General features: G+C 45.8%; 2 protein-coding genes across 3 annotated transcripts; both read right to left on the bottom strand.

Moving 5' to 3' along the window:
- Positions 1 to 8,179: 8,179 nt before the first annotated feature.
- On the bottom strand, positions 8,180 to 22,584 carry sec11a (SEC11 homolog A, signal peptidase complex subunit). Its single transcript, XM_078199879.1, has 4 exons — positions 22,427 to 22,584; positions 13,687 to 13,796; positions 11,856 to 12,005; positions 8,180 to 8,303 (listed from the first exon to the last, which is right to left on the bottom strand). Exons 1-4 carry the CDS (start codon positions 22,475 to 22,477, stop codon positions 8,180 to 8,182), a joined length of 435 nt encoding a protein of 144 aa, XP_078056005.1. The 5' UTR covers positions 22,478 to 22,584.
- Positions 22,585 to 38,078: 15,494 nt separating this feature from the next.
- Positions 38,079 to 192,647, bottom strand: znf592 (zinc finger protein 592). 2 transcript variants are annotated; one of them, XR_013495692.1, is made up of 11 exons: positions 192,502 to 192,647; positions 173,705 to 173,818; positions 105,349 to 107,756; positions 95,962 to 96,140; positions 93,470 to 93,646; positions 87,189 to 87,351; positions 76,418 to 76,699; positions 57,852 to 57,964; positions 46,717 to 46,852; positions 39,403 to 44,720; positions 38,079 to 39,312 (listed from the first exon to the last, which is right to left on the bottom strand). XR_013495692.1 is itself a non-coding variant. In XM_078200174.1 (10 exons), the coding sequence occupies exons 3-10, from the start codon at positions 107,734 to 107,736 to the stop codon at positions 44,232 to 44,234; spliced, it is 3,927 nt and encodes a 1,308-aa protein (XP_078056300.1). In that variant the 5' UTR covers positions 107,737 to 107,756; positions 173,705 to 173,818; positions 192,502 to 192,647; the 3' UTR covers positions 39,344 to 44,231. The 2 variants fall into 2 exon arrangements, 1 of the variants encoding a protein (XP_078056300.1); XM_078200174.1 differs by lacking the exon at positions 38,079 to 39,312 and having other exon boundaries at positions 39,344 to 44,720.
- Between the last annotated feature and the right edge of the window lie 49,463 nt (positions 192,648 to 242,110).

The following is a 242,110-nucleotide window of genomic DNA, read 5'->3' as shown; positions in this document are numbered from 1 at the left end:
GGTGGGTGGGGTGAGGGGGCTCCCAGAGCTGGTGGGATGGGGTGACTTCTTATTCTTTGTGGGAGTTTTATGTTGTGGTGGGCAGGATGCCGTGGTGTGGATTTGGGTAGCATATATCAGATGGGCCAGGGGGTGGAGGGGCAGACCCAGGGGGTGGAGGGGCAGACCCAGGGGGTGGAGGGGCAGACCCAGGGGGTGGAGGGGCAGACCCAGGGGGTGGAGGGGCAGACCCAGGGGGTGGAGGGGCAGACCCAGGGGGTGGAGGGGCAGACCCAGGGGGTGGAGGGGCAGACCCAGGGGGTGGAGGGGCAGACCCAGGGGGTGGAGGGGCAGACCCAGGGGGTGGAGGGGCAGACCCAGGGGGTGGAGGGGCAGACCCAGGGGGTGGAGGGGCAGACCCAGGGGGTGGAGGGGCAGACCCAGGGGGTGGAGGGGCAGACCCAGGGGGTGGAGGGGCAGACCCAGGGGGTGGAGGGGCAGACCCAGGGGGTGGAGGGGCAGACCCAGGGGGTGGAGGGGCAGACCCAGGGGGTGGAGGGGCAGACCCAGGGGTGGAGGGGCAGACCCAGGGGGTGGAGGGGCAGACCCAGGGGGTGGAGGGGCAGACCCAGGGGGTGGAGGGGCAGACCCAGGGGGTGGAGGGGCAGACCCAGGGGGTGGAGGGCAGACCCAGGGGGTGGAGGGCAGACCCAGGGGGTGGAGGGGCAGACCCAGGGGGTGGAGGGGCAGACCCAGGGGTGGAGGGGCAGACCCAGGGGGTGGAGGGGCAGACCCAGGGGGCTCCTGTGTATGGGTTTGAATGTTAGTCCTTTTGAGAGAGGGGGAGTGCGCGAGAGAGAGAGAGAGGAGAGAGAGAGGGAGTGTGGAGAGAGTGGCTGTGTGTGTGTGAGAGTGAGTGCGTGTGTGAGAGAGTGTGTGTGAGACCAGAGTGTGTATATGAGAGTGTGGAGAGTGTGTATGAGAGAGTGTGTATGAGAGAGTGTGTATGAGAGAGTGTGTATGAGAGAGTGTGTATGAGAGAGTGTGTATGAGAGAGTGTGTATGAGAGAGTGTGTATGAGAGAGTGTGTATGAGAGAGTGTGTATGAGAGAGTGTGTATGAGAGAGTGTGTATGAGAGAGTGTGTATGAGAGAGTGTGTATGAGAGAGTGTGTATGAGAGAGTGTGTATGAGAGAGTGTGTATGAGAGAGTGTGTATGAGAGAGTGTGTTAGGATGAGAGAGTGTGTATGAGAGAGTGTGTATGAGAGAGTGTGTATGAGAGAGTGTGTATGAGAGAGTGTGTATGAGAGAGTGTGTATGAGAGAGTGTGTGTATGAGAGAGTGTGTATGAGAGAGTGTGTATGAGAGAGTGTGTATGAGAGAGAGTGTGTATGAGAGAGTGTGTATGAGAGAGTGTGTATGAGAGAGTGTGTATGAGAGAGTGTGTATGAGAGAGTGTGTATGAGAGAGTGTGTATGAGAGAGTGTGTATGAGAGAGTGTGTATGAGAGAGTGTGTATGAGAGAGTGTGTATGAGAGAGTGTGTATGAGAGAGTGTGTATGAGAGAGTGTGTATGAGAGAGTGTGTATGAGAGAGTGTGTATGAGAGAGTGTGTATGAGAGAGTGTGTATGAGAGAGTGTGTATGAGAGAGTGTGTATGAGAGAGTGTGTATGAGAGAGTGTGTATGAGAGAGTGTGTATGAGAGAGTGTGTATGAGAGAGTGTGTATGAGAGAGTGTGTATGAGAGAGTGTGTATGAGAGAGTGTGTATGAGAGAGTGTGTATGAGAGAGTGTGTATGAGAGAGTGTGTATGAGAGAGTGTGTATGAGAGAGTGTGTATGAGAGAGTGTGTATGAGAGAGTGTGTATGAGAGAGTGTGTATGAGAGAGTGTGTATGAGAGAGTGTGTATGAGAGAGTGTGTATGAGAGAGTGTGTATGAGAGAGTGTGTATGAGAGAGTGTGTATGAGAGAGTGTGTATGAGAGAGTGTGTATGAGAGAGTGTGTATGAGAGAGTGTGTATGAGAGAGTGTGTATGAGAGAGTGTGTATGAGAGAGTGTGTATGAGAGAGTGTGTATGAGAGAGTGTGTATGAGAGAGTGTGTATGAGAGAGTGTGTATGAGAGAGTGTGTATGAGAGAGTGTGTATGAGAGAGTGTGTATGAGAGAGTGTGTATGAGAGAGTGTGTATGAGAGAGTGTGTATGAGAGAGTGTGTATGAGAGAGTGTGTATGAGAGAGTGTGTATGAGAGAGTGTGTATGAGAGAGTGTGTATGAGAGAGTGTGTATGAGAGAGTGTGTATGAGAGAGTGTGTATGAGAGAGTGTGTATGAGAGAGTGTGTATGAGAGAGTGTGTATGAGAGAGTGTGTATGAGAGAGTGTGTATGAGAGAGTGTGTATGAGAGAGTGTGTATGAGAGAGTGTGTATGAGAGAGTGTGTATGAGAGAGTGTGTATGAGAGAGTGTGTATGAGAGAGTGTGTATGAGAGAGTGTGTATGAGAGAGTGTGTATGAGAGAGTGTGTATGAGAGAGTGTGTATGAGAGAGTGTGTATGAGAGAGTGTGTATGAGAGAGTGTGTATGAGAGAGTGTGTATGAGAGAGTGTGTATGAGAGAGTGTGTATGAGAGAGTGTGTATGAGAGAGTGTGTATGAGAGAGTGTGTATGAGAGAGTGTGTATGAGAGAGTGTGTATGAGAGAGTGTGTATGAGAGAGTGTGTATGAGAGAGTGTGTATGAGAGAGTGTGTATGAGAGAGTGTGTATGAGAGAGTGTGTATGAGAGAGTGTGTATGAGAGAGTGTGTATGAGAGAGTGTGTATGAGAGAGTGTGTATGAGAGAGAGAGAGAGAGAGAGAGAGAGAGAGAGAGAGACTGCGTGTGTGCGCACCTGCATATATATATATATGTATATTTGTGTGTATTTTGTCCACTGTGCATTGGGATCACCAGCAGTGTGTGCATGGTTTCACACCCTGCCCACAGACAGGGAGGTTTGACCCAGGCAAACGATGCAAAATTTGCAACTGTTAACCTGTTGGGGCAGCATCCACTCAGCCAGGGTCAGAAATGAAAGGGCAACAGACAGCACTGCCCCCCTCCCCCCCCCCCCCTCCCTCCCTCCCTTCCACCACCTTCCGCCTGCTGACAATAAACCATCTCATTTACATTGCACACAATGCGGCTGACACAATGATAAATGTGACACTCGAATATGTTTCAGGATGGGGTTATGCAACTTACACAGCAGCTGATGTCAAAGATTTGCCCCACATCTCTGCAACTATCTGTTGCTAACGGATATATTCTATGCTTCATGGGCTTGTACAATTGATGCAAGACTTCTGCAGCTTGCTGCAGTCACAGATAACGCGTGCAGCTCACAATTTATGATTCACCACCCGTGACTGTTAAAAACCCACAATTACACTGTTGATGTATTGGTCAGTGTATCTGTACAAGTTCCGCTCTCTTCACTTCATTCAGATTTGTAGGAACAAGTGAGTGATTATGGTACAAGGCTTTAACAGTTGCGTCTGCTGCAGTCTGAACCATGTTATCTGTGCTTCTTGCATTTCCATTGCTTTAAAAAAAAAAGTCCCCTTATCCTGACACTGTGACCAACAGTTGTGTCGTGTACATTTCAGCCATTAAGAAATTGAATTCGCTTCAGGAGAGCAAAAGCAGAGAGAGACTAAAATGGAAGGGAGGCTGTTAAACGCACAAAGCATTTGTGAGAGGAAAGGGAAGAGGGAAGTCATTTCCCACGACCCAAATCCATTGCTGGGCTGCTTTTAAAATGCAGGTCCTGAGTTGGAGAGTTGAGAACAGTGTGTGCTATTAAATTCCCCTTTTGGCAAAACAGTTCAGCCACTGCCACAAAATCAGGACTGAAATTAGCTGAGTGACCCTCCAGTAAACAGCTCAGCTGTGTGTCATAAACCTCCTTCCCCGACTAAAGATAACGTTCCCACCTAGTATTATTTTTTAAAAGCTGAAAATACAGAGGAGGAATGCACTTTTATCTAAAGTGCTTTCCTAAAAACACTTAAAGAGAGGAAAGGTACGCCTGCCAGGAATGATAAAGCCCTGGCTCCCCGCTATACTTTAAAACAAGGCTGCTGGAGACAAATTCAACATTGCACAACAACGTATCCAGAACGCTCATCTCCCACCAGCTGCCATGAAGCTGCATGGTTATTGCACCCATCCTCGATCTGGGTGCCAATCACAAAGATCCAAATCAATTAACAGTGAAAGAGGCGCAGGATTCAAGCCATTTTGTTCTAGCAAGCATCCTGTTAAATAAGATGCAATTATTTTTAAAGCAAAAAACTGAACAAGCTGCTTTTTTCCCATTCTTTCACAGGATGTGGGTGTCAGGGAAGGGGGGGGGAGGGTGGGGAGAGGAGAGAAGAGAAGAGTGACATTATCTCTTTTGATCAATAATTTCACGTAGAAATCAGTGGCGCAATGGTTAGTGCTGGCTGCCTCACAGCACCAGGGACCCGGGTTCAATTCCCAGCTTGGTCACTGTCCGTGTGGAGTTTGCACATTCTCCCCGTGTCTGTGTGGGTTTCCTCTGGGTGCTCCGGTTTCCTCCCACAGTCCAAAAGACGTGTTGGTTAAATGCATTGACCATGCTAAATTCTCCCTCAGTGTACCCGAACAGGCGCCGGAGTGTAGCGACTAGGGGATTTTCACAACTTACATTAACAACTTCATTGCAGTGTTAATGTAAGCCTACTCGTGACAATAATAAATAAACTTTAAATATATATTGAAGATTGAAGCCATTGTCTTCAGTCCTGGTTCCAAACTCCGCTCCCTCTCTCTGCCTCTTTATTATCTCATGTAGAGCGTTCACAATCATTGAATCATTGTAAGTTTTCAATTACATTACAACACCAGCACTAAGATTGCCTATTTCCACCTTCACAACATCACCTGTCTCTGCCCTGCCTCGGCTGAAACCACTCACCTATGTCTCTGCTACCTCCTGGCCTGACTGTTCTAACAGACACCCGGCCGACCTCCCGCATGCTACCCTCCACAACCGCAGGTCACCCAAACCTCTGCCGCCTGGCTCTTTATTTGCATCAAATGCCATTCAACCATCATCCCCATGCTCACCGAGCTAAGGCTCAAAATTCTAAAGATGGTCATCAGATCCCTCCATGTTCTGACCCCTCCCCATTGCTAAAAGAACAGACACCCTGACAATGATCACACTGCTCTTTATGGGAGTGCGCTATGCAAATAAGCTGCTTTGTTTCCGACAACCGTGGCTGCCTTCAAAATTATTTCATTGGCTGTAAAGTGTTTTGTGACATCCCGTGCTCACTAAAGGTGCTATATAAATGCAAGTCCTTCCCTCGTTTTGTTTAGAGCAATGGTCTTTGGTGTCAACCAGAAAGATGTGGCAGAATGCGAGGACCACCCAGGTTCTGAAAGATTATTTGACTTTGAATGATCTTTTCTCCTGCCTGCCAAAATTGTTCCCCTTTGGTTGGCTTGTTGGATGTGCCAAATAGAGAGGTTTGTAAGACCATGAGGCACAGGAGCCGAATTAGGCCACTCGGCCCATCGAGTCTGCTCCACCATTCAATCATGGCTGATATTTTTCTCATCCCCATTCTCCTGCCTTTTCCCCATAACCCCTGATCCCCTTATTAATCAAGAACCTATCTATCTCTGTCTTAAAGACACTCAATGACCTGGCCTCCACAGCCTTCTGCGGTAAAGAGTTCCACAGATTCACCACTCTCTGGCTGAAGAAATTCCTCCTCATCTCTGTTTTAAAGGATCGTCCTTTTAGCCTGAGATTGTGCCCTCGGGTTCTAGTTTTTCCTACTAGTGGAAACATCCTCTCCACGTCCACTCTATCCAGGCCTCGCAGTATCCTGCAAGTTTCAATAAGATTCCCACTCATCCTTCTAAACTCCAACGAGTACAGACCCAGAGTCCTCAACCGTTCCTCATACAACAAGCTCTTCATTCCAGGGATCATTCTTGCGAACCTCCTCTGGACCCTTTCCAAGGCCAGCACATCCTTCCTTAGATATGGGGCTCAAAACTGCTCACAATACTCCAAATGGGGTCTGACCAGAGCCTTAAACATGCTCAGAAGTACATCCCTTCTCTTGTATTCGAGCCCTCTCGACATGAATGCTAACATTGCATTTGCCTTCCTAACTGCTGACTGAACCTGCACATTAACCTTAAGAGAATCTTGAACAATGACTCCCAAGGTTCCTGTGCTGCGTACAATTTCTCCCTCACCGCGGTTCAAGGTGTGAAGCAGGAATAGCAGACAGACATGGAAATTCATGCAGATTATTTCAAGACAATTTGTTTTAATGCAAAATTGGGTCGCAGACCTTCAGGGTATTAGTATTGTCATAGCTGCTCATTAGTACCCAGTACAGCAGCCCCTACGTGTAGCAAACTTGATCTCAAGTGCCTGCCTTCAGAGGTCACTGGGTAGAACTCTGGAATTTCCCACTAGGTTCCAGCATTTGAATTTTGATTGTGAGTAATCATTTGAACACCCGACTGCAATAGCTTGTCTTCTTTGGACGAGATGTTAAGCCAAGGCCCCACCTGCCTGGTCAGGTGGATGCAAAAGATCCCTTGGCACTATTACAAGGAAGAATAGGGCAAGTGGCCCTGTTGTCATAGAATCCTTACAGTACAGGAGGCGGCCATTCGGCCCATTGAGTCTGTACCGACCACAATCCCACCCAGGCCAATTCCCGTAACCTCACGGCATTTACCCTGCTAATCCCCCTGACACTAGGGTCAATTGAGCATGGCCAATCCACCTAACCTGCACCTTTGGACTGTGGGAGGAAACCGGAGCACCCGGAGGAAACCCACACAGACACGGGGAGAACGCGCAGACTCCACACAGACAGTGACCCAAGCAGGAATCGAACTCTGGCTTGCTTCAGGAGATCGGCTGCTCGTTAGACTGAAATGAAGACACTTATTGTGGAAAGATTGTAGCTTTTAAAAAGAAAGCCACAGGCCCGCTCACCACCCTGGCGCTGTTTCTAATATGCTGATGGGGCAGAGGATTGCAATTCTTTGCCTTCAATTAGCACCTGTTTGTAATCTTAGCCATTTCTCTGCTGCCTGCCTTGCTCTGCCATGTCCTCTGTTTACACAATTTCTCTATCCGAGGATCATATTGAACACACAAAATAGGATTCCAAATAAACCTGTTGGACTTTAACCTGGTGTTGTGAGACTTCTTACTGTGCCCACCCCAGTCCAACGCCAGTATCTCCACATAATGCAAAATAGGAGCAGGAGTAGGCCACGCGACCTCACGAGCCTGCTCCACCATTCAGTAAAATCATGGCTGATCTGTAGGTGTTGCGTTCCCTTTGATTCCCCCGCCTAACAAGAATCTATCTACACCTGTCTTAAAAATACTCAATGATCCCGCCTCCATCGCCTTCTGAGGCAAAGAGTTCAAAGGTCGCACAACCCTCTGGCAGAAAAAAATTCTCCTATTCCCTGTCCTAAAAGGGGGACCCCAAATTTTGAAACAGCACTATCTAGTCCTGCACTCGCCCACAAGCAGAAACATCCATTCCACATTCACCTCGTCAAGGACGTTCAAGATCTTATATACTTCAATCAAGTCATCCTTCACTCTTCTAAATACCTTCTAAAGGCCTTTCCAGCCTATCCTCAAAAGACAACCCGCTCATTCCAGTATTAATCTAGTAAACCTCCTCTTAACCACTTCTGATGCAATTAAATCTTAAATAATTTCTTAAATAAGGAGACCAAAACCACACACGATATTCCAGATGCAGCCTCACCAATGCCCTGTAGCATAACATCCTCACTTTTATGTTCCAACTCCTCTTGTAATAAAAGGATAGCAATCCGTTAATCTTCTTGGTTACATGCTGCAACCTGCATACTAACTTTGTGACTCATGTACTAGAACACCTAGATCCCTCTGCACCTCAACAGACTTGGGTTACAGCTTCAACATAACATTAGCAACCTTCTCCCACGCCCTCCCCACTGAATGTATCATAAATCTCCAACAGAAAGATAATTTTATGAACAAAAATTAAATTGTGGATTAGCCATTTCCATTTTTACCTTATGATTAGGAAAGGTCTGTTGACTGGAGCATAGCAACCAATACCGAGATCATACATAACCAATCTGTGACTCACCCGCGTGCTCGTCCCACTACATCTTTCTTTTCTAGCCAGTGTTGTCCCTGTTTATACAGGCCCCGGTCATCAACAGCATTGTTGTCACCTTTCGTCAGGAATTTGATGTCTCCGTTTTCCCTAGAACAGGAGAATAGAAGTTTGCTCACAATGTTTTTACAATCTGCAAAATCCTAGAAGTGCGACGTACGAATGTAGAAATTCTGTTAGTCCAAACAACGTATATTCATATTGCATTTTTTAACCAGAGTAATGTTCCAAGGCGCTTCAGAAAAGTGTTATCAAACAAAGTCTTACAAAGTAAAGTTTATTTATTAGTCACAAGTAAGGCTTACATTAGCACTGCAATGAAATTACTGTGAAAATCCCCTAGTCGCCACACTCCGGCGCCTGTTCGGGTCAATGCACCCTAACCAGCATGTCTTTCGGACTGTAGGAGGAAACTGGAGCACCCAGAGGAAACCCACGCAGGAACGTGCAAAACTACACACAGTCATCCAAGCCGGGAATCGAACCCAGGCCCCTGGCGCAGTGAGGTAGCAGTGCTAACCACAGTGCCACCCCCAACACCAAACCGCACAAGAGATATTGGGACAGGGACAGTTTTAATGAGCATCGTAAAGGAGGAGAGAGAATTAGAAAGAATTCGGGGAAGTTATGCCAGAGCTTTGAAACTCGGCAGTTAAGCACGGCTGCCACTGGTGGGGTGATGGAAATCAGTCACATGCACAAAGCCAGACTTGGAGGAGCGCAGAGATCTCAGAGGGCTGTAGGACTACATAGAGGTTAGAGAGATAGGGAGGCTCGATAAAAAGGATACAAGAGATCTTTTATGAAAAACAACTAAGTTTTGTTTAAAATTAGCACTTTAGTAAGTAGCCCAGAGACACCTAAACTGCTGAATAGCAGAAAAGCTGCTCCAGTGATTTCACCCAAAGAGACTTCAGTGCAAAACATCAACTAATTCACCGAGATTTTTAAAAATGGTCCTTTTCCAGAATGTGTGGTCATTATCACAACACAAACTCACCTTATGTTAGGTGTTTGTGTAACACAATCCGACGTGTGGGTTAGGTTGATTGGCCATGCTAAATTGCCCCTTAGTGTCAGGGGGATTAGCAGGATAAATATGTGGAGTTATGGGGATAGGGTTTGGGTGGGATTGTTGTTGGTGCAGATTTGACGGGCTGAATGGCCTCCTTCTGCACTGTAGGGATTCTATGATTCTAACCTAACCGGCACATCTTTGGACTGTGGGAGGAAACCGGAGCACCCAGAGGAAACCCACGCAGACACGGGGAGAACGTGCAAACTCCACACAGACAGTGACCCAAGCTGGGAATCAAACCCGGGTCCCTGGTGCTGTGAGGCAGCAGTGCTAACCACTGTGCCATCTCATACGTCCACATTTTTGTTTTGCTGGTTCAGTTTTCTCACGTCTTTCTTAATTCCTTTGCTTTGTGTTTGGGTAGCTTTTCCGCCATTCACACCTCATCTAGGCACATCTTTTGTTTCTCCATTTTCCTCATTACAATTCGATCCGGCTTTTCACCACAAAACCGTTGCTGTTTATTCTCTCCTGTCTTTCACCCGATTGGAGGCCTTTAATTTTGTTCTTCTTCCCACTCCCCCTCTTCTTCAGTTTTCTCCATTCTGGTGAATGGTCATGGGCTCGAAACGCTAACTCCATTTCTCTCTCCACAGACGCTGCCAGGCCTGCTGCTTGCAGAATTTTCTGCTTTCATTTCAGATTTCTAGCATCCATGGTATTTTAATTATTTTCCTGCCCCTACCCTGAGGGAAATTAAAAGCCTCTGTATGTATATATGGACCTCTCTCCTCAGTGGGTGGCCAATGTCAGTGCAAACCCTCTTCACAACAGTAAAGGCAGCACACAATACACTGTACCAGTTCTTCATTTTCCCCAAAACTTCCAAACATAAACACTGAAATCAAAAAGTGCGCATGCTAGTGTGACGATACTGTGCCTTTAAGAAATTCTGAAAGACGTGGTTAGGGTGCATTGGCCACGCTAAATTCTCCCTCGGTGTACCCGAACAGGTGCCAGAGTGTGGGATTTTCACAGTAACTTCATTGCAGTGTTAATATAAGCCGACTTGTGACACTAATAAATAAACTTTAAAAACTTTGAATTTGTATCACGTTTCTTGTGAAGGTGTTAAGATTCAACTCTGTTTAAATTGTTCCGCTTTCGAGCGACACAGTGGTTCAGACTGCAGTCTCACAGCGCCTGGGGCAGGGTTCGATTCCTGGCTTGGGTCACTATCTGTGCTGAGTCCGCACATTCTCCGTGTTAGTGTGGGTTTCCTCTGGATGCTCCGGTTTCCTCCCACAGTCCGAAAGACGTGCTGGTTAGGGTGCATTGATTTGATTTGATTTATTCTTGTCACATGTATTATACAGTGAAAGGTATTGTTTCACTGTATATTGATACATGTGACAATAATAAATGAAATTGGCCATGCAGTGGCCACATTCCTGTGCCCGAACAGGCACCGGAGTGGGGCGACTATGGGATTTTCACAGTAACTTCATTGTAGTGTTAATGTAAGCCTACTTGTGACACCAACAAAGTAAACTAACCTTGTCTGCTCCAGGCATTCCACCTGCTGAGAATGCAGAAGAATAATTGCCCCTAGTTATTGGGGTGTTTGTTTTAATCTGAGTTAATGCAGTTTTGTTTATTTTTTGGCTTATTCCATAGGGTTTCAGAGTAGGGTTTAATTAGGTTGACTCACAAGAGTGTGTCATGTGTTAATGGGAGGAGTTATGCTTATGGAGGGAAAAAAGCAGGCAGTTTCTGCTTGGATTGGCAAGGAACAAGGAGCACTTCTCTCTCTCTCTGGAGATTGAAGCCTGGGACCTGCTAGAAAATAGGTATCTCTCTCCAGAGGTGTTCTGGAGATTTGGGGACTAGCAGCCTCCATACAAGCACGTAAGCCTGATGTTTGCTAACTGATTTCATTTGCTAACTGATTTTGAAGAGGAGTTTATGTCTATGAGGAATATTGCTTAAATTGGAACTAATAGAGATAGGCTAGCAGTTAAGGATTGTATCTCGTTATGTTTAAATATTTCTTAGAATCCCTACAGCACAGAAAGAGACCATTCGGTCCATCGATTTCAATTGGTAAAAGTTAATTTTTTGTTATAGTTAAATTGTATTGTTAAAATAAAGTTTGTTTTAATAAAAGTTTCACAGTGTGAATAGAATCACATCTGGAAGGAAACACCTTATCCTCACCCTAATGCCAAAATCAAAAATAGTTGGGGTCCAGTCTAACTTCACAATATATCTTGGTGTTTCTGATCTGGTCCCTAACATTAGCTACATTAATACTGATTATTCTTCAGTTCCTTCATTCCACTTTCCCAGTGCCAATCCACTCGGTGGCAGAACAGCCGCATCCCTCTTGGGGATGTGGGAAGAGGACAGGATGAGAATGGGGTATAGGTTCCCTGACTGGGTATTGTCCCTACGAATCATCAACCTACAGAGAAATTTGGGGGAGTAAATTACACTCAAAGATTCTACCATTCTGCTGTGCAGTGCAATAAATTGTCACGAGACATTAACTCAAGCCAGTCAACACCTTAAAGAATGATTTCCAGTTTATAAACCACCAGGATCCCTGGATTAGAAGCACATACTTCTCATGGATTTTCAGCACTCGGTGTACTATTGGAATTTCTCGTCCTTCAATTCTGAAAACCACTATTTCGCCAACTCGGATGGGATCTTCCACACGGTTGGTCAGGAAGAGAAGGTCACCTCTGTGGAAGGCAGGCTCCATACTCCCACTGAAAGAAGAGATATATCAGAGTGTCAGCCTGATCCTTTTTACTGCAGAGATGAGACATTTCACAGGATTCTGGGATAAAATCTCCCAAAATCATCCCTATTGCAATTGTGATTCCACCAACGTTTGCAGTTTCCTGGTGCCTTGCCTGGTGACTAATTCCTCAAGTGATCCATCCCTGTCAACCTAACCCTCACTAGATAGCAGATTGTCTCCAGCAGATGTCACTGGGTGACAATGAGCAAATCTACCCGTCTATAATTTGTTTGTCGGTTTATTTTCAAATGTTTCGGGATCACATCGAGTCAATTTGCATCAGTGATTGAATCAAATCTCACCAATCCTACACTTCTGTCCACTTACTAGAAACTCATAAATAACACTATACCCATTCACTGGCCGAGTCAAGCATATTTAATAAGTGAAAATGCTGGAAACACAAATCAGAAAATATCTGTAGGGAGGGAAACAGAGTCAGCATTCTGTACTAACGACCGCTCATTGACCTGAAACATTAACTGTTTCTCTCTGCCCGTCCTACCCAGCGCTTGCAGCGTTTGTTTTTACTTCCAATTTCCAGTACCCACAGTGTTTCGTTTCATAGAACCCCAAACATACTTAAACCATTCGGCCCTTCGAGCCTGCTCCACCATTCAATAAGGTCATTGGTTGATCTGATGTGACCTCAATGCCACTTTCCTGGCTCGCCTCTTTACTCTCTGACTCCCCTGTCAATCAAAAATCGAATTCAACCTTAAAAAATACACAATGACCCAGCTTCTACTGCTCTCTGGTGGAGAGAGTTTCAAAGGTTCACGACTCTCATGGGGCGGCGCAGTGGTTAGAGCTGCTGTCTCACAGCGCCAGGGACCCGGGTTCAATTCTGGCCTCGGGTCACTGTGTGGAGTCTGTACGTTCTCCCAGTGTCTGCGTAGGTTTCCTCCGGGTGCTCCGGTTTCCTCCCACAGACCGAAAGATGTGCTGGTTAGGTGCATTGGCCGTGCTAAATTCACCCTGTTCCCCTCCAAGTCGCTGATCATACTGACTTGGAAATGCATTGTCATTTGTTACATGACACTGGGTCAAAATTCTGAAACTTCCTCCCCAACAGCACTATGGGTATGGACGGCAGCGGTTCAAGGCAGCAGCTCACCACCACCTCCTTGAGGGCAATTCTGGACGGGCAATAAACACTGGCCTAACCAGTAACGCCCACCTTCTCTGAAGTGCTTCTAATGCAATTGTGTCCTTTCCTAAATGAGACCAGAACTGTACACGGTTACTAGTCTCACCCTGTACAACTGTATCAAAACATTCCTGCTTTTATATTCCATTCCCCTTGCAATGAACAATACTTACTTTGTATTTCTAATCATTTGCTGCACCTGAATGTTTGTGATTCATGTACCCGGGTCCCTAGATTTAATGAACATTTCTAACTAAGTGTTTCTGCCACCCAGACAAGACCATTAAAAATGAAGTAGCAGTTACGATATGTGGATGGTGGAGTTCCAGCATTTGAAAGAGGTTGCTTACAAAACAGTGACATGTAGGACACAGCGATTCATGTCGAGCAGACGGGAATTAAGACAAACACACAGATCCCTACAACAGATCCGGAGACCCTGAAGAGTCGCTGAGAATTCGTACCGGAATAAAAGAACAATCGGTTTATCACTTACCTGAGTACAACTACAATCGGACTTTCACTTCCTGTTAGAACCATTAACCCTTTCCAGATCATCAGTGCGGAAGACACAATCATTCCAAAATTCAGCACCTGATAGTACAGCTGGAAGGAGAATCAGTGGATTAAGTTCGCGGCAATACTTCCCGTTTACATTTCACTAAAGTTTGAACAATGTCGAGCAAAACTTCGATTTATCTGCACTGGTCTCACGCTCCCAATGAGTCTCATCCCAGTCCATCTTTCAGTCCAGTTCACTTGTAAAACCTGTTGCTGACACTATCCACAGCTGAGTGGAAAACAGAACATTGTGATGCAGAGACAAAAACAGAGAAGGCTGGAAAAACTCAGCAGATCTGTTGGGAGAGAAAACAGTTAACATTTTGAGTCTGTTTGACTCTTCACCAGATGTAGAGGCAAATAGACTCGAAACATTCACAGAATCGTAGAATCCCGACAGTGCGGAAGGAGGCCATTCGGCCCATCGAGTCTGCACCGACCACAATCCCACCCAGGCCCTATTCCCGTAACCCCGTTTATTTTCCCTGCTAGTTCCCCTAACACTAAGGGGCAATTTAGCACGGCCAATCAACCTAACCCGCACATCATTGACTCAGTTTCTCTCCCCACAGACGCTGCCAGACCTGCTGAGATTTTCCAGCAGTTTCTGCTTCCAGCATCCGCAGTATTTTGCTGATTATGATAATGAGCATTGAGACCAGCGCCATAAACAACACATTCTAAAGAGCACAGCTGAAAATATTCAGAACAGAAAAACCAGAATCAGTCACGTCAAATTAGATGCTGGTAACAAGCCAAGATAAAAACTTTAAAAAGCGCGATCTCCATTTCTTAAAGCTAGACATTAAACTGATCTGAACATCTAAAGAGAATGGTTAGGGCTTTGCCCAAACACACAGTAACTGCAGCTGGATAATCACGGAGTCCTCCAACAGCCAACCCAGCACATACTGGACAATAACTCAGCAATAAGAGAAAATGCTGGAAAATCTCAGCAGGTCTGACAGCATCTGTGGAGAGAGAATAGAGCCAATGTTTCCAGTCTGGATGATCCTTCATCAATTTTAATTTGATTTATTGTCACATGTATTAACAGTGAAAAGTACTGTTCGTTGTGCGCTATACAGACAAAACATACCATTCATAGAGAAGAAAAGGAGAGACTACAGAATGTAGTGTTACAGTCATAGCTAGGGTGTAGAGAAAGATCAACTTAATGCGAGGTAGGTCTGTTCAAAAGTCTGACAGCAGCAGGGAAGAAGCTGTTCTTGAATCGGTTGTGCGTGACCTCAGATTTTTGTATCTTTCTCCCGGTGGAAGAGAGAATGTCCGGGGTGCGTGGGATCCTTAATTATGCTGGCTGCTTTGCCGAGGCAGTGGGAAGCGTAGAAGAGTCAATGGATGGGAGGCTGGTTTGAGAGATAGATTGGGCTACATTCACGACCTTTTGTAGTTTCTTGTGGTCTTGGGCAGAGCAGGAGCCATACCAAGCTGTGATACAACCAGAAAGAATGCTTTCTATGGTGCATTGGTAAAAGTTGACGAGGCTGACGACGGGTCATCCAGATTCGAAACGTTGGTTCTATTCTTTTGACTTAGTGACTAACTCAGCAAGACGCATTCCTTTACTTTCGCCCCGTGTCTCACTTTGCCTGTAGAATTTTGCATGTTTCCAAATCCATTATTTGGTGAAATGGTAACTCGTGGCAGCAAGCTAGTGTAGAATGCACCAACTACAATGCAAATCAGCCTTCCAACACACCGGCAATTTCAAACAATTCACTACACATTCTGTCATCTGGCCAATTCTGAATCACCTGACTTGATATCTTGGGGTTTAGAAAAGCACGAGCTGCAAAGTGTTGGTTTAAGATACTATTAGAGGCCTATCAAAATCTGACAATTGAATGGCACATTCCCTCTACATCTGGGAACCTGTGTAAACAGTGCAAAGCAACTGTGCAACTCTTCTCCCAGACTGAGGGAATATTAATGAGCAGCACAGACTCCATACCTGAAGTTTGCAGTTCAGAAGTTTTAACTTTATTTAATTAGTGTCCCGTTGGAGGAAACCGGAGCACCCGGAGGAAACCCACGCAGACACGGGGAGAACGTGCAAACTCCACACAGACAGTGACCCGAGGCCAGAATTGAACCCGGGTTCCTGGTGCTGTGAGGCAGCAGTGCTAACCACTGTTCCACCCATAATCAAGATTCAATGTCAGATACAGAGAGGGAAAGATAATCTGGATTGAGAGAAGAAAAAGACAATGAAAGTTTTTATAATCTCTGTTGATGGCTATAACAACTTCAATTCCAAAGTTAATTTTCAGTACCACAGAGGTTGTCTGCAGTAATTAAGATTTATAGTGCCGTTCAAAGGATGTTGATACTGAATGTCTGATTTAACTGTGGTGAGATTAGTCCATCTCCATGCTGTCAGGACAGGAATTTCACACCATTGCATACACATCAATGGAGAGCCAGAAGGGAAGACAGCACATCTCAAACAACGACTTCCAGATGTGTGTTCAACTGTACCTTGTGCACTCACTACACTCCAGTTATCACATGAATAATACTAAATTTGTTAGCCTCATTTTATAGACATCAGAATCAACATAGAAAAGTTTAGCTTATGCGCAGCTGGACTACCAGCAGAGACAAAAAGAAATTGATTTGCTGTTAAGGCTAATCTGGTTCACCAATAACCTTGAGGTAAGGGATTCCGACATTCGTACCCAGCTTGGCATGTGACTGTAGTTCACAAGACATCATTGGCTTAGAAACTGTGCCCCAACAAAACAATTAATTGCAACTGAAAGCAGTCGCCCACCATCTTCTCAGTAACGAGCGATGGGCAAAGCATGTGGCAGTGTCACTTACAGCAAATTAACTAATTTTAAAAAGCAGCTGTCACTTATACCCATAAGTATTTTTTTTGCTAAAAGTCAATTATTTACTGTTTATTCCCTGGCACCTCGTCAAGGACAGCATTCAGGGATTTAGACAGTTGATTAACAAACAGGAATCTCTCTCAATAAATCAGCTGAGCATTCCTCAAGGTGTTCTAGTTCCAATTTCCGCTACTCAGATAGCGGCTTTTAAAAGGAACACGTTGAAACAAGCTTGAGCAGGGACCATCATTCTCCAGAGTCCAGACTATCCACGAGTCATAGAACAGAAATCCCTACAGTACAGAAGCAAGCCCTTTGGCCCATCGAGCCTGCACTGACACCAATCCCACCCTATCCCCTGACCCTGCTAATCCCCCTGACATGAGGGTCAATTTAGCACGGCCAATCAACCTAACCCGCACATCTTTGGAGTGTGGGAGGAAACTGGAGCACCCGGAGGAAACCCACACAGACATGGGGAGAACGTGTAAACTCCACACAGGCAGTGACCCAAGCCGGGAATTGAACCCGGGTCCCTGGCGCTGTGAGGTGGCAGAGCTGATCCCTGTGCCAGAGTCAGATAACAAAATTAGCACCTGATCAGCAGGCAGGAAAATACAGTGTGCATCCTCTATTTCTGATTTGAACTGGACCAGCCACATAAATACTGTGGCTACAAGAGCAGGTCAGAAGCTGGGAACTCTGTGGCGAGAAACACCTCCTGATTCCCCAAAGCCTGTCCACCTTCTACAAGGCACAAGTCAGGAGTGTGATGGAATACTGACTGTAGCTCCAACAAAGAACAATACAGCACAGGAACAGGCCCTTCGGCCCTCCAAGCCCGCGCCGCTCCCTGGTCCAAACTAGACCATTCTTTTGTATCCCTCTATTCCCACTCCGTTCATATGGCTGTCTAGATAAGTCTTAAACGTTCCCAGTGTGTCCGCCTCCACCACCTTGCCTGGCAGCGCATTCCAGGCCCCCACCACCCTCTGTGTAAAATATGTCCGTCTGATATCTGTGTTAAACCTCCCCCCCTTCACCTTGAACCTATGACCCCTCGTGAACGTCACCACCGACCTGGGGAAAAGCTTCCCACCGTTCACCCTATCTATGCCTTTCATAATTTTATACACCTCTATTAACTCTCCCCTCATCCTCCGTCTTTCCAGGGAGAACAACCCGTTTACCCAATCTCTCCTCATAACCAAGCCCCTCCATACCAGGTAACATCCTGGTAAACCTCCTCTGAACTCTCTCCAAAGCCTCCACGTCCTTCTGGTAGTGTGGCGACCAGAACTGGACGCAGTATTCCAGATGTGGCCGAACCAACGTTCTATACATCTGCAACATCAGACCTCAACTTTTATACTCTATGCCCCGTCCTATAAAGGCAAGCATGCCATATGCCTTCTTCACCACCTTCTCCACTTGTGACGTCACTTTCAAGGATCTGTGTACTTGCACACCCAGGTCCCTCTGCGTATCTACACCCTTTATGGTTCTGCCATTTATCGTATAGCTCCTCCCTACATTATTTCTACCAAAATGCATCACTTCGCATTTATCAGGATTGAACTCCATCTGCCATTTCTTTGCCCAAATTTCCAGCCTATCTATATCCTTCTGTAGCTTCTGACAATGTTCCTCACTATCTGCAAGTCCTGCCAATTTTGTGTCGTCCGCAAACTTACTGATCACCCCAGTTACACCTTCTTCCAGATCATTTATATAAATCACAAACAGCAGAGGTCCCAACACAGAGCCCTGCGGAACACCACTAGTCACAGGCCTCCAGCCGGAAAAAGACCCTTCCACTACCACCCTGTCTTCTGTGACCAAGCCAGTTCTCCACCCATCTAGCCACCTCCCCCTTTATCCCACTTTATCAACACTCAAGAAGCTCGACTATCCAGGACAAAGTGACTCACTTGGTTGACACTCCATCCACCACCTTAAACATTCATTCCCTGCACCAACACACAGTGTGTACCATCCACAAGACGCACTGCAGCAACTCATCAAGGCTCCTTGCACATCACCTTCCAAATCCATGATCACTACCTTGAAGGACAAGGGCAGCAGACTCATGGGAACATCACCATCTTCAAGTTCCCCTCCAATCGACACACCATCCTGACTTGGAAATATATCATTCCTTCACCATCACTGGGTCAAAATCTTCGAAAACTCTTCCTAACAGCACTGTGGGTGTACCTGCACCAAATGGATTACAGCAATTCGAGAAGACAATTCACCACCATAGAGTCAGAGAGGTTTACAGCATGGAAACAGGCCCTTCGGCCCAACTTGTCCATGCCGCCCTTTTTAAAAAAAAAACCCCAAACTAGTCCCAATTACCCGCATTTGTCCCATATCCCCATCGTACCCATGTAACTGTCTAAATGCTTTTTAAAAGACAAAATTGTACCCGCCTCTACGACTACCTCTGCAGCTTGTTCCAGACACTCACCACCCTCTGTGTGAAACAATTGCCCCTCTGGACACTTTTGTATCTCTCCCCTCTCACCATAATCCTATGCCCTCTAGTTTTACACTCCCCTACCTTTGGGAAAAGATATGGGCTATTTAGCTGATCTGTGCCCCTCATTATTTTATAGACCTCTATAAGGTCACCCCTCAGCCTCCTATGTTCCAGGGAAAAAAGTCCCAGTCTATCCAGTTTCTCCTTATAACTCAAACCATCAAGTCCCGGTAGCATCCTAGTAAATCTCTTCTGCACTCTTTCTAGTTTAATAATATCCTTTCTATAATAGGGTGACCAGAACTGTACACAACATCTCAAGGGCAATTAGGGAGGGAGGGGCAATAAATGCTGGTCCAACCAGAAAAGCCCACATCACAAATGTGCACGATAAGGATGTGCTAATCAGCAATGTGTACATCAAACTCCACTTGCCACCTTTTGAATTTAACACAGCAACATATTCAAGCTTCATTGATGGAGTACAGGGGGAACATTAGCAAAACATGAGCCACAAGTCAGTGGAATATTAATAAACTGTGCATTTGACAAAGGAGACCACTCAACCCATCGACTCCCTGACTGTTAAAGGAATGCTTGGAATCTGTGACAATGAAATCTAGACTCCCACCTTCCCCGGCACGAACACAGTAAACTCATTTCTAACTGAACATTCACATTACTTTTTTTTGCAACAAAAGCCACTCAGATCTCAAAGGACCTGGATCCTGTTTGTGCCAAAATACAAATGTTCCCGAATGTAATCAAATGCCCGTCGGTTTCTGCAGCACGGGAGGGGTGCATGTTGTCAGCAGCGACTCTCCACGACGCTGCTTCCACCAGGCTTTCAGCATTCCAGATGGAACCAACCAACTCTTCTCAAAAGCATAGTCATCATTACCACATCACGGGCTCTCAATGTTCAATCCAAATTGAGGCGTTCCTGTCAATTTTTCCCTCCAACATGAAGACAATTACATTACAGAGGAGAAAATATCATTGGGGGGAAAGGAAGGGGCAGTGAACCTATACAAGCTGCAACAGGACAACATATGGAGGGAAATTTGAGGATAGAAATGTAGAAAATAAGTGCACGAGTATAGATACGTGAAGAGAAAGAGGTTGGTGAAGACAAATGTAGGTCCCCTACAGACAGAAACGGGGGGAATGTATAATCAGGGACAAAGAAATAGCTGAGCAACTGAATACATATTTTGATTCTGTCTTCACAAAAGAGGACACAAATCAGATGCCAGAAATGTTGGAGAATGCAAGATTTAGTGAGAGGGAAGAACTGAGGGAGATTAATATTAGTAGGGAAATGGCACTGGGAAAATTGATGGAGTTGAAGGCGGATAAATCCCCAAGGCCTGACAATCTACATCCCAGAGATACTTAAGGAAGTGGCTCTAGAAATAGTAGATGCATTGGTGGTCATCTTCCAGGATTCTATAGACTCTGGAACAGTCCCTGCAGTTGGGAGGGTAGCGAATGTCACTCCAATATTCAAAAAGGGAGGTAGAGAGAAAACAGGGAATTTCAGATCAGTAAGCCTAACATCGGTAGTGGGGAAAATTCTTGAATCCATTATCAAAGACTTTATAGCAGAGCATTTAGAAAGTAGTGGAAGGATCAGTCAGCATTTATGAAGGGGAAATCATGCTTGACAAATCTGCTGGAATTCTTTGAAGATGTAACTAGTAGAGTTGATAAGAGGGTGCCAGTCGATGTGGCATATTTGGACTTTCAGAAAGCGTTTGACAAAGTCCCACATAGGAGATTATTGTGCAAGATTAAAGCGCATGGGATTGGAGGAAGTGTACTGAGATGGATAGAAAACTGGCTGGCAGAGAGGAAACAAAGAATAGGAATTAATGGATGCTTTTCAAATTGGTAGGCAGTAACTAGTGGGGGGCCACAGGGATCAGTGCTGGGACTCCAGCTATTCACAATATATATTAATGATTTGGATGAGGGAACTAAATGTAACATCTCAAAATTTGCTGATGATACCAAGTTGGGTGGGAGGGTGAACTGTGACGAGGATGCAGAGATCCTTCAGAATGATCTGGACAGGTTGGGTGAGTGGGCAAATCAATGGCAGATGCAGTATAATTTGGATAAATGTGAGGTTATTCACTTTGGAAGCAAAAACAAGGCGGCAGACTACCACCTGAATGGCTGTAAATTGGGAGAGGGGAGTGTGCAGCGGGACCTGGGTGTCCTTGTGCACCAGTCACTGAAGGTAAGCACGCAGGTGCAGCAGGCGGTAAAGGCGGCAAATGGCATGTTGGCCTTCATAGTGAGAGGTTTAGAGTACAGGAGCAGGGATGTGTTGCTGCAATTATACAGGACCTTGGTGAGGCCACACCTAGAGTATTGTGCGCAGTTTTGATCTACTTTTCTGAGGAAGGATGTTCTTGCTCTCGAGGGAGTGCAGCGAAGGTTTACCAGGCTGATTCTGGGGATGGCGGGACTGACGTATGAGGAGAGATTGACTAGGTTAGGATTGTTTTTGCTGGAGTTCAGATGAACGAGGGGGGATCTCATAGATATTTATAAAATTCTAACAGGACTAGACAGGGTAGATGCAGGATGTTCCTGATGGTGGGGGAATCCAGAACAAGGGGTCACAGTCTGAGGATTTGGGGTAGACCATTCAGGACAGAGATGAGGAGACATTTCTTCACCCAAAGAGTGGTGAGCCTGTGGAATTCATTACCACAGGAAGAACTTGATACCAAAACATTGAATGTATTCAAGAGGTGGCTGGATATAGCACTTGGGGCGAATGGGATCAAAGGTTATGGGGAGAAAGCAGGATTAGGCTATTGAGTTGGACGATCAGCCATGATCGTGATGAATGGCGAAGGAGGATCGAAGGGCCGAATGGCCTCCTCCTATCGTCTATGTTTCTATGAGTAAGCCATTCGGCCCTTTGGGTCTGCACCACAATGGGGGGGGGGGGGGTAAACAGCACGCGGGAGAGACACACAAACTGAGGAGGGGAAAGAGTGCATTATCTGGAGGGTGATGAGGCTGGAGGAGATTCCAGAGGTGATGGGGGGGGTGGGATTTGAAAAGAAGATTGAAAGTGTTAAAATTGAGACAGAAATTGGCGGTAAAAAATTTGGGGGAAAACCAGGTGATATATAAATGCAGCTCTTTAACCAGGGAGCGCTGAGGAGAGGCAGGGACTGGGGGAAATGAGGCGGGGGGGGATGGGGGATGGGGGAGAGGGGGGATGGGGGGAGAGGGGGGATGGGGAGGAAATGAGGGGGGATGGGGATGGAGCCGGTTCCGGCGCGAGTTTCCGCTCCGCTGCTGCCCACCTGCCGCTTATTCATGCGCCGCACATCGTTGAGAAAATCCAGGGACATCATCCTGGCCTCCGGCCTCCCGCCTCAAACCCGCATCAAAAACACACTGACTAATTCCACTCAACCCCCCGCTCTCCAACCGCCGGAACCGGAAACCCCGACCCCACCGAAAGCTGATTCAGCCGGAAGCTCCACACACCGGAAGGAGCCTAGGCCATCAGAAGCCCGCCGCCCTCTGGGAGATTTAAAGGGACACCCGCCAAATGGTAGCCTTAAAGGGATCTTGTCACCTCCCCTCTACCCCCCCCCCCACTCCAGCCCCTGTCCATCAGCATGTCATCTAGCAAATGAGTAGCTCAGTAAGAAGTCTCACAATACCAGGTTACAAGCTGTTAAATAAACCTGTTGGACTTTAACCTGGTGTTGTGAGACTTCTTACTGTGTTTACCCCAGTCCAACGCCGGCATCTCCACACCAATGAGTGGCTGACAAGCTTTTATTTTATTCTCAATGTAGTGTCACAAATCGGCTTACACTAACGCCGCAATGAAGTTACTGTGAAAATCCCTTAGTCGCCACACTCCACCTCTTCGGGGACACTGAGGGAGAATTTAGCAAATGCACCTAACCAGCACGTCTTTCAGACTGTGGGAGGAAACCGGAGCACCCGGAGGAAACCCACACAGACACGGGGAGAACGTGCAGACTTCACACAGACAGTGACCCAAGCCGGGAATCGATCCCAGGTCCCTGGCGCTGTGAGGCAGCAGTGCTAACCACTGTGCCACCGTGCTGCTCTGGCACAGGGCTGGTTAGGTGCATTGATTCGCACCTCAATATGCCAACATCTTCATGCACAGGTTCGAACAAGACTTCTTCACCGCACGGGACCTTCAACCGATGCTATACACTAGATACATCGATGACATTTTCTTCCTTTGGACTCATGGTGAACAATCACTGAAACAACTCGATGATGACATCAACAAGTTCCATCCCACCATCAGACTCACCATGGACTACTCTCCGGAATCGGTTGCATTCTTGGACACACGCATCTCCATTAAGGACGGTCACCTCAGCACCTCACTGTACCGCAAGCCCACGGATAACCTCACGATGCTCCACTTCTCCAGCTTCCACCCTAAACACGTTAAAGAAGCCATCCCCTACGGACAAGCCCTCCGTATACACAGGATCTGCTCGGATGAGGAGGATCGCAACAGACACCTCCAGACGCTGAAAGATGCCCTCATAAGAACAGGATATAGCGCTTGACTCATTGATCAACAGTTCCAACGCGCCACAGCGAAAAACCGCACCGACCTCCTCAGAAGACAAACACGGGACACAGTGGACAGAGTACCCTTCGTCATCCAGTACTTCCCCGGAGCGGAGAAGCTACGGCATCTCCTCCGGAGCCTTCAACATGTCATTGATGAAGACGAACATCTCGCCAAGGCCATCCCCACACCCCCACTTCTTGCCTTCAAACAACCGCACAACCTCAAACAGACCATTGTCCGCAGCAAACTACCCAGCCTTCAGGAGAACAGTGACCACGACACCACACAACCCTGCCACAGCAACCTCTGCAAGACGTGCCGGATCATTGACACAGATGCCATCATCTCACGTGAGAACACCATCTACCAGGTAAACGGTACGTACTCTTGCAACTCGGCCAACGTTGTCTACTTGATACGCTGCAGGAAAGGATGTCCAGAGGCATGGTACATTGGGGAAACTATGCAGACGCTGCGACAACGGATGAATGAACACCGCTCGACAATCACCAGGCAAGACTGTTCTCTTCCTGTTGGGGAGCACTTCAGCGGTCACGGGCATTCGGCCTCTGATATTCGGGTAAGCGTTCTCCAAGGCGGCCTTCACGACACACGACAGCGCAGAGTCGCTGAGCAGAAACTGATAGCCAAGTTCCGCACACACGAGGACGGCCTCAACCGGGATATTGGGTTCATGTCACACTATTTGTAACCCCCACAGCTTGCCTGGACCTGCAGAGTTTCACTGGGCTGTCTTGTCTGGAGACAATACACATCTTTTTAGCCTGTCTTGATGCTCTCTCCACTCACGTTGTTTGTATCTTAAAGACTTGATTAGCTGTAAGTATTCGCATTCCAACCATTATTCATGTAAATTGAGTCTGTGTCTTTATATGCCCTGTTTGTGAACAGAATTCCCACTCACCTGAAGAAGGGGCTTGGAGCTCCGAAAGCTTGTGTGGCTTTTGCTACCAAATAAACCTGTTGGATTTTCACTTGGTGTTGTTAAACTTCTTACTAGGTGCATTGACCCAAACAGGCGCCGGAGTGTGGTGACTAGGGGAATTTCAGTAACTTCATTGCCGTGTTAATGTAAGCCTACTTGTGACACTAATAAATAAACTTTAAATGGACCGGAGGAAGGAGAAGTTTTAAACCTATTAAAAAGCTTCTGTTAAAATCTGCCTCTTGAACTAAAATGTGCTCCAGCAACAAGCCCTCTGCTGTGACATTTTTATTCTGAAAGCTGTAGACTGTCAATTCAAAGTGGAGATTCCTTTTGGTTCTTTTCTCATTTCCTTCAACTTTGTATGCATTCTTGTTGCAAGGTTGATTTTGTCTGAATACGCCTCAGCCTCCCAACGAGAAAAAGAAAGACTGGCATTTATATAGTGCCTGACTGTCTGGCGTCCCAAAACTCTTCACAGCCAACAAAGTACTTTGGACGCACAGCCAATGTTATAACATAGGAAATGAGGCAGCACAGCAAGATCCCACAAACAACAATGTGATAATGACCAGACAATCCATATTCGCGGTGTTGATTGGGGGATGTATATTGATGTGGAGATGCCGGCGTTGGACTGGGGTTAACACAGTAAGAAGTTTAACAACACCAGGTTAAAGTCCAACAGGTTTATTTGGTAGCAAAAGCCACACAAGCTTTCGGAGCTCTAAGCCCCTTCTTCAGGTGAGTGGGAATTCTGTTCACAAACAGAGCTTATAAAGACACAGACTCAATTTACATGAATAATGGTTGGAATGGGAATACTTACAACTAATCAAGTCTTTAAGAAACAAAACAACGTGAGTGGAGAGAGCATCAAGACAGGCTAAAAAGATGTGTATTGTCTCCAGACAAGACAGCCAGTGAAACTCTGCAGGTCCACGCAACTGTGGGCGTTACAAATAGTGTGACATGAACCCAATATCCCGGTTGAGGCCATCCTCGTGTGTGCGGAACTTGGCTATCATGCCAGGGCACCGGGGGAGACCATCAACCTGGGGCGGAGTGGGAGAGCGGCGGAGTGACCCGCCTGCAAGGGACAGGCAGTCAATGGAAGTAACTAAGACCCCATTGACCCCAATTGATGGAGGCTGACTGGGATTTGCCATTTGCCCTCCAGGACCTCAAGGGCAGTGAGGGACCGTGTTGCCTGGAGGTGGCTTCCTGGGGCCAGTGCTTACCATTATTCATGTAAATTGAGTTTGTGTCTTTATATGCTCTGTTTGTGAACAGAATTCTCACTCACCTGAAGAAGGGGCTTGCAGCTCCGAAAGGTTGTGGCTTTTGCTACCAAATAAACCTGTTGGACTTTAACCTGGTGTTGTTAAACTTCTTCCAGTGCTCTTGGCAGGCTTTCCCTCCTGCTTGGATACAGCAGTCGCACACCACCCCAGCCAACGTTTCACTTCAAGTTTAAAATGTTGGAGAGGGGGAACCTCCATTCAACGCCTGGCACCACAGCATTTATTTTATTCATTCATGGGATGTGGGTGTCGCTGGCTAGACCAGTATTCTGTTCACGGAAAATGACAAAATATTTTTTGATGTCCAGATAATTTTTCTCCAGCGTTCGCACACAGTTGTGTCCTGGAGTTTGATCTTCAGTCCCTGGAGGCTTCAGGCCGAACCTGGAGGGTTGGCAACCCTACAACTGTAAGTCCTTTCATTTGGACCAGACACATAAACCTTTCCCAGTAACCAGAGGACACAGAGGTTTGTAGGAGAGATGGGAATCTGAGTGTTGGTCTGAAATAGTGGCGGAAGTCAATATGTTCTGAGTGAATAAAATAAACCTGAAACTCAACTGGACCAGACAAATAAATACTCTGTAAGTCCTTTCATCCATCGGCCCTCAGCCCTTCCTCTGTGTCCTGCACTGTCTGTTGCCTAGGGGGCAGCACCAGACCCATTCCCAAACCTTTGACAAATCGCACCTTCTGAGGTGAACCAGTAGGCCTCACGAGCATCTCCCTCTCTCTGTCTCATTGTTACTCCTCCCTCCCTTGAAACCTCTCAAGACTGCGATTCCCAAGAGTGCAGGTCTACTGTTCACTGAATCTGGGGGGGGGGGGGATTCTCTCCAGTGTCCCACTATCACACTGCTGTCTCTGGCAGCTGATTGTGCCAAAATAGGTTGCCTTGTTTTCTACATTACAACAGTGACGGCACTTCAAGAAGCACTTCTTCATTGGCCGTAAAACACTTGGCAACATCTGGGGGTCATCAAAGGTGCTATATAAATGCAAGTCTTTCTAAATGTGACACAGGCATTTCCATCGCTGTAATACAGCAAAGGGCAGCATGGTGCCGCAGTGATTAGCACTGCTGTGTCACAGCACCCAGGACCCGAGTTCAATTCCAGCCCTGGGTGACTGTGTTGTATGCTAACTGATTTTGAAGAGGGGTTTAAGTCTAAAAGGAATATTGCTTAAACTGGAACTAATAGAGATAGCTTAGCAGTTAAGAATTGTATCTTGTCATGTTTAAGTATTTCAGTTGGTAAATGTTAAGCTAATTCATTCATTATAGTTAAACTGTTTTGTTAAATAAAGTTTAGCTTGAGAAAAGCGTCTTAGTGTGTCAATAGAATCACACCTGGAGTGAAGCATCTGATCCTCACACTATTGCCAAAATAGGAAAAACTGTTGGGGGTCTGGTCAAGTTTCAGAACATACATGTGTTCAGAACAGAAACAAAGTATGTTATTTGCACAACTGCACAGCTTATCTGGAACACTGGTCAGGAGTGTGATGGAATACTCTCCATTTACCTGGATGAGTGTAGATCCAACAACACTTAAGAAGAGCGGCATGGTGGCACGGTGGTTAGCACTGCTGCCTCACAGCGCTAGGGACCTGAGTTCGATTCCCAGCTTGGACCACTGTCTGTGTGGAGTTTGCATGTTCTCCCCGTGTCTGTGTGGGTTTCCTCCGGGTGCTCCGGTTTTCTCCCAGTCTGAAAGATGTGCATATTAGGTGCATAGACCTGAACAGGCACCGGAGTGTGGCAACTGGGGGAATTTCACAGTAACTTCATTACAGTGTTAATATAAGCCTTACTTATGACTAATAAAGAAACTTTGACTTTGAGCTCGCTTGATCAACATCCCATCTATCACTGACACATAGTGGTAGCTGTATGTACCGTTACAAGATGCATGGCAGGAACTCACCAAGGCTCCTTCAACAGTACTTCCAAAACCTATGGTCTCCACTACCTAGATGTCCAAGGGCAGCAGATGCATCAGAACACCCCCACCTGCAAGTTCCCCTCCAAGTCACCCACCATCCTGGCTTGTCACTGGGTAAAAGTCCTTGGAGCTTCCTCCCTAACAGCACTGTGGGTGTACCTACATCACATGAACCACATGGTTCAATAGGGTAAAATAATGTGAGATTATTGATAGATTGGGTTTAATTTTCTCAAACTCCTTGATTCGGGGGAAGGTCTCATTGGATTAGAAGATAGCAAAAATCTAACTCCATTATTTAAAAAGGGGAGACAGAAAGCAGGAAACGACAAGCCAGTTAGTCTAACATCTAAAGTAGGAAACATGTTAGAAGCCATTATTAAAGATGTTATAACAGGGCACTCGGATACGTTTAATATAATCAGACAGAGTCAACATGGTTTTGTGAAAGGGAAATTACGTTTAACCAACTTATTGGAGTTCTTTGAATTCTGGAATTCCCTCCCTAAACCTCTTCACTTCCCCAGCCCTCTCTCCCTCCGTTAGGTCCCTTCCTTAACCAAGCTAGTTGTCATCTGTCTTAACATCTCATGTGGCTCGGGTCACTGTCTGTGCAGAGTTTGTACCTTTTCCCCGTGTCTGCGTGGGTTTCCTCCGGGTGCTCCGGTTTCCTCCCACAGTCTGAAAGACGTGCCGGTTAGGTGCATTGGCCGTGCTAAATTCTCCCTCAGTGTACCCGAACAGGCGCCAGAGTGTGGCGACTAGGGGATTTTCACAGTAACTTCATTACAGTGTTAATGTACTTGTTAATGTACAGTGTTAATGCTACTTGTGATAAACTCGACTACTGATAAGCCAAATTTTATCTGATGACCCTCGTTATGTTTTGTTAAAAGCAAGTTGATAATTAGGGTTTTTTTTACAGATCAAATGTCTTTAAACCGCTAGACAAATTTAACTAATTTGGAAATCGCAATGCATTTGTACCATGTGTGCAGCAACTTGAGAAAGCACTTCAGTGAATAAAGGGAGTTTGGCTTTGAAAGTATGGCGGCACGGTAGCACAGTGGTTAGCACTGCTGCTTCACAGCTCCAGGGTCCTGGGTTCGATTCCCGGCTCGGGTCACTGTCTGTGTGGAGTTTGCACATTCTCCTCGTGTCTGCGTGGGTTTCCTCCGGGTACTCCGGTTTCCTCCCACAGTCCAAAGATGTGCGGGTTAGGTTGATTGGCCAGGTTGAAAATTGTCCCTGAGATGTGTAGTTAGAGGGATTAGCGGGTAAATATGTGGGGGTAGGGCCTGGGTGGGGTTGTGGTCGGTGCAGACTCGATGGGCCGAATGGCCTCCTTCTGCACTGTAGGGTTTCTATGTTATGCTGCTTCCCAAAGTAAAATTTGGCAGAGGATTCATCACCTAATGTGCAAAAAGTATTAGAAACTTGACAAACGAGGAACATTATATTCTTTAATCTGAACTTTGCTTGGATCACAAATTCTACATAATGGCAGAGAACAGGATCTAGAATTCCATACTTACAGAAGATTGAATGTCAATTGTAATTAGTATCGTACAGTATGATTCAAGAGATATCCCACTGACTCAGCACCCTGGACTGGAATTAATAAACAGGCCATGTTTTATTGACTGAAGCAATCTCAATTAACCCGTGGAGAGATCAAGCTTTAATTGGATACATTGGCAGGATTTTCCAGCCCCTCCGCGGTGTGTTTCCCAGTGGGAGAGGTGGCTCGCCCTTGGCTGCTGGTGGGATCTTCCGGTCCCGCTGATGTCTACGGCATTTTGCATGGCCCGCCCATCCGTCTACTGGGGAACTGCCATTGTGGGGGGGTGATCAGGGGGGTGGTCACCTTTGGCAGGAATGGAAGATCACACCTTCAGGAAGGGCTGGAAAATCCCGCCAATGCATTGGTGCTAAACACAATGTTCCAGAAATAATCAGTGAGGGCAACTAACCAGCTGCACTTAATGAAATAGACTTTTAAGTTCAAGTTTATTTATTAGTGTTACAAGTAGGCTTACATTAACACTGCAATGAAGTTACTGTGAAAATCCCCGAATCGCCACACTCCGGCACCTGTTCGGGTACACTGAGGGAGAATTTAGCATGGCCAATCCATCTAACCAGCACGTCTTTCGGACTGTGGGAGGAAACTGGAGCACCCGGAGGAAACCCACGCGGACACGGGGAGAAAGCGCAAACTCCACACAGACAGTGACCCAAGCTGGGAATCGAACCCGGGTCCCTGTCGCTGTGAGGCAGCAGGGCTAACCACTGTGCCACCGACATGCAGTTTACATTCAGATTCTAGGCGGGACCCAGAAATGGTGCTCTTACATTTGTGATCAATCTTGTGTCAAAGGGCTACTTATATTCAGGTTGGTTCCTTTGTTTGACACAGCTGGTTAAACGGTTACAGAATTTCCGTCCTGCTTTGAAAGGACGTGAGATATTGTCTTCAAATTGAGAAACATGTCAAATAGAGAATCTAACGAGCGAAGTCAGCCCCAAAATTAATCTGCCAAACACCTCATCAACCAACCTCTAGGGCACAGAGATCGTAAGGAAAGTAACTAGTCAACAGGACACAAGGTGTTGACAAAGTTATTTCGAAAGGTTAAGTGAGTGGGGAAAGATAGGGCAGATGGAGCATAATGTGGGAATGTGCGAATTGTCCATTTTGGCAGGAAGAATTGAAAAGAATTATGTTATTTAAATGGAGAGAGAATGCAGAGCTCTAAGTTGCAGAGAGATAGATTCCCTAGTACAGAAGGCCATTTGGCCCACCGATTCTGTAACGACTCTCTGAAAGAGCATCTTACCAGGTCCAGAGACCCTGCCCTATCCCCATAACCGCACACATTTATCACGGCCAATCCATCTAACCCAGGCATCTTTGGAGTGTGTGGGGAAGAAGCCGGAACACCCGGAGGAAACCCACGCAGACACGGGGAGAATGTGCAAACTCCGCACAGAGTCACCCAAGGCTGGAATCGAACCTGGCTCCCTGGCGCTGTGAGGCAGCAGCGCGAACCAGAGATAGAGTCGTAGGGAGTCCTGGTACATGTATTGGAAAATGTTAATATGCAGGTAATTATGTGGAAGGCAAATGGAATGTTGATGCTTATTGCAAAGGGAATAGTGACTAAAAGTAGGGAAATACAGGGCCTTAGTGAGAGCACGTCTGCAGCAGTGTGTACAGTTTTAGTTTCCTTATGTTAGACAGGATATACTTGCATTGTAAGGAGTTGAGAGAGGTTTGCTGATTCCTGGGATGAGGAAAGGTTGTACAGGCTGGGCCTGTATCGACTGAAGTTCAGAAGAATGAAACACAAGATCCTGAGGGGATTTGAGAGAGTGGATGCTGAGTGCATGCTGTCCTCTGTCTGGGAGTCTAGAACTAGGGGGGTCATGGTTTAACAATTAGGGGACTTTCATTTAAGACGGTGATGAGGAGGAATGTCTTCTCTCAGTGTCGCTGGTCTGTGGCATTCTATCCCCCAGACAGCAGTGGAGGCTGGGTCACTGAATATACTCAAGGTGGAGTTAAACGGAGTTTTATTGACAAGGGAGCCAAGGGTTATGGTCGACAGACAGGAAAGTGGAGTTGTGGCCACAATCAGTCATGATCTTATTAAACGGTGGAGCAACCTTGAGGGGCTGAATGGTCGTCTCCTGCTCCTAATTTTTATGTTCAATGACTTGTTGATATCCTGCAAAACCCAATCCATGTCAAGTTACTGCAATGAAGTACCTACTGACAGGGTCACAGCAGTGATATCCTGAAAGGAAGCTTGTAGCCGTACTCATAATCGTACTCACTGAAAGGGTTAAAAGATTCAGTTTAGCTCATCCACACTGCTAGCTGTAATCATCCAAGGTCACAAACTGGAGACTGTTAGTTCTCAGGCTGAACCATCACAGTCAACCCTCACAGACTGTAAGACAATATGGGGTTGTTCTTCAATCTGTTCAGACAACTAAATGGTCTAAAGATGACATAGGGAGAGAACACCGTTCACCGCTTTAACGTTGGGGTTATCTATCAAACCTCCCCAACCTGAGAGAATTTAGAATTTATCAAGCATCAGGGGCCTTGGACATGGAGAGGATAATTGACAACTACAAGTCACACACAAGTTATGTCAAGGACAAATTGTAGCTGGGGGTATATCAGACCAGAAAGCATATTCAAGCCTCTACACTAACTGGATATTATAATCAAGTAGACGTGTACATGTTGTGATTGGTTAATAGTATTCATACCTTATGCATGATGTAAACCTAATCAATAGTTGTGAGTGGATATAGATAACTTCTACACAAATGTACATCTTTTGTGTAGGCTAAGTATTTGTAATCGAATCTGGGAGCATATGTGTTTGTGTAACTCTGTATCCTGTGCTCTGGACTATGAACATAGAACATAGAACAGTACAGCACAGAACAGAACAGGCCCTTCGGCCCACGATGTTGTGCGGAGCTTTATCTGAAACCAAGATCAAGCTATCCCACTCCCTATCATCCTGGTGTGCTCTATGTGCCTATCCAATAACCGCTTAAATGTTCCTAAAGTGTCTGACTCCACTATCATTGCAGGCAGTCCATTCCACACCCCCAACCACTCTGCGTAAAGAACCTACCTCTGATATCCTTCCTATATCTCCCACCATGAACCCTATAGTTATGCCCCCTTGTAATAGCTCCATCCAACCGAGGAAATAGTCTTTGAACGTTCACTCTATCTATCCCCTTCATCATTTTATAAACCTCCATTAAGTCTCCCCACAGCCTCCTCTGCTCCAGAGAGAACAGCCCTAGCTCCCTCAACCTTTCCTCATAAGACCTACCCTCCAAACCAGGCAGCATCCTGGTAAATCTCCTCTGCACTCTTTCCAGCGCTTCCACATCCTTCTTAATAGTGAGGTGACCAGAACTGCACACAATATTCCAAATGTGATCTCACCAAGGTCCTGTACAGTTGCAGCATAGCCCCACGGCTCTTAAACTCCAACCCCCTGTTAATAAAAGCTAACACACTATAGGCCTTCTTCACAGCTCTATCCACTTGAGTGGCAACCTTTAGAGATCTGTGGAGATGGACCCCAAGATCTCTCTGTTCCTCCACAGTCTTCAGAACCCTACCTTTGACCCTGTAATCCACATTTAAATTAGTCCTACCAAAATGAATCACCTCACATTTATCAGGGTTAAACTCCATTTGCCATTTTTCAGCCCAGCTTTGCATCCTATCTATGTCTCTTTGCAGCCTACAACAGCCCTCCACCTCATCCACCAATCTTGGTGTCATCAGCAAATTTACTGATCCACCCTTCAGCCCCCTCCTCTAAGTCATTAATAAAAATCACAAAGAGCAGAGGACCAAGCACTGATCCCTGTGGCACTCCGCTAGCAATCTGCCTCCAGTCCGAAAATTTTCCATCCACCACCACCCTCTGTCTTCGATCAGATAGCCAGTTACCTATCCAATCGGCCAACTTTCCCTCTATCCCACACCTCCTTACTTTCATCATAAGCCAACCATGGGGGACCTTATCAAACGCCTTACTAAAATCCATGTATATGACATCAACTGCCCTACCTTCATCAACACACTTAGTTACCTCCTCAAAAAATTCAATCAAATTTGTGAGGCACAACTTGCCCTTCACGAATCCGTGCTGACTATCCCGGATTAATCCGCATCTTTCTAAATGGTCGTAAATCCACCATCTGGCGTACTCTCGCCCTTGCTATAGTTTGTAATAAAAGGCTGATTTTAAAACTCTGAAATTCTTTACCTGATCACTTGAGGGGAACAAGGCCTGTAACCACAACAAATATTTTAATTGAATTTCCCAAGGTAAGGGAGTTGGAAATACGAGGAATGCTACTGTAGTGGGGGGAAAAAATCACTCCATCAATGCTTTCTGAAACAATATCTGTAGTTACGGGGTGGCATGGGGACACAGTGGCTAGCACTGCTGCCATTCAGCACAAGGTGTGATGATACTGTGCCTTTAAGAAACCTATTTAGCCTCGAAGCTAAAATTCCCAGAACCATTCCAGTAAATCTCCTCCGCACCCTCTCAAAGACCGTCAAATCCTTCTGAAAATGTGGTGACCAGAACTGGAGGCAATGCTCTAAATTGTGACCTAACCAGATCTTTATAAAGGTTCAGCATAACTTCCCTGCTTTTGTTCTCAATGCCTCTATTTTCAAAATCAAAGGTGAGATCCCATTTACTTTGCTATCCACTCTCTCCTTATGTCCTGCCACCTTTAAAGACATGTGTACATGGCCCCAGTGGTGTAGTGCTGTCAGAGAGCACAAAGGTGCCACTCCAGCAATTTCTATTTCAAGCAGATGTGTCCAACTCAATGCAGCTTGGCAAACTTGGCCATTCACAAGGCTTATATTTGAAAGATGCTGCAACGTTGCTCATCCAACTACAGGCTGGTTCCTCCCTGAATTTGTTGCTGATAGGCTGACTAGTCTATCAGCCTGTGATCAGTCGAGCAGCAAAGAGTAGGAGGCTCAGGTTTTGAAGGTAGTTTCAGGCCTCAAGAATGCGAGGCAGCCTGAGTGTCCGGGCCCGAGCGAGACAGCACGAGTGGTGGGGCCTGGGCGAGGCAGCCCAAGTGTCCGGGCCCGGGTGAGGCAGCCCGTGTGTCCGGGTCCGGGTGAGGCAGCGTGAGTGGCAGGGCCTGGGCGAGGCAGCCCGAGTGTCCGGGCCCGAGCGAGACAGCACGAGTGGTGGGGCCCGGGCGAGGCAGCCCGTGTGTCCAGGCCCGGGCGAGGCAGCCCGAGTGTCCAGGCCCGGGCAAGGCAGCCCGAGTGTCCAGGCCCGGGCGAGGCAGCACGAGTGTCCGGGCCTGGGCGAGGCAGCACGAGTGTCCAGGCCCGGGTGAGGCAGCCCGAGTGTCCAGGCCTGGGCAAGGCTGCACGAGTGTCCAGGCCCGGGTGAGGCAGCACGAGTGTCCAGGCCCGGGCGAGGCAGCACGAGTGTCCAGGCCTGGGCGAGGCAGCACGAGTGTCCAGGCCTGGGCGAGGCAGCACGAGTGTCCAGGCCCGGGCGAGGCAGCACGAGTGTCCAGGCCCGGGTGAGGCAGCCCGAGTGTCCAGGCCTGGGCAAGGCAGCATGAGTGTCCAGGCCCGGGCAAGGCTGCACGAGTGTCCAGGCCCGGGTGAGGCAGCACGAGTGTACAGGCCCGGGCGAGGCAGCACGAGTGTCCAGGCCTGGGCGAGGCAGCACGAGTGTCCAGGCCTGGGCGAGGCAGCACGAGTGTCCAGGCCCGGGCGAGGCTGCGCGAGTGTCCAGGCCCGGGCAAGGCAGCACGAGTGTCCAGGCCTGGGTGAGGCAGCCCACCTGACGGTTTCAGAATGAGGCCATTCAGCCCATTGTCTTTGTGTCAGTTCTCTACAACAGCAGCTCAGCCAGTCCCACTCCTCCATCTTTTCCCTGTAAAGCCTTTTCTCTTCAGATAATTACCTAGTTCTCGTTTGAAAACCACAATCGAATCTGCTTCCACCACACACTCTGGCAGTGTATTTCCGATCCAAACCACTTGTTGCATAAAGAGGTTTTTCCTCATGTCGCCTCTGGTTGTCTTGTTCATCACCTTTGGGTTCTTGACTTTCTACCGATGAGAAGTTTCTCCCCATTTACGCTCTCCATAGGAACAAGAAGCAGGCATAGGCCATTCGGCCCTTTGAGCATGTTCCGCCATTCATTATAATAATGGCTGATCATCAAATTTAATATCCTGATCACCCCCCCCCCCCCCCCTCTCCAGATCCCTCATGATTTTGAACAGGGCTTCTCCAAACTAGCCACATAATTGAAATCTTTCATTCTTGGAACCAAATCTTTGTAAATCTTTTCTGCACCCTTTCTAAAACTTTCACATCTTTCCCGGTGAGGCTGAGCCAGTGTTTTATGAAGGTTCAGGATGGATTTGCTTCTGTACTCTGCCCGTATTGATAAAACGCAGGATTCCATCTCATTTATTCATTGCATTCTCAACCTGCCCTGTCACCTTCAATGATCTGTGCTCATATACACCCTCTGCTCCTGCGTTTCCATTAGAATTGTACCCCCTAGTTCGTGTCACCTCTCCTCGTTCTTCTGTCCAAAATGTATCGCCTCACACTTCTCCACATTAAATCTGATCAGCCACGTGTCTGCCCATTCCACCAGCCGGTCTACATCCCCTTGAGCTCCATCACTATTCATGAGTAATGGATGTCTCAGCTGTCAAACACTGTGGCTCATCTCACATTTCTGAGAAAGTGAAGGCATCGATCACTACTCTTCTCACAGTTCACAAGCTTGCACATCTTCCAAATTTGAAGATTGTGCCCTGGACACCCAGGTCCAGCTTTTAAATATCAATCAGAAGAAGCAGCGACCCCTCTATATACCATCCCCCAATCAGATAGGTAAGCAAAGATTTCTGTAATTCATGCTTTTAATATGTTTGAATTAAATAGTTAAAGTGTCGCATAATGAAATTCCAGCTATCATAGAAAGAAATCATAGAAACCCTACAGTACAGAAAGAGGCCATTCGGCCCATCGAGTCTGCACCGACCACAATCCCACCCAGGCCCTACCCCCATATCCCTAAATATTTTACCCACTAATCCCTCTAACCTATGCATCTCAGGACACTAAGGGGCAATTTTAGCATGGGCAATCAACCTAACCCGCACATCTTTGGACTGTGGGAGGAAACCGGAGCACCCGGAGGAAACCCACGCAGACACGAGGAGAATGTGCAAACTCCACACAGACAGTGACCCAAGCCGGGAATCGAACCCAGGTCCCTGGAGCTGTGAAGCAGCAGTACTAACCACTGTGCTACCGTGCCGCCCAAATGCGTAAAGACAAGTGATTCAAAGTGTCACATGGTTTGAATTAAAATGCCTAATATTTTTCACTTAAAAAGTCTTGTTTTACTGATGTTTAGCGACTCAAGCAATTACTACATCGGAAAACAACACAATAGTGGATTAAGAAATGATAAGGTCAACACATTTTCTTAGAGTTGCTGCACGGGGAGGCAATGGCCTAGTGGTATTATCGCTAGACTATTAATCGACAAACTCAGCTCATGTTCTGGGGACCCGGGTTCAAATCCGGCCGTGGCAGATGGTGGAATTTGAATTCAATTTTAAAAATCTGGAATTAAGAATCTACTGATGACCATGAAACCATTGTTGATTATTGGAAAAACCCATCTGGTTCACTAATGTCTTTTAGGGAAGGAAATCTGCTGTCCTTACCTGGTCTGGCCTACATGCTACTCCAGAGCCACAGCAATGTGGCTGACTCTCAACCGCCCTCCAAGTGCAACTTGGGATGGGCAATAAATGCTGGCCAGCCACAAATGAAAAACCTCATGTCTTGGTTCTACACCACTGCATAACCCTCATGTATCACCTCTCACCTCCCCGTGTTAAATTCCATCTGCCCATTCTCGTAGCCGATAGATTTCCTTTTGCTGATGAATGATATCATCCTGTTTTCCGGACTTCCAAGTTTGGTATTGTGGGCAAATGTTGAAATTTTATTCTGTATTCCAGTATCCAGATCACCTGCATAAATAATATCAAAAACAAGCAAAGGAGAATAACGCCAAACACCACAGCCAGAATGTCTGTAGCCTCTGTATACATTCATACCCTAAGAGTTTTAACAACACCAGGTTAAAGTCCAACAGGTTTATTTGGTAGCAAATGCCATTAGCTTTCGGAGAGCTGCTCCTTCGTCAGATGGAGTGGAAATCTGCTCTCAAACAGGGCACAGAGACACAAAATACATTCATACCTACAGATCTTAGATTTTGCAGTATTAAGGGCACCCACAATAAAGTAGAATATTGTATTCTGCATGGCATAATATCTCTGAGCATAGAAAACAATACATCTTCTGACTTACCGTGGTTAGCCCTGCTGCCTCACAGTGCCAGGGACCCGGGTTCGATTCCCGGTTTGGGTCACTGTGCGGAGTTTGCACGTTCTCCTGTGTCTGTGTGGGTTTCTTCCGGGTGCTCCGGTTTCCTCCCACAGTCGGGAAGACGTGCTGGTTAGGAGCATTGGCCGTGCTAAATTCTCCCTCAGTGTACCCGAACAGGCGCCGGAGTGTGGGGACTAGGGGATTTTCACAATAACTTGTGGCACTAATAAATAAACTTTAAACTCATTGCCACTGGATAGTTTCTCTGTATGAGATAAATATTTAGAGGGCTGATTGCACACCGAGATAAAGATAACAGACTGAACAAGAGGCTATTAAAAATTCACTTTCTGTTCCTTTTATTTGAAATATTAAGTAAACATAATAGGAAGGCACAGAGGCCGATACAGATTAAATAGAGAGGTGATGGCTTGGGGTGGGGAAAATCCCTGATAACATGTAGATCTATCCTTAGCAAACTACACAGGTTACCTTGCAAAATGTTTCTCTACATGCTACTATACACATTTATCAAAAAGTACAAATGTCTGTATATGCTGTATAAAAAACATTGAAGTAAGGAAGTGAACAGAGCTGAATCCTGTAAGATAAATATTTTAAATTATTTCATCTGTAAATAATAGGGCTGCATTCCGACTCAAAAATATTAAGAGATAGACTCCAGACTCCAATCGATGTACAATAATTAAAACCCCCCTCAATATCCAGCTCCCAGTGTTTACCCATTTCGCCAACATAGCAAACACAAGCTAACCTCCTCGTCGGAGCAAGTAAGTCCCTGCCCATAGCCCGAGGACGCAACTCAGCAAGAACTGTACTATGTGGATGAAGAAGAAATCAAAAATGAATCTTTCTGGTAGTGGAGAGTGCGGCTCTTGATACGGTTCATGCTTGGAGTCTGGGGTGTACCCTTTTAAGTGTAATATAACATCACGTGAACACAACAGCGTAAGGTAGTATAGCACTTAAATAGGAAGTTCACGTGAAAATTTTAGTCAATATGACTACAATTAAATATAAATCTCCAAAGTAATTTATAAAATTGAGTAATATGGGAGATACATTTTTCTTTAAAGAAATTAATCTTATAAAATTTAAGTAAGATACAGTACAGTGGTCATTTAAGCAGGGAATTACACTAGTTCTTTTTTAAAAATTATTTTAAAATACTTTATTTGGTCCTCCTGTAAATTACGTTAGTGCCATTCAGGTGGGTACCAGAAAGAACGGCAGTGCAGGAGCCAGATAATGAGCATCCTTCCGAGTGGCACTGCCCATTTACAAAGGAAAGACTGGCACAGACTCTGACTCAATCCCATACATTCTACAGGGTCTGCTTCAAAAGAACAAGTGGACAGAGAGGAATGTGTCACTAGTCCCAGGGTAAGGTGGGGAAGGGGACCTTTCTGTAAGTCACTTCAGAGCGCGGCTGAAGCCACTTGATGGAAGCGGAGGGGAAGCGAGGGATGCTTCCATCAAGCGGCTTCAGCCGCGCTCTGAAGTGACTTACAGAAAGGTCAGTGGGGTGACCGGACATTGTCCTGAAACCTTCGTTTTAAATGGGCAAGGAGAGAGGCTGAGAAAAAAAAAATCCAATGCACAAACCGACAAGACCCCCCCTTTATACTTCCTGTAACCTGGGAAGAGGGAAAGCGGTTGAGAAGGGAAAACATCAGTCAGCTTGCCGTGTTGTTGGCGAGGACACTGCCGTCTTATTTGGTGCCCAAATCTCCACTCAACAATAAGAACCCCACTTGAGATTAAATAAATTCGCCACATGAGAGATCTGCAAGATCTCGAGAACCTTGCTGTACCTTAAAAACCTGCTTTCAGCCGAATGTAAGTGCCAGCTAACTGGTGATGTATGGATTTGATAGTGTGGTTGAAAGGAGTGTGTCAGTCAGTGGCCATCGAGTTCAGTGACCTGCACATGTCTCTGGTCGCCAGCACCAGAGTTAGACCTTTATTTTGCAAATGCGAAATGAGCTTCTTTAGCACACAGAATGCAACCATCGCACACAATTGGACTTGGCATTAGTGGAAATTAGTGGAATAGTGAAAACCCAATGTCAAAATTAATTTCTGTCCTGATCAATTATTGAAAAGAAATCTATTTCGTGCTTTAGTAGCTTCCCCGATGATTCCCTTCAACAGGGTGATGAGTAACAGTTAATTTTGTAGTTGCGACTGATCACAGTTTATGGAAAATCTCAGCACTGGAGACCATGCAGCCTAACAAGGCTGACATTTCGCACCTTACATCTCAATGGAACAGTTAGCAATTCAAAACACCTGGCTGACATTGACTATATTTGGACCAATTTGGAACCTCGGCGTGGCACACTCTTCACCTCAAACCAGGGTCCGCGTGGAATGCAACACTAATAAATCCAATAAAATCTAATAAAAACCCGGGGTGGGATTTTCCAGCCTCGCCCATCCCAAAACCGTAAAATCCCGCCCGAGGTAAACGGACCTTTCCATTTTCCGCCCCTCACCCGCTCCGATTCCCGTGGCGGGTGGGGCGGTAAAATTCCGGCCCTGAATTCTGTCAGGTCTTTGTATTTTTCCAGCACTTGATGCACAGGATAGTTCCGTAGACTTGACCAATCAACCCTAGTGACGTCAGGCAGACAATGGCATATTCCTGGAAGGCGACAATGAAATTACAACCCTGGGGTCATTCAGTCATTCGAACTGCACATTCACGTGACACAATGAGAAAAAAAAGTAAATCAAAATTCCCCCCTCCAGCATAATTTGGGGGTTAACAATCGAGAGGAAGTCCCCGATTTCAGAAAGTTCCATTTTGGGTGGCCTGGAGGCACAGTGGTTAGCACTGCTGCCTCACAGCGCTAGGGATCCGAGTTCGATTCCTGGCTTGGGTCACTGTCTGTGTGGAGTTTGCACGTTCTCCCCGTGTCTGCGTGGGTTTCCTCCGAGTGCTCTGGTTTCCTCCCACACTCCAAAGATGTGCCGGTTACGTGGATTGGCCATGCTAAATTGCCCCTTAATGTCAGGGGGACTAGCTAGGGTAAATGTATGGCGTTATGGGGATAGGGCCTGGGTGGGATTGTGGCCGGTGCAGTCTCGATGGGCCAAATGGCCTCCTTCTGCACTGTGGGGATTCTATGGATTTCTACAGAACTGAAATGGTGACATTTTCAGTTTGTCCTCAGTGAACAAAGATCAATAGCAGTCAGGTCTTTCCAATTCCAATATGCAGTGTTTATTTGTTGTCTAAACACTCTTGAGTGTTACACGACTAGCTTTCCCTCTCATTCGGAGCAGTGCCCGCTTTGGGAATTTTCAGGCAAGTACAAGCAGTAGCAGTGGAGGGATTTTCTTATGAGGGAAGGTTGAGTAGGTTGGGCCTGTACTCATTGGAGTTTAGAAGAATGAGAGGTGACCTTATGAGACATATTGGATTCTCAGGGGGCTTGACAGGGTCGTTGCTGAGAGGTTGTTACCCCATGTGGGAGAGTCTAGGACCAGAGCGCACAGTCTCAGAGTGAGGGCTACCTATTTAAGACAGAGATGTGGAGGAATTTCTTCTCTCGGGGGTAGTGAATCTATTGAATTCTTTACTGCAGAGGGCTGTACAGGGTGGGTTGTTCAGTATGTTCAAGGGTGAGATAGACAGACTTTTAATCAGTAAGGGAATCAAGGGCAACAAAGACAGAAAATGCTGGAAACTCTCAGCAGGTCTGACAGCATCTGTGTAGAGGGAATAGAGCCAATGTTTTTGAGTCTGGATGACCCTTCGTCAAATGCTGTAAGACTTGCTGAGATTTTCCAGCATTTTCTGTTTTTGTTTCAGATTCCAGCATCCCCAGTATTTTGCTTTCACCTTAGGGATTGGGATAAAGTAGGAAAGGACTAGAATACAAGAGCAGGGATGTACATCTGACGCTGTATATGGCTCTGGTCAGACCCCATTTGGAGTATTGTGAGCAGTTTTGGGTCCCATATCTAAGGAAGGATGTGTTGGCCTTGGAAGGGGTCCAGAGGAGGCTCACAAGAATGATCCCTGGAATGAAGAGCTTGTCATATGAGGAACGGTTGGGGATTCTGGGTCTGTATTCGTTGGAGTTCAGAAGGATGAGGGGGGGGGGAACTTATTGAAACTTATAGGATACTGTGAGGCCTGGATAGAGTGGACGTGGAGAGGATGTTTCCACTAGTAGGAAAAACTAGAACCAGAGGGCACAACCTCAGGCTAAAGGGACGATCCTTTAAAACAGATATGAGGAGGGATTTCTTCAGCCAGAGTGGTGAATCTGTGGAACTCTGCCGCAGAAGGCCTTGGAGGCCGGGTCATTGAGTGTCTTTAAGACCGAGATAGTTAAGTTCTTGATTAATAAGGGGATCAGGAGTTATGGGCAAAAGGCAGGAGAATGGGGATGAGAAGAAAAAGTCAGCCATGATTGAATGGTGGAGCAGACTCGATGGGCCGAGTGGCCTAATTCTGCTCCTGTGTCTTATGAAAGTGGAGCTGAGGGTTATATCAGATCAGCCATGATCTCATTGAATGGCAGAGCAGACTCGATGGGCCGAATAGACTACTTCTGCTCCTACATTTTATGGTCAGTTCTGTGGAGGGTACCTGGTTCTTTTCAGGAGCTTTGGGGCAGAATGCTGCACTAGCACGGCTTCCCCATCCTCCCCGCCAAGACAGTGCTCTGTTACCCTCTCCACTGAGATACTCGCAGAGGGGAAAGAAAAATAATGGGTGCGGGTTTGTTTTAATCCTGTGATGGGGTTGGTGCCCCGGCTGACTTGCTCTATCGCTCCTCCTTTCCTTGGAACGATGAACGGGGGGGTGGGGGGGGGTTACCAATAAATTCTTTACGTAGTATTAGAAGTGGAATGTGGAGTTCTCTGTCACAAACCATTCTTCAAGCAGTGCCCACCAAACATTTTAAAAGGGAGAATCAAGATAGTGAAATAAAGGAGATTGGGTAAAAAGCAGGATGATTAGGTTAGGCGGCGCAGACACAGGAAAACACAGTAGACGTAATGGGCCAAAGAGTCTGTTTCCGTGGTGTAAATCTACGATTCTTATTTTGCTGTACAAATGCCAAAGTGTGTGGGTTTTACGAAACTGTAACATAGACAAATAGTGATGAAATCTCATCGAGCAATCCAAAACGTCATTGTCTGCACAGACGCCAGAAAGAGGAGGAAGTTATCAAGCAAGGTGATAACTTTTAAGAGGGACATTTGCAACCGTGCACCTCACTCGCCTGCTGGGAAGGAACATAATCCTGTCGCACCGTGGTATTTATCAGAACCAGCCCCCAGTGACTGGACAAGCCACTGCATTATTCAGATTTTGGGAGCAATGCTTTACACATACAGAGGTTGCGCACTGGAACCACAGGATTTAAGGAAGCTGGAGGTGTGATTTCTAAGCGGGGTTTTGTGCCTTACTCCGGTCACCCAGTTTCAAGCATTACCATGCAAACAGTTGAAGGTACGTGCTGGGGATACGGTCGGAGCGGAACATCGAGGGGTGCTTTGTCAGCAAGCCAACAGGTGGAAACTAAACCCCCAAAACAAGTGACAAAGCAAAAGGAGGAAAAGCGTTATCCCGAAGATCGCCACTCCCAACAGAACACACAAAAGAGAGGACAATTGCATCACGGGTGATTGCCGAGCTTTACTCTCGGAATAATCTGCCCACTTACTTCTAAATAAGGGATGGGAAGACAAAGATAGTTAAAATAAGCTACTTCATGTTGTGGCGCCTTATTGCATGCATATTAAACCTCAGTTTTTCATTCTAAAAAGGGAGCATCCATTCGCTTTGAGCCACTTAATTTGCTCAAAAAGCCAAACACAGAACCTGATAACTCCCAACTTTGACCTAACAGGAAGCAATCCAGAAGCACTAGGACACGGTTCTGTTTCTGTAATCTGAGAGACTCTGAGACCTGGGAGCAGGCCAGAGACACGCGAGTGCAAAACCACATAACAGGTAAAAAATGGGTCACAGACGCTGGAGGGTGTTCAGGGCTGGAGGGTGCAGAAAGCATCTTTGGCTTGCTTTCCCTGTCAGCTTCTGCTTGTGCATTGGGTTGTAAAAAATATAAAAGCTGCTGTTTTGATACCAGCAAGAAAAAGGACAAAGAAGCTAGTGTTTGCAGGATGGTGGTTCCTGAAGCAACACTTGTGGACCTTTAAGAGAGTAGGGAGAAGCTTTGAATGAGTACCACTTCCGTTTGCTTACTAATATGTTGCTGTGTTCTGTATCAATGAATGCAGGTTTGTCTCTGGGGTCACAGCAGACCCATTCAGAAGGATTAAAAAGGATCCCCTTAGTGTCAGCGCAGTCAATGCACTGGTCCTCCATTCTGCTTCGATAGTATAAACCTCATCCCATGAGTCCGAACGTGAGCATTCAATGCTGTCTCACTGTCAAAAACGTCTTTGCAGACTCGGCACTGTAGATCTACGTCTTCCTCCGAGGTGGTGTTTGACTCCCTGTTGTGCTCATCCTGTCCGTTTTCACTAACCACGTCGGCTGCTTGGGGCTTCTCAGGTTGCTTGAGTTTGTGGACGATGTAGAGGTGCCTGTTCAGGGAGAGCGGGGATGTATAGCAGAGCCCACACTGTGAACACTGGAAGGTTGAACCGTCAGACTTGTGCTGAGGTATGTGTTCCTGGAAGTCAGCTTTGCTCTTGGTCATGTAGCCACATATGGAACATCTGTACTGCTTGAACACTGTGACCTTCAGTCTCTTGGGAAGCGACGCTATGGTGCTGGAGTCGGGCAGCTCACCCACCTCACGGTCACTCGCCATTCGTTTCCCAGGCAAGTCCTCCACAAAACAAAAAATAATTCGTTATTTTAAGAGCATCTCTGGATACTCTTCTATTAAGCTGAACTTTCCTTACACCTTAACTGTGACAGTGACACTACATTCTGCACCCTCTCCTTTCCTTCTCTATGAACAGTATGCTTTGTCTCTATAGCGCGCAAGGAACAATTCTTTTCACTCTATCCCAATACACGTAACAATAATACATCAAACCAAATATATAGTGCGCAAGAAACAATACTTTTCACTGTATCCCAATACATGTGACAATAATAAATCAAATTGTTATAGACTGTAAAATGCGATTCTTTTTTTCTAGATGATTCATTTTGGGCATTGTTGCTGTGTGATTATGAAGGAAGTTTGGAATGTCAGGATGGTGGGAGAGTTGGGGGGTGCGTTCTCAGAGGTAATGGTGTTCCCATTCACCCTCCAGCCCTTGTCCTTCTTGGTGATGGAGGTTGTGGGTTAGGGAGGTGGTGTCAATGCTATGGACAGTGGATACAGCACAGCCTATAGGTGGCACACACTGTGGATAGATCGCTGCGTTCCAACGACCCCCTTATAAAGGCAAAGTATAAAAGATAGTCTTTTTAAAAAAATGATTAATAAACAGAGCAATGCATTGTTTTGTAAACCCTGCGGCTTTGTTTACTATTAAACAATAATTTTTGCCCAATGTTGCATCTTTTTTGTAACTCCGTAATTTGGAGGCAATGAGGTGTAGAGTGGCATCATCTAATGCAGTGTGCTCAAATGCCATTTACGCAGGAGGTGGTCTAATAAAGCAATGCGCCCCAGCAGGGTTCCTCAAAGTCCCAAACTCAGTATCAGAATGCTCAGACTGATAAAAGATCAGAGCTTCTCCAGTGGTTATATTTAAATGTCCTGTTAGCTCCTGCTTCACATAACCAGCCAGCCACAATCCCTCTGCTTTCAGTCAACTAAAGCTCTGCAAAAAGCAGAATCAATAAGTAAAGTTTATTTATTAGTGTCACAAGTAAGGCTTACATTAACACTGCAATGAAGTTACTGTGAAATTCCCCGAGTCACCACACTCCGGCATCTGTTCGGGGGTTGGTGCACCCTAACCAGCACGTCTTTCCGACTGTGGGAAGAAACCGGAGCACTCGGAGGAAACCCACGCCGACACGGGGAGAACGTGCAAACTCCACACGGACAAACTCCCACTCCTGACATTTTTATTTCTCCATTACAATTTTGTCTTTTAAAAAGCGTTTAGACAGTTACATGGGTAAGATGGGTATAGAGGGATATGGGCCAAATGCGGGCAATTGGAAGTGGCTTAGGGGTTTAAAAAAAAAGGGCGGCATGGACAAGTTGGGCCAAAGGGCCTGTTTCCATGCTGTAAACCTCTATGACTCTATGACAGTGGCCCAAGCCGGGAATCGAGCCCAGGTCCCGGCGCTGTAAGGCAGCAGTGCCACACAGTGCCATCCTAGTTAAATAGTTATTTTCAAAAGGGGATTGGTTAAATACTTAAAGCAGAAATATGCAGGGCTTTGCGAAAACTAACCGGATAGCTCTTACAAATGGCAGCACAGACATGATGGGTCAAATGGCCTTGGTGTACTGTATCATCCTAGAAAATGTATGAAGCCTGATGGGTGGAATCGCTGATCCCTTTATTTCTGGGACCTATTCTGTATTTTGTTCCCATTGGGAAGTGTTCAAACAGTAGCTCATGCCAGATTAGACCGTCAGGACCTGGAAATCCAGTCCTCGAAACCCAGACAACCTAACTCATGCCTTATTTACTGCTCTGTCCTCCCCACCAATCCCACAAGGGTGCCGGGACACTGCATACTGCTGATTTCCACGTCTCCCGCTGTGAAGCGTCTCACTGCCGGCTTCGAACAGCTCCGTCTGACGCCGGGAATACCAGCATCCACCCACATCCCACCAGCTTCCCACTGAGCACAAAATTGGGTACCACCTTAAAACAACATCCAGAAAGAGGGAGGGGAAGGCTCACCACTGTTGTGTCTGTCTCCCCGTGCGCAGCTTTCGGCATCTGGCTGAAGTCTGGGTTCTTGATGCCGTGCATAAGGTTGATATGTTTCTCCAACATGAAGCGCTTGGCAAAAAAGTGCTTTTCGTCCGTGCAATACCTGGAAACAATGAGAGGAATTGTGAATACAAGACCAATACTGGGCAGCTAGCTCCCACCATTAACAACATAAGGAGGTGAACCCATCAAAATACCGTCAATGCCAATTTTCTTTCTTCAGCTGGCTAACTGTATAAGGCTTTCAAGGCGTACAATGTATATGGTCATAAGAGTCAGAGAGATTTACAGCATAGAAACAGGCCCTTCGGCCCAGCTTGTCCATGCCGCCCTTTTTTCTAAACCCCTAAGCTAGTTCCAATTGCCCCCATTTGGCCCATATCCTTCAATACCCATCTTAAGCATGTAACTGTCTAAACGCTTTTTAAAAGACAAAATTGTGCACACCTCTACTACTACCTCTGGAAGCTTGTTCCAGACACTCACCACCCTCTGTGTGAAAAAATTGCCCCTCTGGACCCTTTTGCATCTCTCCCCTCTCACCTTAAACCTATGCCCTCTAGTTTTAGACTCCCCTACCTTTGGGAAAAGATATTGACTATCTAGCTGATCTATGCCCCTCATTATTTTATAGACCTCTATAAGGTCACCCCTCAGCCTCCTACGCTCCAGAGAAAAAAGTCCCAGTCTATCCAGCCTCTCCTTATAACTCAAACCATCAAGTCCCGGGAGCATCCTAGTAAATCTCTTCTGCACTCTTTCCAGTTTAATAATATCCTTTCTGTTTTGATCAACCTGTTCTGATTCACGTTGGTGTGAGTGGAAGCCAACATGGAGGGGTGGCACAGTAGCACAGTGGTTAGCACTGCTGCTTCACAGCTCTAGGGACCTGGGTTCGATTCCCGGCTCGGGTCACTGCCTGTGTGGAGTTTGCACATTCTCCTCGTGTCTGCGTGGGTTTCCTCCGGGTGTTCCGGTTTCCTCCCACAGTCCAAAGATGTGCGGGTTAGGTTGATAGACCATGATAAAATTGCCCCTTAGTGTCCTGAGATGTGTAGGTTAGAGGGATTAGTGGTTAAAATATGTAGGGATATGGGGGTAGGGCCTGGGTGGGATTGTGGTTGGTGCAGACTCGATGGGCCGAATGGCCTCTTCCTGCACTGTAGGGTTCTATGATTTCTATGATGAAGGGATAGTCCATTCGATGGGCTGAGTGGCCTAATTCTGCTCCTATGTCTTGTGGTCTTATGGTTTATGTTAGACAGCCATGTTACTAGTCCTTTCTGTCTGGCCAAGCCCGCTGACTCATTCCTGAACCAACAGCACTTGTGCTGCTGTTCTATGTTTCTCTCTGGCCACAGGGTTCCGGGTAAATATTCAATAGCTCCGAGTAAACCGAATGTCAGAACTTGTACTGAAAGTATGGAATTCCTTCTGGGAAAGGTCACAGACGTGAAACGTTAACTCTCTCTCTCTCTCCACAGATGCTGCCAGACCTGCTGAGTATTTCAAGCAATTTCTGTTTTTATTTCGGATTTCCAGAGTCCACAGTATATTGCTTGTGTGTGGATTGTCCTATTCTGTAAAATACAGTCACCTACATACTAATGCTCTGTTAGCCTTGTAAGTATTTCCTTGTTAGTATAGTGATTAGTAACCTCCCCGTCACGCGGAAGACCGGGGTTCAATTCCCCGATGGGGAGCTGCCAAGTTTCATGACAACGCGGCGGGAGTGAGTGTTTTAGGGGTGGCACGGTGACACAGTGGTTAGCACTGCTGCCTCACAGCGCCAGGGACCCGTGTTCGATTCTGCCCTTGGGTCACTGTCTGTGCGGAGTCTGTATGTTCTCCCCGTGTCTGCGTGGGTTTCCGCCAGGTGCTCCGCTTTCCTCCCAGTCCAAAGATGTGCGGGTTAGGTGGATTGGCCGTGTTAAATTGCCCCTTAGTGTCAGGGGGACGAGCTAGGGTAAATGCATGGGGTTATGGGGATAGGGCCTGGGTGGGATTGCGGTCGGTGCAGACTCAATGGGCCGAATGGCCTCCTTCTGTAGGGATTCTATCCACGACAGAAAAGAGATCCTTTCCTTTAACAACTTCAGGCTATTTGGTCAGGAGTTCCCCTCCTGTCACCCATACCTTGTAGTTATTGTCTTGCTCTCAGCCACACTTGACTGATGAAGACAAGAGACAGGAGAAACATAGAAACTAGAAGCAGGAGGAGGCCATTCGGCACTTCGAGCCTGTTCTGCCATTCATCTTGAGCGTGGTTGATCATTGAATTCAGTATCCAAATCCCCCTTCCTCCCATATCCCTTAATCCTTTAGTCCCAAGAGCTATATCTAATTTCTTCTTGAAATCAGACAATGCTTTGGCCTCAACTACATTCTGTGATAATGAATTCCACACATTCACCACCTTCTGAGTGAAGAAGTTTCTCCTCACCCCAGTGCTAAAAGGTTTACCCCTTATCCTCAAACTATGACCCCTAGTTCTGGACTCCCCCACCATTGGAAACATTCTTTCTGAATCTACCCTGTCTAACCCTGTTAGAATTTTATAAATTTCGATGAAATCCTCTCTCACTCTTTTAAACTCCAGTGAGTATAATCCTAACCGACTTAGTCTCTCCTCATATGACAGACCTGCCATCCCAGGAATCAGCCTGGTGAACCTTTGCTGTACTCCCTCTATAGCAAGGACATCCTTCCTCTGATAAGGTCACCAAAACTGCACACAATCTCCAGGTGTGGCCTCACCAATGTCCTATACAATTGCAGCAAAACATCCCTATCCCTATACTCAAATCCTCTTGCTATGAAGGCCAACATATCATTTGCCTTCCTTGCTGCCTGCTGTACCTGCGCGCTTACTTTCAGCGACTGATGCACGAGGACACCAAGGTCTCGCTGAGAATCCGCCTCTCTCAATTCACACCCATTCAAGTAATAATCTGTCTTCCTATTATTGCTACCAAAGTGGATAACCTCACATTTATCCACATTATAGAGCATCTGCCATGCAGATACCCACACACTCAGCCTGTCCAAATCATGCTGAAGCATCTCTGCATCCTCCTCACAGCTCACCCTCGCACCTAACTTTGTATCATGGGAAATTTGAAGATAATACATTCAGTTCTCTCTTCCAAATCATTAATATACAATGTGAACAGTTGGGGTCCTAGCACAGATCCCTGCGGAACCCCACTAGTCACTGGCTGCCAATCAAAAAAAGACCCATTTATGCCAACTCTTTGCTTCCTATCTGCTAACCAGCTTTCTATCCATCTCAAGACATTACCTGCAATCCCATGAGCTTAACTTTACATTGTAGTCTATTATGTGAGACCTTGTCAAAAGCTTCCTGAAAGTCTAAATAAACCACATCCACTGATACTCCTCAGTAAATTCTACTCATTACATCCTCAAAAAATTCCAATAGATACGTCAAGCATGATTTCCCTTTTGTAAATCCATGCTGACTTTGTTTGATTATACCACTGCCTTTCAAATGCCAAGTTATGAAATCCTTGATAATAGACTTCTAGCAACTTCCCCAGTACCGACGTTAGGCTCACTGGTCTATAGTTCCCTGTTTTCTGTCTATCTCCCTTTTTGAATAGTGAGCTTACATTAGCTACCCTCCAATCTGTAGGAACTATTCCAGAGTCCAAAGAATTTTGGAAAATAACCACCAATGGATCTACTATTTCCAGGGCCACTTCCTTAAGTATTCTGGGATGAAGATTATCAGGACCTGGAGATTTATCCACCTTCAATCCCATCAATTTTCCCCAAAACCATTTCTCTACTAATGCTGACTTCCTTCAGCTCCTCACTAAAACATGTTTCTCTCAGCACTTCTGGCACATTATTCACGTCTACCTTTGTGAAGACTGAAGCAAAGTACAAATTTAATTCCTCAGCCATTTCTTTATTCCCCGTTATGAATTCTCCCGTTTCTGACTTTAAGGGGCCTACATTTGTTATCTTTTTCTCTTTACATATCTATAGAAACTTTTAGTCAGTTTTTATGTTCCCTGCTAGCTTTCATACTCTGTTTTCCCTTTCTTTATCAATCCCTTGGTCCTCCTTCGCTGAATTTTAAACTGCTCCCAATCCTCAGGCCTATTGCTTTTTCTTGCCAATTTGTATGCTTCTCCCTTGAATCTGACACTATCTCTAATTGCCCTCGTAAACCATGGTTTGGCCACAATTCTCTCACCACCCTTGTGCCAAACAGGAATAAACAACTTCTGGAGTTCACCCATTTGTTCTTTAAATGCCTGCCATTGTCTGTCCATTGTCTTTCCTTTCAGCAATGTTTCCCAGTCCGTCATGGCCAATTCATGCCTCAAATCATCATACTTAAAAACTATGAGAAAGGAAATTAGAGAATGTAAATAAGGTCAGCAAGTTGTCAGAAGGCTAGAAGCTATGCTGTTTGTAAGGAAAAACAAAGAAAAAAGGGAAGCTATCCATGTGGACGTTCAGCTGGTGCATTTACGACAGCCTCCTCATTTACTCAGCCTTCAACTTGCAAGTAAATTATATAAATGTACTGGAGACGGACAATTAGAGAAGATTGAGAGGAGAGATTTGATAGAAAATAGGTGCAGGAGTAGGCCATTCGGCCCTTCGAGCCTGCTCCACCATTCAATATGATCATGGCTGATCATGCACTTTCGGTATCCCACTTTCTCTCCATACCCCTTGATCCCTTTAGCCACAAGGGCCACGATAGAGGAGTTCAAAATCATGGGGAACATGCCCCTCTCTACATCAATGAGGATGAAGTAGAAAGGGTCGAGAGCTTCAAGTTTTTAGGTGTCCAGATCACCAACAACCTGTCCTGGCCCCCCCATGCCGACACTATAGTTAAGAAAGCCCACCAACGTCTCTACTTGCTCAGAAGACGAAGGAAATTTGGCTTGTCAGCTACGACTCTCACCAACTTTTACAGATGCACCATAGAAAGCATTCTTTCTGGTTGTATCACAGCTTGGTATGGCTCCTGCTCTGCCCAAGACTGCAAGGAACTACAAAAGATCGTGAATGTAGCCCAATCCATCATGCAAACCAGCCTCCCATCCATTGAGTCTGTCTACACTTCCCACTACCTCGGCAAAGCAGCCAGCATAATTAAGGTCACCACACACCCTGGACATTCTCTCTTCCACCTTCTTCCTTCGGGAAAAAGATACAAAAGTCTGAGGACACGCACCAACCGACTCAAGAACAGCTTCTTCCCTGCTGCTGTCAAGACTTTTGAATGGACTTGCCTCGCATTAAGTTGATCTTTCTCTACACCCTAGCTATGACTGTAACACTACATTCTGCACTCTCTCGCTTCCTTCTCTATGAACGGTATGTTTTGTCTGTATAGCGCTCAAGAAACAACACTTTTCACTGTATGTTAATACACGTGACAATAATAAATCAAATCAAAATCATGAACATATATCACGCTGTAACTATATCCTCCAATCAATGAAACCTTTTTAAAAAAAATAAAAGCAGGAAATGTTGGCAGTCAGCAGGTGTGGCACCATGGGACAGCATTTATAGCATTCAGTTTTAGGATGCTAGTGTCACAACCCTAATTGTCCTTGAGAAGGTGGTGACGAGCTGCCTCTTGAACTGCTACAGTCCCTGAGGTGTAGGTACACCCACAGTGCTGTTAGGGAAGGAGTTCCAGGATTTTGACCCAGCGATAGTGAATGAACAGTGATATATTTCCAAGTTAGGATGGTGTGTAGTTTGGAGGGGAACTTCTAGATGGCGTTGTTTACAGAGGCAGTTTCTATAATAAATGTAGATGCAATAACTTACACCATAAGATATAGCAGCAGAATTAGGCCATTCGGCCCATCGAGTCTGCTCCGCCATTCAATCATGGCTGATACGTTTCTCAACCCCATTCTCCCACCTTTACCCTGTAACCTTTGATCCCCTTACCAATCAAGAACCTAGCTATCTTGTCTTAAATATACTCAATGACCCGGCCTCCACAGCCTTCTGTGGCATTCAATTCCCCAGATCCACCACCCTCTGGCTGAAGAAATTCCTTCTCATCTTGGTTCTAAAGGGATGTCCCTTTACTCTGAGGCTGCGCCCTTGGGTCTTAGTCCCTCCTACTAACGGAAACAGGCCTGTCAGTATTCTGTAAGTTTCAGTGGGGTTTCCCCCTTATACTTCTAAAAAAGGATGGTATATTGTACTTTAAAATTACTGGGTGGGATTTTTACACCCCCCCCCCCCCACCCCAACCCTGAGCCGTGGTGTGTGTTGCAGTGGGGGAGGCAGCGCGCCATTGCTTCTGGTCCCGCCGCAGTCAATGGGGTTTGCACCCTCTGCCACTGGAAAATCCCACACAATGTTTGTGTGTCTGGCTCTAATTAACCCACAGTGTCTGAGTCTATTTCACTTGATCAGTTCAATATGATTCTGCTCACCGTGTGCACACCAGCACGGGAGATCGCGTTATGTTTAGAGTCCTGTGTACACATGTATTTGATGTCCACAAACCTCCCGTTGTTGTTGCAACATGGGGAAAGTGCCATCAGTTACAATGGGGAATTCCGGTTGTAAATAATCCTGACGGCAGTACTTACAGGGTATGGCCACCTGATGGCGCAGTGCTGCTATATCCAATAAAGCCCCAGTGTCTCCTCTGACACACCCAGGTTGACACCATGCAGGTATGTTGAGTCAAGAAAGCAGTCAGCTCGGTTCCACCCACGCAGAAATCTCGCTGATGTGAGTTGTTCTGCCTTATAGATTTGGGTTAAGGTGCTGCACGTGGCTGTGGAACGATACGCTCCAGGCACTGCCCCAAGGAAAGGTGGTGAGAAGGGAAGAGAAGAGCAGCACCCTTTCAATTCTCAGGTGGCCTTGCATAGTTCTCAGTGATGATTCAGCCACATTATATCTCTTTCAGATATTTGAGGTCGTTATAGATTCACTTCTTGGAACCGAGTTGCTACAGGATTTGGCGTTGTGACAGAATGTAAGCAGATTTTTATCAGCGTCAGTCTCTGACTCTGGTGTCAATCTCTTCACATATTATGATGGGGTTGGTTAGCTCAGTTGGTTGGCGGCTGGCGATGTGATGACCCAGTGATATTATCGCTAGACTATTAATCCAGAAACTCTAGGTACCCGGGTTCGAATCCCGCCACGGCAGCTGGTGGAATTTGAATTCAATAAAAAATAGCTGGAATTAAAAGTCTACTGATGACCATGAACCGATTGTCGATTGTAGGAAAAACCCATCTGGTTCACTAATATCCAGTAAGAAGTTTAACAACACCAGGTTAAAGTCCAACAGGTTTATTTGGTAGCAAAAGCCACACAAGCTTTCGGAGCTCCAAGCCCCTTCTTCAGATGAGTGGGAATTCTGTTCACAAACAGGGCACATGTTTATATGCCCTGTTTGTGAACAGAATTCCCACTCACCTGAAGAAGGGGCTTGGAGCTCCGAAAGCTTGTGTGGCTTTTGCTACCAAATAAACCTGTTGGACTTTAACCTGGTGTTGTTAAACTTCTTACTGTGTTTACCCCAGTCCAACGCCGGCATCTCCACATCATCACTAATATCCTTCAGGGAAGGAAATCTGCCGTCCTTACCCAGTCTGGCCTACATGTTACTCCACAGCCACAGCAATGTGGTTGACTCTCAACTGCCGTCTGAACAAGGGCAACTAGGGATGGGCAATAAAATGCTGGCCAACCAGTGATGCCCATGTGCCATTAATGAATAAAAAAGAAATTACTCGAGGTGTAGAGGTTTATCAGGTCTCCTTCCTGTACACTGTAACCTTCTCCTCCCGCCCATCCCTCTCCTCCCGCCCACCCCTCTCCTCCAGCCCCCCCTCTCCTCCCGACCCCCCTCTCCTCCCACACCCCCCTCTCCTCCCACCCCCCTCTCCTCCGGCCCCCCCTCTCCTCACGCCCCCCCTCCTCCCGCCCCCTCTCCTCCTGCACCCCCCCTCCTTCCGCTCCCCCTCCCACCCCCCCTCTTCTCCCGCCCCCCCCTCCTCCCGCCCCCTCTCCTCCTGCGCCCCCCTCCTTCCGCCCCCCCTCCCGCCCCCCCCTCCTCCTGCCCCCCTCTCCTCCCGCCCCCCCCTCTCCTCCCAACCCCCCCCTCTCCTCCCAACCCCCCCTCTCCTCCCGCTCCTCCCAACCCCCCCTCTCCTCCCGCCCCCCCCTCTCCTCCCGACCCCCCTCCTCTCCTCCCGACTCCCATCCTTCTACCTTTCAATTTGATCCCTCTCAAATTAAACCCGAGTGATGATTTTTCTGCCCGTATTTGTGCAGGAGTATTTTGATAACTCAAATGCTGCCTTCTGGACATTTCTTTTCCATTTAATTACGTTTTATTTACCAAAGATTTTCTTCCCATCATGTCCAATTACATTGTCCCACTACCTTCATAACAGGATTCAACATTGGGGATATTTCACAAGAACACAAGGAATAGAAGCAGGAGTCGACCATTCAGCCCTTCAAGCCTGTCCCATCATTCAGTGGGATCATGGCTGCTCTATGTCGGCCTCAGCTCCTTTTCTGGGCCATTTCCCCATCGCCCTCTATTCCTTGATCGATCAATTATTTATCCACCTCCACTTTAAATACTCCTAACGATCCAGCCTCCGCTACACTTTTGGGGGGAGAATTCCAGATATTCATCACCCTCTGCGAGAAGAAATTTCTCTGCAGCTCAGTTTTAAATGACCAGCTCTTTATCTTGTAGCGACGTCCCCTTGTTTGAGACTCTCCCATTGGTGAAAACACTGATTGTGTTTCTGATATTCGATAAATCAGATTACTTGATTCTGTGCCTATTGTTGGGGCAAATGATAGTTTGTTCTTTGTTAAGTGATTCTCTGTAATGTTTGCCCTGTTCTACCTGCAGTTTTGATAATGAAAGCACTTAGTGCTTTTAGCAAGTGCTGGTTGTTAAGTGTGAGGCACCTGTCATCCATGTGACAGTGACGGGAGTGTTTGTGAGGGTGAGGGGCGGAAAGGGGGAGTAGTGGAGAGCGGGGGTGGTTGGGGGTGGAAGGGGGGGTAGTGGCAGGAGAGCGGGGAGTTGGAGGGGGGGCAGAAGGGGGGGTAGTGGCAGGAGAGCGGGGGGGGGGTGGGGTAGTGGCAGGGGGGGAGGGGATGTGCAGAAGAGAAATTCCTTGAGCAAAATGCAACTAAGAAGGTGACGGAACAGAGTGGGGATTCCCACAGCTGCTGTGGAGTGCGTTTGGTTCTCCCTCCCTTCTCAGTTGCGGGGCTGATTAACTCTTTATGTTGCAGAGACACTGGAGAAGATGGTCGGAGGGTTTTCTAGTCTCCTGACACCTGCTCCCGAACTGTTTGACCGGCAGAGGGGAGAAAGCACGACTGCTTAAAGCCTCTGCCCAGATCTGTCTCAATTCCTGCTGCTTTTGAAACTCACTTTCAGAGGCTTGCTGCCTCCTTTTCATTATTAAATACTGATTGTTTATCGAATAATCATGCTTTAATTTTTTGAGAAAATTATACAACACAGGAGGAGTCCATTTCGCCCATTGTGCCAGTCCTGGCTCTTTGAAGGAGAGATCCAATTAGACTCACTCCCCCCTGTTCTTTGCCAGCATTTCTTTTCCTGTTCAAGTATTTCTCCAATTCCCTTTTCGAAAGTTCCTGTTGAATCTGTCTCCAGCGCCCTTTCAGGCAGCACCTTCCAGATCACAACTCACTGCGTTCTGCACGTTCTCCCCGTGTCTGCGTGGGTTTCATCCGGGTGCTCCGGTTTCCTCCCACAGTCCAAAAGACGTGATGGTTAGATGGATTGGCCATGCTAAATTCTCCCTCAGTGTACCCGAGCAGACGCCAGAGTGTGGCGACAAGGGGATTTTCACAGTAACTTCATTGGGGCGGCATGGTGGCGCAGTTAGCGCTGCTGCCTCACAGCGCCAGGGACCTGGGTTCAATTCCAGCCTCGGGTCACTGTCTGCGTGGAGTTTGTACATTCTCCGTGTCTGCGTGGGTTTCCTCCTGGTGCTCCAGTTTCCACCCACAGTCCAAAGATGTGCAGGTTAGGTGGATTGGCCATGCTAAATTGACCCTAGTGTCAGGGGGATTAGCAGGGTAAATATGTGGGGTTACGGGAATAGGGCCTGGGTGGGATTGTTGTCGGTGCAGACTCGATGGGCCAAATGGCCTCCTTCTGCACTGTAGGGATTCTATGAAAACACAGACTCCTCTCTATGAAAACTCAGTCACTTCATTTCTTACACAGCGAGTCAGGCGGAGATGGGGGGAGTTGATGTGCTATTTGCTTGCCTAATATCATTATCCACCACCCAAACATCCTTGTGTCCGTCAAATCTTCTGCTTGGCTTTGAATATGATGATAATTTAAGGGCAAGTACAGTCTGCGGAATATTTAAAGTTTATTTATTAGTGTTACAAGTGAGGCTTACATTAACACTGCAATGAAGTTCCTGTGAAATTCCCCTAGTCGCCCACACTCTGGCGCTGAGTACACTGAGGGAGAATTTAGCAAGGCCAATCCCATGGCATTAATCAAAGGAGAGCAGGAATGTGTTATGGCCAACATTTCTTCTTCAACAATGAAACAATTGAGTTCTATCCTGCTACTTTTATGCACCTTTCTGAAGGGCAAGCTGGAATGGCTATTCCAAAAGTGATTCATTAGCTGTGAGGGGTTCTGAGGTTAATAAAGGATGTGATAGGTGCTATACAAATGCCAGTTCTTTCTTTAACCCAGTAAGAAGTCTCACAACACCAGGTTCAGGTCCAACAGGTTTATTTGGTGATGATCAGATGATGAAGGAACAGCGCTCTGAAAGCTCGTGATACCAAATAAACCTGTTGGACATTAACCTTGTGTTGTGAGACTTCTTACTGTGCCCACCCCAGTCCAACGCCGGCATCTCCACATCATTTCTTTAACACAGCAACAGGATTAAAGGCAATTAAACAGCACAACAGCACGCAATTAGAAATATTTAGCAATCTAATGTGACGTGAGCATTAATTTCATATAGATCAGGCAACTTGAGCACATTCATGTGACAATGGGGGTCTGGTGCGGTGCTTACCAACAGGTATAAGTTCTCTTGACACCGTCGTGGTTGACTCGGATATGTTTCCGTAGGCTGTGCGAGGCGTTGAAAGATCGATCACACTGGCGGCATGGATACCTCTTCATTGACTGTTGAGAGTGAGTGAGAGAGAGAGAGAGAGAACTGAATGATTATGTCTTCAACGGGAAGTGCGGAAGAGTTGGTATAAATCTTACTTTGGTTTCGTATAAAGAAATAAAACACTTTGGCTGTGCGAAAGGACGACTTCTTATATCCCCTTCTCATTTCAGAGACTTGATGCCTCTATTGTTATGCTGACAAATTCCAATCACTTTCCTTTCACCGACGATCTCTGCACTGAGGGGGACGAAAGTAGAAAAACTGGTTCCCACTTCTGCCCAGAGGGATCTGCAGGTGTAAAGCTCCGTCCCATCACCAATGGTGAGGATTGCTGCCACCCAGGTGTGCCCCCACACAGGTTCCAAACTCACTTCATTCCTTTATGTAGAATTACACAGAATGTACAGCACAGGAGAGGCCACTCAGCCCAACAGAAATATCAACAAGATGGTGCCAAAGCGAGGCGACTTCTTGAGAGCTGTGCCCAGCATACCCTCTAATTCTATCTTTTACTTTCATTCCATGCTTCTAAAACTGTATTCTAATTCTTTTACCCCTAGCTATGACTCCAACACTACATTCTGCACCCTCTCCTTTCCATCTCTATGTACAGCATGCTTTGTCTGTATAGCATGCAAGAAACAATATTTTTTTACTGTATACTTACACATGTATATTTGGTAGCAAAATCCACGAGCTTTCGGAGCGCTGCTCCTTCATCAGGTGAGTGGGAGTTCTGTTCACAAACAGGGCATATAAAGACACAAACTCAATTTACAAAATAATGGTTGGAATGCGAGTCTTTACAGGTAATCAAGTTTTAAAGGTACAGACAATGTGAGTGGAGAGAGGGTTAAGCACAGGTTAAAGAGATGTGTATTGTCTCCAGACAGGACACATCTCTTTAACCTGTGCTTAACGCGCTCTCCACTCACATTGTCTGTACCTTTAAGACTTGATTACCTGTAAAGATTCACATTCCAACCATTATTTTGTAAATTGAGTTTGTGTCTTTATGTGCCCTGTTTGTGAACAGAACTCCCAATTACCTGACGAAGGAGCAGCGCTCCGAAAGCTAGTGGCTTGTGCTACGAAATAAACCTGTTGGACTTTAACCTGGTGTTGTGAGACTTCTTGCTGTGTTTATCCCAGTCCAACGCCGGCATCTCCACATCATACTTATACATGTGACAATAATACAAGGCCGCACGGTGGCACAGTGGGTTAGCACCGCTGACTCACAGCTCCAGGGACCTGGGTTCGATTCCCGGCTTGGGTCACTGTCTGTGTGGAGTTTGCACATTCTCCGTGTTTGTGTGGGTTTCCTCCGGATGCTCCGGTTTCCTCCCACAGTCCAAAGATTTGCGGGTTAGGTAGATTGGCCAATGCTAAATTGCCCCATAGTGGCCCGGGATGTGCAGCTTAGAGGGATTAGCGGGGTAAATGAGTGGGGTTGTGGGGATAGTGCCTGGGTGGGATTGTTGTCGATGCAGATTCGATGGGCCGAATGTAGGGATTCAATGTTTCTATGATGACAAATCAAATTAAAAATAAAGCACAAGAAACAGTACTTTTCACTGTATACTAATATAGGCGACAATAATAAATCAAATCAGAACATGCCGGCAGAATCTTTCAACCCTTTTTCCTTCATACACTTATCTAGATTTACTCCCAATTTCACCTACATTATTCATCTCTGGGGAGGCGATGGCCAGTGGTATTAGCGCTAGACTAATAATCCAGAAACTCAGCTAATGTTCTGGGGACTCGGGTTCGAATCCCGCCACAGCAGATGGTGGAATTTGAATGCAATAAAAAAAATCTGGAATTAAGAATCTACTGATGACCATGAAACCATTGTCGATTGTTGGAAAAACCCATCTGGTTCACTAATGTCCTTTAGGGAAGGAAATCTGCCGTCCTTACCCGGTCTGGCCTACATGTGACTCCAGAGCTATTATCTCCTATTGATGCTTGGAAAGGGCGCAGGGAGATTTACCAGAATGGTACCAAGGATTCCTCTGCTCCTGCTTACCATCCAGTATATGAATGTTGGAGGAAGTTAGGAGAAATGTTCTTTATGAAGAGGATTTTAGGACCAAGAGAGTGGTCAAAGTAGGGAGGATTACATCTTTGAAGAAAAATGGATGAATATAGAATCCCTACAGTGCAGGAGGAGGCCAACCATAATCCCACCCAGGCCCTATTCCCATAGCACCACACATTTACACTGCTAATCCCCTGACACTAGGGTCAATTTGGCATGGCCAATCAACCTAACCCGCACATCTTTGGACTGTGGGAGGAAACCGGAGTACCCGGAGGAAACCCACGCAGACACGGGGAGAACGTGCAGACTCCACACAGACAGTGACCCAAGCCAGGAATTGAACCCGGGTCCCTGGCGCTGTGAGGCACATTAAAATTAAATGACAAAACAAGTGATCATTCAGGTGCTAACCATTGTGCCACCGTGCTGCCACATCTGACACAGAGGAAGAGACGGGACAGTAGGATAGTTTATAGGTATCGTTTGCAAAGACACAATAGGCTAATTAATCGCCATCCTTGCTTTAAACTTATGACTGTGAAGTTCCCTGGCACTGAGCTGTCCACTGACACAAGGCTGCCAACTTCCATGAAGTGCCCAAGATAGACCATTTTGGGCTCCCAGTGTCGATAGGTCTGTATGTCAGTGTAGATCACTAATAAAGAAGTGGGGACGAAAAGGAAGGATAAAATTGGCAAATAGAGGTATGTGAAAACACTACAGGAGTTACTGTAGGAATAACTCTGATTAAATATCAGTTTATCTCCAGACTCTATTTATGATTTATGAAACAAATGAAACTTAATAATTATGCACGAAATTAAAGCTCTTTCAACTTGAGCTGAAAACAAGGATGAATTGTTTCCAGGGCAACCGTTGGAAGAGTACCTTGTGTTGGTTGGATTGGTACAATTAAATCGAGCTGAATGCATGACAAAAAGAAAATCCAACATTAATCCGTTCAGAATAAACACATTAAAATTAAACGACAAAACAAGTGATCATTCAGGTCGATAATTTATCATTTGCATACGGGATCGCTCGCTTTGCAAAGGCACGACGTTCTGCTGATGGATTTGCATGGTAATGAGGCCTTGAGTAAAAGTCAAGAGCAGGCAAAGTTTTCATCTCTCTCTGGGGAATTCTGAAGGGGCTGACACCATGGAGTAACACAAAAGCTGCCCGTTCAAATAATCCTCTTCAGCAAAAGGAAGCTCACTGTGCAACTTAACTGTTTCACAGTCCCAACAAATACACCAGCGCTCCTCAAGGCAACAGGAACATCTATATTACCTACATTAGAAAAATGAGCAGTGCGTCCGTCACAACTAGCCCTTAATTTATCAAACTGTCTGATTGAACTGGTCCAGAGGAGTTTCTGGAGGAGGATACTGGTGACTCCAAATACCCACTGACAAAAAAAGCAAGAAGCTGGACAAGAAAGTGAAGCAGAGTTAGGATGCGCTTTATGAATATTTGAGGTTTCTCAGGTACACGCTGGAATTTTACCGCCCCGCCCGCCACGGGAATCGGAGCGAGCGAGGGGCGGACAATGGGAAGGTCCGCTGACCTCAGGCGGGATTTTATGGTTTCAGGACAAGCAAGGCAGTAAAATCCCACCCACATACTCCTGTCTTTAACTCTAATGGATATAACTTGTGTGTGCACGAATGTTAAAACATCTTGGCAACGCCTGTTCAGGTTTTGACAGGTTACCTTCACATTCAACATTTTCTCTTGAATGGAATATATGCGTGTATGTGTGTATGCATGTGTGTCTGTTTGCGTCTGTGTGTTTGTGTGTGTCTGTTTGCGTCTGTGTGTTTGTGTGTGTCTGTGCGTGTGTCTGTCTGTGTGTGTCTGTGTGTGTCTGTGTGTGTTTCTGTGCGTGTGTCTGTCCGTGTGTGAGTGTCTGTGTGTTTCTGTCTGTGTGTGTCTGTCTGTCTGTGTGTGTCTGTCTGTGTGTGTGTGCCAATGTGTCACACAGACACATGCACAATTGATGGGCTATTCAACCACAAGATGCGTCACAGCAAGGCCTGATCATGATCTCAGCTGATATCCACAAACATGGTAGCAATAAAAATCAGCAGATAGTAACTGGGAATCCCAGAATATTTACCACTGTAGCCAGTCATAGCTCCACCACCATCTCAGGTGAGACCAGCTAACTGGGGCTTTTTGATTCTGTGTAATTCAGCTACCCACTGGACAACAGTAGTCACTTCACTGGGGGTTTGCAAAAGATATTTATAAGTTCCTCTCTGGCTTTGTTCTTTAAATTTTATAAACAGTACCTGAATTTCATCAAGTCGACGTATTATTTATAATAGACATTATTGTACCAGCACAGGGAAAATTCTAATTCATCGCCACAGTGTCAGTGGCAGTAACAACACCAACAACTTAGTAAGCAAAACAAAGGATTAAGCAAGTAGTTCAGTAGCTGAGTTACACAAATATATCAACTTATCTGTACGACATATTTCATTCAGGTGAGTGCCACAAGTAAATAAACATACCCATCAGTGTACATCATTAAGGCAGCAATCAAAGGCTTTGGCAATGTACATTATAGGCTTAAGACTTTGAAACCAATAGATCTCGTTGTTTCTATGTAAACTTGTTTATGGTGTTACGTAGAAGAGATGGACGCAGGTCTTTCAATCCTAAAAAACAGGTACTTGAAATGGGACCACCTTGGAATATGGAGATAAAGCATTTGACACATTCTAGTCAGGTACTGAGCTTGCCTTCTCACCCTTGTAGTTTAAAGTTTATTTATTAGTGTCGCAAGTAGACTTACATTAACACTGCAATGAAGTTATTGTGAAAATCCCCTAGTCGCCACACTCCGGCGCCTGTTCGGGTGCATAAGAATATAAGAACTAGGAGCAGGAGTAGGCCATCTGGCCCCTCGAGCCTGCTCCGCCATTCAATAAGATCATGGCTGATCTTTTTGTGGACTCAGCTCCACTTACCCGCCCACTCACCATAACCCTTAATTCCTTTACTGTTCAAAAACTTATTTATCCTTGCCTTAAAAACATTCAATGAGGTAGCCTCAACTGCTTCACTGGGCAGGGAATTCCACAGATTCACAACTCTTTGTGTGAAGAAGTTCCTCCTCAACACTGAGGGAGAATTTAGCACGGCCAATGCACCTAACCAGTACATCTTTCGGACTGAGGGAGGAAACCGGAGCACCCGGAGGAAACCCATGCAGACACAGGGAGAACGTGCAGACTCGGCACAGACAGTGACTCGAGGCCGGAATTGAACCCAGGTCTCAGGCGCTGTGAGGCAGCAGTGCTAACCACTGTGCCACCGTGCCGCCCACAGGCCCATTCACTGTAGGGCAATTCCTGTAAATTCTATCTCCCATTTTAAATGATTCCATGTTTGGACGTTACTTTCCTTCAAAGTTCCATCATTCTCCCCTCCTCCTGCCGTCTTTCATCTTGCCTTGCTGCGATATGCATCTCTGTAGCTGTCAATGCAATTGGAGGGTCTGCTTCATGTCAAACTGATCTTTGAGGGATAGAATTGGTCTCAATGACTTCGCTCTCATACACTTCCCACACATACTTACTCTCCTTTGTGAGGAAGTGTCGGCTCTCGAATCACCGCCTCCCGCAGCAGAGTTCAGTGAAGTTAACAATCTAATTTGTAATCCCTTGACTCTGTGGCGTCATACTCCTGTGCCAATGCACACCGGGGCATTAATTTTATCAGACTGGGATAAGCAGAATCACAGGTCTCAGGAGGGAAAGGACAGCTGTGTGTTATCCAGTCTCTTCAAAGCAAGATCTGAAGGCTAGGGTTTGTCAGGTGATCGCCATTGACTGGTTACAGATCATGTACTTCCTGGTCAGCACTTAGAGTAAACATAACAAAACCTTCCCTCATGCAAATCTCCTATTGAGGTTCAGCAACAAAAACAATTTGCTACACTCACATAAAAGGATGTTTCAGAAGGTGACAGTATTGGCAATTGAAAGTTTAAAGTTTATTTATTAGTGTCACAAGTAGGCTTACATTAACACTGCAATGAAGTTACTGTGAAAATCCCCTAGTCGCCACACTCCGGCGCCTGTTCGGGTACACTGAGGGAGAATTTAGCATGCACCTAACCAGCACGTCTTTCAGAGGAAACCGGAGCACCCGGAGGAAACCCACTCAGACCCGGGGAGAACGTGCAGACTCCACACAGCCAGTGACCTGAGCCAGGAATCGAATCCAGGTTCCTGGCACTGTGAAGCAGCAGTGGCTAACCACTGTGCCGCCTAGGAGCTGGAGAATAAAGGGAGTCTAAGGAAATAGGGTACCTTTTTTTACTGCATGCGTCTTTATTGAATTAATTATCAATAGTTTGTAAAAAATTGTAGCCCCTGGAATGAAAATATTGAAACGCTTGTAATGTTCTCATTACTGATCTGAAGCACCTCAGAGTGCACCTTAATCTCTGGAGAAATTGTAAATATCATTGCACTTTATCATAATAACAATTTGAAACGTTTTGTAAGGCGTCCTTCAGATTTTATATGGTATACTTTGCAAAAAAACAAATTTGTTTCTCCAAAGAAAAAACGTTTCTTGGCCTTTTAGCTAAGACCAAGTACCAGAACAAGGTCAGGTGCAATGCCTTTTCATGTCAGCTTACATCTTGTTGGTCTCTTTTAGAACCATAGAAACCATAGAATTCCAACAGTACAGGAGGAGGCCATGTGGCTCATCGAGTCTGCACCAACGGTATGCTTTGTCTGGATAGCACGCACAAAACAATACTTTTCACTGTATCCCAATACATGTGACAGTAATAAGTCAAATCAACTCTTCGAAAGAGTTACCCCAGGCCCATCATCCGCCCTATCCCCGTAAATCCGAGCTTCTTTTTTACCATGGCTAATCCACCCAACCTGCACATCTTCGGACTGTGGGAGGAAACTGGAGCACCCGGTGGAAATCCACGCAGACATGGGGAGAACGTGCAGACTCCGCACAGACAGGTCGGAATTGAACCCAGGTCCCTGGCGCTGTGAGGCAACAGTGTTAACCACTGTGCCTTCTTGTGGAGACCATAAACTGGATTCAATTTGAATTGGTTTTTGGTGCAAGGAGATAGATTCGGGCTTGCCCGGCCCACTCCGACATTGGCTTTGTAACTTCAAGAACGGGGTAAAAATTAAAAGAAAAATCCATTTTCCTGAAGGATAAAGTCTCCGAATGGAAAGCTGACAGCGACAGAATAGATGAACTATTAGGATGTAGAAGGATGAGAATGGTACATTTGGACGAAACCTTTAGTCTGAAATCATGGTAACCTATAAATGCACTGAAGGAAACTGAAGCTTTATCTTTCATTGTAAAATGCTGCTTGAATTTAAAATGCTATATGTAGCAGGTTGAATGGGGAACAGTGGAACAGAAAAAGGCCATTTAGCCCCTCCAGCCTGGTTGATCTGTATCTCAAATCTGTCGACCTGCAACCTTGCCTAATGAAACTATCATTTTCAGTTTTGAAATCTTCAAGCGACTTGGCCTCATTGTTTTTTTGTGGGAGAGAGTTCTAGATTTCCGCTCTCTTTGTGTGAAGAAGTTCTTCCTGACATCAGCTGGCTCGAGGTTGAAGATTGTGCCCCCTTGTTCTGGACTCATTCCCCCACCCACCCAGAAAGAAAATAGTTTCCCTCTATCTACCCTATCAAATCCTTGTAATCATTTTAAACAATTCAAATAAATCACACCTAACCGTCTAAATTCAAGGCAACCCAAGCTTAATGTATGCAGTCTATTTTCATTAGCCCAGTATCAGTCAAAATGACAGAATTTCTCCATACTATTGATTACTCATGGTATGATATGCTGGCCTTCATAGCGAGAGGATTTGAGTATAGGAATAGGGATGTTTTACTGCAACTGTATAGAGCGTTGGTGAGGCCACACCTGGAGTATTGTGGACAGTTTTGGTGTCCTTATCCGAGGAAGTATGTCCTTGCTATAGAGGGAGTACAGCGAAGGTTTACCAGGCTGATTCCTGGGATGGCAGGTCTGTCATATGAGGAGAGACTAAGTCGGTTGGGATTGTATTTACTGGAGTTTAGAAGAGTGAGAGGGGATCTCATAGAAACTTATAAAATTCTAACGGGGTTAGACAGGGTAGATTCAGAAAGCATGTTTCCAATTGTGGGGGAGTCCAGAACTAGGGGTCACAGTTTGAGGATCATAGAATCATAGAATCCCTACAGTGCAGAAGGAGGCCATTCGGCCCATCAAACCTGCACCAACAACAATCCCACCCAGGCCCTATCCCTGTAACCCCACGTATTTACCCTGCTAATCCCCCTGACACTTAGGGACAATTTAGCATAACCAATCAACCTAACACGCACGTCTTTGGATAAGGGGTAAACCTTTTAGAACTGAGGCGAGGAGAAATTTCTTCACCCAGAGGGTGGTGAATGTGTGGAATTCACTACCACAGAATGTAGTTGAGGCCAAAACGTTGTGTGATTTCAAAATAAATTAGATATAGCTCTTGGGGCTAAAGGGATCAAGGGATATGGGTGGGAAGGGGATCAGGATATTGAATTCGATGATCAGCCACGATCAAAATTAATGGCGGAGCAGGCTCGAAGGGCTGAATGGCCTCCTCCTGCTCCTATTTTCTATGTTTCTCACTTGATGAGGAGTTCCTGCCATGTTGGGGAGAGGCAGTCAGGGAAAGGAAGAGCAAAAATGTAACAAATGGAGAAGGTACAATTCTCTATGAACGGTATGCTTTGTCTGTATATTACAAGAATCAATACTTTTCACTGTATACTAATACATTGTCACAAAAAATAAATCAAATCAAAGTTAACAAACAATGGAAGAAATCAATCAGATTTCACCTGCCTCTTAGCAATCTGGTATAGAGTGGAATTGAAGAGAGTGAGAGAATGAAAAGGTGTACAGTAAATCATAGAATAGAATCATAGAATCCCTACAGTACAGAAAGAGGCCATTTGGCCCATCGAGTCTGCACCGACCACAATCCCACCCAGGCCCTACCCCCATATTCCCACATATCTACCCACCAATCCCTCTAACCTACGTATCTCAGGACACTAGGGGCAATTTTTTAGCATGGCCAATCAACCTAACCCGCACATCTTTGGACTGTGGGAGGAAACCGGAGCACCCGGAGGAAACCCACGCAGACACGAGGAGAATGTGCAAACTCCACACAGACAGTGACCCAAGCCGGGAATCGAACCCAGGTCCCTGGAGCTGTGAAGCAGCAGTGCTAACCACTGTGCCACCGTGCCGCCCAGCTAGCACTGCAGAAAGGGAGGGTTCACATACTTCAGTGACCCAAACACAGTGACGCTGGCTGGCAATCTAATGGCACCTGGCCTGTCCCCAAATCGAGGCATCGAGCAGATTCTGCCATCAGCAGACAATCACCTTCTATTAAAGGTTGGGTTAGGTAACAGTGGGCAGGGTGTGTTACAAACAAGGTCTTTTAGATGATTTTCCATGAGTGAAGGAGATCTAACCCTGCGCTATGTCAGCAATCGTGGTATAATGTGAGGGGCGTGTTACCGCGAGGGTGTTTAATGTGGTTTCTGTACTCTGAACAAGTCATAAACAACATGCAATAGTTTCAGGAGAAAATCATTTGCAAATAAGCTATGATAGAATTCTATTTGAGTTCATGATATCCAAATTAAGTCAATAAAATTTATCACTGCAAAAAAAAGGTACCTTTGCCATTTTGCATCCTAAAGATGCATAACTCAAAAAACATGATCAACATTCAGATAAAGCCTCTGGTCTGCAATGGTTTGCTGTGTGAATGTCACAGAGAGGATTACGTCAACATCTCGAGGGGGTGACTGAATCTTATTCAAGACAGCAAGAAGTCTCACAATCATTCATTCACCTGATGAAGGAGCAGTGCTCCAAAACCTTGTGATTCCAAATAAACCTGTTGGGTTTTAACCTGGTGTTGTGAAGCTTCTTACTGCGCCCACCCCAGTCCAACGCCGGCATCTCCACATCATGGCTACCATCTTATTCAAGAGTTTGGGGAGTTTTCACATTCTCCCCGTGTCTGCGTGGGTTTCCTCCGGGTGCTCCGGTTTCCTCCCACAGTCCAGCGATGTGCAGGTTAGGTGGGATTGGCCGTGATCAATGTGTGGGGTTATGGCGGGGATTTTGCCTCGGTCGGATGCTCTTTTGGAGGGTCGGTGTCGATGGGCCGAATGGCCTCTTCTGTACTGGAGGGATTCTATGATTAATAGCTTATTGGTTGCTCATGGAGTGACTGGTAAATTATAATATATCGAATATATTCCAGTTGTATTCCCTCTGCTCCTCCACACCCTCCTCTCACAAGGTCACATGCTGCACCCTGGCCTCAAGCACAAACAGATAACCTGCACAAGGCTTTTAAAAAACATTACTCTAGAACCTGCTGTTAGGAGATGTACATTAGGAGTTGGCGGAGAGGGTGGTGGCAGAGAGGAGCGAGACAGGATGCTCGTCTCCATGCCAACAGGCTTAGCCTGTTTACTTTGTCTGTGAGTTTAGACGGCATCATAGAATTCTAGAGAATAACAGTACGGGGAATTATGGCCACAGACACACAAAGGTGTCAATGCTGCAAGGCTTCAGCATACGTTCATTTACTTCTGATTCCAAATTTGTTTGATTCAGATCTTTACTTCACAATTAAATGGAAGAAAACACAGTCCTCCAAGGTTTCTTTCCATTCTTTTAAATCCAGCTGTTTGTAGCTGTATCAGGCTCTCAGAGATTCCAGTATCTTATCTTCAAACCTCTCCATTTTGATGTCCTGATTTAATGTTGTAAATCTTTTTCTTTTAAATTACATTTTTAGTTTAATGGCACAAAACTCAGTGACCTAATAATGATTTAAGTTTTCAACCACGACTAAATCAGTGAAGGCAAAATGAAGAGTGAGCGTTTTTTTTTTAACGATGAATAATGTCACAACTTGCACCTTCCAGCACACTCGTTAATCACAGAATCATTTGAGAAGCAAATGGCTGCACACTGAAAGGCAGTTGTAATTTGTTGTGTTGAATTTGTTTTGACGCAGGAAACAACTTGATGCCTAAACAGGCAAGAATCTAAAGCCAAGCAGCTTATATCCACAGGACCTAACCTCCGTAAGCCTCTATGGACTGGGCTGGTGTTCCGATCAAACAGGAAGGTCAGGGTGGAATTGTTAAAGGGTTGCTCAATTTTATGCTGCAAATATGAAGCAGCCAGTCCGAGTGATGACACAACGGTTGAAAAATGGGGTTAACGGAATTCAGTGAGAAAAGCAATGTTGTTTTGTGTGCTCTAAAAGGTCACTTTATTGAAATAAAGTCCTAAATAACATTACAGGTGCCACCAGAGCACCAGCCAAAGTGGGTTCAAACCCATGACACTCTCGACACATCTTGGCTGTGTTGCTGGACGGAGCCCAACCCTCCGATTTCGCTTGTGTGAAACAACTTAGAAATTTTCTCCTATGTAATGGCAGGGTGGCACGGTGGCACAGTGGTTAGCACTGCTGCCTCACAGCGCCAGGGACCCAGGTTCAATTCCTGGCTTGGATCACCGTCTGTGTGGAATCTGCACGTTCTTCCTGTGTCTGCGTGAGTTTCCTCCGGGTGCTCCGGTTTCCCTCCCACACTCCAAAGACGTGCGGATTAGGTTGATTGGCCATGCTAAATCCTGTCCCGGGGGGGGGGGATGCGTAGGTCAGAGGGATTAGCAGGGTAAGTGTGTGGGGTTACAGGGATAGGGCCTGGGTGGGATTGTTGTCGGTGCAGACTCGATGGGCCGAATGGCCTCCATATGCACTGTAGGATTCTATGCTTTCTAAAAGGCATTATATAAATGAAAATTGTTACTGTTATTGGAGGAAGCCAGTTTTCCAACAGAACATTAGACAAAGTAAAGAGGGAGCAGCCTGCGTGGAAAAATACCAGGAACAGTTATCCTGGACTGCTCAGGTACCTCAGTGTGGAGAACAAATTCAGAGGAACACCATCTGCTTCCACTCTGGGTCATGCTGGGTCAGGGGAGAGTGTACAAGATGAAATGGGAAGAAAACTGCCTTCTCAACACATCAAACTAGCCAGACATTTGAAAACAAGTCACAGTCTCATTTCCAAAATGCCCTTTGCCACTGCAGTTCTAAAGAGATTTTTTTGGGGGGGAAAGCAAAAGCAGCAGCAATTAGAAGAATTAATTAATTAGAAGCTACTTTTGACCGCGAGGCACTTAGCTACTGATGCCTCCCAGTTTATGCTTTGGAAGGCTGACCTTGGTCACCCTTCCTATTTGCCTGGGTGAAGGAGGAGCAATGTTTCCTGGCAAGAATAACGCTGCAGTTTTTCATCAAGTTTCTTTGAAATGCTCACTCTTGGCAATTGAAGGGATAGAAATAAATGTTGAGGGTCAGAATGGAAACCTCTTTAAAACCAATGGAAGCTGCAGTGTTTGGTCCTGTGAATACTGACATTGAGGTAAATTAGATGTGGTGCAAGAATGGGAAGAGTCTTTGCATATCCAGTACAACCCTGTCTAAAAGATGTATTATTGCCTGTGCATACAGCACATTATACATATAAAGCTTAGTGGTCCAATATTATTTTGAGTTATTGCTCATTATGTATTGAAGAATTCCTTATGCCAAAAAGGCTATGCTTTATATCACTAAATATACCTTTTCACACGATCTGAAAAACCTTAAATAAGATTTTTAATGAGGTTGGGCGGCACGGTAGCACAGTGGTTAGCACTGCTGCTTCACAGCTCCAGGGTCCTGGGTTTGATTCCCGGCTCGGGTCACTGTCTGTGTGGAGTTTGCACATTCTCCTCGTGTCTGCGTGGGTTTCCTCCGGGTGCTCCGGTTTCCTCCCACAGTCCAAAGATGTGCGGGTTAGGTTGATTGGCCAGGTTAAAAATTGCCCCTTAGTGTCCTGGGATGCGTAGGTTAGAGGGATTAGCGGGTAAATATGTGGGGTGGGATTGTGGTCGGTGCAGACTCGATGGGCCGAATGGCCTCCTTCTGCACTGTAGGGTTTCTATGATTCTATGATGATTAACCAACAGTGATTTTACTGTGATTTAACATCAGTTAATATAGGAAAGGCTGCCGTTAGGGAGGAAATTCCAAGAATTTGACCCAGCGACTGCGAAAGAACAGCGGTATATTTCCAAGTCAGGATGGTAAGTGGCTTGGAGGGGAACTTGCAGGTGGTGGTGTTCCCCATGTATCTGCTGTCCTTGTCCTTCTAGATGGAAGTTGTCGTGGGTTTGGAAGGTGATGTCTAAGGATCTTTGGTGAATTGCTGCAGTGCCCCTTGTAGATGGTACACACTGCTGCTACTGTGCGTCAGTGGTGGAGGGATTGGATATTTGTAGATGTGGTGCCAATGAAGCGGGCTGCTTTGTCCTGGATGGTGTCAAGCTTCTTGAGTGTTGTTGGAGCTGCACCCATCCAGGCAAGTGGGGAGTATTCCATCACACTCCTGACATGTGCCTTGTAGATGGTGGACAGGCTTTGGGGAGTCAGCGGTTGCAACTCCTGTCTTCAATAAAGGAGGGAGATTGAAACTATGAAACTACAGGCCAGTTAGCTTAACATCAGTAATAGGAAAAATGCTGGAATCTATTATTATGGAGGTTATAACTGGGCACTTCGAAAATTACAACGATATCAGGCAGAGTCTTGGTTTTGTGAAAGGGAAAATGTGTTTGACTCGTTTATTGGAAATATTTGAGGAAATAAGAAGCAATGTGGATAAAGGGGAACCAGTGGATGTGGTGAACTTCGATTTCTAGAAGGCAGGTACAGTAAGGAATGCAGAAAAAGGATGATTCATCACTACAAGGCATGGTGATATCACATCTAAAGTACTGTGAATAGTTTTGGTCTTCTTAAGTTTTTAAGTTTTAAGTTTAAGTTTATTTATTAGTGTCACAAGTCAGCTTACATTAACACTGCAATGAAGTTACTGTGAAAATCCCCCAGTCGCCACAATCTAACATCTGTTCGGGTACACTGAGGGAGAATTTAGCACGGCCAATGAACCTAACCAGCACGTCTTTCGGACTGTGGGAGGAAACTGGAGCACCCGGAGGAAACCCACACAGACACGGGGAGAATGTGCAGACTGCACACAGACAGTGACCCAAGCCGGGAATTGAACACGGGTCCCTGGCTCTGTGAGGAAGCAGTGCTAACCATTGTACCACTGTGTCACCCCGGAACGGCAGAGAAGGCTCAAGGGGCTGAATGGCCTGCTCCTGCTCCCAATTCATATGTTTGTTTATTTAGGAAATGAGCTTTTGTTTAGTCGGGTGTAGACACATCATAAATCTGCTGTCATATCAGATTCTCTATTATGAACTCCTGAGAAATTCATACTGCCTCTCTTTGCTTCAGTGCAAACTCCTCTTCCTGTGTGTTTACACCTCAACAAACTCTGTTCATAGAATCATACAATCTCTACAGTGCAGAAAGAGACCATTTGGCACCGACCACAATCCCACCCAGACTCTATTCCTGTAACCCCCCCCATATTTACTCTGCTAATCCCCGAACACTAGAGTCAATTTACCATGGCCAAACAACCTAACACGCACTGTGGGAGGAAACTGAAGCACCCGGAGGAAACCCACGCAGACACGGGGAGAACGTGCAGACTCCACACAGACAGTGACCCAAGGCTGGAATTGAACCCAGTTCCCTGGCGCTGTGAGGCAGCAGTGTTAACCTCTGTGCCACCCAGGTAAAATGTTCCTGCAGATTGACAAATGCCAGAGTTTAGGAAATACCAACTAGTGGAGTTTAATTGCTAAAATCACAAAGTTTATCAGTGATTGGAAAGCGGTGTGAAGGGAAAGAAGGCTCATGCCTGCTTCCTGCTGGTTCTCCAGCTATAACCAGTCTATCCATTTTGGCTTTGATGTTATCTCCAGCTCATAGGGAAGAATCTCACAGTCCAATTCACAGGTCAACCATTTCGTGTCCCATCAATAATCCAACATCGTGATTCCAGCCCTGCCAGACAGACACAAGCCAACTGCAATAAATCTCCTGCCATTGGCAAGTGCAAGCCAATGATACAGGGTGGCACTGTCAATAATTAAGAATACTCTCAAGCATCACAAAACATATCTGGCTCAGGTATCACACTAACACAGAGGATTAGCTCAGTCCCAATCTCCCATCACCAACCATATCGTGAGGGAACTAAAATGGAAAATGCTGCAAAATCTCTGATGATGGGTCATCTAGACTCGAAACATTGACTCTTTTCTCTCTCCACAGATGTTGTCAGACCTGCTGAGATTTTCCAGCATTTTCTGTTTTTATTTTGGATTTCAGCATCTGCAGTATTTTGCTTTTATAGCTCATTCAAATATTAAGAGGACTAACTAACAACAGCGCCCTCCCTTCATTGCCAGATACCATGATCAAGAACTTTGGGCTAAATCACATGGAACATAAAGTAGATACAGGCATTTAGGAGATAAAATTACACTATAGTTAAGAAAGCCCATCAACGCCTCTACTTTCTCAGAAGAGTAAGGAAATTTGACATGTCCACTATGACTCTTACCAACTTTTACAGATGCACCATAGAAAGCATTCTTTCTGCTTGTATCACAGCTTGGTGTGGCTCCTACTCTGCCCAAGACCGCAAGAAACTACAAAAGATTGTGAATGAAGCCCAATCCATCACACAAACCAGCCTCCCATCCACTGACTCTGTCTTTACTTCCCGTTGCCTCGGCAAAGCAGCCAGCATAATTAAGGACCCCACGCACCCCGGACATTCTCTCTTCCACTTTCTTCCGACAGGAAAATGATTCAAAATTCTGAGGACGCATACCAACCGACTCAAGAACAGCTTCTTCCCTGTTGCATCAGACTTTTGAATGGACCTACCTCGCATTAAGTTGATCTTTCTCTACACCCTAGCTATGACTTTACCACTACATTCTGCACTCTCTCCTTCCCTTCTCTATGAACGGTATGCTTTGTCTGTATTTTGCGCAAGAAACAATACTTTTCACTGTATATTAATACATGTGACAATAATAAATCAAATCAAATTAAAATGAGCACTGCCCAAAAATATAAATTTTTTGGTGGAACAAAACATCACATTTTTATGTATTTAGAAATACGAGCCATGAAAGAACTGAAAGGATGATGTGTTCTTTGTTTCTGTTCTTTTTAAAGCCAGGGAGGTATTAACCGTTCTAACGCAGATAATAATGTGCTCCATCTGCTTCCAGATGAGCTATTAGGCACTAAAGAAAGAATTACAGGCCAGCTGAACATCAGTAAATTGAAACATACTCCCCACCATTGTCCAGGGCAAACCAATAAGTTGGGAGAGCTTTGTGAAAATTAATTTACTCAAGGGGCACTGATTGTCCAAACAATTAGAAATATGAGACGGAATCTAGAATATGCACACCAATTTGTGGGGAATGAGAGTCTTCCACTTCAGGTTCCAATAATCAGTAAGGTGCAAATAACAAGTGAAATATCAAAACCTTTTGTGTCGCAACTTTAAAGCAAACTGTCTCAGGGTGTTTCACAGGAGTGTTAAAGTTTGAAGTTTATTTATTAGTCACAAGTCGGCTTACATTCACACTGCAATGAAGTTACTGTGAAAATCCCCTAGTTGCCACACTCCGGCGCCTGTTCGGGTACACTGAGGCAGAATTTAGCATGGTCAATGCACCCTAACCAGCACGTCTTTCAGATTGTGAGAGGAAACCGGAGCATCCGGAGGAAACCCACGCAGACATAGAACATAGAACAGTACAGCACAGAACAGGCCCTTCGGCCCACGATGTTGTGCCGAGCTTTATCTGAAACCAAGATCAAGCTATCCCACTCCCTATCATCCTGGTGTGCTCCATGCGCCTATCCAATAACCGCTTAAATGTTCCTAAATGTCTGACTCCACTATCACTGCAGGCAGTCCATTCCACACCCCAACCACTCTCTGCGTAAAGAACCTACCTACCACGAGGAGAATGTGCAAACTCCACACAGACAGTGACGCAAGCCGGGAATCGCTGTGAGGCAGCAGTGCTAACCACTGTGCCATCGTGCCACCCTTCAGAAAGTGTTAGTTTTGATATTGAGTCATGTCAGGGCAGATGACCGAAAGCCTTGTCAGGAAGATAGGAGCTGCTAAAAGAGGAAAGTGATGTGAAGCAGCTTAGGGAGGGAATTCCAGAGCTTAAAAGCCAGGTAGCTGAAAGCACAGCACAGTGTGGAGTGATTAAAATCAGACACAACCTGATGGTACATGATGTTCATGTTGAAAAGGTTGGGGGGAAAGATAGGGGGGGGGGGGGGGGGGGGGGTGGTGTGGGAGTCATTTTACTGATGACATATGACTGTCTGCGTTTATTTTGAAAAGTTTCTCAAAAGTTATCAGTGTATAGTTGCTCTCCCCTGTCTACACTACTCTCTAGCCTACAGACAGGGTGCAAGGACAGGTGATACACCAGTGCTACTTTGACATCAGCCGTGCCTGGGTAGTGGCCACAATGAATCTTCCTCAATCCCTGCAGGAAGCTTTTACCAAATAAACATTCTCTAAATAGCACCAATTAAGCAGAAAAGATTAAAATCAACCGTATTCATTTTTTAATGAGTTGACACAATGGTAACAGCGAGATGCCCTCAAACAAAATTAAAATGAAAAATTTGGGATCTTTACTGAATCTCTGCAATCAAGTGTAAGTTCTTGCTGCACATTCACTGCGCCCCAGAGCACAGAATGTAGGTTAAGATTTCTGCATGGTAGCCAGGAAGTGTAGCATTAATGGAACATAGTGCAATATTGCAATTTAGTGGAATTTTAAATCGAGGGACAAAATGCTGGGAAATCTCAGCAGGTCTGGCAGCAGCTGTAGCATTTTCAGAGTTCTGTCAGCTTTGACAAAGGGTCATCTGGAGTCGAAACGTCAGCTCTTTTGTCTCCTTACAGATGCTGCCAGACCTGCTGAGATTTTCCAGCATTTTCTCTTTTGGTTTCAGATTCCAGCATCCGCAGTAATTTGCTTTTACTTTGAATCGAGGACCTGTCTGCATGTCCATAAACAAAAGGGTTGAGGTGAGTAGCATAATTGCTGAAGGGAAAACTAGATAAGCACATGAGGGAGAGAGGGATAGAACGATATAGTGATAAAAGTTTGATGAAGTAGTGTGGGAGGAGGTCATGTGGAACATAAACACCGGCATGGACCTGTTGGACCCGTTTCTGTGCCGTGAATTCAAAGCGATTCCATAAAATGGAAGGAGTGTAGTGTCCACACTGTTAACCCCAACAGGAGTGAATTGTGAAGAGAAGCTATTTACCTTTCCGTGACTTCTCTTCATATGGGATACATAGAGCTCTCGCTCTGGAAACCACTGCAGACATTCAGCACATGTCCAGCCAGGCCTTCGCACTTTTGGCCGCATCTCGGACTTCTCCACTGTGGCTTCATCCTTCTTAGCGCTGTTCAAGCTGTTGGGGGTGATGCCGTTGGTAGTTTCGTGCGCTGTAGATGGTTCAGTTTTCTGGCCACTGGATGCGTCTCTGGAGGGAGACAAGGGCCCCGGAGGCTTTTCAGCCGCTTGCGCAGTGTTGTGAACATCCTAATTTAGAAAGAAAATTGATCATTATAGAATCCTACAGTGCAGGAGGAGGCCATTCAGCCCATTGAATCTGCACCGACCACAACCCCAGCCAAGCCCTTATCCCCATAACCCCATGTATTTACCCGAGCTAGTCCCCCTGACACTAAGGGGCAATTTAGCATGGCCAATGCATGTAACCAGCACGGCTTTCGGACTGTGGGAGGAAAACCGGAGCACCCAGAGGAAACCCACTCAGACACGGGGAGAACATGCAGACTCCACACAGACAGTGACCCAAGCTGGGAATTGAACCTGGGTCCCTGGCGCTGTGAGACAGCAGTGCTAACCACTGTGCCACTGTGCTGCCCCATAACATACTATTACTGGCAAACACACGACAAGCTGTTAATGCTGTTGTACCTCAGGATTTTATATCTTTCTGACACAGCAAAATCTGGTTTCATATAAGCTGCGCCACCGAACAAATTGAAAGACTTAAAAAAAATGTTAATTTAGCACTGTGTACAATCAACAGTAATTAATTCTTCTCCTCATTGCACACTCACTGCTCTAAACCATTTAACACAAATTAGCTGCAGGATATGGTTTGATGACTGGATATGGTTTGGGTGGCACGGTAGCACAGTGGTTAGCACTGCTGCTTCACAGCTCCAGGGTTGGGTTGGGTGGCACGGTAGCACAGTGGTTAGCACTGCTGCTTCACAGCTCCAGGGTCCCGGGTTCGATTCCCGGCTCGGGTCACTGTCTGTGTGGAGTTTGCACATTCTCCTCGTGTCTGCGTGGGTTTCCTCCGGGTGCTCCGGTTTCCTCCCATAGTCCAAAGATGTGCGGGTTAGGTTGATTGGCTCGGTTAAAGAAATTGCCCCTTAGAGTCCTGGGATGCGTAGGTTAGAGGGATTAGCGGGTAAAATATGTGGGGGTAGGGCCTGGGTGGGATTGTGGTCGGTGCAGACTCGATGGGCCGAATGGCCTCCTTCTGCACTGTAGGGTTTCTATGATTTCTATGATGACTGATTGTTAATTCATGATTTTTGTACACAGTTATTAAACAAAGAACATAAACTGGAACAGTAGGGTGAGGCAAACATTTGAGGCACTGGGACTAATATCGCATAAAAACGTGTTGATGAATTTACCTTGTAGCAGACAATTGCGTGTCAATAACCTTACAAAATTCTGTCCTGCACTGGTCACTGCAATTCATCTTTTATTGGTATTTATCTTTTATGGGGAGGTGATGGCCCAGTGGAATTATCGCTAGACTATTAATCCAGAAACACAGCTAGTGTTCTGGGGACCTGGGTTCGAATCCCGCCTCGGCAGATGGTGGAATTTGGAATTCAATAAAAAATATCTGGAATTAAGAATCTACTGATGGCCGTGAAACCATTGCGATTGTTGGAAAAACTCATCTGCTTCACTAACGTCCTTTAGGGAAGGAAATCTGCCGTCCTTACCCGGTCTGGCCTACATGTGACTCCAGAGCCACAGCAATGTGGTTGACTCTCAACTGCCCTCCAAGGGCATCTAGGAATGGGCAATAAATGCTGGCCCAGCCAGCGACGCCAATATCCCATGAATGAATAAAAACCAACAGCAAAATAAATTGACACAAAATATCCTGACTGAATATCCTGAAGAATCAAACAATTTGGAAACCTCTAAATACAAAGCCACTTATGAGTTTTTTTGGTCAATTGCTTCCAATTCGCTGGGCATTGTTGGCCTGGTCACAGTTCCTAAATTATACAACATTAACATTTCACTCTTGGCATTGTGGTCGAGACGATGCTGTTACAAGGGGAGGGCGTGGGAAAAGCTGCAGATTTGCACTGAAATTTATTAGAGACCTCCCCAGAGAGGGCGGATAATTCTGACTAGCGTCTTGCTTTCTGCAGCTGGTATTTTACATTGAAGGGCAGTTTCTTTTTTGTTTTTCATTCTTGCGAGGAGGCTCCAGACATACAGACATTTGTACTTCTCTTGATGAGAAGTTTTGCTGTATGTGATCAATGATTTACCTTTTTAAATTCGGGTGCAACAGACACGTTTCAGTATGACACTTGTCATGCAATTCTTTGGGAAAGGAATGTGCTGTTGTACGTCGATAGGAACGCTATGACATGTAAAACAAATGTCTGATTCTATTCTTTAAGTATGGGCATATACCCCTTGAAGGCCACAAAGTCTAAATTTGTGCATAAACACCAATTAAAGGTCAGAGTTCAATTGATATTTATACTTGGCGATTTGTCTGCAGTCCTGTTAATATTACAACTATGTGGAAAAATGGATGACTGTGAATGTATAAGAGTCACCTTATATTCCTGTGAAGGAATTTGGGACGAGGATTGTAACAGGTCTCGAATGATAAGAGGAATAGTTGTTGGATAAGTAAACAAACAAATGTTTTATACTACAAATGCATAAAACTATCGGATATAAACAATTATAGAATCATAGAATCCCTACAGTACAGAAGGCCATCGAGTTTGCACCGACAACAATTCCCCCACCCAGGCCCTACTCTATCGCTGCAACATCACATATTTACCCCGTTAATCTCTCTCACACTAAGGGGTAATTTAGCATGGCCAATTCACCTAACCTACATATCTTTGGACTGTGGGAGGAAACGGGAGCACCCGGAGGAAACCCATGCAGACACGGGAAGAATGTGCAAATTCCACACAGGCAGTGACCCAAGCCGGGAATCGAACCTGCGTCCCTGGCACTGGGAGGCTGCAGTGCTAACCACTGTGCCGCCTTTGTCTTTGAACTTGCAGTACAAGCAAAAAGGGTAAGTGCTAAAACTATTTAGAGTAATTGTATCAGGGTGTGTTTGTCTGTACAGGTACGCTTGCATGCAGAGCCATAGTGTCTTACCACTTGTCACAGCCCATTCTCAACCTATCTCCTTCCCTTACAACAGAAATGTAGACTGGCTTACTGCATGTAAATGATGGTGGAAAGATGGGGCCTGGGCATTTGTCCAATCTTTATCTAAACCACTACTGGCAGCAGGGATCACGAGGAAACAGGTAGTAGTGTATCTTGATGCAGTGGCACCAATCGGGCAAAGGAGAATATTGATGATGTAGAGATGCCGGCGTTGGACTGGGATAGGCTCAGAAATCTCACAACACCAGGTTAAAGTCCAACAGGTTTATTTGGAATCATGAGCTTTTGGAGCACTGCCCCTTCATCAGGACTCACCTGATGAAGGAGCAGCGTTTCGAAAGCTCGTGATTCCAAATAAACCTTGTTGGACTTTAACCTGGTGTGAGGAGTGTTGGGAGAAGATTGGAAGGAGGCCCATTAATGAGCAGTTTGTCCTCTCTTCGGGCTCATCATACCTCCTTTTTAACAGCGTCAACACTGCTCACCAATGGGCCACATGAAACATTTTATTCAGGGATTTGACACCTCTTTAGCGGTAATTACTTCTTTGTGAACTTCAGGTGCTGAACCCCCATTTAGCTTTTTCCACACTTACTCTCTTAATGGTGGAGGTCCCACTCTGAATACAAACTGAGGCCAGATCTAGGATATCAGGGTGGTGAGCAGGTATCGTGCCCTCCAGTGGCAGACCTACCCTGGAAGAAATTCCAATCTCAGGATTCCATGTATGTGTGTCTTTTTCTCTGCATCACCCGCATATCCACACACACACACATTGTTCATTTGTCTATCTATTTTTTCTCTCTCTTAAACTGACTTTTTTCTTCCTCTTGGGCAATAACTCTTCCCTCTTGCAAAGAAAATTAAGTAGTTAAAAACACACGTCAAGAAAGAATCAAATTTCAAGCTTTAACTTGTTTTGAAGTCATTTAAAAACCAACACAATTACTGCTTTAGAGTCATGCCCTGAGGGAACATATTCTTCGGGTTCTACACAATAACTTGAGAGATTCACACTGCCACTGTCTGGGCGACTGCTCCACAGTATGTACGCATGCTCGCACACGTGCACACACACACACGTACACACACTCGCGTACACACACACATGCCCGTATACACAACACGCGCGTACACACACGAGCGTGGCGCACATGCGCTTACACACACATGTGCGTACATACACACACGCACACACACACAGGAACGTACACACTTGCATACCCACACACACACATGCACGCGCGTACACACACACATGCATACAGACACACGCTAATGTACTGCGAATTATATTGTTTTCTGGGCCTTTGACATGTGAAGTGATCTGAGAAACTTCAACCCTACTCTCCAGTTTATTTTCACCGCTTTTAGGTCTCTCCTGCACCCTCAGGTTCCCTTGGAGACTTTCCGCCTCTTACATAGGTGTGTCTGTTTCCACCTCACCGCGCATCACCTACATTCTGCCTGGCGTTTAAACAAAAAGCTCTTGAAAATAGTTTCTGTTAAAACTGAAAACAGGTTCCAAGGTTTACACGTGCTTTTCCTGAAAATGGCGATGGTGTTCATATAGTGTCAGAGGAAGAGACTACAGCAATGGTCATGACATATATTCCACCAAATCATCAGGAATGACCAGTGATATTATATTTTAATCTAATACTCAGATCAAGGTCCAAGAACTGTGCATTTCAGTTACCCAGCTTCATAGAAACAGTCCCACTGTTGTTAGGGTTTTCCAATCTTCTGCTGAAGGTGATGTCTACTTGCTTAAGCTTTGATGGTGACTTTTGGTCAGCTATTTAAGGACAAAATAGTTGCAAACTATGTGTGCCTGATTCTTGTCTTGAACCAAAGTGCACAAATGTGCATTTCCAACAAGTGAGATAACCACTGCTAAAATAGTACTGGCACATGCTGGGACTTGCCCCAGAGAGCGCACCTTCAGACTGCAGCATGTTGTGGATGGTAAACACAGTGCACTTGTAGGGAGTTACAGCTGTTAAACCACTTCGACACCAGCTAGTGGAAAGAACATCGATTCAACCCCTCGGCTGTACAGAAAGGCTGAGGCTTTCGGGCAAGATTGTTAGTGAAGGTACTGTTAGATACAAAAGTTCAACAAGCATTTTGGGAAGTATGCACTTTCCTCCTCAACATCTTCAAGTCATATTTTCAACATTAGATATTTGAGTTACTCTGAAAGCAAAGGTGGTGACTGAAAAGATTCTCAGAGAAGTTTTTCAGAATAATTTATCAAATGTAAGAAAGTCACATATGAGCCAATTTTTAAAAATTCACTCATAGGACATAGGTGTCGCTGGCTGGGCCAGCATTTATTGCCCAGCCCTAGTTGCCTGAGGGCAGTTGAGAATCAACCACATTGCTGCGGCTCTGGAGTCACATGTAGGCCAGACCAGGTAAGGATGGCAGATTTCCTTCCCTAAAGAACATTAGTGAACCGGATGCGCTTTTCCGACAATGGTTTCATGGTCATCGGTAGATTCTTAATTCTAGGTAATCTTTTATTGAATTCAAATTCCACCATCTGCCGGGACAGGATTCGAACCCGGGTCCCGAGAACATTAGCTGAGTTTCTGGGTTAATAGTCTAGCGATAATACCACTAGGCCATCAACTCCCCCTGTAATTGAAAAGTATCTAGGATTCTGCATACACTTACGTAGGAAGTGCATCGAGTCTCACTTACGAGTAATAATAGGTAGGTTGATAGATTTGTATATAGCTATGGAAACAGCTCCTGCGTTCAAAACTACTTTTAAAATCACAGCACAAGATGCTCACAGAACATTATGTTATAGTGTGGCAATCAATCTTCTGCCAGTTAGACAGGCTAGCTATGGATAAGTACTAATTGCACTGAGTTTAGTAAGATGACAAATTATATAATAGTTAATACAACTTTAACAGTAAGAGGCCAGAAATTAAAAATAAAATCCATGGACATGATAATGAAACTTCCTCTCTCAATTTTATTTCCAGATAAAGATGTGTAAATTGAGAGTCAGTGATTTGAGACAAATTGTTCCCTAGAACGTTCCCTGGTCAGCCCTGGTATACGCTAATTATTCCCATCATGAGAACAATTACAAATGCTTTGCATTTTTGTTACTCAGATTCACAATTTGTCTCAAATCACTGACTCTCAATTTACGTACACGGGGCAGTCAGTCTCAACAGGCCTTAGATTAACACAGGCCAAGTTTGAATCCTTAGATCTTCCTGGACTCTACGGTACTAGATATCACTAGATAGGAGGGTTGATCAGTCAGTTCGTGGATGATACGACAATTGGTGGGGTGGTAAATAGTGAGGAGGATAGCCTTAGATTACAGGTGGATATAGGCGAGCTGGTCAGAAGGGCTGATCAGTGGCAAATGGAATTCAATCCGAGTAAGTGTGAGGTGATGCACTTGGGCAGGACAAACAAGGCAAGGGAATACATGATGAATGGCAGGACTCTGGGAAGCACAGAGGATCAGAGGGACTTTGGTGTGCACGTACACAGGTCCCTTCAGGTAGCAGGACAGGTGGATAAATTGGTTAAGAAGGCAAATGGTATACTTGTCTTTATTAGCTGAGGCATAGAGCTTAGGAGCTGGGAGGTTATGTTGGAACATTGGTTAGGCCACGGCTAGAGAATTATGTGCAGTTCTGGATTCCATATTACAGGAGGGATGTAACCGCATTAGAAAGGGTGCAGAGGAGATTGACCAGCATGTTGCCTGGGCTGGATAGTTTTAGTTATTAAGAGAGATTGGATAGGCTAGGGTTATTTTTCTTGGAGCAGTGGAGACTGAGGGGGGACAGGATTGAGGTGTAGAAAATTATGAAGGGCATAGATAGAGTAGACAGGAAGAAACTTTTCCCCTTGGTGGAGGGATCAGTGACTACAGGGCATAGATTTAAGGTAAGGGGCAAGAGATTTAGAGGGGTTGGGAGGAAAAATCTTTTCAACCAGAGGGTGGTGGGAGTCTGGAATTCACTGCCTGAAAGGGTGGAAACAAGTTTTTAGATGTGCACTTGCGATGCCAAGGCATACAGGGCTATGGGCCAAGTGCTGGAAATTGGGATTAAAATAATTAGGTGGTTTGTCTTTGACTGGCGCAGTGATGGGCCGAAGGGCCCTTTTCTGTGCTGTATACCTCTATGACTCTATGAATTAGAAAAAAAAATTGGCGGGTAAAATCAGTAAAAACACAAAGATGATTTACCAGTACATTAAGGCTAAGAGAATAACAAAAGGGTAGGTGTATCAAAGACGTACATAGTGATGCACAGATGCAGAAGATGTGGGCAGGGTTATTGATGAGTATTTTGTTTCTGTGATGTTAGTGTACCTTTAAGAGTTTTTTAAAATCATGGTCACAGCCTTGGGCGATGCCATTGCTGGAAGGAGGAAAAAAATCCTGCGGGCAGGTCAGGTGATCAAAGTTTTTCAGCTTTCAGTTTCGTTTTGGCTGCAGAGTTAGTCTTAGACTGACTCTTTTGGCTAAGAGTCAGTCTTAGAAGCAAGCTGGAAAAGAAGTCTCTTTCTCTCTCTGTTTTGCTTTGAAAGTTTTACCAGTTAGCTGAAATAAAGGCTTGTTGCCAGGCTACAGCAAAGAGTCTGTGCTTTGGTGTTTTGGGGAGTTGATCTGAATACAAACTGCTCTGAGTTTTCAAGATCATTTGAAATCAGCATTCAACCCAGGGAGGTGGATTCCAGTATCATGTGAGCTTTAGCCCGTGCAGTGATAAATCTGTTTAAAGGGTTTTGTTTATTGAATATTGGTTTTGATTGGAACATCTGACATATATTCGTTAAGGGTTATACATTATTGTGGTTGTTTTGTTTTTGCTTGTAATTGATGGAAGTTATTGCTAATTTTCGTTCCGTATACGTTAACCATATTCTTAAATAAACTTTGTTTGATAAAAGCTCCCTCGTGGGTCTTTTGAGTCACACCTAAGTGAAACATCTCATGCTTATTCTAACCAAATTCAAAATGCAAAACTTATGATTCAGGTGGGCTCCATAAGACACTTTGGAGTTTCTAACCTGAACCCTAACACTTTTGTCTTCACTAAGGAGACAGATGATGCAGACATTCTAGTTAGAGGGAGTGTGAAATTTTAGATGTAATAAACATAACGCGAGATTAAGTACTGAAAGAATTGACATCCTTGTCCATGGATAAATCATCAAGGCCCAACAGACTGTAAAAGGAAGCCAGGGAGGAAATAGTGGATGCTCTGAGAATCATTTTCCAATCCTCACTAGATACAGGCAAGGTACCCCAGAGGATTTGAGGTTGATCAGTGAACACTGTACCATTTCTTAAAAAAGAGTGTGAGGGATAGGTCAGATAATCATAGGCCAGTCAGTCTTACTTTGGTGGTGGGCAAATTATTGGAATCAATTCTGAGAGGCAGGACAAACTGTCACTTAGAAAGGCACGGATTGATCAGGGATAGTCAGCATGGTTTTGTTAGGGGTGGGTCAGGTCTTATTAACTTAATCCAAATTTTTGAGAAAGTAACAAGGAGGATTGATGAGGGTAGTACAGTGGATGTTGTCTACATGGATTTTAGTAAGGCATTTGACAAGGTTTCACATAGCAGACTGGTCGTGAAAGTGTGAGGTAATGTATTTGGGCAGGGCAAACAAAGCAAGGGAATACTCAATAAATAGGAGGATGTTGAGAAGGGTAGAGGAAGTGAGAGACCTTGGAGTGTATGGCCACAGGCCCTGACGGTAGCAGGACAGGTGGATAAGGTGGTCAAGAAAACACATGGAATGTTCTCCTTTATTGGATGAGGTATTGAATACAAAAGCAGGGATGTAATGTTGGAACTGTAAAAGACTCTGGTTAGGCCACAACTGGACTTTTGTGCACAGTTTGATTACCACATCATAGGAAGGACGTAATTGCTCTGGAGAGATTGCAGGAGATTTACGAGAATGCTGCCAGGGCTTGAAAATTGCAGTTGTGGGGAAAGATTGGATAGGCTCGGGTTGTCTTCCTTAGAATAAATAGAGGAGGCTGAGGGGTGACTTAATTGAGGTGTAAAAAAAAAATGAGGGGCCTAGATAGAGTAGAGAGGAAAGACTTGTTCTCCTAGCTGAAAGGCCAACTACCAGCATGTAAAGATTTAAGCCATGGTGTGGAGATGCCGGCATTATACTGGGGTGGACACAGTAAGAAGTCTCACAACACCAGGTTAAAGTCAAACAGATTTATTTGGAACCACGAACTTTTGGAGCGCTGCTCCTTCATCAGATGAGCGACTCACCCGATGAAGGAGCAGTGGTCCGAAAGCTCGTGATTCCAAATAAACCTGTTGGACTTTAACCTGGTGTTGTGAGACTTCTGAAAGATGCGGTAGAAAGATTAGAGGGAACATGAGGAAACTTTTGTTTTACTTGAGGGTGGTTTACATCTGGAATTCTCTGTCCAAATTTGTGGTTGACAGAGACACATTTAACTCATTTGAAAGGTACCTGGAACTGCACCTGAAATTCTGTAACCTACAAGGCGATGGACCAAGTGCTGGAAAGTGGGATTAAAATTGGCGGCTAGTTTCTTGCCAACACCCCCACTCTTTTTTTGACTGATGCAGATGCGATGGGCTGAATGGCCTCTTTCTGCGCTGTAACTTTTCCATAGTTCTAAACTTACTGAGCCACCAGAGAGCTACAAATAAACCAGGTGGTTATCACCAAATCTTTGGTGATTGACAAGTAGCAAATTCAGTTGTTTGCGGGACTCCAGAATTTCTGCTGACAGTTTAGTGATGTGCTCCACGATACATTACTTTTTTGTGAAAACATTGTGGCTTAGCAGGAACTTGTCTCTAACCCAGCCATTAAAAATATTCCTTTATTGCTGCCTTCCCTGGCAACACATTGCAGTATGCATTGCCACAGTGCATTCTTTGCTTCAACCAATATAAAGGCTGCTACCACATTTCAGAAAACTGTCAAGCTAAGTTCAACACACTCACCCTACCTACTGCTTATTAAAAAAAATCATTCCGCAAGCTCAGTTGGGTTGGAATGATTATGCTTCATGTACTAAAGCATGAAATCATAGAAGCTCTACAGTGCAGAAGGAGGCCATGTGGCTCGTTGAGCCTGCACGGACAACAATCCCACTCAGGACCTATCCCCGTAACCCCACGTATTTACCCTGCTTGTCCCCCTGACACTAAGGGGCAATTTAGCATGACCAATCAACCTAACATGCACATCTGTGGGAGGAAACCCACACAGGCACAGGGAGAACGAGCAAACTCCGCACAGACAGTGACCCAAGGCCGGAAATGAACCCGGGTCCCTGGCGCTGTGAGACAGCAGTGCTAACCACTGTGCCACACAAGCACAAATCATATACACCTATTTCTTTTAAATAAAGTCAAGGTACCGAAGAGTTTACGTCACACACATGAAGCAGCAACACCTTGACCATTATATTTTTCTTACCACGAAGAGCTCACTCGCATGCGTCCACCACAGACCACAACAAACTAACTGAACTCAACTTGACTTTGAGATGCAGGTTACCTTCTGCCACTGCACCTACCTTGAAGTGCTCCATCATCAGTTGTTTGTGCATGTAGAGCAGTTTGCACACAGGACACTTGTACACACACACTCTCAACTTGTTTTTGTGCTGTTCGAAGTGTTTGTGTAGCAAAGCTCGCTGGTTGAATACAGTTTCACACATTGAGCACTTTAAGATGACTCTGTAAGTTGAGAAATATTTTACGTCAGCAATCAACCCACGGACAAATCAGCAGCAAAGACAACTCTTACCACTTTGAAATTATACACAAAAAGCTTTAAAGAAATTATTAAAGCTATATTCCAGGATAAAGTTCTCCACTCTGTTGCACATTGCACCCTGATAACAAATGAAAAATAATAGGGCCAAAGCCCAAGTCTGAGGCCAAGTGACAGAACATTGCAATTCCCAAAGATAAAAGCAAAATACTGCGGATGCTGGAATCTGAAACAAAAACAGAAAATGCTGGAAAACCTCAGCAGGTCTGACAGCATCTGTGGAGGGAGGCGAGAGCTAATGTTTCGAGTCCAGATGACCCCTTTGTCAGAGCGGCCATGCTAAATTGTCCCTCAGTGTAACCCGAACAGGCACCAGAGTGTGGCGACTAGGGGATTTTCACAGCAACTTCATTGCAGTGTTAACGTAAGCCTAATTGTGACACTAATAAATAAACCTTAAAAACTTAAAAGTTCGTCAGAGCTCTGACAAAGGGTCATCTAAACTCAAAATCTTGGCCCTATTCTCTCCCCACAGATGCTGTGCGATTTTCCAGCATTTTCTGTTTTTGTATCACAATTCCCAATTCCAGTGGTACGGAGCCAGCTGCATGGAACAGAACACTTGGGTCAGCTTTTGTTCCTTTAGCTTTATATCTGACCTATTGGGTCTTGGTTTTATTTTGAAATACGAGGAGAAGTCTTCGCCGAGTTTATTCTGGAGTTTCCCTTAACGTGAACTGTGTGTCACTATCCGCGTCAATCAATTAAAAGGGAAATTTATTGCCAAAGATGTGTGCTTGCTGCATGGGCAGAAGGAACAGTGGCAGGACTAGTCACTGAAATGAGCATCAGAAAGTGCAGCAGATAGCAGCCAGATCTTACAGGTCTCGTGACCGACTGACTTGCTTTCAATTTTCTATGGACAACAATGTTGTTTAAAAATGGATGCTGGAATCTGAAACAAAAACAGAGAATGCTGGAAAATCTCAGCAGGTCTGACAGCATCTGTGGAGAGAGAAAATGGAGCCAACGTTTCGATTGCTGCTCTGATTTCTTTTCAGAGTGGCAGTTGCAAACATGTTAATAAAAACACAGCAACAATAATGATATCAGTAACTCTCAGCACATTATTAGTTCAGGGAAAGTGAGCTTCGCTGGTAAGGCCAGCATTTATTAACCCCCCCCCTTGAGAAGGCGGTCCTATTGAATTTTCTATTCAATTGGGCAATCAAAAACTACTCAAAGATGCTTAACTTGGACTCCACCAGGACCACTTTGTTCCAAGTTACAGACAATCCCAATTTGGAAATACCTTACTGCCAGTTCAGACCCCTGAGCTCTCGACCTCACGACACTGGGGGCAATACATTCGCCACAAAGACTGCAGTGGTTCAAGAAGCTAGTTCACTACTACCTCCTCAAGGGCAATTAAAGGTTGGCATTAAATGCTGGCCTTGCCAGCAATGCCAACATCCCATGAATGAATAAAGAAATCTTGAGTTCTGCGTTCGTGAGGATTAAGAAAGAAAGCCAAAACCAAGGCATTTGGTCATGTGAGGAGAGGCAATCTATTTTAAATTGAAGAAAATTAGTTGCTGGTTTAAGCTGCCCGGTTTGATTTCCTTTCTCAATGACATGATGGGCAAGGTCAACTATGATGGAGCAACATTGGGAACCTCTGAGATCCGCAGTGATGTCAAACAGGGTTGTGCCCTTAGCATATTCTTCTCTTTGCTGTTGACATGTGTCTTCAGGTCATCTCCAGAGGCTGCCTACTCATATACAGAACTGACTCAAAGCTGTTCAGCCTTGCCCCGCCAAGTCAGTCCTCATCTGGGAGTTACTCTGTGCATAACAAGCCTTCCATACAGAACAACACGTTCGGCAGGCTCTCCCACAATTGTAAAGAGTTTGATTTGATCACGATTTGGAAGACAAATGTCATGCAAGTGTGGAGGGGCACTGGAAATGGCGAGGAGAAACGGGAATCTCAGCTAGCAAAGAAGAGGGCCCAGTGAAAAGAGGGCAGGAAATCCTCGACTTTCCAAGCCCACTGTTATAGATTATCATAGAATATCATAGAATCATAGAAGCCCTACAGTGCAGAAGGAGGCCATTCGGCCCGTCGTATCTGCACCAACAACAATCCCACCCAGACCCTTTCCTCATAACCCCACATATTCACCCCGCTAATTCTTCTAACCTATGCTTCCTGGGACTCTAAGGGGGCAATTTAGCATGGCCAATTCACCTAACCTGCACATCTTTGGGCAGTGAGAGGAAACCGGAGCACCCGGAGGAAACCCACGCAGGCATGGGGAGAATGTGCAAACTCCACACAGACAGTGACCCAAGCCGAAAATCGAACCCAGGTCCCTGGAACTGTGAGGCAGCAGTGCTAACCACTGCGCCATCATGTCACCCCCTGTCTTTATCTTTAATGTGTGGAGTCTGCATGTTCTCCCCGTGTCTGCGTGGTTTCCTCCGGGCGCTCCGGTTTCCTCCCGCAGTCCGAAAGACGCGCTAGTTAAGTGCATTGACCGTGCTAAATTCTCCCTCAGTGTACCCGAACAGGCACCAGAGTGTGGCAACTAGGAGATTTTCACAGTAACTTCATTACAGTGTTAATGTAAACCTACTTGTGACACTAATACATAAACTTTAAACTTTATCTGCAGCACACGCGGCAGAGACAGCCATGCCAGGGTGGGGCTCCTGAGCTTTAGCAGGCGACATTAAACAGAGTTGATCATCATGGCCAAATCAGCGTCTCATGAGATGGAAGGCTGCCCAACAGACAAGGGGTCAGAATGAGCTGGAATGACCTAATGATGAGTGAATGCATGGTAAATCAGACACATGAGCCAGGCAGGTTGCCTGGCAGTCAGTTGATAATGTTAAAAAGATACTTATGCTATTAATTGACAGACCTAACAGTTTGTGCTCTGTTAATGGGTAAATCATAGAATCATAGAATCCTACAGTGCAGAAGGAGGCCATACAGCCCATCGAGATTGCACCGACCACAATCCCACCCAGGTCCTATCCTCATAACCCCATGCATTTACTCTAGCTAGTCCCCCTGATGCTAAGGGGCAATTTAGCATGGCCAATCAACCTAACCGGCATATCTTTGGTCTGTGGGAGGAAACCGGAGCACCCGGAGGAAACCCACGCAGACACGGGGAGAACATGCAAACTCCACACAGACAGTGACCCAAGCCGGGAATCGAACCCAGGCCCCTGGCGCTCTGAGGCAGCAGTGCTAATCACTGTGCCACCATGCACAGCTTTCAGCAGCTTTCATGAAACGCATGGGGAGGTGAAGCGTGAGGTGGTATTTTTGCAAAGCAAATGGCAGAGCAGTGCAAACCATCCAGCAACTTGTAGTAATTTACAACACACAGTGTATCTCTTCTTTGTCATTAATTGTGGCTGATTTGTATGTTAATATCCATGCACACCGTTGCACCTTGTTAATTCTTCAACAAGTTCCAAAGCAAGCAGAAGACACCTTTAACTTAACATGCAGAAACAAAGATATGGGCCGGTATTTTATGACCTCATTCGGGCGAGGCTCGTAAAATCCCGCTCGTGGCCAACGGGGAATTCTGTTCTGTGTGCCGCGGTGGTAAAATTCCAGCTATAATTTTTCATCTGAATGAGATCTAGTTGATGACTGGGAAAAGATTCTTGGTGATTTGCATGACTTTGATGCTTGGTTCTATCTAAATAGTTCACAGCAAATTTTGTACATCCGATACATGCAAGAAACTGAAAATTACCAGTCATGTAACAAAGCTCAATTAATGGCAAAAATAAAATGCCACGCTGAAACCAACGAAACCAATTTTAATCTAGATTAAAATTCACCACTTCAAAGAGTCAAGTGTTATGGGGACATCTGGAACAGTGGAGTGAGGGCCATAAAGAGGGGGATAAAACATATTTCTAATAACAAAAAGGGAAAGGGGGATATGGGGAACAGGTGGGAAGGTGGATTTGAGACCAGGGAGAGATCAGCCATGGTCTGATTGAATGGCGGAGCGGGCTCGAGGGGCTGAATGGCCTACTCCTGCTCTTCTATTTGTTGCGCTCTACAAATGCACAAAACAGACATCCACTTGGGATACTTCACAACAGCTTTGATATACAATGCTAGTTACTTTAATACTACATTTACTTTTCACCTTACCGGTGTGTGGCTGGGGAAGAGGGAGAGGGAGAAAGAGGGGTAAAGCAGCCCCACTGTGCTAGCAGAAGAACTACAACATTTTCAGCACCGTCTGTATTTTCTCAGATTGTGATTTTTCACAAACCCAATTGAAGAACTGCCTCTTGATGTTCACTACAAACCCAAGGACAATCTCCTTTTCCATATAACCACTCTACTCTCATTTCCCTTCCATCTTTTTCTTGAGTTTATTGTAATATATATATAAATGAAAACATTTATCGCTCAAAACTATAACTGAACATTTACTTTCTCATTTCTCACTATCTAATTTAAGTTTATTTATTAGTGTCACAAGTAGCCTTACACTAACACTGCAATGAAATTACTGTGAAAATCCCCGAGTCGCCACACTCCAGCGCTTGTTTGGGTACACCGAGAGAGAATTTAACATGGCCAATGCACCCTAACCAGCACATCTTTCGGACTGAGAGAGGAAACCGGAGCACCCGGAAGAAACCCACGCAGACACACAGGGAGAACGTGCAAACTCCACACAGACAGTGACCCGAGCCGGGAATCGAACTCGGGTCTCTGGTGCTGTGAGGCGGCAGGGCTAACCACTGTGCTACCATGCCGTCCCGGAACGGCAGAGCAGGCTCGAGGGGCCCGAATGGCCTACTCCTGCTTCCAATTCATAACCCATGCAGACATGGGGAGAATGTGCAGTCTCCGCACAGACAGTGACCCGAGTTTCTTTGATGTTACGAGTAGGCTTCTATTAACACTGCAATGAAGTTTCTGAGAAAATCCCCTCGTCACCACACTCCAGCGCCACAGGGAGAACGCGCAGATTCTGCACAAATAGTCATCCGAGCGGTGAATCGAACCCAGGTCCCTGGCGCTGTGAGGTAGCAGTGCTACCCACTGTGCCACCCAATTTATTGAGATTCACTGCAGCCTTGCTAATTAAAGGTGCTTGCTCTCATGAGGTAGTTAACCCTCGTGAATGAATTGATGCCCAGAAACACTTGTGCTCTAGCTTGTGGAATGTCATTGCTCTCAAAAGGAAATAGAAGGTAACACTTCCATCTGATTCTATGCCACACCACCCCTCACCCTGCCTTCATACATGCAAACAGCGTAGCAGCCAAAATATAACAGGACCCAATACCCAAGGGAAAATGACTGACAAAAGAGTCTAGAAATAGAAGTTCTTCAAACTGAATGTGAGATCAGGTTTGTTGGAAAATCGCCATAGGAATGATCGGTGGGGGCTGAGCAAACCACAACTATGGGTGCATTTGCCCCACGGGTTTACATTGATGATGGTACAAACGCATCATGAAGGCAGACCAGGAGAAAGAATGCCAAGACTCTGTGGTAAAGGTAATCACATCGGAATCAGTTCAGACCTTGGCATCTGCTTTACATTCCACAGGTTTAGCAGTTTTGTCTTCACACCAACACTAAATCTTGTAGTGCGAATGCACCGTAAGCTCACCAACTGAGAATCCTCAGCTGGCTCAAGCAGTATCCCATCAAGAGAGACTGAGACAGCTAGAGGCGACAGGAAGTTTTGCCCAGAGCGTGGGCTGCTGATCTCAACTGGATCATCAGATGCAGCGGAAGCAACGTTCGTTACTTCAATCACAACACAGTGCATTTTTAGTGCAACTCGCACACTATTCAAACAACATGCTCAGCTGCATGAACTGGGTGTTTCACATGGGGAGGATACCATGTTGTAGCCTCATAAATCAGGTCAGTGCAATTCACTGCATCAGACGCCCAATCGCCCCATTCCCTTTTAAGTATTGTTAAGCGGTTTGCTCTGCGGCTTATGGCACTCAGTGGCCATGACTATTATTAATCCAGATACGCTGATGTGAGAATGTTGAACTTACTCAGATTGCCAGTGTTTAACTAACGGGTGTTGAGAGCTGTAATGGGAGCTGGCGCTTTGAGACGACTTGAAGGCCATTGGACAAATGGTGCACTTGTGGAAAAATTCACAGTGGGCTGCTTGAATGTGGCTCTTGAGTGCGTTCGGATCATTGGAGATGATCCCACAGTGCAGACACCTGCACGGAGAGGGTAAAATACAGGAGTAAGTTCCACAAATACTTTGACTATTTCACAATTACAGAGCCCGCATTTCAATTTGGACAGATGGTATAATTAGATTCTGCTACCCTTCTTTTAGCGCAGGCAGGTTTAACCAATATTTCACAAGTACAAAACAAAACAGTTAAACACAGAGACGCCTGAAGCAACTTAAGAGGAAGTAAAATCTGAAGAGGGACCTTGTTGCCCTAACCTCTTCCTATTTTTTATTTGGGATATTATAGATTTTTAAAAGTTTTTTTTTTGTAAAAGAAACGAGAGTCTTGGTTAGGGACTGCTTTGCCACAAGACTATTCTGGTAATGGCAATGTACGGAGAACATGGCTCTGTATGGCTCCACTGCAAGCTCTCAGGCTTCTTTATCTTTGATAATGGACTACCAGGAGACACAGTAGCAGCCGGCCGGCTGTCACGTGCCTTCCAGTTTACCCTTCCATCCTGTGAGGAAGCAGCTGTAACTCCAACATCGTGAGCACGAGCATTCCAACAGCTGGACAGAATTCCTGATTCCAATTCTTCTAGCCTCTGGAATTCACATCCAAGAAACACATTAAACATTATTCTACTTCACTGGTTATTTTCGGAAAACAAATGATGTCCAGAGCCCAACTATCCCAAAACCCTAAAGAAGATTTCACTTTGAATCTGCCCCACAGAGTAAAGTTAGCAAATCCACCATTTTAACAATGAAGTTACATTCCTCACACGTTCTCTCCAGACAGCACAAACTAATCAGCACCTCTCCCCACTCCAGTTTATCAAGGTCTAGAAGTTATATCAAGACACTCTGGCCTCATTTAAATAAGTATTTTCCTCCCCTTTAGTCAGTGACATTTTGCTTGGTAACGACACAGATAGCCATCACCTTGCTCAAGTTTCCAGGTTAGACCACTGAGAAATAGATGTGACGGAAAAGCTTTTCGGTATATGGAGAGCAGAATACCTCCAAGTGGTAGTTATTGCACTAAGAACCATAGAATTCCTACTGTGCAAAAAAGAGGCCATTCGGCCTATCAAGTCTGTGCCGACTCTCCGATAGACCATCCCATCCAGTCCCTCCCCTCTGCCCTATTCCTGTAAGCCCATGCATTTGCCATGCTTAATCCACCTAATCTACACATCTTTGGACACTAAGGGACAATTTGGGACGGCCAATCCACCTGCACATCTTTGGACTGTGGGAGGAAACCGGAGCACCCGGAGGAAACCCACGCAGACACAAGGAGAACGTGTAAACTCCGCACAGACAGTGACCCAAGGCCGGAATCGAACCTGGGTCTCTGGCGCTGTGAGGCAGCAGTGCTAACCACTGTGCCGCCCTTAACGTGTCTAAATTTAGACAGATTAGATGTGTGCTGAAACAGTCAAAGTTTAGTAATCTCCAACAGTATGCAGGGAATCTACTGCAGCTTAATTTGCTAATTACTGTGCAGATAAATGCTTGGGCAGCCTGGACCTTTCTACCTGTAGGTTTCTGTATAATTAACCGGAGCTCTGCTTTCATTGGCACATCTGCCCCTCAATGTCCCACAATGAGCCAGGCTGGAAGGTCACATCAGTGCTGCAGACTGACAGGTTCTCGTATTGGATTCCTGAGTGCTTTTGACTCCAAGCTTTGAGCAAGCAGGCACGCCATATCGAACCCATCTCAGCCCCAAGGTGACACTACACTTTGACAGAAAGAGAGTCAGGAGAGTGGAAAAGCAACCTACTTCCCAGGAATTTATTGCCAGCTGTTTGTAAAGCGTTGGGGCCATGTGATTAGTTGCCCTGTGTAGCTTGCTTACTAATTCTCCATCCGGGGGGAGAAGGGTAGCTTACCTCCAACCCTGCTCCTCTCATAGATAACAACCACTGCACGTTGAGGAGAGAACACATTGAACTATGCTGTCTGACACCAGGTTTCACACATTGTCAGTTCTGGCAGTGCCGTTTTCTTTGATTGGTGGAACTAAAATCTCCAAAATGCAAGCTGTCCAAATTATAATTCTACTGCTTTTCCTGCCTCCACTGTTGCATATTCAGCTGCCTCAGCAATGGTGTACACACCGGAGTGCTTTAGAAATTGGTAAAAACTGACATTGCCATTTTTCTCATGAGGAGATATTTTGGATATTGAATTTTAACTCTTGGCGGAAAATAGTAATGGTGTGTAACAGCGAATGGTTACTTTCTTTATTCCCAAACGCTTCTGGAAGTATTAACTGTTTTGGAATGGGAATTCAAACTGGCTATTTTCTGAAAACTGTTACTCCGAGTGAGAAATACTGACCTATACACTACCGTCCGTGCATAGTGTAAGCAGTTTTCCTTGACGTGAGTTTGGAAATAAGCTGAACGGCACACCGCACCACACTCCGGACAGCTGTAAGGCGACTTGTGTGCATGGATGCGGAGATGAGCAGCATGACTGCACTTGTTGGGTAGCATCATCTGGCAGACTCGACAAGTCTTAGGAAAAGAAAAGGAGGAGAAACGTAATTGTAAAACATCCCACAAGTACATATCACTGTCACAGGGCACCTTATTCAGCCCCAAGCAAACTGCGTTATTGTGGACAGAAAATGAACCGTAATTCAGTTATCATTCTCCAATATAAATATCAATGCTGATTTAGAAAGTAATCTACCCAATGGGCATGCACTTTCTCAGCTCACAGGCGATGAGAGGCTTCTTATGGGTCATAAGATTTAAATATATGTAGAATATCCTAATACCTCTTACCAACTACCATGCGCTTGATAATATATTTTGCATTATTTAAAGTTTATTTACTTAGGGCGGCATAGTAGCACAGTGGTTAGCATTGCTGCTTCACAACTCCAGGGACCTGGGTTCGATTCCCGGCTTGGGTCACTGCCTGTGTGGAGTTTGCACATTCTCCTCGTGTCTGCGTGGGTTTCCTCCGGGTGCTCCGGTTTCCTCCCACAATCCAAAGATGTGCGGGTTAGGTTGATTGGCCATGCTAAAATTGCCCTTAGTGTCCTGAGATGCGTAGGTTAGAGGGATTAGTGGGTAAAATATGTAGGGGTATGGGGGTAGGGCCTGGGTGGGATTGTGGTCGGTGCAGACTCGATGGGCCGAATGGCCTCTTTCTGTGCTGTAGGGTTTCCATGATTATCAGTGTCACAAGTAGGCTTACATTAACACTGCAATGAAGTTACTGTGAAAATCCCCTAGTTGCCACACTCTGCTGCCTGTTCGAGTACACTGAGGGAGAATTTAGCACAGCCAATGCACCTAACCAGCACCTCTTTTGGACTGAGGGAGGAAACCGGAGCACCCGGAGGAAAACCATGCAGGCACAGGAAGAACATGCAGATTCCGCACAGACAGTGACCCAAGCTGGGAATTGAACCCGGGTCCCTGGTGCTGTGAGGCAGAAGTGCTAACCACTGTGCCACCGTGCCGCCCAAAAGGTGATATGTTTGTACAGATGTGGCAGAGTAAGTAACTATCACAGAGCAGGCATTAATGGCATTGTTAGTGTGGTATTGTTACTGGACTAGTAATCCAGACATCCATGATAATGCTCTGGGACAAGGGTTCAAATCCCACCACAGCAGATGCGGAATTTGAATTCAATGAAAATCTGGAATTAAAAATGTAATGATGACCATGAAACCATTGTCGATTGCCGTAAAAATCTGGTTCACTAATGTCCTTACCCAGTCAGGCCTACATATGATTCCAGATCCTACAGCAATGTGGTTGTCTCTTAAGTGCCGTCTGAAATGGTCTAGCAATCCACTCAGCTAGGGGCAATTAGGGATGGACAATAAAAGCTGCCCAGCCAGCAAAACCCACATCCCGTGAATGAATTAAAACAAAAGCAAATCCAATACAAGACCTTTGCATTACAGGATGAGTTGTAAAACCTTGGTCCACGTGAACTAAAGCTAACATTCTAAAGATAAGTTCTACATAAGAACTAGGAGCAGGAGTAGGCTATCCAGCCCCTCGAGCCTGCTCCCCCATTCAATAAGATCATGGCTGATCTTTTTGTGGACTCAGCTGCACTTACCCACCCGCTCACCATAACCCTTAATTCCTTTACTGTTCAAAAATCTATCTATCCTTGTCTTAAAAACATTCAACGAGGTAGCCTCAACTGCTTCACTGGGCAGGGAATTCCACAGATTCACTACCCTTTGGGTGAAGGAGTTCCTCCTCAACTCAGTGCTAAGTTCTGTAGTCATGTTAATAGAAGGTTGACAAATAAAACATTTTAGAAGCAAATCCAGAAGTCTCAAACTCAGCAGAGGACAAAACGCTTAAAAAAAATGAACAGTCTCTCTTTGCTAGTCAGCAAATTCATACAGATGTGTTTTTATTCAATATTTCCTGAAATAACCTAAGCTGGAGTGAACCAGATGCCTCTGATTCCACTTTGTTATGGAGACGCAGTAGCCAAGTGTCTGCTTTACTTCACAGCTGTCAAGAGCTCTAACCGTAGGTCATTGTTTCCCCATCTCACTGCTTTACGTCATGACCCAGCTCATGGTTCTAAGAAGCTAATCAGATACACAGACTTCACAATGTGGTCATTTGGCACCAAAGTGGAACTGAAAGTATTTTTCCTCAAGGTTTATTTGGGAAGTCTGTAGCCTCATTGTGCCCTGCACTAAGAAAATATATTAAATCAGAATTGTTAAGACACAAAATATAAAATCAGATCTTTGAAAGTGAAATAGCAACTAGTTGTACAGTTTACAATTAGCCGACAGTGAAGAAAGTCAGGATTCTCCCTGCTACAGACAAGGAGGAAATGCCTCAATAGTTTCCACAACAGGATTTATCTCCCCACTTGCAGATAGTTACAATTGTTCCATTCCACTCCTCCCAAATCTTTCGGATAAGTGCAGGATGCCGTGAAGTGAGCAAAATTCCAGAAGCTTTGAAGATCTCAGTTGAAATAAGACCATAAGATATGGAAGCAGAATCAGGCCATTCGGCCCATCGAGTCTGCTTTGCCATTCAATCATGCCTGATAAGTATCTTAACTCCATTCTCTTGCCTTTTCCATGTAACCTTTGATCGAATCGAGGTACAGCGACAACTACGAAGAAAAGTATCCCGAGATAATAAAGTGTCTGGAAGAAAACAGGTTTCTGGTTTGTGCGGAACAGTTTAAGGGGCTGCAGCACCTCCCTCTGTGACATACAGTGAAAAGTAACCGATGCCTCAATATGCTAAGTGACCCAGCGGGAAAGAACGGTTTGAATGAAAAATCCGAGTTACCCTAAAATACAGGACAACACAGCACAGGGCCTATACAGGATGAAGGGAATGAAGGGGAAGTGAAGGATTGGAACTTGAGGAAGTCTATGTGGATGAATGAGGCAGGAGCCTCATCTTTCATCTTGATAACACTTGAATATATACTGAGTGGCTGAAAATGCCCTCCTTACCCAAATGCATTTCAGGTAGGTCTTTTCCTGATGGCATTTCCAAACTGGTACTGTGTTCATGGAGATAGATTGAAATGTTTATACGCAATGTGGCTACGACTGGCCCCAGAACTAGATGCATCGAAATGGTAGAAACACTGTCGTATAGTAATGGATACCGTTCTGAAGTAGATATTAAGACTCCTTGGCAAAACAAGGAAGGCACATAACTTTCAGCCCAGTTTGTTCCATACCTGGCCTTGAAGTTTAAACTTTTAAAAAAGTTTACTTATTGTCACGAGTAGGCTTACATTAACATTGCAATGAAGTTGCTGTGAAAATCCCCTAGGTGCCACACTCCGGTGCCTATTCGGGTACACTGAGGGAGAATTTAGCATGACCAATGCACCCTAACCAGCACGTCTTTCGGACTGAGAGAGGAAACTGGGACACCCGGAGGAAACCCACGCAGACACGAGGAGAATGTGTAAACTCCACACAGACAGTGACCCGAGCCGGGAATCGAACCCGGGTCCCTGGCGCTGTGAGGCAGCAGTGCTAACCACTGTGCCACCATGCCACCCTACTGGTGTACTCAAAAATGGATAAATGTTCCATCCCCAGGCCTAGCAAAGTGTGCAAAAACACACATAAGCACCCATATATATTTTGAAAAGTTTCAGGTTTCCAATCTCATTGATCCATTTATGATCTGTCTGACCAGCACAATACAGCACTATTGGAGATACTCTTTTTCAGAGACATTAAAGTGAAGCCCAAATACTTCCAGGTAAACATAAAAGATCCCACTATTTGTAGAAGAGCAGAGGGATGTTAGAATGTTCGGAACCCTACAGTACAGAAGGAGGCCATTCGGCCCATCGAGTCTGCACCGACAATAATACCACCCAGGCCCTATCCCAGTAACCCCACACATTTACCCTGCTAACCCCTCTAACCTATGCATCTGGGACGCTAAGGGGCAATCTTAGAACAAAGAACAAAGATAATTACAGCACAGGAACAGGCCCTTCGGCCCTCCAAGCCTGCACCGACCATGCCCGACTTAACTAAAACCCCCTACCCTTCCGGGGACCATATCCCTCTATTCCCATCCTATTCATGTATTTGTCAAGACGCCGCTTAAAAGTCACTACCGTATCCGCTTCCACTACCTCCCCCAACAACGAGTTCCAGGCACCCACTACCCTCTGTGTAAAAGATCTGCGTGGCCAATACACCTAACCCGCACATCTTTGGACATGGGAGATCACCCTGTGTCACCTGCCCTTCAACCAACACCCCCAAAACAGATATTTGGACCTTTGTTTCATTGATGGCTTTATCTGGGATCTTGCTGTGTATAAATTAGCTGTCACAGTTCCTGTATAATTACGGTGACTGCTCTTCAGCGGACTAGACATGGTAGATGCAGGAGGATATTCCTGATGATGGAGGAGTCCAGTTCAGGGGTCACAGTCTGAGGATACAGGGTAGGCCATTTAGGACGGAGGCTAGGAGACATTTCTTCACCCAAAGAGTGGTGAGCCCGTGGAATTCATTACCACAGGAAGTAGTTGATGCCAAAACATTGAATGTATTCAAGAGGCGGCTGGATATAGCACTTGGGGCGAATGGGATCAAAGGTTATGGGGGGAAAGCAGGATTAGGCTATTGAGTTGGACGATCAGCCATGATCGTGATGAATGGCAGAGCAGGATCGAAGGGCCGAATGGCCTCCTGCTCCTATCTTCTATGTTTCCAAAGTTCTTCACTGACTGTAAAGTCCTGAGGATGTGAAAAGCGCTATACAAATGCAAGAACTTTCTTCAGTCTTCATGAATTGTTGGGTATTTCTGATTGGGGGATGGGAACAGGGCAGCAAGGACAATGTGGGAGGTCAGAATTCCTGAAATGTTTTGGTAGAAAACAATGAATATCAGAAAAGCGTAGGCCCATTTCACTCCTTGAGCCTGATCCGCCATTCAATTTAGTCCTGGTGATCTTTGACCAAACTCACATTTCCAAAACTCTATTTAACTTGGGTTTAAAGTTAACAATTAATCTAGCATTAGTTACCATTTGCGGAAGTGAATTCCAAATTTCAACTACCCTTTGTATGTAGAAGTGTTATCTAGTTTCACTCCCAAAAGGTCTGGCTCTATTTTTTAAGCTACGCCCCTTAGTCCTAGCACCCCCCTCAATGGAAACAGTTTCTCTCTCTACCTTAACTGTTCCCCTTAACGTCTAGAAATCTTCAGTAAAACCCCTCGCAATCTTCTCATAAGAATACATTTAGATGTCACAAGAGCTATTACAATATTTTCATAGAATCACAGATTCCCTACAGTGCAGAAGGAGGCCAGTTGGCCCATTGAGTCTGCACCGACAACAATCCCACACAGGCCCTAGCCCTGTAACCCCATATATTTACCCTGTGAATTCCCCTAACACTCAGGGGCAATTTAGCATGGCCAATTAACCTAACCCGTACATCTTTGGTGTGTGGGGAGAAACTGGAGCACCCGGAGGAAACCCACGCAGACACGGAGAGAACGTATAAACTCCGCACAGACAATGACCCATTCCCGAGAGCTATGGGGCGGCATTGTGGCACAGTGGTTAGTGCTGCTGTCTCACAGCGCCAGGGACCCGGGTTCAATTCCCATCTTCGGTCACTGTCTGTGTGGAGTTTGCACATTCTCCCCGTGTCTGTGTGGGTTTCCTCCGGTGCTCCAATTTCCTCCCATGTCCAAAGAAGTGCTGGTTAGGTGCATTGGCCATGCTAAAATTTCCCCTTGGTGTCAGGGAGATTAGCAGGATAAATAAGTGGGGTTGCTTGTTTCCTCAGAAGGAACTCTTCAGAAATGCAGATACAAAAATACAACAAAGCTTACTCCAACTTATAAATCAAAGAAAGGGTTTAATAAAGAAATATTATTACTCCAAAACTGGGGCCTCGCCCTGGGCCAATCCAAGCTCTCCACAATTCTACATAGTTTCTTATTTATAGTGAATCAGCTGGTCAGCTGACTATTACATCACTCTGTAATTGGTTCCATGGTTTACTGGGTCAGCTGACCCTTACATCTTATTCCCATTGGTCACATTACATCCAATACAAAGTTGGCTCGGGTTATACTCTAACATTGCAGGGATGGGGCCTGGGTGGGATTGTGGTTGGTGCAGACTCGATGGGCCGAATGGCCTCCTTCTGCACTACGGATTCTATGAAGTGTAATTACAGCTGCAATGCAGGGAAAAAAAACTCTGATGGAATTGGTTGGCAGGAAGTAACACAGCTCGAGATGTCAAGGGAGCTAGCTTGATGGGATCAGTGAGCTAAGAAATTCAAGGGAATTGCACTAACCTTGGCAAAGCTACTGCTTTTAAACTTCATTTAATGAGAAAACACTAACTGGTTACAACAGTTACGGTAAGGATTTAAATCAGCTAAAACCTGATATTCTAGTAATCTAACCTTAGACTGCAACAATCCCGTTTGCTCTTTTATAAAGGCTTCTTGGGTTCAGAGTTGGTGCCTTAACAGCCCGGGGTTCTCTGGGATGATGCCCAGTTCCGAGTTGCAAGTGTTACCGTCGAATCAGCGAGCTGTCAGTTAAGACAACTGGTGCAAATGGGTCAGCAACTTTCTGGACTCCAATGGTCAGCATGTGGGGTGTGGCAAGGGGCTGTGCGGTAGTGGGAGAAGCTGATTTCTCACATTGTCTGGTTCAAAATAGCATTAAAGCACATTATTCTCTGAGAGTACAATTTCTAAGACTAACTGTCACTACCAACCACGTGAAGGGGAAACTATTTTACCTAATTTTGCCTTTAAAAAGGAGGCTGGTTATATCTGTTCGAGGGCTGGTGTTATATGGGGTCAGATATGACTTTCTGGTGTCGTCTCCCCAGTTAGAAGGTGGGGTATCTTCAGTGGGGCTTCCCCTCTTCCTGGAATTACCCCCTCACCCCGACTGTATCTCTGACCTCAGGTTTGACAGCAGAGAAGAGGCTGGTTCCCACTGGCAGATTATTCTATACTGGGAGGGGCGAGCGTTATTCCACAGTTACCTTGGAAATAATGGGCAGGATTTTCCAGCCGCGCTCACCGCAAAACTGGAAAATCCCCCCTGAGGTTAATGGATCTTTGCATGGTTTCCCGTGGTGGGCGGGACGGGAAAAATCCCCCCAATATTGTAGAGGTAAAGTCTACTAGAAGTTAAAGTTTATTTAGGCTCACATTAATACCGCAATGAAGTTACTGTCAAAATCCCCTAGTCGCCACACTCTGGCGCCTGTTCGGGTACACTGGGGGAGAATTTAGCACGGCCAATGCACCTAACCAGCACGTCTTTCGGACTGTGGGAGGAAACCGGAGCACCAGGGTGGCACGGTAGCACAGTGGTTAGCACCGCTGCTTCACAGCTCCAGGGACCTGGGTTCGATTCCCGGCTTGGGTCACTGTCTGTGTGGAGTTTGCACATTCTCCTCGTGTCTGCGTGGGTTTCCTCCGGGTGCTCCGGTTTCCTCCCATAGTCCAAAGATGTGCGGGTTAGGTTGATTGGCCAGGTTAAAAATTGCCCCTTAGAGTCCTGAGATACGTAGGTTAGAGGGATTAGCAGGTAAATATGTAGGGGTAGGGCCTGGGTGGGATTGTGGTCGGTGCAGACTCGATGGGCCGAATGGCCTCCTTCTGCACTGTAGGGTTTCTATGGTTCTATGGTTCACCCGGAGGAAACCCATGCAGACACGGGGAGAATGTGCAAACTCCACACAGACAGTGACTCAAGCCGGGAATCGAACCTGGGCCCCTGGTGCTATGAGGCAGCAGTGCTAACCACTGTGCCATTGTGCCGCCCTACTCTTAGTTTTGGTGATATCACTTGCTAATCACACACACAATATTGTGTCATTCCAGATGAAACAGTCACACACCTGCTTTCATATGTTGTAAAAGCCTCAGGACATGTAACTGGAACTAGTTCTCTAACCGTAATATCTTAGATGCGGCATGTGGAAAACGCCTCAATACAAGATGAAGAACTGACTGGTACGATGACCTAAATACTGGCGCCTCATACAATGTGGGAGGAGGAAACCATCCAACTACAGCAACGTATGATGACATCTTTATGTGCACGCCAGGCATTTAGTTTCTTCAGAGCTGATTCAATCTGGGCTTTCTTGTTATTGTGTTAAAGGTCTGGAGAAAGCATTTTTCTTTTTTTGAAATCCAGAATGGGTATCCATAACACTGGCTTACGTTTGACTCGAATTTATCAATTGTGAGCAGCCAAGTCAACTTGGAGGATACACACATTTTGAAGCCAGGCTTTATATTGTTTCACCTCATACCATGGCTATGCACCTTATGGCTCAGTCCAGCAATGCCTTTACCAGAATTCGGGTGTCTACCAGCCACTTGGATTATGCAATGTGTAAGGGGACTATAAGAAGGAAGAATGGTGAAGAAATAAAAGTTGCTGTTAATTTGAGGAGGTGTTTTCAGAAATTTGTGCCTCATTATTCCAGAAGTATCAGATAGCATCTTGGAATGAGGGGACACGAGTGATTTAGACACTAGCATTTCACCTTTGGCATGCAGATTTAAATCCAGCCCATACTGGTTGGGTGAAAATCCTAGTAGGGGAGTCTAAAACTAGAGGGCATAGGTTTAAGGTGAGAGGGAAGAGATACAAAAGGGTCCAGAGGGGCAATTTTTTCACACAAAGGGTGGTGAGTGCTGCCAGAGGTAGTAGTAGAGGCGGGTACAATTTTGTCTTTTAAAAAGCATTTAGACAGTTACATGGGTAAGATGAGTATAGAGGGATATGGGCCAAATGCGGGCAATTGGGACTAGCTTAGTGGTAAAAACTGGGTGGCATAGACAAGTTGGGCCAAAGGGCCTGTTTCCATGCTGTAAACTTCTATGACTCTATGGCCGGAATTGAACCCGGGTCCCTGGTGCTGTGAGACATCAGTGCTAACCACTGTGCCACCGTGCCGCCCATGGTGGCACAGTGGTTAGCACTGCTGCCTTACAGCTGACACAGGATGTCTTAAATGGAAGGGTTTCCTGTTCTCCATTGCCATCCAATGACCTGTTTGTTGTCAGAAGGGGCCGCATCATGACGATGAGTAGAAAAAGACATGAGCTCATAGAAGCACCAGTACAGTGTAAATATTCCTAAACCGCAAGATGTTGCATGCTTCACCCTTGAATGAAACAAGAATGATTTTCGATATAGTTTGAATTCACTTACTGGTGCCTCAGCATCATCTGTCACCTGCTGGTAGTGGCCTGCAAGGCTGTTATAATCCTGGAACTGTTGATAGCATTCGAGACATTTTAACCCATGGCGTATTAATCGCAGTGAATCACAGCGCAGTGGCATTGAAGGCTGAGCGGAAGCCGGGCTGTCCGCCCCAATTACTGTCAAGCTGCCAACTGCTTGAGCAGCAGAAGTCGCAGGCTGGGCAAGAGGATCAGGCAGTACCGGAGATGTCACTGGGGTGGTTGAAAACATTTGGTCCGAAGGGATGGGTTTCATCTGTAACTGAGTGCATTGCATAACAGCGCCTTTGCCCTTGTGTTCCCGGGCATGCAAAAGCAAACTGCACTTGTTGAAGAAGACCATCATTTTGGAACAATGGCTGCACATCACCTCGATATGGACACTCCGCCTCTCATAATGCTGTGATAAACTCTTTTCCAAAGCAAATGCGTCGCCACATTCCAAACAGCGATAGCCACGAGCTGGCATGGACACATTACTGTTGGCAGGTGGTTTAAGGTTTGGAGCATAGATTGGCACAGGATTGGTACTGTTTAACAGTTTGTTAAAAGCTTCGACAACAATGTTCTGATTTGAAGTGGGAGATTCATTATTTTGTGGAGCTGCGTTTTTGACTTGTTGTACCAGTGGCACTGTTACCACCTGAGTGGCAATCTTTTGATGGCTCTGCCGCAAAGTACTGGACCTTGTGGTAGCAGTAGCAGCAACACTGTGTGGAACCAAGTTCAGGCTTGCCAGATGAACAGCTTTTGGCAGGAGGCTGGTGCTGGAGGTATTTGGTGAGTTCTTTACTGCAGCCTGCTTCCGCTGTACCATGCTAGCAACCTTCATGATGGCAGCGCTGGCATCCTCAGGTGGTGCAGTTATCGTCATGGCTTTCAGGTTGCCGGTGCCATCTACATTTTCAGTTCCTTTGGCAGGTATACTGGACAAAGAACTGACTGCATTAGCTAAGTTTCTGGCTGACGTTTGCTTCCTTCCATTTTCCACTGCTGTTGAAGTGTGGATCTGCGAAGATGCACTGGTCACAGGGCTAGATCGTAAACTCAACTCCTCAGTAAATGCCATTTCAATTAGCGACTGTTCTGGTGAACTCCTAGACTCGCTCTGTTCGGAGTCTGGCATTATCCTTGTCACAGTCCTGGTAATTTCACCAGAAGACGTTTTAATGGTTTTGATCCTTACCTTTGGGATGGCTGGTGGCGAACCTGTTGCGACGTATGGAGATCCTTTGCCACTGTAGTCACTGGATACACTCCTTGGACTATCAGGCTGTTTGCTTATCATTTTCTTTACTCCGTCCATTGGACTTCTTGGACTCTTTGGTGACTTTGCCATTTTGGGGCTGCCCTTTACCCCGTCCTTCAAAGCCAACAGGGATTCTTTAAAATTTTCATTTTGTTCCTCTGGGAAGTCTGATGTTTTTTTAGCATTGAGAGCTACCAACGCAGCCAAGCAAGATGACAGCTTTGAGTGAGCTGATATTAGACGCTGGCGAGGTGGGACAGAAGAGCACAAGGTCATCTCTGGGACACTGCTGCTCTTTGGCTCCTCCACGTCATTATTATGCAGTTCACTTGAGGGCTGCAAGCTGTCAAACAAACCTTTGTCAAAGACCTTGTCCTTTTGCTGCGTTTCTTCTGATGCATTTGCTAAGTTTGTCCTTTGCCCCATGCTGACATCCTTCACTTTACAGTTTCTAATTTCATTTGCTTTCTCCCGTTTTTTGGAGTATTCATCAAACATGCTCAATTCAGTCATAGCTTGTTCAGGCTGTTCCCTTGTATTGTCCACGAGAGAACTCTCTGTAGAAATATACAGGCCTACCGAACCAAGGTAAGGTCTCTCGTCCCGTTTAATGTTACCCATAATGCTAGCATCCTGAATGGTTTCGTCTGGCTCTGGACTAGAAATAGGACTGAACTGGCTAAAGGCTGGTAGAGTTTCTGACCTTGGTGTGTCAAATTTATCGGAGTAGTTTCTGGAGCTATCTCCGTTGATGAAAGCAGTGACCATTTTGCTGTAGCTATTTCCAAGACTTTGGGCATCAGCGGTAATATCAGAATTTCGAAACCCATTTTGAAGCAGATTCTGGCCAAGTTGATGGCCATCCTTCTCAGTGATGGAATCAAAGGAATCTTGCCGACTGGTGTTCTTAACAATAACGCTCACCACCGGGACGTCAGGTATGGCATGATGCATAGACAGCTCGTCTATACCCATACCTGCTTGCTTCAGATGACTCTCTGCCTCCTCGCTACTCGACTGGATAGCCTCCTTGGCATCGAGGTCTGGGTCAGGGATGTCAAAAGCAGCCAGGAGGTCGTCAAAATCTGGGGTCTTCATGTCACCCATGTTTGGACACTTAGTGAAACCTGAAAAGGAAGACAGAACACTTTAGTTACAATTGCATTTCACTTGTGAAACAGAGTGGGTGCAAATATCAAACCAACATCCTAGAGACATCATGACATAAATAAGCAGAGATCAACCTAAAGAAAAGTTAAATGCTGCTAACACAGGCCTTCCAATCGGTTTCCTGATCTATTGCATATACAAAACCATCAATATTTTCTTCTCTGGCAGTCCACAAATTCAATTTGAGCCGCAAGTATTTTAGTGTCCTTAAGGATGGGAATACTGGTCAAACATTACAACATTTGTACTGTCCCATCTGCAAAGGTGGCAGCAAGTACGTGGCAGCATCTACAGAATTCCAAAATGAAACTCCACTGGACAGGGCAAGACATGTGACATTAAGGTGCACTACGTGCTTGTTAATCATGTAAAAAAACAATTTACATTTACAGTAATACATTGAGATTAGTGCCAGTAATTACAGTTCCAGGAACGTGCGTAGTGTTGCCACTCTCCTGGATAGCTGAAATGCAAACAGCTGGCAAACAGCCTGATTGTAATGAAGCTCTGGCAGTGAGTGTAGCTGTTCTTTTCGCAGGGAGAGAGCAGAACAAACAAAAGCCCGCAAACTTTTCTCTTTCATACTTTCTCAAAAATGTCATCAAGGGCAGACACTTCTGAAATGTAAACACTTGCATATTTGAGGCATGCATCTCATGTGGCTGGAACAGTCCCCATCACCAGTCACACAAGCGGAAGGGATTGGTGAAAACTTGCATTTACAAATGCATTTAACTCGTAAAATATAAATGTACCTCGCGTCGTAAAATGCTCCAGTATGCTTCCCAAGACCATAATCAGACAGCGGGATCCAAAGAAGCAGCTATTAGGGCAAGTGATTAAAAGCTTGGGAACAAAAGTAAATGAAGAACAGCAAGGCAGGAGGAAATAAGAAAAGGGCTCAGGAGACTTCAGACAGAAGAAATAATGGAAAATGGAAGCAATTGTCTCGGGTCCAGAATGGCAGCCAAAGTGCACGTGAACAGGAGAGGTTACAAAGATGTCCAAAAAACCTCATGTGTACTAGAAATCTTCATTCATGCTTTTGTTATCTCCAGATTTTACTATTCCAACTCACTCTTGGTTGGCCTCCCAAGCTCTACCCTTTGTAAACGTGAGGTGATCCAATAATCTGCTGCCCATGTCCTAACCCTTTTCATCCAGCAGCCTTGTGCTCGCTGACCTATACTGGCTCCTAGTTTAACTCCACTCACCTGATGAAGGAGCAGCGCTCCGAAAGTTCGTGCTACCAAATAAACCTGTTGGACTTTAACCTGGTGTTGTGAGACTTCTTACTGTGTTTACCCCAGTCCAACGCCGGCATCTCCACATCATGGCTCCTAGTTTAGCAGTGCCTTGATGCATAAATTCTCATTCTATTTCTACGATCCCTCCAACCTCCCCACCAACCATGCCCATTTTGTCTGATAATGCTCCTGTGGTATAATTTACTAGGTTAAAGGAAGTGGATAAATGTTGTTGTAAGAGGGATCTACAGTGATGCCAATAATTTGGATGGAATATTTCAATGCAATTGATCGAAGAAAGCATCTTCAGGAAAGACATCTCAGTGCCCACACACATATCATAAATGCCTCAAGAAGGACTCTTCCCTACTCTCACACATATGCAGAAACAATCTTCAGCTGAGATCCCTCCTCACCTTCCTGCGTTCAGACACAGAACCCTGTGGAAAGATCACCGCTTGAACAGAAGTTCAGAATGCCTCCCCTACCCCTACAACTGAGTAATCGTAACTATGCAACACAACAGAAGGCTGTGAGCGTTATTCTACACAACCTTCACGTATAGCAGCATTCTAGCAATCTGTCTGCCAATCAGAAAACATTTCTGAAAATTGTACAAACTTAAAAAGGAACGCACAATCTTTACATTACAGCAAGAGTTCACTGCATGCCACATGAAGATGGATGGGTTAATTAGGTCAGGATGTGGAGATGCCAGCGTTGGACTGGGGTAAACACAGTAAGAAGTCTCACAACACCAGGTTAAAGTCCAACAGGTTTATTTGGTAGCAAAAGCCACTAGCTTTCGGAGCGCTGCTCCTTCGTCAGGTAAGGAGCCTGATGAAAGAGCAGCGCTCCAAAAGCTAGTGGCTTTTGCTATCAAATAAACCGTTGGGCTTTAACCTGGCGTTGTGAGACTTCTTACTTAATTAGGTCAGTGCAGAGAATATTTCTATTCAGACTCTACAGATTTAAGCTTCACATGGATGTATCAAACAATAGTACCCGACAATGGAATAGGGTGCAATCTGTACCCATCAAAGATTTCAACACATTGAAATACTGCCAATTTGCTCACTTCAAATAGCATTTACTCTTTAATTACTCTCTCCCTTTTTATTCCACCAACTGAAACTGCAATGGAAAAGAACTGCAGGTAGCCTTGAGTAATGTGGCTGAGAATAGGGACCCAGATCAAATCAGAACTACATCTTTTAGGTCCAAAGTCAATACAGGCTTAAGTTTAAATTTATTTATCAGTGCCACAAACAAGCTTACATTAACACTGCAATGAAGTTACTGTGAAATTCCCCTAGTCGCCACACTCCGGCACCTGTTTGGTTACACCGAGGGAGAATTTAGCACGGCCAATGCACCTAAGCAGCACATCTTCCACACTAAAGTCATAGAGGTTTACAGCATGGAAACAGGTCCTTCGGCCCAACTTGTCCATACCGCCCTTTTTTTAAAACCCCTAAACTAGTCCCAATTGCCCGCGTTTGGCCCATATCCCTCTACACCCATCTTACCCATGTAACTGTCTAAACGCTTTTTAAAAGACAAAATTGTACACACCTCTACTACTACCTCTGGCAGCTTGTTCCAGACACTCAACCACCCTCTGTGTGAAAAAATTGCCCTTCTGGACCCTTTTGTATCTCTCCCCTTAAACCTATAGCCTTCTAGTTTTAGACTCCCCTACCTTTGGGAAAAGATATCGACTATCTAGCTGATCTATGCCCCTCATTATTTTATAGACCTCTATAAGATCACCCCTCAGCCTCCTACGCTCCAGAGAAAAAAGTCCCAGTCTATCCAGCCTCTCCTTATAGCTCAAACCATCAAATCCCGGCAGCATCCTAGTAAATCTCTTCTGCACTCTTTCTAGTTTAATAATATCCTTTCTATAATAGGGAGGAAACTGGAGCACCCGGAGGAAACCCACGCGGACACGGGGAGAACGTGCAGACTCCGCACAGACAGTGACCCAAGCTGGGAATCGAACCCGGGTCCCTGGCGCTGCGAAGCAGCAGTGCTAACCACTGTGCCACCGTGCCACCATTGCATTAAAAAGATCCTAATCTGTTTCTCTTAAAACCTCAAATGTCATCAAAGATAATCAGTGTTTAAGTGCAGCTTTATCTTTTATTTTCAGATATCAAATTAATCAATAGGATTAGAGAGAAAATCACCTAGTAAACGAAAGTACTACATGCACATCAAAATGAAACTGGCAGCGTATCTGTTATTCCCTGATAGTTAAAGACAGACTTAAAACAAAATACTAATTGAGGGAGAAAAGGCAATTAGGAACACAGATAAATACACCCATAATTAAACAATTCTGCCTGGAGGAGAAAGAATAAACAGTTACGACTGTGTCAATCGCAGCAAAATATCATGAAGTGCCAACTCGATTTCTCACTGCGGAGAGATGGTCACAGCCAAGTTACGGACAGGAATTCACTGGAACAGCTTAGTGCATTAATCAGGCATTTGCAATCTCGTACAACACCTATGCCAAGATTTGCTGGAAAGGTCACTGATGAATCAGGTATCTTGTTGATGGTGTAGCCAATAGCTTATCGCCTTGGTCTAACCACATAGCTCTTTAAGAAGGTGCCTCAACTCTTTGGAGGCAAGTGAGTTGCATCTTCTGAAATCACCTTGAACCAATAACTTCAATTGCAGTTCTATGAAAATCCTGCAAAAGCTCATTTCTGTTGTCTGCATCTCCCCCTTTTAAGAGTTTTAACAACACCAGTTTAAATTCCAACAGGTTTATTTGGTAGCAAATGTCATTAGCTTTCGGAGCGCTGCTCCTTCGTCAGATGGAGTGGAAATCTACCCCTTTTCACAGGGGTGTTGTAACAGCACTTAAAGAAACAGGTTTTGCACTTTGGGAATGAGTATATGTGGGCTTTAGAGGATACACAGTGGTTAGCACTGCTGCCTCACAGCGCCAGGAACACGGATTCAATTCCCGGCTTGGTCACTGTCTGTGTGGAGTTGACACATTCTCCCTGTGTCTGCGTGGGTTTCCTCCGGGTGCTCCGGTTTCCTCCCACAGTTAGGTGGATCGGCCGTGCTAAATTCTCCCTCAGTGTATCCGAACAGGCGCCGGAGTGTGGCGACTAGGGGATTTGCACAGTAACTTCATTGCAGTGTTAATGTTAGCCTATGTGCGACACTAATTAATAAATAAATATCAAAGACTGAGCCTCCACAGCCCTCTAGGGTAAAGAATTCCAAGATTTATCACTCGCCGAGTGAAAAAAAAATCTTCCTCCTCTCAGTCCTAAACGACCTAGCCCTGACTCCGAGACTGCGTCCCCCTAGTTCTAGAAACTCAGCCAAGGGAAAGATCCTTCCTGCATTTCTTTCGAGCCTTGTAAGAAGTTTGTATGTTTCAATAAGATCACCTCTCATTCTCTGAGTATACAGGCCCAGTTTCCTCAATCTCTCATCATAGGCCAATCCCACTATCTCAGGAATCAGTCTGATGAAACTTTACTGCACTCCCTCTATGATAAGTGTATCCTTCCTTAGACAAGGAGACCAAAACTATAGACAATTCTCCAATTGTCGGGCAATACAGCAGGATATAGATAGGCTGGAAAATTGGGCGGAGAGGTGGCAGATGGAGTTTAATCCGGATAAATGCGAAGTGATGCATTTTGGAAGAAATAATGTAGGGAGGAGTTATACAATAAATGGCAGAGTCATCAGGAGTATAGAAACACAGAGGGACCTAGGTGTGCAAGTCCACAAATCCTTGAAGGTGGCAACACAGGTGGAGAAGAAGGCATATGGTATGCTTGCCTTTATAGGACGGGGTATAGAGTATAAAAGCTGGAGTCTGATGATGCAGCTGTATAGAACGCTGGTTAGGCCACATTTGGAGTACTGCGTCCAGTTCTGGTCGCCGCACTACCAGAAGGACGTGGAGGCATTAGAGAGAGTGCAGAGAAGGTTTACCAGGATGTTGCCTGGTATGGAGGGTCTTAGCTATGAGGAGAGATTGGGTAAACTGGTGTTGTTCTCTCTGGAAAGACGGAGAATGAGGGGAGATCTAATAGAGGTGTACAAGATTATGAAGGGGATAGATAGGGTGAACAGTGGGAAGCTTTTTCCCAGGTCGGAGGTGACGATCACAAGGGGTCACGGGCTCAAGCTGAGAGGGGCGAAGTATAACTCAGATATCAGAGGGATGTTTTTTACACAGAGGGTGGTGGGGGCCTGGAATGCGCTGCCAAGTAGGGTGGTGGAGGCAGGCACGCTGACATCGTTTAAGACTTACCTGGATAGTCACATGAGCAGCCTGGGAATGGAGGGATACAAATGATTGGTCTAGTTGGACCAAGGAGCGGCACAGGCTTGGAGGGCCGAAGGGCCAGTTTCCTGTGCTGTACTGTTCTTTGTTCTTTGTCCAAGGGCAATCTCACCAAGGCTCTTTCCAATTACAACAAGGCACTTTTACTCAAATCCTCTTGCAATAAAGGCCAACTTAATTGCTTGCTGTACCTGCCTGTTAGCTTTCGGTAGCTCATAAACAAGGGTACCCAGGTCCCTTTGGACATCAGCACTTCCCAATCTCTCACCATTTAACAAATACCTTGCATTTCTGCTTTTCCTACTAAATTGATTAACTTCTTATTTTTCGTATTATATTCTATTATCTGCCTGTGTCTGTGTGAGTTTCCTCCGGGTGCTTCGGTTTCCCCCCACACTCCAAAGATCATAGAAATCATAGAAACCCTACAGTGCAGAAGGAGGCCATTCGGCCCATCGAGTCTGCACCGACCACAATCCCACCCAGGCCCTACCCCCACATATTTACCCGCTTATCCCTCTAATCTACGCATCCCAGGACTCTAAGGGGCATTTTGTAACCTGGCCAATCAACCTAACCCGCACATCTTTGGACTGTGGGAGGAAACCGGAGCACCCGGAGGAAACCCACGCAGACACGAGGAGAATGTGCAAACTCCACACAGACAGTGACCCGAGCCGGGAATCGAACCTGGGACCCTGGAGCTGTGAAGCAGCAGTACTAGTGCGAGTTTGGGCGGCACGGTGGTTAGCGCTGCTGCCTCACAGTGCTAGGGGCCTGGGTTTGATTCCCGGCTTGGGTCACTATCTGTGTGGAGTCTGCACGTTCTCCCCGTGTCTGCATGGGTTTCCTTCAAGTGCTCCGGTTCCTCCCACAGTCCGAAAGACGTGCTGGTTAGGGGCATTGGCCGTGCTAAATTCTCCCTCAGTGTACCTGAACAGGCGCCAGAGTGTGGGGACTAGGGGAATTTCACAGTAACTTCATTGCAGTATTAATGTAAGCCTATTTGTGACACTAATAAATAAACTTATAAAACTTAGGTGGAATGACCATGCTGGATTGCCCCTCGGTGTCGGGGGGGATTCGTAGGGTAATATGTGGGGTTACGGGGATAGGGCCTGGGTGGGATTGTTGTTGGTGCAGACTCGATGGGCCGAATGGTCTCTTTCTGCACTGTAGAGATTCTATGATTATCTATTCCATCTGCCATGTTATTGCCCACTCACTTAGCCTGTCTAAATCCCCTTGAAGTCTCTTTGCATCTGCTTCACAACTCAGTCTAGTTTTGTGTCATTAGCAAATTTGGAAATATCACATTTGGTCCCCACATCCAAATCATTGATATAGATTGCCAACAGCTGGGGCCAAGGCACTGGTCCTTGAGCATCTGATTGGTCACAGCCCGAGAATGACCCATTTATTCCTACTCTCGTTTTCTGTACTTTAACCAATTTTCAATCCATGTCAGTATATTAACCCCAATCTCATATGCTCTCATTTTGTTTCATAACCTCCTATAGAATCATAGAATCCTACTGTACAGAAGGCCATTTGGCCGATCGAGTCTGTACCGACCACAATCCCACCCAGACCCTATCCCCATAACCCCATGTATTTATCCTAACTAGTCCTCCTGACACTAAGGGGCAATTTAGCATGGTCTATCAACCTAACTCGCACATCTTTGGACTGTGGGAGGAAACCGGAGGACCCGGAGGAAACCCACGCATTCATGGGGAGAGTGTGCAAACTCCACAGGCACCCGAGGCTGGAATCGAACCCGCGTCCCTGGTGCTGTGAGGCAGCAGTGCTAACCACTGTGCCACCGTGCTGGCCAGTACCACCGTGCTGGCCTAGTGATGGTATTGCTAACGTGTTGCCCTGTGTGCGACCTTATTGAAAGTCTCCTGAAAATCCAAATTCATCACTCCCACTGGTTCCCCTGTATCTATTCTGCTAATTACATCCTCAAAACATGATTTCCTTTTCGTAAGTCTACACTGATTCTGCCCAATTCTACTCCTAATTTCTCAGCACCCAGTTACCACATGTTGCATTTTCCCTAATACTGATGTCAGACTAATAGGTCTGTTGTTCCACATTTAATCCTCTTGAATTGAGGGTTACGAAGGAGGCGTGCATTAAGCACACAGGCAGCAGAGGAATGGATGGTAAAAGTGAATACAAGAAGATTAGGTGAAATTAAATTAATTAAATTTAATTATGAAATTAAATTATGGAGAAACACAATACAAGGTAGGAACTTTCTTTAATGGGCACATCAGTAAAAGAAAGGACGGCTGTGATGGGAAACATTGAAAATACCACAAGTGATGATAGAGAAATAAAAATCATTATTTTGCTTTGGTGTTAGCCAGGGAGATAGAATGGGGATACATGATATTGAATGATGAGAACAGCAATTAGTGCATTGAAAATAAAGGGGGATGCACTGAATAAACAAACTTAAAAAGGTTAAAGCCCCTGACATGGATGGATTGTATACACATATTTTAAAAGAATCTAGGAAAGAGATAGCAGGAGCATTACTAATTACATTTAATAATTTATTCAAAAAAGATGTAGTGCCAGAGGACTGGTGATAGTTAATGTAATTCCTATAATTCAGAAGGGGGACAGTATGTTCCATGAACTGTAGATCAGTTTTGACAGGAACAGTGGTGTAGTGGGGATATTACTGGACTAGTTATTCAGAAGCCCAAACTAATGTTCAGTGGATATGGGTTCAAATCCCACCGTGGCAGCTGGTGCAATTCAAATTAAATTAAATAATAAATTTGAAATTAAAAGCTATTCTCATTAATTTTGCCCATGAAATGAACAGATTGTTGCAAAAACCCATCTGGTTCACTAATATCCCTCAGAGAAGGAAATCTGTTGTCCTTGCCCGGTCTGGCCTACATGTGACTCCAGGCCTGCACAGTGTGGCTCACTCTTCGCTGCTCTCTGAAATGGCTGAGCAAGCCACTCGGTTGTACCAAACATTATGAAAGGTTTTAATAGAGTGGACACGGAGAGAATTTTTCCCCTTAGAATCATAGAATCCTACAGTGCAGGAGGAGGCCATTCGGCCTATTGAGTCTGCACCGACAACAATCTCACCCAGGCCCTATCCCCATAACCCCATGCATTTACCCTAGCTAGTCCCCCTGACACTAAGGGGCAATTTAGCATGGCCAATCCACTTAAGCCGCACATCTCTGGACTGTGGGAGGCAACCGGAGCACCCGGAGGAAACCCACGCAGACACAGGGAGAATGTGCAAACTCCACACCGACAGTGGCCCAAGCCAGGAATCCCTGGCACTGTGAGGCAGCAGTGCTAACCACTGTGCCACCATTCCTTCCCTTGTGGGAAAGGAAACAACTAGAGACCATCAATATAAGATGGGAGGCGATGGCCTAGTGGTATTATTGCTAGACTATTAATCCAGGAACTCAGCTAATGTTCTGGGGACCTGGGTTCGATTCCTGCCACGGCAGATGGTGGGATTTGAATTCAATTAAAAAAAACAGCTGGAATAAACAAAATCTGAAATTAAGAACCTACTGATGACCATGGGCGGGATTATACAGCTTCGCTCATCGTGAAACCATAAAATCCCGCCCGAGGTCAACGGAACTTCCCATTGTCCACCCCTTGCCCACTCTGATTCCTGTGAGTAGAATTCCAGCGCACAAAACCATTATCGATTGTCGGAAAAACTCATCTGGCTCACTAATGTCCTTTAGAGAAGGAAATCTGCCGTCCTTACCCGGTCTGGCCTACATGTGACTCCAGATCCACAGCAATGTGGTTGACTCTCAACTACCCTCTGAACAAGGGCAACTAGGGATGGGCAATAAATGCTGACCAGCCAGCGATGCCCATGTCCCATGAATCAATAAAAAATATAGTGAATTTAGAAGAAACTTCTTTATAAAATATCAGTGAGGGGATTCACAATCACTCAAACTAACTCCTTTAGAAACCTGCCCACGGAACCAAGGATTAAATGTCTTTGGGCTCCTGACCTGCCGAGATTATTCTCTTTTTTGATTTGAAACATTTCTATCTTCTTGCGTTCTCTACCCCAAAGCAGGTTCTGGATTTCCCCGAATGATCGAGGATGATTGTCTGGACATTCCCGAGCAGCTCTGTCTTGGTACATTATCTGCCTAATTTATACATCAAATTTTGGGTACAGTTAAATTAATACTATGTCTGCGTGATTTATTTTAAAGTAGTTATCGCAATTATTTTGTAGTGTTTAATTTTGAATGCATCCTTGAGGTGCTTATGAGATGCCTTGTTGGACCACCACAGAACGCCAGTCTGAGAGAAGGGGGCTTTGGAGTGGTAGATACTTCTCACCCACTGTTCTGTCCTACTTTTTCACTGTACAAGGTTCAATATTTCGCAATCCTTCTCTTGCTTCTGACATATTTAAAAGGTGCCTGTGACTCAAGTTGCAAATTGTCAAAAAAGGACCCTATGGATGAGCCAGCATATAGACCTGTAAGTCTTACGTTGGGTGTGAAAAAAACTATTTAAGGGACAGTCTAAGAAATCATTTTATACACAGGGGTTCATTGAGATAGCCAAAATCTAGTTCAGCCCCATAGAATAAATGGTAATGTGTTGGACTGCATTAGAAACTGGCTATCAATGGAAACAACTGGCGATGAATGAAGAGATATCAGAGTGGCAGCTGATAGGTTTTTGCCACAGGCGTCAGTGTTGCGATCAATTTATAGTTTTAATATGTAATTTGAGGATTGTACCCTATCAAGGATTCTCGGATTTTCAGGCAACACCATGATTTATATAAAACTAAGGAAAACATCCCAAGGAGATTGAATAAACTGGGAATGTTCTCCCTGGAAAGACAGAGATTGGGGGCGACCTGATAGAAGTTGATAAAATTATGAGATGCATAGATAAAGTGAAGAGTTGGAAGCTTTTTCCCAGGGCAGAAATGACAATCACAAGGGGGCACAAGTTCAAGGTAAGGGGGAAAGGTTCAGTGGAGATGTGCAGGGGAAGTTTTTTACACAGAAGGTGGTGGGGGCCTGGACGACACTGCCAAGTGAGGTGGTTGAGGCAGACACGTTAGCGACGTGTAAGACATATCTGGATAGACATATGAACAGGCGGGGAATAGAGGGATACAGGCGGCTGGTCTAGATAGAATGTGATCGGCGCAGGCTTGGAGGGCCGAAGGGCCTGTTCCTCTGCTGTACTGTTCTTTGTTCTTTGAACTGAAGAGGTGCAATCTGACAACAATGGTGTTAAGAAGGGAGGGTGTCGAAAAGCTTGATAACTGAGCAGAAATGGGTGGGCAGTAGCGGTTTGGCTCAAATGAGATTTACAGTTCAGTGTGTTTGAGACAAAAGAGGCATTAGGTGAAAGGGAAGTAACAGGTATTGAGCTCACAGTGGGTACGATAGAGAGGAATGAGGCACAGCACAGAAAATGTGGGTCATGGGAAATTACCCAAAATTGGAAATGTAGACAAATAATGAGTCATCACTGTGCAAATATCTAATAGAACAAACTCTTTGGGCAGAGAAGAAGCAGGTGAGTAGATATAGCAAAGTAAAGCTTATTTATTAGTCATAAGTAGGCTTACATTAACACTGCAAAGAAGTTACTGTGAAAATTCCCTAGTCGCCACACTCCGGCGCCTGTTCGGTACACTGAGGGAGAATTTAGCATGGCCAATGCACCTAACCAGCACGTCTTTTGGAGTGTGGGAGGAAACTGGAGCACCTGGAGAAAACCCACGCAGACATGGGGAGTATGCGCAGACTCCATACAGTGACCCAAGCCGGGAATTGAACCTGGGTCCTTGGCGCTGTGGGGCAGCAGTGCTAACCACTGTGCCACCGTGCCACCCAGCAGAAGAAAGGATTCTGTTCAATATGTATTCTTCTTGTCTACGTAACATCCTTGTAGCATGCCGGATTACAAAAGGTCGTGAATGTCACCCAATCCATCACGCAAACCAGCCTCCCATCCATTGACTCTGTCTACGCTTCCCGCTGCCTCAGCAAAGCAGTCAGCATAAATAAGGACCCCAGGCATTCTCTCTTCCACCTTCTTCCATCGGGAAAAAGATACAAAAGTCTGAGGTCACGTACCAACTGACTCAAGAACAGCTTCTTCCCTGCTGCTGTCAGACTTTTGAATGGGCTTACCTCGCATTAAGTTGACCGTTCTCCACACCTAGTTTGGCTGTAACACTACATTCTGCACTCTCTCCTTTCCTTCTCTATGAATGGTATGCTCTGTCTGTATAGCGCGCAAGAAACAATACTTTTCACTGTATGTTAATACATGTGACAATAATAAATCAAATCAAATAAATTGAAGGTTTCTGAACCACAGCTTATGTTTACATTTTTCTAGGGGTAGGGGGAAGGCAGGTCCAAGTCTACCTCAGCTGGAACCCATGCTACTGGCATTATCCTGAACTATATGCTACAGTCCAGCTACATGAACCTGCTTCCCGCCCCATTATATAATAAATGGAAATGTTGCACTGACACTGATGAAAGATCATGATGTGGAGATGCCGGCGTTGGACTGGGGTAAACACAGTAAGAAGTCTCACAACACCAGGTTAAAGTCCAACCTTTAAAGTTGGACTTTAACCTGGTGTTGTGAGACTTCTTACTGATGAAAGATCACAGACCTGAAAGATTAAATCTGTTTCTCTCCCCACAGTTGCTGCTAGACCTGCAGTTCTACCTGGCTTTGATGACGATGCATCTGCCATACAGGTTCTGGTCTTCTGGTTTTAAAAAGGGCATTACAATATTGAGCAGAGTTCAAGGAAGAGCTAGGGGTTTAGCATAGAATCATAGAATCCCTCCAGTGCAGAAGGAGGCCATTTGACCCATTGAGTCTGCACCGACCACAACTTTAATCACATAACTGGTAGAATAGAGTTGTAGAGAGAGCTTAGCTGATCGAGGGATTTTGTCTGTTTAAGAAAATGAAATAAGGAGCAATTTTAGCCCGGTGACACAGTGGTTAGGACTGTTGCCTCACAGCGTCTGGGACCCGGGTTCGATTTCTGGCTTGGGTCACTGTCTGTGTGGAACAAAGAACAAATAAAATTACAGCACAGGAACAGGCCCTTCGGCCCTCCAAGCCTGCACCGACCATGCTGCCCGACTTAACTAAAACCCCCGACACTTCTGGGGACCATACCCCTCTATTCCCATCCTAGTCATGTATTTGTCAAGATGCCCCTTAAAAGTCACTACCGTATCCGCTTTCACTACCTCCCCCGGCAACGAGTTCCAGGCACCCACTACTCTCTGTGTAAAAAAATCTGCCTCATACATCTCCTTTAAACCTTGTCCTTCGCACCTTAAACCTGTGCCCCCTAGTAATTGACTCTTCCACCCTGGGAAAAAGCTTCTGACTATGTGCCTCTCATAATCTTGTAGACTTCTATCAGGTCGCCCCCCCAACCTCTGTCGTTCCAGTGAGAACAAACCAAGTTTCTCCAACCTCTCCTCATAGCTGACGCCCTCCATACCAGGCAACATCTGGTAAATCTTTTCTGTACCCTCTCCAAAGCCTCCACATCCTTCTGGTAGTGTGGCGACCAGAATTGAACACTGTATTACAAATGCGCCCTCACTAAGGTTCTATAAAGCTGCAACATGACTTGCCAATTTTTAAACACAATGCCCCGGCCGATGAAGGCAAGCATGCCGTATGCCTTCTTGACTACCTTCACCACCTGCGTTGCCACTTTCAGTGACCTGTGTACCTGTACACCCAGATCCCTTTGCCTATCAATACTCTTAAGGGCTCAGCCATTTACTGTATATTTCCTATTTGTATCAGACCTTCCAAAATGCATTACCTCACATTTGTCCGGATTAAACTCCATCTGCCACCTCTCTGCCCAAGTCTCCAACTAATCTATATCCTGCTGTATCCTCTGATGGTCCTCATCGCTATCTGCAAATCCACCAACCTTTGTGTCATCCGCAAACTTACTGATCAATCCAGTTACATTTTCCTCCAAATCATTTATATATATTACAAACAGCAAAGATCCCAGTATTGATCCCTGAGGAACGCGACTTGTCACAGCCCTCCATTCAGAAATGCACCCTTCCACTGCTGCCCTGTCTTCTTTGACCGAGCCAGTTTTGTATCCACCTTGCCAGCTCACCTCTGATCCCATGCGACTTCACCTTCTGCACCAGTCTGCCATGAGGGACCTTGTCAAAGGCCTTACTGAAGTCCATGTAGACAACAATCTCAACAATCATCTTCGTCACTTCCTCTGAAAACTCGATCAAGTTAGTGAGACATGACCTCCCCTTCACAAAACCGTGTTGCCTCTCACTAATACGTCCACTTATTTCTAAGTGGGAATAAATCCTGTCTCGAAGACTCATCTCCAATAATTTCCCTACCACTGATGTAAGGCTCATCGGCCTGTAATTACCTGGATTATTCTTGCTACCCTTCTTAAACAAAGGAACAACATTGGCTATTCTCCAATCCTCTGGGACCTCCCCTGTAGCCAGTGAGGATACAAAGATTTCTCTCAAGGCCCCAGCAATTTCCTCCCTTGCCTCTCTCAGTATTCTGGGGCATATCCCATCAGGCCCTGGGAACTTGTCTACCTTAATGTTTCTCAAGAACCCCAATACCTCCTCCTTTTTGATCTCAACATGACTCAAATTATCTACAAACTATCTGGAGTTTGCGCGTTCTCCCTGTGTCTGCGTGGGTTTCCTCCGGGTGCTCCAGTTTCCTCCCACAGTCCAAAGATGTGCGGGTTAGGTTGATTGGCCATGCTAAATTGACCCTAGTGTCAGGGGGATTAGCAGGGTAAATATATGGGGTTACGGGAATAGGGCCTGGGTGGGATTGTGGTCAGTGCAGGCTCGATGGGCCGAATGGTCCCTTTCTGCACTGCAGGAATTCTATGATTCTACGTAGGGATTCTACAGACTTCAAGAACAAAAGGATATACTCCAGCAATGGGTGATAAACATGCAGCACTATCAGAAAGGACTTGGAAGATAAAACCAATGGGTTTCAAAGGAAAGCTGAGTAAATTCCAATGAGAATATGTGCCTCAGCTTTATTAGATTTAGAAATATATCAATATTTTTAAATAATTGACTTGCATTTATAGAGTGCTGTTTAAGACCGCAGAACATCCCAAAGCTCTTTTCAACCAACAAAGTGCTTTTGATGTGTAATTGCTGTGATTATGTGTTTTTTTAAAGTTTATTTATTAGTGTCACAAATGGGCTGACACTAACACTGCAATGACGTTACTGTGAAAATCCCCTAGTCGCCACACTCCAGCGCCTGTTCGGGTACACTGAGGGAGAATTTAGCACGGCCAATGCACCTAACCAGCACGTCTTTTGGACTGTGGGAGGAAACCTGAGCACCCGGAGGAAACCCATGCAGACACGGGTACAGCGTGCAGACTTCACACAGTGACCCAAGCTGGGAATTGAACCCAGATCCCTGGCGCTATGAGACAGCAGTGCTAACCACTGTGCCACCGTGCTGTGGGAAATGGATAGCCAATTTGGTACAGCAAGCTCCAACATACAGCGATGTGATAACGACCAGATGATCTGTTTCTGCAAAGCTGATTGGGGGATAAATATTGGCCAGTGCATCTGGCTTTTCTTTGCAATCGTGCTGTGGAATCTTTTATGTTCACCAGAGAGGGCAGCAGACAAGACCTTAGTTTAACCTCTCACTCGAAAGCCTGACAGTGGAGTAGTACAACAACACTTCAGCCTTGATATTTGTGCTCAAGTCCTGGTGTGGGACTAGAACCCACATGATACTGACTCAAAGGTCCACCACAGCTGATAGGCTCATTGCTATCCCACCTACCTGAAAGTTTTGACTGTAATTTGAGAATTCTACACCCAAGGATCTCCCCATCCGAGATAGCTTGTCAGCCCTCCATCTCTATGCTGAATCAGTGTTTTGAGGCAAGGCAAGCTTTCCTCCCAAGAGTTAAGGCGCAGTCAATAAATTATGAAATCAGTAGAGTCAAGTCCTGCTTCACAAACATGAAATGTTGTGGCTCAGTCAGTGGATGTTTTGTTAAAAGACGTCATGCTCCCAAAAAGAACACTTGATCATTCATTGATTGGCATCCCAACTGCACAATGTTGAACAGTCCTACAAACTGCCTGATAAACAAAATTCTCAACCACTTTACTATTGGCTCCGATACTGCTTTGGATCTAACTATCTACAGATGGCTTGGCAATATATTTTCAACTTTATCGTATTACTGCTGCAATTGAGTACTCTGGTGAAAGGAAGGGCTGAGGGGTCGGGGGGGGGGGAATTTTTTTTTTCTAAAAAATGATTCTAGCGCTCAGCTGAGAGGACAAAGCATTTAAGTCACGGGGCAACAGAAATATGGTTGGACTCTTGCGGCTGGCCCCAAGAATGTTGGCAAGCTACTGAAATTTTGGTTTGGCAGCCACACCATTTCAGAAACTATTATTTCAAAATGTCATCTGAGTTTGATACAACTTAAACAAGTTCTGCTCATCTGGACTCACTGGATGAACTCAGCATTTTGTTGACTCGGGAGTCCATTCTCATTAAAGACTGGTACGGCAGTACTGAAACTCAATCTCAGCAACAAATTGCCCAGTGATGAAAAGCATCCTATGACCCCTGGAGTAAGAAGCAGTTTTCACGGTGTGTTTTTTTTGCTAATTCGCAGGCGGAGTTTATTTGCCTCGTACAAATGAACAGGCCGCAAAGCTTTGGAATGTTGCCCCTTGAAGAGTTTAACGCCACATGGAGATACGTTCTTCAGATGCCGAGCATTTTAATTTCCTGAGACAAATTAAATTATGATCCAATTTTAGTCATTTCCTGCAGATGTGGTTTTCAGGCTGTCCTATCCCAATGTCAATTATTAAGGATGGATTCATTGTCAGTCACTTTTTATATGGGTGTCTATTTCATTCAGATTTGGGGGGGGAGTGGAGACAAAGACATTTGTAAACTGGCCTCGTGTGTCCTTGTGGCTAACCCCGGTTGCCTCCCTTACGGCAACAACAGGGTTACTGAGCCATGAAAACCGGCACCTTAAGGTTTTGCGGGATGAGGGAGTCTGGGTTTAACAAGGGGTCAGCACTCAAATCAGTCTGCTTGAATCCAACTGAATGAACGCCTGCGTAAAAGCAGCTTAAAATAGATAAGACAATCCATACTTGATGCTCTTCGAGTGAGAAACTTAAAAATCACAGAAATGAAACTTTAGAGTATCAGATGTTAAACTTTGGCCCAGTAAACAAAGTCAGAAAAACATTCACAGACTGAATGGATCTGACATATTTTTATAAAGAATGATGTGCATTCATAAAGTGCTTTTCACAATCTTAAGGCAGTGCAAAGTGCTTTTTTTAATTCAGTGTGGAAGGAGGCCATTCAGCCCACTGAACCTGCACCAACAACAATCCCATCAATACTCTATCCCCGTAAACCCATGTATTTACCCTGCTAATTCCCCTGACACTAAGGGGCAATTTATTATGGTTAATCAACCTAACCTGCACATCTTCGGACTGTGGGAGGAAACCGGGGCACCCGGAGGAAACCCACGCAGACACGGAGAGAAGGTGCAAACTTCACACAGACAGTGACCCGAGGCCGGAATTGAACCCAGGTCCCTGGCACTGCAAGGCAGCAGTGCTAACCACTTGCGCCACCGTGCCACAACCAAAGAATACGTTTTGAGGGGCAGTCACATTTGTAATAAAGAAGTGTAGAGACTCATCTTTCCATGTACACTTCTTCTATAAAACCGGATATCACGGGATGTTCTCCAGCTGAAATTCTCACAGGAGCCATGAAGTAGGCTGCAACAACTGCAAAATGAGCCTTAAAGAAACAATGGACAGAGTATTATTGGCCCATCATGTTCAGAAGTTGCTGCACTCAGTAATCTGGGACAAAAGTTTTTCAGGCAGCAGTGCAGATGTTTTGAACATGAATCACAATACTACTCACGCACTGACAGGAGAGAAATCCCTGCTGATCATCCCCAGCTACAATAGGATAGCCTGCCTGTAAAGATTCACTTACTGGACCTAATCCAGACAGTGATGCTATTTATTTAATTGTTTCTTCGAAATGAACAAGTTTAATGCACTGGGGCCATTTTAAATCCCAAGTCTCCCTCCACTCTGGAACAAGAGCAGCTGAGCTAAAAATTAGTTGTTCTTTCGAAAGACAGCCTCTGCACTGAAAATTAAATGAAGGATGGGAAAACTTCTGGCTGTTCCAGTGCTATTCCTTTAAATCTGTGAAACCGGGATAACTTGCTAAACACTTTCATCAGCACTCTGGTCATAACAAGAACGCACTTGTTTAGAAAGCCTCAAGTGTAATCTCTAACCAACGTAGCTTTCAGCTGACGAACTTAATTCGAAAATAAAATAACACAGGAAAAGCTTCTGCTACCAACTGCATTAAGGTGGCACGGTGGCACAGTGGTTAGCCCTGCTGCCTCACAGCGCCAGGGACCCGGGTTCAATTCCCAGCTTGGGTCACTGTCTGTGTGGAGTCTGCACGTTCTCCCCGTGTCTGCGTGGGTTTCCTCTGGGTGCTCCGGTTTCCTCCCACAGTCCGAAAGACATGCTGGTTAGGGTGCATTGGCCACGCTAAATTCGCCCTCAGTGTACCCGAACAGGCGCCGGAATGTGGCGACTAGGGGATTTTCACAATGACTTCATTGCAGTGTTAATGTAAGCCCCCTACTTGTAACTAATACATAAACTTTAAACTTTATTTTACTTTAAAAAGCAGATAATTAACTAACGGTATGTTGAAGTTGTACAAGACATTGGTAAGGCCACACTTGGAATACTGTGTGCAATTCTGGTCACCCTATTATAGAAAGGATATTATTAAACTAGAAAGAGTGCAGAAAAGATTTACTAGGATGCTACCGGGACTTGATGGATTGAGTTATAAGGAGAGGCTGAATAGACCGGGAATTCTTTTCTCTGGAGCGTAGGAGGCTGAGGGGTGACCTTATAGAGGTCTATAAAATAATGAGGGGCACAGACAAGGTAGATAGTCAATATCTTTTCCCAAAGGTAGGGGAGTTTAAAACTAGAGGACATAGGTTTAAGGTGAGAGGGGAGAGATACAAAAGTGTCCAGAGGGGCAATTCTTTCACACACAGGGTGGTGAGTGGCTGGAACAAGCTGCCAGAGGTAGTAGTAGAGGTGGGTACAATTTTATCTTTTAAAAAGCATTTGGATAGTTACATGGGTGCGATGGGTATAGAGGGATATGGGCCAAATGTGGGCAATTGGGATTAGCTTAGGGGTTTTTAAAAAAAGGGCAGCATGGACAAGTTGGGCCGAAGGGCCTGTTTCCATGCTGTAAACCTCTATGACACTATAACAGCTTGCAAAAAGACAGTCCCAAATCTGGGGGCAATAATTACGACAATTAGTACAACTTATCAAAGAGGTAAAACAGCACAGAAAATGTTTCCTGATGATTTAGCAAGAAGGGATGTAACAGCATAAATAGAAACAGACCATTTTTGTAGTTGAGGGGCCTGGAATAAGAAAACAGATTGAAAATTAAATTGGAGAGGAACTATATTTTTTAAAACAGGGGATTGGGAGGCTGTGGAATGTTAAACGCCTCTTACATTCATCTTTACGAATCATAGAATCATCACAGAATCCCTTCAACGCAGGGCCATTCAGCCCATCGAGTCTGCACCAACTCTCTGATAGAACATCTTACCGAGGCCCACTCCCCTGCCCTAACTGCATGCATTTACCCGACTAATTCCCCTTAACTACACATCTTGGGACACTAAGGGGCAATTTAGCATGGCCAATCCACCTAACCTGCACATCTTTGGATTGTGGGAGGAAACTGGAGCACCCGGAGGAAACCCATGTAGGCACTCTTGCCAAACTCCACACAGACAGTCACCCACGGTTAAATTGAACCTGGGTCCCTGGAGCTGTGAGGCAGCAGTGCTAGCCATTGAGTCACTGTGCTGTCTCTAATGTACTATCACAGTAAGTGTTACAACCTGGTAACGCTACCTACCAGAAAGGGTGAGCTGACTTCTCTCTTTGTCCCACTCCAGGGTTGGTTATAAGCGTTTGAATTTTTAAAAAGTGATACCGCCAATTCAAAACTTAATTAACTTGGTAAGCTGGCCAGATTTTTGAGTTGACAATAAGTAGTTAAAAACCTACTTGGGTAAAGATACAGAAACTATTAACAAAAATGTTTAAAATGTATGAATTTGTCCAACTTGCCACTGATGCAAAAAACATATGCACAACTTTCCTAGGCATGGACAAAAGAAATAAAACTTTACAGAGTATCAGATGTTAAAACTTGGCCCAGTAAAAAAAAGGAAGGTCAGAAAAATTCACAGATTGTCCAAATGCCCGTTCACAGCTCAGCAATCACTTTCCACAGTGCTTGCTGCTCCTTTGGTTTCTCAATCTGCAGCCATGGTTGGTTGATCCTCTTTTCTCTCAATTACGATCCCTCCTTTGGTTTGCAGCAATGAGAACTTCTGGTGGGTTTGCAAACCACAAACAGGGCTCTGCTTTATTAGAGAAGTTACAGAAAGTGGGGGAAGTGTTCTGTTGCCCCTACAGTTCCATTAGTCCTTTGGTCCAAAACCCAGCACATATTTTATACCCAAGAGCTGGGTCACGTTACCTTTCGCTTGTTTTAATCTTAGCCAATGACTGAGAGCTCTTTGTAGACTCGGAGAACAGGGCTCGGAGAACGGCATTCTCCGTTGGCCTTGGGCAGGATCGTACGAACCTTGGGCTGATGTGCCGGTAAAATTCCACCCTCCGTCTCCATAAAGTGACTTATAGTCTTCACAAATTAAACTTAGCACCTGCTTTGGGCTGGTCTCCTTTGTTTAGCACAAGATACTCTTTTCTAAAAGGTTCTAAAAAGGCAGATGGCATTCTAAATTAAGAGTCTATTTAGCATATCTTTGTAACAGTGTTCAAAGCAGAGGTTAAATTAATTAAGAATAGGTTTACAGTTTTTTTTAAGTTTTAAAATTTATTTATTAGTGTCACAAGTAGGCTTACATTAACACTGCAATGAAGTTACTGTGAAAATCCCCTAGTCTCCACACTCCAGCACCTGTTCAGGTACACTGAGGGAGAATTTAGCATGGCCATTGCACCTAACCTGCACGTCTTTCAGTCTGTGGGAGGAAACCTATGCAGACACGGGGAGAATGTGTAGGCTCCACACAGACAGTAACCCAAGATGGGAATTGAACCTGGGTCCCTGGCGCTGTGAGGCAGCAGTGCTAACTACTGTGCCACCTCTACAAGTCTGGTAGGGTCAACGAATAGAGGATAAATGGGATATGGCAAGTGGGCAAGCACATGGGATAAGGACTGCTCCACTTATAGGACAATCCCAACCTGGACTGATTATGGTAAATAACTTGCTTACATATCAAAATGTCTACAGCTGCTTTCAAGAGATGTGTAATGTATTATCAGAATAAGAAACAAGATGCAACAGACCCTGGGACATACCAAACTGCATACCTTATAATCACAAGAAGACATTGTCTGATAATTTCACCCCACCTCCCACTTTGAGTGATCAACTTTCACCCATTTCACTGAATAAGAATTAATTTCCGAACCCCACGCCCCCAAACTTTAACAACCATTGTTTCCTTTTCCTATTTCAACTGTGTTGCAAACAATGCTTGTACGTCAGCATGTTACTGAAATTGCCCCACGTATGATTCCGCCAATACAGCAAAAAGCCCTGCCTCAAAAGATGGACCCAATTAAACTGTCCTAAATCTTCCGCTGCGTCTCTTTACTGAAGGCCCATTAAATTAGCGAATATTTATTCACAGCTGCTGCTTTCCAAACCTCTGGAAAGTTGTGGGAGAAAAGCATATTTTAATTTCTCCCTTGCCCACACACATTTTGAGAGTAATGGAAACAGTATTATGATGGTAACAGCCGGTAAAACTGCTGGATTGTGGCCCAAGCACAAGCATATGGACTTAAGGTGATTGGAGTCCTTGTTTCTTTTCAGGAGAGTTAAACGTGAAAATGTAATTGAAGCATCTGAACTCCAGAAAGCTTCCAAAAAAAAGTATTATCAAAATCAGTTGCTTTACCCATATTGATGGAGGCAGAAGCCAGCTGAATGAAGGCCTGTTTGGTGTCTCTTTCCTCTGATTGCTGCCTGCACAGAGGGATCTGAAACGCAGCATTATTGGACCAGGACTTGCGTGAACTATGGCACCTTATGCAGCCAAACAGAGGTTGGGTTTACAGTCAGTGGGGCCCCGTGGTCACCTTCATTTCTGGCTCCCACACCCTCCAACCACATGTTCCTCCCTCACCCCACAGATTGCAAAGGTGAAAGCCACAAAATGAGGATAAATGTGCACTGTACAATACTGTGTGGTAGCACAGTGGTTAACATTGCTGCCTCACAGCACTAGGGACCCAGGTTCAAATCCAGCCTTGGGTCACTGTCTCTGCGGAGTCTGCACGTTCTCCCCGTGTCTGCGTGGGTTTCTTCCGGGTGCTCTGGTTTCCTCCCAGTCTGAAAGACGTGCTGGTTAGGTGCATTGGCCATGCTAAATTCTCCCTCAGTGTACCCGAACAGGCGCCGGGGTGTGGCAACTAGGGGATTTTCACAGTAACTTTTTTGCAGTGTTAATGTAAGCCGACTTGTGACACTAATAAATAAACTTTAAATAAAATTACAAATGATCTTTTTGCCGAGCTTCGTCCTCTTGCCTTCAATTTCCTGAGCTCCTGACTGCCAGATTGAGAGCGTTGCTTCATTTTGTTCAAGGAATGATCTTGATTTTAATAAAGTGCCTGAAAGAGCGGGCGTTTGCACAATTAGCTTCAATTCAAGCTCTGCAAAAATTGGAATTATCTTTTAACTATGAAGCTGTGATTCTGGATTTCAAACACTCTGCTCTTCTCCTGCCCATTCTTCCCTCACAAACTCAAACTCTCCATCCCTGTGAACCTCCAGCCCCATCACAAACTCCTCCCCTCCCGCTCCAAAACACAACCTGGCCCTCACACACTGTCCCTCTCTGCAAGTCAGCAACCCTGGCTAAGCCCCTCACACACTCGCCTCCCCCACACCCTCACACTCTTCCCTCCCATCCCCTCAGCCTCCCCAACACCTCACGCTCTCCTAATCACACACACCTTGCTCGCCTGGAGGCTTCATAGCAGCCTCACTCATCGGCACGGTAGCACAGTGGTTAGCACTGCTGTCTTATAGCGCCAGGGACCCAGTTTCAATTCCGTCCTTGGGTCACTGTCTGTGTGGAGTTTTGCACGTTCTCCCCTTGTTTGTGTGGGTTTCCTCCGGGTGTTCCGGTTTCCTCCCACACTCTAAAGATGTGCGGGTTAGGTGGATTGGCCGTGCTAAATTGACCTTAGTGCCAGGGGGATTAGCAGGATAAATATGTGGGGTTATGGGAATAGGGCCTGGGTGGGATTGTGGTCGGTGCAGACTCGATGAACCGAATGGCCTCCTTCTGCATTATGGGGATTCTACAGATTCTATGATCATCTCCTTGTGGCTAAGGCTCGATACAGGGTGTTGTGCCTTGGGGTTGCTGGCCCGCTGTGGATCGAGTCGCAAACCTGCCCACTTTGCCTGCTTTGCAATTGTCCTCACCTCGTGAGGGCTTGATTTTGGAGACTCGCGCCTTGCTGTTGCTGGCCTGCCCTCAGCCCTGGGTCAAGTCACTTGCTCGCCTCGCCTGCTCCCCTCACCTCGTGGTAGCTCTCAATGTTTCATTGTTGCTGGCCCGCCTGAGGTCGAGAATCAAACCTGCTTGCCTTTCGCAAAAATGGTAAAACCTCAGCAGCCACTCCCTCGTCACCCCTTTTTATTCATTGAGTTGCGTGCCTTAAGTTAATCGTTTGTATGATTCGGACCTGTGTTTTCCTGCTCTTTCAGGCTCTGATCGGACTCTCAGTGCACCAGCCAGTGAGGCTCCCCCCTATTGATTGGGGCCCTGTGGAGTGTTTCATTGTAAATCTGCCTCCGCAGCCAACACTAAAAAGCAGCCTTCATTTCTCATGAAACACATTCTGCTGTTTTAACAACTCCTTGCATACATGCACCCAGGAACATTCATTTACCTGTAATATAATTCCTAATTTAGTGGTAAGGGGCTGTGTGTTTGAACCAGTATACCACTCTATTCCATGATGTTCCGTGTTGAAAACATGGCTAAGCACTATGCCTTGTTTAACTGCAGTATTTTTCACTCAATCACCTTCCTTGAGTGATTCCAAAATAAGCTACTTGGAAATGCCTACAGGGAAGTGTTTGGTTTTCCAATATGGTGAGGGTAGTCTTCCCCCACCTCCTCAGACAATTCAAGACACAGGTAGGCAAGCACCCTGGCTTAGGAATCCATAGCTTAGGTAGCACAGAGTTGTATCAGGGAAAGTCCTGGGACATATCATCATAAAGCACTGGCAAGCTTCTCACTACTCACCTGCCAGGGCTACTCTGCCTTGGCACTTGCAGGTTTAGCTCCAGCTGCACAACATGTTTTCCAGCTTCGAATGCCAGGTTTATCTTTTGCCAGGCTGACAGGTCACCTATTATACAAGACTATTGCAGACATATCAAGTTACATATCTGCGACAGAGCTAACTCAGTTAATTACAACATGCAGCTGCTCAATAAATCTTTTGGAGCCACCCTCAATCTCATTTACCTCTTTTCCGAGAAACATGGTTAGCAGTTAACAATTAGACAATTGTCAATGCAGGTTTGAGCCCTCAATAGGCAGGTAAGAAGCGCTAATGAATGATATGGTAAGCAGCATGACTCACTACAAAACCTGCCACTGTATTATAACCATCTACATCAATGAGCTAGATGGGGGGAGCAAGTGTAGTATGTCCAAGTTTGATGATGATATAAAGTTGGGTGAGGGAGGAAGCTGTAAAGAAGTAAAGAGGCTACAAATGGATATAAACTGGTTAAGTGATTGGGCCAGGTGACTGCCATTCGGTGATAATGTGCAGCAACAGGGTCACTGTCTGTGCGGAGTCTGCACATTCTCCCCGTGTCTGCGTGGGTTTCCTCTGGGTGCTCCGGTTTCCTCCCACAGCCTGAAAGACGCGTTGATTAGGTGCATTGGCCGTGCTAAATTCTCCCTCAGTGTTACCCGAACAGGCGCCGGAATGTGGCAACTAGGGGGTTTTCACAGTAACTTCATTGCAGTGTTAATGCAAACCTACTTGTGACACTAATAAAATAAACTTTTAAAATTTAAGATGTGACATTATTCACTTTGACTGCCCCTCTAGCCTGCTTTGCCACTCAATATCATGCCTAAATCAACACTTTCCCACCTGAACCTCATAATCCTCGATGGGTGAACTCAGCCGATTGATGCATTGCTATCAGTATTGGATATACTCAACAACTCAGCATCCATAGCATCTGGGGTAAAGAAACCCAAAGCTTCACAACCCTCAGAGTGAACACATTTCTCTTCTTAGCCTTAAATGGCCAAGCCCTTTATCCTGAGACTAAATCCCTGGCACGGGAATCTGTCTGTCAAGCTGTCCATGGATTTCATTTGTTTCCATGAGATCACAGCTCATTCTCCGGAGCACTCCCACTCTGCACACCTCTCCTCGAGGGATGGCCCTCTGGTACCAGGAAATCCAATTTTTAAAAAGATAGATTAAGAAAGAATGTTCCCGATGGTGGGGGAGTCCAGAACCAGGGGTCATAGTTTGAGGATAAGGGGTAAACCTTTTGGAACAGAGGTGAGGAGAAATTTCTTCACTCAGAGAGGGTGGTGAATGTGTGGAATTCACTACCACAAAATGTAGTTGAGGCCAAAACGTTGTCTGATTTCAAGAACAAATTGGATATAGCTCTTGAGGCTAAAGGGATCAAGGGATATGGGAGGGAAGGGAGGATCAGGATATTGAATTTGATGATCAACCATGATCATAATGAATGGCGGAGCAGGCTTGAAGGGCCGAATGGCCTATTCCTGCTTCTAGTTTCTATGTTCCTATGAAATCAATCTAGTGAACAGTTGATGCAGCCCACTGTAAAACAAGTATATCCTTCCTTTCATAAGTACATAAAAACCAATGTGGTTCTTCAGTGCAGTTTCACCAAAGCTCTACACAATTACAGTGAGACCATCTTGTTCTTCAATCCCAACCCCTTTGCAATAAAGACAAATATACCATTTGCCTTCATAATTGTTTGCTGTAACTGTAGATTAACTTTGTGATTTATACCCAAGATCATTAAAGGCATGACGATGGGGTGGGAAAAGTGGGTTGTAGTTCAGCCAAGCTACTGAAGAGTGGAGCAGGCTCAGGAAGCCTTAGTGTCTACTCCTGCTCTTGTATCTTATGATATCTCTTGACAATAACAGATATCCATGATAGACCCCTAAGATTGCTCCACCAGTTGAAAGGGCAGAATTAACAGCAGCTGTTTTTCACCCGACAACTCAGTGCGCTATTTTCAAAGATAGCTTCTAGCAGCTATTTATTCCAACTTTCCTCACATTCTACATGGCAATTTGTAATCTAGTCAGCTTGATATAGAATCATAGAGGTTTACAGCATGGAAACAGGCCTTTCAGCCCAACTTGTCCATGCCTCCCTTTATTTTTAAACCCCTAAGCTAGTCCCAATTGCCCGCATTTGGCCCATATCCCTCTATACCCATCTTACCCATGCAATTGTCTAAATGCTTTTTAAAAGACAAAATTGTACCCGCCTCTACTACTACCTCTGGCAGCTTGTTCCAAACACTCACCACCCTGTGTGTGAAAAAATTGCCCTTCTGGACCCTTTTGTATCTCTCCCCTCTCATCTTAAACCCCTACCTTTGGGAAAAGATATTGACTATCTCGCTGATCTATGCCCCTCATTATTTTATAGACCTCTATAAGATCGCCCCTCAGCCTCCTACCCTCCAGAGAAAAAAGTCCCAGTCTCTTGGATGTCCAAATTTAACAACCTAAGTCAACATCATTATCACTTACCCTGCACAATTTAGTGTAGAGACACAGGCCAAGGCAGTAAAGTTTAAAGTTTATTTATTAGTGACACCAGTATGCTTACATTAACACTGCAATGAGGTTACTGTCAAAATCCCCTAGTCGCCACACTCCGGCGCCTGTCGGGTACACCGAGGGAGAATTTAGCATGGCCAATGCACCCTAACCAGCATGTCTTTCAGTCTGTGGGAGGAATCCGGAGCACCTGGAGGAAACCCACGCAGACACGGGGAGAATGTGCAGACTCCGCACAGACAGTGACCCAAGCCAGGAATCTAAGCTGGGTCCCTGGTGCTGTGAGGCAGCGGTGCTAAAGAGACAGTTTGGACCACTCTTCACCTGCTTGCCACAGATCTACCTTACACGGTCCGAACTCTTATATATGAGCCAAAGGAAGCACTCAGGCTTTCTGAACTATAAAAGAAATCTGTCACAAACACACAAGACAGAGGAAAATTAGAGTACTGGGAATTTGGTGCACTATTACAAATATACAGTTTGAAAATCTGCCATCAACTCCTTGAATGAGTACCCTGTTACCAGACATCATCCACAATCATAATACAAGTAGTACCTGTTTAGTGTATAACCAAACTCAATGTTGTTCACACAATAAGTACAGTGTGCTCAGAGTAAACCCTGGTAATTCGCCGACGTGTTTGTACATGGTCTAATTGCACATTTCTGTACGCTTACAGAACACCCTGGATAAAAGCAGATGATTCACTCCTACCAAAATTGCATTGGACTCCTGCACTGCATGTTTAAAGTTTATTTATTAGTGTCACAAGTGGGCTTACATTAACACTGCAATGAAGTCACTGTGAAAATCCCCTAGTCGCCACACTCCGGCGCCTGTTCGGGTACACTGAGGGAGAATTTAGCACGGCCAATGCACCCTAACCAGCACGTCTTTGGGGCTGTGGGAGGAAACTGGAGCACCCGGAGGAAACCCACGCAAAGCATGGGGAGAATGTGCTGACCCCGTACAGTCAGTGACCCAAGCCGGGAATCGAACCCAGGTCCCTGGCAAATGTGAGGCAGCTGTGCTAACCACTGTGCCGCCCCAATGTTGTAAACACAGTATACATTGCATGGTCATCTGTTAAGGATATAATCATTTAAGAGCAGGAAAGGCTGTATTGGGGAAACAAAATCCACAGTTTGTTTGATTTTTTATGACAGCATCAATATTAGTGTTTTATCCCAAAATGGATGCTACTAAAGACCCCTGGAAATATTCCACATCTACAATGCAAGTGGCATGCCATGTGGAATACAAATATAGATTATATGTTGACACTTAATAAAGCAAATATTTCGGAAGGCTAGCTAGACTGTAATTTGCCTACATAATACATTATATCAATTGAGTTGCTGATGTCACAATAAAGCAATTATATGTAACAGCAAGTTCTTTCTTCAGGAAAAGTATTTTTACAATTGGGTCTACTCCCCAATACCATTCTGGGCATCTATAATAATTAAGTATTATAGCTTCCCTAATTAACCATGCCTGACTATATCTACTATAATTAGTGCCAATGCTTTTATGCAAATTACTACATGCGGGCCTGAGGAGCGACATCTGCAGTGATGTCCAAAAATTAATTGCAAAATGAATTTGGATCATAGAGTTCAGAGGAAAGTTGTGCAATTTGGGAAATGGCTACTTCAAAAGCCAAGCAATAATTTCCACCTACAGATCTGTAGTTGCTACTCTGTGTAATCCCATAAAAGATGTGTCCACTGTAACTGGGAGAATTAGCGACACAAATCTACTTTACATAGTCCAACCTCTTATATATGTGGGCAGCACGGTGGCACAGCGGTTAGCACTGCTGCCGCACAGCGCCAGGGACCCGGGTTCAATTCCGGTCTTGGGTCATTGTCTGTGCGGAGTCTGCACGTTCTCCCCGTGTCTGCGTGGGTTTCCTCCGGGTGCTCCGGTTTCCTCCCACAGTCCAAAGTTGTGTGGTTTAGGTGGATTGGCCATGATAAATTGCCCTTTAGTATCAGAGGATAAATATGTGGCGTTACAGGAATAGGGCCTGGGTAGGATTGTGGCCGTTGCAGACTCGATGGGCATCCTTCTGCACTGTCGAAACTCTATGATTCTACATATTGGACCTTTCTGCCACCCAGAAAGAGCTCTAGGCAGGGCTTATACAAATGACTAACATGCATCCTTGACCAAAAGAATTACCTGCAGACACTGGAACAAATAACCCACAAACAAAAAACGGTCCATCACCATCAGGTTTACATCCGTTGAAAGAACGGGCTGTTCTTATCAGTCTGGATCACATTTTTAATGAGATCACAATCTCTAGTGATGAGCAGCCCGGATTTAAGAGAAAACATTTGTTACAAGCACTCGACAGGTTCAATGGTTTATTTGGAGGTCTATAATCATTTCCCCAATAACCAGTAGCTAACAGCAGTCAAGAGCATTTAGAGATGATCTTCACTGGAACACAGGGGAAGGTGGACAATTTACTGAATCTAGATGGACTCTATCGTCCCCTCGTTCCACCCTGCAGCTTTCTGTTTCATTGTTTCATAGAATCCCTACAGCGCAGAAGGAGGCCATTCGGCCCATCGAGTCTGCACCGGCCACAATCCCACCCAGGCCCTATCCCCATAACCCCATGCATTTACTCTGCTAGTCCTCCTGACACTAAGGAACAATTTAGCATGGCCAATCCACATAACCTGCACATCTTTGGTGTGTGGGAGGAAACCCACGCAGACATGGGGAGAATGTGCAAACTTCGTACAGTCAGTGACCCATGCCGGGAGTCGAACCCGGGTCCCTGATGCTGTGAGGCAGCAGTGCTAACCACTGTGCCACCGTGTTGCCTTGTTTGGTGGCAATCGGGAAACCATGGCGTGTGTGAATATTCGATCAATTTTAGACATTAGTGCAGAACAGAAATTCAACTGTTTCGCTACAGAGCAGTACTTCTAAGCATAATTTATAGATTTCCAAAAATGAGACCAGAATGAGTTATGTTAAGTGATCTGTGGGATTTGGTCAACCTGCAATATCCCTAAGGGATAAACTCCAATTACAATTGGAGATCTGCCAACTAAGCACTAGAAATTTGCCATTACTTTCCCCGACCTGTAAATTAAATACAAACCCTTTGGAGCTGAATCTAATTTGCACTTTATGAAACTTTTGTTAAACTGGTGTATTAGCTTTTAACAAACAAGTGAAAACGAAGCCAGTTTTTGCCTCTTCTACACTGCACCTTTTCCAAAGGCAGTGACTCAGTTGGGGTGTCCTGCATGCCCTGGTTTTCCTCTCGACTGATCAATTTTCATGTGAGCCAAGACTGACAGCTGGCAACCTGTTCACCACAAGCACCAGTTAAGGTCAATCCTGCTTTCATTCTGTAATAAGTCTTTGGAGGTGGAAGTCACCAAAATCCCTTTATTTACAAACTTGAACAGCAGTACACAGTGCTAGCAGTCAGCAGTTTACCACCAGGGGTGTCAGAGGAACTGACACTCCCCATTAAGTACAAGGCAAAGACTCCCTAATTGGTCCATCAATCAGGGGCATCTTTTTGCGTCCAACCAAATAAACAAAATCAAATTAACTTAGGGGATCCTTAATCAGGGAGCTCATACTCCAATAGGCCAACCTCAATGGCCTGATTGAAGTCATTGCAAATTCACTGTTCGCATCCGTGTACAACTTCATCGAGAACGGATTACTTTGTCTCCCCGGCCCCAATTCCAGTTGTACAATGCCGACACTATCCAAGATGAGGTCAGTTAATTCAGCAAATCGAAGGTCCTCCTGGTGTTTCAATTAGCAAGTGCAGTGTCCAGAGTTGATCATCTTTATTGAAAGCACTCTGAGGAAATTTTAAATAGCTTGCTCCTTTGCATTTTAACGGTACTGCACAGAAATAAGTCCCTGGAGCATTTGCATCTTAACTGTACTGCACAGAAATAACAGAAGTCTGATTTTTTTTAATAAGTAGTGCTCAGGCATGGGTTACTGCTGGAGTTTGTAAAGGAGGGACACCAAATTGGTGTTAAAGAATGTGCAATCGTTCCCAGCTACAGTATAATATCCAGCACATTTTCCCTCTCTTTAGTTCTAATGAAGAGTCAAACAGACCTGAAACATTAAATCTGTTTTCTCTCTCTACAGGTGCTGCCCTGCTGAGTTTTTCCAGCATCTCTGTTCTTGCTTTAGTCAGATTGTTGCTGGGCAGAGAAGTGTTAGCAAGGAGTGCAAGAACAGAGGTAGACCACGGGCGGCATGGTGGCACAGCGGTTAGCACTGCTGCCTCACAGCGCCAGGGACCCAGGTTCAATTCCGGCCTCAGGTACCTGTCTGTGTGGAGTCTGCACATTCTCCCCGTGTCTGTGTGGGTTTCCTCCGGGTGCTCCGGTTTCCTCCCACACTCCAAAAATGTGTGGGTTAGGTTGATAGGGCATGCTAAATTAACCCTAGTGTCAGGGGGACTAGCAGGATAAATACATGGGGTTACAGGGATAGGGACCCAGGTTTGTGCAATTTCTCCTCATCATTTAACACTTGGCATTCCAAGAATTATAGTAAATCTACACTGCAGCACGGTGGCACAGTGGTTAGCATTGCTGCCTCACAGTGCCACGTACCTAGGTTCGAGTCCGGCCTTGAGTGACTGGCGTGGAGTCTGCACGTTCTCCCTGTGACTGCGTGCGTTTCCTCTGGGTGCTCCAGTTGCCTCCCAGAGTCCAAAGATGTGCGAATTGGGTTGATTGGCTAAATTGACTCTAGTGTTGGGGGACATAGTAAATGTGCGGGATTACAAGAATAGGGCCTGGGTGGGTTTGTGGTCAGTACAGACTCAATGGGCCGAATGGCCTCCTTTCATACTGCAGGGATTCTATGATTCTATTCTATGCAATGTCAATGCATTCTTCCAAAGGGTGGGTGTGGTGCCCACAACTTCAGGTGTGGTCTAACCAGGGCTTTTGAAAGCTGTAGCTTGACGTACATAGTCTTGTTTTCTGGCCCTGTAGATATAAAGGCTGGTAAGAAGTCTCACAACACCAGGTTAAAGTCCAACAGGTTTATTTGGTAGCAAATACCATAAGCTTTCGGAGCAATGCTCCTTCGTCAGATGGAGTGGACATCTGTTCTCAAACAGGGCCCTGTTTGAGAACAGATACCCACTCCATCTGACGAAGGAGCATTGCTCCGAAAGCTTATGGTATTTGCTACCAAATAAACCTGTTGGACTTTAACCTGGTGTTGTGAGACTTCTTACTGTGCTTACCCCAGTCCAACGCCGGCATCTCCACATCATGATATAAAGGCTGACATTCCTTTAACCCCTTTGCTCCCAAGTTACCTGTAGCCCAGTAAAAAGGAAACTGTGGCCCGAGGTCCAATCAATTTTCAGTCCTGCAGCAATAATACACTTGTAATCGTTTAGAAAGCGACAACTAACGTTTAAGTGCACTAAACAGACTTGACCTCTTCAGAGAGGATTATTTCAAGTTGCACGTTATGGCCTATATAGCCAATTTGGCTGCGAAAATGACATTTGCGCATGCTGTACACAAAATAGTGGAATGGAAACATAATGTCAGTAACAACATTTCTGAGGAAGTGGGTGAACATTCATTTTAACTGCACACCCACACGAATCAGCCACTCTGCTCTCTCCATCAGCTCAGTTTATATTCTCAGAAATGTTCCAAAGATTTCTCAGAAAGGGGTTTCATCCTGTGGACAGATACCAGCCAATCATCTCGGAGAGTCTCCAACAGACGACACGAAGTGAAGCATCCCCGCAGTGTACTATTCGATTCAATGATAAGAATTGCCAGCTTTCATTTACAACACTACAACTCACACCACTTCATTAAATCAACAGAACTTCCTGCGTATAATGAGATAATTTTATTCCATCTTCATTACATTGAAGGAAATGACCTTTGCTTGAAAGCATAATTTCAGTTGCGGATGAAATATTTTATCAAAAGCTTCAACTTTTGATGTGATGTAGTTGGTTATTTCTAGGCAGTGCCAAGTGTACGAACGCGATGCCGTGATTGAACTAGACTCCCTGCTTCAGATGCTGGCAGATGGAGGTGGAAGGAAGACTTAATTAGCCAAGAAGACAAACTTCCCTGGCACAGTGCGATGGCGAGGGGGAATATCAACTAAATCACAAGCTCTTAGAATTATAGAATCCCGACAGTCCAGAGGGAGGACATTTGGTCCATCAAGCCTACCACCAACAACAATCCAACCCACACCCTTTCCCCGTAACCCCATGTATTTACCCTGTTAATCCCCCTGACACTAAGGGACAATTTAACATGGCCAATCCACCTAACCTGCACAGCTTTGGACTGTGGGAAGAAACCGGAGCACCCGGACACCGGGGGGGGAAACCGTGCAAACTCCACACAGACAGTCACGCAAGGCCGGAATTGAACCTGGGTCCCTGGTCCTGTGAGGCAGCAGTGCTAACCACAGTGCCACAATACCTGGCAGCTAGTTTTTGCAGGCTTGTAGTAGAAGGAAGTCTGGTGGTGGGTTTCAACAAGTTCCATCCCACCATCAGACTCACCATGGACTACTCTCCGGAATCGGTTGCATTCTTGGACACACACATCTCCATTAAGGACGGTCACCTCAGCACCTCACTGTACCGCAAACCCACGGATAACCTCCTGATGCTCCACTTCTCCAGCTTCCACCCTAAACACGTAAAAGAAGCCATCCCCTACGGACAAGCCCTCCGAATACACAGGATCTGCTCGGATGAGGAGGATCGCAACAGACACTTCCAGACGCTGAAAGATGCCCTCATAAGAACAGGATATGGCGCTCGACTCATCGATCAACAGTTCCAACGCGCCACAGCGAAAAACCGCACCGACCTCCTCAGAAGACAAACACTGGACACGGTGGACAGAGTACCCTTCGTCGCCCAGTACTTCCCCGGAGCGGAGAAGCTACAGCATCTCCTCCGGAGCCTTCAACATGTCATTGATGAAGACGAACATCTCACCAAGGCCATCCCCACATCCCCACTTCTTGCCTTCAAACAACCACGCAACCTCAAACAGACCATTATCCGCAGCAAACTACCCAGCCTTCAGGAGAACAGTGACCATGACACCACACAACCCTGCCACAGCAACCTCTGCAAGACGTGCCGGATCATCGACACGGATGCCTTCATCTCACGTGAGAACACCATCTACCAGGTACACGGTACATACTCTTGCAACTCGGCCAACGTTGTCTACCTGATACGCTGCAGGAAAGGATGTCCCGAGGCATGGTACATTGGGGAAACCATGCAGACGCTACGACAACGGATGAATGAACACCGCTCGACAATCACCAGGCAAGACTGTTCTCTTCCTGTGGGGGAGCACTTCAGCAGTCACGGGCATTCAGCCTTGGATCTTCAGGTAAGCGTTCTCCAAGGCGGCCTTCACGACACACGACAGCGCAGAGTCGCTGAGCAGAAACTGATAGCCAAGTTCCGCACACATGAGGACGGCCTAAACCGGGATGGTGGATTTATGTCACATTATCAGTAACCCCCACAGCTTGCCTCCTGATCTTGCAGAATCTTACTAGCTGTTCTGCCTGGAGACAATACACATCTCTTTAACCTGTGTTTAATGTTCCCTCCACCCACATTATCTGTACCTTTAAGACCTGGCTGGCTGTAGAGATTTGCATTCTAATTAGTATTCTGTAACTTGATTTCTGTGTCTCTGTGCACTGTTGGAGAACAGATTTTCACTCCATCTGACGAAGGGGCAGCGCTCCGAAAGCTTATGGTATTTGCTACCAAATAAACCTGTTGGACTTTAACCTGGTGTTGTGAGACTTCTTATAGTGGGTTTCCGAGCCAGGTTTTTAGTCACATATTTACAGACGAAGGAATGGGAGCTAAAAAGCTTAAAGCAAATGGAAAGAACTCAGGCACATACAAAGGAAGGAAAAAAAAGGTGGGAATTTAATTAAATATTTAATATAACAACTTGCACTTATATAGCACCACTAATACAGTAAAATATCTCACAGGAGTATTATAAAATAAAATCTTGCATCAAGTCAGATATGATGATATTAAGGCAGATGGTCAAAAGGTCCGTCAAAGCAGCAGGTTTTAGAATACGATTATAAGGAGGAAATAAAGATAGAGAGGTGGTGAAGAGCAAGGAGGGGATTTCACAGATTAAGATCTTAGCAGTTGAAGGCATGGCCACCAAAGGAGGAACGATTAACATTGGAGATGTTCAAGGGATCAGAATTAGACGAACACAGATATTCGAGAGTTGTGGGCTGGCGGACCTTACAGAGTAAGAAGTTTAACAACACCAGGTTAAAGTCCAACAGGTTTATTTGGTAGCAAAAGCCACACCAGGGAATTATCAGGCCATGACAGGGTTTCAAAACAAGGATTACAATTTTAAATCAAGGCATTGGTGAACCAGGATTCAATTTAGGTCAGCAAGGGCGGCACAGTGGTTAGCACTGCTCACAGCGCCAGGGACCTGGGTTCGAATCCCAGCTTGGGTCACTGTCTGTGTGGAGTCTGCACGTTCTCCCTGTATCTGTGTGGGTTACCGCTGGGTGCTCCGGTTTCCTCCCACACTCCAAAGATGTGTGGGTTAGGTGGATTGGCTATGCTAACTTGCCTCTTCGTATCAGGGGGACTACCTAGGGTAAATGCATGCCGTTGAGGGGATAGGGCCTGGTGGGATTGTGTTCGGTGTAGACTCGATGGGCCGAATGACTTCCTTCTGCACTGTAGGATTTTATGATTCTAAACCAATACCGATGGCTTACAATTGAACGCTGCCAATAACTGTGTCACTATTTCTCATAACTGGGAAACACAGTGCTGTCTCTTCCAATTGCTGATTCATGTTATTGGAGTGTTCTAATGGACCAATTTAATTTGAACAGTCCTTTGGGACAATACAAGAAAGAGAAAGAAATGAACTCTGATCTTTCTTGTTTCTTTTTAGTGGCGTCAGAGCCCAGATTCAGGTTGAGTTTCTTGGGCTGTTTGCCCAAGCAAATTCTCTCTCACAATTTGGAGCCCTGAAGCCTGCAGTGCCAGGGGTCTGTTTAGCTAATGTGCAAGATCCAGCATGGAGCTGGGAGGCAAAAAGAGGACACAATTGCAGGGCGGGAGAGCGCCAGCCTTTTCCAACTTGTATTGGGTGTCAATCCAAAAGCAGGCACAACTGCTTTCCACATCGCTCTCCTTGGTTAAACATAGAGTGACAATCAATCATGCTTAGATATTCCTTACTATGACCAATCTTATTCGCTAACATCACAGCATGGCACCGTGTCAAATGACTGGTAATTGCTCCTGTAAAGCACCTTGAAACATTTTATAACATCAAAGGAACTATATAAATGCAAGTTATTGCTGTACGCAGCACTGAATTCAAATATTTAGAACATTAAGTTTGGCACATCTTCAGCAATCTACATAGGAACTTCTATCACACTAAAGGTTGATTTTGGTCATTGCTTGGGATATCAGCTGTGAGAAGAATTTACCTTGATATGTCAGCACATGCTCTTTTATTCACAAACTGAAGGATTTGGTATTTAACTTTATCAAATTATAGAGGGGTAATTATTTGCTGCTGAAGTTCTATCCCTCCACCCAATGGAACTACTAGTCAATGGGTCTGTATTGTCCTGGGAGAATCATTTCTTTTAAAACTATGTTTTTTAATTTGGGAAGACATTGCATTATCTTGACTATTGACCCAAATTATTTTAAAGGCGGTCATAAATTCGCCTTGGACTGGAAGCAAGTCTGCCTTCTTCCAGTAAATTATCTGACCTGTATGAAGAAGGTCTGTTTGTTTCGAATTGCAATTACTTTAATTGATGGGGGAGAAAACTGAAAGGCAGTGACTTACTGGAAATTACCCGGCAGAGACAAGCTTCAAACTTTGAAGCTGCTGGTTTTGAAATCAGTCTTATTGGGGTAGAAGTTGGGAAAGGAAGGCGACCCTAACTGACTCTCTCTCTGTCTTGCCCGGAATACAGTGTGTGCAGTTCTCAACCTGTTACCAGAGAATCCTCAACTGAGTGTAACTTGTCTGCATTTGCACCTGAAAAGCTGAGACCAGAAGAATTGATCCAGCTCTGAATATTCTCCTCCATGCTGAGTTCCATTGGTGTAAACTTCCAATTGTCCACTGGACCATCATCTTCATATGCGGGAACTCCAGGTTGACAACACAAGATCCCGCAAACTTTATCCTTTATTTAATAATGCACATCCTCTAAAGTCCCATCTCTGCAGAGGGATATAGAAAAATAGTAGTAGGCCATTTAGCCCTTCCAGCCTGATCCACCATTCAACATGATCATGGCTGATCCTCTATCTCAACACCATACTCAAACGCTCTCCCCATTCTCCTTGACATCTGTAGAGTCTAAAAATGATCTATTTCCTTCTTAAACAGGAAGATCCGTGCTCGTCCTTTGTTCTGAGTGCATGCGTGCTGGGGAAGAGCTACATGGTTAGAATCATAGAATCCCTACAGTGCAGAAGGAGGCCATTCAGCCCATCGAGTCTGCACCGACCACAATCCCACCCAGGCCCTATCCCCATAACCCCACACATGTACTTTGGCTAATCCTTCTAACCTACACATACTGGGACACTAAGGGGAAATTTAGCATGGCCAATCAACCCAACCCGCACATCTTTGGACTGTGGGAGAAAACCGGAGCACCCAGAGGAAACCCACGCACACACGGGGAGAACGTGCAAACTCCACACAGACAGTGACCCAAGCCGGGAATCGAACCCAGGTCCCTGGTGATGTTATACTCCCAAAGTACAATTGTGTGTTAACCACCTCATGCAATTTGTGAAAAACCTTTCTTTCTATAATAAATCATTCTGAGTGTATTGATGGAAGCCTGGTTAATGTCTCTTTTATTCTGGATTTCAGTAGAGAAAGCAAATACCTGGCAATTTTGGTGAGTTAACTGAACTTTTAAATTAACGGTACGAACTGCGTACGAGTAGGGCCAGACAATACGCACACTCCTCCCAGCATGCTCATAACTATTGTGGAAGAAGGACCAAAGATCTGTGAACACATGATTTGTTGAGTTGTGCTCCTCACTGTGCTGAGCAGAGAGAGATTCCTGCAGTTCAATTAGCAAGATCTGAAGCCCATGCACGCTGATTGTTAATGAATGACGAATGATTGTTTCCCTGGAAATTTATTGTTGAACTGATTTCAAAAGTTATCCTGTTGCTGGGAAGTTGAGCCAATCCTTGGAACAGACTCAGCTGTCCGATCCTTGAGAGCGATGAACTCGCTAGATACTGGATATTTGATGATTTAGCTCATTGGTGTTGAGTGGGAAGAATCCCAGATCTCGAGGCCCAACCAGATAGGTCAGTCAGAGCTCTGAGGGCAGAGTGGTTCCAGTGGGAGAAGCCCACCCATGTTAAGTTGCACATCTTCAGATGGTCGAATTCTAGCAGTACCTTTTTTTAAAGAGGTTTATTTATTAGTCACAAGTAGGCTTACATTCACGCTGCAATGAAGTTACCGTGAAAATCCCCTAGTCACCTGTTCATAAGAACATAACAACTAGGATCTGGCCCCTCGGGCCTGCTCCGCCACTCAATAAGATCATGGCTGATCTTTTTGTGGACTCAGCTCCACTTACCCGCCCGCTCACCATAACCCTTAATTCCTTTACTGTTCAAAAATTTATTTATCCTTGCCTTAAAAACATTCAATGAGGTAGCCTCAACTGCTTCACTGGGCAGAGAATTCCACAGATTCACAACTCTTTGTGCGAAGAAGTTCCTCCTCAACTCAGTCCTAAATCTGCTTCCCCTTACCTGTTCGGGTACACTGAGGGAGAATTTAGCATAGCCAATGCACCTAACCTGCACATCTTTGGGCTGTAGAAGGAAACCAGAGCACCTGGAGGAAACGCACACAGACACGGGGAGAATGTGCAGACTCCGCACAGATAGTGACCCAAGCCAGGAATCGAACCTGGGTCCCTGGCGCTGTGAGGCAGCAGCGCTAACCACTGTGCCACCAGACATTTCTATGATTTCCTAAGCCATGGCTCTTGCCAACCTGTACCTATATTCATGGAGCTTAAACAGGGCATAAAGCAAAATGCTTAAATAGAGTCACTATTTGATGTGGTTCAATTTGGAGGCTGGTAAGCTTGGCAATGACTTTTCACATGTCAAACATAATGCCAATCAAGGAAAAAATTCTTCACAAGTCCTTCCACCACCATACCTCCAGAGACTGCTCTGCAACATCAATCTTTAAAGGCTGAACAAAAATCCTCAAAGAAATGCAAAAGTGCCACGAGATTAGAGAATTTATTAAAATTAAATCTGATCTGTGGCATATTTGGGCTGTTATGTCTGTATAATGATTTTTCTATGGTTATATTTAGTGAGGATCAGTTGAGGGAGAAAGAAGGCAAACAATAATTTAGGATAGTAGAATTCGCTTAGCATAATCTGCCATTCACTGCGTAATTATAACTACCAAATAAACCTGTTGGACTTTAACCTGGTGTTGTTAAACTTCTTACTGTGTTTACCCCAGTCCAACGCGGCATCTCCACATCATAATTATAAATAAGCCAACCCCTGCATGAGAAGAACGCTCTCACATTGAAGGCAAATTATCTGCTGTGCGACAGCGGCTGTGCTGTGAGGCTAGCACTGCTGCCTCACAGTGCCAGGGACCCGGTTCAATTCCGGCCTCGGGTCACTGTCTGTATGGAATTTGCACATTCTCCCCATGTCTGCGTGGGTTTCCTTTGAGTGCTCCGGTTTCCTCCCACAGTCCAAAGATGTGCGGGTTAGATGGATTGGCCATGCTAAATTGTCCCTTAGTGTCAGGGGGATTAACAGGGTAAATATGACGGGTTATGGGAACAGAGCCTGGGTGGGATTGTGATCGGTGCAGACTCGATGGGCTGAATGGCCTCCTTCTGCACTTTAGGATTCTATGATTCTAACTCAGTATAAATATTCACAAGAATAAGAATGTCTTGCTGCAATTGTTTAAGGCTTTTGTGAAACCACATCTGGAGTGCTGTGTGCATAAGGGTGGATAAACTTGAATTGGAGGCAATATAGCAAAGATTCATTAGACTGGTTCCTGGGATGAGAGGGCTATCTTATGATGAGACTGAGTAAATTGGGCCTATATTCTCTGGAGTTTAGGAGGAGGAGAGATGATCTCACTGAAACCAGATTCTGAAAGGGCTTGTCAGGGTAGACAAAGAGGTTCTTCCTTCTGCTTGGGGAATCTACAACATGGAGGCAAAGGTCTCAGGATAAGGGGATGATCATTTAGGATTGAGGTGAGGAGAAATTTCTTTACTCACACAGGGTTTTGAATCTTTGGAATTCTTTGCCCGACTGGGTTATAGATGCTCCATCAATGGGGTGGGACAGTGGCACAATGGTTAGCACTGCTGCCTTACAGCACCAGTGACCTGGGTTCGATTCCCGGCTTGGGCCACCGTCTGTGTGAAGTTTGCACATTCTCCCCGTGTCTGCGTGGGTTTCCTCCGGGTGCTCTGGTTTCCTCCCACAGTCCAAAGATGGGAAGGCTGGGTTGATTGGCCATGCTAAATTGCCCCTTAATATCCTGGGATATGTAGGTTAGAGGGATTAGTGGGGTAAATACGTGGGGTTACTGGGATAGGGCCTGGGTGGGATTGTTGTCGGTGCTGAATCGATGAGCCAAATGGCCTCCTTCTGCACTGTAGGCATTCTGTGATTCTATGATCATTGAGTACATTTAAGACATATTTTTTGGTGTCTCAGAGAATCAAGGGATATGAGGTACAGGTGGTAAAGTGGAGTTGAGGCAGGAGCTCAGCCATGTTATAATGGCAGAGCAGACTCGAGGGGTGCATGGCCCACTCCTGTTCCCACTTATTACTTTATGCGCCAATTCGAGAGACTAAATTGGTTAGGATTAGATTGAGAGACTAAATTGGTTAGGATTAGATTCACTGGAGTTTAGAAGAGTGAGAGGGGATCTCACAGAAACTTATAAAATTCTAACAGGGTTAGACAGGGTAGATTCAGAAAGAATATTCCCAATGGTGGGGGAGTCCAAAACTAGGGGTCATAGTTTGAGGATAAGGGGTAAACCTTTTAGAACTGAGGTGAGGAGAAATTTATTCACCCAGAGGGTGGTGAATGTATGGAATTCTCTACCATAGAAAGTGATTGAGGCCAAAATGTTGTCTGATTTCAAGAAGAAATCTTGGGCTAAAGGGATCAAGGGATATGGGGGGGATCAGGCTATTGCATTTGATGATCAACCATGATCATAATGAATGGCGGAGCATAATGAATGGCGGAGCAGCCTCGAAGGGCCGAATGGCCTCCTCCTGCTTCTCGTTTCTATGTTTCGCCTTTGAGTCTTGTGCCCATCAGCTTCTTTATCTCTATGCTTGAAGAATTCTGCAGGTACCAAAGAAATTCTTGCAATACACTGAGCAATGTCAACCTGGCTCCAATGATGTGATGAGTCACTGCATAAAACTCTGCCTAATTTGCTATAGATGAATGACCCGGATTTAAAAAGTGAGGTCACTATTGAAAGATGCTAATTACACCTAATTAGAGGTGTGGCAAATTGTAAGAAGACTACAAAAGCTAAAGTTTATTTATTAGTGTCACAAGTAGGCTTACATTAACTGCAATGAAGTTACCCCTAGTCACCACACTCCAGCGCCTGTTCGGGAACACTGAGGGAGAATTTAGCATTGCCAATGCACCTAACCAGCATGTCTTTCGGACTGTTCTTGATTTGATTTATTATTGTCACCTGTATTAGTATACAGTGAAAAGTATTGTTTATTGCACGCTATACAGACAAAGCATACCATTCATAGAGAAGGAAAGGAGAGAGTGCAGAATGTAGTGTTACAGTCATAGCGAGGGTGTAGAGAAAGATCAACTTAGTGCGAGGTAGGTTAATTCAAAAGTCTGGTGGCAGCAGGGAAGAAGCTGTTCTTGAGTCGGTTGGTACGTGACCACAGACTTTTGCCTCTTTTTCCCGATGGAAGATGATGGAAAAAAGAATGTCCGGGGTGCGTGGGGTCCTTAGTTATGTTGGCTGCTTTTCCGAGACAGCGGGAAGTGTAGACAGAGTCAATGGGAGGAAACAGGAGCACCCGGCGGAAACCCATGAAGACATGAGGGAGAAGGTTCAAACTCCACACAGTCACCCAAGCTGGGAATCGAACCTGGGTCCCTGGCACTGTGAGGCAGCAGTGCTAACCACTGTGCCGCCCTCTGCAGCACATGGTCTGGCATAATAAGCAGTAAGATGGAAGATGCAGTCCCATGCAGAAAAATATTTAAAATTATATATTGAAGAAAATATTTGGAGAGAAAATACACATTAAAGAAAAAAACTTTAAATAGGGTAGGGGAGCAGAAGCATGGATGTGCAACTACACAAGCATTAAGTAAGTATAAAATACAAAGCAAGGAGATAATGTTTAACTTGTGAAAGTCCACAGTTAAGAGTATAAAAAATTGTACTTTTATTGATTGTTCAAATCTCACAGTCAAATTGCTTTGTAAAATGCAGGGTATTGTTATGTAGGCAAATTTGGCAGCTAGCATGCAAAGTAACAGGGATCCACAAAGGATGATTAAGATAAATATCTAAACAATCTTGTTTCTGGTGGAATGTTGCCAGACGTCAGGAGAATTCCCTGCTCTACTTTAGATTGAACCAGGGCAGGACTTACTCAGTTAATGGTCGGGTGTTGGGGAAAGTTACAGAACAAAGAAATCTAGGGGTACACGTTCATAGCTCCTTGAAAGTGGAGTCACAGGTGGACAGAGTGGTGAAGAAGGCATTCAGCATGCTTGGTTTCATCGGTCAGAACACTGAATACAGGAGTTGGGACGTCTTGTTGAAGTTGGACCAGACAATGGTAAGGCCACACTTGGAATAGTGTGTGCAATTCTGGTCACCCTATTATAGAAAGGATATTATTAAACTAGAAAGAGTGCAGAAAAGATTTACTAGGATGCTACCGGGACTTAATGGATTGTGTTATAAGGAGAGGCTGAATGGGCTGGGACTTTTTTCTCTGGAGCGTAGGAGGTTGAAATCATAGAAACCCTACAGTGCAGAAGGAGGCCATTCGGCCCATCGAGTCTGCACCGACCACAATCCCACCCAGGCCCTACCCCCACATATTTACCCGCTAATCCCACTAACCTACGCATCTCAGGACTCTAAGGGGCAATTTTTAACCTGGCCAATCAACCTAACCCGCACATCTTTGGACTGTGGGAGGAAACCGGAGCACCCGGAGGAAACCCACGCAGACATGAGGAGAATGTGCAAACTCCACACAGACAGTGACCCGAGCCGGGAATCGAACCCGGGACCCTGGAGCTGTGAAGCAGCAGTGCTAACCACTGTGCTACCGTGTTGAGGGGTGAGCTTATAGAGGTCTATAAAATAATGAGGGACATAGACAAGGTAGATAGTCAATATCTTTTCCCAAAGGTAGGGGAGTCTAAAACTAGAGGGCATAGGTTTAAAGTGAGAGGGGAGAGATACAAAAGTGTCCAGAGGGGCAATTTTTTCACACAGAGGGTGGTGAGTGTCTGGAACAAGCTGCCAGAGGTTGTAGTAGAGGCGGGTACAATTTTATCTTTTAAAAAGCATTTAGACAGTTACATGGGTACGATGGGTATACAGGGATATGGGCCAAATGCGGGCAACTGGGATTAGCTTAGGGGTTTTAAAAAAAAAAGGGTGGCATGGACAAGTTGGGCCGAAGGGCCTGTTTCCATGCTGTAAACCTCTATGACTCTACTTTGAATAGTGCCATCAGGATATTTTATGTTCCCCTGAAAAACCTGGCAGGACTCAGTCTAACATCGTTTCTGAAGGATGACACCTTTGTCCGTGCACTGACGTGGGTAGTTTAAATTATTTGTTGAATTCCTGGAGTGGGGCTTGGACTCGAGACCTTAGTTCAAAATGTTCCCATGAGCGAAGCTGACTCACCACATGCGTACAGCATAGCAAACTGGGCAGCTGTTTTTGGAAGAATATAAAAGCAATGAAACTGGGCAGTGGTTCATTCAGTTGTTCCTAGCAATGAGGGCGACACAGTTGTGAAGAAAGCTGTGCTCAAAGCTCCTTTTGCTGAAGCCAAAGACTAAAGTCGACCTAACAGACATCTTCAAAATTACAAAGTGGGATGATAATGAAGAGTGGCAACCTCGCCTTCAATCATTCGCTGACCAAGTGGAAAGTTAATGTTAGGGACAGGAGGAGGGTTAATTTAAACAGCCCTGGTTTCTCCTTTCGCCACCTATCTGGGGACGGAAGGGTGATTTTGATTTGCTTCCCCCTTTATTAGTTGTGGTAAGCTTGTGGTCAGACCCCATTTGGAGTACTGTGATCAGTTTTGGGCCCCATATCTAAGGAAGGATGTGCTGGCCTTGGAAAGGGTCCAGAGGAGGTTCTCAAGAATGATCCCTGGAATGAAGAGCTTGTCGTATGGGGAACAGTTGAGGACACTGGGTCTGTACTCATTGGGAGTTTAGAAGGATGAAGGGGGGATCTTATTGAAACTTACAGGATACTGCGAGGCCTGGGTAGAGTGGACGTGGAGAGGATGTTTCCACTAGTAGGAAAAACTAGAACCAGAGGGCACAACCTCAGGCTAAAGGGACAATCCTTTCAAACAGAGATGAGGAGGAATTTCTTCAGCCAGAGAGTGGTGAATCTGTGGAACTCTTTGCCACAGAAGGCTGTGGAGGCCAGGTCATTGAGTATATAGAACATAGAACAGTACAGCACAGTACAGGCCCTTCGGCCCTCGATGTTGTGCCGAGCTTTGTCCGAAACCAAGATCAAGCTATCCCACTCCCTATCATTCCGGTGTGCTCCATGTGCCTATCCAATAACCGCTCGAAAGTTCCTAAAGTGTCCGACTCCACTATCACAGCAGGCAGTCCATTCCACACCCCAACCACTCTCTGAGTAAAGAACCTACCTCGGACATCCCTCCTATATCTCCCACCATGAATCTTATATTTATGCCCCTAGTAACAGCTACATCCACCCGAGAAAATAGTCTCTGAACGTCCACTCTATCTATCCCCCTCATCATCTTATAAGCCTCTATTAAGTCGCCTCTCATCCTCCTCCGCTCTAAAGAGAAAAGCCCTAGCTCCCTCAACCTTTCCTCATAAGACCTACCCTCCAAACCAGGCAGCATCCTGGTAAATCTCCTCTGCACTCCCTCCAATGCTTCCACATCCTTCTTATAGTGAGGTGACCAGAACTGCACACAATATTCCAAATGTGGTCTCACCAAGGTCCTGTACAGTTGCAGCATAACCCCACGGCTCTTAAACTCAAACCCCCTGTTAATAAACGCTAACACACTATAGACCTTCTTCACGGCTCTATCCACTTGAGTGGCAACCTTCAAAGATCTGTGGATATGAACCCCAAGATCTCTCTGTTCCTCCAAGTATGTTTAAGGCAGAGATAGATAGGTTCTTGATTAATAAGGAGATATGGGGTTATGGGGAAAAGGCAGGAGAATGGGGATGAGAAAAAAAAAATCAGCCATGATTGAATGGCGGAGCAGACTTGATGGGCTGAGTGGCCTAATTCTGCTCCTATGTCTTATGGCATATTTCCCAACTCCTCAGTTTTGGTGTCATTCAGTTTCTATCAATAACCCCACTGCAATCTCGTGATAAGGTGAACTCAAAGGGTTAGTTTATTTGCACTAACTTAAAATGCGGGAGGGGGACACCACGTAGCCCCCTGTGCACTCATACAGCAAAAGTGGCATAGAGAAAATAAAGATTAACGGCAGAAAGACCAGAGGAAAGAATGATTGTTTCATGTGTTTCCAGAGTCCAGAATCAAAGTCCAGTGAGGTTCCTTCACAGGGGTTGGCAGGCTGAAAACTGGCGATGTATAATTCACTTATTCTGGAGTTGAGTTCACATGAGGTGATAGGCACACAGAGATGAATCAGTCTTGTAGGTAATGGTGCAGAAGTTCCAACAGAAACAGTGTAAATGGAGTCAAGTATTCAATCTGGTCAGAGCCACTTTTCTGCTTGTAGATGGTAAAATGTTTGCAGTAGAGCAAGGCAATATAACTGGTTCTGCCTGCTCGAGGTTCATGTCACATTACTCCCACCTCTTCATGAAAGTAAATCACTGCGGGTGCTGGAATCTGAAACCAAAAGAGAAGATGCTGGAAAATCTCAGCAGGTCTGGCAGCATCTGTAAGGAGAGAAAAGATCTGACGTTTCGAGTCCAGAAGACCCAGCTGACTCGAAACGTCAGCTCTTTTCTCTCCTTACGGATGCTGCCAGACCTGCTGAGATTTTCCAGCATTTTCTCATTACTCCCATCTCTTCAGTGTTCTTGACAAAATGTGTGTATCACTGTCTGGGTTCCCGAGATGGTTAAATCCAACCATTGAAGGGGGGGTCATGGGGTCCTTTGTCCTAGCAGAAGAATTGGCTCTGGTTGGTAAGGCCTGACTTATGAAACACAGACAGTCTTTGTATAGCTCTTTTTACATTTGGTCTCTGCAGCCCAGGAGGTCATTTAGTGTCTCTTCAGAGGTGCTAGTTTCTGTGATACTGCCATGATAGCTGCTTTGGCTCAAGGGTCACAGACTGACATAACTTTAGTCATTTTAAAAGATGACAGTTTTTAAAATGTTAGAAATTAGCCATGAGGATATGAACATACAAAATAAGAGAAAGCCATTCGGCTCTCAAGCCTGCTCTACCATTCAATAAGATAATGGCTGATCTGTTTCTATCCCAGATAACCTGTGAGTCCCTTGCCCAACAAGAACCCATCTATCTCCACTTTAAAACTATTCAACGATACTGTCTCCACCGCCTTCTGAGGCAAAGCTCCAAAGTCGCACCTCCCTCAGAGAAAAATAAATTCTCCTCATCTCTGTCCTAAAACGGCGACCCCCTAATTTTAAAACAGCACCATCTAGTCCTGGACTCAACCACAAGAGGAAACATCCTTTCCACGTTTACCTTGTCAAGACCATTCAGAATCTTGTAAACTTCAATCAAGTCACCCCTCACTCTTCCAAACTTCAGTGGAAACAAACCCAGCCTGTCCAATCTTTCTCATCAAATAATCGGCTCTTTCCAGGTATCAATCTAGTAAACCTCTTCTGAACTGCCTTCCGCATGGTTAAATCCTGTGGGTGGCACAGTGGTTAGTACTGCTGTCTCACAGTGCCAAGGACCCGGGTTCGATTCCCAGCTTGGATCAAAGTCTGCACATTCTCCCCGTGTCTGCGTGGGTTTCCTCCGGGTGCTCCTGTTTCCTCTCTCAGTCCGAAAGACGTGCTGGTTAGGTGCAATGACCATGCTAAATTCTCCTTCAGTGTACCCGAACAGGCGCCGGAGTGTGGCGACTAGGGGATTTTCACAGTAACTTCATTGCACTGTGAATGCAGCCTTTCTTGTGACACTAATAAACTTTAAAAACTTTATCCTTCCTTAAATAAAGAGACCAAAACTGCACACAGTATTTGAGATGTGGTCTCACCACCGCTCTGCATAACTGAAGCATGATGTGGAGATGCCGGTGTTGGACTGGGGTAAACACAGTAAGAAGTCTCACAACACCAGGTTAAAGCCCAGCAGGTTTATTCGGTAGCACAAGCCACTAGCTTTCGGAGCGCTGCCCCTTCATCAATAATCAGCAAATCCAATTATTGATGGTATTGCTGATTATTGATGAAGGGGCAGCGCTTCGAAAGCTAGTAGCTTGTGCTACCAAATAAACCTGTTGGACTTTAACCTGGTGTTGTGAGACTTCTTTCTAACTGAAGCATAACATCCTTAATTTTATGTTTGATTCCTCTTGTAAGAAAGGGTAGCATTCCTTTACCCTTCTTAATTAATTGCTGTAGCCTGCACAAAGTTTTTGTGATTTATGCACCAGAACATCTGGACCCTTTGCACCTAGGAATTCTGCAATTGTTCTTTAAGTTTTCCCACCAAACTGAATACAAGAAGTTCATACATTTCCCCACTTTGCAACAGATTACAATATCTGATCTGAAAATATATATGCCGTTGCTGCTTGCTTCACATGCTGCATTTTCCTGCCGCTTTGAGGGTTTTAAGGATGATAGAAGATGGCATGGCTTTGATCTCCTCTCCTTTCAAACGCAATATCGACAACGCTCCATGTGACCTCCAACTTGATACTATTGATTTGCAGTCTGACTTATCGTGTGCAGAGCAATTCAAATCAGTGCCACTTCTGAGGATTTACACATCTCTCAGTGAACAGTACTTTCCGAGGGTCAGGTCTAGTGCCCAAAAGATGCTTATTACAGAACCGATATGTGGCCCGCGATGACATTACCAAAATTCTTGTGTGGCTCCCACAAAAATTATTGCCCACCCCTGCCTTACACCATGAGGTTTATTTTCTGCAATAACCTTTTGTGTGGCACGTTATCAAATCTCTTCTGGACAAATTCCATCATCTGCTATGAACCAGGCTGATGTGGAACCAGGCTCCCAGAACAATACCCTGGCTCTCTGAATTACTAGTCCAGTGACAATACCACTGTGCAATTGCCTCCCCTAGTAATTGTAATTTTACCAACTTCTCTCCCTTCCACCTCCCGATTTACAACTTCCACTGGAATGTTTCTTGTTCCTTTCATCTGCTATTTCCTGATATGCTATTAATTTCCAATGTCACTCTCCAGAGGGCAAACTCAATTTACTTACTTTTTGTTTTATTCACTCATGAAACATGGGTGTCGCTGGCTGGCCAACATTTATTGTCCATCCCTAGTTGCCCTTGGAGAGCAGTTCAGAGTCAACCACATTGCTGTGGCTCTGGAATCACACGTAGGCCAGACCAGGTAAGGACAGCAGATTTCCTTCCCTAAAGGACATTAGTTAACCAGGTGAGTTTTTCTGACAATTGACAATGGTTTCATGGTCAATAGTAGCTTCTTAATTCCAGATTTTTAAAAATTGAATTCAAATTTCACCATCTGCCGTAGTGGGATTCGAAACCATGTCCCCATTAGCTGAGTTTCTGGATTAATAGTTCAGCGATAATACCATTGGACCATTGCGTGTGCTTATTTCATACCTGTAGAAACTCTTGCTATCTGCTTTTACATTTTTAACTACCTTCCTTTCAAACTTTAATTTCTTTCTCCTGATTAATCTTTGTCATTCTTTATATTCTAATGAAACATCTGAAGTGCCACTCATCTTTGCATAGTTATTTGCTTTTCTCTTGAGTTTAATACTTTCCTTCATTTCTTTAGTTAACCATGGATGGTAGATCTGCCCCTTTGACTTTTTCTCTATACTAGGAATATACTTATTTTGAATATTCTGAAATACCCCCTTAAAAGTCTGCCACTGCTTCGTTATTGATCTACCCCCTAGCTTCGCATCCCACTTCACTTCAGGTAGCTCAGCTTTCATGCCCAATAGTTGCCTGTAATTAAGTTTGAAATGCTGGTCTTAGACCCACTCTTCTCCCTTTCAAACTGGATGCAAAATTCAATCATATTGCGAGTTCTGCTACCTAAGGGTGCTTTTACTCTAAGGTTATTAATTAATCCTGTCATATTATACAATACCAAGTTGAATATAACCCATTCTCTGTTGGTTCCAGAATGTGCTGTTCTAAGAAATCATCTTGGAAGCATTGTGTGAACTCCTTATCCAGATTTGCCAATCTGATTTTCCAGTTTGTATACAGATTAAAATCACCTATGATTATTGTTGCCCCTTTATCACAAGCCTCCAATATTTCTCCTGGTATACTTTGTCTTACAGTGTGATTACTGTTAGCGGGCCTGTAGACCACTCCCATTAGTGACTTCTTTCCTTGACTATTCTTTATCTCCACCCAAACCAATTCTATATCCTGATCCCCTGAACCAAGCATATCTTTAACTATGCCATGCTTAATTAAAAGTGCTACCCCTCCACCTTTACCTAATTCTCTACTATTCTTTTATAAAAACATATAGTGTGAGGTCTTGGTCCCCTGGCAGTAAGCACAAAGAATTAAATGGAAGGTTAGAAGATTCTTTTGAATCCACCAGAGCAGGCAGGATCTCGGTTTAAGGCCTAATTTGAAATACTGCACCTCTGATAGTGCAACGCTCCCTCAGTACTGCAGTGGAACCTGAGCCTTGATTTGTGTGCTCAAACCCTGGAGTGAGTTTGAACCCAGGGAGCCAGAAACACTGGTGATTATGCCAAAACAAGGAAAGAACACATTTAAACAGAAGATTCTTCTTGCTTTTCTTTGCAAATGTCAGTGAAGATTTTGCAATGGGTTTGGAGTTTGCACATTCTCCTCGTGTCTGTGTGGGTTTCCTCCGGGTGCTCCGGTTTCCTCCCACACTCCAAAAGATTAAAAGTGCTACCACTCCACCTTTACCTAACTCCCTACTATTCTTTTATAAAAATATATGGTGCGAGTTGGTTGATCGGCCATGTTAAATTGCCCCTTAGTGTCCCAAGATGTGTAGGTTAGGGGGATTCGTGGGTTAAATACGTGGGGTTATGGGGATAGGGCCTGTGTAAGATGCTCTGTCGGAGAGTCGGTGCTGACTCGATGGGCTGAATAGCCTCCTCCTGTACTGTAGGGATTCAATTTTCAGCTTAGCCACATGCAGGCTGGAAAGAGGCAGTGTAAAGCTTGCCCTATTGTAGTTTGACAATGTGCCTTCATCCCTCAAATAGTTCTCCAATCTAATGCACCCTTATGAAGTTTTCTACATGCATCAGTTATCCACTGGCATTTAACAGAATGCCCCAGGGGCCCAATGTTGGGACTGTACTCAAGATGTGAAATCACAGTCACAATGCAAGACTGTGAAATAATATACAGTGGAGCCCCGTTGTAACGCGATGGTTGGGGTCCATAAAACATTATCGCGAATGTTATCGGGGTCACGCTAAATCACTAAACCGGAAATAGCAAAAAAAAGGGTCCATCGTGTCATATCCGATTTCGTGCTAAATCAGGCTGCGTTACAACGGGGCTCCACTGTACTTCATTAGTGAAATCAAAATTGTCAAGGGTAAAGCTGAGAGAGGCTTAGAGGTGCAACTTAAAATTTGGATTTAGGAGCCTTGGGCTTGTTAGTCAGTGCTTATAGGCTTTTTTTTAACCCATAGTTTGGAGTGAATTAACAGACCTAAGTAATGCCAGGCCAATGATTTTACTATGGAAAATCAATGATGTGCTTCTAGAATCAGAATTAAAAGATCATAGTAGTTAAACTCTTGGAAAGAGTGCTTTTTCTGACTATTAGGCCTCCTTGAAAGACAGTGAGGATTCAGTCTCAATGCGGAACAGATTTGATTTTTGTGCTGAGACAGATCCAGGAGTACAGAGAAAACATGGGCATGTATGCTATTTTTGTAGATCTCACTAAGGCTTCTCACAGTCAGTTGGGAAGACTAGACTGGGGTTATCCTCCAAGGTTCCTCACCATTCTCCATTAACTGCACAAAGGCCAGAAAGGTTTAACTCATCACATCTAAATAAAGTTCATGTATTTATTTATTAGTCACAAGTAGGCATTAACACTGCAATGAAGTTACTGTGAAAATCCCCTCGTCGCCACACTCCAGCGCCTGTTCGGGTACATTGAGGGAGAATTTAGCATGGCCAACCCACCTAACCAGCACATCTTTGGACTGTGGGAGGAAACCAGAGCACACGGAGGAAACCCGCGCAGTCGCGGGGAGAACGTGCAGACTCCACACAGTGACCCAAGCCGGAAACGAAACCAGGTCCCTGATGCTGAGAGGCAGCAGTGCCAACCACTGTGCCACCGTGCCGCCCCCAAGTAAATAGAGTGGGAATATAATACACAATAAAGATATCTGGCTATGTTGCTAAACAATACTCAAAGTAAAGGTGGAAAGTGTTTTGGTTCCCCTCCTCACCCTTTGATATTGCTGGCATTCTTCATCTCAGCTAAACAGCTTTTCATATCTCCATTCAACTCCTCACAATTCCAGTCAAGGTTCATAAAGAGGACAAAGTTGAGATCATTAATAGGCTTGCAGATCTGTTTATAGAACGCTGCAAGAGAGAAGGTGCCTTAGGACCGTTGAGATGCAGTGATTGTCACCCACTACAAAAACAGGAAGGGGGGGGTGGGGAAGCGTCTGGCTGTTCAAGTGGCAAACATATCACCTTACTCACCATTGCATGTAATATCTTGGAAAGAGTGCTTTTTCTGACTATTAGGCCTCCTTGAAAGACAGTGAGGATTCAGTCTCAATGCGGAACAGATTTGATTTTTGTGCTGAGACAGATCCAGGAGTACAGAGAAAACATGGGCATGTATGCTATTTTTGTAGATCTCACTAAGGCTTCTCACAGTCAGTTGGGAAGACTAGACTGGGGTTATCCTCCAAGGTTCCTCACCATTCTCCATTAACTGCACAAAGGCCAGAAAGGTCATGTCAAGCAGAACGGAGCCCTCACGCACAGCTCCCTTATTTCCACCTCCCCTTTTCTTCAATATGATGTTTCAAGTCAAAGTCAGGTGTGACAAGGTTTAGGGCAAATATATCTGCTTCCAAAGAGACTTTTGGTGGAAAGAAAATTCAAATTTGTCTGTGGCACATACCAAATCCATAGAAAAACTCTCCAAGAGTATTTCGATTGCGCCCTTATGGCTTACACACAGGTGGCTATGCAGCTCACTCTGAATCTTTTCCTTGAGGCAGCACATGTTTTTGGTCTTATCATTAGCCTAAAGAAAACAGAAGTGCTGTACCAAGTACGGCCCGAAGGACATTACAATCCACCGTAGATGGGTGTGAACAGCAGCCACCTCAATGTGGTACAAGAGTTTACCTATCTCGGTGGCATTACGTCAATTGATACCACTATTAACAAGGGCATAGTCCAAGGCCAACAGCTCCTCTTGAAGCATGTCTGGCGAAATGCATCACAATCCAAACTCAGCTATACAGAGCGGTCGTCATCACCACCCTCTCGTATTGGTCAGAGTCAAGAGTCTGTACAGGGAATAATGGTGACTTCTGGAGTGTTTCTATCAACGCTGTCTTTGTTTCTTCATGAACAACAGATGGCAGGCCTTGGATCACAAGTAATAATAAAGCCCTCAGCAGAGCCAAACTCTCCAGCATTGAATGCATTCTCTTACAACTACAACTGAAGTGGGAAGGACATGAATTGTGCTTGGAAGATTGCAGAAGGCCAAAAGCTGTGCTTTATAGTGAGCTGTACTCCAGTAAATGAGACCGAGACGCACCACGCAAACACTTCAAAGACTAGATAGGAGAGCTCTCTCTGGTCGACACTGACCAATGGGTGTGGGAGCAGGAAGTTGCCAACAAACACTGCTGCCGCACAACAACCCGGAAAGCTGCCTATGAGTTTGAAGCAAACAGACACGAGGCTGGTGAAGAAAGGTACAGACGAGAGGTCAGCAATCACAGAACGAGCCATCCCATGATCTCCGCTTGTGACGAATCTGCCATCATTATCACTGTGAAACGAAGAGCAAGGGAGTTCTAGCTGGCATCTCAACATTTATCCCTCAGCCAATATCATTAAAAGAAAGACAGGTTTTCTGCTCATTTTCTCACTGCTGTTTGTTGACATTTGCTGTGTGGAAATTGGGTGCCACATTTTCCACATAACAACAGTGTCTAGATTTCAAAAGTATTTCACTGGCTATAAAGCGCTTTGCAACATCCTGCAGTTGTGAAAGACGCTAAACAAATGCAAGTTCTTTCTTCTGCACAAAAAACACTAACCCGATACGAATCATTTGGTTCAGCCACAATTCCAATATCATTTCAAGTTCTGGCTGATCTTTTATAGGCCACAGGAAGTCAGAGATGATAGCAGGAGCCTCCTTATTCAGTGAGATGAGAGACACCGAGTTCTTTCCATGGAGCAGAGAAGACTCAGGATTTTACAGATTTTCATTCATGTAAGAATCACCAAATGAATGAGAGATTACAAGATTTTTAAACAATATATACTGTACGTAACTTTCAGGACATTGAAACAGAACGCCTGACCAGAGTCAGTGGCGGAAGTGGTATAGGAAAGGCCAGAGATTGTGACGAAGTGGTGACTCTTTTAAGAGTTTGGATAAGTAGACTGGGCCAAATAGCTTTCTCCCGTACTGTACGATTTGGTGATTGAGAGATATCGCAGCTCTTCATGCTAAGCTACATTAAGGCCTGAAAAATTAAAGGGTGTTGTGATAATCCACATCATTCAGCCCAATATTCAGTCATTGTTATTAAACTGGACAGACAACCTGCTAAACGATCGTGTGCCATGCTTTCCCAGATAGCTTTCATCGTTTGGTTTTGTGCTTGGCAGCAGTGGAAGGGGAGCGTGCAATTCAAGAATGTTGGGTGGGTGGGGATGTTGCAAAAAAAAAACTTACAGGCATTGTGGTTTTTGGTGGAATCATTTGAAAGAGAACTCAAATTTGCCTTAAGCATACTGGTCCCCGAAGCAAGCCACATATTTATTAACCTTTTCCAGGCTCCGAGCTGACAATGCAACTCAGGACTTGACATGTTGAGCCACTGAGATTGGGTAAAACTTGTCAGCATCATGTGTAAAGGAAAACATCATTACCAACAATGAACACGCACACGCATGCATACACACGGATGTTTGGCAATGTGCTCATGATTTATTCAAATCCCGTGAAAGCGTTGTACGAAGAATTGTTTACAGGCCACTGCAACGCCCTTAAAGCCATTAAAGATTCACCAGTCCAGCAATGGTTAAACATTATATGCTGATCAAACTTTACCAGTTTATTTTTAACATAAAATACATCTCCTACATTGAAACGTGGTTTCTGCTGAGTATTAGAAATTTGTCCAAGGAAACATTTCTCCACCACTGCAATGTTCCCCCTCCCCCCCAACCCAAGCCACCCAATATGTGAGAATTTCTTCAGATACAACATTGTGCAGCCTTCCTAATGTTTATGTCTATTCCTTTGGGGCTATGTTCAATGATAATGTTGAGACAGCGGTTCTCTCTTATTTTAACAAAGAAAATGCCTCCTTTCTTTCCACAGACTTGCAGCAAATTGCAACCAATACACAAAGAATAACCCGCACCCATTACCACAACCATAGAATAGAATCTCTACAGGGCAGGAGGCGGCCATTTCGGCCCATCGAGTCTCTGCTGACTCTCCGGAAGAGCACCTTACCCAGGCCCACCCCCGCTGCCCTATCCCCGTAACCCTGCGCATTTACTGCGGCCAATCCACCTAACCTGCACATCTTTGGACGGTGGGAGGAAACTGGGGCACCCAGAGAAACCAAGTAGACACGGGGAGAACGGGCAAACTCCACACAGACAAGGCCAGAAACGAACCTCAGTCCCTGACACTGTGAGCCACAGCTCTGCCAACCACTGTGCCACTCTGGAACAGGCTTCCCTATGTCTCGCAGCCTGCTTTCCGACTTAAGAAGCTCATAATATGTCAGCTTTAAACAACACTGAAGTGATCTACAATTTCAGCTATTGATATTTACAATACATTTACTATTGCCCCATAGTATCCCCATGCGGTTTCTAGATTTCATCTTAGCATTACCAAACTACAGCTACATGACAAGGCCCACCATACGTGCCTACACTGTGATCCAAGTTAACCCCCCCGCTCTGTCTCACACTGAGGCCCATTAGACTACACATACTATGGGAATTTTCAACTGTCTGTTTGCTTACAGTGCATAACTCAGGTACAAGCATCAAAATGAGCCGAAAACTAAATGCAGTCTGCTTCTCCTCAGAAATATTGCCATGGCAGAGTCAGCCTCACCGGTCAAGACTTGAAAGCATTCTCCACACACATTTAGTTTTCATTTTCTCTTCCTCCAATTCACTTCCCTTATGAATTTGTACACTGACTAAATTTTTGCTCTAATATGTTTTATTCATCACATTGGATTATTCCACAAAATCCATGACAACTTTCACAGAATCCTACAGGGCAGAAGGAGGCCATTCGGCCCATCGAGTCTGCACTGACCACAATCCCACCCAGGCCCTATCCCCGCAACCCCATGCATTTACCCTAGCTAATCCCCCTGACACTAAGGGGCAATTTAGCGTGGCCAATGCACCTAACCTGCACTTCTTTGGACTGTGGGAGGTAACTGGAGCACCCGGAGGAAACCCACGCAGACACGGGGAGAATGTGCAAACTCCACATAGACAGTGACCCAAGGCCGGAATCGAACCCGAGTCCCTGGCGCTGTGAGGCAGCAGTGCTAACCACTGTGCCACCGTTTGTATTTATTATCTGATACTGCAGAATTTTACGGGAGAACTTTGTGTCGCCCAGTCAAACCAAATTGTTGGCAAATTATTTACAAGTCTTTTGGCAGCTTCACTGTCTATGACTGATCCTAACATTACACACCTTGTTAATATTTATTCTGAACAAAGAAGGACAAAGAGTCTAAAGTTTTCATCAGTTTCTTATACTTGCCGACAGCTCCTTGGAGTGCGCGCATATTGCTAGCTGCAGTAGGTATACTCGAGTACCAGCTGCCTGCATGCTACAAGTTCGGGCTCGACACTCTGATGTCAAGCTGCTTCGAGTGCGTCATTAAACCTCCCAGCTCGGAGACAACCCCGTCTCAGATGTGCATCAGAGCAAATTTCTGCTCAATGGCAAACCAACCTCTTCCCTCAAGAGGGACACCAGACTTCAAACCAGCTTCCTCTTTTGCAAACTCACCGCCACAATCTAGTTTCACAAACTGGCGCAGCCTGTTTTTCTCAGTTTGAAAAAAATTGCCCAAACGAGTCCATTGAGTGGCGCAGGCAACACCAAAGGGATAGGTGAGAATTAGAAAAATGTTAAACGAGCCACTTGTTGAGGCACTGTGGCTTTCCCAGGCATAACTTCTGTAATGCATCTCCTTTGCACCACCTCTTAACCACCCCCATTCTCCAGAACGGATGTGGAATGGACTGGGCAACTTTCCTTTAAACCCATTCCATCCAAACACTGCCCCTTAGTGTCCGCGGGATGCTTAGGTCAGAGAGATCAGCGGGGTAAATATGCGGGGTTACGGGGATAGGGCGTGGCTGGGATTGTTGTCGGTGCAGACTCGACGGGCCAAATGGCCGCCTTCTGCACTGTAAGGATTCTATGATGATTCTATGAAGTGTAGCAATACACAGTGACAGCAGCGTGAAGTGAAATAAAGCTTTAAACTGTTAAAACAAACTTATTTTCTCAGAATTCTCTCCAACCTTTTGTCATCAGTATACCACCTGAATAAAAATATTTTGAAAGGATGGGGGTCATACAAAATTTCTCACAAACAACACCTAAAAATCCGAAAATAGTCATACAGGAACTCAATTACCATAACGAAAAAGGAAAGTTATGACTAAGTGCTTTTCTCATTTTCTCCCCTCCCTTGGGGTTAGTGGTTTTCCTTTTCTCGTTGGAAATATAACTTGCTTTTTTGTTGCAGTGTTATTCATAGAATCACCAAAGTGATCATCTACCAACATTTTCACATCCACAGATAATCCTCCTCTATTTATAAATTACAGCAGATTTTACAAATCAGAGAATTCAAACTGCATTCGGTCATCTCTTGCACTCTATAACATATGGTGCACCAGGCCATTTGGGCGAGGAAAATCCTTGGATTGTAACAAGTTAACTTATCTCAGCCAGAGTAGAACACACAGTGGGTAGCACTGCTGCCTCACAGCACCAGGGGCCCGGGTTCTTAGGTCACTGTCTGTGTGGAGTTTGCACGCTCTTCCTGTGTGCGCGTGGGTTTCCTATGGCTGCTCCGGTTTCCGCCCACAGTCTAAAGATGTGCAGGTTAGGTTGATTGGCCATGCTAAATTGTCCCAGGTTAGATGGGTGGGGGAAAGGGCCTGGGTAAGATGCTCCGTCAGAGATTCGGTGCAGACTCGATGGGCCGAATGGCCTCTTCTGCACTGTAAGGATTCTGTGAAAAACCTGGCACTTGTATAATGTCGTATATGAGCAATGGCCATTTTCAATTCCCAGGGCAGCATATTAGCATTCAAAGAATAAAACAACTGTGCACGCACAGAAGCCAATAATGTCTTTTGTAAGAGACAACAGCGCTAGTTGGATCTTTTTTGGATCCTGAAGCCATTCGCTCATTTTCTGGAGTGAGTGATGATCTCCCTACAGTTTCAAAGGATCGGGATGTGGAGGCTCCTAATAAGCTTGGTGACTCCTCTTGTAGCTCCACTGCTTGTTCCCAGTGAAAGACCCAGATTAAGGGCAAGGGGCCTTAAGAGGCAAGCGGGAGACTCAGAAATTGCGGGGAGGCCACAATTGCAATATTCTAAAGAGATCTCTTCTCATTCATAGGTGCTAACTTGTTGTCCTTGGCACTGTCGCAATTGCAATTCCAGGTCGTGCTGACCATGCATGCGCACTGCTGTACATTGCCCTCTATAAAGATGGCAGCCATTGCCCCCTATAAAGATGGCAGCCATGTTTACAATTGCATGCACACTATTGGCAGCAAATCCAGTCAATTCACAATGGTAGCATTTTACAGAATAGGTGCAGATGATTTGGCCCATCAAGTCTCCACCAATTTTCTCCTCACCACATGGACCACATTTAATCTAATCCCACTCTCATGTATGCATCCCCATATTCTTTCATATTCCCTTTCCTCCACCAAATATTGAAATTCCTATTAAAAAGCAGGCTCTGCTTCAATACGCTTGTGATGGAGGATTGCACATTCTCACCATTTACCATGTAAGGAATTTATATTTTAACCACTACTTTTAAATCTGTACCTTCTCATTATCACTCGTGTGAATTTTGTACGTGAATAATAAGGCACAAGAGATTGTGTTCAAGGCAATAATAACAATGGAGATTTCTATGGGCACAATAAGCAATGTGCAAATTTCATTGAGGGTGACACAATAGTTAGCACTGCTGCCTCACAGCGCCAGGGACCCAGGTTCGATTCCCGGCTTGGGTCACTGGCTATGCGGTGTGTGCATGTTCTCCCCGTGTCTGCGTGGGTTTCCTCCGGGTGCTCCGGTTTCCTCCAAAGATGTGCGGGTTAGGTTGATTGGCCATGCTAAATTGTCCCTTAGTGCCCGGGGGATTAGCAGGGTAAATACATGGGGTTACGGGGATAGGACCTTGATGGGATTGTTGCCGGTGCAAGCTCAATGGGCTGAATGGCCTACTTCCGCACTGTAGGGATTCTATGATTCGTTGCCGGAATACCATGTAAACCTTTTCAACTGTGAGCGGAATATTGAAGTGAAGCTTTTCAAACATTTTACTTGTGGGTGTTGTTGCCAAGGCAGGCATTTAGAAAGCATTCTTTCTGGTTGTATCACAGCTTGGTATGGCTCCTGCTCTAAGACCGCAAGAAACTACAAAGAGTCGTGAATGAAGCCCAGTCCATCTCTCAAACCAGCCTCCCATCCATTGCCTGTCTACACTTCTCGCTACCTTGGAAAAGCAGCCAGCATAATCAAGGACCCAATGCACCCCGGACGTACTCTCTTCCACCTTCTTCTGTTGGGCAAAAGATACAGAAGTCCGAGGACACATACCAACTGACTCAAGAATAGCTCCTTCCCTGCGGCCACCAGACTTTTGAATGGACCTACCTTGCATTAAGTTGATCTTTCTCTACACCCTAGCTATGACTGTAACACTACATTCTGTACTCCTATGTAAGGTATGCTTTGTCTGCATAGCACACAAGAAACAATGCTTTGCACTGTATGCTAATACATGTGACAATAATAAATCAAATCAAATCAAATATTATCCACCGCAAAGGCCAGTTGAGTCACTGGCTTGGAACTAAAGTCACTATGCTAGCCAGCCACAGGTTCCATTATACCCTTTCTAAAGGAGATTATCTTTTAGATTTTGCAGCTTCATAGCCAATTTTACCACCTTTTTAATTCCAGGCTTAAATTAAAATTACAAACTGTAATTGTAGAACTCAAAATCATTGTCGGGATTATACCAGTCCTCTATTCGCCTACTAACAGAGCCACTACATTGCCACATCCATGCTCCAGCTTCTGCTTTCCTGCAAGCATGGTTGCCCATCTCACTAGCAATTTTTGGTTCCGTTTTGGGATTTACCTCTAAAGGGTTGGCAGCCTGGTCATACCATTGATGTTATAGGAGATGGGCTTAAGCAAGGTTGGGATCAAGTTTGTTATATTCATTGGTTGGATATCATATTTAGCTCAGAGAACAATGGGTAAATAAAAATCTGCTAAATTCAACAATTAGACATTAATAAACTGGTTAATTGCAAAATCCTACCAATTGTTTTTGATTGTACAAAGAGAGGCAGACATAGCCATCTACTAGCCCCTGCCTCAACTCTTTCCAGTTCCCCGCAATTTTCTCATACTTTGATTTGATTTATTATTGTCATGTAGTGGGATACGGTGAAAAGTACTGTTTCTTGTGCGCGATACAGACAAAGCATACTGTTCATAAAGTACATACGGGAGAAGGAAAGGAAAGATAGGCTGAAGAGAAAGATCAGCTTAATATATCATCATCATGGAATTCATAGAATCCTACAGTGCAGAAGGAGGCCATTCGGCCCATCGAGTCTGCACCGACAACAATCCCACACCCCGGCCCTATCTCCACAACCCCACACATTCACCCTGCTAATCCCTCTAACCTACACATCCCGGGACACTAAGGGGCAATTTAGCATGGCCACTCCACCTAACCCGCACATCTTTGGACTGTGGAAGGAAACCGGAGCACCCGGAGGAAACCCACGCAGACACGGGGAGAACGTGCAAACTCCACACGGACAGTGACCCCAGCCGGGAATCGAACCCGGGTCTCTGGCACTGTGAGGCAGCAGTGCTAACCACTGTGCTACCGTGCCGCCCTATGATAAGACCAATCAAATTTCAGACTTCCAGACAAAATCTAAATTGATTTTTTTTTAAATGACATATCTGGCGAGTCAGTGCACAAACAAGGAATGCAACAACTGATTCAATGTCTTACTCTTTTCTGGCAGCTTGAGATTCTGGTTTATATTTATGGCTGTGCTTAAAGTCAGGCCATAGTGACGGGTGAATTTCAGGAAAATGAGATACCACATCATGGAGGAGTTTGTGATGATTCACATAATAAATTTACAACTCTGATACAAAACAGAAAATGCACAGAATACTCAGCAGGTCAGGCAGCATCTGCGGAAAGAGGAACAGAGTTCATGTTTCAGACCGATGACCTTTCATCAGAAGCGCTAAAAGTTACCAACTTTTTAATTCCAAACTCCTAAACCAAATTAAATTTCACAAACTGCGGTTCTAGAACTGGAACGCATTGTCTGGATTAGACCAGGCCTCTATTCGCCTACCAACATAACCACCACATTACCACATCCATGTCGCAGCTTCTACCTTCCTGTCAACCATGGTTGTCCATCTCACTAGGAACGCTGTTTCTCACGACAGATGCTGTTTGACCTGCTGAGTATTTCCAGCATTTTGTGTCTCCCTTTGTCTTCCAACCAATTTTTACAGGTTGGATGAACAGCAATGTGGTAAATGACTAGCTAATCTGCTTAGTGGCGCGGGGGATAAATGTTGATCAGGGTGCCGGAAGAACTCCCTGCTTTTCTCGGAATAGTGGCATTGTGCTATATTGTGCTGTATTGGCCCTTGGTTAAATAAACACTAAACTAAACACTAAACAAAACAAGAATGACTATCAAGTACTCCGAGTAAAGGAGTGATCACCTTTCTTGGCAACCTGCCAGCAAAATCGCAAGGCAGATCTAGGCTTTGCCAAGTGCACGATACGCATTAACCTTTCATCAATTTCGTTTTTAAACTTTTAACGTTTACTGGCACCATCTTTCACTTCACACGACCTGGGGGTAGAAAACATTCTGAATTTTGTTTTCGAATAGAGTCAATGAAACTGAGAATGGATAACAGTTCCCGACCTGTCATGAAAGCAAAATAGAAGCTGCTGAACTGCTGCCCATATGCCTGCATGAAAGATTTTGAATATTTTTGTTTGAAGAGTGAATCATTGAAATGAGCTGGCATATTAACTAGCTTGGAGTGATTCCTGACCTCATCACATCTCATCACAGAAAGAGACCAAATTAACATCCACGTGGCTGAAGAACTGCAAAATTAATTGTTGGTCCTTCACAGATTGCAATTCTGCTCCTGCTCGCCCGCATCTCATCGACCAGAAAGTCAAAAACGAACATACGAATTAGGAGCAGGAGTAAGGCCACTTGGCCCCTTGAACCTGCTGCCCCACTCAATAAGATCATGGCTGATCTGATTGCAACTTCAACCCCACATTGCCACCTTTCACTGCTTTGCTGATCAAAAATCTACCCACCTCTGCCTGAAAAACATTCAAAGACACATTGCTTTTGAGGACGAGAGTTTCAAAGATTCATGAGCCTCAGAGAAAAGAATTCTACTCAACTCTTGTCTTAAATGAGTGCCTCCTCGCTCCAGACTCTCCCACAAGGGGAAACACTCTCTTCACATCCACCTTGTCAAAGTTCCTCAGGATCTTAGATTTTTTTCAATCAAGTTGCCTCTTACTCTTCTGAACTCTAACAGATACAAGCCTCGTCCGCCTAACCTTTCCTCATAAGACAACAAATCCATTCTAGGTATTAGTCTAGTAACCCTTCTCTGAACTGCTTCCAATGCATTTTCATCCTTCCTTAACTAAGGAGGCCAACACTGCACACAATACTTCGGATGTGGTCACACCAATGCTTTATATAACTGAAGCATAATCTCTCTACTTACATATTCAATTATCCTCACAACAAACATAACATTGTTAGCTTTCCGAGGAAGATACATTGGCATAGTTGTGTATTCACTGGATGAGTAATTCAGAGACCCAGGGTAATGCTCCCGGGATCCAGGTTTGAACCCCACCACCGCAGATGGCGAAATTTGAATTCAACGTTTTTGAGGAGGTGGGCTATATGTGTAGATGAGGGCAGAGCAGGGAACCTACATGGACTTCAGTAAGACTTTTACAAGGCTCTGCATAGGAGAGTGGTCAAGAAGGTAAGATCCAAGGCAATTTGGTAAATTGGATCGGAAATTTGTTTAGTGGCAGGAGGCAGAGGCTGATGGTCAAAGACTGTTTTTGTGACTGGAAGCCTGTGTCCAGGGGTGTATTACAGGGATTGATGCTGGGTCCCTTGCTGTTTGTAGTGTACATTAATGATCGAGATATGAAAGTAAGTTTGCAGATGACACAAAAATTGGTGGTATGGTAAACAGCGAGGAGGATTAAACACATCTGTCCAAACTTGATCCCTTGGCCTCATTATTTAGTTTAAAGCCCTCTCTACTTCCCTAGTTATGTGATTCACTACAGTCCGGTGGTCCAAGCATGGTTCAGGGGTAGAACATCCCAACAATAGAGCAGCCACCCCTCCTTTCCCCAGTACTGGTGCCTGTGCCCCACAAACCGGAACACACTTCCCCATACACCAGTCTCTTAGCCACGCAATTATCTCTCTGACTTTACGTACCCAATGCCAATTTGCAAATGGCTCAGGTTATAATCCAGAGTTTGAATCCTTTGAAGTTTTGCTTTTTAATGTAGTGATTAGCACCTTATACCATGTCATACACTCCATGCACCTCATACACTCCAGCCATGATCTTACTGAATGGCAGACCTGGCTCGAGGGGCCAGATGGCCTACTCCTACTCCTAGTTCTTATATTCTTATGCAGAACTTCTTTCCTTGTTTTACCTATGCCATTGGTATATACATGGGTCATAATGACTGGATCCTTCCCCTCCCACATCAAGTGCTCCTCCAGTGCTGAGCAGATGTTCAAAACCTTGGCACCAGGCAGGCAACACCGCAGTCTAGACTCTTGATCTTTGCTGCAGACAACACTGTCAATCCCCCTCATTATATAGTTCCCTACTACCATCACATTCGTTTTTGCTCCTCCACTTGAATGGCTTCCTGTACCATGGTCAGTGAGATCAACCAACCTACAGCCCCCACTCTCATCCAAACAAGCTGAGAGAACCTCAAATCTATGAGGCAATTGTAAAGGATGAAACTTCTGCACTCCCCTTACCTGCCTCGCTCACAGTCTTATCCCCCCATCCCTGACTACTGAGCAAATCAGAAGACCCCATCCAAAGGGATATGCCTACTTCCTGGTACAAAGCAACATGGTTTATTTGATAGCAAAAGCCACTAGCCGCCTGAGAGATATATAGACACTTCAACCAGTTTATTATAGAAAACGCATTTACTCGGAGCGGTACAGTGGTTAGCACTGCTGCCTCACAGCACCAGGGACCCGGGTTCCATTCCCAGCTTGGGTCTGTGAGGAGTCTGCACGTTCTCCCCATGTCTGCGTGGGTTTCCTCCAGGTGCTCTGCTTTCCTCCTCCTCCATGGTAATTCTCTCCCTCCATGATATGTTGCAGTGTCTGCAGCTCAGCCTCCAGCTCAACGACTCAAGAGTCAAAGCTCCACAAGCCACAAACACTTACTGCAGGCTTGCTTGCTCTGGATCACAAAGGCATCCAGAAGATACCACCCGTCTTGCCATTCTTGATGTGTTTTCATTAGCTATTTATATTATTCAATTATATATTTTCCTTTTTTAATGATGCATTTTATTAGGCTTACCACCTGTTCCACCTTAGCCCTCACCAGGTCCGCATGAAACTCTTTTCTCATAGTAGAGGAAGAACCAATTGCGACAGGGTGAAAAGGCTACAAAAAGGAACCCTAACCCTCCTTCCCCTCTTCACCCAACTCTTCTACTCATCAAACCCTCAGGTATACACACTCTGTTCAAAACTGCACTTGTTTTCAAGGTGTGCCGGGTCTGAAAGGGATTTCCAACCCAATATGGGTAGTTTAAAGTTTATTTATTAGTGTCACAAGTAGGCTTACATTAACACTGCAATGACGTTACTGTGAAAATCCCCGAGTCGCCACACTCCGGCGCCTGTTTAGGTACACAGAGGGAGAATTTAGCACGTCTTTTGGACTGGGGGAGGAAAGCAGAGCACCCGGAGTAAACCCATGCAGACATGGGGAGAACGTGCAGACTCTGCACAGACCCAAGCTGGGAATTGAACCCGGGTCCCTGGTGCTGTGAGGCAGCAGTGCTAACCACTGTACCGCTCCGAGTAAATGCGTTTTCAATACTAAACTGGTTGAAGTGTCTGTATGTCTCACAGGCGGCTAGTGGCTTTTGCTACCAAATAAACCTGTTGGGACTTTAACCTGGTGCTGTGAGACTTCTTACTGTGTTTACCCCAGTCCAACGCTGGCATCTCCACATCATATCTCACAGGCAACAAGAGAATAGAGGAAGAGGGAAAATGGAAAGAGGAAAACTAAGAGCTGAAGGAAGAGGGAGGGGCTGGGGGAGAAAAGGGGTGCATTAGACACAAGGAAGGGCAAGACAAGGACATGATGGCAGAAGTGGGCAGCAATAGTGTTTATACAGGGAGCAAAGCAAACAAGCACACAAGGTCCAAAAGCTTTAATATTGGAACTTGGAAAGAAGGTGGTTTTAATAAAAACAAGTTTGCTTTTATATATGTAGTGCATGTTGTGTCTATAACTTCCCAAAGCACCTCTCAGCTAATAAATTACTCTTATTTGTGCAGAGCAAGCTCCCACTCTATTAAGGCAATAACCAGTTCATCTGCTTTGATCTGTTTGGTGGGTAGGATACCAGCTAGGACACATCTTCTACTCTTCTCTGATTAGTACCATGGGATCTTTGTTTCGCAGGTTGACAGGATTCTGGTTGGATTTTCCATCTGGAACATGATGCTTCTGACAATGCGACACTCACTAGTACTGTATCGGAATGTCAGCCTAGGTTATAAACACAAGTCCTGCAAGGGATTTTGAACCTTTAAACTTTGGACTCAGATGTAAAAGTGACTATTACAATTTGACATTATATTCCATGCTCATGGGTTAAATAAAAAGGTCAACTTACAGGAGGTTTGCTTTGTTACAGATGCGCCAAAACACTTCCGAGTTCAGCCACCCTTTCTGCAGACCAGTTGGAGTGACACGACTGCCAGCTGATCACGTCTGTTCCTTGGGCAGTCTAGAAACAATGCAATCATGTTATTTCACTGAATAAATAAAACAATCCAACCTCAAGCATTTAATAACCATTCAGTCAGTTAATCTACGTTAAAAGCTTGTCAACTTCAAAGGGCAGCTGCACATGCCTCATTTTTATAGAGTTGTTTATCTTTTACACTTTACCAGAGGGTGTGTGTTTTAGATGTGAATGAGCCTTAGAAACAATGTTTGAGCAGCAAATTAACAGAATTGCAGGGCTCCACACTGCTGTTTGAAATTGTGATTAGACATTTTCCTTTCAAGCAACGGACCAATTAGAGGATTTTACATTATATGCAGTAGTGTTCTATATTTGTAGCAGAGTATATTATTTTCATAGAATCCCTACAGTGCAGAAGGAAGCCATTCGGCCCATCAGGTCTGCACCAACCACAATCCCATCCAGCCCTATTCCCGTAACCCCACACATTTACCCTGCTAATCCCCTGACACCAGGGTCAATTTACCACAGCCAATCAACCTAACCCGCACATCTTTGGAGTGTGGGAGGAAACCAGAGCACCCGGAGGAAACCCACGCAGACATGGGGAGAATGTGCAAACTCCACACAGACAGTGACCCAATTCGGGAATCGAACCCAGGTCCCTGGCGCTGTGAGGCAGCAGTGCTAACCACTGTGCTACCGTGCCGCCCCACTTTTTATTTTATTCTATTTTATAAAATAGATTATTATTCACCACAATCCTTTTACACAATCTGCTACGGTCATTATGCCCATGGTGCGGACAGTTATAAAAAGGCAGGAAACCTCAGCCACATAGTCAAGCGTAACTTTAGTCCCATAAATTAAACAGATGGAAATTACATAAAGTCAGAGAGTACAGCAGGAGGCCATTTGGTCCATGAGCCCCCATGCCAGCTCTTTCAAAGAGCTATACGATTAGTCTCACTCACAGAAATCATAGAAACCCTACAGTGCAGAAGGAGGCCATTCGGCCCATCGAGTCTGCACCGACCACAATCCCACCCAGGCCCTACCCCCACATATTTACCCGCTAATCCCTCTAACCTACGCATCTCAGGACTCTGGCAATTTTTAGCATGGCCAATCAACCTAACCTGCACATCTTTGGACTGTGGGAGGAAACCGGAGCACCCGGAGGAAACCCACGCAGACACGAGGAGAATGTGCAAACTCCACACAGACAGTGACCCAAGCCGGGAATCGAACCCGGGACCCTGGAGCTGTGAAGCAGCAGTGCTAACCACTGTGCTACCGTGCCGCCCACTCTATTGCTCTCTCCCAACAGCCCTGCAGATTTTGGCTTTTCAAGCAAATTTCAAATTCCTTTTGAAATCCACCATTGAATCTGCTTTTATCAAACTCTTAATATTGTTGAAAAAAGATAAATTTTTGTTGAAGCTTTTCATATTGCACTCATCAGGTCAACTTGCACAAATACAGTGCAAGTGAAACAAACAAATTATTTATACTGGACAAGGAGAGTGCTGATTGGTTGTAAAGTGGAGTCCCACTTGCCATCCAATCAGAACTCTCTTTTCATTAGGTATAAATTTGTTGGTTTCCCTTGTATTGTTTTCTTGCGAATTGATCTGATGATTGCAACACAAAAAACTAGATAGACACAACACCTTCATTCAAGGTTCTTTGCACAGAGCAGCAATCCTAGTTTCTGTAGTCTCTTCACATAATTGAAGTTCCCCATACCTGTTTCATTCTAATAAATTCACTTGCATTTACATAGCAACTTCGGACACCTCAGCACTTTCCAGGCACTGCAGTGCCTCTGAAGAGTAGTCGCTGTTGCAATTTAGGAAATGTAGCAGTCAAAGAACAAAGAACAATACAGCACAGGAACAGGCCCTTCGGCCCTCCAAGCCCGCGCCGCTCCCCGGTCCAGGATTGAATCCTGAATCCAGGATCCCCGCCCAATTTTCCAGCCTATCTACATACCAATATCCTATCCACCGAGCTGTCCCTCACAGCTACGATGCTTTGTTCATTACAACCTATTAACTTACCCCCACCCCCCCATTCCAGACCATGTGATCTCCAGGGAGAGGCGAAAACCCAGAGTGAAAAACCCCAGGGCCAATATGGGGAAAAAAAAATCTGGGAAATTCCTCTCCGACCCCCTGAGGCGATCGAAACGAGTCCAGGAGATCACAATGGCCCCGATCGGAAAATGCTTCCCAACCCTAGTCATTTCCACTTCCACGAACACCATATGAATCCCCTGCCCCCGAGACAGGTTCCCAACTATCCGCAGTCTCACTCTGTACTGGCACCAGCAAGATGATCGTAGAATGAAGCCTTGAAACGAGAAACCAGGAACAATTAGCCCGCGCCGCTCCCTGGTCCAAACTAGATCACTCTTTTGTATCCCTCCATTCCCACTCCGTTCATATAGCTGTCTAGATAAGTCTTAAACGTTCCCAGTGTGTCCGCCTCCACCACCTTGCCCGGCAACACATTCCAGGCCCCCACGACCCTCTGTGTGAAATATGTCCTTCTGATATCTGTGTTAAACCTCCCCCCCTTCACCTTGAACCTATGACCCCTCGTGAACGTCACCACCGACCCGGGGAAAAGCTTCCCACCGTTCACCCTATCTATGCCTTTCATAATTTTATACACCTCTATTAAGTCTCCCCTCATCCTCCGTCTTTCCAAGGAGAACAACCCCAGTTTCCCCAATCTCTCCTCATAACCAAGCCCCTCCATACCAGGCAACATCCTGGTAAACCTCCTCTGTACTCTCTCCAAAGCCTCCACGTCCTTCTGGTAGTGTGGCGACCAGAACTGGACGCAGTATTCCAAATGCGGCCGAACCAACGTTCTATACATCTGCAACATCAGACCCCAACTTTTATACTCTATGCCCCGTCCTATAAAGGCAAGCATGCCATATGCCTTCTTCACCACCTTCTCCACCTGTGACGTCACCTTCAAAGATCTGTGGACTTGCACACCCAGGTCCCTCTGCGTCTCTACACCCTTTATGGTTCTTCCATTTATCGTGTAGCTCCTCCCTACATTATTCCCACCAAAATGCATCACTTCGCATTTATCAGGATTGAACTCCATCTGCCATTTCCTTGCCCAAATTTCCAGCCTATCTATATCCTTCTGTAGCCTCTGACAATGTTCCTCACTATCTGCAAGTCCTGCCAGTTTTGTGTCGTCCGCAAACTTACTGATCACCCCAGTTACTCCTTCTTCCAGATCATTTATATAAATCACAAACAGCAGAGGTCCCAATACAGAGCCCTGCGGTACACCACTAGTCACAGGCCTCCAGCCGGAAAAAGACCCTTCCACTACCACCCTCTGTCTTCTATGACCAAGCCAGTTCTCCACCCATCTAGCCACCTCCCCCTTTATCCCAAGTCAATTTGCATCTAGCAAACTTCTACAAACAGCAAGTGATAATGATTAGATAATCTGTGTTGAATGAGGGACAGGTGTTGTCCATCCGATCAGTATCCTGGGACTTCCCATTGACCAGAAATACAACTAGCCATACAAATACTGTGGCGACAAGAGCAGTAAGGAGTCTAACAACACCAGGTTAAAGTCCAACAGGTTTATTTGGTAGCAAACGCCACTAGCTTTCGGAGTGCTGCTCCTTCGTCAGGTCGTCAGGGAATAGGGCTGGATGGGATTGTGGTTGGTGCAGACTCGATGGGCCAAATGGCTTCCTTCTGCACTGTAGGGATTCTATGAAAGTAATATACTCTGCTACAAATATAGAACACTCCTGCATATAACGTAAAATCCTTTAATTGGTCTGTTGCTTGAAAGGAAAATGTCTAATCACAATTTCAAACAGCAGTGTGACCTACAATTTCAAACAGCAGTGTGACCTACAAGAGCAAGTCAGAGGGTGGGAATTCTGTGGCAAATTCAGTAATTCACCCATGTCCACCATCTAAATGGCACAAGTCAGGACAGAGATAAAATACTCTCCATTTGCCTGGATGAGTGCAGCTCCAACAACACTCAAAGGAGCTTGACACCCATCCAGCACAAAGCAGCCCCCTTGATTGGTACCCCACCAACATTCACTCTCTCCACCACTGACGAACAGTGACAGCAGTGTGTACCATCTACAAGATGCACTGCAGCAACTCACCAAAGATCCTTAGACAGCACCTTCTAATCCGACCACCACTCCCAACTAGAAGGACAAGGGCAGCAGAACACGGCCACCTGCAAGTTCCCGTCCAAGTCACTCACTATCCCTAACTTGGAAATATTTTGCCGTTCCTTCACTGTCGCTGGGTCAAAATCCTGGAACTCCCTCTCTAATAGCACAGAGAGTAGACCTACGCCACATGGACTGCAGCAGTTTAAGAAGGCAGCTCACCAGCACCTTCTCAAGGACGAGGGATGGGTAATAAATGCTGGCCTAGCCAGTGATGCTCACATGCCATTTTTAAAAATTCTTCCAAATTGTGGTGCCCGGATTTGATTCGTACCCCAGCTGATGTTTAACCAGTGATTTATAAAGCTTTACCATAACTTCCTTGCTTTTGTATTCTATGCCTTTCTTTATAAAGCCAAAGATTCTGGGAGCCTTTTTAAACAACCACGTTGACTTGTCTTGGCATCATCTAAAATTAGTGAATGTAACCTCCAGGTCTCTGTTTCTGTACACCTTAAAATGGTACCATTTAGTTTGTATTATCTTTCATCATTCTTCCTTCCGAAATGCAGCACTTCATGTTTCTCTGCATGAAATTCTGTGGGCCATCCTGATGAGTGCAATAATAAAAAGTTTTGACCATATGTGTCTTTTTCTTTAGCATTCAGGTTCAGCCCTATCAAACAACACAAGAGAAAATCTTTGCTAAAAAATCTGAATGATCAGATAAATTGAACTGAATGGCTTTGAATTAAAAGATAATATGCTGGCAAAATTTGTTTTCGTTTGGAGACTAGAGCCCCCATTATCCCTAATGTACATGCACCAAATGAAGGATTGTGATTATGGCACAATGGCATGCGGGTTAGATGGATTGGCAATGCTAAATTGCCACTTAGTGTTTGGGGGATTAGCAGGGTAAATATGTGGGGTTACGGGGATAGAGGCTGGGTGGGATTGTGGTCGGTGCAGACTCGATGGGCTGAATGGCCTCCTTCTGCACTGTAGGGATTCTATGATTCTTAAGCAGCCACGCCACAGTTGCAAACACACGTTTAACTGTGCCCGATTTCCAGAGACAGGAAACAGACCATCATTTTCACCAGAGAGATGTTATCCTTGTGCTATGTGGTGAAGCGATTTGATTAATTGTGCTGCAGAAACAGGACAGCAGGATATCTTCACAAATGCAGCAGGTTCTTCCCTGTGCAGTCGTCAATGGGAACAACATATATGTTGCATATATGTTAAGAGTAAACTGAAATGTGGCATTATCTGTGGTTAGCTGATAAATCTAAGTCTCTTTAAAGCACAAGATGACATGGGAGTTGGGGGAGCAATTTCAGAAACTTGCTCCAAGGTTGCCCAGTGACCAAAATCCACAACTACACTTCGTCAGTTGCCAATAAAAGTAACGTGACAATTTATGACAGGAAGCGCTGACAAAAATGAGTACGACAGAAGTACGGGTTGTGGACAGGATGTGAATACTCTACTCAAAAATTATTTAACTCTTCCTATCAAAACTGGTTTCAGGATAACAGCAGTGTATCACCCCTATTCTGGCTCTTTCTGTTTACAGGCCCATCTGGTACCATTCTCCTTTAGGTGCTGGGCAGAAGCAGAGTCAGGGAAACCTGGCAACAGATTCTAAGAACAACTCTCTTTACAATGGCAGCATTATTTCCTTTGATCTGCTCTGCATTCCTCTTTTTGTACATCAGCTTTATTGACAGACACCAAACATTTAATTTACTCCGATATACAGACCGTTTTCCTGATACATCTTGTTCAGCATTTTCCCACTAAGCCTGTAATCCCTCTGCCTTTTCCACCCTAAGTGCATGACTTCATCTACTGCAGCTGTCAATTCATTCACCCATCTCTGCATATCGTTCAACTTCCCCTGAAGCCTGCTCCACTTTCCACTTCTGCTACTGTGTTCATCTTCAATCTTTTGATATAAAGCTACTGGGATGCTCTTTCAGATAATTTACAAAAGTGTTAAAACATCAGTCTAATGCTAAACCCAGCAGGATTCCATTCGAACACCTTCCCATTCATAATCCAATCCATCTCAACACACTGCCACTAACCCTGTCAGCTCATTTTACAAACTTGTTTTCTCTGAGATAGCTGATCAGAAACCTTACTAAAAACCCAGTCCATCACACTTACATTATTCTTTAATAATTCCATGAAAAAATACATTCGTCTGGCACGACACTCCTTAACCAATAACAAGACTTCCTTTCAAGCTTTTCACTAACTTTGCATCTTTCGGCTGAGTTGTTGAACTATGGCACCTCTGATCTCTCAGGTGCACGTAAAGAATCCCACAGCTCTATTGTGATGAAGAATAGCGAGTTATCCCTGGTGTCCTAACTAACAGTTAACCCATCATGAACATAACAGCAATGGATTCTCTAGTCATTATCAGCTTGGCATTTGTGGTAAGAAAATTGGCTGCTGTGTTTCCTATATTACAACAATGACCATATTTCAAAAGCACATCATCAAATCATATAGGAGCAGGAGTATGCCATTCAATAAGATCATACCCGAGTGGCCTTAATTCCACTTTCCTGCCTGCCCCCATAACCCACTTGCCTCCCCCTCCAAACCTCGACTCACTTGCCTCTCCCTCCAAACCTCGACTCACTTGCCTCTCCCTCCAACCCTCGAATCCCTTGCCTCCCCCTCCAAACCTCGACTCACTTGCCTCTCCCTCCAACCCTCGAATCCCTTGCCTCTCCCTCCAAACCTCGACTCACTTGCCTCTCCCTCCAACCCTCGACTCCCCCTCCAACCCTCGACTCCCTCGCCTCTCCCTCCAACCCTCGACTCCCTCGCCTCTCCCTCCAACCCTCGACTCCCTCGCCTCTCCCTCCAACCCTCGACTCCCTCGCCTCTCCCTCCAACCCTCGACTCCCTCGCCTCTCCCTCCAACCCTCGATCCCTTGCCTCTCCCTCCAACCCTCGACTCACTTGCCTCCCCCTCCTCATTATTCCTACCCAAATGCATCACTGCACACTTCCCTGTGTATCACCAGTCTGACAAGCTATTTTTTCTTTACTAGTTATTAGCTGCAAAGTGGTCGAGGCAACTTGTCGTTGTGAAAGATGCTGTATAAACGTCTTCTCCTCACCCCTGAATTTTGATTCTAGAATGTTTCCTGGAACTGACGAGGAAGTAACTGGTCACCTAATTTCCTAAACATCACTTTTAAAACAAATAAGGGTTGAATATTGTCTCTACTCCTTTCTCCAGATGAATCCCCAATATCTTCCCCAACACATTCATGAATTGCAGAAGAATTCTTATCTGTATTCCATCCCGGCAGTTCCTTCATTAACTTGCTCTGGTTTAAATATCTAGTTTCCAACACAGTGTTGATGTAAATTCGATTGTAACTTTAATCTGATTGTCTTGGAACATTTGGGGTGGAATGTTACCGTCCCGCCCACCATGGGAGTTGTACCGGATGGGACACAGGCCATGCAAAGGTCTGTTGACCTTGGATGGGATTTCTGGTCTTGGGGTGAGTGTAGCTGGAAAATCCCGCCCTTTGATTCTGCACCAATATGACCCTGTGCAGGTTGTTTACTTGAATGGATATATTTTCAATTCTACTCAAATCCAATGCTTACATTGCAGCCTTATGCAATGTTTAAACAAATCCTCACCTGAGATTTGTTGAGTATTTATTCCAACTCTGCACAGATCAAATACTCTCAGCTCAACCTATGTAGCAATTGTCCCTTCATAGAATAGAATAGAATAGAATCCCTACAGTGCAGAAGGAGGCTCACCGAGTCCGCACCAACCCCAATCTCACCCAGGCCCTATTACCATAACCACACATATTTACCCTGCTAATGCCCGACACTAGGGTCAATTTAGCGTGGCCAATACACCTAACCCGCACACCTTTGGAGTGTGGAAGGAAACCGGAGCACCCAGAGGAAACGCACGCAGACAGGGGGAGAACGTGCAAACTCCACACAGACAGTGACCCGAGGCTGGAATTGAACCCAGGCACTGTGAGGCAGCAGTACTAAACACTGTCCCTTGACCCATAGAGGTGGCTATGTTGTGGAGATGCCGGCATTGGACTGGGGTAAACACAGTAAGAAGTCACACAACACCAGGTTAAAGTCCAACAGGTTTATTTGGTAGCAAAAGCCACTAGCTTTCGGAGTGCTGCTCCTTCATCAGGTGAGTGGGATTTCAGTTCACAAACAGGGCATATAAAGATACAAACTCAATTTACAAAATAATGGTTGGAATGCGAGTCTTTACAGGTAATCAAGTCTTAAAGGTACAGACAATGTGAGTGGAGAGAGGGTTAAACACAGGTTAAAGAGATGTGTATTGTCTCCAGCCAGGACAGTTAGTGAGATTTTGCAACCCCAGGCAAGTCATGGGGGTTACAGATAGTGTGACATGAACCCAAGATCCCGGTTGAGGCCGTCCTCATCTGTGCAGAACTTGGCTATCAGTCTCTGCTCAGCGACTCTGCGTTGTCGTGTGTCTTGAAGGCCACCTTGGGGAACGCTTACCCGAAGGTCAGAGGCCGAATGCCTGTGACCACTGAAGTGTTCCCCAACAGGAAGAGAACTCCTGACTGGTGATTGTCGAGCGGTGTTCATTCATCTGTTGTCGTAGCGTCTGCATGGTCTCCCCAATGTACCATGCCTCGGCACATTCTTTCCTGCAGCGTACCGGGACTTGATGGATTGAGTTATAAGGAGAGGCTGAATAGACTGGGACTTTTTTCTCTGGAGCGTAGGAGGCTGAGGGGTGACCTTATAGAGGTCTATAAAATAATGAGGGGCATAGACAAGGTAGATAGTCAATATCTTTTCCCAAAGGTAGGGGAGTCTAGAGGGCAAACTAGAGGGCATAGGTTTAAGGTGAAAGGGGAGAGATACAAAAGTGTCCAGAGGGGCAGTGTTTTCACACAGAGGGTGGTGAGTGTCTGGAACAAGCTGCCAGAGGTAGTGGTAGAGGCGGGTACAATTTTATCTTTTAAAAAGCATTTAGATAGTTACATGGGTACGATGGGTATAGAGGAATATGGGCCAAATGGGATTATGCTTAGGGGGTTTAAAAAAAAGGGCGGCTTGGACAAGTTGGGCTGAAGGGCCTGTTACCATGCTGTAAACCTCTATGAGTCTATCAGGTAGACAACGTTGTCCGAGTTGCAAGTGTATGTACCGTGTACCTGGTGGATGGTGTTCTCACGTGAGATGATGGCATCGTGTTGATGATCCAGCACGTCTTGCAGCGGTTGCTGTGGCACGGTTGTGTGGTGTCGTGGTCACTTCCCCTGAAGGCTGGGGAGTTTGCTGCGGACAATGGTCTGTTTGAGGTTGTGCGGTTGTTTGAAGGCAAGAAGTGGGGGTGTGGGGATGGCCTTGGCGAGATGTCCGTCTTCATCAATGACATGTTGAAGGCTCCGGAGAAGATGTCGTAGCTTCTCCGCTCCGGGGAAGTACTGGACGATGAAGGGTACTCTGTCCGTCGTGTCCTGTGTTTGTCTTCTGAGGAGGTTGGTGCGGTTTTTTGCTGTGGCGCGTCGGAACTGTCGATCGATGAATCGAGCGCCATATCCTGTTCGTCGTACGCTGCAGGAAAGGATGTCCCGAGGCATGGTACCTTGGGGAGACCATGCCACGCTACGACAACGGATGATTGAACACCGCTCAACAATCACCAGGCAAGAGTGTTCTCTTCCTGTCGGGGAACACTTCAGCGGTCACGGGCATTCGGCCTCTGATCTTCAGGTAAGCGTTCTCCAAGGCGACCTTCACGACACACGACAACGCAGAGTCGCTGAGCAGAGACTGATAGCCAAGTTCCGCACACACGAGGATGGCCTCAACCTGGATCTTGGGTTCATGTCACACTATCTGTAACCCCCACGACTTGCCTGGGCTTGCAAAATCTCACTCACTGTCCTGGCTGGAGACAATACACATCTCTTTAACCTGTGCTTAACCCTCTCTCCACTCACATTGTCTGTACCTTTAAGACTTGATTACCTGTAAAGACTCGCATTCCAACCTTTATTATGTAAATTGAGTTTGTGTCGTTATATTTGCGAACTGAAATCCCACTCACCTGGTGAAGGAGCAGCGCTCCGAAAGCTAGTGGCTTTTGCTACCAAATAAACCTGTTGGACTTTAACCTGGTGTTGTGAGACTTCGTACCATAGAGGTGACCCAGAAATGCAAAATCACAGGATTATCTTTGATATTCACAGGCAAGGGTCTCTAAAAATGATTGCAACATTAATTTCTGCCTAAGCAAGCCAAAGATTGTGCCAATTCGGAAAAATCTACCTTGCACTCACCAACTGTCACCAACCTTTATAGATGCACCATAGAAAGCATCCTTTCTGGTTGTATCACAGCTTGGTATGGCTTCTGCTCTGCCCAAGACCGCAAGCAACTACAAAAGGTCGTGAATGTAGCCCAATCCATCATGCAAATCAGCTTCCCATCCATTGACACTGTCTACACTGCCCGCTGCCTCGGCAAAGCAGCCAACATAATTAAGGACCCCACGCACCCCGGACATTCTCTCTTCCACCTTCTTCCTTCGGGAAAAAGATACAAAAGTCTGAGGTCACGTACCAACCGACTCAAGAACAGCTTCTTCCCTGCTGCCGTCAGACTTTTGAATGGACTTAGCTTGCATTAAGTTGATCTTTCTCTGCACCCTAGCTATGACTGTAACACTACATTCTGCACTCTCTCCTTTCCTTCTCTATGTACGGTATGCTTTGTCTGTATAGCGCGCAAGAAACAATACTTATCACTATGTGAATACATGTGACAATAATAAATCAAATCTATGTTGTGCATCAGTTGCTGCTCAGAATTATGACGCTATTGTTTTGCATACCAGTAAGTCATCATGGGTGCTTTGGAGTGAAAACCACAAATATACAATGGAATGTCGCCAACTAAATTCAAATTGTTCATTTAATTATAAGAATCTACTTAAGCCCTGAGATCATACAGGGCTGTTCTGATCTGCGTATTAACTCGACCACAGCAATTAGATCCTCCTCCAACCAGACTGAACTTCATCTAGTTTGCTTGCTGCTCCAGCCCTCGAAAAATTCTTCTAGATCGCAGCCATCAAGTCAGGCCCAGGCTTGTACACCATATTCTTAAATCCTGCCCTAACCATAGGCAGCCTATTCAACTCCAGCTCCTGCCCACCGCAGGTGTCAAACCTAGACAGTAAGCACCCCCTTACTTTCTCCTGACCTGAAGCCCAAACCCTAATAACCCAGTTTCTTTCTCAACTTGCACACTTACCTACCTCCAATAGATAAGATAGATTTTTGAACAGTAAAGGAATTAAGGGTTATGGTGAGCGGGCGGGTAAGTGGAGCTGAGTCCACAAAAAGATCAATAATGATGTTATTGAATGGCGGAGCAGGCTCGAGGGGCCAGATGACCTACTCCTGCTCCTAGTTCTTATGTTCCAACCTGCTACATATTAGCTAGTGCCATTTTGCTTTGTATCCTGTGCTTTAACAAAAGTAAAATAGAGATAGGATGTATGAGAAAGTAATCATGCCATACATACAAGGCTGGGAGTGGGGAAAACAGTGGGAAGAAAGTAGTTACAGAAAGAGAAAGATAGTATGACGGATGCAAGCATCAAATGTAGATAGAGGAAAAAGAAAGTGTGAGGGAGATAGAGCCTGCTTTGTACTGAGGTTAGTGGAGTGGCTGGCAACCAGTACAGGAAACCTGGGTCTTTTGTGGCCAGCAGAAAGCCACAGAAAGCTTGCCCAATCCACAAGAATGGTTGTGGGATGGCAGTTGCTTTTCTTCCCCCCACAAATAAACCCTGTCCGTCAGGAACTGGATACCGCAACAGATCACAAAAAGAGCGATCACACCGTACAGGAAGACCTCCCCTACAAACAGTCGCACTGGAACAGAAGGGATCCTTGGTTTAACATTTTGTGGAGGTCATTATCTCCAATAATATATGGTTGCCTCAGCAGGGGCAATAAAGTGGCAGCGTGGGTGCTAGCTCAAATACCTGGAGTGGGGCTTAAGAACACAACCTTGAGTCAAAAGTATGTATAAGACTTTGTACATTTCTTTGTATAATGTTCCTGTTTGTATAATCTGTGACTCATTGCAAGCAATGCTACAGAGGTTGGCTATTTCAAAAAAAAATTCAAGTAATCTCCCCTTAAACTTGCCTTGGAAATTGAAAGGTAATTTTCTTTAAAAAAATAGATAAGAACAGTTTAAGATTTTAGATGACAGCATTCTATGATGTCCCACCCAAGTTGTGAACCAGGATAGGCAGCAAATCACAAAACAGGTTCCCAGAGCTGATCGTCTCTCAGCATCCACCTAATGTCAAACATTAATGAAGTCCATTCAGTTGTAATCCAAATAAATGTTTGTATTGGGCTCTGACGAAGGGTCATTCAGACTTGAAACATTAACTCTATTCTCTCTCCACTGATGCTGTCAGACCTGTTGAGATTTTCCAGCATTTTTCTATTTTTGTTTCAGATTCCAGCATCCGCAGTATTTTGCGTTTATACTGGTCAGTCAGGTGGGCAAAGGATCCCATCAATATGGGAAACGATGGCCTAGTGATATTATCGCTAGACTATTAATCCAGAAGACCCGGATTCGAATCCCGCCACGGCCGATGATAGAATTTGAATTCAATGAAAAACATCTGGAATTAGGAATCCACTGATGACCATGAAACCATTGTCAATTGTCGGAAAAACCCATCTGGTTCGCTAATGTCCTTTAGAGAAGGAAATCTGGCATCCTTACCCGGTCTGGCCTACATGTGACTCCAGAGCCACAGTAATGTGGTTGACTCTCAACTGCCCTCCAAGGGCAACTAGGGATGGGCAATAAATGCTGGCCAGCCAGCGATGCCCATGTCCCACTTGTGAAAAAAGACATGTTTGAGTGCCCAGAACAAGTTAGAGAGATTTCACCTGCCCTCTATGAGGTTCTCACTTCTTCCCAAAGGACTCGTATGACTTAATTAAATTGAGTGAGCTTATTCATAGCCTTGGGGTCTAAGCAGGCACCAGGCACTGTTAAAAGTTTGATCAGTGATAACTGCTCTGCCTATTTGATCAGAATATTGATAAGCTGTTGCCTGCCCAGCTAGGACCACACAGCCATTAGCTTGATGCCTCACAGAGACATCTGGAGTGAGGTAGGAAGATGATTGGTCTGAGGGACAGGCTTACCCCCATAGGTTTCATTGCTGATGGTTGAACTAGCCAGCGTAGCACAATAATGGCCTGGATTTCTGCGGAGCTGCCTATTTCAGATATTGACTTGACTCCAAATTTCCATGGAGGCATGTCATCTTGCAGCCACCGGAAACAGGAGGAGAGTCATTAGTTGGTCCTTGGGTATACAGAAAGTATGTCTTTAAGCTGATGGCAAGTATGGGTTGATAAGGGCAGAACGGTGGCACAGTGATTAGCACTGCTGCCTCACAGCTCCAGGGACCCGGGTTCGATTCCCGGCTTGGGTCACTGTCTGTGTGGAGTTTGCACGTTCTCCCCGTGTCCGTATGGGTTTCCTCCGGGTGCTCCGGTTTCCAATACAGTCCAAAGGACGTGCTGGTTAGGGTGCATTGGCCATGCTAAATTCTCCCTCAGTGTACCCGAACTGGCGCCGGAGTGTGGCGACCAGGGGATTTTCACAGTAACTTCACTGCAGTATTAATGTAAGCCTACTTGTGACACTAATAAATAAACTTAAAACTTTAACTTATACTCCTCAGCAACATAATGGGCAGCACATGTCAACATAACATGTTTAATCCACATCCTTATGGACAGGCCTTTGGCAGAAAGGAAGTGCCCTCCTGGAGTACTGTGTGCAATTTTAGTCTCCTTAGCGAGGAAAGGATATACTTGCCAAAGAGAGAGTGCAACGAAGTTTCACCAGACTGATTCCTGGGATGGCAGAATCGTCGTAAGAGGAGAGATTGGGTTGACTCGGCCTGTGTTCACTGGAGTTTAGAAGAACGAGAGGGAATCTCAATGAAACGTATCAAATTCTGACAAGGCTGGACAGGCGGGATGCAGGGGTATTGTTTCCTCTGGCTGGGAGGAGGTTCCTCGAACAAGGGGATCACAGTCTCAGGATGCAAGGCAGGCCATTTAGGACTGAGATGAGGAGATGTTTCTTCACTCCAGAGATGGTGAATCTGTGGAATTGTCTACCACAGAAGGCCATGAAGGCCAAGGCCAAGTATATTTAAGGAGGAAAGTAGATAGATTTGTGGACTTTAACGGCGTCAAGGATATAGGGAGAGTGTAGAGTATGGCATTGAAATAGAGGATGAGCCATGATCATACTGAATGACAAAGCAGGCTTTAAAGTCAAATAACCTGCTCCTATTTCCTATGGGTTTATTTGGTAGCACGAGCTTTCGGAGCATTGCCCCTTCATCAGGTGAGTGAAAAGTTCGATTCACAAACAGGGCATATGTGAACCGAATTCTTCACTCACTTGATGAAGGGGCAACGCTCCGAAAGCTCATGCTACCAAATAAGCCTATTGGACTTCAACCTGGTGTTGTGAGACTTCTTAGTGTGCCCACCCCAGTCCAACGCCGGCAACTCCACATCATGCCTATTTTCCATGTTTCTTGGAGGCTGACTTATGCACCCCTGTACTGAGACCATTGCAGGCCACAGCACACACTCTCCCTCCTGACATTCTCTCTCATTTGGTCCTAGATATCACACACGGGCCAGAGGACAACATCCTGTTGCAGATCTGAATTGTCCAGAAGAAGAATGATCAAGGAGAACTGTTTGGAGACAAGACATTTACCCTACACTGCAACTTTGAAGCTATTGGAAAAAGGCAAAATGGCTAAGTGTTCTTTGCCCCTTATCAGTCTGGTCTCTCTGGTCAGCTGATTTCAGCATTCATAGGACGTCAAGGTACAAGATATCAAGTAGCTGGAACAGATTATATTCATATAGCTTCTTTAACATAATGAAATGACCCAACACACAGGAGCATTATAAAACAAATCACGACACTCAGCCACATAAGGAGATGTATTAATTTACCCAAAACCGGTTCAAAGAGGTGTGTTTTAAGGAGTGCCTTGAAGGAGGGAAGTGAAGTGGAGAGGCAGAAAGGTGTAGGGAAGGTATTGCAGAGCTTTGGGCCTTGGCTACTGAAGCCACCACCACCACTAATGGCAAAACAATTAAAATTGGGGATTCACAAGAGGCCAGAGTGAGAGAAGTGCAGAGATCGCAGTGGGTTCTGGGGCTGGCAGAGACTACAGAGATAGGGAAGGGCGAGGTCATGGAAGGATTGGGAACAAGAATGGGAATTTTAAAATCAAAACGCTGCTTAAAGTTTAAAGTTTATTTATTAGTGTCACAAGTAGGCTGACATTAACACTGCAATGAAGTTACTGTGAAAATCCCCTAGTTGCCGCACTCCGGCGCCTGTTCGGGTACACTGAGGGAGAATTTAGCATGGCCAATGCACCTAACCAGCACATCTTTCAGATAGTGAGAGGAAACCGGGGCACCCGGAGGAAACCCATGCAGACACGGGGAGAACGTGCAAACTCCACACAGACAGTGACCCAAGCCGGGTCCCTGACGCTGCGACACTTGACAGGGAGCCAGTGTACTTCAGTGAACGTGGGTTATAGAGGAAGGGGCTCGGTGCAAGTTTAGACACGGGCAGGTGAGTTTTGGATGACCTCAAGTGGAATGTGGGAAACCAGCTAGGAGTTTGTTGAAATTGTTGAAATATACTAACAAAAGACATCACTGAGGATTTCAGCAACAGATGAGATTGGCAACGTTGCAGAGGTGGAAACAGACAGTCTTAGTGATGAGGTTGGAAGCTCATCTCGGGGTCAAATTTGTGAATGTACTGGCTTAATCTCAAGCTACTGCCATGGAGTGGGATGGTAGCTAGGGAATGGAGGTTGGTGGGGACCGAAAACACTGGGGAAGATGGGAGAGGGCAGGGCACCAACCATCATATCTCATTAGTTATCCCAATGCCCAAGAAAGTGGGTGACTAGCTTCCCAGGAAGAAAATTCCATAAAAAGGAGTGCTGCAATATTTTCTTTCAGAAATGCTTGAACAGACAATCCTCTTATAACGTCATCCAACATGTCATGGAAGGCATGACCTATACAAGATTGAAAAATTTGTTGAAAAAGTCGCATCAAGTAAGGTGAGTTAACTTAGTCAGGATTCCCACTCATATGTCACACGATCCAGTCACTTTGTGGCTTACTTTTTGTTGTCTTCTGCATTCTTAATACGCAGGAAAATGTGGAAGTTCCCACCACTATAATCCATTGACTCTGTCTACACTTCCCGCTGCCTCAGAAAAGCAGCCAGCATAATTAAGGACCCCACGCACCCTGGACATTCTCTCTTCCACCTTCTTCCGTCGGGAAAAAAATACAAAAGTCTGAGGTCACGTACCAACCGACTCAAGAACAGCTTCTTCCCTGCTGTCATCAGACTTTTGAATGGACCTATCTCGCACTAAGTTGATCTTTCTCTACACCCTAGCTATGACTGTAACACTACATTCTGCACTCTCTCCTTTCCTTCTCTATGAACGGTATGCTTTGTCTGTATTTCAATATATACTAATACATGTGACAATAATAAATCAAATCAAAGAAAGAACACTAAGCTGGTTACTATTGAGACCCTTCGTTGCACATGATAGGAGGGTAGAGTTGCCAGCATGAATGCCAACCCATTCGTCTAGACTCACACTCATCAGAATTATTCTGGTGTTACCAGGAATTGAAGATCAATCTCCAGGATACAGTTGTGATCAAACAGGGAGAAAAATCTTGGGGATTAAACAAAATCTGTGTTCTTTTGTCAATAATGGGAGATAAAGGGGAAAGAAAACTTTCACTCAGCCAAGAACCATCAAATCGGGGAATAAAGATTTTGTTTCCTTTCCAATTCAGGTGGGAAGACAGTCTGCCAGAGGATGGACAAATATGGAGGATGGTAAGGATGTGTTCTTCGAGGCAGGCAGCCAACTACTGAAACCTCCAGGAATACAGCCATTCAGAGCTGGCAACCCGAGTCCGGGGTGACAACTAAATAAAAACTTAAACCAATATACAAATGGGAGCCATCATCTCAGCGGCACATCTAATAGTTTGTACTAACTACAAGATGCACTGCAGCAACTTGCGAAGACTTCTTCAGCAGCATCTTCCAAACTGGGGCCTCTACCACCTAGAAGAATAAGGGCAGCGGGTATATGGAAATATCATAAGCTGCATGTTCCCCTCGATATCTCGCACCACTCTGACATGGATTTATATCACCGCTCCTTCATCATGGGTCAAAATCCTGGAACGCCCCCCCAACGGCATTGTGGATGTGCCCAAGCCACGTGGACAGCAGTGGTTCAAATCAGTGGTTCACCACCACCTTCTCAAGCACAATTAGGGTTGGGCAAAAGCTGACCTTGCAGTGATAGTTCCACCTCATGAATGAATAAAGAAAAATGTGAAACTGGACACTGAGAAACACTTCCTGTAAACTACAAAAAGGGAAGTGAATTAGTTAAAAATAAAAAGGTTGGATTGTGATTTGACTTCTTATTCCACAATGGTAGATTCAATTACATACATAATAACACTGAGATACATCAGTCACACTCAAGATTCCTAATATAAATTCAGGGCTGTGTGTGGAATGAATATGGAAAATGGCCCTGAATCTCCTGAGGATTTCTGCAATCAATCAATCAACCTCTAATGGGCCTGACACGTCACCAAATGACCTCAAAAAGGACACACCAACTTATGCGTGGGAAGACTCGAGTTGCTCATTTACTTTCACCTCTCATCAATTTTAAGTCATCTTTTCTGCCTACACATGCTGATGGAAGACACCAGCACGTTTGCAGGCCTTTTAAAACCACTCAAGCAGCCTTCAAATTGGATGAGGTCGGGGAGAATTGGTTTGCAGGTAAAGTACCCCTTCTGGGGAGGTGGCTCATCTAGACATCTCTGCCCCGAAACTAGAAACTCGCTGACCTGAAGACAGGACATAAAGAGGGTAATTGATGTTTTCATGTTGGTAACATTTTGATCGTGTTGCCTGCATTTTACCAGAAATAAGGCCACTTCCACAAATAATTGTAAGAGATTGGCTGGAGGAGGCTTTTTTTTCATGATTTGTTCTTCTGTACAAGAATCTAAATTATACCCTGCATTTCAGTACAGGTGGCTCCCACATTTTGACATCAAATTACACACTTTGCAAACCTCTAACCTTTTAAAAATATTACACAACTTTGGGCAGATGTACCACTGTACGAGTCAGACATGCCATTATTGTCTACAACCAGTCATGTTGAAAATCTATTCCAACAAGTAATACACTTAAAGCTTTTAGAACCGTTTGCTTGTCTTATGAATTTGTATTATTGATTTTCTCACTAGCACAAGGGGAATCTGACCTTCTATTTGTAAAAGTCATGTCAGCGCGCCCACCGACAACCTCATTCCACATTTCCTAACAAAGTGCAGGAGAAGAAAACGGAGTTGATTGACCATCCGATCAAAACCACTTTGCAGCAGCAAGTCTGTTCAAAACGTGGACATCTATTTGAATACAGAGCAGAAATTTGTATGCAGTAGATTAAAAGTTCACACCTGTAAGGAATGAAATCCTACAAATAATGCAAATAACCAGCAGTTGTTTAATGTGTTCACTGAGATTTGAAGCTGTAGAGTTCAGCTTTGAAGCTTTCAATTCCCCTTTTTCTTTGCCCTGAACCCCCTCCTACCGCAAAGAGTCTAAGACCTGGAACACAGTTGGTGTTTAGCTGCTAATGCTGGAGGTGCATTTAACCACACCTGGAATGAGGCCAGTATCTGGCAAATATCATTAAACATAGATTAATGTAGGTTTATATGGATAGTTTGAACTAATGCCATGCATGTGTCTAAGCGTGGCCAGTTACTGAGCAGAATAGTGTTTAGTACTTAAATCTCAGACTACCAACTTGTACCATGAGGCTGCAACAAACACAAATAGAACTTCTGAATATATTTTTGGACAATCTGGAACGCAAAACTCCATATGGTCATTGCGCAGAATCTCAGTTAATCTTCAGCTTTGGTCCCCTTAAATGAGTTCCTTGAAAAGGATCAAAGGTGCCCCTCTAGATCAACAGATAAGTTACCATGAACGGGATTAGAGCAGTGTGGGCAACCCGGGGCGGGGGGGGGCACATATGGCCCATCTGGGTTCTGAGTGCGGCCCACAAGACATATAGAATCATAGATATAGAATCATAGAAACCTACAGTGCAGAAAGAGGCCACTCGGCCCATCGAGTCTGCACCAACCACAATCCCACCCAGGCCCTATCCACATATCCCTACATATTTACCCACTAACCTATGCATCCTGGGACACTAAGGGGCAATTTAGAATGGCCAATCAACCTAGCCCGCACATCTTTGGAAGGAAACCGGAGCACCCGGAGGAAACCCACGCAGATACGGGGAGAATGTGCAAACTCCACATAGGCAGCGACCCGAGCCGGGATTCGAACCCAGGTCCCTGGAGCTGTGAAGCAGCAGTGCTAACCACTGTGCTACCGTGCCGCCCGTATGCACCGTGTTGTATGTATGCACCATATATGTATTCACCGGGTTGCCACATTCCACTGATTTCTGTCCATGTAGTTTTTTTCCTACCGGTGTTACTGAAGTGATACGTACATAAAGCAAGGGCAAGTGAAGTGAGGTGCATGCTGATTGCTCACAACACTGACTGTGACGGCCATGCACTCTCTCTACGACCAAAGTACAAATATCTATTTTGCTTTCACCATTCAAAGTTGATGATAGTTCTATTAATGTAATAGTTAAACATTTTCTATTACTTAATATGAAATATTCGGCGTGTATTAAATGTATTTAATCTTATTCATGGGGTCTTATTTAGTGAACAAGTCCGATTTCAGTCTTGCCATCCACCGTGATAGAGGAGGATCACTCATGTGACCCACTCACAAGCCTAGGCTTTTACATCCAGGATGTAGAATCATAGACTCCCTACAGTACAGAAGAGGCCATTCGGCCCATCGAGTCTGCACCCACTCTCTGACTCTCTAGCTTAGGGAGCTGGGTCTTTTTAGTCGACTCTGGAAAAGCACAGACTTTGGGAAGATTTGATTAGCTTGCACTGTGACTGTATTAGGGAACAACTTCACCCTCTGTGTCCATTTTAACATCTCCACATTGGTGGTGCATCTCTCAAATTGCTGCAGGGACAGCTTTAACTTTACAAACGGTTTGGAATGATACCCAAAGATCAATATTACCAAGTTAGGGGCTGTGGAAAATTGTGTAGAAAAATCCAGGACTCGACGGACAGTTTAGTAAATAAAAAAGCAGATGAGGTTTAATGTAGATAATGTGTCGCAGTACATTTTCGGAAAATAGCACAGTGTAAGTATATCTCAAATCGTAGGATTCTTAACAGAGCAAGAGAAAACCTAAAATCTTGACCTTTAAAAAGCAGCAGTGCTGTTTGAAAAGGCAAACATTATTCTGTGTTTTATACATGGGCACGGAGTACAAAAGGAATTATTTAGTTAGGCTGCGGAATGCAGTTCTGGTCTCCCCATTATGGGAACAATATTAGGAACAGTAAAGAGTAAAGATGATAAAAAACAGTTCTGAGGGGGTAAATACTAAAAAAATTAAATTATAAGTATTTAAAAGGTAGGGATATGTTCGGCACAACTTGTGGGGCCGAAGGGCCTGTTTGTGCTGTAGTTTTTCTATGTTTCTCTAAATAGAACTTGAGACTAGGAAATGGCAGGGAATAAAGATTTGTCAATAGTTAAAGTTGAGGAGCCTCCAGAGACGCAGATTTCATGGGCTGTATGGCCTTCTTATAATGGTTTCAATTTATTTTCTGTGACATGAGATGCTCATCACTGCCAACTTCCTCGTGCTGCCAAAAATAACAGTGAGAGACACCTCAGAAACATGCTGAATTACTGCTAGTTGTTCTCAGGGATAAACTGGTTAAGATCTCCAAATGAAGGGGCAATTATTCCGCATGTCGGGAAAGTTGATAGGCTTGCATTAATGCTGCATTGCACAACGCTGTATAAATCTAAACCCTATGATCTGGAGAATGCAAACTTTGAGGTCTTGAATCAATCTCTTCCTCTACAGGATGGCAAGGACAAGTTGGGCCGAAGGGCCTGTTTCCATGCTGTAAACCTCTATGGCATGTTATCCTGCCTATTCGATAAAGAGGCTGCAATACAGTTTGAGAAATTAATTCTGCTTTTATTCCAGTCTCTCAGACCAGCTGCAACGGGGACAGTGAAATGAGAGTTTTTGAGGACGTAACAATGCAACTTGTTCTCGCTGAGGAACTCCATACACTGTGGGTCAGTGAAGTTCCAACGGTTCTTCTGCAATTGCACTGGATGGGAAAACAGCACTGCAGCTGGACAAGTTAACATCTGAGATAGGGGATTATGAGAGTGGATGGTTTCATATATTCTGAATTCAGTTGAAAAGGAACCAGCACCTTTAAAAAAGATGAGGAGATTGCCTGACCGGAAGTAAACTGAGACAGACAGCAAGACAGCTGGAACAGCAGCAGTAAAGATACTGGCACTGACACACAAACAATTACATGTTGTGAACTATGCTGTCTTATTATTTCAATCCCTATTTGACTTTTAGCCCCAAAAGCTCCATCAATTAATTTAGCTTCCCCAAAATAGCTGCATTTATCATTGTAGAGTTTAAGTAGATTCATGTTTTTTGTAATATAAGTGGATTGTAAAACATGGAGGGGCATGGTGGCACAGTGGTTAGCACTGCTGCCTCAGGGACCCAGGTTCGATTCCCGGCTTGGGTCAGTGTCTGTGCAGAGTCTGCACATTCTTCCTGTGTCTGCGTGTGTTTCCTCCGGGTGCTCCGGTTTCCTCCCACAGTCTGAAAGACGTGCTGGTTAGGTGCATTGGCCGTGCTAAATTCTCCCTCAGTGTATCCGAACAGGCGCCGGAGTGTGGCGACTAGGGGATTTTCACAATAACTTCATTGCAGTGTTAATGTAAGCCTATTTGTGACACTAATAAATAAACTTTGTAATTGTTATCAAGCTCTATTTTTTCTTACTTACTGAATTTCTGTCAACTTTGCTTATTTCATGCAGGCCGGGGTCACGTGTGGGAGGGAAGTGAAGACACATTAGCTAAAAAGCAATCATTAACTGGATAAGAAAGGGGGTACGTGGAAACAGATCCCAGCAGGCAATTTATTTATATTCTAATTTGATTAATTTAGTGAATAAAAATCTCCACAGCCTGGTTCCAAAGAGGTCAAGGACATTTATGGTTAAAATATTTATTTTCCAGGGCTCTTCTTGAGATATTCTCAAGGGTTCTTACGAAGAAAGGTTGTACAGGTTGGGCCTAAACTCACTGGAGTTTAGGAGAATGAGAGATGATCTTATTGAAGCATACAGGATCCTGAGGGGATCTGATTGGGTGGATATTGAGATGATGTTTCCGCTTGGGGGAGATTAGAATCAGGGACAGACACACTTTAAAGACAAGAGGTCTCTCTTTTAAAATGGCGGTGAGGGGAATTATGTTCTCTAAGAGTCGTTAGTCTGTGGAATTCTCTTCCCCAGAAAGTAATGGAGGATGGGTCATTGCATTTATTCAAGGTGTTGACAGATTTATGATAGACATGGGAGTCAAGGGTTATGGGGGAAAGACAGGAAAGTAGAATTGAGACCACAACCAGATTAGTCAAGATCTTACTGAATAACAGAGCAGGCCTAATGGGCAAAATAGTCTACTCCTGCTCCTGAGTCCTATGTTAAGAACATAGAACAGTACAGCACAGTACAGGCCCTTCGGCCCACGATGTTGTGCCGAACCTTTTCCGAAACCAAGATCAAGCTATCCCACTCCCTACCATTCTAGTGTGCTCCATGTGCCTATCCAATAACCGCTTGAAAGTTCCTAAAGTGTCCGACTCCACTATCACAGCAGGCAGTCCATTCCACACCCCAACCACTCTCTGAGTAAAGAACCTACCTCGTACATCCCTCCTATATCTTCCACCACGAACCTTATAGTTATGCCCCCTAGTAACAGCTACATCCGCCCGAGGAAATAGTCTCTGAACGTCCACTCTATCTATCCCCCTCATCATTTTATAAATCTCTATTAAGTCGCCTCGCAACCTCCTCCGCTCTAAAGAGAAAAGCCCTAGCTCCCTCAACCTTTCCTCATAAGACCTACCCTCCAAACCAGGCAGCATCCTGGTAAATCTCCTCTGCACTCTTTCCAGCGCTTCCACATCCTTCTTATAGTGAGGTGACCAGAACTGCACACAATATTCCAAATGTGGTCTCACCAAGGTCCTGTACAGTTACAGCATAACCCCACAGCTCTTAAATTCAAACCCCCTGTTAATAAACGCTAACACACCATAGGCCTTCTTCACGGTATACAAATGTATACATTTTGGTTTTCTGGGTCTCCTTTTCCATTTTCACGATGAGTTCAGGATATATTCTTCCTTAGATCTTTGGCATTTTTTTCCTCAAGTTTGGATTGTAAATACGATTTCTAATAAACTTAATATCCTATTCAAAGTATTTGATGTAATAAAACAGAGATCACAAGGTTATCGCGAAAGAGCATAAGGGTAAATCTAGAGAAAAAAATCCAACACGAACAATGTGATTCAACATTCTAATGAAGAATTTCAATTATAAGCCAATTGGCAACTTAAATGAGTGTTCCCTAACTGTACGACACCTTGTTCGAAATATCAGTTCAAAACACCAAGTTACTGAACAGAATTTAATAAAACATGACAACAAGATAATGCTCTCCACCCCAGATTGGTGGGAGCAGGACACTCGGACAGATAGGTACACACACATACAGACAAACGTCTCGGTTGTTGCCAACAAGTGCTACCCGCTCCCAAGTTGCAAACTTGCTCCAGTTGAAGCTGAGACTGGACAGTCACAGATGGATACCCCAGGACCTGGAGTAAGGGCCTAGTGAGCCTCCACTGGCAGGGGAACAAGGGCAGAGCAGAGAGAGCTCCTCCCCGACAGGCAGTGTCCGGAGGCTCAATCACTGACTACTGTTCAAGGAACACTATGTCGAGGCCGGAGCTCTCGCCTGACTGCCATCAAAGCAACCCAGGACAAGACACCCCTGCCACCCCCAGCTTATCATCTACAATGACGAGGAGCTCAACAAGCCGCTGGCAGGACTCACCATAGCCCAGGGGAGGGCCCTGCCCAACATCCAGGCCGTGTTAGAGCCCAAGAAAACTGGACACCCTGGCATGGTAAAACGACAATGTCAGAGCGGGAGGGAGTGGACCGATGATTGGAGAAGCTGGTGCAGCAACATCGCAGCAACGGAATCTGGGATTTAAGGAGCAGCTTCTCACAGATTCTGTCTCCACTGTGCTGGCTGCCCCTCCAACCAAAATACACGGGAGTGACCTTTATTGAGTTTCTTTACCCCTGTCATTTGAGTTTTCGGGGGTGGGGGGTGCTATTTGTGACGTTTCCAGGGCGAAAATGCCTGTCACTGCCATGTATTTTGAACCCTGACGAGGTGCAAATGTTTAAATAGAAATGCCAACACAATAAGCAGAAAAGCAAAAAGAAAATATTAATTAACTAATTATTTTCCAACAGTTTACCTTTAAAATCAGTACTGATGGTATGTTTATACAGTTGAGTGTGAATTTGGCAACATCTTGTTTGGAGCATTATTATTTGAAGCAAATCCAGATTCCTGATTTATCACTACGTATGCACGTTCTGGCTACTGGAATTAATTTCCCTTAAATGAAATTCATTTTACTTCTACCCAATCAATACTGTTTAATACTAGGAATTATGCTCAATTTCTCATTTTCCAGTTAAAATTTTCACTTTCTACTCTGCAAATTAATAAAGACAAGGTTTGAGGGCTGCCAGGAATAGTAATAGTTCTAAGAGATCTATATACAAGTGAAATTAAGTTAAATATCACCGAGAGTCACAAAACACTCAACGGATGTCCAACACTTAAAACGACAAAATTTTAACTCTGTTCCTCTCTTCACAGATGCTGCCCGACTTTCTGCGTATTTTTAGCATGTCCTATTATTTAGTGAAATGATAATGATAAATGCTATTTTTTGCTCCCTTAAATGTTGGTAAACGTTGTGGTATTCGGGCATAGAGGACAAGGAAGGCTTCCGATCCCAAATAGGGACATGAAGAAAAGGAAGAAAATCACCGTCTTCTTCAGTACACTCCTATCCAAGGGTCATTTTATGATCCACCCAGGCAATTGGGGTGGCATGGTAGCACAGTGGTTAGCACTGGGACCCAGATTCAATTCCAGCCTTGGGTCACTGTCTGTGTGGAGTTTGCACATTCTCCCCGTGTCTGCACGTGTTTCCTCCGGGTCGTTCCCACAGTTGATTGGCCATGCTAACTTGCCCCTTAGTGTCAGGGGGACTAGCAGGGTAAATATGTGGGGTGATGGGGATAGAGCCTGGGTGGGATTGTTGTCTGTGCAGGTTCAATGGGCCGAATGGGATTGTAGGGATTCTATGAGTCTAACCTTTTGCAGACCTTCTGGAAACAATGGATGGAGCGAACGTCTGCTGTAGTCCAAAGATGTGCGGGTTAGGTTGATTGGCCATGACAAATTGACCTAGTGTCAGGGGGATTAGCAGGGTATGGGGTTACAGGAATAGGGCCTGGGTGGGATTGTGGTCGATACAGACTCAATGGACCGAATGGCCTCCTTCTGTACTGCAGGGATTCTATGTAGCTGTGGTTGGATCATACAGAGCCCAGTAAAGGAGGCCCATCTAGAGATGGAGAGTGAAGCACAGCTACAGTCACCTTCACCCACCCTGATTCAAAATGGCACTCTCAGCATGATAGCAAACATGCTGTCTTCAAATGAACTGGAAATAATTACAATTACATGGAATATTTATTTGATGAACTGAGAGAATATTCAACGGTTTTAAGCTATGAAAGAAATTCCAAGTGTAAGAATGAATTACCAATTACATTCCGATAGACTTTTGTGATTGAGGAAAACATGCGCTATTTTAGGCATCCAGTCAGCGTGGGGCACTTCCAAGCGGGATGTGCTTCGCAGCTGAGTAGTGATCCCTTTGCACTAAGCCAACACTCTCAGGTGTACCACTTACAAGCAGCAGTGTGACATTTCCATCTCCTACAGCAGTAATACTACTGTCGTTTCTGAATAAAACTGTCTATTAGTGCCACATTAGACACAGTTATGCTATAATTCGTGCCCATAAAACTGTCGCTCGTTTGGCAGTTTTGTAGTGCGTTTGCCTGAACACATTTCACAGAAGATCCTAAATGCCAGCACAATGGGGAGATTTTCACCCTGTCAGTTTAGTCTGGTTTTGAATGCAAATTCCAGAAGTGAAAGCACTGCATGTATTATCCAATTCCCCAACTCTATTTTTTATATACTTCCAATGCTGTTGATAACAGCTGGTTTATTTGATTTGATGGGGATCTTTCCGTGTTTACACGTAATGTAGGTTTCTTTTCACAGCTTAAACTCGACTTTTCCAATTCCCTATTGAGCCTCACATCAGCAAGACCATATAAACATCAATTTCACTGAAAACACACAGGCCCAGGATGGGAATCTAGCACTGACATCTTTAAAATATACCTGTCATTTCCATATAAAGTAAATATAGAGAGAGGTAGCCACAATTTCCAGCTCATTGGCTGGGTGACCTGATTGTAGTTCGCAGATTACAACACCCAAGCAAACTAATCCTGATGTTAAATACACTTACAATTTTCCACATTGATTGCAACATGGTGGGCTCAATTAAAAAGATATATTCTCACTCTAGTGTCACTAGCCCTTTAGAATTCTTACTTTGTTTTCAATGCACAAGTACTCATTTTCATGTTTGTTCATCTGCATTTTGATCACTATTGTTAAACTGTGATGGATTGCTGGATTATTTTTTGGGTAGAGAGAAGGCAAGTTTAATTCTGAGAGCAGAAGGAGAGAATGCTTTTCTCCATTTCTACCTGACTCGTCCTCTGTTACAGATCTTTGATTCTGCACGAGTGCATATTCAGGTCTGATGTCAGTTCAGTATTTGCACCAAGTGCACAATTCTCTAGTTCCCATTACACTGGGTGTGGAGTACACAGCGGATCCGTTTTCCCAGTACGGGAAATGTAAGGGGGAGCATAGCTGAAAATACAGAGATATCTGGGAGTGACTTCCAAACCAAAATCTAATTGAGAGATTTAGCTGCTCTACTCACCCTCTGGGCGCAAGATAATTGAAGGGTACCAATGGTTTACATATAAAATAATGGATGCTTGAGAATGATTATAAGGCTGCAATTTAACTGAAGGATCATAGAGCTCTGAGAGAGGAGTATGAATGGTATAAGAGACAAGAATGAAACTAACACAGTTTAAAAGTCAGTGCTGAATTGGATTGTTGCCTTGTAAACAGTTTTGGTATTAGTTTTAAAATGACTGATCAAATCCATTTCTCTAATTTAAGGCCTGGTTTTGTTTAGCCTCTGCTTGCTGCAAGCTTTTCGGTGCAGATGTTGACAGCTGAGTTACCCTATTATTGAAACCAATGTGCATCCACAATGAAAGACTAACTGTTGAAGTTGTTACTTGCATATTTAATTGGGAGATCATTTGAAACTCATTACTGAAAAACATTCAGGTTAATACTTCATGCAGCTGTTGAAACATTGAGCAATTTTCCCATTTTCACAAAACACTTCCTTTCAGAATATTTTGTAACACAAATAAATACAGCACTACACATCAATGCGATGTCAAGAGTGCATTTAGCCAGGTGGCTCTTTGACCTCTGCTTATGACACACTTGGGATAGCTTGATGTGACTCACCCCTCCTTTTTACTGGCTTCCAGTTATTCTACGCTTTCTTAATAGTTTTGCTGCTGGTTAAGTCATACCATGAGTAAATCATGCATCATCTGAGTCAACTGCATCGACTGGAGTCAAGGTTTTCTCATGGGCTGGAATGGATGTTTATCAGGCAGAATGAGATCGTACCAGAATTATGTAGAATCCATACAGTGCGGAAGGAGGCCATTCAACCCATTGAGTCTGCACCAACCACAATCCCACCCAGGCCCCATCCCCATAACCCCATGCATTTACCCTGCCTTGTCCCCTTGACACCAAGAGGCAATTTAACATGGCCAATCCACCTAACCCGCACATCTTTGGACTGTGGGAGGAAACCAGAGCACCCGGAGGAAACCCACGCAGACTCGGGGAGAACGTGCAGACTCCACACAGACAGTGACCCAAGTTGGGAAACAAACCCGGGTCCCTGGCGCTGTGAGGCAGTAGTGCTAACCACCGTGCCGCCCCACCGTGTAACAAGGAAGAAGAGGGTAAAATACACTGCAGCGCACCAAAAATAGCTAGAGTAAAGATGTTTTAATTCCACAGAGGAAATCATTCAAGTCATCATATCATTGGAAATGAGGCTGCACTCTGTCCTCTCTCTCTATGCTAAACCCATCCGACAATCTAAAAGCAGGGTTTGACAGAGATCGATTTCAATTAAGGTTATGAGAGACTTTTGTAGGACTCGTCCAAGTAGCATACAATGCAGCCTGCTCCCCTAGGTATCGCGCTGAAAATCAACAAGGCTGACAGCACCTCACAGTAACCCAGTGTAATTTCTGTTCAAAAAGACTGAGGGTTTGCTACTTCTGAAGTGCAGCACTGTCCATCAATGCATCAAGCTCTCTGGGCTACAACAATTTCCCCTCACACCATAAAATCTGGAACATCTTGCATTCGCATAATTAATTATTCCCTGAAATGCAATGCTGATAAGAAGGAATGTAAAATATTGTATAGAAAAAGGTGGAGGAAGAATAGGTACAGGTTTTGTTTCATCATCACAAAAAGAGGCAAACCACAAGCCTGCGACTTTCTAGACTTTTCAAGCATGGCCTAAGTTTAAAACATGTAATTTGTTGGAATTTACTGTCAAATACAGAGTTATGAAACGATTTAGTAAATCTTGCATTAAGGGGAAGAATAGCAACACTGAGGTTTGACTGGAATGTGAAATAACTTTTAATATCAATATGATTGTAAGCTGGGCAGCACGGTGGCACAGTGGTTAGCACTGCTGCCTCACAGTTCCAGGGACCCGGGTTCGATTCCCGGCTTGGGTCACTGTCTGTGCAGAGTCTGCACGTTCTCCCCGTGTCTGCGTGGGCTTCCTCCCACAGTCCGAAAGACGTGCTGGTTAGGTGCCCGAACAGGTGCCGGAGTGTGGTGACTGGGGGATTTTTCACAGTAACTTCATTGCAATGTTAACGTAAGCCTTACTTGTGACACTAGTAAATAAACTTTAAAACTTTAAACTGTGGTTCAGTTTATTACATGCCTCTGCCACAATAGAAATTTGAGATAAAATATGGTTTAATGACCGTAGCTTGTTAGGCCCTTGTAAAAATGACAACAGTAGAATTGAGAGCATGTCCTCCGGGTTTCTCTGCATGCGATAATTACACTGGGATGTTCGTCTGGAGCTGGCTCCGGCTTGAGCATAGCTAACTCATAACACAAGATAGAAGGTAAAATAATCACACCATCAACCAATACATGTGCAATCATGAATGAGACTGAAGCATCTGAATGTTCTGTTTTGTAACTTCCAAATTTCAGAGATAGGCCACACGTGCGCAGATTGCACTCTGCACACCAGTGCAGCAACCACTAAAGTAATTCACACATGGCAGTTACCAAATTCATAAGATATTCAAATTATTGGGTAATAGAAGCAGACGTTTTGCACAGCATAATCATGCTTGAAAACTCAACTGTTATGCTTCATTACATGGGGTGTAAACTGATCAACAAATGCATGGGCTCAAATGATCAATTTTTATAGTTCTTATAGCATGCCAAGAGAGGAGGGGGGAGTGTCGTTTGGTATTCTTTCTTTGCTCTCTTGAAAAATATTATTGGCAGCCCCTAAAGTTATTGCTTCAGCTTCAGGACTGCTGCTGTGACCAGCTAGGCCTCAAGTTCCTGTTTACTATGGTAGCTGGCAATGCAAGAGGCAGAGTCCCCAGGGAAAACACAAACGTCAGCCAGAATGGAGCTTGCAAACAGCTACAGAAAGCGAGCAGATTGAACACGACCTCAAAGAGCGGCCAATATGAGGAAGAGGTAAATAACAAAAAGGTTTACTGTAGGGATATTCTTACACAAGGAGGCACTGAAGCATTACTGGAGGTTACCTAAGCAATTTCAACAATCATGTCACAGAAGTTGCATCAGTTGGTTTAGTTTTTTAAAAAATCAATGATAAATAGCATGACGCACTACTGCACCATGTCAGAACGCCAACAGTTTTTACTTATTCAGTGAAATCACTGAATCAAAGTTCAAAACTCCATTGTACCATTGCCAACATGGGGAGGGGGACGTTGAGACGACAGGTAAGAGATTGCCCTGAGCTATTAATTGAAGGATCCACTGACAGAACAGCGCAGAAGAACTGACTACATGGTGTAAAAAAAATCTCCATATTTCACACAGTATATCTGAACGAGCAGACCAAGGAAACAAGCTACGGTCAACAGCATATGTGATAACCAGCTGGTCAATCATTAAGGCAGTTAACATAGACTCGTTACAGGACAATAAACGGGGGGGATGGGGAAGAAATCCAGCTCAAGACATTGTCGGCTCCATTCCCAATCACCAATTAAAACTTCAAAGCTTAAGAGTTTCACAATGGCTGGAGATGACTGATTCTGCCCAGTCTTGTGCAATAGGCTGTATTATAGACACACTGGTCTAGTCAGAGCTTAGACATCCTAATTCCATCAAAAATACTCAGATTTCCCGTCTCCCTTTTCAATCCCACTTTATTTTTTTCCCCACTAGTTTCCCTCACTTCATTCTTTCCACGTCTTCTTCCCTTTCTAATTTCCAGTTGACTTATTCATCGTAGTCTATCAGAACTCTACCAGGGCTGACACTGGTAAATATGGCCCGTTTCTGTGCTGTATCATTCCGTCATTCTAACTGCAAAGGACTGATTTACCTTTGTAAAATAACATTCAGCAGATAAAATGTGAACTAGTAAGATGCTCTTAAATTCACTAGTTGAAGGAATATTCTCTCTGGGTTTATTCAGGGCAAACAAAAACCAGCAGTGCTGGTTGTTCTGGAATTTCAGACCACTGTTGATTATCAAAAGCATAAGCAGACATCAGAACACAGGTCATGTACAGTTTATGAGCCTAAAGGCAGAACTTATTGCACTAATTTCTTTCACAACAGAGTTCTTAGAGCCTGCCTTCATAAAACTTCAGTTCCCTTTCAAGCTCATTTTTTCATTCTCCTAATTAAAAGTATTCCATAAGCTTCGCTGCAAGGAGGTAATAAAATACAGTCACATGTTTATTGTCATGTTGCAATGGAGTTAGAGCAATCTACAAACCACATATTTACAAATATGTGCTTCCCAAAAGACCAACGCCATTTGACGAATATCAACCTGTTAAGGTATTCAACATTCTTAAAAAATAAAAAGAAACCCCACTGCCACAATCCTACAGTACAGAAGGAGAACATTCGGCACAGCGAACCTGCATTGACAACAATTCCACCCAGGCCCTATCCCCGTAAACCCACATATTTACCCTGCTAATCCCCAAACACTAAGAGGTAATTTAGCACGGCAAATCAACCTAACCTGCACATGTTTGGAGTCATGATGTGGAGATGCCGGTGTTGGACTGGGGTGGGCACAGTAAGAAGTCTCACAACACCAGGTTCAAGTCCAACAGGTTTATTTGGTAGCACGAGCAGCACTCCAAAAGCTTGTGCTACCAAATAAACCTGTTGGACTTTAACCTGGTGTTGTGAGACTTCTTACTGCATCTTTGGAGTGTGAGAGGAAACTGGAGCACCCGTTAGGAAACCCACGCAGACACGGGGAGAAATATGCAAACTTCACATAGACAGTGACCCAAGGTCAGAAGAATGCACACATTTTGTAAGGGAGTTGCCAGGTATGTTTTTTGGCATATTAGGTGACAACAGGGTGCAGTTGATGATAGCCTATAACAAAGCCAGATTAATATGACCTTGCTGACAGCACGGAAAGCCTAAAAGAGGTTGTGTTAAGGGACAAAGAGACTGTATGAAATCCATGACTTGTTGGTATGCTTGCTTCAGCAACTTTGGTTCAACAACTGATAGTTGACTATATTTCCGTTTCTGCAGTTCAGAGCTCCAGAGACAGGAAGTTAGTCTGTGCAGTTTCACACTATATTTTGTGAAAAGCCACTTAAAATTCATATTCAGGTAGCAGAAGTTCCAATGAAATGCCGTAACCAAGTTAGCGGAAACAAAATCAGGCACAATAAAGTTGGACACCTTTTACAACTTGATCCAGTCCTTTCATCAATGATGCTTTGATTCTCAAAACACCTTGGAACTAGCTCCTCCCTGATCCATCTATTTCAGTTCACCACACCATCTGGCACTGTGCCATCCATTGGAAAGCAGCAAGTACTAACTCTCCCTCCACAAAAGAGATCAAAGTTGAATCCTGATATCCACACTGTTGGTTGACATGGAAACGGCAGTGAAGAATCAACTGCCACAGGCAGATTGCCAGTTTAGCTTTTCAACGAACGATTGACTTGGGATTCTTAATCTCATGATAGAAAAAAAGGAGTGATTCTCTCAACACCAAGGTTGATTTTGAGCAGTAATGCTGGACTAATGTTGGGAGCTTTTCAGATCTGGCAACTTTATCTACTTGGCAAACTGACACTGTGTGTCTATCTGGTAAGCCACTAAACTGCATGTACAATTCCTCAAAGGATGGAAACATCATGTCATCCATTTGTCTTTCCACGTTGTTGATACAAGTCCTTCAGGGAATTATTCTTGATCTGAGTAGCCCCTGATTTTGACCAGCAACTTTTAAAACAGCAGCAATATTGTTTTCATTCCTGAGAACATCATAGCTTATAAAATCCTTACGGTGCAGAAGGAGGCCATTTGGCCCATCGAGTCTGCACTGGCCACAATCCCACCCAGACCCCATTCCCGTAATCCCGCATATTTACCCTGCTAATCCCCTGACACTAAGGGTCAACTGTAGCATGGCCAATCAACATAACACACACAATTTTGGACTGTGGGAGGAAGCTGGAGCACCTGAGGAAACCCACGCAGACCTTGGGAGAATGTGCAGACTCCACACATTGGCCCGAAATAGAAAACCTTTCCTCTTTTTTATCTCAGTGGGGTAGTGTAAGGAGCTCACTACATTGTGATTTGACATTGACCCAAGGCTGGAATTGAACCCGGGTCCCTGGCGCTGCTTAACACCGTGCCACCCTGCCGCCCCATCTCCATATCTGTAGGACTATCACGACATCCATTAAACTCGGACCAGTGTGAATAAAAATTATACAGTGGCTGAACCTATGTTCAGTGCTAAGGTTGAGCTAGTAACTCTGAGGAAGACAATGATTGTTACCCATTGAATTCCATCACAGAATTGATAGCCAGAAAAATGGGACTGTTCAGGAAAGCCATATGATGTCAGTAACATTGCTGTTCTCCAGGAAATTGAAGATATTGTTCTGAATTTCAGCCAGTGAACAGTCATCTCTTACCCTTTGAGTGCTATCCCACTGAGCATCAGTGCAAAGCTATTTAAATTTGGATTAACATTGCTATGATGGAATAAATGTAGCTTGGATATGCTGGCAAGGTTTAGCTTGATACCAGACTAAAACAGAGTGTGAAGTCTTAATGTTCTCTTCTGCAGTCAGCTTTGGCCTGGAAACTCAATTCAAACTCCATCATTAGTGTTTACGTAGAGTCATAGAGTGCAGGAGGAGGCCACTTGGCCCATCGAGTCTGCACCAACCACAATCCCACCCAGGCCCTATCACATAGCCTCACGTATTTACCCTAGCTAGTCCCCCTGACACTAATGGGCAATTTAGCACGGCCAATCCACCTAACCCGCACATCTTTGAAGTGTGGGAGGAAACCGGAGCACCCGGAGGAAACCCACACAGACATGGCGAGAACATGCAAACCCCACGCAGACAGTGACCCGAGGCTGGAATTGAACCCGGTCCCTGGTGCTGTGAGTATGTCAGGCCAGTACAGCCAAAAAGCAGATAGATCAGCAAATGATCAGAGGAACTGATGCCGATGCCTATTCCATACGAGAATGGCACCTTCTGTAATTAAAGATTGGTTGGGCAGAGTGCCAGTCCTCAGAAAATGATAACTTGAGCAGCACTTTAAGATATGCAGGTAGTCATTTTGAGTTTTAACAAGAAGCCACTCATGCCAGATCTTCGCATTCAAGCAAAGAACAGTTGATCTATTTAAAGTTTATTTATTTATTAGTCACAAGTAAGGCTTACGCTAACACTGCAATGAAGTTACTGTGAAATTCCCCGAGTCACCACACTCCGGCGCCTGTTTGGCTCAATGCACCTAACCAGCACGTCTTTCAGACTGTGGGAGGAAACCGAGCACCCGGAGGAAACCCACGCAGACACGGGGAGAACATGCAAACTCCGCACAGTGACCCAAGCCGGGAATCGAACCTGGGTCCCCTGGTGCTGTGAGGCAGCAGTGCTCACCACTGTGCCACCAAGCCGCCCCCTGTGCCATCGTTTGAATGCTCTACCTCGATCCATGTCGCTATGCAAGACTGCGAATAAAGCTTTGAACTAATTGAGCTTTGTTCTCTCAAGATGGATTGATGTGGATCCCTCGATAAGAGAACTCCTCTATCTCGGTCCGAGACAGCTAATGCATTTTTCAAAATGTAATTGTACCAAAGCTTTCATTAATAGAAAACCTTTCCTCCTTTTTTAAAATCTCAGTGGGGTAGTGTAAGGAACTCACTACATTATGATTAAAAAATCATAACTTTTGTCTCGAGTCCCCTTTGCTCTTGTGAAGATGGCATTTTGATTTCTAAATAAACTGGCAACAAACCCAGGCTACCTATTGTAGTGCCATGGATACCCAGGAGGGATGCTCAAATTACAGCTAGTTTGTTGTTTATACTCCTACACCAGATGCCCACATTGTCCTGACTCTAAACACAGCTTTGTGTACATACTTGACATCCAGCAGGGAACTTCTTCCACTAAAAATCAAATTTATATATCTCGGCCTGTGGAGAAAAGGGGTGGGAAACTTGACTTTTTAATTCATGTCCAGTTTCACACCGATCTGAATTTTCTTCATAATGAATGTTAATTTATGGGGTTAGAACAATCACAGGAACTTTATAAATCCCAGCTTAACAGCAAGGATTTCATAATTCAGGAGTCTTGCTGAAAAAAAGAGACATACTGAGAAGCGTTTCATCTTTCACTCATGGGACAGATTTGTAAGAATACTAACAGTTAAGGGAACAACATTTTATACCGCATAAGAGAGCACTGATTGGCTGGCGGGTGGACCTACCATGGGGAATGAACCAGGCTGCTCTCCCCCCACCCCCCCAGCTTCTGTTTGGTTGAAAAGGTGTGGACATACGCCTCCTGTCTACGAAGGACAGGGCCCTGTGTGAGAACACAGATGTTGCTTCTAGCATGCATAAGTGAGCCACATTGAGAGACCAACTGATTATCTCAAATTGGTTTCCAGCTTGGGGTTTTTGGGGGGGGGTGATGGGGGGAGAGAGAGAGAGAGTTGTTATTCCCTATGGCAATGCCTTCACCAGAGTTGACCTCCCTGGTTTGAATTTGAACAAAAGCTTGGCAGTTAACTGTTCCTTGGTGCATTCTCCGTGGCAACACCTCCATGTGCCAACCAATCAGCACTCTCTTCTTATTAGCATTCTTGCGTGCTGTCTGATGAATGCAAGAAGAAAAGCTTTAACTGCATGTCGTTTTTTTTCAAGCACAACTCACATTCTGTACTGCCAAACAGCAATTCAGGAAGCTCTGGAGAGTCATACAGACTCAAAACGTTAACACTGTTTCTCTCTCCACAGATGCTGCCAGACCTCCTGAGTTTATCCAGCAATTTTCAGTTTTTAATTCAGGAAGCATCGTTCACTTTTAGTTCCATCAATAACTTGCTCAGATTAATTTGGTTGTACTTGCATTGACACCCACAGTTTTTTCCTAATCAGGATAGCTCCAATACCCAGTTATCTTCCCAGATGCCTGGAATAACCTTTCTTCCTTGACCTTGCAGTACAGTCATGCTGAAGAAATGCATAAATAAATCTCTCCCAGACATTTTTCTCATCCTAGACGTGAAGTTGCAAAAATTAACCTCTGGGAGTATATCATCCCCACCTCAGTGTAAAGGTGAGACTAGTTCAAAGAGCTCTCCGAGCCAACACTCTCATTTGGATGCTGTGACCATTTGACTTTCAAAGGGCCAGTTTAATATCTGATTTGTTGTACTCCTCTAATTATGACCTCTTGCAAGCATCCCTGATTTTAAGCGCCTCATCATTGGTGGCCTTCACTTCCCTAGGACAAAAGCAAAATACTGTGGATGCTGGACTCTGAAACAGGAACAGAAAAAGCTGAAAAATCTCAGGTCTGACAGCATCTGTGGACTATTCTCCCTCCACAGATGCTGTCAGCCCTGCTGAGATTTTCCAGCTTTTTCTGTTTTTGTCCCAAGCTTCGTTTTCCTCCTAAAGACACTCCTTAAAACCAACCTCTGAACAAACTTGTAGTCGTCTGACCTAATATCTCATGTGGCTCAGTGTCATACTTTTAATATGATCCTATTAAGCACCTTGTTTCATTATGTTTAAATGTGCTATATAAATATAAGTTGTTGTTGAATACAGTAGCATTTTTGGAGCATAATTAAAATGATACAAGTTTATAACTTATTCTGAACCTCAGTGTGAAGTATGTTATTCAAATAGGTACATTAACCGAGTTCCGATTCACATTGTCTCCCCAATTCTACTTCATAATGTTCAATTAAGTTTTCTCAGCCAATTATGCAAAAGAGCAAGGCAGGCAAAACAGCAAAGGTGCTAGGCATCCTCCAGTAACTAGAATAGCTGCTATTATTTATATGTGAGCTGTAACAGGGAATGTTTGACGGCTGACCAGCTGCTACAGACTTCATAGCCAATCCAACCCTTTTATCTGCGCCACACATTTCCAATAGTAGGGTGCTGGGAAACAAAGTTAGGCAGGAATTGGCTTTGAGGGCCGAAGGGCCTGTTCCACTGCTGTAATTTCCTTTGCTCTTTTAGGATGGGAATAGAGGGATATGGTCCCCGGAAGGGTAGGGGGTTTTAGTTCAGTCAGGAAGCATTTTCGGTGCAGGTTTGGAGGGCCGAAGGGCCTGTTCCTGGGCTGTATTTTTCTTTGTTCTTTGTATTCTGGCCAATTTGCCCATTCTATCCCAGTTGGCTGATGCCAAGTGCAGTGTCCCAACAAAGATCAGCTAATCCCATACAAAGTTGCTTTAGTGCTCACGACTTATGAATTGAAAAGTCTATTATACCGTATTTGGCATGTAAAAAGGCAAAGAAAAAATGTTTCCAATTACCATAGGAAAGTATGTAGGATTTACTTTTGAAAAATAATAACTTTTCTTAACGTCCAAAGATTTAATTAACAACTTACTGCATTACCAGTTTTTTATAGTTCCCCCATCATTCTGACTTCACACTTAAATCTGTTAAAAAGCCAATAAAGAATATCAGGCAGCTACTGTTTCAAATCTGACTCTCATTGGCCTCAAAATTGGCTTCAAGTTTCTAGGTGTCCAGATCACCAACAACCTGTCCTGGTCCCTCCACGTCGACGCTATATTTAAGAGTGCCCACCAACACCTCTACTGAAGCTAAGAAAATTTGGCATGTCCACTACGACTCTCACCAACTTCTACAGCACCATAGAAAGCATCCTTTCTGGTTGTATCACAGCTTGGTATGGCTCCTGCTCTGTCCAAGACCGCAAGAAACTACAAAGGGCTGTGAACGTAGCCCAGTCCATCACGCAAGCCAGCTTCTCATCCATTGACTCTGTCTACACATCCTGCTGCCTCTGAAAAACAGCCAGCATAATTAAGGACCCCACGCACACCGGACATTCGCTCTTCCACCATTTTCCGTCAGGAAAAAGATATAAAAGTCTGAGATCACATACCAATCGACTCACGAACAGCTTCTTCCCTGCTGCCATCAGACTTTTGAATGGACCTACCTTATATTAAGTCAATTTTTCTGTACACCCTAGCTATGACTATAACACTATATTCTGCATCCTCTCCTTTCCTTCTCCCATGTAGTCTATGAACGTTTTGCTTTGTATAGCGCACAAGAAACAATACTTTTCACTGTATCCCAACACATGTGACAATAATAAATCAAATAATGGTCTTGTTTTACCTATTCACACAAAGCGTACAGAAATAAAAGACCTCAACTGCTATTCAACTGCTGGCATGCAGATTTAGCATAAAAGGTATTGCAATCGTGAAAGGTAGTATCTGCTCAGTGACATCAAAAAGAAAATCATAATCAAGTCTGATTAATCATAGAACCCTACAGTGCAGGAGGAGACCATTCGGCCCATCGAGACTGCACCGACCACAATCCCACCCAGGCCCTTATCCCCATAACCCCATGCATTTACCCTAGCCAGTTCCCTTGACAGTAAGGGGCAATTTAGCATGGCCAATCCACCTAACCTGCACATCTTTGGACTAATCAACTATTTGCATTTATATAGCATGTTTAACATGATAAAATATCCTTTGAAATGATCTGAAGTGTTCTGAAACTAAATTTGAAACAAAGCCAAATTTGAAATCTTTGGTAAGATGACGAAAATCTTGGCCAGGAGCGAGGCTTTAAGGAGCGTGTTAAATGGGGAACGAGAGAGAGAGGGATTTAGGGAGGGAATTTCATAGTTTAGGGTTTAAGCTGCTGAAACACAGCCACCAAACGCACAGCAATCAAGACTGGGGAATCATAAGTGACAAGATTTTGAGAACAAGTTTGGAGAGTTGTATGCCTGCAAGAGGTTACAGGGAAAGGGTGAGGCTACATACAGAGGGATTTGAAAACAAGGAACAACAAACACCTGAATTTACAGAAATATAAACTACAACTGGAAGATACAGTAAAATGAATTCTCTATAAAAGCAGAATGGAATCCAGCGACTGTGTACTTTGACACAGCTGCTCATATCCTTAGCCCAACCCCCAATTCCAGACTATGCTAAAAGGCTTACTCATCCTTCAGACTGGAAAACAGTGACATTTTTCTAGAACAGCTTTTAGCCATATCATTAAGCGATTACCTGATGTTTAAACATGGCTTTTTCTTTTTAAAAAAACAAAAGCATTTGATGCTGTCTCTTTCTGGAGACATTGGATTGGATTCATTAAGGCAGACGCAGGCTGCGTCGAAGCCACAGCAAATATCTGCCTTCCACTTCTCCAAGCGCTTTCCTGTATTACACCAAAGCCCCAGAATGTCCAAAGGGAGGCCCATTCATACCTAATTCTTCAACTGTGCAGTGAATAGGATGTGGCTGCAGGAAAGAAAAGCTATCGTCTCTTTCTTCCTTCAGTTTACCCCCAGACTGAAGCACTGTCAGTCAACAATGAGCACCAAGCCTGTTTGTGCCTGGCCTCTTCCCCACTACAGCGCACAAAGAAATTGCCTTCCTAATTGCTGTCCGTAATCTGCATAATGAATTGAGGGATTCAACCACGTTTGTGAATCCGTTGCAAACCCAAAAACAATGGTGCAGCACCACATTGTCCCTGCAGAAAGAGGAGGTCCCCAGAGGGAGTTGCTAGTAGATTGACAACATCAAAAAATAGCTCGTGACGGTGCATCACAGCCTGATCATTTGAGTTTCGTCAGTTGACATTTGTGAATGTGGAAGATTTTAATGCTTCATTTTAGCCCAGGTTAGTGGATTTAAATTTAGAACAAAATGCTGGAATTAATCCTACAAAAGGTTTCCCCTCTTTGTTGATGCAACATATTTGCACAGTTAACCAGCCCTCTCGAGAGACATTTCTCATTCAGCTGATGCTCTAACTGCAGGAATACAGCTTCTATTGTAACCTCTACTTAATCATAGAATCTCTACAGTGCAGGAGGCCATTCGACCCGTCAAGTCTGCACCGAATCTCTGACAGCGCATCCCAACCAGACTTGCTTTGCTGCTTGAAAAATCTTTATGATCAGAACTCCAACTCTGCCTGCTCCCAGTCCTCGATATAATTTGTTTCACAATTGACTCGTTTCCATTACCTCTTGCTTATCCTTCTTCGGTTCATACTCGCTCCTAGTTCATGTTTCATTTGTTCCTATCCCTTTGCTTTCTGAGACTCACAATTGCTCCTCCATCACTACACTCCGATTTCCCCGCCCTGGGTCGCAACTCCCACCATGTCGTTTGTTACTCTGATTCACACTTGCCAGCTCTCAGCCTCTACAAAACTGCTTAGGATCACACAGACCTACCTGAATAAGCCAGTGTGTCATGTCATCCTAAAGAACACAATTACCTGACACATCATCCAAGTGGCTCTTTAAAGTTTAAATCTGGATGGTTTTAAAAGTGATTTAGTGGATAATTACAGCAGGTGATGTTTCATGTCAGACCAAGCGGGTCATGGGGTTTATTCCTACTACACATTTGAATCTTTGAGGCACAGTGGAGAGGGGGCCACAATGGACTTCAGTGCACCCAGGCTTAAAGGGGAAAAGGCGATTGGAGGCTCCTGATTTTGGTCACCGCCCAGAAACTGTTGCTCGAGTCAGAATTTCCTGCGGCTGTGAAAAATTACATAATTGAATATCCCTTAAACTCGCAATGGTAAGTTTCCAAATGAAGGATGATCACTGGGATCAGGGGTTATCTGTGCCCATGCAATCAGCGCCACAGCTTTCAGAGAGCACCTTCGGAAGGAGAGGAGCCAGGGCAGAAACCTGGAGGATGCAATTCCTTTCTCCAACTCTTCCCCTAAAGCCATCAACTCTGGCTTGGTTACAGTTCCACAATTGTCCATCTTGTACTTCACTGAAGCATCTATTCTTCATGTGTGAGAACTGACAAGTGCCTGTAAGCTTGTCAACAGAAGGGTCCTGCTACCTTGGTCAATTATTTTGTCAACTGATGTCCACACATGCTTACATCCGGTCACTAGATAACGATTAGAATCATTGAATCCCTATAGTACAGAGGGAGGCCATTTGGCCCATCGAGTCTGTACCGACCACAATCCTACCCAGGCCCTATTCCTGTAACCCCGCACATTTACCCTACTAATCCCCCTGACACTAGGGTCAATTTAGCATGCCCAATCAACCTAACCCGCACATCTTTGGATTGTGGGAGGAAACCGAAGCACCCAGAGGAAACCCATGCAGACACGGGGAGAAAGCGCAAACTCCACACAGACAGTGACTCCGAGGCCAGAATTGAACCTGGGTCCTTGGCGCTGGGAGGCAGAGGTGCTAACCACTGTGCCACCGTGCCTAAAGGCAAATTGAACTAACTGATACAACTTTAAAGAGGGCGTAGATACCAAGATCTGTGAATGTGGCAAGGCAAATTGAGAAATCATTGGCTTTATTAATATAGATGTAGTACAAATAAGCAAGTTATGTTAAGCCTTTATAGGGCACTGGTTATGCCTCAGTGTTCAGTTCTGGATGCTACATTTAGGAAAGGTATCACAGTCTAGGAGAGGGTGAAAACTGGAATGGTATCAGGAAGAGGGAGTTCAGTTTGGTGAGGAAACTAGAGAAGCTGGTCTTGTTGTTAGTTGGACATGTCCGGTAGCACTCTTGCCGGAGTCACAAGGTTCTGGGTTCAAATCCCCATTACAGGACTTGTGCACAAAAATCAAGGTTGACACACTCCTATGCAGTACTGAGGAAGTGCTGCACAGTTCCACATGTGTGGCGTGGAATACATTGCCTGAAAGGGTGGTAGAAGCAGAATCAATAATAACATTTACACTTGAAGGGAAAAACATTACAGGATTAAGGGAACAGCAGGGGAAAGAGATTAGCTGGGTAACTCCAAAAGAGCCACAGGTACAACAGACTGAATGACTTACTTTGGCGCATGATTCTATCTAATCCAATTTAGTGATATGGGTTGGGGGCCACTCCAGCTTGACCTATTCAGCCCACCCAAAATACAACTCCTGTGTGGGAGGCTGGAAAAACCCTCCCACACATGGCTCCAATACAAACTCCGTCTGGACAAATGAATGGGAATCATTGGACAGGACAAGCAAGTACCTGGTCTCAAACCCAACCCAACAGCTGCCTGGTTTCAACCTGCCAAGGAAAGAGTCCACCCCCAACAGGTTCAGGAGCACCTCTGCTTGGCCAAACTACACAGGCTGTGCGCCTGTGGGTGAGAGCAAACTGCACCACATCACAGAAGAAGAGTGTCTAATCCACAGACTCAGTATCCGCACTCAACGCGGCAAGATCGGAACAAACTGCTTGGCTTAGGGACTTTATATTTCCTAAATAAAAAAAGGTTGAGTGTAAGTATTGACTTGGATACTGGGGAGGACTCCCCTGTTCTTTCACTGATACAATTACAAGGAGCATACCGTACAGCAAAGAACTAGGCCATTCAGCCCAACCCATTCATGCTAGTAGTTATGTTCCATTCAAGTTTCCTATCCTTTCTCAGCCAATTGTCAGTATAATCTTTTATTCTTCTCTCTCATGTGCTTACCTAGCTTTTCCTTAAATGCATTTTTTTCATGAGAGCTCAGTACAGGGTCTGTGCTTTTTGTAATACATATCAATTATTCCGACTTAAATGTAGGAGGCATAATTAAGAGGTTTGAAGATGTTACAAAAACTTATGATAGTGAGGAAGAAAGCCAGAGTGCAGGGAGATAAGAATGGACCTGTCAGCTGGGCAGCAGAGTTACAAATAGACTTCAATCCAGAGAAGTATGAGGGCATGCATTTGGGGAATCAAACAAGCCAAGGGAAAGTTCAATAAATAGTATGACATTGAGAAGTGTGGAGGAAGAGAAGAATCCTGCAGTGCATGTTCACAAACCTAGGAAGGGCAGTATGAGATAATTAAGGTGGTATTACTGGATACTTTCCTTTATTAACCATAGCATAATATGCAAGAGCAGGAAGATTGTGTTGGAATTGTATAAAACTGTAGTTAGGCCACAACTAGTGTACTGGGTACAGTTCTGGTCACTGCGCGACAGGAAGGATGCAGTTGCACCGAGAGGGCGCAGAGTTGAGTTACGGGGACTTTTCCTGGACTGGAGAATTTTAGGTATGAGGAATGATTGGGTAGGCTGGGGGCTTTTCGGAACAGATTAGCTGGGAGAAGCCGAAATGATATGGGGCCTGGATGGAGCAGATTAGAAGGATTCAATTCCTGCAGCAGAGGGGTCACTACCCAGGGGGCATATATTTAATTAAATTGTGGAAAGATTTAGAGGGATACGGAGGAGATCACCCAGAGGGTGGTGGGGTTCTGGCACTCGCTGCCTCGAAAGGTGGCAATGGCTTCTTGAAACCCTCACTGCACTTGAGATTCTGTTAGCGACAAGGCTAGGAACCCAGCTGGCTAGTGGGATGAGACTGGATAGCTCTTTCAGTCGTCATTGGCAGAATGACTCAAATGACCACCTTCAGTGCTGTAAATTTTCTGTGTTTTCTCAGAACCCAAGTCAATCTTCCCCTCACTGACGGAGGGGCCAGAAAGGCAATTGATAACAACCTGATCACTTCTCCAGTCAGGTTACAAGGAATGAAATCTGGGACTTTCCTGGCCTGTTATGATTCAACTGCTCGCTGCAGCTTGGCTACCCGAGTGGGGAGGGGAACTGAAACTTTTTAAAATCATGTAATTGAAGAAAGGCATTACAAGTCAACATGTCCTGAAACCAGGTCTTATTTAATAAATGCCAAAGTTGCCATCCTGTCAGTTGTTAACCATTTTCCTATTCGCATCTTCACTTGCCAACTCTGAACATTAAATTTTGATGTTACGCTGCAGTACGTTTCACATTATACAGCTCATGCATGCCCTGCGCTGTGGACAATGCCTTCTTTAAAACCATTCCAACACGAATACTAATTAAAAATTGACCTTTCAATCCACAAACTTCCTGTACACTACTGGAGAGAATAATGGTAACTGCAAAATATCTCCGAGACTAATAACTTGAGTCAGTAAATCTCATGATGTGCCAGTTGTTGATGTGTCAACGTGGCTCACTCTGGAACACTCTGCTCTCAGCCAAGGGTTTGTGGATTCAAGCTTCACTGACACATCTAGGCAAGTTGGAGGATTAATGCATGGTTTTGCAAGTACCATCTTTTGGATAAAATATTAACCTGAGGCCCTGTCCGAATATGGGGATCCCATGATTTTCCTGGTGTCCTTGCCGACATTCCTCCTTTAATCAACAGGATCAAAACAAGATTCTCTGGTCAGTTATCTCGTCTGCTGCTTGCTGACAAAATAATTGCAACTGAACTTCAAAGATTTTCCATTTATATAGTTCCTGTCACAACCTCAGATTATGTCTCAACTTTTCACAACAAATAAAGCATTTCTTTGAAGGGTAGTCATTGCTGTAACGTAGGGAAACACAGCAGTGAATCGACACACAGCCAGGTCTCACCCACAGCCACGAGACAAAACCATATAATATGTAATAGTGATGTTGGGAGAGGGATAAAAACTGCCCAGGACAACAGCTTTACTCTTCTGCTAAAATAGTGCCACTGAACCGTAAAATCCCTATGTGAGGAAGGAGGCCATTCGGCCATCGAGTCTGCACGGGTTTTGTGAAAGAGCATCTTAACCCAGGTCCACCCCCCTGCCCTATCTATCCCCACACATTTACCAAGGCTAATCCATTTAACCTGCAAATCTTTGGACTGTGGGAGGAAACTGAAGCATCCGGAGGAAACCCACGCAGACACGGGGAGAATGTGCAGACTCCACATAGATAGTCACCCAAGGTTGGAATAAACCCAGGTCCCTGGCGCTGAGGCAGCGGTGCTAATTGTGCCACCCCGATAAGATGGTTTAAATAATCCACCTCAGAGGGCAGCCAGGATCTCAGTTTAAAGGCTGACTCAAAAGACATCTGCACTTCGTAACACTGCACTGGAGTCTCAGCTGAGTTTGTGCGCTTGATCTCTGCAGGGGGTGTTGAAAACACGCCCTTCTGCCTCAGATGTAAAAGTAATTCAGAGACTGTAAAACTCTTTAGAGACATTCTGAAGATGTAAAATATCAAATAGAAATGCTCTGTGTGTGTTACACAGAAAAATAAACGAGGGTTAATCCCTGGATTGACCTTGGTCATCTCCTCTAGAATCCCAAATTTAACCCCTCTGAGCTTCCTGATCTGCCAGGCATTTGGGCCACTACAAATAGCCCAGGAGCCTCAGGACAGGGAATTGGGAAAAGGGGCAGGCAGGAAGACAAAACAGAAGTTAGTCAGGGTTCTGGACCATTATTCAATGATTCCTCCTGGAAAGTGTCCCATTGTCAGCTACAGAAAGGCTTTGCTTGGCTGTGATATAACAACACCCCAGTTCAACCTGCCAACATTAACTATCTGGGCATGAATGTTAAAACAATTTAATTGTATTTATTTTACATTTACTGATGTATTTGTCCAGGGTGTTGGTGAAGTCACACCTCAAGTATTGTGCGTAGTTTTGGTCTCCTCATCTGAGGAAGGATGTCCTTGCTATAGAGGAAGTACAGCAAAGATTTACCACGCTGATTCCTGGGATGGCAGGTATATCATATGGGGAGAGACTACATCGGTTGGGATTACATTCACTGGAGTTTAGAAGAGTGTGAGGGGATCTCAAAGAAACTTATAAAATGCTAACAGGGTTCATAGAATCGCTACAGTGCAGGAGGAGGCCATTCGGCCTATCGAGTCTGCACCCACAACAATCCCACCTAACCCTATCATCCCACATATTTACTCCGCTAATCCCTCTAGCCTATGCATCCCGAGATAATAAGGGGCAATTTAGCATGGCCAATGCACCCAACATGCACATCTTTGGACTGTGGGACAAACCGGAGCACCCGGAGGAAACCCACGCAGACAATGACCCAAGACCGGAATCGAACCAGGTCTTTGGAGGGTTAGACTGGGTAGATTCAGAAAGAATGTTCCCGACGGTGGGGGAGTCCAGAACTAGGCCCACTTGGAAATAAGTGGATGTATTAGTGAGAGGCAACATGGTTTTGTGAAGGGGAGGTCGTGTCTCACTAACTTGATCGAGTTTTCCGAGGAAGTGACAAAAATGATTGATAATGGGTAGGGCAGTGAATGTTGTCTACATGGACTTCAGGAAGGTCTCTCATGGCAGACTGATGCAGAAGATGAAATGGCATGGGATCTGAGGTGAGCTGGCAAGGTGGATACAGAACTGGCTCATGTCACAATATTTGTAACTCCCACAGTTGCATGGACCTGCAGAGTTTCACTGGCTGTCTTGTCTGGAGACAATACACATCTTTTTAGCCTGTCTTGATGTTCTCTCCACTCCCATTGTTTTGTTTCTTAAAGACTGGATTAGTTGTAAGTATTCGCATTCCAACCATTATTCATGTAAATTGAGTCTGTGTCTTTATAAATTCTGTTTGTGAACAGAATTCCCACTCACCTGAAGAAGGGGCTTAGAGCCTCGAAAGCTTGTGTGGCTTTTGCTACCAAATAAACCTGTTGGACTTTAACCTGGTGTTGTTAAACTTCTTACTCAGTCAAAGAAGACAGAGGGTAGCAGTGGAAGGGTGTGTTTCTGAATGGAGGGCTGTGACAAGTGGCGTTCCTCAGGGATCAGTGCTGGGACCTTTGCTGTTTGTAATATATATTAATGATTTGGAGGAAAATCTAACTGTTTTGATTAGTAAATTTGCAGACGACACAAAAGTTGGAGGATTTGCGGATAGCGATGAGGACCATCAGAGGATACAGATCGGTTGGAGACTTGGGCGGAGAGATGGCAGATGGAGTTTAATCCGGACAAATGTGAGGTAATGCATTTTGGAAGCTCTAATACAGATAGGAAATATACAATAAATGGCAGAACCTTTCAGAGTATTTATAGGCAAAGGGATCTGGGTGTACAGATACAAAGGTCACTGAAAGTGGCAACGCAGGTGGAGAAAGTAGTCAAGAAGGCATACGGCATGCTTGCCTTCATCGGCTGGGGCACTGAGTTTAAAAATTGGCAAGTCATGTTGCAGCTTTATAGAACCGCACTTGGAATATAGTGTTCAATTTTGGTCGCCACACTACCAGAAGGATGTGGAGGCTTTGGCGAGGGTACAGAAAAGATTTACCAGATGTTGCCTGGTATGGAGAGCATTAGCTATGAGGAGAGGTTGGAGAAACTTGGTTTGTTCTCACTGGAACGACAGAGGTTGAAGGGCGACCTGATAGAAGTCTTCAAGGTTATGAGAGCCATGGACAGAGTGGATAGTCAGAAGCTTTTTCCCCAGGGTGAAAGAGTCAATTACTAGGGGGCACAGGTTTAAGGTGCAAGGGGCAAGGTTTAAAGGAGATGTACGAGACAGATTTTTTACACAGAGGGTGGTGGGTGCTTGGAACTCGCTGCTGGGGGAGGTAGTGGAAGCAGATACGATAGTGAGTTTTAAGGGGCGTCTGGACAAATACATGAATAGGATGGGAATGGAGGGATATGCTCCCCGGAAGGGTAGGGGGTTTTAGTTCAGTCGGGCAGCATGGTCGCTGCAGGCTTGGAGGGCCGAAGGGCCTGTTCCTGTGCTGTAATTTTTTTTGTTCTTTGTTCTAGGGGTCATAGTTTGAGGATAAGGGGTAAACCTTTTAGGACTGAGGTGAGGAGAAATTTCTTCACCCAGAGGGTGGTGAATGTGTGGAATTCACCACCACAGAAAATAGTTGAGGCCAAAACATTGTCTGATTTCAAGAAAAAATTAGATAGCCCTCTTGGGGCTAAAGGGATCAAGCGATATGTGAGGAAGGGTGATCAGGATATTGAATTCGATAATCAGCCATGATCAAAATGAATGGCGGAGCAGGCTCGAAGGGCCGAATGGCCTACTCTTGCTTCTAGTTTCTATGTATTTTATTTTAGATTATTTTAGCCAGGAATGCAATGCTGCACACGTACGGTACAATATTTCAACTTGTATGTTGTTTTCTCCAGGTGAGTTATGTCCAAAGGAACCTGACTCTGGCTTTAACATTGATTCCTACGGCAACCTATGATTCACTTAAAGTCACAATTTTCAGGAACGCGACCACAACTTGACGCGAGGACTTGAGATTCATGAAGGACAGCACTGGGTGAGGTGAAATTTCACCTGCATCCACAGACTCTCAGGTCAGCGGCAGTTAGCACCTCCGGGAGAAGGGAATAAATAAAATCTCTAGCTGACGATTTTGGTCTTCTAAAAGACTGGGGGTTGACATTAAAATAAACAGAAATGAAAAGGAGAATGAGATTTAGTGCGGCATTTGTGGGGGAAAAAGGGGTTGTAATAAAGGGAGAACAATCGCTAGGTGGGAGGGTATTATGGGGCTTTGATGATAATTACAAATAAGAGTGACCATGAGAGTTGGAACTCATGAAAAATATAACCAGGTCAAAAGCAATTCTTAAACCCCCAGGACAAGAGTAACTGCAATTTAACCTACGAACAAAGTACAGCACAATTGGATTGAAGGATCTTGGTCAAATAAATACCAGCTCTCAGTTCCCTTAAATTACTTTTGGTGCACAGGAATTTTCACTTAACCCATGAACACAATCACAGCCAAATACATACTGCCAATGCTGACTGCACCTGAAACTCATCTCATATCCCCAGGTTCTGACAGGCCGGCTCAGAGTTTCAAAGAGTCACAGTTTCACAGCACAGAAAGAGGCCCTTGGCCCACTGTGTCTGTGCCGGCCATAGAATCTCTACAGTGCAGAAGGAGGCCATTTAACTCATCGAGCCGGCACCGACTTGCTGATAGTGTCTTACCTAGATCCTCTCCCCTGCCCTTGCGCCACAACCCTGTACGTTCACCATGGCTAATCCATCTAATCGACACATATTGGCGACACTAAGGGGCAATTTGGATTGTGGGAGGAAACCGGAGTGCCCAGAGGAAACCCACGCAGACATGGGAGAACATGCTAACTCCACAGAGGCTGCAACTGAACTCAGGTTCCTTGCGCTGTGAGGCAGCAATGCTAACCACTGTGCCACTCTTGAGCCAACAAGTACCTATCTATTCTAATCCCATTTTTCAGCACTTTGTCCATCGCCTTGTATGCTATGGTGTTTCAAGTACTCATCTAAAGGCTTCTTAAGTGTTGCGAGGGTTCCCCCTGCTACCAATCTTCCAGGCAGTGAGTTCCAGATTCCCACCACCTTCTGGGTGAAAAAGCTTTCCTCAAATGCCCTCTAAATCTCCTGCCCCTTACCTTTAAACAATGCCCCCCGGTTAATGACTTCTCTAAGAGGAAATGTTTCTTTCTATCTACCCTATATCCCTCCTAATTTTGTTTCAAACATGCTCTATCTCTGCTTGATATTTCCAGAATCTGCAGCCTTTGTTTTTTGTGGATAATGGGTCAGCACATTTAATTCCCTTCTACCTACTTGTGCACAACAGAGCTAAGCAATCCCACAGCTAATGGGTCAGAGCTCTGCACCCCTTGCGACACCCAGCCAGAAAAGGAGATTACATAACTAACCGGAGGAGGAGACACCACAAACGTCACCATCCTCAACAATGATGGAGGAGGCCCAGCATTTTAGCACAAAAGACAAAACTGAAGCCTTTGCAACCATCTTCAGCTTGAAGTGCCAAGAGACTGAGCCATCTTAGCCTCCTCCTGACATTCCCAGCAGCACAGGTGCCAGTCTACAACTCACTACATTCATTCTATGCAATATCCAGAAATGGCTGAAGGCACTGGATACAGCAATGGCTACAGTATTAATCATAGAATCCTACAGTGCAGAAAGAGGCCATTCGGCCCATCGAGTCTGCACCAACCACAATCCCACCCAGGCCCTATCCACATATCCCTACATATTTACCCACTAATCCCTCAAATTTATGCATCCCAGGACACTAAGGGCCAATCAACCTAGCTCGCACATCTTTGGACTGTGGGAGGAAACCAGAGCACCCGGAGGAAACCCACGCAGACACAGGGAGAACGTGCAAACTCCACACAGGCAGTGACCCAAGCCAGGATTCGAACCCAGGTCCCTGGAGCTGTGAAGCAGCAATGCTAACCACTGTGCTACCGTGCCGCCCAGTTCCTGACACTGTCCCAGCTGTAGTACTGAAGACTTGTGCTCCACAATAAGCTGCACCCTGGCTAAGCTGTTCCAATGCAGCTTCAACAGCTTGGGTCACTGTCTGTGTGGAGTTTGCATATTCTCCCTGTGTCTGTGTGGGTTTCCTCCGGGTGCTCCGGTTTTCTCCCACAATCCCAAGATGTGCGGGTTAGGTGGATTGGCCATGCTAAATTGACCCTCGCTAGGGTAAATGCATGGTGTTGTGGGTGTGGGGCCTGGGTGGGATTGTGGTCGGTGCAGACTCGCTGGGCCGAATGGCCTCCTTCTGCACTGTACGATTCTATGTTATCTTTCCAACAAGATTGCCCAGGTATGTCCTGCCCACAAAAAGCAGCAAAAATCCAATCCAGCCAACAGCATGTCATCAATCTTGATCATCACGAAAGGATGGAAGGTGTCACAACAGTAATATCAAACAGCACAATATCAAGGATCTGCCCAATGATAAACAGTTTGGGTTTTGCCAGTGCCTCATAGCTCCAAAATACATTACAAAGCTTGGCCCAAACATTGACAAAAGAACTGATTCCAAGTAAGATGGCAGCGACAGATGACTGTCTGCACACAGACACTTGACATCAAAGCAGCATTTGACTAAGCATGACACCAATGAGCCCTTTAAACCAAAGTCAATGGGAATCATGGAAATTCTTCACTCATTGAAATCATATCCAACACAAGATAGGTGGTTGCAGTTGTTCGAGGTCAATCATCTCAACCCTGGAATATCACGGAATTCCTCCGGGTAGCATCCTAGGCCCAACCGTCTTCAGCTACTTCATCAATGACCTTCCCTCCATCATAAGGCCAGAAGCAGGGATGATCACTGATGATTGCGGATTGCTCAGTACCATTTGGAACTCCTCAGATACTGAAGCAATCCATGTCCACAAACAAAACGACCTGCGTGCCGATAAGTACAAACTAACATTCTGTCACACAAGAGCCAGGCTACTTGCACCGATACAGCCACCTTCTCAAGGGCAACAAATGCTGGCCTTGCCTGCAATGTCTATATCCATGAATAAAAAAAATAATGCACCCTTTTCTGATTATTCAGAAAATGTAAATCTGTACAGGGTTACACAGGATATACACTAAAGAAACAGGTCATTCAAGCCAACCAGTTCATGCCTGTGTTCGTACTCCACTCGCCTCGATCCTTTCTCATCTAAACCTATCATTGTAACTCTCTAATCCCTTGTTCCTCAAATGCTTGCCTGGCTTCCCCTCAAGTGCTCTTGCACTATTCACTTCGACCACTCCCTGTGGTAGCGAGTTTCATATTCTTACCACTCTTTAGTGAAGAAATTTCTTCTGAATAACCTGTTGGATTTCTGGGTGACGATCTTACATTGACAACCTCTAGTTATGCTCTTCCCTACAAGAGGAAAGATTTTCTCTGTAATCACTCTCTCGAAACCTTTTATCATTTTAAAGGCCTTTTATAGTTCACTTCTCAGCCTTTTTTCAAGAGAGGGAAGACCCAACCTAGTTAGAGTTTTACAGCACAGAAAGAGGCCCTTTGGTCCATCATGTCTATGCTGGCCATCAAGCACCTATCTATTCTAACCCCATTTTCCAGCACTTGGTCCACAGCCTTGTATGCTATGGCATTTCAAGTGCTTATCTAAATATTACTTAAACGTTGTGTGGGTTCCCACCGCTATCACCCTTTCAGACAGTGAGTTCCAGGTTGCCACCACCCTTTGGGTGAAAAGGTTTTTCTCAAATCCCCTCTAAATCTCCTGCTCCTTGCCTTAAATCTATGCCCCCGGTTACTGATTCCTCGACTAAGGAGAAAAGTTTCCACCTGTCTATCCAGTCTATGTTCCTCATAATTTTGAATGCATCAATCAGGTCCCCCTCAACCTTCTCTGCTCTAAGGAAAGTAACCCCAGCCTAGCCGCCTCTCTACATAGCTGAAACACTCCAGCCCAGGCAACATTCTTGTGAATCCCCCAGTTCCCTCAGTATTGGCTATCCGCTTGTCACCAAATAACTTCAGGACTGGTAACCCCCCACTCACGCTTCCCCTTGGCACCCCCAAATTTAGACACATTTGATGGCACATTTGTGTCATCCTCAAATTTAGAAATTATGTTTTTGATGTCAAAGTCCAAATCGTTATTGTAAATTGTGAACTGAAGTAGTCCCTGATCTTTGTGGAACACCACTTCCCACCTTAGAATCATAGAATCCCTACAGTGCAGAAGGAGGCCATTTGGCCCATCGGGTCTGCACCGACAGCAATCCCACCCAGGCTCTATTCCCGTAACCCCACAAATTTACCCCGCTAATCCCCCTGACTCTAGGATCAATTCAGCACGGCCAATCCACCTAACCCGCACATCTTTGAACTGTGGAAGGAAACTGGGGCACCCGGGGGAAAGCCACGCGGACACAGGGAGAACGTGCAGACTCCACACAGACAGTGACCCAAGCCGGGAATCGAACCTGGGTCCCTGGGGCCGTGAAGCAGCAGTGCTAGCCACTGTGCCATTGTGCCGCCTGTCTGCACGATTACTCTTTATTCCCACTCTTTGCTTTCTTTCTTGAAACCAGCTAACAATCCATTCTGCCACCTGTCCCCAAACACGACGTTCTCTGACCTTGTTCTATTATGAAGCACCCATTGAAGGCCATTTGAAAATCCAGATAAATTACCAGTGTCTGCCGCCTCAAAAAATTCAATAAGGCCATTCAAGCAAGATTTTCCCTTTTGACATCCACTCTGACAATTGATTGTTATATTTTTCATTCCAAGATGTTCTTTCATTTTCTCCTTTAGTAGGGAATCCACTATTTTTTCCTACCAGTGACATTAAGCTGTCTAGTCTAGCTCCATCTTAAGTCTAGGAATTAAATTAGCTATCCGACAGTCCTCCGGCACTATGTATTTTTCATAGAATAATAGAATCCTTACAGTGCAGAAAGAGGCCATTTAACCCATTGAGCCTACACCGACGGCAACAATTCTAATGAATTATTAGAAATGAGTAGCAATGCCTCTCTCTCTCTCTTCCCTGGGTTCTTTCAGAATATATTATGTAATCCATCCGGATCAGGAGCCTTGTCCTTCAAGTCTGTTTAGCTTGTTCAATACATCCACTTATTTTAAATGCAGGGCGGCACGGTAGCACAGTGGTTAGCACTGCTGCTTCACAGCTCCAGAGTCCCGGGTTCAATTCCCGGCTCGGGTCACTGTCTGTGTGGAGTTTGCACATTCTCCTCGTGTCTGCGTGGGTTTCCTCCGGGTGCTCCGGTTTCCTCCCACAGTCCAAAGATGTGCGGGTTAGGTTGATTGGCCAGGTTAAAAATTGCCCCTGAGATGCGTAGGTTAGAGGGATTAGTGGGTAAATATGTGGGGGTAGGGCCTGGGTGGGATTGTGGTCGGTGCAGACTCGATGGGCTGAATGGCCTCCTTCTGCACTGTAGGGTTTCTATGAATCCATCCGGATCAGGAGCCTTGTCCTTCAAGTCTGTTTAGCTTGTTCAATACATCCACTTATTTTAAATGCACTTATCTCATTACTCATCACCATCCAATGTTACAACTACATGTTCTATCTCCCTGGCAAATACCAAAGCAAAATTATTGAATATTTCCACCATCTTTCTATCGTTACCTGTGATATTATTATGTCTCTACCTTTATGGTCCTATTCCCATCACTGCCTTTCTTTTATTGAAGCACTTGTAAAATATTTTACTGTTTCAATGTCTGTGCCTTGATAATTTCATTTTAATTGTTGCACAATGCCTTTCTAATATTTTTTCCTTCTCTTCTAATCTCTTTATATTCTCTCTCCTCATGCTCTCAATGTTTGCTTCTTTCCTAACCCTTTAATTGTTCCCTTCTGTCCTTGTTCAGCCATGGAGTCCCACTGTTTAGTCTTTCCTTTAGTGGGATATATTTTCCCGACATTCTGAATGTTTCCAATTGTTCCTCTACATCGTTATTTGCCAACAAAGTTGCCCATTTTATTTTTTCCCCCAAGTTCTATTCTCAGACCTTCAAAATCAGCTTTTCTCCAATCGACCAACTTGGATTTTGACATACTTATGTCCATTTCCATCATCTTAAAGCAGGTTATGTTATGATCACCACTGTCTATAGATATTCCCCTATGTTTACTCATTTTATCTGGCTCAACTCATTCCCCATTACTAGATCCAATAGTGAATCTTCCCTTTCATATAAAAGGTTAGAAGGGGGCCCAGTACATGCCATCCGCTTAATCCCTTTACCCGTTTCTTCTATCCAATAACAGGATAATTGAAATCCCCCCATGATTATTATTATCCTTTTTGTTAATCAATTCTCTAATTTATCTGCATATTTCTTCACCCACCTCCCATCTACTATTTGGTAATCTGCAGATTACACCCCTTAGTGTGATTAATTCTTTATATATTCATATGGATTCTATCTTCCTGATGACTGTGGCCCTTTCCTCTATGGCCATTATGTTATCCTGAGTAAGTAACAACAAGGAACTATTGCTATTCAGAGCTATTTCAATTCTGTGCAGAACAAAAACGATTAAAATCTTCTATAGCAGAAGCAAAATCCCATAATCCCATCCATCTTGTGACTGGACCGACTCAAGAAAAGCTTCTTCCCTGCTGCCACCAGACTTTTGAATGGATCTACCTCATATTAAGTTGATCTCTCCCTACACCCTAGCTATGACTGTAACACTACATTCTATACCCTCTCCTTCCCTTCTGTATATACAAAATGCTTTGTCTGAATAGTGCCCAAGAGACAATACTTTTCACTGCATCCCAATACGTGACAATAATAAATCAAATCAAAAAAATAGCACGCAAGAAATATTTTTTACCGTATACTAATACATGTGACAATAATAAATCAAATCAAAAGTCAAATTAAATCAAAAACCAAGTGCCACAAAATCATGGTGGCACAGTGGTTCGCACTGCTGCCTCACAGCGTGCCAGGGGCCTGGGTTCAATTCCGGCCTCGGGTGACTGTCTGTGTGGAGTTTGCACATTCTCCCCGTGTCTGCGTGGGTTTCCTCCGGGTGCTCCGGTTTCCTCCCACAGTCCAAAGATGTGCGGATTAGGTTGATTGGCCATGCTAAATGCTCCTTAGTGTCAGAAGGATTAGCAGGGTAAATATGTGGGGGTCACAGGGATAGAGCCTGGGTGGGATTGTTGTCAGTGCAGGTTCGATGGGCTGAATGGCCTCCTTCTGCACTGTAGGGATTCTATGTGACAACAATAAATCAAAAATATAGCACGCAAGAAACAATATTTTTCACTTTTTTTTAAGTTTAATTATTCACAAGTAGGCTTACGTTAACACTGCAATGAAGTTACTGTGGAAATCCCTTAGTCTCCACACTCTGGCACCTGTTTGGGTACACTGAAGGATAATTTAGCACAGCCAAAGCACCTAACCTGCATGGCTTTCAGAACGTGGGAGGAAACCGGAGCACCCGCAGGAAAACCACGCAGACACGGGGAGAATGTGCAAACTCCGCACAGACAGTGACCAAAGCCGGGAATCAAACCCGGGTCCCTGGCGCTGTGAGGCAGCAGTGCTAACCACTGTGCTACCGTGCTGCCCAAAATATACCAATACATGTGACAATAATGAATAAAATCAAAAATTTTGCACGCAAGAAACAAACAATATTTTTCACTGTACCCCAATAAGTGACAAATAATAAATCAATTCATCAATTAAATCAAAAAGGAAATGCTACAAAATTAGTACGAGGGGTACATAATGATTTGGAACCTTCATAAATCAATAATAGAGTAAGGTTTGAGGTGAAGAGGCAGCCATGAGAAAAAGCTGAGTAAAAGGCTGCCACTTGCTTAGCCACAGTCCCCCAGCTGCCACAGAGAAACAGGGTGAGATGCTGAGAGAGAGAGGGAGGGGCTGAGGGGGCCGAGAGAGGGAGGGGCTGAGGGGGCCGAGAGAGGGAGGGGCTCAGGGGGCCGAGAGAGGGAGGGGCTCAGGGGGCCGAGAGAGGGAGGGGCTCAGGGGGCCGAGACAGGGAGGGGCTCAGGGGGCCGAGACAGGGAGGGGCTCAGGGGGCCGAGACAGGGAGGGGCTGAGGGGGCCGAGACAGGGAGGGGCTCAGGGGGCCGAGACAGGGAGGGGCTCAGGGGGCCGAGACAGGGAGGGGCTCAGGGGGCCGAGACAGGGAGGGGCTCAGGGGGCCGAGACAGGGAGGGGCTCAGGGGGCCGAGACAGGGAGGGGCTCAGGGGGCCGAGACAGGGAGGGGCTCAGGGGGCCGAGACAGGGAGGGGCTCAGGGGGCCGAGACAGGGAGGGGCTCAGGGGGCCGAGACAGGGAGGGGCTCAGGGGGCCGAGACAGGGAGGGGCTCAGGGGGCCGAGACAGGGAGGGGCTCAGGGGGCCGAGACAGGGAGGGGCTCAGGGGGCCGAGACAGGGAGGGGCTCAGGGGGCCGAGACAGGGAGGGGCTCAGGGGGCCGAGACAGGGAGGGGCTCAGGGGGCCGAGACAGGGAGGGGCCCGAGACAGGGAGGGGCCCAGGGGGCCGAGACAGGGAGGGGCCCAGGGGGCCGAGACAGGGAGGGGCTCAGGGGGCCGCGACAGGGAGGGGCTCAGGGGGCCGAGACAGGGAGGGGCTCAGGGGGCCGAGACAGGGAGGGGCTCAGGGGGCCGAGACAGGGAGGGGCTCAGGGGGCCGAGACAGGGAGGGGCTCAGGGGGCCGAGACAGGGAGGGGCTCAGGGGGCCGAGACAGGGAGGGGCTCAGGGGGCCGAGACAGGGAGGGGCTCAGGGGGCCGAGACACGGAGGGGCTCAGGGGGCCGAGACACGGAGGGGCTCAGGGAGCCGAGACACGGAGGGGCTCAGGGGGCCGAGACAGGGAGGGGCTCAGGGGGCCGAGACAGGGAGGTGCTCAGGGGGCCGAGACAGGGAGGTGCTCAGGGGGCCGAGAGAGAGAGGGGCTCAGGGGGCCGAGAGAGAGAGGGGCTCAGGGGGCCGAGAGAGAGAGGGGCTCAGGGGGCCGAGAGAGAGAGGGGCTCAGGGGGCCGAGAGAGAGAGGGGCTCAGGGGGCCGAGAGAGAGAGGGGCTCAGGGGGCCGAGAGAGAGAGGGGCTCAGAGGGCCGAGAGAGAGAGGGGCTCAGGGGGCCGAGAGAGAGAGGGGCTCAGGGGGCCGAGAGAGAGAGGGGCTCAGGGGGCGAGAGAGAGAGGGGCTCAGGGGGCGAGAGAGAGAGGGGCTCAGGGGCGAGAGAGAGAGGTGCTCAAGGGGCGAGAGAGGGGCACAGGGGGCGAGAGAGAGAGGTGCTCGGGGGCGGGAGAGGTGCTCGGGGGGCGGGAGAGGTGCTCAGGGGGGCGAGAGAGAGGGGCTCGGGGGGGGGCGAGAGAGAGGGGGCTCGGGGGGGGGGCGAGAGAGAGGGGGGCTCGGGGGGGGTGAGAGGGAGGGGGGCTCGGGGGGCGGGAGAGAGGGGGCACGGGGGGGCGAGAGAGAGGGGCACGGGGGGGCGAGAGAGAGGGGGGCTCGGGGGGGGCGAGAGAGGGGGGCTAGAGGGGGCGAGAGAGGGGGAGGCTTGGAGGGGGCGAGAGAGAGAGAGGGGGGCTCGGAGGGGGCGAGAGAGAGAGGGAGTGGGGTGGCGAGAGAGAGAGGGGGGCTCGGGGGGGCGAGAGAGAGAGGGGGGCCTGGGGGGGCGAGAGAGAGAGGTGGGCTCGGGGGGTGCGAGAGAGAGAGGGGGGCTCGGGGGGGGGCGAGAGAGAGAGGGGGGCTCGGGGGGGGGCGAGAGAGAGTGAGGGGCTCAGGGGGCGAGAGAGAGAGGGGCTCAGGGGGCGAGAGAGAGAGGGGCTCAGGGGGCCGAGAGAGAGAGGGGCTCAGGGGGCCGAGAGAGAGAGGGGCTCAGGGGGCTGAGAGAGAGAGGGGCTCAGGGGGCCGAGAGAGAGAGCGGCTCAGGGGGCCGAGAGAGGGGCTCAGGGGGCCGAGAGAGAGAGGGGCTCAGGGGGCCGAGAGAGAGAGGGGCTCAGGGGGCCGAGAGAGAGAGGGGCTCAGGGGGCCGAGAGAGAGAGGGGCTCAGGGGGGCGAGAGAGGGGCTCAGGGGGCGAGAGAGAGAGGGGCTCAGGGGCGAGAGACGGGCTCAGGGGGCGAGAGAGAGAGGTGCTCGGGGGGTGGGAGAGGTGCTCGGGGAGGCGAGAGAGAAGGGCTCGGGGGGGCGAGAGAGAAGGGCTCGGGGGGGCGAGAGAGAGGGGGCCCGGGGGGGTGAGAGAGAGGGGAGCTCAGGGGGGGCGAGAGAGAGGGGAGCTCGGGAAGGGCGAGAGGGAGGGGGGCTCAGGGGGGGCGAGAGAGAGAGGGGGGCTCAGGGTGTCGAGAGAGAGAGGGGGACCCGGGGGGGCGAGAGAGAGAGGGGGGCTCGGGGGGGGCGAGAGAGAGAGAGGGGGGCTCGGGGGGGCGAGAGAGAGAGGGGGGCTCGGGGGGGCGAGAGAGAGTGGGGGGCTGGGGGGGGCGAGAGAGAGGGGGGGCTCGGGGGGGCGAGAGAGAGAGGGGGGCTCGGGGGGGCGAGAGAGAGAGGGGGGCTCGGGGGGGCGAGAGAGAGAGGGGGGCTCGGGGGGGCGAGAGAGGGGGGCTCGGGGGGGCGAGAGAGAGAGGGGGGCTCGGGGGGGCGAGAGAGAGAGGGGGGCTCGGGGGGGCGAGAGAGAGAGGGGGGCTCGGGGGGGCGAGAGAGAGAGGGGGGCTCGGGGGGGGACGAGAGAGAGAGGGGGGGCTCGTGGGGGCGAGAGAGAGAGGGGAGCTCGGGGGGGTGAGAGAGAGAAAGGCGGCTCGGGGGGGGCGAGAGAGAGAGGGGGGCTCGGGGGGGTGAGAGAGAGAGGGGGGCTCGGGGGGGCGAGAGAGAGAGGGGGGCTTGGGGGGGCGAGAGAGAGAGGGGGGCTCGGGGGGGGCGAGAGAGAGAGGGGGTCTCGGGGGGGGGCGAGAGAGAGAGGGGGGGGCTCGGAGGGGGCGAGAGAGAGAGGGTGGCTCAGAGGGGGCGAGAGAGAGAGGGGGGCTCGGGGGGACGAGAGAGAGAGGGGGGCTCGGGGGGGCAAGGGAGGGGGGCCCGGGGCGGCGAGTGAGAGAGGGGGGCCCGGGGCGGCGAGAGAGAGAGGGGGGCTCGGGAGGGCGAGAGAGAGAGGGGGGCTCGGGGGGGCGAGAGAGAGAGGGGGGCTCGGGGGGGCGAGAGAGAGAGGGGGGCTCGGGGGGGCGAGAGAGAGAGGGGGGCTCGGGGGTGCGAGAGAGAGAGGGGGGCTCGGGGGGGGGCGAGAGAGAGAGGGGGGCTCGGGGGGGCGAGAGAGAGAGGGGCGAGAGAGAAAGAGGGGGGCACTGGGGGGGTGAGAGAGAGAGGGGTGCTCGGGGTGGCAAGAGAGAGAGGGGGGGCTCGGGGGGGCGAGAGAGAGAGGGGGGGTTCGGGGGGGAGGGAGAGAGAGGGAGGGGCTTGGGGGGGCGAGAGAGAGAGGGGGGCTCAGGGGTGCGAGAGAGAGAGAGGGGGGGCTCGGGGGGGCGAGAGGGAGAGGGGGGCTTGGGGGGGGCGAGAGAGAGAGAGGGGCGAGAGAGAGAGAGGAGGGCACTGGGGGGGGTGAGAGAGAGAGGGGTGCTCGAAGTGGCAAGACACAGAGGGGGGCTCGGAGGGGCGAGAGAGAGAGAGAGGAGGACTCAGAGACAGAGAGCGAGGGGGGGAACTCAGAGAGCGAGGGGGGGAACTCAGAGAGCGAGGGGGGGAACTCAGAGAGCGAGGGGGGGACTCAGAGAGACAGAGGGGGACTCAGAGAGAGAGAGGGGGACTCAGAGAGAGAGAGGGGGACTCAGAGAGAGAGAGAGAGGGGGACTCAGAGAGAGAGAGAGGGGGACTCAGAGAGAGAGAGAGGGGGACTCAGAGAGAGAGAGAGGGGGACTCAGAGAGAGAGAGAGGGGGACTCAGAGAGAGAGAGAGGGGGACTCAGAGAGAGAGAGAGGGGGACTCAGAGAGAGAGAGGGGGACTCAGAGAGAGAGAGACTCAGAGGAGAGGAGAGAGGGGGGACTCAGAGAGAGAGAGAGGGGGGACTCAGAGAGAGAGAGAGGGGGACTCAGAGAGAGAGAGAGGGGGACTCAGAGAGAGAGAGAGGGGGACTCAGAGAGAGAGAGAGGGGGACTCAGAGAGAGAGAGAGGGGGACTCAGAAGAGAGAGAGGGGGACTCAGAGAGAGAGAGGGGGACTCAGAGAGAGAGAGGGGGACTCAGAGAGAGAGAGGGGGACTCAGAGAGAGAGAGAGGGGACTCAGAGAGAGAGAGAGGGGGACTCAGAGAGAGAGAGAGAGGAGGACTCAGAGAGAGAGAGGGCGACTCAGAGAGAGAGAGAGAGAGGACTCAGAGAGAGAGAGAGAGAGGACTCAGAGAGAGAGAGAGGACTCACAGAGAGAGAGGACTCACAGAGGGAGAGGACTCACAGAGGGAGAGGACTCACAGAGGGAGAGGACTCACAGAGGGAGAGGACTCACAGAGGGAGAGGACTCACAGAGGGAGAGGACTCACAGAGGGAGAGGACTCACAGAGGGAGAGGACTCACAGAGGGAGAGGACTCACAGAGGGAGAGGACTCACAGAGGGAGAGGACTCAGAGGGAGAGGACTCACAGAGGGAGAGGACTCACAGAGGGAGAGGACTCACAGAGAGAGAGGAGGACTCAGAGAGAGAGAGAGAGAGGAGGACTCAGAGAGAGAGAGGAGGACTCAGAGAGAGAGAGGAGGACTCAGAGAGAGAGAGAGAGGAGGACTCAGAGAGAGAGAGAGAGGAGGACTCAGAGAGAGAGAGAGAGAGGAGGACTCACAGAGAGAGAGAGAGAGAGGAGGACTCACAGAGAGAGAGAGGGCTCACAGAGAGAGAGGGCTCACAGAGAGAGAGAGAGGACTCACAGAAAGGGAGAGAGAGGACTCACAGAGAGAGAGAGAGAGAGGACTCACAGAGAGAGAGAGAGGACTCACAGAGAGTGAGAGAGAGGACTCACAGAGAGAGAGAGAGAGGACTCACAGAGAGAGAGAGAGAGGACTCACAGAGAGAGAGAGAGAGGACTCACAGAGAGAGAGAGAGAGGACTCACAGAGAGAGAGACGACTCACAGAGAGAGAGAGAGAGAGAGGAGGACTCAGAGAGAGATAGAGAAGGACTCACAGAGAGATAGAGGAGGAGGACTCAGAGAGAGAGACGACTCACAGAGAGAGAGAGAGAGAGAGGAGGACTCAGAGAGAGAGAGGAGGACTCAGAGGGAGAGAGGAGGACTCAGAGGGAGAGAGGAGGACTCAGAGGGAGAGAGGAGGACTCAGAGGGAGAGAGGAGGACTCAGAGGGAGAGAGGAGGACTCAGAGGGAGAGAGGAGGACTCCGAGGGAGAGAGGAGGACTCCGAGGGAGAGAGGAGGACTCCGAGGGAGAGAGGAGGACTCCGAGGGAGAGAGGAGGACTCCGAGGGAGAGAGGAGGACTCCGAGGGAGAGAGGAGGACTCCGAGGGAGAGAGGAGGACTCCGAGGGAGAGAGGAGGACTCCGAGGCAGAGAGGAGGACTCCGAGGCAGAGAGGAGGACTCCGAGGCAGAGAGGAGGACTCCGAGGCAGAGAGGAGGACTCCGAGGCAGAGAGGAGGACTCCGAGGCAGAGAGGAGGACTCCGAGGCAGAGAGGAGGACTCCGAGGCAGAGAGGAGGACTCCGAGGCAGAGAGGAGGACGCGGAGGGAGAGAGGAGGACGCGGAGGGAGAGTGGAGGACTCGGAGGGAGAGTGGAGGACTCGGAGGGAGAGAGGAGGACTCGGAGGGAGAGAGGAGGACTCGGAGGGAGAGAGGAGGACTCGGAGGGAGAGAGGAGGACTCGGAGGGAGAGAGGAGGACTCGGAGGGAGAGAGGAGGACTCGGAGGGAGAGAGGAGGACTCGGAGGGAGAGAGGAGGACTCGGAGGGAGAGAGGAGGACTCGGAGGGAGAGAGGAGGACTCGGAGGGAGAGAGGAGGACTCGGAGGGAGAGAGGAGGACTCGGAGGGAGAGAGGAGGACTCGGAGGGAGAGAGGAGGACTCGGAGGGAGAGAGGAGGACTCGGAGGGAGAGAGGAGGACTCGGAGGGAGAGAGGAGGACTCGGAGGGAGAGAGGAGGACTCGGAGGGAGAGAGGAGGACTCGGAGGGAGAGAGGAGGACTCGGAGGGAGAGAGGAGGACTCGGAGGGAGAGAGGAGGACTCGGAGGGAGAGAGGAGGACTCGGAGGGAGAGAGGAGGACTCGGAGGGAGAGAGGAGGACTCGGAGGGAGAGAGGAGGACTCGGAGGGAGAGAGGAGGACTCGGAGGGAGAGAGGAGGACTCGGAGGGAGAGAGGAGGACTCGGAGGGGAGAGAGGAGGACTCGGAGGGAGAGAGGAGGACTCGGAGGGAGAGAGGAGGACTCGGGAGGGAGAGAGGAGGACTCGGAGGGAGAGAGGAGGACTCGGAGGGAGAGAGGAGGACTCGGAGAGAGAGAGGAGGACTCAGAGAGAGAGAGGACTCAGAGAGAGAGAGGAGCACTCAGGAGAGAGAGAGGAGGACTCAGAGAGAGAGAGGAGGACTCAGAGAGAGAGAGGAGGACTCAGAGAGAGAGAGAGAGGAGGACTCAGAGAGAGAGAGGAGGACTCAGAGAGAGGAGGACCTGAGAGAGAGAGGAGGACACAGAGAGAGAGAGGAGGACTCAGAGAGAGAGAGGAGGACTCAGAGAGAGGAGGACCTGAGAGAGAGAGGAGGACACAGAGAGAGAGAGGAGGACTCAGAGAGAGAGAGGAGGACTCAGAGAGAGTGAGGAGGACTCAGAGAGAGTGAGGAGGACTCAGAGAGAGTGAGGAGGACTCAGAGAGAGTGAGGAGGACTCAGAGAGAGTGAGGAGGACTCAGAGAGAGTGAGGAGGACTCAGAGAGAGTGAGGAGGACTCAGAGAGAGAGAGGAGGACTCAGAGAGAGAGAGGAGGACTCAGAGAGAGAGAGGAGGACTCAGACAGAGAGAGGAGGTCTCAGAGAGAGAGAGGAGGTCTCAGAGAGAGAGAGGAGGTCTCAGAGAGAGAGAGAGAGGAGGACTCAGAGAGAGAGAGAGAGAGGAGGACTCAGTGAGAGAGAGAGGAGGACTCAGAGAGAGGAGGACTCAGAGAGAGCGGACTCAGAGAGAGAGAGAAGACTCAGAGAGAGAGGACTCAGAGAGAGTGGACTCAGAGAGAGTGGACTCAGAGAGAGTGGACTCAGAGAGAGTGGACTCAGAGAGAGTGGACTCAGAGAGAGTGGACTCAGAGAGAGTGGACTCAGAGAGAGTGGACTCAGAGAGAGAGGACTGAGAGAGAGAGAGAGGACTCAGAGAGAGAGAGAGGAGGAATCAGAGAGAGAGAGAGGAGGAATCAGAGAGAGAGAGAGGAGGACTCAGAGAGAGAGGAGGACTCAGAGAGAGAGGAGGACTCAGAGAGAGAGGAGGACTCAGAGAGAGAGGAGGACTCAGAGAGAGAGGAGGACTCAGAGAGAGAGGAGGACTCAGAGAGAGAGGAGGACTCAGAGAGAGAGGAGGACTCAGAGAGAGAGGAGGACTCAGAGAGAGAGGAGGACTCAGAGAGAGAGGAGGACTCAGAGAGAGAGGAGGACTCAGAGAGAGAGGAGGACTCAGAGAGAGAGGAGGACTCAGAGAGAGAGGAGGACTCAGAGAGAGAGGAGGACTCAGAGAGAGAGGAGGACTCAGAGAGAGAGGAGGACTCAGAGAGAGAGGAGGACTCAGAGTGAGAGGAGGACTCCCACAGAGAGAGAGAGAGGACTCACACAGAGAGAGGACTCACACAGAGAGAGGACTCACACAGAGAGAGGACTCACACAGAGACAGAGGACTCACACAGAGACAGAGGACTCACACAGAGACAGAGGACTCACAGAGAGACAGAGGACTCACACAGAGAGAGGACTCACACAGAGAGAGGACTCACACAGAGAGAGGACTCACAGAGAGACAGAGAGAGGAGGACTGAGAGAGAGAGAGAGAGAGAGGAGGACTCAGAGAGAGAGAGGAGGACTCAGAGTTGAGAGGAGGACTCAGAGTTGAGAGGAGGACTCAGAGTTGAGAGGAGGACTCAGAGTTGAGAGGAGGACTCAGAGTTGAGAGGAGGACTCAGAGTTGAGAGGAGGACTCAGAGTTGAGAGGAGGACTCAGAGTTGAGACGAGGACTCAGAGTTGAGAGGAGGACTCAGAGTTGAGAGGAGGACTCAGAGTTGAGAGGAGGACTCAGAGTTGAGAGGAGGACTCAGAGTTGAGAGGAGGACTCAGAGTTGAGAGGAGGACTCAGAGTTGAGAGGAGGACTCAGAGTTGAGAGGAGGACTCAGAGTTGAGAGGAGGACTCAGAGTTGAGAGGAGGACTCAGAGTTGAGAGGAGGACTCAGAGTTGAGAGGAGGACTCAGAGAGAGAGAGGAGGACTCAGAGAGAGAGAGGAGGACTCAGAGAGAGAGAGGAGGACTCAGAGAGAGAGAGGAGGACTCAGAGAGAGAGAGGAGGACTCAGAGAGAGAGAGGAGGACTCAGAGAGAGAGAGGAGGACTCAGAGAGAGAGAGGAGGACTCAGAGAGAGAGGAGGACTCAGAGAGAGAGGAGGACTCAGAGAGAGAGGAGGACTCAGAGAGAGAGGAGGACTCAGAGAGAGAGGAGGACTCTCAGAGAGAGAGGAGGACTCTCAGAGAGAGAGGAGGACTCTCAGAGAGAGAGGAGGACTCTCAGAGAGAGAGGAGGACTCTCAGAGAGAGAGGAGGACTCTCAGAGAGAGAGGAGGACTCTCAGAGAGAGAGGAGGACTCTCAGAGAGAGAGAGAGGACTCTCAGAGAGAGAGAGAGGACTCACGGAGAGAGAGAGAGGGGACTCACACAGAGAGAGAGAGGACTCACACAGAGAGAGCGAGGACTCACAGAGAGAGCGAGGACTCACAGAGAGAGCGAGGACTCACAGAGAGAGCGAGGACTCACAGAGAGAGCGAGGACTCACAGAGAGAGCGAGGACTCACAGAGAGAGCGAGGACTCACAGAGAGAGCGAGGACTCACAGAGAGAGCGAGGACTCACAGAGAGAGCGAGGACTCACAGAGAGAGCGAGGACTCACAGAGAGAGCGAGGACTCACAGAGAGAGCGAGGACTCACAGAGAGAGCGAGGACTCACAGAGAGAGCGAGGACTCACAGAGAGAGAGAGGACTGACAGAGAGAGAGAGGACTCACAGGGAGAGCGAGGACTCACAGAGAGAGCGAGGACTCACAGAGAGAGCGAGGACTCACAGAGAGAGCGAGGACTCACAGAGAGAGCGAGGACTCACAGAGAGAGCGAGGACTCACAGAGAGAGAGAGGGACTGACAGAGAGAGAGAGGACTCACAGAGAGAGAGAGAGAGAGGACTCCAGAGAGAGAGGACTCCCAGAGAGAGAGGACTCCCAGAGAGAGAGAGGACTCCCAGAGAGAGAGGACTCCCAGAGAGAGAGGACACACAGAGAGAGAGGACACACAGAGAGAGAGGACTCACAGAGAGAGAGGACTCACAGAGAGAGAGGACTCACAGAGAGAGAGGACTCACAGAGAGAGAGGACTCACAGAGAGAGAGGACTCACAGAGAGAGAGGACTCACAGAGAGAGAGGACTCACAGAGAGAGAGGACTCACAGAGGGAGAGGACTCACAGAGAGAGAGGACTCACAGAGAGAGAGGACTCACAGAGAGAGAGGACTCAGAGAGCGGACTCAGAGAGAGAGAGGAGTCACACAGAGAGAGGAGTCACACAGAGACAGAGAGAGGAGGACTGAGAGAGAGAGAGAGAGAGAGGAGGACTCAGAGAGAGAGAGGAGGACTCAGAGAGAGAGAGGAGGACTCAGAGAGAGAGGAGGACTCAGAGAGAGAGGAGGACTCAGAGAGAGAGGAGGACTCAGAGAGAGAGGAGGACTCAGAGAGAGAGAGGAGGGACTCAGAGAGAGAGAGGAGGACTCAGAGAGAGAGAGAGGAGGACTCAGAGAGAGAGGAGGACTCTCAGAGAGAGAGGGGACTCACAGAGAGAGAGCGAGGACTCACAGAGAGAGCGAGGACTCACAGAGAGAGCGAGGACTCACAGAGAGAGCGAGGACTCACAGAGAGAGCGAGGACTCACAGAGAGAGCGAGGACTCACAGAGAGAGCGAGGACTCACAGAGAGAGCGAGGACTCACAGAGAGAGCGAGGACTCACAGAGAGAGCGAGGACTCACAGAGAGAGCGAGGACTCACAGAGAGAGCGAGGACTCACAGAGAGAGCGAGGACTCACAGAGAGAGCGAGGACTCACAGAGAGAGCGAGGACTCACAGAGAGAGCGAGGACTCACAGAGAGAGCGAGGACTCACAGAGAGAGCGAGGACTCACAGAGAGAGCGAGGACTCACAGAGAGAGCGAGGACTCACAGAGAGAGCGAGGACTCACAGAGAGAGCGAGGACTCACAGAGAGAGCGAGGACTCACAGAGAGAGCGAGGACTCACAGAGAGAGCGAGGACTCACAGAGAGAGCGAGGACTCACAGAGAGAGCGAGGACTCACAGAGAGAGCGAGGACTCACAGAGAGAGCGAGGACTCACAGAGAGAGCGAGGACTCACAGAGAGCGAGGACTCACAGAGAGAGCGAGGACATACAGAGAGAGAGAGGACTCACAGAGAGAGAGAGGACTGACAGAGAGAGAGAGGACTCACAGAGAGAGAGGACTCACAGAGAGAGAGAGGACTCACAGAGAGAGAGAGGACTCACAGAGAGAGAGAGGACTCACAGAGAGAGAGAGAGGACTCACAGAGAGAGAGAGGACTCACAGAGAGAGAGAGGACTCACAGAGAGAGCGAGGACTCACAGAGAGAGCGAGGACTCACAGAGAGAGCGAGACTCACAGAGAGAGCGAGGACTCACAGAGAGAGCGAGGACTCACAGAGAGAGCGAGGACTCACAGAGAGAGCGAGGACTCACAGAGAGAGCGAGGACTCACAGAGAGAGCGAGGACTCACAGAGAGAGCGAGGACTCACAGAGAGAGCGAGGACTCACAGAGAGAGCGAGGACTCACAGAGAGAGCGAGGACTCACAGAGAGAGCGAGGACTCACAGAGAGAGCGAGGACTCACAGAGAGAGCGAGGACTCACAGAGAGAGCGAGGACTCACAGAGAGAGCGAGGACTCACAGAGAGAGCGAGGACTCACAGAGAGAGCGAGGACTCACAGAGAGAGCGAGGACTCACAGAGAGAGCGAGGACTCACAGAGAGAGCGAGGACTCACAGAGAGAGCGAGGACTCACAGAGAGAGCGAGGACTCACAGAGAGCGAGGACTCACAGAGAGAGCGAGGACATACAGAGAGAGAGAGGACTCACAGAGAGAGAGAGGACTGACAGAGAGAGAGAGGACTCACAGAGAGAGGACTCACAGAGAGAGAGGACTCACAGAGAGAGAGAGGACTCACAGAGAGAGAGAGGACTCACAGAGAGAGAGAGGACTCACAGAGAGAGAGAGAGGACTCACAGAGAGAGAGAGGACTCAACAGAGAGAGAGAGGACTCACAGAGAGAGAGAGGACCTCACAGAGAGAGAGAGGACTCA

The sequence above is a fragment of the Mustelus asterias genome, chromosome 29 (genome assembly GCF_964213995.1).
Source record: "Mustelus asterias chromosome 29, sMusAst1.hap1.1, whole genome shotgun sequence".
NCBI lineage: Eukaryota > Metazoa > Chordata > Chondrichthyes > Carcharhiniformes > Triakidae > Mustelus > Mustelus asterias.
This window is presented reverse-complemented; position numbering and strand designations above follow the sequence as displayed.

Bases quoted from the DNA above. Each gene is read 5' to 3' on its own strand.
- sec11a (XM_078199879.1), bottom strand. From the start codon at position 22,477: ATGATGTCCCTGGATTTTCTCAACGATGTGCGGCGCATGAATAAGCGG. The intron at 12,006-13,686 runs GTAAGTGATAAA...CTCTTCTTTCAG, and splicing joins CCGATTGTAGTTGTACTCAG to TGGGAGTATGGAGCCTGCCT. The intron at 8,304-11,855 runs GTATGTGCTTCT...CTCCTGTTCTAG, and splicing joins GTGCTGAAAATCCATGAGAA to GGAAAACGGAGACATCAAAT.
- znf592 (XM_078200174.1), bottom strand. From the start codon at position 107,736: ATGGGTGACATGAAGACCCCAGATTTTGACGACCTCCTGGCTGCTTTT. The intron at 76,700-87,188 runs GTAGGTGCAGTG...TTTCTAAATTAG, and splicing joins TGATGATGGAGCACTTCAAG to GATGTTCACAACACTGCGCA. The intron at 44,721-46,716 runs GTGAGCCTTCCC...TGTTTTGTGGAG, and splicing joins GGGAGACAGACACAACAGTG to GACTTGCCTGGGAAACGAAT.